The sequence below is a fragment of the Sorex araneus genome, chromosome 6 (assembly GCF_027595985.1).
Source record: "Sorex araneus isolate mSorAra2 chromosome 6, mSorAra2.pri, whole genome shotgun sequence".
Classification (NCBI taxonomy): domain Eukaryota; kingdom Metazoa; phylum Chordata; class Mammalia; order Eulipotyphla; family Soricidae; genus Sorex; species Sorex araneus.
The window spans coordinates 47,196,848-47,482,273 of NC_073307.1; the positions used below are offsets into that span (position 1 = coordinate 47,196,848).

The 285,426-nt window shown below is 51.3% G+C and overlaps 3 protein-coding genes and 1 pseudogene across 8 annotated transcripts; 3 read left to right on the forward strand and 1 right to left on the reverse strand.

Moving 5' to 3' along the window:
• The first annotated feature begins 29,618 nt into the window (after positions 1–29,618).
• On the forward strand, positions 29,619–30,410 carry LOC101538683 (ataxin-3-like; annotated as a pseudogene).
• A 16,408-nt stretch (positions 30,411–46,818) lies between these two features.
• PPARGC1B (PPARG coactivator 1 beta) lies at positions 46,819–147,223 on the forward strand. Of its 4 annotated transcripts, none has more exons than XM_055144061.1 (12): positions 46,819–46,942; positions 123,751–123,924; positions 130,188–130,403; positions 133,231–133,347; positions 134,525–135,611; positions 136,698–136,734; positions 137,453–137,517; positions 138,085–138,856; positions 141,230–141,305; positions 142,878–142,999; positions 143,685–143,839; positions 146,575–147,223. In XM_055144061.1, exons 1-12 carry the CDS (start codon positions 46,865–46,867, stop codon positions 146,673–146,675), a joined length of 3,000 nt encoding a protein of 999 aa, XP_055000036.1. In that variant the 5' UTR covers positions 46,819–46,864; the 3' UTR covers positions 146,676–147,223. The 4 variants fall into 4 exon arrangements, with proteins under 4 accessions (XP_055000036.1, XP_055000037.1, XP_055000038.1 ...); XM_055144062.1 differs by having other exon boundaries at positions 138,148–138,856; XM_055144063.1 differs by lacking the exon at positions 133,231–133,347.
• An 11,712-nt stretch (positions 147,224–158,935) lies between these two features.
• PDE6A (phosphodiesterase 6A) lies at positions 158,936–231,518 on the reverse strand. Of its 3 annotated transcripts, none has more exons than XM_055142619.1 (22): positions 231,045–231,518; positions 222,778–222,930; positions 220,529–220,618; positions 219,133–219,273; positions 214,021–214,095; positions 202,641–202,705; positions 197,674–197,740; positions 192,766–192,813; positions 187,878–188,027; positions 186,684–186,827; positions 183,491–183,556; positions 183,005–183,151; positions 180,349–180,456; positions 178,600–178,709; positions 176,735–176,822; positions 176,463–176,563; positions 175,804–175,911; positions 163,909–163,972; positions 163,585–163,659; positions 161,171–161,254; positions 160,223–160,373; positions 158,936–159,603 (listed from the first exon to the last, which is right to left on the reverse strand). In XM_055142619.1, the coding sequence occupies exons 1-22, from the start codon at positions 231,516–231,518 to the stop codon at positions 159,524–159,526; spliced, it is 2,589 nt and encodes an 862-aa protein (XP_054998594.1). In that variant the 3' UTR covers positions 158,936–159,523. The 3 variants fall into 3 exon arrangements, with proteins under 3 accessions (XP_054998594.1, XP_054998593.1, XP_054998595.1); XM_055142618.1 differs by having other exon boundaries at positions 158,936–159,609; XM_055142620.1 differs by lacking the exons at positions 220,529–220,618; positions 222,778–222,930.
• Positions 231,519–265,270: 33,752 nt separating this feature from the next.
• SLC26A2 (solute carrier family 26 member 2) lies at positions 265,271–271,964 on the forward strand. The gene is made up of 3 exons (XM_004620603.2): positions 265,271–265,304; positions 267,441–268,161; positions 270,441–271,964. Exons 2-3 carry the CDS (start codon positions 267,442–267,444, stop codon positions 271,962–271,964), a joined length of 2,244 nt encoding a protein of 747 aa, XP_004620660.2. The 5' UTR covers positions 265,271–265,304; position 267,441.
• The last annotated feature ends 13,462 nt before the right edge of the window (positions 271,965–285,426 follow it).

The following is a 285,426-nucleotide window of genomic DNA, read 5'->3' on the forward strand; positions in this document are numbered from 1 at the left end:
AGAGAGAGCGTGGGATGGTGTAGTCTTCACTTGGGAGGACCTGGGTTTAATCCTTGGCATCATATGGTTACTAAACACTGAAGGGGGGCAGGGGGAGGTTTGAGCACTTCTGAGTGTTTCCCAAAACAGAGAAAGAAGGAGGAAGGAGGAGGAGGAGGAGGGTGTGTGGGTGTGTGTGTGTTTGTGTGCACTGTACTAGAGATTAGGCCTAGGAGATCATACCCTGAGCTACATCCCGGACCAAGGAAAGAGATGTCTCAGGAGATATTCTAAAAAAAAAATTTTTTTTTTTGCAACTTTGCTGTGTTTTCTACAACAAGCTCCAAGTACTTGTTAGATTCTGAAAATGTCATAACAAAAGTTATAATGATTCCATGAGTATTTAGAACATGAATTCACTCCTGTCTCTCTCTTCCCATGTTGGATTTGAAACACAAAGAATTCTACCGAGTACAGTGTCTTTCTGTCTCTGGCAATCCCAGTAAGTGCCAGGCAGCAGATGCGGGGGCCCAGCAGAGGGCCACCCAGAGTGCTGGGGGCCACGACAGCGCATCTGCCCCAGCCCCTTCCCACAGACATGTTACGGGAACTCAGAACAAATGCGGGTAGTGCACCAGAGAGGTACGGCCCAAAGGACCACACACTCTGCTCAGGAGGACCTTGAAAGACAGTCCGGATGTATACGAGGGTGCTGGCCAGCAGCTGGGGATGGCAGGAAGCCGGGGACACAGTGAATCAGTGAAAGCTCTGTGCATTTCACTTTACAGAGCATTTACTGAGCATCTATTTCATGTCAGACTTGTGATGACATAAGAAAAGCATTTGAATTCAACTCCAGAGGGCATTGATTGTTCCTCCCGGTCTATTCCAATGTTGTTGAAATTGAGATTAAAAATGTGGATTTAACCTCTTCTTCCCGAGGAGGGAAAAGTTCCCATTATGGGGCCTTTGGAGTCTCTTCAAGTTAGATTAGGGGAGGACCTGTGTGTGTGTGTGTGTGTGTGTGTGTGTGTGTGTGTGTGTGGTGTATATGTGTATGTGTATGTGTGATGTGTGTGTGGTGTGTGTATGCGTAGTATATGTTGTGGGGTGTGTGCGGTGTGTGTATATATGTGTGGTGTATGTGGTGTATGTGTATATGTGTATATATGTGTATGTGTGGGGTGTGTGTGGCGTATGTGTGTGGGGGGTGTGTGTGTGTGTGTGTGGTGCATGTGTGTATGTGTGGTGCATGTGTGTGGGGTGTGTGTGTGGTGCATGTGTGTGGGGTGTGTGTGTGGTGCATGTGTGTGGGGTGTGTGTGGTGTATGTGTGTGGGGTGTGTGTGGGGTGTGCTTGTGTGTGTGTCTGTGTATGTTAGGGGCATAGGGTGCACAGCACCTCGCTTTCTAGGCTAATTCAACCCAGGTGCCAGAGGTGCTGGGGGATTCTCCCCGGCACCAGGAGGAGAGTCAAACTCTGTACGCAAATCCTACCTGGACTTTGACATCACCTTCCCAGCCCTGGTTTTCTGGGGGGGCTCTGAGAAGGCAGGTGGGGGCTTCACTAACTCTCCTATGTCTTTGATGTTCTAAGCTGAATGACCTTGGCCTGAATCATGTGGGTTATGTAAGATTAGGTAGCCACTTAGTCAAAAATAGCTCTCTTGCTGACTTCAGCCCACAGAGCAGCATCCAGGCGAAGGGGGCACAGATGAGCCGAGCATGCCCAGAGATGCTCAGAAAATTCCCTTCCTGGGCTTCGCCACGAGGAAAGCCCTGGAGAGCTTCAGACAGAACTTCAGAGCTTCTGACGCTGATGTCCGAAGCAATCCATGTGGCGGCAGAAAGGGGGGGAGTTTAAAAACAGAAATCCAGTGCAGACATTCAAGTGAAAGTGAGTGAATGGGTGTCGCAGGCAGAGCGAGCACTAGACCTAGAGTCTTCACGTCGTCTACTACCACTGTCATGCTAGAAACAGGCACTGGCTTTCTTTTTGTTATTTTTTGGGAGGGTCACATCCAGCGGTTCTCAGGGCTTACCCCTGGCTCTGCACTCAGGGATCACTCCTGGCAGGCTCAGAGCACCAGATAGGGCGCTGGGATCAAGCCCCGTCAGCTGTGTGCAAGGCAAGTGCCTCCCCCACTGTACTAGCTCTCCAGCCCCAGGCACTTTCTTTACTCACTCACTGAGCAGTTACTATGTGCCAGGGACTGTAAAACACACAAAAAAACAATGACAGGTGTGATCCCTACTTCTCCCAGAGTTTCAGCTCGTGGGAAGCTGTCTTGTTCCCCCTCCAAGGATGACTAATGTTCTAAACTTGCCCAAGATCTTCCTGGGGACAGACACTTAAGAAAACATGGGTATTCACGGTGAGCAAGTCAGCCACAACTCCTGGCTGCATGAAACTTACACTCTAGCAGGAGAAATAGACAACAGACAAGATCAAAAGTTGCATAGCAACTTTACAACAAAAATTCCAATAGATAGGCTAGGCGTCCTGTGAAGGTCACAGAAGAGGTGCTTCTGTTGAACGGTCTGTTGCCATCTTTTGAGGATTTCCTGCCCACACAGGCATGAGCCATGCCCCTCAACTCAACTCCCCTCTGGAAGTGAACTTGGGGCAGTCATCTGCCACCCCACGAGGAGCAGACAGCCTCTTCTCTGCTGGTTTTGTTGTTGTTGTTTGTTTGTTTTGTTTTGTTTTGGGGGGGTCACACTTGGCGATGCTCAGGGATTACTCCTGGTTCTGCACTCAGGAATTACTCCTGGCATGCTCGGGGGACCACATGGGATGCTGGGAATTGAACCTGGGTCGGCTGTGTGCAAGGCAAGTGTCCTACCTGCTGTGCCATCACTCCAGCCCCTTCTCTGCTGTTTTGACTGAGTGCTGGCCTGAGAATTTGGGAGGACAATTTGGCAACATTCATCAAATATTTCAAAGTATGCCTCTCTTTTGACCTAATAAGTCTGCATCTGGGAATTTATCCAAGGGAAATAATTGGATAAGTGCACATCTTTGTTCACTTTATAATAAAGCTCATTGCATTCCTTTATAACTATTTTTTAATATTTAAACTATTTTGCAAGAGTTAAAATCTGAAATGACAAAAAGAGTCGATCAGGATGGATAACTGAAGCGGATTGTTGTATATCCACAAAGTGTAGTGCAGGGATTAAGTAGCCCGTACATCACTGGCATGGGAAAACGTCTTTATCTTCAATTTAAATGCTTTATTAAGTTGGGTGCAAAGAAATTAAACTCTTAAACACTTGATAGGAATGCAAAATGGTACAACCACTGTGGAAACCATCCATTCCTTAAAAAATTAAAAATAGAATTGACATGATCTAATAATTTTGCTTCTGGGTATTTATCTGAAAGAATTAAAAATGACTCTTAAGGTATTTGTCTTGCACCGAGTTTACCCCAGTTTGATCCTCAGCACCACATGTGATCCCCTGAGCACCTGCAAGAGTGATCCCTGAGCACAGAGGCAGGAGTGAGTCCTGAGAACCACCAGGTGTGGTCCCAACACTTCCCCTAAACAAACAAAAAAGGTCTCAAAGAGAGACTTGTATATACTCGTTCATAGTAGCATTATTCACAATAAATAAAGCGTGGGAGGATTTCAACTGTTCATTGATGGATGACTGAATAAACAATATGAAGTATATATGCAGAATAGAATAGCATTCAATTCTAAAAAGGAAGGAAATTTTGATATGTACTGTGAAGTGGTTTAGCCTTGAGAACACTATGTAAAATTAAATAAGGGCGCAAAAAAGACAAATATTGTATGACAGAACTTATATAAGTCACTTAAAGTAACCGAACCAGTAAAGATAGAAAGTTTAAAGAGAATTGGGGCTGGATCTTTTGCCACTCTGGAAAAATCCATGTTCATCTACTTCTCTCCTCTGCTCTTTTCTCTCTTGAACAGTTACGCTTCTCTTTCTTTGCTCTCAAAGTAAATTAATTCCCCAAAAATATTTAGATTCACAAAAAAAGGAAGGAAGGAAGGAAGGAAGGAAGGAAGGAAGGAAGGAAGGAAGGAAGGAAGGAAGGAAGGAAGGAAGGAAGGAAGGAGGGAAGGAGGGAAGGGAGGAGGGAGGGAAGGAAAGAAGGAGGGAAGGAAGAAGGGAAGGTGGGAAGGAAGGAAGGAAGGAGGGAAGGAAGGAAGGAGGGAAGGAAGGTGGGAAGGAAGGAAGGAAGGAAGGAGGGAAGGGAGGAAAGAAGGAAGAGGAAGGAAGAAGGGGAGGAAGGAAGGAAGGAGGGAAGGAGAAAGAAAATTTGGGGAAATTGTGTACCACAGTTACCCTCTCCCAAAAGAATAAAAAATATCCCCCCCTTAAAAAGCCAAGAACAAAATACTTATGAATGGTCTGGGAAGCTATCTCAAGGGTTCAAACTAATGCTTTGCGTGCTGAGCCCAGAATTTGGTATCTGGCACCTGGGCCATTCCCCTGAGCACCACCAGGGTGATCCCTCAGCATCTAGCCCAGGGTAGATGTGGCCACAAAACCAAAACGAAAAAATCAATTTCACCTAGAGATGAAACATTTGTGTACTGAAATGCAAACCATTTCTGAAAGAAATTAAAACCCTAAGTTGACATACATGTTTATAGATCAAAGACATTCTTATTTTTATATCCAAAGAAATCTCAGTATTTCCTTGCCTTGCACGTGGCAGCCCCAGTTCAATCTCCAGCATCCCATATGGTCCCCAGAACTGCCAGGAGTGACTTCTGAGTACAGACCCAGGAGCAATCAACCCCTGAGCACCACCAGTGTGACCCAAAACCAAAATGCAAAACTAAAGAAATCTCAGATTCAAAAACACTGGCTCTGAAATTCATCTGGAAATGTAAACAATCCAAAATAACCAAAGCAATGGAAAAGAAAAAGCGTGAGGACTCACAATGTCCTGATTTCAAAACTTACTACAAAGTTGTAGTCATTAAAACAGTGTAGAATAACAGATAATGTCACGGATCAATGGAATAAAATTGAGAGCTCCAAAATAGATTTATATATCTCTGGCTAACTGATTTCCAACAAAGTTGCAAAGGTCATTCAATAGAGGAAGAGTAATCTCTTCAATAGTTATGCAAAAAAAATGAAGTCACTTCACACTAGAAACAAAATGAACTCAAAATAGGGGGTCTAAATATCAGAACTGGACTATGAGACTCTTAGAAGAAAACACAGATGACCTTTAGCACAAAAAACATAAGGAAAAATAGACAAATTGGTCTTTCTCATAAGCAACAGCTTTTATGCATTTAAGGATATGAGAAGGTAGAAATAAGCCAAGAATGAGGAAATTATTTGCAAATAATAATACCCAAAGGTGGAAACAATCCAAATCTCCTTCAGTTGATGGATGGTATAACAAACATGTTAGTGCCATATAATGCAACCGGATGTGGCCATATAAAGGACTGTAGTACTGACCCCAAAACATGAATGAACCGTGGCATGTTCTTCTGAGTGAATGAAAGGAAACACAGAAGGCCATAGATTGTATGATTCCATTTACATGAAACAAGGAATGGGTAAGTCCAGAGACAAAGGCAGATGAATGGTTACCAGAGGCCGGGAGAGGGGAATGGGAGTAACTCTTTGGTGGATATGGAATGTCCTTTTAAGGGAAAAGAATGTTCTGGATTGAGGGCCAGGGAGATAGTATACAAGTTAGGCACTTGCCCTGAACATAACTGACCTGGATTCATTCTCTGCCATCCCATATGGTCCCCAGAGCACTGTCAGGAATGATTCCTGAGTACAGGGCCAGGAGTAACCCCTGAGCATCATTGGTTGTGACCCCAAAACAAAACAAACAAATAAACAAACCATTCTGGATTGAGATAGTGGTGATCACTGTACAACTTTGTGAATGTACTAAACACCATTGGATTGTACACTTGAAAATGGTGGAAATGGTTTAAAAGAAATGTGGGTATTCCAGAAAAATAACTGAAAGAACCGATGCGACGATGCCAATACTGATTATTTTTGTATAATAGTAGAAGTGACTTTCTATTCTCTCTTTTTTCTCTTCATGTATCGTTTCTCAATATGTAATTTTTGCCTTGATAACCAAGTAAATTAGTCACAAGGAGTTGCCTTCATTTTAGAAAGCAAGGAGGGAAGAAAGGGAAGGACAGGGAGGGAGAGATTAAAAGGGGAGCTGTGGATCTACCCCTTTTCTTACCTGCTTGGGCCCCAGGCCCTGCTAGATTGCCTAGACCTGCAAAGTTTCAGGTTAGACACTGAGACACCCATCAGCTCAGAAGGGACAGTGTCATCAGCCAACAGAATCCTGCATCTGTGATAGAATAATCCCTACAATGTGTGCACCTGTGCAAACACACACACACACACACAAACACACACACACTTATCAAAGAATATATGCATGTGCACTCACAATTGCGAAGATACAAAAATTTAATTTTAAAACTCAGCAAGGATGGTGTTCCTGAAGAAAGGGAGCGGGCTCTGTGGACAAGCGTGGGGAAGGGAAGGCCAGCTCTGCAGCCTGTGGCCACCTCTTTATACCTTCCAGATTTGGTTATGTATTTCCAAAGATCCGCACCTTTTTCCTAAGACTCTGCTTTATATCACAAAGTGAAGCTTCTGAAACATAAAAGTTTGAAGCAAAATAAGACATGGGGGGAAGGAGCTGGGCCACACTCGACTGTACTCAGAGCTTACTCTTGGCTTTGTGCTCAGGGATCACTCCCAGTAGTGCTCGGGGACCCGAGGGGACCATACGTAGTGCCAGGGATTGAACCCAGGCCAGCTGTGTGCAAGGCAAGCCTACTTGCTCTTATTTTTTCACTCACTGTGATTTACAGCTTTACAATAGTGTCAGTGTCAGAGTTCCATGCATCCGACCATCCAAACTGCTCCTCACATCTCCTCACCTGAGCGTCCCCTTGCCCCCGCCTTTGTCGCTAGAGCCCTCCTTCCATGCTCCCTTGCCTCAGTACTCCCCTCCTCCCGCCCATTCCCATGGGTAAGCTCTGTTCTGTAGACCAGTCCTTAGGTTTTGTTGCTTTGGGTCATGGGTGATTCCTTTGCTGTGTTTTTATTACCCCACCTATGAGAGAGATCATTTTGTCTCTGTCCCCCTCCTTCTGGCTGGCCTCACTCAAACGGATACCCTCCAGCAGAACATGTTTCTTTCCTGCCCTCCGAACAACAATTTGACACGAGTAAGGTGGGCACCCCTAAACACAGGCAAGGGTGCAGGAGAGCTCGAGTTCCTCGGTGGCCTCTCCCAGCCCGGGCCCGGGCGTTTCTCAGACACAGAGCAGCTGCCTGCAGCGGGGCCCGGAGTTCCGTTTCCACAAACAAAACCCTGGAATCTAAACACTTCTCCTAGCTTACTTTCTTTCGGTGGCAAAATACCTTTAGAGACAATCAATTTCGTTTTAAAATAAAGGTATCAGAGACATGGTCATTCGAAACACTTATTTTTAACTTTTCTGTGATGACCTGTCTCATGTGGTGAAAACCTGCAATTCATCAAGATCGTGACATCAAAGCTGCTATTTGAAAGTGGTCTGTGCAAGCGTTCTGGGCAGACAGTGACCTCCCTGCAGCCATGGCCCCTGGTGCCTGCCGTGGCCAAGCCCAGGGCGGGACCGTCCGGCTGCCCTCGGATGCTGCTCTGCCTGCCGGCCCTGCTTCTGCCTTTGCAACCTCGGGCTGCTAGCTCTGGGGTTGTTCGGAAGGTATATGCTTGTCTGACAACCTGCGTTCTTCACTTTGAGAGTATGCTCTAGACCAAAACAAAAACTTCAAAAGAATGTTATCTGTTTTGCTTTGGGTCTGCATCCAGCAGGGTTCCAGGAAAACCATCCGTGGTTCCCGCTATCGAGCCTGCACCTACTGTGCACAAGGCCTCTGCCTTGTTCTCTGGCCCCGGCCCCTTGAAGGGATTCTACAATTCAGGCTTGTCCATTTTAAACACGGTCCCTTTAAAGGCGGGGTGGGCGGGTTGGGGGGTGCCGCTGGGCTGGGCCGGAGACAGAGAAGGAGGTCAGCCTAGAGAGACCCCGGTGTGGCTGTTTCGGATGTTTTTCTGCCAATCCCTGATCTACAGAGAGGAGAGGGTAAGACAGCCACCTCCAGCCTCCCTACCCACTGACCTATCACCTGAAAACTTGCCTGGGCCTCCCTGCGAAGTGGAGGAACAAAGACCTTTTTTCCCAGGTCACTTGTGTACAAGGCAAGCCGCCACTGTACTATTGCTCCATCAGCACCCTTTCCCTCCCGCCACCGGACCCCACCCCTGGGACCAGCCTCCTGCGCGTAGCACTTTTGGCTCCTCCCCCTATCGCATCTTGGCTCCCTTCCTAATGAGTCTTGGCCCCTCCCCCTGTGTTCCCTGAGCCTCTCCCATGGGTCCCAGGCGTGCCGGGAGCCTTTCATTGACCTACCTCTACTTTTGCTAGAGACCATCAATTTGAGTAGCAAATCACAGTGTTTAAATAAAGTGTGTGTGTGGGGGGGCGGCAGCATTTGAAGAGCACCCTTTTAGCAACGCTAAAGTCCTGTTTGAAAACGAAAGTCTTTTGTTTTATTCCCTGAGTTATAAAAATAATTAGGTAAAACACAAACACATAGAAACCCCACCATCACCGTAGAACCTCCATATAAGTCGCACCTTAAGGGACCACAGCTCTGGTTTCAAGTCTGTCCTTGACATCTTGAGAAGCGAATCTGAGTGGGCAGAGCAATAGCTCTTTGGGATGAGGCTTTGCATACAGGAGGCCCTGGTTCTATCCCCAGAACCTCATGGCCCTCCATGCACCACTGGGAGCAACCCCTGAGCGCCAAGCCAGGACTAAGCCCTGAGCCACACCAGTGTAACCAGTAGCAAAACAAAACAAACCAAATTTGGTTTTGTTCTCTACTGTTGTTTTATTTCATTGCAATTACTCTGTACATCAATTATATTCCTTTTCAATAAAAACCATTTCAACCGTAGGTTTTTTTTTTTTATTCATGTTGCTGAATATATTAACTCCACCATGCCAATAACTATGCAGTCTGGGGTATGTGTCCTAATTCCTCTGTGCCCAGTTTATTTACCTGGAAAATGGGGATAACAGCAGTGTTTACTTTAAAGGGTTAGTCTAAGGACTCCATGAGCTAATGCAGCTAGAACACGTTGTTCTCAAGCAGCCTGATAGAATAAATTCAGGCAGCCTGTCTGTGGCAAACAAAGACAGAGTTGATTTCGCTGGCTTGATTAATGCTCTGAAGAACACCTGTGTCTGCAATCTCCGCCATACTAAAGATTCATTCCTAAAGAGAGATTCTTGAAACAGATTTACTGGACCAAAGAGACTAGATCTTTCTGAAGTTCTTGATACAGATTGCTACTGATTCTCCCAGCAGAAAGGGAAGGGATCCTTTGTTCAGTTGTTTCCATTTTATTGTCTTGAAAAGGGCCACAGAGGCTCCTCCTGGCTCGGGACTTGGAGGCTGCTCCCTGTGGTGCTCTGAACTCAGTGGTGTGGGAAGTGGAACTCGGCCTCCTCACATGTGACATGTGCACCCTAGCCACTGAGCCTCTTCTGTGGCCCAAGGATCCAGGTTTTAAGTGTGAGTTTCTCCTCTGTAGGACAGGACCTTAGCTCCCCTCCCTCCCTGCTGGAGGGGGTGGGTTTAGGAGGGCTTGATCTCAAGCAAGCCTTCGGGTTGGGTCTGATAAACCATCTTGGCCACATCCTGGGACTTATTTAAAATAACCCCAAGGCCTCGACTTCAGTTCTTTAAAATCCGGGCAAGGATCTGGCCCGAGGTGTGGTGAGAGGGGTAATCAATGGCTAATGGCTGGAGCTGACTTTTGTCCTCCTGCTTGTAAAAGACCTTTGAAACACTTGGCCACTTCTGAGTTCCTCAGGAAAGTGATTACACTTGGCCAAAGTTCATGCCAGTTGGCCAAGCTGCCTCCTTCCGGCACCTATGAGGTTAAGAGGGAAGGGGGAGGGAGCACTGTCCCATGGGTGCTGGGTCAGGTTCATTGGGTTGGGGGTCACTTGAGTCAGAGACAAGTCCTCTGTGACCCACACTGAACCTGTGGAAATGCCCCATTCTGGGCTGCCACCGGGTCCTGCAGTGAAGGATGGAGGTTTGGGCACTCACCGGGGAGAGGACTTTGAATGAGGCGCGGCCCTGATGAGAGGCACTGATCAGATCCATGCCTGTCCCTCCCCCCACAACACCCGACCATCCGCCAACACTTCCCAGGAGGACTGAATCCAAATCCCCGAGCCTGCCTGGGGATGAGCATTTGATCAAACTCAGAGAGAACTTGCAGTTCCTAGCAAGTCTCAGAAGAAAACTCGGGCTGGACCTCTGCCCCAGTGTCTGCTCAGATTTCTTGTGCTCAAAACCCTCCCTCCTGATGGACTCCCATCAGCTCAGCACACCCCTTCCTCCTTTCACTCCCCGCTGGGGCCCTGCTCTGGGGAGCTGCTGCTGACAAGTCACCTTGGCTTTGCTATTCTTTGAACTTGGTCTCATTTCCCAACACCTAAGAATCACATCTACTATGTCCCTTCCTGGAGCCCCTGGGCCCAGCCAGAAACGATTCCTGGGACAGGAAGGCCTATGAAAGACGCTCTTTATCTGGGCCTTTCATGCTCGGCTTGCTCTGCACCTCGTTGTAGGGAGGCTGTTGGCTCTAGGTCACCAATGGGAAGCTCTGAAGGGCAGACCCCACACTCACGTGTCTGTATGGCCCCAGAGCCCAGCTGTGGAACCTCTGGTCCCTGAGGCCGTTAGTGGATACAACCCACAAGCTCTTTCCTCTGCCTGGGCAGAAGAGATGCTAGAGGGAAAAGTGAACTTGGAGTTTTACTTCTTTCTTTTCAATCTCGATACTTTAGTTTCCTTTTCTTCCCTAATTATTTTGGCAAGAACCTTAGGTAACCCCTGAACAAACAAACAGAAAGGAACCTCGAGGTCAATGTTGGTTGAATAGAAATGGTGCAAAGAGACATGTTATTCCTGATTTGGGGGAACTCATTTAGTCTTTTGTTATTGAGAGATTCAACTGTGGGGATTTTGAAAGGGCTGGAGTGATAAATAGTAAAGTGGGGAGGGTGCTTGCCTGGTACATGTCTGACCCAGGTTCTAAACTCAGCACATCATATGGTCTATCAAGCATTATCAAGAAGTGATCCCTATGGGGCTGGAGTAATAGCACAGTGGGAGGACATTTGCCTTGCACGCAGCTGACCCGGGTTCGATTCCCAGCATCCCATATGGTCCCCTGGGCACCGCCAGGAGTAATTCCTGAGTGCAGAGCCAGGAGTAACCCCTGTGCATTGCCAGGTGTGACCCCTCCCCCCCCAAAAAAATAAATAAAATAAATGTTGAAAAAAAAAAAAAAGAAGTGATCCCTGAGCACAGAGCCAGGAGTAAGCCATGAGCATTGCTGAGTACGGCTCAAAAGCAAACCAAAAAAAAAAAAAATCAACTGTGGGGATTTTGGAGACGTTCATTCATTGTCATGTTGGGGACTTTCCCAACTATTCTTAGCGTGTTGATTATTCTCATCAGGAAAGGGGTTTTGAACTTTGTTAAGTGCTTTTTTGACATCAATCTAAATGATTTTCTGGGTCTTCCATATTTTCTTATTCATAGGATGCTCATATATTTTACTGTATTAGACAGATATTGCATTTCTGGGATAAATTCTGTTTGGTCATGGTTTCTAGTTCTTTTAATAGCTTGCCAGTTTTTGTTTGCTAGTATTTTATTCAGGGGTTTTGCATCTATATTCCTAAGAATAATTGGCCTGTAATCTGCATGTTTTGTGAAGTTTTGGTTTGGTTTGGCATCAGTCTAAGTCTACCTCATATAATTGTTTCTTCCTCTTCTATACTTTGGATGATTTTTTTAAGAATTGGTATTAATTTTTTTCTTAAATATTTGGCAGAATTTACCAATGAAGTCATCAGGGCCTGGAATGTTTGTTTTAAATTGTTTCATCTTTTTTCCTTTTCTTTCCTACCTTCCTTCCTCCCTCCTCCCTCCCTCCTTCCTTCCTTCCTTCCTTCCTTCCTTCCTTCCTTCCTTCCTTCCTTCCTTCCTTCCTTCCTCCTTCCTTCCTTCCTCCTTCCTTCCTTTCTTCTTAAACCCAAACCTCCATGCACTTTACCACTGAGCCACAATATCTGCCCCAACTTTTAATTTTCTTGTCTTTGTAGTTTTCTATTTTCTATATCATTAAATTTTTTTCAGATCTTCATCATTTCTTTCTCTGCAACTTTAGATTTAGTTTGATTCTCTTTTTAGTGTATTAAGGTAGACATTTTAGTCCTGAGCGGGTATCTTTGTTCTCTTTTAAATATATTTATAGGCATACATTTCCTTCTAAGGATTATTTTAGTCGCTTCTTAAAAGTTTTGGCAAGTTGTGTCTCATTTTTATTTATCTTTTTTTTAAAAAAAGTTCTGGGTTTGGAGAGATAGTACAGTGGGTAGGGTGCTTGCCTTGCATATAGCCAACTTGAGTTCGACCCCCTGAGCACTGCCAGCAGTAATTTCTGAGTACAGAGCCAGGAGATACTTCTTGAGAAAAAAAGGTCTCAAGGGGAATTTGAAAAAATTCTTTGTGGGTTTTTTGTTTTGGGGGGCCACACCCTATGATATTCAGAAGTATCTCCTGGCTCAGTACTCAGAAATATCATTGGGTGTGGCCCCCCAAAAACAAAAACCCACAAAGATTTTTTTCAAATTCCCCTTAAGATGTTTTTCTTCTGTGATTTAACAAGTCTCACAATAGAGACATTACTGGTGCCCACTCGAGCAAATTGATGAGCAATGGGATGACAGTGATACAGTGATACAGTGATTTCTTCATTACTTAAGTATCTTTCCTTTACAGAAGCATTCATGAGGATCATTTAGACCCACCAGGTTCCTGCACCACACCCACCATATGTGACCACCCCTGCACAATGGTCCCTGAGGCCTCTTGTTTCTACCCTGCCTTCAGCCTACCTCACTCCCTTAGACAGACTGACTTCCATAGGCCGAATTTCAAGGTTTGTTTTCTTTGGCCATTGTTTATTCCCTTCCTTTGCTTCTTTATATTCTAATATGAGTGAAATCATCTAGCATTTGTCTTTCTCCTGAAATTGCTTCAGATTATACCCTTCAGCTCCATTCAGTTTGCAGCAAACTGCAAGCTTTTATCTTTTGGGGCCTGGAGCAACAGTACAGCAGGGAGGGCATTTGCCTTGCATGTGGCTGACCTGGGTTCAATCCCCCGCACCCCGTATAGTCCCCTGAGCATCCCCAGGAGTAATTCCTGAGTATAGAGCCAATAGTAACCCCTGAGCATCACTGGGTGTGACCCAAAAAAACAAAAAAAAAATTTCTTTTACCTTTTCTTAAAATTGACTGGTATTCCATTGTGGTATATAGAAATTGTGTACCACAATTTCTTTATCTATTCACCTGTTACCAGGAACTTATGTTGTTTCCTCATCTTGGCTAGTGTAAATAGCACTGCAGTGAACATACGTGTGTGTATATCTTTATGAATGAATGTTTTTGTACTTTGAGAATAGATGCTGAGAAGCAGAATCTCTGGGCTATATGGCAAATATATATATATATATATATTTTAATTTAGAAGTTTCTTTTTTCCACAGAGGCTGAACTAGTTAGCTTTCCCACCAACAGTGAATAAGAGTACATAAGTCCCTACCAGTATGTTGTTTCTGACCTTTTTAGATGAGGTAGTCTCATTGGTATGAGAATATGTCACTGTTGTTTTGATTTGCATTTCCCTGGTAGTCAGTGACAATTATCACTTTTTAATATGTCTGTTAAAAAATAGGGAAAAATATAACTATATATCTTCTTGGGGGAAAGGTCTGTTCAGCATCTGCTCCCCACATTTTTATGGGGTTGGTCATATTTCTTATTGAATTTTGTGAATGTTTCATATATCTTGGATATGACCTCTTTGCCAGATGTGTGGTGTACAAATCATTTCCCTCATTTTGTAGGGTATATTTTTATTTTAGTTGTCATTTCTTTTTTTTTTTTTTTTTTTGCTTTTTGGGTCACACCTGGCGATGCTCAGGGGTTACTCCTGGCTCTGCACTCAGGAATCACCCCTGGCCATGCTCAGGGGACCATATGGGATGCTGGGATTCGAACCCGGGTCGGCCGCGTGCAAGGCAAACGCCCTACCCGCTGTGCTATCGCTCCAGCCCCTTTAGTTGTCATTTCTTTTACAGTGCAGAAATTTGTAGTTTGATGTTTTCCTATTTGTTTATTTTTCTTCTGTTTTCTTTGCTAGTGTGGCTGAATCATTGAAGATGCTCTGGAGTCAACATTTTGGTGATATCTGCCCATTTTACTTGATTTTTTATGGATTCAGGTCTACTATTGATGTTTTGATCCCTTTTTAATTAACTTTTGTGTATGGTGTAAGATCGGTATCCAGATTTTTTTTTTTGCATGTGTCTAATCAGTTTTCCCAACACTATTTGTGAGAGACTTTTCTTGCTCCACTTATTGCACCCAGATTGTTTATTATAAACTAGCTTTCCATAAATCAGGGTTTAATAAATTCTCAATGCCATTACATTGATCTGAGAGTTGACCTTTATTCCAGTACCATACAGTTTTGATTACTATAGCTTTATAGTATTATGCAAAACCAGAGAATGTAATGCATCCCATTTTATTTTTCTCCATATTTCCTTTGACTATTCAGAAACTTTTGAGTCCACATAAATGTTAACAGCATTTGCGGGAAAAAATTTTGGGGGGGGTGCTAATCTTGGGGGATTTGGGGATTTTCAAAATCACTTTCTATTACCAACTTCTAATCATAATCAGAGAACATACATGGGGTGATTTTAGTTCTTTTTAATTTATTGAAGTTAGTTTTATGGCCTACATACATACAATGTGCCCCATGTAAACTCCATGTGCACTAGAATAGAATGTGATTCCACTTTCATTGAGTGAAACATCCTACAGGTATGGTTGGTTGGTTGGTTGATTTATGGCACTAAGGACTATGTTTTTCTGGTGCCTCATAGAGTTGTCTCTTCAATGCAATGGATCAGAAAACAAATGCTTCTTTAAGAACAGAATACATTACCCTTTAGAGGGTCAGTTACAACGTCCTAATGATCTAGTCTATCTTCACTAACATAATCCTTTGTCATTAGAACAATCAGTGCGCTTCTTGGAGCTTTTGGTCAACCTAGCTTTGGTTAAGACCCAGAGTAACAATCTCAGTGAGCAGCTCCTACACTTAATGTCACATAAGGACCTGTGATTTCCTAAGGACAAGTGAAGTTCTAGACAAATTGATCTTGGAGCTCCACTTCCACCTAGTATACATTTTCTTCCTTATTTCTTCCCTTTCATCACTGCACTCTTCCTCTAACTTCTTTGTTTCTTCCTTCTTTCTCGTCTTTTCTTCTTTTCCTCCCTCCCCTCTTTCTTCCAAGTACTTACTATCCTTCTATCCTACCACGAATCTTTATTTCTTTCCATCATCTCATTGTTAATTCACCTCCCTCCTTTTTTCCCTTCCAACTTCTTCTTCATTCACCATTTTTACTTCCATAATCTACACTTTCCCTCTCTCCTTTCCTTCCTTTCATTTATTTATTCTCCTTCCTTCTTTTCTTCCTTCCTTCAATCTTTCATCCTACTTTCCACCCATCTAGCCATCTCTCCATCCATTCTTTTCACTTTTACCTGTTGTATTTTCTTTCCTTCTCCTTGTTCTCACTGCTCTCCTTCATGTATTCCCACTCTACCTCTCTTCTATTATCCCTCTTCTTAGTTATTATCCCTACTTTCTTTCTTTCTGTTGATATTATTTTAGCCTAGCGGCTAGGGCATTTGCCTTGCACGCGGGCGACCTGGGTTCAATTCCTCCGCCCCTCTCGGAGAGCCCAGCAAACTACCAAGAGTATCTCGCCCGCACGGCAGAGCTTGGCAAGCTACCTGTGGCGTATTCGATATGCCAAAAACAGTAACAAGAAGCCTCACAATGAAGACATTACTGGTGCACGCAAGAGCAAATAGATGAGCCACGGGATGACAGTGACAATGACAGTGACAGTGACAGTGATATTATTGTGATGACCAGGGATCTCACTGGAGGTCACACCCAACGTGGCTGTGCTCACACACAGCTATGACTCCCGCTGGGGTTTGCACTCCTTTGGTTGTGGTGAGTGCACCTGTGCTTGCTAGGGGTTGCACACTTTGATTACGGTGCTCACACACATGCATTCCGAGGCGTGAACTTCCTGCCATGTGCTTTCACATCTTTTTTAGTTTACACACCCCTGGCTCTAGTGTGGCAAATAAATTGTGACTCCAGGACTCACAGAACAGTCGAGCTGCCAGGACTAGGCTTGGTACATGTGATAATGGCACAGGAGTGAAACTCGGAGCGTCACAGTGACAAGACAGGAGCTTTAGCCACAGAATCATCTGCAATCCTTTCCTTACGAAAATAGAGAGGTCTGTGCTAGAGACGGCACAAGCTCTTTTTGATGTCACTGAATTCAAAGCAAGTGTGGTTGGCAGTGGGGGTGGAAACCCTGGTTTCTTGTCATCATTTCCCAGTCATTGACAAGTGGGCAATGATGTTCACAACTTCCCTTGGGCACCTAGTGCTAGGCATGGTGCATAGTATTGGGAGGATGGGTGTTGGGTGGGGGAGACTTGGTCACTGCTCTTAGGGTGGAGAATAAGAGTGCAGTCCCAAAGCACCAGCATGGTGACCCAAGCTGAGGAGGGGACACTTCAGGTAGAGACTACTGGAGCAGGTTTCTTGGAGAATTGATGCCTGATTGGGGTTTGAAGGATGAGCTTTGGCTGGAAGGATCCAAAAGTATAGTCACTTGTGAGATTGCTCATATGTCAGAGCGACTGTTATTAATGCTATTTGTTTAGTAATGCTTTATTAATGTTGATGATACTAGCATCCAGTTAGAAAAGCATTTCCCAGAGTGGATGATTCTGCCCTACTTTGGCAATGATGCAGGGGGAGGGGGTTAATCAACCATCGGTACCATTGGGGGCCACTGAACAATGTTTTGTTATGAAAGGGGTCATCCGATTGCTCATCGATTTGTTCGAGCGGGCACCAGTAATGTCTTCTCATTGAGAGGCTTATTGTTACTGTTTTTGGCATATCCAATATGCACGGGTAGCTTGCCAGGCTCTGCTGCGCGGGCTCGATACTCTCGGTAGTTTGCCGGCCTCTCCGAGAGGGGTGGAGGAATTGAACTCGGGTTGGCCGCCTGAAAGGCAAACACCCGACCGCTGTGCTATCGCTCCAGCCCATGAAAGGGATTGAAGGCCGAATTAGTTTGGGAACTGCTCCCAAACTTATTCATTAGATGAATAATCAACTACTCTTTTGACCCACAGCAGCATTTGCCAAAGTGGCATCAAATTCCTAGCAAGTTTTTAAGACTCTTAGACAAGTCAGCTTGGATTGAAACGAGAAGCTCTCGGAGCAGTGAGGCAGGGTTGTGGAGCACCCCAGAATGAGTCTTTGAGTAAGTGGGGAGTGGGGAAAGCTCTGGCTACCATTTGCTGCCTGTGTTTGCCTCTGTTGGGGAGAGAGGTGACAGCACAGGAAGAAGAACTTGCCTCGCTTGTATGAGGCCGCAGCTTTGATCCATCCCCCAGCACGTATGCTCACCAATGAAGTGGATGCGTTAAGACTGGGAATTCATGAGGCGTGTTCTGCAAGAGTTGGGGACTGTTGTTCCAGGGGAAAGATCTCCTCAAAGATCATTTGGCTCAATCTATTGTGAATTCCTGCTTTCTTTCCCTTTTCCTTTTTAAAAATCTGCCGCCAAATATCCAAATATGTAAGCTTGGGAGAAATACCTGTTTTTTCTTGACCCTTAACTTCCTTTTCAGTAAAACTTGCTTTAGTTTGCCAAGACAAATGCAAGGTCTATCCAGAGAAAAATCTTTTGAAGTCAAATGAAAAGGAAATACAAATTAAGTGAAAAAATAAATAGTGAGAGGCTAGGGCTAGAGAATACAGCAGGTAGGGCACTTGCCTTGCACACAGCTGGCCCAGGTTGGATTCCTGGCACCCCATTTGGTCTCCCGAATACAGAGAAAGGAGCAGACCCTGAGCACAGGCAATTGTGCCCAAACAAACAAAAAGAAACTGAAATTCAGAGAGATACCCCAAGCACAAACATGGCTACTTTGGCATTGCAGGCTATGGGAGGGAGAGAACTGGGGACAAAACAATTGTTCATAAAATGTTGACTGTTAAAATAACTTATGGACTTCCTTCACTAAGATCCTATTTTCTTCACTAAGAAGAATATGTGAGCCTTTCCGGCCCCTCGCAAGATCGACCCCGGAGGCAACTGAACCACTTTGGACACGAGCGGCGCCCCCAAAATGCCTCCAAACTGTGTGCTCGGAGCTACTGGCCCAGGCGCTGCCGGCGGGGTATGGTCTTTTTTCTCTCAACTCTTTCTTTTTGAATGCAGCGAGGCAATAGCCGGTTTTTAGACTATGCAGGAAGCCCGGGATAGCCGATGGGGCGGGACTCCCGGATCCGCCCTGTGCCAGCCGACATTTAAGCACAGAGCCATGTGGGGACGCTCCTTTCCGGCCCCGCTCGAGATCGACCCCAGAGGTAACTGAACCACTTTGGACACGAGCGGCGCCCCCAAAATGCCTCCAAACTGTGTGCTCGGAGCTACTGGCCCAGGCGCTGCCAGCAAGTGATGCAATTACCAAAAGAATTTTCCCTGGACTTCATATAGAAATCCAAAACCGCGCGGCTGCTATTGCAGCCACGCGACCTAATATCTCTTGATTGTCAGCAACGTGTAAATGTTCCTTTTTGGCAGGGCTTACCGTGGGGGGAAACTCCAAACAATAGTACTGAGTTTTTTGTTGAAGGGTAAAAGATTGTAGCGATAGAATTTTAGGCAGAATTTTCCCTGGACTTTATATAGAAACCCAAAACTGCGCGGCCGCGGCAGCCTAATGTCATCTAATCATCAGCAATATGAAATGGTTCCTTTGTAATGGGTTGGACTTTGGGGGGACCATAATAGGGTTAAAGTTTGTAGTGACGTGTAATTTCTGGCTGTACTTTCCCTGGACTTTATACAGAAATTCAAAGCCGAGAGAGGCCGCTGCCATGGCCGCGCAACCTATTGTCATTTAATCATCACCAATATGAAATAGTTCCCTTTTAACGGGTCGGACTTTGGTGGGAAATCCTAACAAGAATAGTAAGTCTTTTGCTGAAATATTGAAGGCTACCAAAGTGGTAGCCATCTCTATAGACTGAACTAAGCCATATCCCCACGCCGGCTGAGAAGAAATATCCTTCTTTCTCGGGAAGAAACTCGGCGTGGCGTTAACCATAGTATGATGTCCATTAAGCTAACACGGACCTGGTGGCGTGGGAATGGGATACAAGGGAATAAGTTATTATGTACTTGGAACAGCGGGACGCTGGTGGAATCTCGAGCCAGGGCCGATACCAGCGTATTACGTTTGGTTCCAGAAACTGCTTGCAGACATTTTACCAGACTATCAACTAAGCCAGAGCCCCACGCCGGCTGATGACAGGAAATAACCATCTTTTTTGGTTTGTTTTCCCTTTGTCAGGCAGCGTGGTGATTACTAAACAGGCATGATCTCGGTGGCGCGGGACGAGGGGGGAAAAAATAGAAAAGTTATGTAACAAACATCGGGACTTAATATCTCTACATTCTCAGCAATGGAGAGCCATCAAATGCTTCCTTGACAGTGGGACTGTCTTTTCTTTTGTGGGGGGCAACCCTAGCAACAATAGTGTGTTATGTGTTGAAACATGGACTGTAACCAAGATAAAGCGTAAACGAAGTGAAACTTATCATTTACAAGGGCGGGGACTGGGGGGGCGGGAGGGGGCGGGAGGTATAATGGGGTGGTTGGTGATAGAATATGGGCACGGGTGAAGGGAAGGGTGTTTGAGTATTGTATAACTGACATAATCCTGAGAACTATGTAACCCTCCACATGGTGATTCAATAAAATTTAAATTTAAAAAAAAAAGAAGAATATGTGAGAACCAAAAAAATTTTTGAGGTGAAAATCTCCATCTATTCTTTTTTGTTGTTGCTGTTTTACTTTCTTTAAACTGTTTTTAGTTGAATCACTGAGATACAGTTACAGACTTACAAACTTTCATGCTTATGTTTCAGTCATACAATGATAGAGCACCCATCCCTCCACCAGTGCCCATTCTCCACTAGCGATGTTCCCAGCATCCCTCCCGCCACCCCCACCCCTTTCTACCCCGTGCCTCTGTGGCAGACACATTCTCTCTTGCTCTTTCTCTGCTTTTGGGTGTTACGATGTGCAACATAGGTACTAAGAGGCCATCATGTTTGGTCCATGGTCTACTGTCAGCACATATCTCCCATCCCGAGCAGTCCCTCCAACCATCATTTACTTAGTGAGAACCAAAATTCTTTCCTCTTATTGAGTGACAAATCTCTAGAATTCAAAGCAATGCCTGTCATATACCAAGTGTTTGGTTTGTTGGAGAAATGAGTGAGTAAACACATCCAGCTAGTTTCCAGGGGCACCCTGACAGAAAGCCCTAGAAATACTATTCTACTTTGCTCTATGGCCTAGATGGGTGGGTTAGAAGAAGTATGGAAAGTCATATAGAGTAGGATAGAACTCCCCAGTGGGTGTCTGGGGGTACCTGCTGGACCCTGAGCGATCTATCCCTCCCCCAGCACAGTCTTCAAGCCCCAGGGCTTGGCTGCCCTGCTTCTGGGTCTCGATGTGCCTGAAGGTAAAATGAAATAGTGATTTCCATCAGAGAATACCTTTAGGTATCTAGTCACATGGTTATCAAAGCACAGAAAGGTTAATTATATGCAAAGATATTCAAAAATATTGCAAAAAAATACAAAAAGAGAAGAAGAATTGGAATCAGGGAAATAGTTTGGGGTTTGAGATCCCTTACTTGATCTCTGGCCCCACCTGGCTCCCGAAAAGTGCCAGGCATGGTCCTGGTGGCCCCCAGCATGACAGAACCCGAGCAGCATCGCATCCTCAGACCTGGACATAGAACCACTGGGACTGGTTGGCTCAGTGTCACCAGGAGTGGCCCCAGGCTCCCTGAGCACTTCTTGGAAGCCCCTCCGTTCTCCTCCCACCCACCCAAAGAATTGGGTGCCACTAGGAATGTATAACTACAATCCCATTTGGTTAAAAAACAAGTCTGTTTGGGGCTGGAGCAATAGCACCGTGGGTAGGGCATTTGCCTTGCATGCGGCCAACCCAGGCTCAATTCCTAGCATCCCATATGGGGTCCCCCGAGCACTGCCAGGAGTAATTCCTGAGTGCATGAGCCAGGAGTAATCCTTGTACAATGCTGGGTGTGACCCAAAAAGAAAAAAAATAGTCTGTTCATGAAGATCACTGTATAAAGACATTAAGTTACACTAAGGTACTCAAGGAAATACCACTCCATTGCAAGAAAAGAGGAAATCATGCAAGTTGCTCTTACATCGCTGGATCTGGAGAATATCATGCTGAGTGAAGTTAAGCAGAGGAAAAGGGACAGACACAGAATAATCTCTCTCATGTGTGGGATATAAAGAAGCGTAGCAGAATAACAATTGCCCAGTGGCAATAGAAACTGAGAAGTGGTCTTTAGTAGGTCGAAGACCACAGGGAAGGGGAGAGGGGTGTAGGAAAGGGAGGGAGGAACTGGAATAATAGTGAGGGAAGTTATTACTCTAGTGGAAGTGGTGGCACAGGAGGGTGGTAAAGTGTTAAGCATGAAACCCAACCGGCAACAGCGCTGTAAACCAGTCTACATTTTTTAAAGTGGCTGTCAAAGAGGAAGATTGGAAAGAGGGAGGAAACTGGGGACGCTGGTGGATGTAACTTGACACTGTTGATATTGTATTCCTGAAACTCAATCATTAATAGCTTTATAAATTATGGTGTCTTCAAAAAAAATTAGACTAAGAATTAAAAAACCTGTTGATGTCAGAAAGGTGAGACTAAGAAACAGCTTTTCCTCTTTGATTATTCCTTGTATATTTCTAACTTGCTTGGGAACTTGAGCATAATGTGAAATATCCAGTGAACTTGAGCTGTTCTTACCATGTTCTATTGGTATAAAAAGAATGAAGAAAGAACGAGAAATAAAGAAATGAAGGGAGGAAGAAAGGAGGAAGGAAGGAAGGAAGGAAGGAAGGAAGGAAGGAAGGAAGGAAGGAAGGAAGGAAGGAAGGAAGGAAGGAAGGAAGGAAGGAAGGGAGGGAGGGAGGGAGGGAGGGAGGGAGGGAGGGAGGGAGGAGTTAGAGGTGAAGAGACAGTGCCAAGGTCAAGCCAAGACTGATGGCCCATTGATTTGTGGCCAGCTCAGTGACCTTTCTATTTGACTGGAGGGAAATATCTCTCTAGTCTTTTTTGGAGAGCTTCATACACAGCCTCTGAATGAGCTGAGAGAAAGACCAGACCATTTCTTCTTGCACTCGCTCCCTTTTGCAGAATTCCAGCAGACAATCATTTTCCAGGAGCAGGCCAGTGACTCTTGCATTCCTGCTTCTTCCATTTCAAAGGACTCTCACTAGGTTTTCTTTCACACTTCAGGTCAGTAACATGACCCTAAAGCTCCTCTGGGCAGAGAATCATGTCAGCCGAATGGGCTGTGAAGACTCCTGCAGATTGAGTCAGTTATAATCTGTGACTCATATCCGCAGATAACAATTTTCTATCAAGGTGTCTGTGGAGTGAGAGGGGCACAGAGAGCCAGAGCCAGAAAACATCAATAAGAATAAACCAACAAGGATGGCATGGGGACTGAAAGTGGCCTTAAAGATCACCTGTCTCATGGTTCTGTCACCTGGGAAACTGAGTCTCAGGTTGCATCAATACCAGCAGCACTAGAACCAGAGCCCCGATGCTTTTAGCCACTAAGCATTCTGTCCTTCCCACCCCACCCCTCAGGGATCCCACCTCTCCTCGGCCAACCTTCCTTCCAGCCAGGGTTCTGGTACCACAGTGAAGAGCCTGGACTGTGATCTGCGGGATTATGAGACACTGTGGCAGAAATTTTAGTCTGGCGAGTGATGGAATCAGCTCTGGATTTCAGTTGGCTTCTGAAACCTTCCAACTGCTATGGTGTCTAGAATGGAACATTTTTTTTCTTTTTTTAAAAATTCAATCACCGTGAGATTAAGTTACAAAGCTTTTATGATTGAGTTCCCATCATACAATGATCAAACATCCATTCCTCCATAGAATGGAACACTCTAGAATGCAACTAACATACTGCAGCAGTTGGAAGGCTTCAGAGGCCAACTGAAATCCAGAACTGAACCCATTGCTCGCCAGAGTAAAATTTCTTCCACAGTGTTGCAGTGGAAACTAGAGTCGACTCGGTAGACCAATGTGAAGGCTGCTTTAATTGTCCAGTTGAAAAGCTGTAGCAGCATGGTGGCAAACCATGGTGATGGCGGTAGGGATTAGTGGGTCCGGTCTTCCTGACTCCAAGCTCTTAGTCCTTTTCTCCCTTGCACTTGTAATCAGCACCAAACAATTTAATGGTTTTCATAAGCTTCGTTTTGTTGTTGTTTTGCTTTTGTTTCAGGGCCACCCCTAGTGGAGCTCAGGAATCACTTCTGACTATGTTGAGGGGACCATATGTGGTGCCAGGGGTGAATGCCAGGCAAGTGGGCAAATGCCTTCGCCTCTGCACCGTGTTTCCAGCTCACACAGTACAAGCCTGCATCTTCTAAGACACTCTTAGATACAATTGCCCAGTGACATAGCTCAGACTCACTTAGCTCAACACTATTGAACAGTGTCAGGCATATGATGGGTGCTCAGTACATAATAAATGAATGAATCAATGAGTGCTATTGATTCTTGTACTTTTTTTCTACTATACACAAGGCAATACTGACCTTAAGCCAAAAACCCAATAATCCTAAATATGCTAACGCTTACCCTTAATTCAGAAACCTCTTATTTATTTATTTTTTGGGGGGGAATCACTCCTAGTGAGGATCAGGGAACAATATGGGATACCAGCATGGAATGCAGGTTGGCTGCATGCAAGGTAAGTGCTGTACTATCTGCCCTGGCAGGCAAGCTTGAATGGTGGAGGGAAAATTCGAAATAACGGTAGTGCAAAGGTGTAATAGTGGCGGAATTGGTGTTGAAATATTGAATGTACTATCTATACTATCTCTCTGGAATCTCTCATTCACATAAGTGACATATATCCACTTTGCCGGCCTTTGGAATTCACTAGGAATAGGAGGCTCCATACTTTGAAAAGTAATTCATCTTTAAGAAGTACAAAACAACCAAATGATGTGTATTATAGAAACAGCTTTACTGAAACATAATTTAATGTACAATAAAATGCACCATTCAAGTATCAAATTCTATGCATTCAGCTACATAACCATCACCAGAAAACAATTTAGAACATATCCATTATGCCAAAACATTTGCTACATAATCTGTTCTCCTCACCCTTACCCTTGGCCTTCACCTGTTATAATTCACCTTTTTAATGACTTTATTTTCATACGGTTATTCACATTAATTGATTACATTCAATATTTCAACACCAATTCCACCACCATTACAACTTCGCACCACCATTATGTTGAATTTTCCCACCATCATTCAAGCCTGCCTGCCAGGGGCAAATGCTAGATAATTTATTTTCTATTGCTTGTTTTAAATATCACGAGAGGTCTTGTGGCCGCCTTTGCGGCCACACACTTCTGAAATTCTAAAATTGTAAGTAGTTGGGGTCCAGAGACATCTCTGCAGGGAGATAATCCATTTTGAGATTCATTGGGAGTCTCTGGATCAAGGCCGTTGATGTGCAGAGATGGTGCCTGGAAGCAGATTGTAGGCGTGACAGCCAGAACTCCAAGTGGGTGGGGAGACGGGACGGATGGCCCATCTCAGCTGCCACCATGTGGCCTGGAGTCTTAGTCCCTGAACCCGCTGCCCTGGGCTTTGCTTCTGAAAGCTCATGGCCACCAGGGTTTCATCTGGAGCAGGCGGAGAGAGCACGCCCACTCCATCTGAGGTGTCCTGGTGGAATTGGCTCGGTATGGGGTCTAGAGAGATCCCCGGCGAGCTGCTGTCTCCTGGGAGTCACTGCTGTGTCTCTATAATTTACCTTTTCTAAAGGCAATTTTTACCTTTTCTAAAATTTTATTTAAATATCATTATATGCCAAAAACAGTACCAACAAGTCTCAAGATGGAGACATCACTGGTGCCCACTCGAGCACATCGATAAACAACGGGGATGACAGTGATCATTATATACCATTTGGACTTTTTAGTTGGGATTATTTCACTTAACACAACGCACCTATATGTATGTTGTGCTACATATTGTTGGTGCTTTGTCTCTTTTAATTGCTTAGTAGTGTTCCAATGAACGAATATTACATCACAATTTGTTTATTTAAAAAAAAAGAAATTGCTCATTTGGCTCACCATTTATGTTGCTTCCCATTTTTTTTAACTATAGCCATCAAATTCACTATAAGTCATATGTGCATTCTTGTGCAGAAAAAAAATTCTCTGGTATAAATACTTAAAATGGGACTTCTGGGTCATCTGGAAAGTGTATGTTTAGTTTTTTAGAAAAATGCAGGTTGTTGGAGATAGTACAGCAGTTAGGTGCATACCTAGCGCCTGACCTAGCCTTCACCCCTGGCACCATTTTGTCTCCTGAACATTCCTGGGTGTACCCCTGGAGGACCCCAGCGTCACAGTCTCTAAGCAGGGCTGCATCCTCTAGCCTTAGCATCGACCCACCAGCCAATATGGTCGTGTTTCTCTGGGAGTGGCTCTTGGGCCCCCTGAGTGCTGCTTGGGAAACCCTGTCTCAAATAAACAAGTAGAAATGAAAACCACCAGGTCCCTAAGGGTGGTTTGGTGGCATCAGGCACTTACCCAGAAAGTGCAAGGTTGTGAGTTTAATTTTTTTTTTTTGGTTTGGTTATTTGGACCACACCAGTGGTGTTCATTACTTACTCCTGGCTCTGTGATCAGGAATTACTCCTGGCTGGCTCAGGGACCATATGGGGGGTCTGGAGATCCAACTCAGGCTGGCTGTATGCAAGGCAAGCGCCTTACCCACTGTACTATCCCTCCAGCCCCAAAGGTTGTGCGTTTCAATTCTGACTCCACCTGCTAGTGCTAAAGTGATCCTTCCAGCTCTACTATTAGGGATTCCCGGTACAGAAGGACCCAGAGACGACTTAGTGGCTTAGGGAGTGAGTGTTCCAGACAAGTGCGAACTCCTGGTCCTGAGCTGGGGTGGTGTGTGCATGGTAGCTCCTGGGCTCTCCGTGATCTGGTGCTCCCCTGTGAAGTAAAACTTAAAACAAAACAGTAAAACTCTTTCAATGTGATCCCTGGCCCCACTAAAACCTGCCAAACTGTTTTCCAAAGTTGTATTTTTTTACACAGCAAGGTGGCAACACAGGGTCAAAGGCAGCATTATGGGAGAGCTGCCCCACACAATTGAGTTGGTAGGAGTGGAGGAGTTGAAAGGGAGTAGACTTGGGGTTTTGGGGGAGGGAGATGGGTATGCTGATGAGAGCTCTGACATTGGAATTGTGTGCCTAAAAAACTATTAATAGTAAATCACAGAATCTGAATCAATTTAAAAAATTTTTAGGGGCCGGAGCGATAGCACAGAGGGTAGGGCGTTTGCCTTGCACGAGGCCGACCCGGGTTCGATCCCCGGCATCCCATATGGTCCCCCAAGCACTGCCAGGGGTAATTCCTGAGTGCGAAGCCAGGAGTAACCCCTGAGCATTGCTGGGTGTGACCCAAAAAGCAAAAAAAAAAAATTTAATAGAAAGGTCCAATAATAGTCAAGGATCTTTCAACACTGGCAGAGAGGTAGTAGCTTTTACAACTGACAAAGATCATAGCTATCAACTATGATAATTCAATTAAAAATAAAATTATACAATACAATTAGAAAGGAAGAATGTCCTACATTGAAGAGAGACGTAGCATCGTATTCACTCATATCCTCCACCTCACGAATTCCACGTGGTCTCTGGAATCTTTGAAGCTGACCATTGCAGAGTGAGAAAGCTGCCTGAGAATCACTCAAAAGCAGTTAGTCTTTGAACTCTAATCTTGGGACTAAAAGTACAACTAATGCTTTGAACAGTCTCTGCGTGCCACTGGTAAAATTTTAGTTAGTCTTAGGACTAACATAGTAACTATACTCAGCTAAAACGAAGTTCCAGGGAATTATGGTTTAACTAAGCTTGCAGAATTAATTTTTCGAATATCCAAGCCCCTCATTAAGCTGTTTTGCTGGCGGCTATCTGGTTCTCACCTGAGAAGCCTCTGTTTACTGACTTAGCCCACAAACACGTGGACTGCTCTGACTGTGGAAATGTGTAAAGAGACTCAGGAAATGTTAAGTTCAAATCTCAACTCTCCTGCTTTGAAGCTGAATGAGTCCAACAAGCAATCTACCCTCTTGGGCCTCAGCTCTCCCACAGTGCAATGGGGATAATGTCAGCTCTGACATCACAGAGTCCTGAGGGGCCAGAGGGAAAAGATCAGATACGTAGAAAACCAGGCCCTTGAGCTCCGGATTTTTCTATTTGTTGAACAAGAGAAGATATATCAGGACTAAGCTCTCTTCTGGACTCATGCCAGCACTGAATGGCCAGTTTTTCTATTTAATAATTGCACTGAGATTATTATTATTATTATTATTATTATTATTGTTATTTTGCTTTTTGGGTCACATCCTGCGAAGCTCAGGGGTTACTCCTGGCTCTGCATCTCAGAAATTGCTCCTGGCGGTGCTCAGGGGACCCTATGGGATGCTGGGAATCGAACCCGGGTTGGCCACGTGCAAGGCAAACACCCTACCCACTGTGCTATTGCTCCAGCCTCCAAGATTATTTTTATAAAGATTGAACTGAAGAAAAATTTAGTAGGGAATCTTCACTCAGAAAATTAAAACCCAAATATATTTTCATTTCTCTACATTTGTAAAAATTTCCCCACTTGGAAAGTGCATTAAAATAATGTCACTGTCACTGTCATCCTCATTGCTCATCGATTTGCTCGAGCGGGCACCAGTAATGTCTCCATTGTGAGAATTGTTGTTACTGATTTTGGCATATCAATTACACCACGAGTAGCTTTCCAGGCTCTGTCATGTGGGCGAGATACTCTCGGTGGCTTGCCAGGCTCTTCGAGAGAGGCAGAGGAATCAAACCCGGGTTGGCCACATGCAAAGCAAACACCCTACCTGCTGTGCTATTGCTCCAGCCCCAAAATAATGTACTATGAAGAACCTGGCAACAACGTTGTAGAAATCCTGAAATTGTTTTAGCTTTTTTTTATTTGTTTCTAGCCTAGACACAGCATTTCAGACACTACTCTCAGCTTGGTGTGTGAGGGACATGTGATTGCAGCATTTGAACTGGATTTCTTACATATAAAGTATGCACTCCAATCTGTTGAGTTATCTCTCCAGCTTCATACAATACATGTTTTAAGTAAAATGGTTTTATTTAGAGAAATATAGAGAGGGAAGAGAAGGAGGAGAAAGAGAGTGAGGGAGAGATAGAGAGTTGTGATGTGGCTAGTAGAAAATGCATCCAAAAAGTATGTTTTAGGGCTGGAGTGATAGCACAGTGGGTAGGGCGTTTGACTTGCACACATTCGCCCCGGGTTCAATTCCCAGCATCCCACACAGTACCCCGAGTACTGACAGAAGTTATTCCTGACTGCAGAGCCAGGAGTTAACCCTTGTGCATTGCCGGGTATGACCCAAAAAGAAAAAAAAAAAAAAGAGTTCAACCTCCAGGTGAGAAAGGCAGCAGGAAAAAAAAAACAATAAGAAGGAATATGCAAAAAGTACGTTTTAATATAAAGCCAGCACCCAACTACTCCAAGAGTTTCTTCACATGCATACTTCCCATGCTCAAGGCTACTCTCCATACATTTGGATGAGCCTCACACATGAAGGAACCGGCAGAGGAACCCAGGTGTGTGGGACCCAGGGCTGAGATCGTCAAGGCTGCTCAGATTGGGACTGAGCCCCTTCCACCCATATTTCCCATTTTCCAGTAGTTAGGCAGTCACACCCAGAAACTGCCCCCGGCACCATGTAATCCCATCAACGGCCAACATCCAGAGACTATAAAACCAAGCTCCCAGAATATCTGATAGCCTAGTTCTCCCTCTTAGAGAACTGGCAAGCTACCAAGAGTTTACTGCCCGCACGAGGGAGAGCCTAGCAAGCTTCCCATGGTGTATTTATATGCCAAATACAGTAACAAAGATGGGTCTCATTCCCCTGACCCTGAAGAGCCTCTAATGTGGTATCATTGGGAAGGACGAGTAAAGAGAGGCTTCTAAAATCTCAGGACTAGGATGAATAGAGACGTTACTGGGCCCACTTGAACAAATTGATGATAAATGGGATGACAGTGATACAGTGATACAGTGACACATTAGGATCAGAATAATTCTTTTTCTGCTGCTCTTTAAAATCAGAAACAAACATGGAGTCCATATTCCATGAAAAATAAGAAGGCTCACTTTGTGCTCAACATTGCTTGACTAATCTACTGCAAGATTAATTTAGCTCTGTGGAATTGTCTTTGATTGCACATCAGCTAGATGAAGAAGGGAGAAAAGGAAGGCAGAGGGAGGAGTTTCTAGTGAAGATTATTGTACATTTTTATAGAGGCCTTCTGGAAATATGGATCACAGTGTCTTTTCTTCATTCAACTCATAAGCAGTGCCTTGAAAACATGGGGTTAACAACTAATCCTACTCAACAGTCCAGAGCATCAGAGGCTCAGGATGGATTCTGTATGAAAAATAATTTACATGCAATTATAAAGAACATTGTTTTATAGTTAGAACATTAGGAAAACAGTTCAGCTTAAATGCACTCTTTGCGGGTCCAGAACAAATCTCAGATGTATAATTTGTACTTTTCTGGGCTCAGTCATACCAGCAGGTTATCCTACATTTGTTCTTAAGTATGAACTGCCAGAATGTGAGGGTGACTTGGTACAGATGATAGGGGCCAACAGGTGCCTTGACCAAAACTTTCTGGAGAAGAATTAATGCAACTGAAATAACAGAGCCCAGAAGGCAGAACTGGAGTGAGTTTTAGGCATGCATGATAAGTCTGCAGTGTTAGATATGATGAAGATTTTCCAACAGCTCTGGGACAAAGATGCCAAGGAATTGACCTGGAAGATGAAGAAGCAAAGCTCCATAAAGCTATTCAGCTCAGTATGCCAGGTAGTTTAAGAAATTATCTCAAGATATTCCTGACCTGAGGGGAAGGAGAGATAGAACAGCAGGCAGAGCATTTGCATGCGGCTAATCCAAGTTTGATCCTTGGCACCTTACATGGTCTTCTAAGTAGAGAAGTGACCCCTGAGTGCAGAGCTAGGAGTACAACTTGAGCACAGCTGCTTGTGGCTCCCAGACAAGAACAAACAAAAACTAAATGAAACAGAGATTCCTGATGTAGACTAGAGAGACCCTACGGTGCATATGGTCTCCAGAGTACTGCCAAGAGCAAACCCCAAGCACAGCTAGGTGTGACTGCCCTCCCTCAAATATACCTATATTCCTAATGTACACATCAGGTACACACCTTACTGCAGGAGAAAAACCTACTTTGAAAAATAGCAGCAGCAAATGACAGTGGCAACTGGATCTGTGGAGAAACCATCCCCACGTGTGAAAGGCTGAGCACAAGTTCAGGAGCACTCTGCAGTGATCAAACTGACACTGTGAGTGAAGACATGCGTCAGGCAACTGTGATCATGTTTTTGGAAACTGTTGGAAGTAATTTTAAAACAGAAGAAACTTTTTTTTTCTTTTTCTCTTTTCTATGTGTGTAACATCTACATCTGGCAATGCTCGGGGGTTACTCCTGGCTCTGCACTCAGGAATTACCCCTGGCGATGCTTGGGGGACCATATGGGATGCTGGGAATCGAACCCGGGTCAGTCGAATGCAAGGCAAACACCCTACCCTCCGTGCAATCGCTCCAGCTCAGAGGAAGCGAAGAACAGAAGAAACTTGTAGGGGCTGTAGAGATAGGGCAACAGGATGAGTGCATGCCTTATACTCAGGAGGACTGGATTCGATTCTGAGCATCCCTGGATATGGCCAATCCCCACCGAATCCCCAAATCATTTAGATGTTTATATTTCCCACCATTCTCCTGCATGATTACAGCATCAGCCCACTTTAGTAATATGTTAAAGAGAACAATACTCAGACAAGGAAGTTAGTTTGGCTTTTTTTTAAAAAAAAAAGAAAGCAGGATAAAGGCAAAAGGGGCTACTCTTGTGAGTGGCACCCATAGGGGCGGTTGGGCTGTTCTACATGTGGAATTGACATCAAGAGGTTTCAGAAGCAGAGCGCACGGCCACATTTGTGGCTCTGGGACATTTGTGGCTGCACAACATGTCCAAACTCTACAACACTGACATCTGAGTAGTAACGCAAAAGCCAACCAATGTCAACTAACAAAGACAATAACACAGAAGACTTAACTTGCAACAGCAGCTTAGTAAAACCTCAGACAAGGACTTAATGTCCCCATGATGAGATGCTATAATTTTCACGAACGTTTTTTCCTATGGAGATAATTTTTTGATTTCTCTGTTAGCCACTTAATGCTACAGTAGCACTGTAACACTGTTGTCCCGATGTTCAACGATTTGCTCCAGCAGGCACCAGTAACATCTCCATTGTGAGACTTGCTGTTACTGTTTTTGGCATATCGAATACGCCACGGGGAGCTTGCGAGGCTCTGCTGTGCGGGCGGGATACTCTCAGTAGCTTATCCAGCCTGTAACAAGCAATATAAAATAAGCTATTGTGGGCCTGCTACAGGATCAAGTTCAAGGGGTGGTTGGGAAAATGGAGACAGTGGTGGTAAGATTGGTATTGAGATATTGAATGCCTGTAACAAATCATCATGAACATCTTTGTAAACCACACTGTTTTTAAAAAGTGGGATTAAAAGAGAGAGATTTCAGAAGTGAGTCAGAGAGATAGCATAGTAGGTAAGCACCTGTTGACATTCAGCCAATCCAGATTCAATCTCTAGCCTCCCATAAGTTCCCCTGAGCCTCTCCAGGTGTGATCCCTAAGCCAAGAGCCTTGCTCATCACCAGGTATCTCCAACACACACACACACATACACACACACACACACACACATTTTGGAATTGCAATTTTTTTGTAAACTGTGCAGTTGGTGACCTCTAGTCCTGGAACACCTATCATATTAGTAAAGAGAGTTGGTGTACACTTCAGAAGGGAAAAAAAAGAGGGCCCAGAGAAATAGTATAGTGGCTGACTTGGGTTCAATTTTTGGCACCTCAATTTTGGTCTCTTGAGCACCACCAGGAATGATCCCTGAACACCCTCAAAATACTAGCTGAAAAGCATTCTGAAATTAATAAAATTGAAAATTGAGTTCAAATTACTTAAAAGTTTGCAAATTATGGGGCTGGAGCAATAGCACAGTGGGTAGGGCGTTTGCCTTGCACGCGGCCAACCCGGGTTCGATTCCCAGCATCCCATATGGTCCCCTGAGCACCGCCAGGAGTTATTCCTGAGTGCAGAGCCAGGAGTAAACCCTGTGCATCGCCAGGTGTGACCCAAAAAGCAAAAAAAAAAAAAGTTTACAAATTACATGTAAACTTAGACATGACATGTACTAAAATTGAATTGATACAGAGATACCCAGCACAGCCCCAGAGCAACATGAATCTCTAAAGCATTTCATATTTGGGCCTGTTCATCCTTTGCTAATTAGTTCTGAGGAAATGGTCCGAGCCAAAGCATAAAGTCTGGGGGCCAGATAGATAATACGAGGATAGGGCATTTGTATTGCATGTATTTGACCTAGGTTTGATTCCCAGCTTGATCCTGGCTTGGCCCTTGAGCCCACCAGGGATGAGCACAGAAGCAGGAGTAAGCTGAACACTGCTGGGTAGGACCCTCCACCCCCACCCCCAGAAGCGAGGCACTCAATAGTGGAGGTACAACTTTTCACATTAAAAATATTCAGGGAAGGGGATCGATGAATCTCGCTCACCCTGCAGACCCTTTGTCTCCACATGGTCTTTCCTGCAGGTGAGCTAAACCCCTTGTCCCAGAGCCCGTGCCTAGGAGCTCCCAGCCAGTTTGCTCAGCTGCCCTAGAGCTGGCCTATCCTCTACTCTGACACATTCCCCCAATCCAGGCAAGTCACAAGACCCGTCCAGAATCAAGTTGGAGAACAGACTCACCTAGCATGGGGCTGGGTGTATCAGTGGCATCTTGATGATACCCATCTTACTCCTGGCTCCACACTTAGCCTACCCGCCTCCTTCCCACCTCAGTGAGCACTTTTGCCTGGCTACTAGCCCTTTCTTCTCTTTTCACTCAGTTTTTGGGTAAGTTTCAGGGAGATTTGACCAAAGGTCAGGCACCAGGCTGGCTTTCTGCTGAGACAAGCATCTGGAGAGCAAAGTGAGTTCACACACTTCTATCTTCACCGTGGTGCTTAAGTTGTCCCTTCTCCTTATATATTTTTTCTTATTCTATCAATGTGCCTCTGTGGACTGAGGAGATTTGGGCGCTTGCTACGGAGAACCACCTTGGGATTTCAGGGTGATGGTTAAGTCAGCAAAGACTCATGAAGATCAGTTGCTCCTCAGGGCTACAGAGTGTCCCCCCTGGGGCCCGGGACACATGGAGAAAGCCACAAGCTGACCTTGACTTTTCACAGACTGGAGACATAGCATAGAACTGAACGCGGCCAGAGCTAATCTCCTGTCCTGAAGGGTGACCAGGTGACCAGCTCAAACCTGTCCGCCCATGTTCTCTCCAGCTGAATGTTTTTCTGGGAAAAACACTCCCAATGTGGAGGACAACATAAGTGCTCTCTCAAACTGCCGCAGAAACACAGCCAAGTTATTCCTTTTCCTTGAACCTGAACTTCCTCATTGGTATGAGAGGTCCTGCTGCCAAGTTCACAGATAGTGGGACACCTCTCATTTAATAGCAGCATCCTGCAAGGGGACAAAGCCTATCCCAGACTCTTAGGGAAATTGTAGGATTGTGGAGACAGTTCCTGTTCTCCCGCTGGCTTGCCTTATAAGCAATGTTATTTCAAAGATTATACCCATGGATGAGGGAGGGCCTCCCTAAGATGGAAGAGCAGATCACAAAGGGAATTGAAGGTAGAGCACTTTGGGTCAAGAGAACACTAAGTGAAAGCCCCCAAGGCAGAAGGTACTCCTTGGAGCAGAATGAAACTCGTGAGTAAGATCATCTCTATAAACTAAAGAGCCCAGCGTTAGACTAAAACACTCTCAGGAGGGGCCAGAGCAATAGCTCTGGGAAGGGGGTTTGCCTTGCATGCAGCCGACCTGGGTTCGATCCCCAGTATTCCCTATGGTTCCTCAAGCACCACCAAAGCAATTTCTGAGTACAGAGTCAGGGGTAACCCCTGAGCATCACCAGGTGTGATCCCCAAACAAAACGAAACAAAGTCTCACAAAGGGGATGGGGAGAGGAGATAGTTCAAAGGGATAGGGTTCATTCTTTGCGTGTGGGAGCTCTGGATTTGATCCCTGGCACCACGATTCCTCAAATACTGCCAACAGGAATGCCCAAGCACCAGTGGGTATGGCCCTAAACAATAAAAAACCTGCTCACATCTTTTGTCTTAGATGATCCTTAAAGTAATTTCAAAAGGAAAGAAAGGCAGAGCAAAGGAATGTTGTTAACCTTATTTTGTGGAATAAGGCATACTTATAAATTGTCTTCGCATATTTTCCCAAAATGGTCCCACTATACTTGCCTGCTTAAATTTAATTCCATGTATCACCATTATCTTTTATTGCTTTTGATGATGAGATTCTTTTGGGAACTAGAGACATCTTTATACATCTTTTTCTGTTAGAATATTGAATTTTGTGGTTAAGTCCTTCTGTGTACTGTTACTGAATTTATATTCATAAGAGATACCGGTGTGTGATTTTTTCTTTCCGTAGCCTCTTAGTCTGGTTTGGCTATGAGTGTAAGACTGGTCTCAAGAATGAAAGTTGAGAAATACACCTTCCTCTTCAATTTTTGGAAGACTTCGTGAAGAATTGGTGTGGATGTTTCTTTAAATATTTAGTAGGATTAATCATTGAAGACATATGAGCTGTTCTCTATTTAGCACTGTTGTAGCACTGTTGTCCCATTGTTCATTAATTTGCTTGAGTGGGCACCAGTAACATCTCCATAGTGAGACTTGTTCTTATTGTTTTTGGCATATCGAATACACCATGGGGAACTTCTGGCTCTGCCTCGCGGGCGGGATACTCTCAGTAGCTTGCCGGGCTCTCCGAGGGGGATGGAGGAATTGAACCCAGGTTGGCTGTGTGCAAAGCAAACGTCCTATCCACTGTGCTATCGCTCCAGCCCGTTCTCAATGTATAGTTTTTATTTTTAATTACTTCAATCACTTTACTTGTTTCTGCCTTAGATGTTCTGCTTCTTATTGACATAGTTTTGACCATTTGTGTCTCTTAGGAACATGACCCTTTCACCTGAGTATTGTAATGTCCTGGCATACAGCCATTCGTGTTATCTTACAATCCCTCTTACTTCGGTAAGCTTGTAATGTTCCCTCTTTCATTTCTTGATTTACTAAATTGAGCCTTCTTTCTTTTTCCCCTCGGTTATCTAGCTTAAAGGCACATCAATTCTGTTTATCCTTTCAAAGAATCAATCACTGATTTTTATTGACTTTATTCTATCTTGTTCATGTTAGTTTGGGTCTTTATTATTTTCTTCGACTTGCATTAAGCTTAGTTTATTATTCTTTCTCCAATGTTTTAAGATAGTGGGGCATATCGATCTGAGATTTAAAAATAGAGACATTTAAGACAGTATGCTTCCTTGTATCGTGCGGATTGTTGTCTAATTTCAGAGCCCTGATTACCATCACACCTCCTAACCCACCCTCAGAAGTAACCAGAGCCTTCACTGGGTCCTGAGACTCAGAGCAGTGGCCTTGGCTAAACCCTTTCTCTCTAGGGTCTCGGTTACTTCTCTGTAAAAGGGAGGGGGGAGCGCTCAGCATCTCCAGGGACCATGTAGCCCAACTGTCTGGAGGGCAAGCTCACAGCTTCTCACCTGCATGTCCCTTCAGGGTGAACATCTGTTGTTTCTGCCCACTCAGCATCTCTTCTGCTCTGGCAAAGGCACCTAAAACTTCCCTTTGGGGAGACATCCTTCTCCCACATCATGTCCAGGCCATTTTTTTGGCGTGCTATGGACCCCTTTATTCTTATTTTATTCTCTATTCTTGTTTTATTTAAAAAACTTTATTTTAGGCACTGTGGCTAACAATAGGGTTCATGAGACAGTTTTATGCATAACACAACCCCTCAACATACCCTCTCCCAAAATGACCACCTTTTCAAATTTAGGGCGTTTAGCCCACATACTGGCTGTCTTCATTGGGGCCTTTCAGAGGGGATGACTCTAGTTTCCCTCCCTGCCCCGAGCAGAGCCCCCGCAGCCAAAGACCTCTGGAACCCAGCCACAGCCATGCTCAAGGCCCCTCTCCACACATTTGGACGAGCCTCACGCATGAAGGAACCGGCAGAGGAACCCAGGTGTGTGGGACCTGGGGTTGAGATCTCCAAGCCTGCTCAGATTGGACTGGGCCTCTTCTGCCCAGATCCCCCATATTCCAGAGGGTCACATGCAGAAACTGCCCCCGGCGCCATGTAATCCCATCAATGGCCAACATCCAGAGACTATAAAACCAAGCTCCTAGAAGCGCATGGCACTGACATCTTATAGCCTAGTTCTCCCTCTCGGAGAATATGACAAGCTACCGAGCGTTTCCTGCCCGCATGGGAGAGCCTGGCAAACTCCCTGTGGCATAGTCATATGCCAAGACCAGTAACAATAATGGGTCTCATTTCCCTGACCCTGAAAGAGCCTCCAATGCGGCACCATTGGAAAGGACGAGTAAAGAGAGGCTTCTAAAATCTCAGAGCTAGGACAAATGGAGACTTACTGAGACCGCTTGAGAAAATCAACGATCAATGGGATGATAATGGTGATGATGAATTAATACCTAGCCCATTAAAAGGGATTAATTATCCTGAAACAGTTATCAAATGATTAAAGAAACCAATACATGACATAGTAATTTATAATTTTTGTGCATGTGTCCTCTTCTTTTTGACAGGGGGGATGTAGGAGGCAATACCCAGTGGTGCTCAAGGGCTATTCACAACTCTGTGCTTAGGGGTTCTTTTGTGGTCCATATTTTTTTGGTAATATGTCAAATAAGATCCTGTTGGTCTAATAGCTCCCATAATTTCAAAACGGTGTAGATGTTTATGACAATTGTGATGACATAAACTGTTTCTCATGAAGATAAATTTGAGTACTTTTAATACTGCTGTAGACTTATGTTATATTCATAAGCAAAGAAAGTACCTATCCACTGGAATTTGGTAAGACGAGAGATGTAGTTGTTTCCCACTTAATTGAACGTCTTTATATTGGGTCTTTAAATGATGCAACTTTATGTCTGGATTCAGAGGGAGACAGGTGACCCATACTGGCCCGCTGTGCAGGGCTTGGTGATGGATGTCATTTGTGTCAAACAGATACAGGGTGAATCTTGGACTTCTGCTGGACAACTAGGAGAGCTCCTTCTGTGGACTTGCTAAGAGGATTGGGTTTGAGCTTAATCATCACCAGGTACAAACCTAACTCAATATAATTAGGGGACAGAGAGATAGTACATCAGGTAGAGCGCTTGCCTTGGACACAGTTGACCCAGGTTTGATCCCCAGCATTCCATATACTCTCCTGGGCATCACAGGAGTAATTCCTGAGTGCAGAGCCAGGAGTAACCCCTGAGCAATGCTGGGTGTGGCCCAAAAGCAATAATAATAATAATAATAGGAGCGATAGCACAGCAGTAGGGCATTCGCCTTTCATGCGGCCGACCGGACCCGTGTTCGATTCCTCCACCCCTCTTGGAGAGCCCGGCAAGCTACCGAGAGTATCTCGCCCGCCCGGCAGAGCCTGTCAAGCTACCCGTGGTGTATTGGATATGCCAAAAACAGTAACAAGAAGTCTCTCAATGAGAGATGTTACTGGTGCCTGCTCGAGCAAATCGATGAGCAATAGGATTCAGATATAATAATATAATAATAATCACTGTCATCCCGTTGTTCATCGAGTTGTTCGAGCGGGCACCAGTAACGTCTCTCATTGAGAGACTTCTTGTTACTGTTTTTGGCATATCCAATACACCACGGGTAGCTTGACAGGCTCTGCCGGGCGGGCGAGATACTCTCGGTAGCTTGCCGGGCTCTCCGAGAGGAGCGGAGGAATCGAATACAGGTTGGCCACGTGAAAGGCGAAAGCCCAACCATTGTGCTATTGCTCCAGCAATATTTAATATAATAATAATAATAATAATAATAATAATAATAATAATAATAATAATAATCTATTAAAGTCAGTATGAATAGGGCATCCAAAGCAATGAAAATTATTACGGCATTATTAAGTTTTGCAGAGTGCCTGCTACACAGGAGCTTGCTCATTGAAGGAATGATAAGCAAATTTCAAATAAGGTGGCAACATGACTATGATTATTTACTAAACTCACATATGCAGGTTTAGCTTGGTTGTGTATTCAAAGATAAAGAACTACTCAAAAAACATTCTTGTGTGCATATGTGTGTGTGCATGTGTGTGAGTATGAGTGTGAGTGTGTGCATGTGTGTGTGTGTATATGTGAGTATATGCATGTGTATGTGTGAGTGTGAGCATGGTGTGTGTGCATCTGTGTGAGTTTTAGCATGGTGTGTGCATGCACGTGTGAGTGTTGCATGACTGGATGTATGAGCATGAGTAGGTGTGTGTGTGTGTGTGTGTGTGTGTGTGTGTGTGTGTGTGCTGCTCAGGAGCAAAACCAGGGCCTCACACATATAAGGCCAGCTGGACCACTGAGCTACACACCAACCCCTGCACAGACTTTGACTGTCTCAGCAAGTCGGGGACTCCTCCCTTGTCATTATTCTTTATCCAGTTCAGCAGATTCATCAGTTAGGACTGGGCCCACACAACCACCTGGGAAACAGAAATCCACCAAGAGCCATAAATTAAGTTTGTGCCATACTCACGGTGGAAAGAACCAGGCAGTGCTTTATTTATTTTAAATAATTTTATTTATATTTTTGGGAGAGTGTGTAAACCCAAGCAAGCACTCAGAAGGCCTGGGGATCCCACCCGTGTTCTTGGCTAACGGGGTTCACGCACGCGCACGCGTTTTTGTGTGTGTGTGTGTGTGTGTGTGTGTGTGTGTGTGTGTGTGTGTGTATGGGAGTGAACAGTTCAATACAAGAGCCCAGAGATGGCATACTATGTGGATCCTTTGCTGCTGGGGATACCTGGCTTACCCCAGCTGTATCAGGGCCTTCCAGGGCCATATTGGTGGTGCTCAGGGGACCATATGGTGGCAGACATTAAGTCCTGGTTGGTGGGCTATACAAGTCCACCCCACCCCCCACCTCCAGCAGTCATTGAAAGAAATAACGGAGTTCTAAGTGCACCAATATGGAAAGTCTACCCTCTGCGCATGATAAAGAAAACAGCTCAACAGTAAGGACACTAAGAGTCTACTTCATTCAAAAGAACACCTGGCGGCAGACGGGTTGCAGAGTGAGAGTTCAGTGGGGCTTACCCTGCACGTTGCCAACCAGAGTTTGATTCTCGCCATCCTCAGTTCTCCCGAGCACTGTCAGGAATAATTCCTGAGTGCAGAGTGAGGGCTAACCCCTGAGCATTGCTGGGTGTGACTTCAAAACAAAAACTCAAACACCCTCCGCCTTGCAAGTGCGAGGTCGTGCCTCCAAGTTTGGGTGGCTGCACTTCAGCTGACTGTGCCGGGCGCCAGCACCCAGCCTGCTGCACACAGTCCCCCTGCACAGAGCACCACAAGAGGCTGCATGCCTCCGCGAGAACCTGGACAGCTGCCTCAGCTAAAGGAGTGAGACCCCTCTGAGCACCACGGCCGTGTGTGTGTGTGTGTGTGTGTGTGTGTGTGTGTGTGTGACCCTGGTCAACAACATCCACCAGGGGAACAGAAGGGAAAAACAATTACTAAGCAGTCGTGTGGAACGAGATGTGGAGATGTGAGCAGGGCTGAGAGCAGTTCTCTGTGCCGAGCTACCCTGGCTCCCAGGCTGACACAGTCAGTGCTCATTAAGTGGCTGTTGTCCCCAAACACTCCTGAGGACAGCTCTGGTGGCCCCCAGCACCATCAGTAATTGGCCAAAGCCTTACATCTGGGTGGAGTGTCCCCAGGAGTGGCCTTGAAGTCCTCTGAGTACTGCCTATGAAGGACCACCCCCCTCCCAGTGTCACACACACACACACACACACACACACACACACACACACACACACACACACACCCCATGTCACACTATGAGTAGTTTCCTGCTGCAGAATCATCTAGAGCCTATTATATCCAGATTCCAGAGCCCATTAACACAGATTTACAGGCTACCGATTGTTGGCGACAAGCCCAGGTGGCCATCCTATCCTCCAGAGTTTGAGAACCATGGCCCTGGTGACGGAATAAAGCATTCTCCTATTATCAGACAGGAGAAAGTGCTGATGTAGTTATTTTTGAGTATTTGCCGGTAGTGACCATAATATTCAAGTCAAATAGGCTCATTTTGTTGCAGACATTTCCATGGAGCCTGGAGGAATCTGGGCTTTGCAAAGGGTAATGTAGGACTCCCATGCACTAATCTTGGGAGAGGCCAATAAAGAGGCAGAAAAGATACGGTGGAGCCACATAAAGTCCAAGTTTGGCATCATTATTGCCCTCCACTTGGAGTCATAAAACAAGCAAAGGGCCACATTCCGGCTTCCTGGAGTGGCTCACCGGGCCGAGGCCTCTTCAGTCCCTTTCAAGCGTCTGTGGCTTGAACTGTGCAGAGCTGGGGGCAAGTCTAACCGCTTGGTTGCAGCTTAATCATGTTAGCCTTTTTTTTAAGTTTGATTTTCATCCATCATAAAATGGACATCACAACCCAGCCAGGAGCATTGCTGAAAACTCCCTGAGAAGGGGCAGAGCAATAGCACAGCAGGTGAGACCCTTACCTTGTATGCAGCCGACCTGGACTGGATCCCCAGCATCCCATACGATTCCCCAAGCACCGCCAGGAATAATTGATGAATGCAAAGCCAGGGGGAACCCCTGATCATGGCTGGGTGTGGCCCCCTCCCTCCAAAAACAAAACAAAACAAAACCCACCACCACCACCACCACCACCACCACCAAAAACTACCTGGGATGCCACAAACTCAGGTGTCTGGCACGGACTTGGTGCAGAAACACTGTGAAGGTTGGGCCGATGCTAGACACTGCCCTGTTGTCCCCAAAGGGACTTGGTCGAGATGCCTTTGTTTGGCCCTTTCCTAGCCAGGGAAACGTGCCCAAATGGGGAGGCACAGCGCACCACCCACCATGGGTGCAGCTCCCCAAAGTAGGCAGAAGTGCCCTCCAGGGGCACTGGGCCCAGCTAGGGGCAGCAGGTAGCTCTGGGTGTGACTGGGGCATTTTATTATTTGTTCATGTAAAGAAGGCAGATTTCCAAGGCATGTGCAGAGTAGTTTGTTTGCAGAGAAGAGGTGGGTAGGACAATTACATCTGGGAACCTCTGACCTCATACCCCAGGTTTCTTTTGGAGAGGGGTGTTTGGGACATATATAGCTGTGCTGGGGGCTACTCTCAGCTCTGTGCTCAAGGGTCGTCCATGCAGTGATTGGAGACCGTGTGGTGCTGGGAATAAAACTGGGGTGAAGGCAGATGCCTTAAACCCTGCAGTATGTCTCCAGCCCTGAGAATTCCTCGCCTCTCCTCCGCTTCCCTCCTTCTCTCCTCCTGTTTTCTTTTCCTTTCTTCTCTTTCTCCTTCTCCTTCTCCTTCTCCTTCTTCTTCTTCTTCTATGGACTGGAGCAATAGCAATAGCGTTTAATGGACTGGAGCAAGAGCAAGGCAAACAGGTAGGGCGTTTGCCTTGCATGTGGCTGACCTGGGTTCGATTCCTCCACCCCTCTTGAGAGCCCGACAAGCTACCGAGAGTATCCCGCACGCATGGCAGAGCCTGGCAAGCTACCCATGGCATATTCAATATGCCAAAAACAGTAACAACAAGTCTCACAATGGAGACGTTACTGGTGCCCGCTCAGGTAAATCGATGAGCAATGGGATGACAGTGATACAGTGATACAGTGATCCATACCCAGCAGTACTCAGAGATGACATCCAGCTCAGTGCTCAGAGGTTGCTTGCAGTGGTCACTGCCAGGGGATTAAACCTGGGCCTCCTGCATGAAAAGTGTGTGCTCGGCCACTGAGCTGCCTGTCCAGCCCCTCGTTCATGTTTGGAGGCCTTCCCGCCTCAATCATCATAGATCTCTCCTTGGACTGGAGGAGATGAGGCAGAGCCTGAGGACAGCTTGTGATGAAGGGATCCCAGGGGTCCGAGGCTCTTTAGAAGTTCAGTATCGGGGCCAGAGCGATAGTCCAGTGGGGAGGGCATTTGCTTTATACACGGCCGACTTGGGTTCAATCCCCAGAATCCCATGTGGTCCCCCAAGCACCGCCAGGAGTAATTCCTGAGTGCAGAGCCTGGAGTAACCCCTGAACATTGCTGGGTGTGACCAAAAAAGCAAAGAGCAAAACAAAACAAACAAACAAAAAAACAGCTCAGTATCTCAGGTGAGTTTCCAAGGACCCAGAAGTGCATTTTGAGGACATGGTGATCCAAGAAAAACTTGCCCTAAAGTCGACAATTGGTGACTTTTCCATGGACAATGAGTTTCAATGACCAAAGCCTCCGGGGAATGCTGTGAGGCCTACCCTGGGAGTCCGTGGCCGCACCCACTTTCCCTCCCTCCTGGGGGGTTGAAGGTAGCTCTGGGCTCTCCCAGCACAGCACAGCACAGCAGCTGTCAGGAGCAGGGCTGGTCAGATCAGGGACCCCTACAGAGTATTCAATAGGGCAGAGAAGCAGGGCCTCAGGAAAGCCTGGGTCCCCAGAGCTAAGAGGCTCCAAGAGCCAGAAGTGGCCCTTTCCTGGTGCCAGTTGAGGGCTGAGCAATTTATATTTATATGCCTTTAAAAATGAAAGCCTCATAAAATCCTTGTTTGAGGTTGAAGCTAGGCCCATGGCAAGTGAGCACCAGGCTTCAAGTCTACCTCTAGTGGAGTCTATAATAAGTAGTAGCTTGTGCATGCTGTAAGCTGTAAGAAAGGGAAGTAGATAATAGTGGTCAGTGACTTCAAGGGAAATACATACATATATATCATCATCATCATCATCATCATCATCATCATCATCATCATCATCATCCTGTTGATCGTCAAATTTCTCGAGCGGTCTCAGTAACATCTCCATTTGTCCTAGACCTGAAATTTTAGAAGCCTCTCTTTACTCATCCTTTCCAATGGTGCCACATTGGAGGCTCTTTCAGGGTCAGGGGAATGAGACCCATTATTGTTACTGTTTTTGGCATATAAATACAACACGGGGAGTTTGGGAGGCTCTCCATGTGGGCAGGAAACTCTCGGTAGATTGCCAGGCTCTCCCAGAGGGAGAGGCCATAAGATGAAGCAGCCGTGTGCTTCCAGGAGCTTGGTCTTATAGTCTCTGGATGTTGGCCATTGGTGGGATTACAAGGCGCTGGGGGCAGTCCCTGGGTGTGACTGCCTAGCTACTGGAAAATGGGGAATCTGGGCAGAAGAAGCCCAGTCCCAATCTGAGCAGGTTTGGAGGTCTCAGCCCCAGGTCCTGCACACCTGGGTTCCTCTGCTGGTTCCTTCATGCATGAGGCTCGTCCGAACATGTGGAGAGGGGCCTTGAGCATGGCTGTGGCTAGGCTCCGGAGGTCTTTGGCTGCGGGAGCTCTGCTTGGGGTAGGGAGGGAAGCTGAAGCCTCTGAGGGGCCTCGGGGAAGACAGCCAGGCAGGGGCAAGAGACTCTCTGCGTCGCTCTCTCATATATGTATACATATATAATGTATATATGTATATATATAATGTATATATATGTATTCAGGTATTCCCAAATATTCGGGTATCCCAAAGAGGAATTGAAAGAGCTATGCTTGGAGTATCACATTCCATTCAAGTGAGAGAAGGAATCCAGAGTTCTGACCTCTATCAACAATCAAGAATCAGGGACACTGTCTTGTTTGCCAAGGTGTCAATAATCAGATAGGCCGGACACGTAATGCGATTCAAAGATGACTGCTGGACTAGAGCTATCACTGACTGGATTCCACGGGATGTCAAAAGACCATGTGGCCGCCCAACTATAAGATGGTCAGACTTCTTCACCAAGACCCTGAGCAAACAGTTTGAGGCTCTTCATGTTCCTGGAGCGAGCAGACGCCAGTGGGCTACACTAGCATGCGACAGGGATGAATGGAAACGTTACTAGCACCCACTCGAGCAAATCGATGAATAACAGGATGACAAGTGGTACAAGTGATACACATATATAGGTTCACTCCCACGGGTGCTTAGGCTCCAAGCTCCTGGCTCTGCGCTCAGGGGTGTCTCCTGGCGGTGCTTGGGGACCATATTTGGTACCAGAGATCAAACCCAGATTGGCCACATAAGGCAAGTGCTGTAACCCCTGTACTAGCTCCCTTGCCCTGGGATAGATCATTTACCTCCAGCTTTACAGATGAGGAAACAGCCCCAGAATTTAGCATGGGCCCTATAAGGTCAGGCCCCAGGCCAAACATTTGACCTCTATTTGCCCCTCAACCATCATATCATAAACTCCCTACAAAGTGAACAACCTAATGACTCCCATTATGTGGCGAGGCGTCCGACCTGGGTCTCCAGGTTGTGTGAGAGCTCTTACAAGCAGGCTTTTAACTTGAGCTGCCAAAAGCGGACTGGGATGAGGGCGAGCTGGGTCAGAACCCAGGACTCCTGACTCCCAGGCTCCAGGTAGGCACTCGGTTGGAATTCATTGTTCCTTAAAAGCGTGCTGGCCCGCAGCCCAAAGAGTGAAATCACACCCCGCGGTTCTGGGAACCACGCGAGCTCTGGCAGCCGTGTTCAAGTCTGAGCAGGTGAGCGGGGGACTCTCCCGGCGCTCTCCTCTGGCTGGGTGGGGTGGGAGGAAGGCAGGAGACCGGCCTGACCAATAGGACGGGCGCAACCTTCCCGCCTTCATGCCTTTACCCGGGCTGGGCTCTGTCTCCCGCTGGCATACCATGAGGTGACTTCAAGGCTGGCATCAGCAGGCCTGACCACTCTGACGGGGTCACTCCAAGTGTGCCTTGCCTTCAGCTGGGCCACTTCCTTATCTGCACGAGGTGTGGGACCACTACTGCAGGGTAGTAGGAAAATGCTCCAGGGTTTCCTTCTTGCAGTTAACACATTACTAAGTGCCTACTACACACCAGGCATGAGGGGTAACAGTGCAAAAATAGTCTGTGGGTCCTGCTTGCAAGGGTCCTTCAAAAAAAAAAAGACTTCTCTGAAGTAAATGCAAAATGGCCACTATGGGGGCCAGAGAGATAGTACAGTGGGTAGGGTGGCTTGCCTTGCATGCAGCCAAACCAAGAAGGTTCAACTCCCAGCACCCCATATGGTCCCTGAGCCCTCCAGGACTGATCCAGCAGCACAGAGCCAGGAGTGAGCCCTGAGCACCGCTGGGTTTGGCCTCCAAATCAAAAATAAATAAAGTTTTCATTTAAAAAAAAGGCCACTTTTACCTAGTTTTAAAGGAAGAGTGCTGCAGGTTACCCTACTGGTGTAGGGAGTGTAAGGGGAGAGGGGTGTGGTGCCAGGCTGGGTCAGTATCACACGGAGGGGTGTCTTTAGAGGTGCCGAGAGTGTGTGAAGACCCGCTGTGGGAAGGTTCATCTGAGAAACTGAGGCCTATGGCCCTAGAGAGCAGGCGGCAGCCAGACTGCTTCAAGGCATAGGTGGTAAGAGAAATAATCAATTTTTGGAAGAAGGGGAGGGAGTCGGAGAATAAGGGAATGGGAAATGGGGGGTGGGGGGAGTAAAATTGAACAGAATATGGGTCAACGCATCTTTCCAGGAAAAGAAGAAAAATGCTGCCTCCTCCGAGGAGCCTTCCTTGATATCTTCGTCGTAGGCCTATGGAACTCCCCCCCCCGCCCCCCCCCGCCCCCACCGCCACGGCCTTGCAGTCGGGCATGAGGCTTAAGCCCCCAGGGAGGCCAGACGTGGGCGTCCACTTCCTACCCCTGGGGTTCGCCGCGGCAGGTTCCGAGGCCGTCCGCTCCCCGGGCCTCAGTTTCCCCAGCCGCGCAGAGCAGGTTGTCTCGGAGGACCCGCCCCGCGCTAACGCAACGTGATTCGCCGGGGCCGAGCGGGGAGGGCTGCCCGCATTGCTGCGCAGGCACCGGGCGGTCGGCGGGGGCCCGTCCGCCGGCCTGGGGCGCTCTCCTGGGGGGCGGCGGGCGAGGATCGCGCCCCCCGGCCGTGGCGCAGAGGCGCGGGCGCGACCCCCGCGGGCCCGCAGCCGGCCGCCCTGCGGCAGCCGCGCCAGCTCCGCCCCCCGCGGCCGCGCCGGCCGCTCGCGCCGCCCCCGCCGCCCGCCCGCCCGCGCGCGCGCTCCCTCCCGGGCCGGCTCGGCGCTGACTCCGCCGCACGCTGCAGCCGCGGCTGGAAGATGGCGGGGACCGACTGCGGCGCGCTGCTGGACGACGAGCTCTCCTCCTTCTTCCTCAACTATCTGGCCGACACGCAGGTACCGGCCCGGGGTGCCCGGCTGCGGGGGCCGCCGCCGCCGCCGCCGCAGGGACCGGGAGGCAGCGCCGGGCGCCGGGGGGATGGATCGGGGGTTCCAGGCTGCAGAGCCCCCCCTTCTTGGCGCCCTGCGCTGCGCTCCGTTACGGGGGGCTAGGGGAGTTGGAGGTTCCCCCCCGGCCCGTGCATGCCGGAGGGTTGGGGGCGCTCCGGCCGCAGGGGAGGGTCCACCAGTCTTGGCCGCCGGGAGTCTGTTCCCCCGCCAGTAGGGCTGGGGCGCGGGGGTGGGGGGGGACCGCGTTTCCTTGGGGAGGTGGGGCCCCGCCAAGGTGTGGGGGGACCCTCCGGCTGGCTTTAGGTGCCGGAGGCGCGCCCTCAGGCGCCCGGCACTTGCTGCCGTACTTTCACGTGGACTTGTGGCCCCGGCACGGGCGCCTGCCCTGGTCCCTGGAGTCTCCGGTGCTCCGGCCTCCGGTCCCCCGCGTGCTGCTGCCGGCCCCCCGCCGCTTCCCATCTGAGCCCGCAGCGCGGAGTTTCCTGCCATTGGCCGACTAAGGGCAGTCGGGGTCCGCGGGGCACGTGGACCTTCGCGGTCTCGCCCTCCGGCGGAGCCCCCCCAGAGGAAAAGCGCGTCCGGATGGGGGCGGAACGACTGTCTGGGGGCGTCTGGGTCCCCCTGCGGCGCGCGGCCCCGGTGCGCGCTCGGCGTTGCGGGGGGAAGGGAAGTCGAGGCGGCGTCCCGGGCTCTGGCTGCGCCTGGGAGCCCCACCGGCGACACGCGCGTGACAGGAGAGGGTGCTCTGGCGTGCCTAGGATGGGGGGGCTGGCGAGGGGGGGGAAGCTGGTGACTTGGAGACGGGTGGATGGGGTTGCTGCAGGAATCAGCTGCCGCCGCATCTGCCTTGCACTCGCTGTGCGCGCCCCCCGCCGCAGACCCTGTATTTTTTTCCCCCCACCCCATGCCTGTTGCAAGCGTAAAGTTTTTGCCCCGGAGTTCGGCTTTTGCGGCGGGCTCACGGCTGCGGGGAGTCGGGAGGCTGGGGGTGCGGCGGAGCCGAGAAGGAGCCCCCGGAGGCGGGCGCACGCCGGGGGCGCAGAGAGAGGGGCGGCCGGGCGGAACCGGGCGCGGCTCGCGGGGGCCGGTTCGGTACCTGGAGTGGGAGTGCGGGTGCCGGCTGGTTTTGCATAACACTGGGAGGGAGGGGGCCGGCCGGGGGTGGGCGGTGGGAGGGGAGCGAGGGAAACTTTGCTGCCTGTTATAATCGGCCTGTCTCGGGGCGGCAGCAGCTGTCATGGGACCGGGTGGGCGGGGAGAGGCTGGCAAGCTGATCCCGGCGCGGAGACGCGACTCGGAGGGGACGCGGCGGCCGAGACGGTCTGCGCCGGGCGCGCTCGGGGCCGGCGGCTGGGGCCGGCGCGGCGCGTGGCGGGCTGTCTGTCGCGGGGAGCAGGCCCCGGGCTGCGGGGGAGCCGCGGGGCGGCGTGGCGGCGGCCGTCGCGCTCGGGTGGGTCCGCGGAGCACGGCGAAGGCGCGGGCGGCTGCGAGCGCGCGTCCCCGGGCGCGTGGGGGCGGGGAGGGTGCGTGTGCGCCCACGGGCCGCCCGTGCACACGCCGCGCGCGCCGGGCGCGTACCTTTACCTCTGACGAAACTGCGGTGGAGCTCGCCGCCCGCGCCTGTGTCTGCGCCGGCGGCCGCGCCGGGTCCCCGGCTCCAGCCGGTGCGACCCGCCCGGGGCCGGGGTGGGGGGCGCTGGGGGCGCGCCGGCCTGGCGGTGTCGCGCCGGGAAAGGTGCGCTCCCCACCCCTCGCGCCCGCTGAAGGAGACCCGAAAGAGCCCCAGCTGCGTTTAGGGGACCCCCCCCCCACCAGCCGGATGCCTGCGCCCCGGGACCCCAGGCCAGCGTGGGGCTCCGCCGTCAGCGTACTTTGGCTCACCCATAATTAATCATTTGCCTTTTAGCCGCCCCGCGGGCCCGCCTTGCAGGGTTCACCCAAGGAAACTAGAAAATTGGGTAATCAGGTGTCAGCAGAAGCAGCGCAGTGAAAGTTAATCTGGGACGTTTGCTTTTTTTATTCAGCCACGTGACCCCCGAGGCGCTGCCGCCGATCCTCGCCGGCCCAACTTGGGAAGTTGTAACTGATAGGGGGAGCTTCGCGGTCGCCCCTACAAGGTCTCGAGTCCAGCCCGAGAGGACCTGGGCGGGCCCTGCGGGCCGCCTTATTTTACATTTGGGGATAGAGGCTGTGAGGCGTGAGCGGCTTGGACAGGACCACGCAGCCAGCGGGTGACAGAGCCACCCAGGGCTCCTGACTCCAGGTCCTGTGTGTTACCTCGAAATAGCACTGGACTTGGAGTCAGAAGGCCTGAGTGGAGTCGCCTTCCCCACTCTCTGGCTGCGTGACCCCGGAGCAAGTCATTTTTGACCCTCCAAGCCTCTCTTCCTCCATCTGTCAAATGGGGCTGGTCTTGCCCCACTGATGAACAGACCAGGCTGCCCCGTGGTGGTGGGAGTGAGCTTCTCTTGCATGTGAGCTGTCCCGGCATCTGCACCTCCCCCCCACCCCGCCCCGCCCCGCCCCTCCCCTATCTCCCCCATTTGGAAGGGGTGGGGAAAGTGAATCAAAAGGTAACTTATTATAATTTAACCAAAAGACTTGGGTTATCTTTGGTGGATAATCCAGCGTGAGATAGGGGGACGACTTCTGTTTTAGGAGAATTAACTTTTACCCTTTTGGGCCAAAGTTCAGAAATTCAGTGGAACAAGGATTGGGCAAGTGTGGTGCAGAGAGGACTGTATCCGTGGAGGACGGTTGGCTGTTTGCCTGTGGCGCCCTTTCTGTCGCCCTGCCTGCACCCTCTTTTCTAAAGGCGCCCCTGCCCCCCTTACCCTGCTTTCTCTCCTGATTGCTCGCCTTTTGTTGGTTACACAACCAAGCATTTTGTATGTGAGTCCTGTGTCCCAGTAAGAGTCTAGAATTAGTTGTGTCTTTCATCTCTTTGTGTCCCTGTGGCACCTGTCAGGGTGCTGAGTGCCTCTGCTCAGCTCTTGGCTGGGCACGTGAGTTCAGCCTCAGAGGCTGCTGGGCATGAGAGCCGGAGGGTGGGGGGTGAGGTGGAGAACGCAGAGGGCTGCAGCTGTGGGCAATGCCACCCAGCCAGGCCCGCACTAAATATGGATTTAGTGTTTCCCGCGGCATCAATCATATGTCAGAGTCGTTAGGAACTCTGTAAGCCATCTAGCTCGACCCCTTATCATTTAGGAATATTTAATTATAGAACTCTTAGAAAGGATTGATTGGTTTGCATTAAGAAAAGAATGGAAACTGTCATCTTACCCAAAGGGTAACTAACCTCTACTGCTTTGGGGGTTCTTCCTATTCTTCACAAAAATGAAGTCATTCATTGTTTATTCATTGTAACTGGGGAATCACATTGTTGTAACTTGCTTTTTTTTTTATCGTCCAGACCAATATGCTGTTTGACCTTCTTGCCATATCAATAAATGTTCTACTTAAAACCTGGGTGGTTTTATAGTATTTTATTGAGGGTTAAGCCAGAATATAACCTCGACTATCAGCCATTCACATTGTTGATGGATGTATTGGCTATCGTAAGTCATATTGAAATGACAATCTTCGCGTATGTGTCTTCTTTCATTTGAATTCCTAGAAGGGGAATTACTCTGTCAAAGGAACTTTGCCGGCATTTGGTAAACACATTTGTGGGTTGCCTCCTAGAAAGATTGTGATAATTTACACACTTATCACCGCTGTGTAGGAATGTTGATTCCCCATACCCAGATATCTCTTGGCATTTTTTCATTTTGCCAGTCTGTTCATCGATAAATTCTGCCATTCACGTTCTACTGCGCATTTCTTTGATTCCTTGTGAGGCTGAGCCTTTGCCTCAGAGGGTGATGGGCCATGGTGGTTCTCTTCGATGGAAAACCAGGTGTGTGAACTTGGCCCCTTTGCAGCAGCTGTACCCCTGAGGGTTCTGAATCTGAATCTGAGCCTCCAGGAAGGGACCCTGCCACATATGCCTCACGATGACAGTAGAGAGTGACTGGAAGTTCCAGTGTGCACTTGTGAGATCTGGAACGCTGTTGCTGAAGCCAGGACTAACTTTCCCAAGTCCAGTTCTGGGATGCAGGTCACAGCGCAGCATCTGCTGGGTGCCAGGGCCACGCTTGCCCTGTGTGAAGCCAGGGCCAGTAGGCGCACCTGAGCCCGGACAGGCCTTGGTCCCTGGTTGTGTTTCCCTGATTCTGGGCCCCATGGTTGCTGGGTTTGGGGGCTCTTTCTGGTAGCTGGGATACCTGTGAAACCCAGGAAAAGCAATGGTCCCAGGTGTGTGTGTGGGGGGGGTTGAGGTGGGCATATTTGCCCTTCTGTGAGGAGCCGTCCCATCCCAGCTGGTGCAGGCCAGCCAGGACCCACACCACTGCCCGCGTGTAAGCCACTTCCCCCTTCTCTCTGGACTGACAGGAATTCTGATTGGAGTCAGAAATGACCTGGTGAATGGGGGCGTGGGTGTGGGTGTCCAGTGACAGCCTCGAGTGCTGCTCTGTGTGCTCTGTGGAGCCTTCTCCTGGCCTGACCTCCTTCCAGCCTCACCCAGCCTCCGTGGAGGCAAGTGTTCTCTTATTCATCCCATTTTATGGATGAGGTAAGAGAACCCCCTGACTGCTGAAGACAGCCTCTTGTAGTACTGTCGTAAGCGGAAGAGCCAGGATTAATTCTGGTCAGTTCTGGGTTCCTGAAGGAAGGCATGTGGATAGAGAGAAGATAGAACTCCTAAGTCCTGCTGCTCTTGATCTCATTCTGAAAAAGAGTCCAAGACCGAAGGTTGGGAAGGAATGAATAAACAAGCATTAGCTTGGAATTTTACATATATTACATATAATAGGATATATAATTATAATATAGAACATATAATATAGAACATTATATATCACTATACGATAATCTATGTTTTATATAACAATATGTTATATAATATAACAATACATTATAATGTATGCTATATATCATGTGTTATATATAAGTATATGAACTTCAGTTTGGAATGAGCATTTTCTTTGAACCACTTAAGTAGGACAGAATCCTATATAGAGTTAATTTCTGTCCAGGAGTTTTTTTTTTTCTTATGTTAAAAAAAAAAAAAAGGTAGGGGGAGCAGTTCTTGGTAAAGGAACGCAGTTCCTTTCCTTCCTGAAAGGAAACCAGGAAGAAGTCATTTGGAAGAGAATAAGGAAAGGTCATTACTGTCTTTCTTAGGCAGTAGAGAAAAGCCCTACCCCCACCCCCCATCCCTCCCTCCCGCACCTGCCCTGGTCCTCTCTCTTGGATGGAGTGTTTCCTTCCACAGCTGGATCCTGCAGTTCCTCCCAACCAAGGAGATCTTTGCCACACTGGACTCTGCCCTCTCCCCCTTGCTGGGGCCCCAGGGCTGGCCAGGCTTCCAGACTGAGTCACGACCTTGGCTCACATATCACTGGCCTCCCCGGCACTTTCACCCCAAGGCCCGGACTGACCCTCCTTCAGGTGTGTGGAGTGTCAGCCCCCCAGCCTTATCCTGAGCTACCTGTCATCCCATTGGATCCCGATGCGCCCCAGCTTGGGTCATGAATAGTCTTCCTCACAGCTCAGCCTCCTCCTGTTTCTCTCTCCTTCCCCCTATTTTCTTTCCTTACTGCACGAGGCCCAGCCTCCAGGGATGCTTTTGTTTTATTACTATTTTGGGGTATTCTGGGGTCAGTGCTCAGAACCGTGTGGGGCTGGGAGTGGAACCCTTTGAATGGGCTCCCCGACTCTCCAGCTATGGCTTTGGTGAGGCCTTCCCTCCCCTCTGCCCAGCACATCCCTGGCTGTCAGCCTGTCCTCACTGCTGTCCGCCCACCCAGGTCCAGGGCCTGCTTCTATTACCTGCTGACGGTGAGCCCTCTTTTTGAGGCTTCGGGGGCAATGGAACCCTTTGTGCTTCCATTCCCTCATGAGTGAAGGCAAAGACCAAGCCCACATCCCCCAGCCAGTTGCTGCAGAGTTCCCGAAAATCAGCTGGTCCAATGGATCAGAGGCACCAGATGTGATGCCCGGTGTATAGTAAGCCCTGAGTAATAGATAACATTCCTCCTAATCCCAGCTCCTTCACTGTTATTCCGGAAATCATGTGGGAAGAGGGCAAGGAGTTTTGTTGATTTCTCCCGCAGCTTGTGCCCGTCTGAGCCGAGTGGGCCACATCCTCCTGGAGCAAACCAGAATCCGAGACCCCGATAATCCTCTGGAGAGATGCTGCTGTGCGTCCTGAGAAGGGGCACACTCGCGAAGGTCCTGTGGAATGGCCTGGAATGCCCCCATCCTCATGCCCATCTCAGGGTGCTCCCAGCTGACCTGCCTCAGAGCCCCCTCCCACCCAGCTCCTCGAGAGCTTTCTAAGCCAGCTCCGGGCCCCAGCCACCGGCCTGGCAGGGCGACTTACTGCACCGGCATCTGGTGTACTTTTATCCTGTAACCATGTTGGCAACTTCGAGAGGGGAAGAAATTGTATTTTTAGCTTGGTTCTTCCAGCCCGTGTTCTCCCTTAAACACGTATCTCACCCTCTTGTCTCGATGTTGCTTTGCTTGCGTAGTTCCACTCCGGAGAAATAACCTGTGTTCTTTCTTGAAAAAGAAGAGAGAAGCCCGTCTTCTCTCTCGGACTCCTGTTTCTCCCTTTCTGACGCCTCAGCATCTCTCTAAGTAAATTTCAATAAGAAATGATCTTGCCTTTTTTTTTAAAAAAAAAAAAAAGACATCGTATTTTTACCCTGTACTAGCATTGTGGTTAACCAAGAAGCAGACGAGTTCTTGTGCCGGCGGATGACGAGCAGTCAGGTTCTCTGGAGGGAACTGCGTGTTGTCTCGCACACGGCACCGTGCAGTGTCAGATGCATGGCAGGGGCCTGTGGCCCAGCGAGCTCCCAGGTCTGACCTTCAGCTCTTCTCCTCTGGGGCTGCTTTGCTGAGGCCACATGAGTGTGAGGGCCTGGGTCACCCCCGCCCCCATGGGGTTGGCTCCCTCTGCCCTGTCTGTTGGTGGGACGAGATGCCCAGGGTTAGGAGAACCCCCGTGAGTCTGCTCAAAACCGTTCATTCCCACCCAGCCTGACCTGGGAGGGAGGAGGGAGGGGAGGCACTGAGAACATTGGATCTTTCCCCAGGGGTGCACTGAGGACAGGCTCCCCCCAGATGGGGAGGCCCAGGCCCCTGCTACCCAGGGTCTAGGAGGGGAGGTGGGCACGGGGCACAGACAGGGTGGCCTGGGCCTGGCTCTGACTGGGCTTCATGCTTGCTGTGGGCCAGGGGTGTATCCTTACCCCCCGGTCAGGCAGGACACGTTTCCTTTCTCTTCTCACTGTTCCTAGACCCCAGGCGCCCGCCCCCTCTTTCAGTTGACTTTGGATCTCCCCCTTAGGGGCTCAGCACCCAGTAGGGAGACAGTGTCCTGGGTCGAGCAGCCTGGGCCTGGGCCACACGACTGGGCTGGATAAGGTTCTGCAGACTGTCTCCTGGGGGCTCCTGCCTGGTGGCTCCTGAAGTTGGAAACTCGCGGCCTCAGTCCAGACCTAGTGGACAGAGAGGGAAGGGACCATGGGAAGGCAGTTACTGCCCCACTGGGGGTCACTGTCCCCCAAAAGCCTGGAACGACAGCCTAGTAGGTGCAGAAGCAAGTAACTCCCCTCATTGGTTTAGGTGCCCGAGAAGGCTTCAGGACTAGGATTGGGCGCCACTGGGCTAAGCCTGTGGGTGTGGCACCACATTTCTTTTTCTTGGCTTTTGTGCCGTTGATATTGAACTTAGGTAAATAATTTGGAGGCACTTGGGGGTCATACCCGGCAGTGTCCAGGGGTTATTCCTGGTTCTACTGGTGGTGGGGCTCAGAGACTATGTGCAGTGCTGGAGATCGCAGCTGGGCCAGCACTCCAAGGCAGTGCCTTCCCCTCTATACTGGCTCTTCAGCTGGCCCCGTGTCATTGCTGTTGTTTGTTTGGCGGCCACTCCCGGCAGTGCTCAGGGCTTACTCCTGATTCTGTGCTCAGGGATCACTCCCGGCAGCAGTGCTCAGGGGACCGTGTGGCTGAGGACTGATCCAGGGTCAGCTTTGAGCCAGGCAGGCCCCTTAAGTCTGTCTCTCTTCAACCCTATGCTGTTTTTGTTTTTTTTTTAAATCTTGCTTTTGGGGCCACACTTGAAAGTGCTTTCCCGGTTTCTCAGGGGACCAAGGGATGCTATGGATGTAACCCAGGGCTCCTACACACAGAGCCTTAATTTTTTTTTTTTTTTTTTTTTTTGCTTTTTGAGTCACACCCAGCGATGCATAGGGGTTACTCCTGGCACTGTACTCAGGAACTACCCCTGGCGGTGCTCAGGGGACCATATGGGATGCTGGGAATCAAACCTGGGTCGGCCGTGTGGAAGGCAAACATCCTACTTGCTGTGCTATCGCTCCAGCCCCAAAGCCTAAATTTTGAGCAGTCCTTGCAGCCTTTCCCTGGCCCTGCCTTGGTCTTTTCAACCTAGGAAATGGGGCTGACAGTAGCATCATTTCAAGGGTTTTGGTGAAGACTAGTTGAGAAGGTGCCTAGCCAGTGTGCAGAAATGCTGATTTGTCAAGGCCATGGCTAACCCACAGGTGACGGGCTGGGCCGGGCCTGCAGTCCCGCCGAGCACTCTGGTCCCCATCCTGTTTAGGCCCCGAGGCTCCTCCTTCAGAGAACTTTGGTTTTTCTTTCCCTTTCACTTCTGCAGGGACAGACAGAAGAGGAATCCCCGCTAGACTAAGCAGGTGTTGCAATACTGACTTTTAGGAAACAGAGAGAATTAGAGGCCACAGGAAGAGGAGAGGAGGTGCACCAGATTGTGGGTAGAGAAGGCTTTGGAGGGCCTCAGCTGTGGGTCAGTACTGGAGGCCTGCCACTCGCCATGCAACCTCGAGCAAGCATCTTCATCTCTCTCTCTCTCTCTCTCTCTGACCATCCCTGCTTGCCTCAGCGGCAGAATTGAGGCTGCCAGTGGCACGGCCTTCTTGCATCACCAAGGAGGATAAATAACGCTGGTAGCACTGCTTGACGTACCGGGAGAGCTCCGGAAATGGGAGCTGCGCTGATTAACAAGGGCAGTGAGACCAGTGCAAGGTTTCTGGGTGCCGGGAGAGCCTGAGCCCGTGGCACCCCGAGCCCTCGGGTCCTGGATGTTGAGCTCACCCAAGCAGAGGCAGGCCAGGGCCCCCGGGAGCTGTCTGCTTGGCCAGGCCTGGCTCTGTCGCTGGGACCAGCTCTGCTGTCTGAGGCCCTGCTGGCGGGCACTCGGCGTCGCCAGCCCTGCCTGGGTGAGATGGATGCTCCCCGGCAGCTCTGCGGCACGTTCTCGCCTTGTGCTTGCCTGGCAGAACAGTCATTTAGCAGAGGGAGAGCGGGGAGACTTAGAAGCCAGCCCTGAGCACTGCAGCAGCCCAGGAGCGGCTCCCTGATGTTGCCATGGCAGGCAGCCTTGGCAACGTGGCTGCCAGAGCCTTTATTTCTGCTCTCCGCCTCCTGGCAGGGAAGCGCGGTACCCGGGACACTGGGACCGGGCCCTGCCCTGGCCCCAGGGGACCTAGGATGACCCAGTCTTCTTCAGGGCTCTAGTGACCCCCAGGCTACATCTGCAGTCTCACTGCGCATGACCAGCAAAGCCCACCCTGGGGGTCTGGCCCTCAGCGGGTTGCCCATCTGCCCACCTCCCGCCACCCTGGATGGCCACCACCTGCACCCCCCAACTCCGCTGCTCCTAGCGGGCTCGAGCCTCTCCCTAGCGCTGGGAAGGGGAGTCCGAACAGATCCTGCCCTGCCAGGTCTGGCACCAGATCACTCAGATGCATCGTCACGGTGGTCTTGGAAGTCGCCCCCATTTTATAACGGAGTAGACTGAGGTCAGCCCTGCAATTTGTGGTGCTGTGGTTCCTTCCCTCAGCTACATAGCCACTAGGGCCGCTGACATAAGGGGGGGGTCCTGTGCCCTTTCCCCTCCCCATCCACTTCTTTCAAGACCCAGGTCTGGTCTAGTGCCCCCTCCCATAATTTCCCCACCCCCAGAAGCTCCCCACCTCCTGCCCCCTTGATCCCACCCCACCCCCCAGACAGCTGAACACCCTGGCATGTTCTGTCCTTTCTCTGCTGTCACCTGGATGGACTGATATCTGTCCCGGATTCCCCTTCCCCCCTTACCCCCGCCCCCCAGCTGAAGGGAAGATTTCTGAATATCCTGGTGAGGGGTTCGGACTTGGCAAAGTAATGAGGCAGCCCAGGGTTTTGTTGTCACCGTGAACAACCAGGAGCAGCTGACAGGACTGAAATGGCCACTGGGGCTGTGCCGGGTCCTGTGCTGGGACATTGGGGTGCATTATCTTGGACTGGGCCTCGGCTCCCTGGTGAAGTTGGTACAGTGGCAGACGAGGAGTTCGAGACTTAACTCTGCACGCCTGGGCGGGGCGTGCAAGGGCCGGGACCTGTGCCTCTGGCAGCCCGGCTGGCTGCAGAGCACCGGCCTCCTCCACTGTGGCGTTGCTCATCTTGCGGGATGCACAGCAAGGACTGGAGTGGGGGGACGAGCCACGGAGAGGGGACTTCTGCACTTGGCCCCCGCCAGGGGGCTCAGCAGAATGAGCTGGGAGAGAAGGAGCAGGTGTGGGCGGGCTCTGTGCAGTCCCTTTCCTGCCAAGGCGCGGTGCAGGAGGATTTGTAGGAGAGGGAGCGGCTGTGCTTTCAGGACCCCCCTCGTGCCAGCACCTCCTCCCTTCGCTCCCGTTCCCCAGAGCCTTGTTAAGGGCAGGGCTGGCTCCAGCCCGTGATAACCCTTGTGTATTTGCTCTGCTGTTAGCTCTGCAGGATTGGAGTTCCCGAGGAGGGACTTCATCCTGCCAGTTCACCCTCAGTGCCCCAGTGCCTCGGTAGTTCCAGCTGGGGAGAGAGCTCAAAGGGCTGGAGGACACGCCATGCCTGCCAGAACCTCGGTTTGATCCCTGGTACCGTATGGTCCCTTAAGCACTGCTATGACTGAACCCTGAGCACCAGGCTTGGAGCAACTCCTAAGCACGGCTGGGTATGGCTTGAAAAAAAAAGCCAAAAAACCAAAAACAAACAAATAAACAAAACCCAACTTGGTTCCTGGCACCCTCTTGGAATGCAATAAATATCTGTTGAGTGACTGAATGAGTGAAAACATTGGATCTTCCAGAAACTTCACCACCCAGTTACCTGGCTCCTTTCTCTGAGCTGGAAGCTATGTGAAGATGTTTGGGGGGAGGGAATTGTAGGAATCCCCACAAAAGGAGACCCTCCCACCCCACCCCCCACCCCCGTAGCCCTTGTCTCCCAGATAAGCCTGGCACACAAAGGAATCAAGCTTGCAGAAGCCCCTAGTGGAACACAGCCCTTGGGGCAGGTACGGAATGTTCCAGAGGAGGGGCTGGGGGTGTGTCTTCAGGGAGGTAACTGTCCGCGTGGACGGCTACTTTAGGCCAGAGGCAAGGGTCAGGCCAGAGAGGGGTAGGTAGAAAGGGGCACGCGGGCTGGCGAGCTCGAGCTAGTGCTTGCCCCTCATGGCTCAGTCCCTGGCATTGCGTGGTCCCCCAGCACAGTCGTGTGTGGCTCCCAAGCACTGCTGGCGTGGCCCCAGTACTTTTCCCCCAATAAGCAGTAACGGAAGGGAAAGGAAAGGGGGCAGAGGGGAGCAGGGGTCACAGGCTCAGCCCAACGGCTCTGCGCCCGTGCACGTGTCTTGGCTTGGAATCTCCCCAAGACCGCGTGTTGCACAAGAGACACACATTCTTCTCCTGCATCCCTCACCCCCCGCCCCACCTTCCTACTTGGGGTTTATTTACTCTTACTTGAAGCACAAGTTTGGCAGTCCAGGCCTCTTGCGATCAGAAGCAGCAGGTCAGCTCTGGAGGGAGGGGGGAATGTGAGCCTGTGCGCATGCGTGCGTGCTTGCGGTGCGTGCGTGCGTGTCGGTCTATGCCTGCGAGTGGGCCGCAGGGACTGAGTCCCACCAGAAGCCCCTTCCTGAGTTCGCCGCTGTCTGCGGGGACAAAGCTGAGGGTCACAGGCACAGGTTGGTGGCCCCACGGAAGAGCACGTTCAGTTCAGCGATCTTGGAGGAAGGCAGGAGGAGTGAAAACACTTTCTGCTTAACTGTCTAAATTAGGAACTCTACTTGGAGAGGTTGAACATTATTGATAAGCTTTGCTTACGGCGGGCACAGAGTGCTCCTCCATTACGTTCAAGGGATGAGGAGGTCAGCTCGTTCAGCTGTCCAGTGGGAAGGTGAGCTATTGTCTGTCCTCACTCTCGACTGACAGTGTCACCTTTCGAGGCCCCAGGCTCTAGAAAGAGAAGAGTCACAAATGCTGATTAGTCCCTGGAAACTATGCAGCTCAGTTGAGAGAGCCTGGCCTCTAGGACCCAGTCCTCCGGTTCCGATCTTAGCTGCCTCATGCTGTGTGACCCAAGGAGTCAGATAGCGTCTCTGTGCTCTGGTTGGCCAGTCCCCAGTGGAGTGACAGTGGTGCAGCCTCCTTGGGTTGGCTGGACTAGTAAGGGATGCTCAGCCCCCATTGGGCGCGGGAATCAACTGTGTGGCTAAAAGACGGTGCATTCATTCCGTGGCCAGCCTCGCCTCAGGAGAAATGAGGACCTTGGCGAGCAGGTCCTTCAGTGTCCATATTTTCATTAGAATGTTTGAAATTACTTAATTGGGAGGTTAATCAGCAGTGCTCAGAGGACAGGTGGTGCTGGAGATGAGAACTGGGGCTCTGGCAGGGACAGCAGCGCGCCGCAGACCCACTCCCCCCAGCCTCCTCCCCAGCTTCGAGCATCTGTGTTCTTAAAGAGCCCTCTCTCCTCCCCCGAGTTGCCGCCCTGCTCGGGCAATGCTACCTGCGGTTCTGTGTGGGGGATGGAATGATACAGGGGTGAGGTGACCGTCTCCTCCGCTCTGCATGGTCGAAATGGAGTCCTCCCTCACGGCAGCCCGCTGGGGTCCTGGTGGGTAGATTGCACTTGGAGAAAGTCCGGCCTCAGCTCAGTGGTTTGCCCTGCCCAGCCACAGTCCTGCCTGCCTCACCCCTCGGACTGAGGGGCGGCCTGGGCCGCTCCCTCCCATCACCTCAGCCCTGTGCGTAGGCCGGAGGCGAGGATCACTCGTTTCCATTCGACAGATGGGAATGATTAGATGGGACCACAGCACCGGATGTCTGACCTCTGCCTTTTCATCCCGAGCTCCGTCCCGGGGACTCTCAGTCATACTCCTGTTTGCTGGGCGTGTCAGGAGGTCGAGGAAGGTGCATGGTTATACCAAGAGTGGGGGATTCTGGAAGGAGGGGAAGGAGGAGCCTGGAGGAACGTAGCCCTTCCGGGTCAGAGAGTCCTGGTGATGGCCTGGGCCACGTGGCAACTGACAGGACTCGACCTCACTAATGCCACACAGTGCATCCTCTTGCTGCCCTGGCCCTTCTGTCTGGTACCTGTTCTCTTTCAGGAGTGGCCAGCGTTGCATGTGTGTGTCCACTCCTCAGCTTCTCCCGGGTTCTCCTGCCGCTCCCGTGGGGACAGGAAGCACCTCACAGACCGCAAGTTGCTTCTCTGGTTCCCGTGTCTCCCCAGCACCTGGCCATGCACAGGTGTGGCACCTGCAGCCTGTCTGTCGAATGCATGAATGAATGAGCCCTTAATCTGCCGGGCCTCTGCGCTGAGCTCCCTTAACTCTCCCAACAGCCGCAGGCACCGAATACTTCCACCAGCCCAGTTCTCCAGGCGAGGGAGGTGGGGAGAGAGCGTTCTTCTCATGACAGGGCACAGGGAGCCCCAGGGCCCCGGCAGGCAGGTGTGAGCAGGGCCTGCCCCAGTGCCCTGGACCTCATCACTTTCTCCAGGCTCAGAACCGCCCCACCTGGCACTGCAGGTGGATCCGCCAGGTTCCTGCTCAGCAGTGCGAGGCCTCCGGCTCTTGCTCTTTGTCCTACTGGCCAAGGAGTGGCCGCCTGGCCAGGACTTTGTTGGACCAGCCCCCAGCAGGAATGTGGCAACCTCCCTCTGCTGGAAGCCTTGCTTGGTGTCTACACCCCAGGCACTATAGCAGTGCACCTAGAGGCCAGTGGTAGTTAGTTGGTTTTTTTTTTTTTTTTTGGTCTGTTTTGTTTAGGGCCCACACCCAGTGGTGCTAGGGCTTGCCCCGCCTAGCTCTGTCTGTGCTCCGGACCTGGGGCATCATATGTGGATGCTGTAGATTGAACCCATCATATGTGGATGCTGTAGATTGGCCACGTGCAAGGCAAGCACTCCGCCTCCTCTTCTATCTCTCTGGCACCCCAGTAATGGCATGTGAGCCCCTCTCCCCAGAGTCAGACGAGTTCCAGATGACTGATTCCATCCCAGGCAGAGGATTCCATCCCGGGCAGAGGAGGCTTCGAGAAGCAGGAGGATGAGGGGTGTTGAATCCAGGCAGATGTAGACAGGCCTCCTTCATGGGAACAGCCAGGGGATATAAACTAGCCCAATGTCTTGGGTTTAGTCTTTGTCTTTTTTGGGGGGGAGGGAGGGGAGAGGGTAACAGCTGATAGTGCTCAGGCACACAGAGGCCAGGGATGGAATCCAGCTTTCCTGCGTGCAAAGTATGTGCACCAGCCCTTTCTCTGGTCCTGGGATCTGGGGGTGAGCTGCTGGCAGGGTAGATGGGTGGGACTAGGGCCCTGGGGCAGGGGCTGCATCCTGACCCTGTCACTTGGCAGCTGAGGACCCTGGAAAGTGGGGGGGTTGGAAAGGCGGGAAGATGCAGTGTCTGTGTTGTCCTCACCAGGGGCCAAGACAGTTGGTGGCCTGGCAGTGTAGTGATGGGTTGGGGGCAGGCGCGACGGAACCATCACTCCTCTCTGAGCCAGGCGGTGACTACTGGCTGGCGGTGTAGACTGCTCCTGTCCTGGCAAGAACAGACCCCACCCCCCCCTGAGCCAGTTGGCCTTGGAGGTGCCCAGGGCAGCCTTGGTGTCCATGCAGCTCATGGAGCTGAGGAGTGTGGGCGGATGCTGGGTGAAGAACGGTCAGGACTGTCGAAGTAGTCTCCAGGAAGGGGCCAGACTGATTGCACTGTGGAGAGGGCACTTGCCTTGCACGTGGCACACCTGAGTGTGATCCCCGGCACCCCCTATGGTCGTCTGAGCCTGCCAGGAGTGATCTCTAAGCACCTGCCAGGAGTAAGCCTTGAGCACAGCCAAATGTGACCCCCAGACAAAACAAGAAAATCACAGGTAGGACACAGCATCAAGATTTTCACAAGTGACTGGTGTGTCTGTGTGCGTGTGTGGGGTGGGGGGCGGGGAGCATGGGATGGGTGATGGACTCGGAAGGTAACTAGGTTTTTCCTGACCTCACCGCAGAATAGATGCAGCCGTGACACTCTGGTTTTGCTGCCCTGGATAAAGTGAAGGCGGGGGGCTATGCTTTCTCTCACCTGTGCTCCTTTTGAAGGGCCTATCCTGGCAGAAACGGGACATACCCCCTCTTCCCAGGTCCTTGAGTGACAGGGAGAAAGTTAGCAGTGCCGAGTAAGCCCTCAATAAAGTTAATGATGCTAATGATGATGACAGCCATAATAATAATAATTACTCCTATTACCACTCTGTTCCCTCTGTTGGCATTTGCCCGTGAAACACACGGGGCATTTTTATATCCAGACTGCACGTCCTTAGAAGGATTAAGGATTTTCATCTCCATTTTGCAGAGGAAGAATCTGAGACCCAGTGACTTCGAGACATCTCCCCTCCATCCCACCCCACCCACACCGCCCCCCCCCCATCCCCACCACAGTCCCCCGGTGGGTGAAGGAGACTGGTTTTTGAAATGGGTCCCTCAAGCCATTCCTGTCTGTGTCTTGTCTAGACTGAGTTCTCAGGATTATCTTGATTCTCCTTGGAGCAATGATCCCCAATCTTTTCGGAGTTGCAACATTGTTCTTCTGTGGGATTTTGCAACAGTTGCAATCCCCCACCCCCACCACAGAAGGCTGTAACTTCCGTTGAGCCCTCTTGAAGTTGGATTTAGGGAAGAGTCTTGCAGAGGGTGGGTAGTAAACAGAGCGAGCGTCCTTGTTTGGGGACAGTCAGGAAGAGGGTCTGGCAGTACCTGGCTGGGTGACCATGGCAAGTCTGGGCCCCTCTTCGGACCTGAGTTTCCCCATCTCTCCCTCTGACTCATTTTTCTCTCGTGGGGGCTGTCTTGATTTTGTAAGTTCTGCTTGAGGCAGAACTGCCAGGTACTGGGTAAGGAGGGAGCTTAGTTCCTGGCGACTAAAGGGAGTAGGAAGCTTTCATCTCAGGGGACACCGCCTGTCGTGGGCTCCTGTCTCTTCGCCTGTGTCTCCTTTGCTGGTGACAGGTGGTGACTTCTCTTTGAACTGCAAGTTGGAGGAAAATTGTCACGGGATCATGCACCTTAAGTGAGTGGGTTCCGAAGGAGGAGAAGGCGGGGGAGGAAACTCCAGGCAAGAGAATCCCTGATTTCCACCCTCCCCGGTGAATCACAGAACATTTGGATAAGTCACTCATGGGGGTGGAAAGATTGGGTGAAAATCAGGAACTGAAGGCCAGATTTTTTTTTTTTCCAAATGGAACAAGTTATTCAAAATCCTCCACGGAGGATAGATCATATCTCACTTTCTTCCCTTTTTTTTTTTACTGACTTTTATGCATCTTAAAAATATGTGTATATGTTTAAAAAATTTCGTTATTGCCTTTCCCTCTTCTGTTTTCACCAACAAGTATTGTAATAGGGTAGGGAGGGTCTGAGTGGACCCAGAGACCCTGGGCTGCTGTCCCCTGAGGCTCTGAGAGTTAGTCTTGTGGCACCCACGTCCCGGGGACTTCCATGCAAGGCTGCTGAACCTCTCTCCCTTGAGGTCTGCAATTATTTAAAGAAAGCTCACGGCAAGTGGAAAAAGAGTGACCAGACTCGCCATACCATGTGGCCAGGAGGCAATTCAACACCGAGCAGCCAACTAACTCCCAAGGGCTTGGCCGGCTGCAGGATTTTGCAGGGGTAGGTAGCTGAGAGGGGCCTGAAGGCAGGCCCAAGTGGGTGCCGTGGTTCCCCTCGGGCCGCCTGCCCAGCCCCAGCCGTGGAGAGGTCACTTGCTGCCCACAGAGCAGGTTCTGCCCTGAGCCTCACACAAGTGAAATTGGAAGCAGTTTTGTCAGGCGGTAAAGGAAGCTAAAAACAATGGGATTTGAAACAAGAATTATATATCGTTCTAACTCAGACATTTGTTTAATTGTTTTATAATTCATCATTAGCCCCCAAAGTGTTTGGGAGAAGTAACTTACTGTCTTAAATTGTATTTTGACCATTTGTTCAACAAGGAAAGACAGTTTCAGTTAATGTTAAGATTATTTTTCATGAAAGAATTTGACTAATATTTTTTAAAGTTCCAGGGCTAGGAACTAATTTTTCAGAGAAAGTCTAATCCCTTTATTTTTAAGAAACCACAAATTCTTAGTGGTTTGGTCTGTTCAAATGCCTTTCAGTTAAACATGGAATTGCCCATTTTTTTGTTTGGGTAAATATTTTTTTTCTTGTTATAAAAGTGTCAGGTATTAAATATATTGAACTAAGAGGATATTAATAGGCAAAAGAAAAAAAGGCCTTGAGGCCAGGGAGGTAGCTCAGAGGGCTGGGCATTTGGATTCCCTGAGTATGCTGGGAACTGGGAGTGACCAGCACCCCCCCCACACACACTATGCTGGGGCTAGCCCCTGGTCGCCCCTAAAATAAAACAAAAGGAAAAAAAAAACAATACCTAGAAATGTAAGTGGACTGACTGTGTGTACGTTCATGTGTGTATGTGCACACGTGTGTATGTGCACGCATGTGTGTACACACGTGTATATGTGTGTGTGCATGCATGCATGTGTGCAGCCTGCTCGATTTGGTAGATTTCACCACCAGCTGTTATTTGTGGGCTGATTTCTGCCTGTGACCTTGAGAGGGTGAGTACCGAGACATAGCCCTTCCTGCCTACTATGGGAGTCTGTTTGCCACCAAGTGGTGTCACTTTGCGTCTGTCCTCCTAAGAGGGAGTAATCCCTGCATTGCTACGGAAATGCTGGTCTTATGGTTGTCAGCGATGATTGCAAGTGGTAGGACTGTACATGGATGTGGGGCTATTCCCTGGCATGTGCCCACCGCAGTGGCTGCTGCTGTTTGAATTCAGGCAGAATCGGGCTGGACAATCTGATTACCTCCACGCCATTCTCCTGACTGATCACCATCATTCCCCCAGGACTTAATTGCCATTGGAGCTTGGCTTTTCTCTCACACATAGTGTACTGCATCTGTCTAGATATACCCTTGCTAATATGTACAGAGCAAGGTAAATATGGTTGCTGGTAGGGAAGGCGTTCAGACCCTGATTTCCTGATTAAGAATCTATTACTCAGCCGGGCTGTTTGAAGTGTTAGCTGACCCACCTTGTGATTCAGGCTGCAGCTGGAGCTGACCCAAGGGGAAGAGATTGGGGTGGGAGGTGGGGGGAAAAGTCCAGCTGCTCGACAAACTCATGTTGAATCTGGTTTCAACGTACAGCATCATTCTGGAGGAGAAAGACAGCAGACCTGCCTTTGCTTCTGTTTTGAACCTGCCTAAAAAGTGGAAGGAGGTATAGATGGAAGGCTTCTCTCGTGTCCGGGGTTCCGCTCACTATTCTCTCACATGTTCTTCTAGAGAGGAGCCAGGCAGGGCACATCAGCACCCCGGAGATCTGCCCTCCTACCCCCGCGTCTAACACAAAGGAGAGGAAGCTAAGAGTGCTCTCTAGCAGAAGAGTCTGTCTCGATGATCATTTCCTAGCATTATATAAGGACTGGCTTTGGTATTGGATTGTTCCGTCTAACCTGTCCTGCTGGGTGTCGGGGTGATTCCTAACTTGATGCTGATGCTGCTTCTCTGAGACTGCCTTTGCATGTGGCAGGGTATGTGCCACGCCGGGGGCTGCCCTGTCAAAGGTAGGGTGGGGGCGGCTCAAACGGAATGAGCTCGTTAGCTTCACGCTCACCGAGTGAATGAGATGTTTGTTGAGGCTTTCCCCGACACGGCAGGGATTAGACATTTCTTTTCTTCTTTTTTTTTCTTTTCGGGTCACACCCGGCGATGCACAGGGGTTACTCCTGGCTCTGCACTCAGGAATTACTCCTGATGGTACTCGGAGGACCATAAGGGATGCTGGTAATCGAACCCAGGTTGGCCGCGTGCAAGGCAAATGCCCTCCCCGCTGTGCTACCGCTCCAGCCCCGGGACGAGACTTTTCTGATCTGTGGTTTCGATTTGGTGTCTCTTTGGAGGCTGGATGATGTGTGTGGGTGTCCTTGCTCTCCACTCACGTGTCCTCATGATTCCTCCGGTCTCGGGGGTGGGCGCCCAATGTGGGTCCTGAGTCCTGACCGTTGGGCCCTGACTGAGGGGCAGAGTCACTTTCCCCACCTATACACCTGGCGAGGGTGTTGGCGTCCTGAGACGGTCGGGGTAAAGTTGTTTCACAGACTGTGGGAAGCTGTGATGTCATATTGTATTCTGTTTATTTGGTTTCAGATAAGTACTGATATTTTGGATTCTTGAAACTTTTGAGTCTAGTCAACTGGCTAAATAACTGAGCTGTTTTTAAGAGGTGGGCTTTTTTTTTTTTTTAATAGAGGGGGCTTGAGCAATAGTAAAGTGGGTAAGGTGCTTGCCTGGCATGTGGCAGACCTGGTTTCTCGATCCCTGGTACCCCTGAGCCCCACCAGGGGTGATCCTGAGCACAGCCAGGAAGAAGCTCTGGGCACAGACAGCGGTGGGGGGAGGGGGTAGGTTGGGTGGCACAAAAATCAAGAAGACAAAGGCCTTCAGCCTCAGGCCCAGCCCGAGGCCGCTTAGAGGGAAATGGGGGTGCTGAGCCCACTAGCATGGCCAGAGCCACGGGCGATGTGGTTCATAGCAAACACCCCACTTCCTTGACCGCCTCAAGACGGCTCCGGGGCTGAACCCCGAGAGCTGAGTGCTTCAGAGCCGCAGCTGTCTCCTGGGGAATCCCAGTGTGGCCCCCTGCTTGGCGCCAGGCCTGGTCTCTGCTTCACCGTCCCTGTGCCCCCGGACAGTGTGCTTCTTTGCTGGGCTTGGGGGGGGGGGGCGTCCCGGCCTGGCGGTGGGGGGAGGCTCCCTCGGCCTGTCACGTCAGAGCAGCAGTTCCTGTACCAGAGGCCTGAAGAGTGAGGAGACGAGCGAGCAAGGGGGCATTTGAGGCAAGAATCGGCCCTTGAGCCATCCTGGAGGGTTGGCCCTGGGCCAGCTCAGGTGTAGATGCTGGGGATCTTGCAGGGTCCCTGGCCTCCCTCGGGTGCCCCCTCCCACTTTACGGCTGGGGGGCCCTGGACGGGGCGGCATTGTGGGGCTGCTGTCAGGCATCACGTGGGTTCTGCTGGAGCCTGTCTGGAAGCTCGGGGCCAGCCCTGCCCCTGTGGCCCAGAGGGCTTTCACAGAATTTTCTCCACGGCCCCCGGGAATTAGACTCAGCCTGAGTCTCACCTGGCGCCTTGGTGGCGAAGGTCTGCAGCTGGTGCCCCTCCAGGACTGGGCCTGAGTGTACGAGGGTCATTCTTTCTGGCTGTACCCGTTCCCTCTCATGTGCCCCATGTCTTAAACCCATTTCCTAGGAGCCAGCCGCAGTGCTGGCTTCTGGAAGACAATAGGGAGAGAGGTGCGGGGGGGGGGGGACCCACAAAATGATGTTTTCAGCTAGCGATAACTCTTGGTATGCGGATAAATAAGACAGGAAGCTCAGATGGGGGTCGGAAAACAGTATGATCCCCAAAATGAGGGGGGGGAGAGAATGAGGGAGGGAGGGAGTGGGAGGGAGGGAGAGAGGGGGAAAGGAAGGGAGAGGGAGGGAGAGAGGGAGAGGAAGGAGGGAGGGGGAGAGGGAGGGAGGGAGAGAGGGAGAGGAATGAGGGAGGGGGAGAGAAGGAGAGGAAGGAGGGAGGGGGAGAGAGAGGTGGGTGTGATGGCAGGGAAGTTGGGGATACTGGTGCTGGGAAATGTGCACTGGTGGAGGGATGGGTGTTGGAACACTGAAACCTAATCATGAACAGTTTCGTAAGGGTCTATCTCACAGTGATTCAGTTTAAAAAAAAAAGAAAGAAAGAAAAAGAAACGAAGGCGTAGTTGGTTCTGGAACCCCTCTGAGCTGACATGTAGAGTGGCACTGGGGACGTGATGTCTTTGGCAGGGCTTATGGCGGTCTCGGTGGAGGCCTCGAATAGCAGCGCCCTCCTTCCCGGGAGGCACCAGCTACCTGGGACCCAGGGCTGTGTGTGAGGACAGCAGGGCCCCCGAGCATCTTTTCAGAGCAGCTGATGTGTTGTCACCCAGGAGAGCAGGCTCGCCCAGGGGGTCTCGCCCAGCCAACTCCGTGTGCAGCGAATGTGCGTTGGGCCCCCCTCCCCGGCGCTCCGTGTGTCTCTGAGATAAGGCTGCGCCACGGGGTCCTTGGACAGTGCAGACCCGAGGCCTCCCGAGTGCAGCGTGGCTCTGGCTGGCTGTCCTGACCCAGGAGGGCTCTTCCCGGCTCTCCATCTGACGGTGTCAAGTCCACGGCCGCCGTCGACACAAAGTCAATTTCCACTCTCGGATCTGTGATTTAACGCCCGGCTGCTCAGGAGAGCCGCAAAGAGTCCGGGTCAGTGGGGCTAATTGGGTTGCTTAATAAGAGGGAGCGTCTCAGAATTGGAATAGCGGGGCCCAGGGCAGGGTCAGGCTGCAGAAGAACCAGACGGGCTAGAGCCAGGGGCGAGGCTGAGTGGTCAGGCTCAGCCAGAGGGAGCCCGCGGCAATGGCGTTTCAGTGACTCAGATTGAACGGGGACACCTTGGAATCCCGCAGACGCTGCTGGCCTGGGAGGGAGGCCCGTGTCTGGGTGTCTGTGATCCAGACAAAGGCGCAGGTGGGCCGGGGGGGGGGCAGTTTCTGGCCTGGAGCAGCCTCTCCGGGGGGTGGAGACTTGTTCCCCCTGTTCCCCCCCCCCCACCCGCCCTGCTTATGCCCCCTCCTGCACAGCTCCTCCGTCTGTGGGTGGCATCTGCGTGACGGATGGCCGTGCAGGGGGGCCGGGCTCTGCTGGGGCTGGGCTGGACTCGGTAACTGTGTTGGGGCAAGTCCAGCCTTCGCCTTGTTTGAGATGAGAATTCATTTATTTAGCTGCGCATCCGTCGAGTCAATTCTACATCCTTCTGTTTGTTCAGATTTTTTTTTCTTCACAACAAATTCCGACTCAGACTCTGCATTGCCTATTGGGGGCAAGCTCAGAGGACCCCCCCCCCCAGAGCCCTGAGGGGCAGGGGCTCATCAGGGAAAGTACTTCCTGTTTGGCTGAGGGACTTGCTCCTTCCTCCCAGGCACCGTGGCCTCTTGCGTCTCTTCTATAGGATTAGAGCCTGTCTTTTAAAATATAAATTCAAAAAAGAGCAACTAATCATAGTTTTGGGGATATTTCCCCCCACTGTTTTTTTTTTTCTTTTTTGAAGGGGACTGGAGCAATAGCACAGCGGGTAGGGTATTTGCCTTGCGTGTGGCCGACCCAGATTCGATTCCTCTGTCCCTCTCAAAGAGCCTGGCAAGCTATTGAGAGTATCCTGCCCGCAGGAGGCAGAGCCTGGCAAGCTACCCGTGGCGTGTTCGATATGCCAAAAACAGTAACGAGTCTCACATCACAATGGAGACATTACTGGTGCCCGCTCAAGCAAATCAATAAACAGCGGGACCACAGTGCTACAGTGCTTTTTGAAGGTCACACCCAGCATTGCACAGGGGTCATTCCTGGCTCATGCACTCAGGAATCACTCCTGGTGGTGCTTGGGGGACCATATGGGAAGCTGGGAATCGAACCCGGGCCAGCCATGTGCAAGGCAAATGCCCTACCTGCTGTGCTGTCACTCCAGCCCCTCCCCCACTTTTAAAGCAGATATGATTGTGCACTAATTTAATTAGGGAGTGATCTTTGTGGCGTAAGGGATCGTCGCAAGTGGTGCTTCACCTTCCAGCTGCGCCCCTGGCTTTGAGTGGCTCCTTGATGTGATCTTTACACCATTCCTCTGGCTCCTAAGGGACGGCTTCTGCGCTGTCCTTTTCATATATAACAGAAGTGTAGGTGCTAGAGAGAGGGTACAGCAGGTAAGCACTTGCCTTGCGTGTGGCCAGCTCTGGCTTGGTCTCCAGCACAGCCAGGGGTGAGCCGTGAGCACAGCCAGGTGTGGGCTGGGGACGAGCCTTTTGGCCTCCTGCCTGGAGCAGCTCCCAGGAGCAGCCCTCATGGAGCAGGAGAGGAGAGGGGAGCTGGCATGGCGAGCTGGCGTGGCAAGTCCGTCACCAACTTCCTGCCCGCAGCTTGCCCTGGGCAAGGTCCCACACACCTAGGAACCCCCCCCCCCCCCCATCCCACCAGCCTTCCTTGGGTTCAGAGGCTCTGAACTGACTGCTCACCTTGCTATATTTGTGGCAGAGTTGGAATTGGAACCCAAGACTTTGCTTCCTCACCTTCCTTCCATCAGCCGCCTTCGCCCAGTTGGGAGCTTTGGGGGGCAGGCAGGAAGGGCTTGGGGCCGGCTGAAATGGCACACCGGCGTGTACAACGTTGAGAGCCCTGGACGGAGTGAGGAAGCGTGTGTGGTCAGGCGGTGCGGGGCGGTGCCAGGCCTCGCGCGTGTGCAGTGCCCCAGGGGCAAAGCCCACGTGCCTACCCGGTAACAGCAAACTCGCAGGTTGTCGAACTCAGGCGGGTGGCAGAGAGAGGTACTTCCGGGGGCTGGGGATTTGTGTGTGGCCCGTCCCAGCCACAGTGGCCCTGAGGACAGGGGCGGGCCTGGGCACTGAGCAGTGACCCAGGGCAGGACTTTCAACTCAGACTAACCTGACCGCCGGGTCGGAGGAGCCTGCCGTTTCACACGCCATGTGACCTTGGACAAGTCGTTTGGATTTTCTAAGCCTCCTGTCTCGGTTGGTTTGTTCTTAATTGATTGGCTTTTGGGCCACACCCAGTACTGCTCAGGGCTGATTCCTGGCTCTGCACTCAGGGATCACTCCTGGTGGGCTCTGGGGACCCTGTGGGATGCCAGGGGCCAAACCCTTTTTGGATTGAGCTCTCAGCCTCTCCTCCTGTCTCGTTTAAAAAGTTCAAAAATGAGGGTCTGGGGAGATAGCTCAAAGGACTGGAACACACACTTTGCCTCCAGTCTGCTGGAACTCTGGGTTTGATCCCCAGCCCTGTGTGGTCCCCTGAGCACCATTAAAATTGGTGCCCTTCTGGAGAGTATCATGCTGAGTGAAATGAGTCAGAAGGAGAGGGACAGACAGAGAGACAGATAGAGGGACAGATACAGATATGCACAAGGTTTGGCACGGCCCCTGCTTTCATTTTGGGGATATAAAAAAAATAGTATGAAACTAATACCCAAGGCCAAGAAAAACAGGGGCTAGACGGACTGGTCAGTGGTTGGAATCTACCACATGTGTGGGGGGACACAGGGTAGATAAGGTAGAGAGGGGACCAGTGTGATGATAATAGTTGTAAATGGTTACATTGAGTGTTGAACCTCATGAGTGTTGAAAGTAGGTAAAGGGATATGCACAGTGACCATTCAGTATCTGTATTGCAAACCACAGTGCCCAAAAGGTATTGGGGGGGAGAGAGAGGAGACAGAGAGAGGAGACAGAGAGGGGCGGGGAGAGGCAGGCTGGGGTGGGGTGGGGAGGGAAACTGGGGGACACTGGTGCTGGGATATGTACACTGGTGGAGGGATGGATGTTGGGGCACTGTATGACTAAAACCCAATCACGAACAGCTTTGTAATGGGCTATCTCACAGTAATTCAATAATAATAATAATAATAATAATAATAATTTAAAAAATTAAGAAATGATGCCTTGGCTCCCTGTTCCATGTGGCTTCCTGCGCACCTCCAGGAGTGATTCCTAGGCATTGCCAGTTGTGGGCCCCTCTCAAAATAATAATAATAAAAAAAAAAAGATGCTACCTCCCTCCCCATGGTTTTAGCGGTCGGCCAGAAAGCACTCTCCCCTGCACTTTGGGTTTTGGGGTGTGGTCCACAAATCCAAGAGGCAAGAGAGAAGATGGAAACGAGGCCCGGGGGCTGTGACAGCCTCTCTGCACTGCCTGTGGTTCTGGGCACCTGCGTCACTGCCCTCCTGTAGGTGGGAGGGGGTGGGGGCTGGGCAGGTGGACCGAGTCGGGGGCACCCTTGGGACAGGGCCTGATTGTCCCTGGTGGAGTGACAGGAGGAGTCGCAGTGCCACACAGAGGATGCAGACGTTGCCCTCCCGACGTCCAGCGCAGGCCTGCTGTACCCGGCGGGAGGAGCAGGGAGGCGCTGGCTCTGGAATTTGCCCCAGGAGCAGCAGGACCCACCTGACCTGGCCCTGCACACCTGGGGCCGCGGAGCAGTGAAGGAAAGGGGGAGGGGCGCCCCGCGCCCATGCACAGGGCAGGCTGAGCGGGGCACTTTCTGGAGCCGGCTTATTTCCCGCTGCCCTAGTTATCCCAGCAGCAGGACTCTGGGCGGATTTGTTCAGGAAATGAGGCAGACTTGGATCTGGCCCCCTCTCGCCCTCCGCCGTGCGTTCCGGGGGCGTGGGGGCTAATCCTGTGTCTCTCCGCCTGACGGTGCCCCTGCTCTTCATGTCCTTGTCCCAGACGAGGGCTCCTGGGGGGGATGGGAGAGAGGGATGGGGCGCAGGCCTCACCGAATCCCTCTGAGCCTGGCGAGTACCCTGGAGCAGAAACAAGCAGGGCCCCCCCCACTGACTTGGGCCAGGCGTGCTTCTATACGGGGGCCCTGACCTCGCCACCAGGATGGCGCTCTCGCCTCAGTGCCTTGTACCGTGAAGGCCAGGGTGCCCAGGCTGGGGGCTGGTGACCGAGGATGGCTGGGCTGCATCCAGCTCTGCGCAGGCCGGCCCTCCCCGGGCAGGCGAGCCGCCCTCCTCTCCTCACCCCCACCCCCTCTCGTGCTGCAGAGCCTCAGGCTTCCCAGCTGTGACAGCAGCAGGGCCTGGGTCCTGAGCTGACCCTCTTGGAGGTTTGTTTGGGGGGAGGGGGGCACACCTGGTGATGCTCAGGGCCTCTCCTGGCCCTGCAGTCAGGAATCACTGCTGGTGGTGCTCGGGGGACCATGGGGGATGCTGGGGGGATCGAGCCTGGGTGAGCCGCTTGCAAGGCAAACCCCCTACCTGCCGTTCCATCGCTCCAGCCCCCCCCACCCCCCACCCGACACTCTCTGAGCTTACTCTTACACCTTTTTCTCTCGTTTTGTTTGTTTGGGGCTACACCTGGCAATGCTCAGGGCTTACTCCTGACTCTGTGCTCAGGGATCACACCTGGTGCTCATCAGGGGATCACACGCAGTGCCAGGAAACGCCGGGTCAGCCGCGTGCTCGGCAGGCACCCCCCACACACACACCTGCTGGACTGCTTCTCTCCTGTTACAACTCAGTGTTTCTTTGTCTTCTAGCATCAGGAATGTTGGGCGTGATGGGTGGAGTTCAGGGAGAAGAATGGGTATTTTGATATTTATGTAATTTATTTATTTATGCCTCCCAGCCTTGCTGGGGGGGGCAGGGCCCCTCCTGGAGATACTGGCCCAGCAGGACTCGGGGGCCACCGGGGGTGTACCTGATGGTGCCTGGGAGACTGAACAGTGGCAGGGATTGAACTCTGACCTTTGCGTGCTAGGCAGACATTCCAGCCCTCTTGGCCCAGCTCTTATCCCGGCCCCAAGAGCGGGTGTTTTCTGTCTCACATGGAGACCCCTCAAATGAGATTAAGCACTTGACGGAGCCTAGTAATAAGTGGCTCCATTTATTTAAGGCTGTGTTAATAGGTTGTTGTTGTTGTTGTTGTTGTTTTCCGTAAAGTGGATGCATGGAGTATTTCCTGATCACTAATCCGCATCTCCTGAGTACCTCTTACCTCTGCACCCTCAGGCAAAGCTCTGACCAGACAATCTTCATGGACCTTGTCATCAAGAAGTCACCTGCCTCTGTCTGATAGCTTCCACCAGCAGCAGGCTCGGGCTTTGTTTTTAACTTCTGAAAAATCACTACATTATGTTCTTCATTGGGGTGATCTAAAGGCGATCAGGCAGAAAATCTACAGTCAGGTGCTTGCAGTCTCACCGGAAAGGCAAGCTAGCCCGGCTCCCGCGTGGCGGGCCCAGCGCCCGCCTGATCAGCTGGGCTGTGTGTGTGTATTTCAGAGTATGAAACTCCGTGTGACTGGGCCAGGCTCTCGTGGACACTGTGCACACCGCCCTGTAGCTAGCTCTTCAGAGTAGGCTCAGGACTGTGACCGCCAGGGGGGCTGAGCCCGGGGAGGGGAGCGCGGGGGCCCGGGGGTGTGACTGTGAAGCTTGGGTGACAGTCGGCTCCCGGATGGCTTGGATTCCAGACCTGCCAATGGGCTGTGCTCTTAGTTTCTCTGCCTTTCAGCGGGCCCAGAGGAAAAATGTATCCAGGGCCAGGGTGCAAACCCTTGGCAGAGGCTGGGGACACCATCCTTAGCTCCCTGGGCCACCCCTAGCCCCCACCAAGGCAATGTGAAGTGATGGAATTATCTCCTCCCCCATCTTCTCCTACTCCCCCGTCTCCTCCTCCTCCCTGTCCCAAATCAATCGTCGGGTCCCCCGGGTGAAGGTGGAGGTGAGTGCTCTCCGGGTGGCTCAGAGGGTAGCTGGCCGCAGCCTCCTGCCGGGGCGGGGTGAGGGTGGGGGGCGCTGGGTCTGGAACCAGCCTGGCTGGAGGTTGGGGTGTGGGGCGAGGGGCGTGGTGGGGGGGAGCAGGCTGTGAGGAGGAAACTAAACAAGTGTGGTCCTTTCCAAGTCCCTTTGGCTGGTGGAACAAGCCTGGACCTTTGTCCCTGTACAAAGCAAGCAGGGGACTGTCCTAGCAGCTGTGTGCACCCCCACACCAGCCCCCCAGGGGAAGAAGTCTGCCTGTGCCATAAACAACGTCCCCTCGGGAGACTCAGCCCCTTTCCCACGCGGGCCGCCTGCAGCTGTGGGTTTGGGGTGGTTCACCGAGGTGACTCTGGGACCTGTGCTCCCCCCCCACCACACACCCCTCTGCACCCCACGTGCCTCCAGCCTTTTCCTTGCTCAGGGAGATGTGCTCCGGCTGAGGCCGGCTGGAAAGATGCCTTGGTAATAAAATAATTGTTTAGAAATGATGGTTTATTCAGGGCTCCCAGGGGATGAGTTTCTTCCTGCTTTTTCTTGAGTCCCTGGAGACCACAGAGTGCTGGGCAGAGGCACTGGGGTGGCCCACGCTGGCCCCCGGGTGGGTGTCGGGCTTTCCAAAGGGGACACAGTAAGGACCTAGAAGTGCAGGGCCATCGAGAGCCCGGTTCTCTGTGTGTCTCGAATCTAGAACAAATGGGCAGCCTCTCGAATGATGGCTTTGTCCCTTTCCTCCTTGTGTAAGAACCTCAGCATCCCTGGAAAATGCTGCCCCCATTCATTCAGCCACCAGCTTCAGGGACGGGAGGTTTCACTGGGGCATCTCATGCCCTTCGAACCCCGCACAGTCCACATGTCCCTTTTGGGGGAGTCCTCCCCGGTTCCTCTAGCACTTGTGGCAGTTGTCTACATTCTTCTGCATAACACCCCAGGGTCCCCTCCCACGTGGCAGTCAGATGGCCAGAGGGTCGAGAGGTGGCATCTTCCTGCACCGAGGGGGCGCCTTGCTCCCCCACCCCTGGAGGGGCCAGTGGGTCCTTTCTGGGTCTCTGGGCTCTCGTCTTTCACTTTTCCATCAAATGCAGGTTGTATCCACTTCCTGTTGCTGCGCCAACAACTCACCACAATGCAGGGGTTTTAAGCCAACCAGGTGAAATCCAAATGGCTCTTCCTTCGTTTCAATCCAGATACTGTCTTCCTCCCTGGAGCACAAATCCGCTTCCTTGTCTTTCTCATTTCTCCAGGCGGCCCACAGTCCTTGGCTTATGGTCGCGTTGCTCTGGCCTCTCCTTCCACTTTACAGTTCTTTTGTTTATTTGTATTTATGTTTTGATTTCTCTTGTTTGGGGGTCGCACCCAGCAGTGCTCAGGGCTTCCTTCTGGTGGAGCTCAGGGGACCATGTGGGATGCTGAGGACTGAACTCATGCTGGCTGTATGCCAGGTAAATGCTCTACCCTCCGTAGTGTCGCTCCAGCCTCAGCTCTTTCATTTTTGACTTCATCCACCTAGCTACGGGGGCTGTATCACACCCTCCCTGTGTGATGCTCCCTGGTCGCATGGCCCTGGTTTGGGTGTCAGAAACAAGACGTCTCCGGGCATGGTGCATGTCTGAGGACCAAGCTCCATCTCTGCTGCTCTGGGGCTGGACCTCAGCCTCCCTCCTTCTTCCTTACGTTGGCAGGACCACTTGCTTTCTTGCTGGGTCTGGCTTCCTAGTGGGGAGAGATACTAAAGTCCTGAAATTGCCTTCCCCTGCTCTGAAATTCTGTTCGTTTCCAGTGGTTGAAGTGAAAAGGCAGAATCATGGTCCTTCCAGAAACTGTCTTTCTTATGCCTGGGAGCACTACAGGTACTGAGAAATGCAAAACATTCGCCCTGTCCTCAAGAGTTGGTCCTCTGGGTTCTGGGCCTGTGGCTTGGTGGTCATGCTGCAGCCAGGCACGACTGGGTGCTCCCCTGGCACTAAGAAAGGGACGCTGTTCTAGTCAGAGACGGACTCGGCCACCGGTACCAGTCAAGGCTTGTTGCTTGAAGGCTCAGTTGGGAGACCCGTACCTCAACAGGGTATCTCTCTTTTCCTTACCTGCTTAATGGCATTATTAGTACCTTCACCCCCTACCATCCCTGCCCTTGCTTTAAGAATAAAATGAAGAGCCAGAGCGATAGTACAATGGGGAGGGCGTTTGCCTTGCATGCAGCCGACCAGGGTTCGATCCCCTGCATCCTATATGGTCACTCAAGCATCTCCAGGAATAACCCCTGAGCATTTCTGGGTGTGGTCCAAAAAAGCAATCGATCAAAATAAATAAAAATAAAAAGCAGGTGTGGGAAGGCTGGCTGTGGTGTGTGTGTCGGGGGGGGGGCACTTTGCTGGGGAGAGCTCTGGGCTGTCCAGGTCTGTCCTGACCGTTCCGTGTCCTGGGCTGACTATGTTGGGGAGCTGAACTCAAAAGCTGAGGGGCTGGAGCGATAGCACAGCGGGTAGTGTGTTTGCCTTGCACACGGTCGACCCCGGTTTGATTCCCAGCATCCCATATGGTCCCCTGAGCACTGCCAGGAGGAATGCCTGAGTGCAAAGACAAAAGTAACACCTGTGTATCACTGGGTATGACCCAAAAAGAAAAAAAAGAACTCAAAGGTGAGTGCCCCATTGCATGTCCAAGCCCCATCCCCTGCTACCCCGTGCTGGGACGGTGCCCGGGCCAGTCTTGGACATAGGAGTGTGCACACCTGCTGGCTCCCATCCATGCATGATACATGCAGGCAGAAGCCTGCACAGGGCCTGGACCTGGGCTCAGGGCAGTTGAGGCAGGATGTTGTGGCTCCCCAGAGGACTGCTGCTTCCCGGGGCCAGGGACTGTTGGAGGAAGTGGATCTGTGTTCTCGGTCTAAAGGGAGGAACCTAGCCTCTTTAACAGTGCGGCTGGCCACATGCAAGGAAATGAATGCAGACCCTTTTCTAACACCAGGCACAAAAAAGTCAGATCAAAATGGATTAAGGACTTCCGTGTCAGACCTGCATCCGTAAGTTACATTGAGGAAAACATAGGCAGAACTCTCCATGCCATTGAAGCTAGAGGCATCTTTAAGGATTCGACACCACTGGCCAAGCAAGTGGAAATAAAGGTAAACAAATGGGACTACATTAAATTAAGAAGCTTCTGTACTTCTAAGGGAAGAAGGAACAGAATGCAGAATACAAAGACAGCCCACACACTGGGAGAAATTATTTGCCCACCACTCATCTGAGAATGGGTTAATATCCAAATTATATAAAGCAGTGGTAGAATTTTACAAGAAAAAAAAAAAAGTCCAACCCCATCAGAAACTACAGAGAAGAGAAATTTCTTCAAAGAAATAGAAATGAATGGAAATTTCTTCAAAGAAGAAATACAAATGGGCAAACGGCACATGGAGAAGTGCTCTGCATCATTAATCACCAGGGAGATGCAAATTAAAACAATGAGATAACACTTCACACCAGAGACGCTGGCACACATCAAACAGAACAAAAACAACCAGTGCCCGCACCACTGCAGCTCGGGTGGGAAACCCTCATTCACTGCTGGTGGGATGCCAACTGGTCCAGCTTTATGGAAAACAACATGGATATTCCTCAAACAACTAGGTATCGACCTCGCATATGTCCAGCAGTTCCACTTTCTGAAATGTACCTTAGGGCCCCAAACACATCACTGTCACTGTCATCCCGTTGCTCATCGATTTGTTCGAGTGGGCACCAGTAACATCTCACATTGTGAGACTTATTGTTACTGTTTTTTTGGCATATCCAATACGTCACAGGTAGCTTGCCAGGCTCTGCCGTGGGGGTGCGATACTCTCGGTAGCTTGCCGGGCTCTCCAAGAGGAGCGGAGGAATTGAACACGGGTCAGCCGCATGAAAGGCGAATGCCCTACCGCTGTGCTGTCACTCCAGCCCAAAACACAACACAGAGAAGACATTTGTAACTCTTATGTTTATTGTAGCTCTATTCACCACAGTCCCCGACCCCCCCAAAAAATAGGGGGAAAAAATGGGGTGAGTTGCCTGTCCCTTTCCCATCTGGCCTGGGGTGGCCCAAGACATTGTCAGCACGCAGGAGTGTGTGGGGGAGATCTAACAGCTGGCTCCCAGCAGGCCTGGGGTGGCCCCTTCTCTCACACTTGCCAGTGACACACATTTTCATGGCGCACATTTTCTTCCTCAGCCACTTTTGTTAGCACCAGCATACGTCACGGAACCATCTCTCCACGCTGACTCCAACCTTCACTTGCTTTTTGCTCCCATCTTTCTCCTCAGAGAACCGAGGGAGGCGAAGGCCCCAGACTTCTGGGTGATGTCCTCAGACAGACTTCAGACCCGTTGTCTTCTGCCCCAGTTCGTCTTGTGCTGCAGGCGGAGGGCCCATGTGACTGAATTCAGAGGCAGTGCCTTAAAGGGGTAGTTTAGGCTCTGGAGGACGAGCGTCCATATATGGACAGCAGAGACACCGGCAGTCCGTCCGTGTCCATGCTCTGAAAGGCCGTCTGAGGACAGAGGTGGCCGTGTGGGAGAAGAGGGACCTTTGCTGTCTCCCTTGGCACTGAGGGAGGGAGTCCTTTTGTTTAGCCCACGGTGTTTGCCGGTGGCGGCCCTGAGTGTGGCCGTCACGGAGCAGCGGGGACCAGGCGGGTGTCCCCATTCTGCACACAGTGAGAGTGAGGACCCCCCCTCATGTCCTTCCCACTGGGCACTGCTACTGTGGCTGGCGGACCTTGGGGGTGGAGCTGGCTCCACCGGAACAAGGCCTTCAAGGCCTGGGCCTCACCCCAAAGCCACGAAAGAGTGTAGGGTCTCCTCTCCCCCTGTTCCAGGCTCAGGTTCTGCCAAGGGTTTGGCATCAGAAGTCTGCTGTGTTCTTTTTTTTTTTTTTTTTTTTTTGCTTTTTGGGTCACACCTGGCGATGCACAGGGGTTACTCTTGGCTCTGCACTCAGGAATTACCCCTGGCCGTGCTCAGGGGACCATATGGGATGCTGGGATTTGAACCCGGGTCGGCCGTGTGCAAGGCAAACGCCCTACCCGCTGTGCTATCTCTCCAGCCCCAAGTCTGCTGTGTTCTTAATGAGGAGAGCCCTTCTGAGCTTCTAGAAGCTTTCCGGGAGCGTGACTAGTGGAGACTGTGCCGGGAATAAAGGGGCTGGAGAGCACGGGCCCAACGGTGGGGGTGGGGGTGGGGGACGGGTGGGCACCGAGACAGGAAATAGGCCGCCCCATGGCACCGGGTCTGTTGTGGGACACGTGGTGCTGTGGACCCTGTACGGTGTGGCATCAAGAACCAGGTTGGCCGGGTCAAGTGTGGCCGGGTCTTGGTGTCCCCGCCACAGTGGCCCTGATAGAGGCAATAGTGATGCAGTGCCCAGGGCTGGTCTGAGTTGGTTGCGGCAGTTCGGATGAAGAAGGCCTTGCCTGAGTCCCCCGGCTGGTGGCCGTCATGTACTGCGGTCAGGGTGCGCAGCAGGGACACTGCGCTGTGTTTGTAAGGAGGCAGGTGTCCTGCTGGCTGGTGAAAGCACGGGCTCTGTGCTCGTGAGGCTTCCCTTCATGGCCCCTCGTGTGGACAGCCATGGAGTGGCCTCAGGGTGCTGTGTCCTGGTTGCTTCCCCCCCTCCCCCATGAGTGATAGAGGTCATAGGGATGAGTGATGGAGGGGGTAGAGGTGACGGAGGTGATGGTAGGGGTGAGTGATGAGGTTGTGGGGTGAGTGATGAGGTGGTAGGGGTGAGTGATGGAGGTGGTAGGGGTGAGTGGTGGAGGTGGTAGGGGTTGAGGATGGATGTGGTAGGGGTGAGTGGTGAGGTGGTAGGGGTGAGTGATGGAGGTGGTAGGGGTGAAAATGAAGGTGATAGGGGTGAGGATAGAGGTCGTAGGAATGAGTGATGGAAGTGATAGGGATGAGTGATGGAGGTGGTAGAGGTGACAGAGGTGATGGTAGGGGTGAGTGATGAGGTGGTGGGGTGAGTGATGAGGTGGTAGGTGTGAGTGATGGAGGTGGTAAGGGTGAGGATAGAGGTGGTAGGGATAAGTGGTGAGGTGGTAGGGGTGAGTGATGAGGTGGTAGGGGTGAGTGGTGAGGTGGCAGGGGTGAGTGATGGAGGTGGTAGGGGTGAGTGATGGAGGTGGCAGGGGTGGGGGGAATGCACTTGTGCAAGGTGGCAGGACGGTGCTTTCTATGGCAGCCACACCATTGACATGGCACCGGCTAGTGAGGCGGGGCATGGTTGCTGCTCCCACTGGGCCTGGCTTGCTTTGGGGTTGACAGTACTGCCCGGGCGGTCCTTTCGGTGAGTGCCTTCTTGTGGGGGGGCAGTGACCGCTGGCCTCTGAGGAGCGGGGGCAGGTGAGTAGGGACCGTGGGGGGACTTTGGGATCAGATGAGACTTTGTGCCTCTTCCAAGCCCCAGCGGCCCGCAGAGGGAGGACAGCCACGCCTGCTCGCCCGGGGCCCCTCTGCATCCAGGCCGCGCCCCCCGGTGACCTGGTCCCGGGACCATGGAGCCAGGTCAAGCAGGGAGGACATGGCCCAGGTCAGCTCTGCCCACCGGCGGGAAGACCCCAGCCCCGAGTCCTCTCCGGAGCCCGCTGGGGTCGAGCCGGCCCCCGCTGTGGGAGCCGTCACATTCAGCTCGGCTCGGAATGGTGCCTCCCTCCCAGGCGGGCTGCCCGCTGTCTCCATCCCACTGGTCAGTGCCACCCTCGGACAAGCAGGCATGTGGGGGTGATGTTTGCACCAACCCCGGCAAGGGTGTGTTGGGTGCGGGGTGTGGAGGGGACACAGCCCCAAATACAGTCTAACCCTGAATCACTGTCGGGGTTGGGACTGCGGGAATCACGAGGTGGCCGAGAGACAGGTGAGGGGGTGAGGCTGGGGAGCGGGTGTCTGGGGAGGGAGCCCCAGAGAGCACTGCCAAAGGGGGACTCCCCGGACTCAAGGCCTGGCCTCTGCTGCCTCCAGGTGGGGAGCCTGGGGCTCGGCCGCTGAGCCCTGCCTGCCCGGTGGGGCCCGGGGAGGAGAGCGGACGAGGCTCTTCTTCCAAGTGCCCCTTCAGGCTGCGGACAAGGCGAGGCTGGCTCAGGAGGTTTCCCCACTCTTCCCAAGGGGCGCCAGTGCTGTTCCCTGCTGTGGCCTGGGCCCCCTCCCCCACAGCGGGCTAGCAGGAGCACTCAGCCGGGCGGAGCTCCAGTGAGAAGGGGAACGGCCCCGCCCAGCCCCTTGGAAGATATCCCCTCCGGGTTCTGGTTCCACACGAGCTGCCAGGCCACTGTCACTGCGTCTCGGTTTGGGGGGGGGGGGGGTGTCTCTAAGACACGCTCCCAGCCTCGGCGTTCAGGCGCCCAGCAGGGCTTTGGGTGCCCACAGCAGTTCTCTGCCCCCTCCCCTCAGCCCTGCCCTCGCGGACTGTGCCCCTCTCTGCAGGGGCCCGCTCAGCTGAGGAGAGTGAGGGCCAGCTTGGGGGTGGTCCCGGGATGAGGTGCATCCTCAGGCTGAATTTCGTCCTTCCATCTGAGGGGGTTCTGTGGGGGCTCTGAGCCTCTAGGCCTGGACCGGGGTTTGCTCTGATCTCACTGGCTCCCAGACTAAATGGGTTTGGTGCAGGGAGGGTGGGTGGAACCTTGGCTCCAGATGACTCCGCACTGCTCTCGCTGGCCAGCAGGACATGGGTATTCCCTCCAGCCCGGCATGCCCAGGTCTGGCTGCCCCCTGACACCTGGGGCCAAGCCCCCTGAGCCCCTTTCCCCAGGTATAGGGTGCTGCTGGGGTGCTCTGGTGGGCCGACCTGCACTGACCCCTTTCTCCTGGTGGAGTGTATCCACGTGCAGCTGAGGAGTGTAGGGGTGTGAGGGTGTGTAAGCATGTGTGAGGGTTGTGAGAGGGGGTGAGGGTGTATAGGGGGCTGTGAGGGCTTGTAGGGTGTGCAGGAGTATGTGAGGGGTATGTAGGGTGTTGGAGGGGTGTGTGTAGGGTATGTGTGTTTGTAGGGGTGCAAGGGTGTGTAGGGGTGTGAGGGTGTGTAGGGATGTGTGAGAGGAGTAGAGGCATGTGTAGGGGGTATTTGAGAGGAGTGGAGGGGTGTGTAGGGGTGTGTGAAGGAGTGGAGGGATGTGGAGGGGTGTGTAGGGGCATATGAGGGAGTGGAGGGGTGTGGAGGGGCCTTTGAGAAGAATGGAGAGGTATTTAGGGGCATGTGATGGAGTGGAGGGCTGTGTAGGGGCTTGTGAGAAGAGTGGAGGGGTGTGTAGGGGCATGTGAGGAAGTGGAGGGATGTGTAGGGGCATGTGAGGAAATGGAGGAGTATGTAGAGGCGTGTGAGGGAGGGGAGGGTTTTGTAGAGGCATGTGAGGGAGTGGAGGGATGTGGGGGGGGGCGTGTGAGGGAGTGGAGAAGTATGTAGGGGCGTGTGAGGGAGTGGAGGGGCGTGTGAGGGAATAGAGAAGTATGTAGGGGCATGTGAGGGAGTGGAGGGGTGTGGAAGGGCGTGTGAGGGAGTGGAGGGGTGTGTGAGGGAGTGGACGGGCGTGGAGGGGAGTAGAGGGGTATGTAGGGGCGCGTGAGGGAGTGGAGGAGTATGTAGGGGCGTGTGAGGCAGTGGAGGGGTGTGTAGGGGCGTGTGAGGGAGTGGAGTGGTGTGGAGGGGCGTGTGAGGGAGTGGAGGGGTGTGGCGGGCAGCTCCTTGCCTCCTGCTGTCTTCCCTGAGAGCTGTGTGTGGGCAAGGTGGCACCCGGTTTCCACCAGTTTTCACTGCTGGTTTGCCCTGCCCCCCGCACCCCGCTTGCTTCCTTGCCCTGCCCCTGCCTGCCGGGCCCTGGCAGGATGCAGAAGACAAAGCAGAGGCTTCCTGGAAGGGGGAGCCTTGCCAGACAGTGGCACGGGAGACTCAGAGTGCCCGTTCAGCACCGTGGCAGACAGGAATGATCCATCAGCACACTTTCCTCGGAACCCTTTGCCAGTCGGGCTGCGGGCAGAGCCCCACTCTCGCTGGAGCTGGCCCAGGGCTCCGGACAGGCTGACTGGTCTGCAGCTGGCCTCAATGGCTCAGCGGCGCCGCCCAGCCCCTCGCTGCCCTCGGATGGGAGCCAGGAAGGAAGCCCTTGGGCTCAGGATCCTCTGTGCTTCCAAGCCGCACCGCCTTCCATCTCGCCTTCCCCCTCACGCAGCTCCAGAGCGCGTGGCCCTGCAGGACAGGGAATCAAAACGGAGGGCCAGGGAGAGGGGACCCAGCGTCATAGGCCCCAGCCGGCGCCCCTCCCCTCCGTCAGCAACTCGCCTTCTTCCCAGGCAACTAAACTGTCTGAGGCCAACACTGGCCCCTAGTGGTCAGCCCGTAGACGCTCCGGTTGTCACTCTCTTCCCCCCTATGCTCTGACCCCACCTTTTTCCCATCACTATAAATAGCTTTGAGCTGGAGTGATGGTAGCACAGCGGGTAGGGCATTTGCCTTTCACACGACCAACCCGGGTTCGATTCCTCCGTCCCTCTGGAGAGCCCGGCAAGCTACCGAGAGTATCCCGCCCGCACGGCAGAGCCTGGCAAGCTCCCCGTGGCATATTCGATATGCCAAAAACAGTAACAAGTCTCACAAGGGAGACGTTACTGGTGCCCGCTCGAGCAAATCGATGAACGACGAGATGACGGTGCAATATGAATAGCTTTCACATTCACATACCGGGCTGTTTCTCTCGGACCCCCTTCTGCACTCTGTTCTGGTGATACCAGGCATCGTAGAGAAGGCAGCAGAGTGCGTACAAGAGCAGTCAGGAGCACTGGACTGGGAGTGGGAGCTGAAATACCATCTCATCTCCACTGCTGGCCTCCTCTGTGACCACAGGCAAATGCCTTTCTCTCCCTGCACTTTTAGTTCTCCCGTACGGACAACCAAAAGTCTCCCTGTGTTCAGTGTTGCCCGAAGGGGCTGCCAGAAGCCTTTCCGACTGCTCGACTCCCTGGGGTCTGGACTGCGGATGCAGATGGGACATTAACTTGCATTCCAGCCTCCGAACGGGATCGTTGTGCCAGCCTGGAGCTCTCGGTGCACACCCCCCTGCCCCCCCAGCTATGGCATGGTCATGGCCCTCTGTGACACGGACGGAGGCTTGTTTGGGGGAGTCCTGGGGCGAGGGAGGCTGTTGGTGCCTGTGGCAGAGTCGCTGTTCTGCCTTCTTCATTCCGGGGCACTGGGAGGCTGAGCAGTTTGTCCCAGGACCAAACCCTGGCCCGGACGCTTGCTGGCTCGGAGTCTCCTGACGAGCCTGAGCAGGCTGGTGTCTGTCCCAGCCCAGGAGGGGACTATCTCAGTAACCTTTTCCCTTTGGCAGCGGCCCGGGTGCGGCCTGTGGGCCGCCCTCTGCACCAACACGTGGGCACACGGCCTGTGCCCCGCCGGCCGCCGGGCCAGTCTGTCTGTGTGCTTGCAGGAGGGAGGCCATGCTTCCCGCCCCCCCCTCCCCCGGGCACTCGCCAGGCCCCGGGCTCGGGGGGCTGACGTGACCTGTCTTCATTCATCACAAGATGGGCCCATACGCAGCCCGAGTCCACTTCGCCGTGGTCCTCGTTGCCAAAGTAGTTCTCTGGGTTTGTTTTTTAACGTCGATCGAGCGAGCACTTAGGATGGGCCCAGCTTTAGAGTCATGTCCTCAGTGGACCTCACGCTCTCCCTCTCTCCCCACTTTACAGATGTGGAAATTTCTCTCGTACGAGAAGTCTTGCAGCACCTGCCAAGTTCCCTGCGGGCCGACCCAGCCAGGCCCCCCGGGCCATCCTGTCCCCAGAGCCTGGCCCCGCTCCATCCACTCTGCTCCCCACTCCAGTACCCTCCTGCCTCCTCCCAGGAGCCCACCAGGCCCTGGGACCCACCCCCAAGAGCCAGGAGTGTGGGAGGGGGCTGCCCGGGCTCTGTGCCCTGGAATGTGCTAGAAAATTCCATTCCCCTCCCACACAGGCAGGAAAGAGTTAAGTGGCTGCCTTGTCCCTTTGCACATCCCCGAGGCCTCTCTCTCCTTTTACAGCCTGGGTCCCTCAGGAAACCGCCCTGCCGGCTCCCACCCCCACCCCGCACGCTAGCTTCTTGCCTTCTTTGGTCCTCTCTCCCCGGGACGCGGGCCCCGTGCCCTCCCGCTGCCCGGCCTCCCCGCCGAGGAGCTGCCTGGGAAGGAAGGCTGCCGTCACACGCTCTCCTCACACACCGAGCCCCGTGCCCTCTGGGGGCCCCGGCAGATCTCCCTTTCCTGTGCTCCCAGGGCTGGAGGAGGCCCCAGCAGTTCTACACCCGCCTCGAGCTCGCAGGAAGGGGCAGGCGTGGCAGGGCCTCCGTGGTCAGGCTGGAGGCTTCGAGCCAGCCTCCGCTCTCAGGCTCCCGGGCTAACTCCAGGCTCTCTGGGAAGTTCAGCACCTGCCCCAGAGTGTGGGCACCGCCGCCATCCCAGCGCCCACGCTGCCAGGCGGCCCCAGGGCTGCTCCCACGGCACCGTGCTCCCTGGGGGGATGCCAGGTCCTCCCAGAGAGAAGCGGGTCTCAGTCTACCGCACCCCCTTCCTCCAGGCCCTCACCCCCATCCCAGGGGGCCCGGCCTGTATCTCCCTACCTGCAGCAGGGGGGAGGGCGTGTGGGGGGGTACAGCCTGCTTTCTTGCTCAAGACAAGTCTGATGACAGCATGCTGTCAGAACACCCTGCCCCTGCTTGGTCTCCATGCTTCTGAACAGCGAGAGCATCTGGAAGGTTCCAGAAGCATCTCTCAGGGGAGTCGACCTGTGCCCCGAGACTGTCTGACAGGAAGCTCCTTGTGGACAGTCTTTTAGGGTGCCCTTGGGCGGTCTGTTGCGGAGTCCCATACTGGAACCACGTGACTAAGCTCCTGGGTTCCACCCTCAGAGGTGACGTCACTGGCGCTGCCATGGACACGGTCTGGCCTGCAGCCGTGTTATCAGGAGTATTAGGGAACGAGGAGGAGGTTAGTTCTCCAGGTGAATCGGGCCAGAGTGATGGTACAGCAGATAGGACACTCGCCTTGCATGCGGCTGGCCCAGGTTCTGACTCCAGCGTTCCATACGGTCCCCCGAGCCCGCCAAGAGTGACCCCTGAGTGCAGAGCCCCTGGCCCCAAACCAGATAAACAAACTCCTCCAGGTAATTCCAGTATGGTCCGTGGGTGTAGAAGGTGGGGAACTCCTTCCTGAGAGCGGGTCTCCGCCAAGGCTGGAAGGCTGCTTAGACGGCCGCGGTCTGCTCGCCGGGCAGTGTCCACTCCCTCACACAGCGGGCATGGACGTGGATGCTCCCGGGGCTCCCTCTGGGGAGCTGTGCAGACACAGGGCAGGGAGGGCCACAAGGAGAAAGAGTGTGACCAGTGGTGGTCCGCAAAGGAGGACAGCTGTCTGGGAAGGCTTATTCCAGGATCGAGTGGGGGGTTTTGGGTGGTTTTTTTTTTTTTTGCTTTTGGGGTCACAACAGTCCTTGGGGCTACTCCTGCCTCTGCTCAGTAGTGACCCCTGGCAGTGCCTGGGTCCCGGGATCTTGCAAGGCCAGGGCTTCCCTCTGTATTGGGGACACCTTGGGGTGTTTCAGAGAGCCCGGGGGCTGTTGAGGGATGCCAGCGAGCTTTGTGATGACATCCTGCCTCTCAGCCGCACGTGTGCTGGGACTTGGGGGCCGGGGGTCTCCAGGGGCTGCCCTCCCCGTGAGGCACTCACTGTTTGGAGGTATTTCTAGCCCCTGTGGCTGGCACCTTCCCCATGCACAGAGTGCAGAGCAGGGAGCAAGGACAAGGGTTTGCATCCTCGGGAGGGGGAGGGGAAGAGGTGCCGTGGGTACCCTTGGCGGGTGGGGCCCCATCATGGGCTCTCAAGTGAAAACTGGTCCAGGAAGGGGGTGGACAGCACCGTGTGACCTAGCTCCCTGGGGCTCAGTTCACCCCTGAGTCTGAGCAGTCCTCAGCCTGACCCAGGCTGGCTCGCCAACTTCTGGTGAAGTACTTGGGGGTAGAATCCCAACCTGGGACAGGACTTTTGGGTTGGCCTGGTCCTCCACTGGCCACCGCAGAACCTAAGGCAACGTGTCCTCCTGCCCCATTTGTGCAGTGAGAGGCTTGGATTAGGGTCGCTCAGTCCACCTGATCCCACAGTCTATTACTTGAGTTTATCCTGTTCTGTGGGCCTTGCGTGAGAGGGTGATTTGCGGGTAGGGGCTATGCAGTGGTGAGCGCGATGGATCTCGGCACAGCAGGAGAAGGCCCGAGCGCTTGACTGGGCTGAAAGATGTCTGCAGTCTGAAGCGAGGGGAGAGAGGGCTCTGCCACTGTAGAGAAGCAGACCCCTCCCGGGGGGAAAGAACGGGACTCTAAATCAGTTGTTCCCCAGGTGGCCGCCGGGACTGTGGACATCAGCATCCTGGTGATTAGCTCCCATCATGAGAACCGTCTCTGAGCAGGGCCGGCAGCTGCCTGCACACGTTTGAGCGGGTGGTGGCGTGAGCAAGGCCACAGGAGAGCCCAGCTCGCGCTCTGGGAGAAGGGGCTTCTTCTGTTAGGGGCGGGAGCGGGCGGGCGGGCCTGTCCATCCCCCCTCAGGCTGTGTGTCCTTCATTCTTTGAGGCCCTGGGCCGATGGCTCTTGCTGCCCTTCTGGGTCCTGCCAACCTTGTAGGGCAACTCTGGGTGGCAGCCTCCATGTGCTGCCTCGGTTTCCCCCTGGCTCGTTGTCCGGATTAGCAGAGGTAGTCACAGTGGTGTCCTTTGTATGGTTCCACCGCAACCATGAGCAAAGAAAACTTACTTTCCGCTCTCTGCGTGGCTCCAGGCCTGCCACATGGCGGGGGAGGAGCAGGAGTGGGGGGTGGGAGGCGAAACCCTTTCCTGGTCTCCCACCTGGAGCTGACTGAGGTCAGGGCTGAGCGCCTGCCTGAAGGAACTTAGCTCTCGAGGCCACTGAGCGAGGCGCGAGTGCTGAAGGAGGGCTGGCCAAACCCGGGCTGAGTGCTGATCAGCCGGCCAGGGCAGGCATCGCTAATCGAACACTTGCCCTGCCCCTCTGGGACGAGGCCTCATGCTCCCGACCCCCACGAGGTGGCAGCTATTTCTGCTCGGATCTGACCTATGAGCTAGACTCCGCTTGCTCCCCTAAATAAAGGGAAATAATTACCCGCGCCGTTTTTGGTTCCCGTCAAGCCAGTGACTCAGTGAATGCGTTTCGGGGAGCGTGAGTGCCGGAGCTGATTGGGGGTCGGCACAGCTGTGTGGGGGGCGGAGTCGGTGGGGGGGGGCCGGCTTCTCGGCGACCGTGGGCACGGGCTCAGCCCCTACATACAGCAGGGGTGAGTGAGCGAGGAATGGAGAGGTCAGAAGGTCCGAGCACTCCAGGCATTGGCGGGGCCGATGCAGGAGCCCAAGTGGCAGGCGTGGGGCTCACCGCCAAGCTGGAGTGAACCCTGACCCGGGGCCTGGAGCCTGCTCAGACACTTCTTTATTGTGTGATCGTAAGTCGAGTCGTTGCCTTTCTGGAAGGCCAGCGGTAAGGCTTATTGGTCTGTGAAGCACCAGAGGAAATCTTTTCCGAAATTCTGCAAACGCCAGCGTTTCTCTGCCCCCCTCCCCACTTTCCCCCTCGCCTCCCCCTCCCCCAGGCCCCCTCCTCCCCGGATTCATAATGAAAGCCTTGTTGGTGGCAGCGTATTCAGGTGCAGTCCAGATGACTCAGAAACCCGGGGGCTGGAAGCAGTAGCGACACCAAGATAGTTACTGGGGGGGGGGGGGGGGGAAGCTGCAAGATGTGGGCTGAGCCAGCCTGGACGCGGCCCCTCCCAGGGTGCCTGAGGATGGAGCGTTTTCCCTGAGGTCAGCAGAAGCTGCGGGTCCGGAGCAACCGAGCGGAGTCCAGGGGCGCCGGGCACCATATCAAGGCGCCCTTTCATTCTTGGCCAAGAGGGAGGGCAGGGCGGGGGTGGGCCTCGGGGCTGACAGGTTCTCCTCTATTTATAGCTGGGATTTGGGGTCATGCGTCCCCGGGTGCGGGGATGGCCTGGTGCCTGGCCTGGCCAGCCAATCCCAGGGCAGCTGGCCCCAGGGTCCTGCACATTAACAGGTGCCCTAACGTGAACCCACAGCGTTGGCTGGGCGCTGGCCAGAGGCTCAGCGTTCCCTCCTGACTCCCCACAGGCCTCCGAGGGGCCGCCAAGTGCTTGCTGGGGACAGAGGTGGGGAGGAGGCAGGAAGAGGAAGGAGGGGGGGGCTGTGTGCGAGCGGCCGGGGGCCAGGTCAGTCCGCAGGCAGCGGAGGCCAGTGGCTCCCAATGTGCAGGAAGGCCTCGGTGCTCAGAGAGGCGGTCCAGAACCGACCCTGGTTTCTGTGCCGTACTGGAATGGCGGGGGGCGAGGAAAGGAAGGGAAAATTAATTAGGAAGAAAGAAACAGGGCGAGAGAGAGAGAGAGAGAGAGAGAGATTCTACAGCAGATAAGGCGCTTTTCTTGGATGCAGTCAAATAGGTTTGAGTCCCGGCGATTCCTGAACAGAGCCAGGATTAAGCCCTCACACACACACACACACACACACACACACACACACACACACACACACACACACACACACACACACACACCACCACCACCACCACCACCACCACCACCACCACCACCACCACCAAAAATAATACAAAGTGAAAACATAGATAGGCCTTCTGGTCTTCTTCACCCCAGGGACCCTTCCCTGCGGCCACATTCGACCCCAGAAGCCGGCTGGTCCACTTCTGCCCTCACCTTGTCCCTCACTAGCAGGATTAGGGTCCTTCTCTCGGCCCTCAGCGCTGCTCTACCCCCTCCTCCACTTTTAATTTTATCTTTTTTTTTTAGGCCACACCTGGCGATGCTCAGAGTTTATACTCCTGGCTCTGTTCAGAAGGGTCACTCCTGGCAGGCTTGGGGGCCACATGGGATGCTGGGGATTCGACCTGGGTCGGCCGCATGTAAGGCACGGGCCCTCCCACTGTGCTGTCTCCCTACACCGCTCACCCCCCAGCCCCTGCCCGCCCTTTGTGCCCCATTGAAAGGTCACTTAAAGCTGCACAGCTTTTACAGAACAAGAGACGTCAGAGACCCTAACTTTGTGATCCCAGGGCTCTTCCTCGCCTCTTTGGGTCGTTGATTCAGCTGTGAAATGGGAGAGCTCACTGGGACACCCCGAGGCCAGGGTGTCCAGGACCCCATGCTGTATACGAGTGTGGCACAGCCATGTTTCTGCCATTGTTGGGGGAACCACACCAGGCTGTGCTTAGAGATCATTCCTAGTGGGACTTGGGGGACAAGGTGGGGTGCTGGGAATCAGACTGGGGCACACCCCTCCCTGCTGCACTATCACTCTGGCCCCAGGAGCCACACTGACACCCTGGCCATTGATGCACAGACAAACATAGGTAGAAGCATCACACTTGCACACGCATCCACGTGCATGCACATGCCAGCCTGGGTCCCGGGGGCGTGGGGGAGCCCCGGTCTGAGGCTGACTGTGGCTCCCCTGCTTGCAGGCTCCCCAGCATGGATCTGGGGGTGCGCTTTGTTCTCCCCCAACCCTGCCAGCCCCGTTTCTTCTCCCTCGTCCACTCAGGTGCTGCAGCCCAGAGCTGGACCCCCACCCCCAGGCTCCTCCCTCCTCACTCCCCACAGTCCAGCCACACCTCTGCAATCCCACCATATGGTCACATCTTCCTCTTCATGGTCTTCTCCTTGACATCCTCCTCCTCCTCCTCCTTCTCCTCCTCCTCCTCCTGCTCCTCCTCCTCCTCCTCCACTTCCTCCGCTTCCTCCACTGAGCTGCACTGACCTATGAAAAGGGATAGCCACTCCCTGTTGTCCTGTTGCCCCCATGTCTCCGTGTCCACATGGCAGCAGGGCACACTTTCCCCTCCCCTGCAGAAGCCTGTGGCAGTAGAGCCCGGGAGTGTCGGGTATGGCCAACCCTGCCCTCACCACTGAGACCCCCAGGTCTGCCCCACCCATGCCCCGCCTAGGCCCCCGGTCTGCCAACCCTTGCTCTGGGCACTCGACCTCTCTCGATTCCTTCCCTGTGTTTGACTTGCCTGAGGGGACAGCTCAGCGGGGACCCCAGAATCCGGTCCCAGCCCTGTGTGCAGTGCTCAAGGGGCGGAGCGGAGGAAAGCGTCCCAGACCTCCGGGCAGGGCCTCGCTCTCCTGATAGTCGGGAGAAGGGAGGTCCAGAGAAGTCCCCCCGGTGAGCACCCTGGGCCCAGACAGGCCTCTGCAGAAGCACAGGGCTGATGGCCTCTGTAAAGGTGGGTGGGAAAAGGGGCAGGAGGCCAGCAGCCAGCCAGACCCATACTCCCCTCGAGATTTCACCACTGGGCCAAGACTTTGGGGGCCCCTGGGAACCTGGATCTGCTTCTTCGTCTGCATCACCCTTCTTGCCATCCTGAAGGTGTGCCATACCCGCGCCGGTCTCTTGGATTTCCAGCTTGAGGCGGAAACGTGGCAGCTCCCGTGACTCATAGATCTGTACTATCAAGAGAACTACCCCTGACACTCCTGGTGCCAAGAGTTTCTCGAGAGCTGCTGTGCATTCGTTCCTGCCCTCTGCTCTGCCCCGCCTGAGGCTCGTCCTCCGCCTTCAGACTCAGGACAAGCCTTCTCAGCCCTTGGGGGGTGGCGCACAGTGGTAGTCCCCTGTGTCTGGGTCTCAGGGGGGCAGGTAGCACTTTGACCCATGCTGGCACTGACCAGGATCCGGGACGAGGCCCCGCTCTGTCCCCGCCATGATAGATGGATAAGCTGAGGCTGGAGTCTGACCCTCATTCTCTAGGGGAGGATCCTTAGGGCGGGGACCAAGATCCAGAGACCTCCAACCCCTCTCCTGCCGTGGCCTTGCCGCTGGCCTCAGTGACGTGCATGTGCAAACCCTTTGCCGAAGCGGAAGAAGAGGCTGAAATGGTCTAGAAAGCATTGTCTGTAGTTGGTGATAGGAAGGGTGGAGCCGACTTCAGAGAGCCGAAGGGGAGGACATGTCAGCGGGTGGAAAAAGGAAGGAAGGAATGAATGAATCAGCATCTTCTAACCAGCAGTAAAGCCAGGGTGGAGCCCTCTCCCAGGCCTTATCGGGTTTAGTAGGTGTCTAGGGTAGAAGACAGATCGGAAGAAGACCAGGAGGTTTTGCTCAGTGATTCTTCCACTCTAGCCCCCCACGCATTGCCGAGTGCCCTGAGTGCAGAGAGGGGCACCCTCGGGGAACGTGTTCCCGTGGGATTTCTTTTCCACTCACTAATGATGTGAGTGTTTAACAGGGGTTCTTTGGGTTATAAGTAACCACCCCCGATCCCATAAGTGAGATGTGCAGTCCGGGTCCTCTGGCATGCGGCTGTGTCTCTCAGGCCTACTTATTTCTGTGGGAATTCCCTTTCCACACAAGCCCTTCCTGGTCAGAGGGGGAGACGGTCACAAAGTCTCCAGCAAACCAGCTTAGCACCCACAACTGGAAAAAAAAGTCCTTTTTTTTTTTCTTCTTCTTCTTCTTCTTCTTTTTTTTTTTTCCCCCAGTAGCACATGCTAGCATCCTGGGGATGACTGTCCTGCCCTCTGAATTGAGGGCACGTGGTTGGCCTTTGACCAGTCATAAAGCTGGGGAATAGGCACCCTCATGGCAGGACAGACAAGTGCCCTCTGGAGCCAGAATGTCTCACTGTCACTGAACCGTGAGCCGGAGAATGGGAAGGCAGGAGGCCGCACGACCCAACCCCTGCGTCCCAGCCTGAACAACTCCATGATCATTCTCCAGGGTTTCTTTTCTTTTTTTTTTTTTTTTTTAGAAAAGTGCTTAGTAACTACCTTCCACACCTTCTCCAGGACCCTCACAGCACAGAGACCCGCCGGTGTCTGGCTCGGGACGTCTGCATCCCGCAGCACCTGACATGGTTTGCTGGTCACAGAGGTGAGGCTGTGGGCCGGCTCCCAGCTCTGCGTCTGGAGCGCTCTGTGTTCCCAGGACGTGAAATAACAAGGCTGCTGCTGTGACCTTACTGTGCCCACCGCCGTGCAGAGAGGCATCTGGGGTGAAGGGGACACCTGCCGTGTTAGGACTGGACTTGGGGCACACCGTCTCCCAGTCGTCTCTAGATTTGGATATAACAAAATCAAACCCGAAGATGGAGTCCAAGATCCTCTCTCCAGTGGCGAGGTTGGGTTGGATCGCCTGCCATCTGCCATTGATTGGTGATGTCTGCCGCGCTGGCACGTCCAGAGCTGTGCCCTGGGTGCAGTGGGAGGAGTGGAGGCAATCGATGAGCACTGTCTGCCACGGGCAAGAGCGGTCAACGTGGCCGCCGGCGTGCTCTTCCTTTGCCTCGTAATGCTCGCTTTGGCTGTGAATCAACAGAACGAGGGAGACAGATGTGGGATGGGGGCTTGCCTGAGCAGTGCCTTAAGGATTCAGGCGTAAGAGTCTGTGTAGAAGTTATTTCCCCATTGATGCCCACGCTTCCCATCCTTAACGTTGGAACAGACGATCACTCCCGTGAAGCAAGCAGGATCCAATGAAGTAATAAGTGTGGAATCATTCTGTTATCTGTCTAATAACAGTAAGCAGCTCAGGGACTTTTTTTTTTCTTTTTGGGTCACACCCGGCGATGCACAGTGGTTACTCCTGGCTCATGCATTCAGGAATTACTCCTGCGATGTTCGGGGAACCATATGGAATGCTGGGAATCGAACCCGGGTCGGCCGTGTGCAAAGCAAATGCCCTACCAGCTGTGCTATTGCTCCAGTCCCAGCTCAGGGACATTTTTGTGTCTCTTTTCTTTTCTTTCTTTTTTTTTTTGGTGGGGGCACAGGGAGGGAGGCATACCTGGTGGTGCTCAGGAATTACTCCTGGCAGGCTCCGAGACCATGTGGGATGCTAGGGATCGAACTAAGTCTGCTGCGTGCAAGGTAAACGCCCTACCTGCAGTCCTCATGGCCTCCTTTAATTCTCGAAACCACCCAGCAAGGGGACACCCTAGACTGTCCATCCTGTTTACCTCTGGGCAGGACGTGGTCACGTGCTGGAGGTCAGAGCGTTCAGGCCCCTGCAGTGCCGTGTGGTGTCCTTCGCTGTGGTATTCCCTGCAAGCTGTAAAGTTCCTGCACCTGAAAGGGATTACCTGAAGCAGCACCTCTAATTCCTTCCTCTCTCAGGAAGCACCCCACTAAGCCATTCCCTCCTTAACACCTTCTCAGGTGCAGTCGGTCTGCTGTGGTCCATAAGTGAGCTGTCCGGGTTCATTTCACACATTTCCTGAGACCTCGTGGCAAGTGGGGAAAGGAAGGAGCAATAAACCTCAGAGTCAGCCTCTGAGCTTCTGTCAAGTCACTTGGGATTATCACTTTGCCAGCTGGTTATCTTGGGAAAGTCGCTTAACCTCTCTGAGCCTGGGTTTCCTCATTTGTAAATACAGATAGTAATCGTAACCTGGGATGTATATTATTGCGGAGGAGTAAGTAGGATAAAGCCAGCGACATACTTGATGACACTAGATGCTCAGTGAATGCACTCCGCAGGCTGAAGGACAGGCCCTCCCTGCAGCCGCCTTTCTTCAGATGACCCACTCCCCAGCCTGACAGCTCTCCCTCTGCTGCAGGTCACCACACCCCTCCCCTGGGGGGCCCTGGGAGCTTCTGTGGCTCTTCCACTTCTGACCGCTGCTGTCCATGTTGCTGAGGCCTCAGTCCAGCCAACCCCAGAGAGCTGGTCAGGAGCTTGTGCTTCCTCGGGGCATGAAAGGATTAAAAATCATGCTAGATATCTGCAGTGCGTGCACACACCTGCACACATGAACACACACTCACACTCTCACACTCACACTCTCACACTCACACACATATATATGCTCACACATACACTCTCAACACACACACATACACTCACATACACTCAACACATACACACACAAATACACTCACACACACTCACATCCACTCTCAACGCACACACACATATGCTCACACATACACTGTCAACACACACATACATTCACATACACTCAACACATACACACAAATACATTCACACTCACATTCATTCTCAACACACACACACTCGCACACACACTCACACACATATACTCACATACACTCAACACATACACACTCACACACACAAATACACTCACACATCCACTCTCAACACACACACATATATGCTCACACATACACTCTCAACACACATAGACTTACATATACTCAATACATACACAAACACAAATACACTCACACACACATCCACTCTCAACACACACACATACACTCTCAACACACATAGATTCACATACAATCAACACATACACACACAAATACACTCACACTCACATCCACTCTCAACACACACATATACACTCGCCCGCGCGCGCACACACACACACACACACACACACACACAGTAAAAGAGCAGGACTGAAAGGTATTCTGCTTCTAGGGTGAGGGTGCCCATGTGTATAAAGGATCAGGTGTTCAATAAGCCGAGAAATAGATCCCGGGCCCACTGCTTGCTTTTCTCTCTCCCTCTCTGCGGGGGGAGGTCTCAGTGGCTCCCTGGGAAATGGGTGAGGTGAGCTCTCCAGACGCAGGGCTGGGTGGGCTCTGATCAGTGGACCAGCCTCCTGCCTAGGTCATGCCTGGACGTAGGTTTCCAGTGCAGGGTCAGACCCGAGGGACTGGCCCAAAGGGCCACGTGTGTGTTCTGTAGGCAGGACCACGCAGTCCCCCGATTGGGCACTTAGGCTGTGCTGAAACTGCCCTGACTGGGCCCCCTGGAGCCAGCAGTGCGGAATTTGGCTAAATCGGGCACCTCCGGGCTGGTGCTGGAACCATCCCGATGGGTACTTCTGGGGCTGGCGGTGCCACATTTGGCCAGTTTGAGCACTCCCAGGTTATGGCTCAAAGGGCCACATGTCTGTTCTGCAGGCAGGACCCTGGGTTCCGCTCCTGGCAGCACACAGTCCCCTGCCCTGAGCATCTGAGCATGGCCAGCTATGGCCCTGAGAGCAGCCCAGGGAGGTGGTTCCTGGGTTCGCTCTTCTGGTCCCCCGGATTCCCAGTACCACATGCAGGGCATAACAACAGCCTTCAGGGGTTTATTTTGGGGCCACACCTGGCAGTACTTACTCCTGGCGGCCTCAGAGGACCATATGGGATGTCAGGGATCGAACCCTTGTCAGGCACGTGCAAGGCAAATGCCCTCCCCGCTGTGCTGTTGCTCAGGACCCAGAATCGGCCTCCTAGTCAGTGTCTGTGGGGCAGACTGCATCCTATTCATGAGCAAAGCCCTGGGCCGGGTCCCCGACACTCCCCCCAGATTCTCTGACCACCTTCCCTGCTCTTCCACCCCAACTTCAAAGGGTTCAACTTGCAATTAGGACATAACTAAGTCCGGAGTAGTAGCACACTGCCTAGGGTGCTCGACTTGTGCACAGGGGCAGAATCTCCCGCATCCCTGGAGTCCCAGGAGCCGGTGAGGGGTGATCCCCGAGCGCAGAGCCAGGAGTAAGCCCTGAGCACCGCTGGGTGTGGCCCCCAAACAAACAGTAAGTCCTGGGGGTCTTATCTCGAACGTGGGGCGTCATCACTAAATTGTATCATTGCAGCACGAATTTGAAAGTTAGCCCTAGAGTTTGGTTAGAGAAGTTCTCACCCCGAGGCAAAACACAGTAACTGCCCACGGTGGTGGATTTTAATCAGATGTACTTGGGGTTCACTTTGTGGTGTACACACGCGGATGAAACCATCTTGTTGGACACCTGAGACCAATGTTTTTGTTAGAACATTTTTTTCCAAAAGGAATATTTTAAAATTCTATACTATGCAGTTGTTAGGAGAGATGAAGTCATGAAATTTGCTTATAAATGGATAAACATGGAGAAATGAGTCAGAAAGAGAGGGAGAGACATAGAGGGACTACACTCATTTGTGGAGTGTGGGGTAGCATCACATGAGGGTGACACCCAAGGACAGTAGATACAAGGGCCAGGGTGATTGCCCCATATCTGGAAGACTGCTTCATGAGTGGAGGGGAGAAGGCAGATGGAATAAAGAAGGGATCACTAAGAAAATGATGGCTGGAGGAACCAGTTGGGATGGGAGATGCATGCCGAAAGTAGATAATGGACCAAACATGATGACCTCTCAGTGTCTGTGTTGCAAGCCATAATGCCCAAAAGTAGAGAGAGAATATGGGGAATATTGTTTGCCATAGAGGCAGGGGGAGGGTGGGAAAGGGGGTATACCCGGGATATTGGTGGTGGGGAATGTGCACGGGTGGAGGGATGGGTGTTTGATCATTGTGAGATTGTAACCCAAACATGAAAGCTTGTAACTATCTCATGGTGATTCAATAAAATTTTTAAAATTAAAAAGAAAAAAAATATTTTAAAATTCTATTACATTTGGCTCCATCTCTGAGCCCTGAGAGGCCCCTGGGCTGCAAAGCTTGTGAACTCACTGCCGGGGTGGGGGTGGGGGGAGGTGGGAAGGGGGGCTGGTCATTCTGAGCAAAGGTCAATTTCTGCTGAGAGGGTGGTGATTAGAGAAAATTCCAGCCGGAAGGGAGCTTTTCCCAGGCCTGTCTGGTTGCACTGGGGTCCAGCAGCTGCTGCCCTGCTCCTCAGAGAGTATTTGGTTTATTTTAGACACCGTGATTTGCCATGCGGCGTTCCAGTGACAACTCCCCACCCGCACAGTGGCCCAGGGTCCCCCAGGCCTGCCCCCATCCCTACCTCATCTCCTCCTGGGGGAAGCTCAGCCCCAGAGAGATCTGTCTCTTTTTGCAGCTGTTTACAGATTAAGATGATGAGGACAAGGCTGGAGCGATAGCACAGCGGGTAGGGTGTTTGCCTTGCATGCGGCCAACCCAGGTTCGATTCCCAGCATCCCATATGGTCTCCTGAGCACCGCCAGGAGTAATTCCTGAGTGCAGAGCCAGGAATAATCCCTGTGCATCGTCAGGTGTGACCCAAAAAAAGAAAAAAAAAAAAGATGATGAGAACACAGCCCCGGACTAAGGTGTTGCATTTAATTCAGAGATGGCCCCTAGGAAAGTCTTCTTTCACAAACAGGAGTGACTGAGCACCTTTAGGTGCGGGGACCCTGGGACACAACTGGCCTTGGGTCCCAAGGGATGGGCTGCGGAAGCAGCAGAGGGCAGGGAGTGTCCCCGGGGCAGGTGGGGTGTCTGGGGGGAGGAGGAACTGGGAGATTTGCTGAGGTGGCTCTTCAGGGTGTTGAAGGGGAAATCAGAGCCAATTGCTCTTTCGGCATCCTGAACATGGCTGATCCTTCAGGGACTGGAAGAGGGACAGCGTGGAGGGGACCTCAAAGGCATGGTTCTCCGCCCCCCGCTCCTCGTAGCCGTGCTCCAGAGACAGAGGGCTCGGACCGTCCTCAGAAGGGCCAAGGCCAGGGCAGAGAGGGCTGCTGCTCAGGCACTTGCCCTGCGTGCGGCCACCTGGGTTCTACCTCTGGCATCCCATATGGTCCCCGAGCAGTGATTCCTGGGTGCAGAGCCAGGAGTATTGCCAGGTAGAGCCCCCAAACCAAGATTGTGTGTGTGTGTGTGTGTGAGAGGGGGAGAGAGAGAGAGAGAGAGAGAGAGAGAGAGAGAGAGAGAGAGAGAGAGAGAGAGAGGGAGGGAGGGAGGGAGGGAGGGAGGGAGGGAGGGAGAGGGAGGGAGAGGGAGAGAGAGAGAAGGTGCAGGGTTGTGGCGGGGAAGCAAGGCCAGAGCCAGATGAATTCATTTCTCCTGTTTGGGGGCTGCAGAGGGGATATACCTCAGATTCTAAGTATCATTTGAGGGGGGAGGGGAATTGCAAGAGAGAGAGGGACTTGGCCACTCAGTGGTGGGTGTGGTAACTCACACCGTTTAAGGAGACGTCCATTGAATGCCGTCTGTGTAGATCGGCTTGTAAACCAACATCACCCCAGTAAAGTCACTGTCACTGTCACTGTCATCCTGTTGCTCATCGATTTGCTCGAGCGGGCACCAGTAACATCTCCATTTTGAGACTTGTTACTGTTTTCTGGCATATCGAATACACCATAGGTAGCTTGCCAGGCTCTGCCGTGCGGGCGAGATACTCTCAGTAGCTTGCCAGGCTCTCCGAGAGGGATGGAGGAATCAAACCCGGGTCGGCCAAGGCAAACGCCCTACCCTTCCTGCGGCCAGACTCTCCAGAAAGTCACAGTCCTTAAAAGACACTGGTTCATTAACTGATCTATTTCACTGGGGTGGGCTGGAGCGATACACAGGGATTAAGGTGCTTGTCTTGTACACGGTTCGATTCCCAGCACCCCACGTGGCCCCCTCAGCACTGCCAGGAGTCAGCCCTACGCACTGCCTGGGGTGGCCCCAAGACAAAACAAGAAAGGAGCCAGGGTGGGGCCCAGACTGGGCTGCCACGGCGCTGCTCTTGGAGCACTCTGTGGCCCGGCGGCCCCTTTGCCACCTGCGGCCTCTGTCCCAGCGCAGCTGAGACGGTCACACCCAGAGCGCAGCCTTCAAGGTGTGTGGAGAGGAGCTGGCGGCCACCCCAGGTAGCTTCCAGCTGCCCACGGGTCCGGTGGCTGAGATGACAGCAACCACACCTTGAGTCCGTGACAGCCACCGCTCTCCATCAGGCCACTAGGTTTGGTGGCTTTGTCCTGCCCTCTGCCCTGGGGGCCAGATGCCGGCCTCTGCCCTTGGGCTTCCTAAAGAACTGGGTTGAGATCAGGGGAAGCTCGAGGGCAGGGAGGAGCTGGTGGGTGGCAGGGGTGGGTCCTGCCTTCCACGGGAGAAGATTTTTCTTTTTTTGCTTTTTGGGTCCACCCGGCGATGCACAGGGGTTACTCCTGCCTCATGCACTCAGGAATGACTCCTGGCAGTGCCCGGGGGACCATATGGGATGCTGGGAATCGAAACTGGGTCGGCTGCATGCAAGGCAAACGCCCTACCCACTGTGCTATTGCTCCAGCCCCGCCCCCCCCCCACTGGAGAAGCTTTTCCATCTGAAGGGAGAAGCGGTTCTTCAGGCACTCCCGGGGCAGAGAGAAGGAAGTCCGCTGAGGCGAGCAGCCTGAGTCCTGCAGCGTCTGGGACCCGCTGCGCAGCCTCCTGGGGTTCCCAACCGTAGTTCTAGACCGTGACCAACCGTGGCCCCCAAAATGGTCCTCCCTCCCAACCGGCTGATTCTTGCTGCAGGGGTCGCCTTCGGCGCTGCTGCTCGGGTTCACTGCAGAACAGGATGCTGCGGAGGGGAGTGGAACTTTTAGTGGGACCTAAACACTGAGAGGGGACTGAGGAGCTCCGAAGGCCCCCCTGGGGCAGTCTCGATCCTTGCAGAGGGACCACTCGGAGGGGCCGAAGGTGAATGAGGTGCCGTCGGCCTGTCTTGGTAAATAAAGTTTTATTGGAACCGGCCACGCCCACGTGCTAATGTGTTACCCGTGGCTGCTCTTAACCTGCAGCCGCTGAGGTTAAGAGCCTGAAACGTCCGCCCTGCGGCTTTCCTCGGAAAAAGGGCCAGCCCCAGATGATCTGATGAAGGAAGGGTTAACGTTCAGCCTCTATTAGAGCAAGGATTAGAGCAAGGCCAGGAAGTGTGAGTCTCTGGGGGCCCGAGATCCAGACAGACCGGCTGCCGCGCTCCCCTCGGGCTGGTGCTTTCATGACTGGAAAAGGTTTCGGGTCCTCTGGACTCCGTACCGCTAGCCAGTGTTCAGGCCACAAAGGATGCTGACCGTTTGCATGTGTGTCCAGAGGGGAAACGGAGGCCCCGGGAGAAAGGGCCTTGCTGGCAGAGCGTCCTGACGGTGGCGTGATGAGGGCCCGTCTCTGTGTTGGTGCCCGCACAGCTCCCAGGTTCTCCGTACTCTCAGGAGTGAAATATCGAGTCGTGGAAATGCTCGGGTGGTCCCCGGGAGGGCGGGAGGCAGTCGTGGCCCAGGGACACAACGCGCACAAGGTGCTCCAAGTGGAGAAACGACCGGGATATGTTGGGGCCAAGGGCAGATACTTGTTTTGCTTCTCTGTGTCCATTGCCTTTGCCTTCGGAGAAGGCGGGGGCTGGATTCCTGCTCTGCCCTATATAAGGAGGCATCGCCCAGCCGGGCCCTGGCAACAAGGCAAAAATGGAAACGGGCATTTCTGCTGCAGCGAGACCCTGCACGACAGCTGCCTCCCGCCTGTCCGCCCTCCGAGGACCTGGACTGTCCACCCAGCACCTGCCCCTCCTGCTATCACCAGATTGGAATGTGGGCTTCGGGCTTGAGGACCCGCACTGGGCTCTGTGTGGGGGGCGGGTGCCGTTTACGCTCTAAGCGTGCCGACGTGTAGACAGCAGCGTGGCACGTTCCCTTGCCCCAGGCTGAGCCGCATCCCGCCTCCCGAGGAAAGAGGAGAGGGGAGTTGGTTCAGCCAGGGTCCTTCCTTCTGTTGTTCTGGCACCTGGGCCTCTGGAGAGGTTCTGCAACAAAAAGGGTTTTGTTCCTTCTGGGGCCAAGAGGTCGACGTGGCGCTGAGGGCGTCGGATTTCCTGGGTTCCCATCACAGCCCAAGCCTGACCGAGTTGGTTCTCGGGCCCTTGCCAGGCCCTCCGCGCGGCGTGAGAGAGCCACGGACGGGGGTATGGCCGCAGAGGGAGCGGTGCTTGTGGCTGGCTTTCGGCCCTTCCCCCGCAACCACTACTGCTTGCTTCCTCTCCAGGGCCAGCTCTGCGGCCTCTCCCCGGCCTTGCCTTCCCCCTGGTGTGGACCGGGGAGTTTCGGAGGCAGAGAAGATAGCTAGGGTGCTGGAAACCCGATCCCAAGATTAGAGGCCCGGAAAAGGCGATGGAGGAGAAAGGAGCTGTGGGGAGTTTCCAGGACGCTGCAGGCAAATGTGCGCTCCGGCTGGGTGCCCGGCCCCTGCCAGCTGGCTTCCTGAGGCCGGACGGGCCAGGAGAGACCAGCCTCAGAGAGGCGGCCACAGCACCGTGAGGCCTGGGGTGCTGGCCTTCCACATCTTCATATAGAATCTTCTTGGGCCTCTGCGTGGGAGTGATTCTCCAAGGGGCCTCTCTAGGCTTACTGGGAAGCAGCGGAGTACGGTAACTAAGGATGCTTTGGATCCCGCCCTTGGCTGACCGGGGAGCCTCAGTGGCCTCCTCTCCTGAAAGATGGGGGAAATGGTTGTGAGAACGAAGTGCAAATGCGTGTCACGAGCCCGACCCTTCGGCCAGAGAGATAGCATAGCAGGTAGGGGCCCTTGCCTTGCACGCGGCTCACCCAGGTTCTACCTCTGAGCACAGAACCAGGAGTCAGCCCTGAGTACCATCGCATGTGGTCCAAAAACAAAACCAAAAGCCCACACATCAAAGAAAGCTTACCCCTCCTTTTTACCCCACCCCTCAGTCTCCCACAAAATAAGCTCATGCCCGCCAGGGTGAGGGGTGCCTGCCCGTGCCCAAGAACGGGCAGGACATGAGACTGAGAGCAGACATGGCTGCTATGTGTGAGGCAAGGAGAGGTGGCCCGGGAAGGACAGTGTGCGTGGGGGCCAGGGGCAGTGGGCACTTAAGTAGGAGCACTGGGCAAGGTTTACTGGAGTCTCTGTAGCACCCAAGACTCATTGGTGCAAGGGTCCCAAGTTCTGATGTCAGGATCCCTGAGGCGTGGCGGGCCAGTGACATGATGATGCCCCCAAGCAGGGACCTTAGAGGTGACAGTCATGAGAGAGAGAAACAGATAGAGAGAGAGAGAGAGAGAGAGAGAGAGAGAGAGAGAGAGAGAGAGAGAGAGAGAGAGAGAGAGAGGAGGGTCTTTGGAGGACTCTGAGTAGAGAGTGGAGTGATGTCGACTTTTTTTTTTGTTTTTTGTTGTTTTGGTTTTCTGGGTCACACCCAGCAATGCTCAGGCTCATGCACTCAGAAATTACTCCTGGCAGTGCTCAGGGGACCGTATGGAATGCTGGGAATCAAACCCGTGTCGGCCGCATGCAAGGCAAACGCCCTCCCCGCTGTGCTATCGCTCCAGCCCTGTGATGTCGACTGTTTCCAAGCTGGTTTTGACTCAGGTGGGAGACAGGAGTCTGGGAGCGCGGGGTCTGCAGGCAGAGACGAGAGGGCTAGGGTTAGGAGAGACACGGGGCCGGGCAGTGGGGCGAGGTGAGGGTGAGGGTGGAGGAAGCGGGCATCCTCTGACTTGCTTCTTGGCGGCCAGCGGGAAAGGTTTGTCCTTCACTGACGGGGGGCGGGGGGTGGCAGGAGAGTCCAGCTCGGGTGGGAATGGACTGTGCGAGAGGCTGAGGGTCAGTCAGCGGTCCCGGTGGCCTGGGAGGGAGGCAGGGTTTTTGAAAGGCCTCTTTGCCTGAGTCGCCGAGAGGACACAGCTGGCACGTGGCCGCTGAGCTGAGGCAGCCCGAGTGTCCATTAGCTGGGGCTTAACCCTCTTCCATGCTGAGCTTCTGGATTAGCTGGAAGGGCCTCCCTCGCTCACCCGAAGGCCTGGCTTGACCCACATCCCGCTCTGAGTCCCTGGCGGGCTCAGCTGTCCCTGCTAGTCCCAGAGAGGACCCCTGATGGTCTCCCTCAGGAGGCATTCCACGTCCTGCTGGATCTGGGCGGCGCGTGCACCAAGCAACCCGGAGAGGCATTTAGACGGTGTGCCAGGCATTGTGTGAAATAACTGAGCTTGTGGCCGCGTGCCCACTGACCCCAGGGAACAGAACTGGTGTGGGGAGGCTGGCCGGTGACCTTGCATGGAAAACAGTTGTGCACTCTGGCCAGCGTCTCTATAGGCAGCCTCACGTTGCAGTCTGCACAGGGTACTTGTAGTACCAGTGACTTGGTCACTGATGGCCGTCACAGGTCTCTTCCCAGTTATTTCAGGTATCTAGAAATACTACGCTCCTCACTGCTTTGAGATGATGGGTGCTAGCAACTAGGACTCATATCGAAGTAAGGAAGAGGCTTCAACACTGTAAAAAAAGAGTGGAGACTCCTGCTTTACAAATAGACACTTCTCAATCCCATGACGAGGCTCAGAAACTAAGCTGAGGCCCTATCTGAAAATTTGTTTGTTTGTTTGTTTGTTTTTGCTTTTTGGGTCACACCTGGTGATGCACAGGGGTTACTCCTGGCTCTGCACTCAGGAATCACTCCTGGCGGTGCTCAGGAGACCATATGGGATGCTGGGATTCGAACCTGGGTCGGCTGCGTGCAAGGCAAACACCCTACCCACTGTGCTATCGCTCCAGCCCCCCTATTTAAAATCTCTGGTGCCACATATGGTCCCTGAGCACCTTCAGTATAGACCCCTCCGCTCCCTCCCCCCCAAAAAGATAAAATTCTTACTCTGCGTAGTTGACTTTGAGGCAAGGGGTGCAGGTGTGGAGTGGCTCTGAGCGCACCTGGATGCAGATCTTTCCTCTCAGGGTCAGTGTTGTGGCAGCCCCCTGGCTGCCTCCAAAGAGCCCTCCCGCCAGACCTCCCATCAATATAAACAGGGTCCACAGCCCCCAGTCCGTTCACATTTTATCAAAAAAAAAAAGAAGAAAAGAAAACCCTTCATACCTCAGTTCCTAGCATGCCCTATTAATTTTTCCCTTTGTAATGTTGAGAGTTTTCCTTCCCTAGAAATGATGCCCTTGCCATGGTGCTGACTCGTGGAGAGGCAGCCGTTGGTCCGGGGCGGTGTGAGTGGGGCAGGCACACAGCCTCAGTTTCCGTCTCTGCCACCCGAGCATCAATCAGGTGGGCTCCAGCCGATGGGGTGTTTGGCTTTTACCCCACCACGCCCGGGGGTGTCCCCCCCCCCATCTGCTCCCACCCACCACCATTCTCTGGTCTGTAAAGTGGACCGGGCAGGGGCTGCCAGCCTTGACTCACTTGTTGGGTCATGCATGGCACAAAAGAGAAGCAAATAAAGGGAGTGGGTATCCAGAGCCACACCTGCCCTCAGAGACCCTGGGGTAAGAGTAGGGCACTTAGGGGACCTCCCTCTCCGACCTCCCAACTTCCGGGGAGATGAGATAGGACGGCCCCAGGCTCCATCATCATGGTGTCCAGACACCTGCCAGAGCTTCCCCGGTGAGCGCCAGGGCTGGGCTCATGCCCGTCTCTGCTCCTGCCCAGAGCCCCTGCACCCGAGTGGCGGCTGTACCTCACGTGCCTCTGTATTTGATGAGTGGGGCCATGACGAGGTTTGGTGACCTCAGGGCCCAAATGGACTGTCTGCTGGCATAAGCAGTGCGTGAGTCACTTCCCAGGGACAAGCGCCGGGCAGCCTTCCAGGAGCCGCGTTTACCCTCTGATGCTCTGTTTCCTTCTTCTCTTCCCACCCCCGGCTCCATTTTATAGTTTCCAACTGCTTTGGGTTCCAGCTGCGGACCAAGAGAGAAAGCAAAGCCATCGCTCACTAGCCCGGACTCAGCCGAGGCTCAGCTCAGCGTTGGGGGGGACACTGGAGACCAGAAGCATTGACTCAGGCCTGGGGGCTCCCACCTGGCAAGGGCCTTCCCCGTGTAGAAACACATCCAGTGCCCAGACTCTCCGCCTAGGAGAGAGGCAGGCAGAATGGGGCCATCTGAAGCAATCAGGGCAGACTCCACAGGGGAGGTGGCAAATGAAGTGGCCTTTGGAGAATGAGTGGAAGCAGGTGTATGATGAAATCAAAATAAACACCTTCAAAGAGTCGGGGCTGGAGTGATAGTAGAGTGTGCAAAGTGAGAGTAGGGCGTTTCGCGTGACGCCAAACTGGGTTGATCCCAGGCACCACATATGGACCTCCGTTGGCCCCACCAGGAGTGACTCCCAGAGCACAGAGCAGGAGTGAGCCCTGCAGCTGCCGTGGTGGTCAGAGTCAATAAAAAGAAGCGTCGAGAAGGTAAACTAGGAAGTTTCCTCTGACCTCTCCCACCCTCCACTCCCTGTCCCCGTTCCTGCGGACACTGTTTTCTGTCTGTGCTAGTGACAGTCTCGGGCCCCTCGCGGCAGCTCTGCCAGTGGTGTCTGTGGGCACGTGGCGGATCCCCGCCCAGAGGACATGGGCACCCACGTGTGAGTGAGGGGCCGGGTGGGCTTGGGGGCTGCGGCACTGCGTGGTGTGGGGCGCCCAGCAGCAGCCAGACCCCAGTGCCAGCTCCTCTAGCTGTGTGCCCCTGGGCAGGTGTCCTCACCCCTCTGCTTCGTGGTGCCCATCTCTCTGGTGGAGAGAGTGACTCCTCCTCCAGGGGCGTAGGGACTTGCTATGAAGGTGCTCAGCACTTGGGTCCCCCTCCCCACCCAACTGCTGTCATCTGATGGGGGTGGGCTGGCTGGGGGGGGCGGGGCTGAGCGGGAGCAGCTGACAGGTACGGCCAGGTGCATGCTGGGTGTTTCTGGAGCGCTGTTTGGAGAGGGGAGGGCCCACAGATCGATCTGCAGCTTAAAATAGCCTGGAAGTGCAAGAACAACAATAAATAAATGGGTTCCGGATGCTTTTAAATCTTGGCATTTCCTGATCTCAGCTGGCCCAGACGGCCCCATCAGCAGGGCCGCCCGCCCGAGCTCGGCAGCGCACGCCTCTCCTTGGCCCCCGCCCAAAGCTGCTTTCAAGAAAATCAGATCTAGAAAGGTTTGGATCTCTGGCGCCGGGTGTGTGGGTCCGGGATGCAGGTGGGGGCCGGGTCTGGCCTGCGCGGGGTGAGTTGAGGCCTGGAGTGAGACGGTGTTGGCCATTTGTGCCGTGTGTTGAATAAGCACTCGCTACTCCCTGCCAGGCGTCACGGACGGAAGAGGTGGTGAGCGGTAATAAAATGTCCATGCAAATGAATGTTTGATCACCAACTGTCGTTTAGTTGGAGAGGTTGGGGAGGCCTGGACCTTAGGACTTGTCAGGGCTGCGAGGGACACTGGGGCCACTGGTGGTGGGGAACATACACTGCTGTTGGCTGACGGGTGTTGGGACATTGTACGACCGAAACCCAATCATGAACAACGTTGTAACTGTGTATCTCAAGGTGATTCCGTTTATTTTCTTTTAATTTTTAAATTTCATTTTCATAAGGTTGTTCGCTGGAGCGATAGCACAGTGGTTGGGTGTTCGCCTTTCACGCAGCCGACCCGAGTTCGATCCTCTGCCCCTCTCGGAGAGCCCGGCAAGCTACCCGTGGAGTATTGGATATGCCAAAAACAGTAACAATAAGTCTCTCAATGAGAAGACATTACTGGTGCCCGCTCGAGCAAATCGATGAGCAACAGGATGACAGTGACAGTGACAAGGTTGTTCACATTATGGTGGTTCAAATTGAGAGAGACAGAGACAGAATAAATAAGAAATAACAAAGTAAAGCAAGGAATGATGTTCCAGGCAGAGAGAATGGCCTATGCAGGTATGGTTGAGGGAGGGCGTAGGTGATTATTCTGGCAAGTTTTGGGGTGGAGGGAAGGCCCGTGCGGCTGGAAGTTGGGTGTTAAGGCTATGGAATGAATGATACTGATCATTCCGCAGGTCATGTCGGGCCTCGCCACAGGCTTTGGTCTTTGTCCCAGAGTAAGTGGGCCAGGCAGGGGCCAGTGTGCTCAGAGCACCTTCTTAGCAAAGAAGACCATGTTTGGCTGTCATTGAGGTTCCAGTTGATGGTGCTGTGGACTGGGCAGTCTGAACTTGAAGTAGGAACCCAGTGGCTCCCATAAGAACGCTTCAGCAGCGCAGAAAGGCTGCAGCTGGTCCAGCACTTTCATCAGAACGCCTGCAGTCGTCATCTCAGGCTAGCCCGAGATGCTCTTACAGGAGATGCTCTAAAAAGCCGAGCTTTGCTTGCGAGGCACCCCCTTCATAGCAGCCCTAAGGTGGTGCCGGCTGGGTAGGGCTCTGATCCCTTGTTTCTCTGGCCGCCAGCGTGGCTATGTCATTCACTCACCATCATCCAGCTCAGGCCTGACGTCCAGTTTGACAGTCCCCTGGATCTGTGGCCCATGCTTCCTGCTTCTGTGTGTCTGTGGCACGTCCTCTGTGACTTGAAGGGACTCAGCCAACACGGTCGTGGCATGTCCTCTGCCCTTGCTCCTCTGCTTTCCTTCCCCCCCACCCCCACCCCCACCATCAGTACAAGCGAGAGGGTCCTGTCCCTGCGACCATGCCAGCCTGCTCCCGGGCTCTCTCTTCTCCGATCCTTGCCTTCCCTCTGCTTTCTTCTCCCTTCCCTCCCTCTCCTCTGCTTCCCACCCTTGTCTGCATCTGTTGCTGCCCCCCACGGGGGTCTTTTTCTCACCTCCCAGCTGTGCAGGCAGGACTGGAGATGCGCCAGGTCTTGATCCTTCTCCCAGAGAGCTCAGACATCCTCCTGGCCCTTCTGAAAGAAAGTAGGAACCCAGTGGAGGTGACCCCTGCAGACCACTGTGTGCTGGCTGAGGTCCCACATGACAGCCAGGGGTGACAGTACCCAGGAGCCCGGGTCACCTGCTATGCCCTGGCTCAGGAGTTAAAATAGGTTTTGCTTCCTAAACCTTGAGTGTGCATATGAATGCCTGGGGGGAGGGGGGGCGGATAGGCGGGGGCTTGTTCAAAAGGTTCTGGAACTAGAGCCATGGGACAGGGGTGAAGTCTGGATCTCAGTCCAGTCTGCAGCTCACAGTCCCCCACCCCACCCCGGCACTGCTAGGGTGGCCCGGGTACCCCTGGCATTGCAGGGCCCGAGCAGCACCCTGTCCTGTGGCTCCTTAAATGGAACCGCTGCCCCAGCTGGCCAGTGGGGTGCCAGGGGAGAGCCAGGCATCCTTAGCACTGCTTGCGACCCCATTTCACCCCCGCTCTTAACAATTTAAAAATGAATAAACTAAAATGTAGGTTCTGAGGGCAGAGGTCGGGGGTTCAGCGGGAGAGTGTGCAGTTTCCTGGTGCTGCCCGTCTCAGCCCCACCCTTCATGGGCCTGCTGTCCCCTTAAGCGTGAGGGCTGAGCAGGTCCCCGCAGTGCCACCACCGCCCCCAGTGTCACCTCCATGGTCCGGTTCTGCCTTTGGAATCTCTGCAGGGCACTTGAAGCTTCTGCTCCCACGGCCCAGGGCATCATGGCCTGACCTCGACGGCCGCGGTCTCCAAGGCAGCGTTGGAGTCAGAGTTCTAGGACTCCGCATCAGCGCTGCTCTTCCTGTTCTCTCGGCACCAGGGCTGGGGCCTGGCCTCGCCAGCACCACTCTCTGTGCTCTGTGCCCATCACCTCCCCTCACAGCCCCGTGGGAATGTGGGTTCACCTCTGTGGTGAGGCACAAAGGGGAGAAAGTCTCATCTGTAGTGGAAAGGATTTTTCCGGGGGCTGGAGTGGTAGGACAGAGGGGACGGCGTTTGCCTTGCACGTGGCCTACCCAGGCTTGGTCCCGGCACCCCATCTGGTCCCCTGAGCACCACCAGCCGTTATTCCTGAGTCCAGAGCCAGGAGTAGCCCCTGAGTGTTGCCAAATGTGGCCCTAAAGAACAACAACAACAACAAAAGCTCAGGACCCCTAATTCTGTTGCGTGGGCCCAGGCCATGCTCGGCTTCAGGAGTTGCAGGATCGAGTTGCAGGATCCCACCTCCCAAACATCCCAGCTCTCTCGGAGAGCACCCCCCCCTTCCTGCGCGTTTCCCCTCGGGCTTGGACGTGGGACGCTGTCCGAGAGCACGGGCTGGATTTCCTGCTATTGTCAGCTGGCATCCCGTGCTTAGCCTGTGCCTCCTGGCGCTGGGAGGACACGCAGGAAGCAGGCCCTGCGGGGACCTGAGGCTGGATGGGGGGAGAGGAGGGTGGCCTCCACACACACACACACACACACACACACACACACACACACACACACACACACACACACACACACACACACACCGTGTGCACACGCTCCTGTTGACTTGAGGAGAAAGGAAGTGTGTGGATTTTGTGGCTGCTCACAGACTCCTGTGGGTGGGTGGCCGGGGCCTTCATACAGGGACCTGGGGGGCTGGGGCGTTACCAGGCCTCCTTGGCCTCCCGTCTGGCCTTCCCTGACCACATGACCAGGGAGGGCCTGCGGGGGCTCAGGAGGAAGCAGTTTCCCACTAGCTTTATGTTTATGTGGGAGCCCGTGGCTCTGGGTTTCTCACCATCAGACCCTTGGACGGAAAGGCAGATGCTTCCATCAAGGCACAAAGGGACCGGGAAGCCCCTGCTCCAGGGTGTATGTGTGAGAGAGAGATGGGGGTGGGGAGAGGGAGAGAGGGGAGGAGGGAAGGAGGGAGAGAGAGAGAGAGGGATGGCTTACAGGAGAGAGAGGGATGGCTTTTAGCCTCACACTCAAAATAGTGAGGCTAAAAGTGACCTGGGAAACATCCTCCCCCCCTGCCCCAGCGCTTCCTGCTGGGCCTGGGCGTCCAGGGAAGACAGGCGCAGGCCATGCTCGGAAGCGCAGGGAGGTCACTCCCAGGGTCCCGTGGGCTGTGTGTTGAGGAAGGCGTCTCTATGGGCCCGGGCAGAGCCGTGTGGAGAGCCCTGTCCTGTCCAGTGCTCCCCGTGCAGGGGGAGGAGCAGCAGCAGGCCACTGTGTGCAGGAGGGGCTGGGGGAAGGGCGCCTCCCAGTGGCAGCGGGGGGCCAGGCTGGGGCGGCCTCCCAGCAGCCGGCCTCCCTCAGCCTCCTGAGCTGGGGCTTGGGGCTCAGGGGCGCCAGTAGGGGTCCGTGGACCTTTCTGTTGATGTGTCTCAGCACCACGCCTGGCAGTGCTCGGGGCTTACTCCCGGCTCTGCTGCACCCAGGACTGTCTCCTGGTGGAGCGCAGGACCCCAGGGGTGCCAGCCAGGAGTCGGGCCCGGGTCGGCAGCGTGCAAGGTAGGTGCCCGAGTGCTGTGCTCCCGCTCCCCGCCCTCTGCGGACCTTTTCTGTCCTCACTGCTTGCAGAGCCAGGGAAAAACCCACTTCTCCTGGCCATGGAGGGGACAGCACTGGTCCTGCTTACCCCCGCCCCCGGGCTCCCTGGCTTCACCGGGCGGAGGGCATGCAGTCCACTTTGCGGGAGCCCTCCCCCCTCCGGCCCCCCTCCCCGACACGGCGGGCTCCCGGCCGGGGTTGGGGGGGAGTGTGGTCTCAGCCCTTCAATGGTGTGGGAGTGTGAGGCAACGGGGAAACGTCGTGTCCAAAATAGAACGCCAGCAGATTCCTGCGAGAGCGGGAGGACGCAGGGATGACGCAGCCGTGCACGCACGTGCCTTTGTCCAGCTCATCCTGTCGGATTCGCTCAGGTTAACGGGGCCCTTGCCGGCTGCCGCTCTGGTTTTCTGGACAATTGGAACGGAAAACCTAATTCATTAGCTCTCCTCATCCTCCGACTTCAAAGCCCGGGGGCTGGCGGCTGTGGGGGAGGAGAGCAGGCAGGCAGGGGGTTCCCCAGGGAGCCCAGCGTGGGAACCGCAGGGCCAGATGGGCCGGTGGGGGGCTGAGCAGCGCTGAGTCATAGCCCCCCCAGGGGAGGTCCTGTGACAAGTTCAGGCTGGTGTGGTGACAAGTCCAGCCAGGCCTGCTGGGATGCAGGGGTGGGGGTCTGGGAGGAGGGGGCTCCGCTCAGCCTCCTCCCGATACCCCTCGTTTCCTCCCTGCCCAGAGCCCCCTGGAGCCGCCGGCCGCCACAGGGATGTCCACGGGTGTGCGGGCACCACCACGCGGCCACACTCAGCTCTGGGCCACACGGGGCTCGAGATGTGAGCTGACCCCGCGCTGGCCTGCGGAGTGTGACATTTCTTCAAATGCCACGGAGGGGCTGCCTGCCCTTCACACCCGGCAGGACCCCGCTTTCTGGGTTATTTATAACAGTGTGAATAGGCGGGCCCTGGCCGTCTCTCTCCCCCGCCCTGCCAGGGGAGGCCGGGGACGACAGAAATAGGCGCCCCCAAAGCGTCTCCGGGTGAACTGTGTGGCCACTTCTTTTTTAGGTCTCTGGTAGTTCCTTACTTGATGACAGTTTGGGCACACCCACGGCGCCCCGGGCTCAGTGCTCAGGGCCCACTCCCGGTGCTGCTCAGGGGTCACGCGTGTGGGTGGTTGTGTTGTCGGCCGACACCTGCCCTTGCACGACCTTCTCATACTGCTCGGTGCGATTCCAGCTCCCTGGAGGGAGCTTCACCGCGCAGAGCTGACCCTTCCGCCATTTCTCGTGGCACAGTTAGTGCCCTTCGGAGACAGGCGATGTACAGCTGTCCCTCTTGTCCCCAAAGACAGTGACCGTTTCACCCCTGTGACACAAGGGCGCCTGCCACAGGCCTGCATGCCCCCGGAGCTGTGGGATCCTGAGGAAGTCACACAGAAGACTGGAGGAGGGCACGGGCTCTGCTCCCTGACGGTGTCACGGCTTGACTAACATACGGGCCGCTGCCCAGCTGGCAGTGCCCACGCTTCCTGGGGCAGCCGGGACCCTCTGCCTGCCCTGCCATGCGGGGCACCTGACCAGGGGCCCCAGAACCCCTGAATCTTCCAGAGTTTTTTTCTTAAACAAAATTGATCCACTTAGTAATTGTCACTCCTTTCATGGGAAGCAGGGAGACCGTCTTGAGACACTGAATGTTGTCACCAGGATGGACCTTTCAGAAGGAAAGGACATAAAAGTTTCTTGTGCACAGACAACACTTTAGAACTTCCCAGGTACCTCACTGGACTGGGCTGGGCCAAGGCCAGGAGTAACTCCCAAAGAGCTGTGTGCCCTGCAGGAGATTGGGAGAAACGGAGACCCCCAGGATAAGGTGACAGGATGAGTCACATCTCAGTTCAAGGCATTCGCACATCCTCTCTCCCTCCTATCCTCCCTCCCTTCCTTCCTCCCCCCTCCCTCCCTCCTCCCCTCCCTGCCTCCCTCTCTCTCTCTCTCTCTCTCTCTCTCTCTCTCTCTCTCTCTCTCTCTCTCTCTCTCTCTCTCTCTCTCACACACACACACACACACACACACACACACACACTTCTACCTGTTAGTGTTTGGGAGTTGGGAGGGTCCCTTCCAGGGGCCCTGCCCTGGGCCATTGGGCATGGGCTGCTCTCCACAGAGCGTGCCCTCCTCCACCTTTGGGTCCCTTCTCTGGCCCCACACATGGCGTCACACCCTCTCTTCCCATCCATGGCTGGATGAGGGGGAGGCAGAGATGCTAAAAATCTCAGTACTCAGGATAAACATCGTTTCCATGCAGTGTTTAAAGATAATAATAATCGTGCAAAAATATCCGTGTTGAGCACAGTACCTGGCCTTGCAAGGTGGTAATAACAGTCTGGGTGCCATGCAGCGCCATAGAAGCAACCGAGGCAAGGAACCATCCAGCATACTTGGCAGAATTGTCTATTTTCCCCATTGTGAATGTTGGCCACCCCCACTCTTGCCTTAAAATGTGATCTTTGGGGCGGGGGGCATTGGCCTTGCATGTGGCTGACCCCAGTTCTATCCCTGGCACCATGCACGTGCCCCTGAGCCAGTGCTAGGAGTGATCCCTGAGCGCAGCTGGGCACGGCCCCAGATAAAATCAAGTGAGAGAAAAATGATCTCCTGAGCATCCTGCTGCCTCCATCCTGGCCGGCCCTGTTGCTCCTGCCCTGGTGCTCGGGGCCCCGGCCCCCAGGATGCCGGGAGAACAGCTGAAGGTGGCATTTGATCCCTGCAGTCTATTTTTGTACCTGCCCTTCAGCGACTGATAAAATGTTGCTCTCAGTAAAGCTGATGTGTTGAAACGGCGAGAGTCGCTGTCAGGTGGTTTGTGCGATCATGTATCTTCCTTCCTGACCTCAGAGGGGGCCTGGACTCAGGAAAGGCAGCGCTCCAGACGCGCTCGCCCCCACAGACGTGGACTGGGTGGGGAGCCAGACCCCGGGCTGCGTCTGGGGACCGTTGAGGAGGCTTGCCGGGCTCCCCCCTGCACGGTCGGGGAGGCGCTGCCACCTGCGTCCCCTTCTGTTTTAGTGAGCACCGACTTGTGCCGGGCATGTGCCGGGCAGGTGTGCGACAGACACGGGGCTCTCCCTGCTCCACTGCTGCTGGGGGCAGCGAGACACCCCCGGAGGAGGAGGCAGACCCAGGCTGGCCCGGGCAGCTGCCAGGCACAAAGGCCCTGAGGTGGAAACTCAAGCCTCGCCGGTTCCCGGAGGGAGGCTGGTCCCAGGAGGTGCTGAGACTCCGTGACGCCCTGCAACACACAGGCCTGTGCCAGGGTGGCCCACACCGCTTCCCCGGGCTCCCCGCGCGGCCTCGCGCCTCACAGGGCACTGAGCCTGCGTGGAAATCAAGAGGTCCGTGAATTCAAGCACCTGGAGTTGACCACAATGGCAGGCCAGCGTGTGTGTGTGTATGTGTGTGCATGGGAGTGTGTATGTGCGTATGTGTGTGCATGGGAGTGTGTGTACATGTATTGAGTGTGTGCATTATGTGTGCATGTGTGTGCATACATATGTACATGAGCGTGTATGTGCATACATTTGCGTGTATGTGTGTGTTTTGTGTGTATGTGTGCGTCCATGTGAGTGTGTTTGTGTGTGTGTGTGTGTCCAACACCTCTCATGTACCCTCCCTCCCTACTCCCAGAACACAGTTCTTTGTTTTTCTGCCTTAAAAGTCCATGCAACACACATACATGGCAGTTCCCAGCCTGGCGCAGCCCTGACAGGTGCCAGAGTCTCTGGTTTGGTGTTGAGGGCAGCGGGCAGCTGGCAGCTGGCAGTGCCTCTGAGAGTGTGGTGCCAGGAGGAGAGTCACCTTACAGCACCTGGGACTGGGACATCCTGGAGCTGTTCCACGGTGTGTGGGGGGGGCGGGGGGGGGCAGCCTGGAGCAGGAAGGTGATGGCGGAGCAAGATAACACCTGCCCGGGAGACTTTCTGTTCTTTCTGCTTCTCACCTCGTAAGGGCGGGGTGGGGTGGGTGGGGTGGGGGAACAGCAGGTAACAGAATTTTGGGTGTAGGAGGAAGTGGCCTGGCAAGAGTATTGGATGGGGACCTGGGGATCCAGTTTGTCCCAGCCCTGCCGGATCTTAGGGGATTCCCTTCCCCCACTCTCTGAGCTCCAGTTTCCTCCCCTGAAAATGTAGAGGGAGGGAGGTCAACGCTCAGTGACCTTCCTCCCCACAGGGACCACGTTCTCAGGAGTCCCTGAAACGGGACATGTGTGGCCCTGAGCTGTACACATGCCGAGTTTCCTATCTTGTGATTCCAAACTCAGTTCGACTCGTAAGGATGGACACCAGTCACAATCGAGTGACGGTGACAGTACACTGTAATGAGACCTGCATGTCTGCGGCTCCGAGCATCTTCTTGTGCCTTGAATTTTTAGAGCAGTTTACTGCAGAGGGCGCTGGTCTCCACAGTTTCTGGCTTCTTGCTTGGCAGTCCTGTCGGCCCTTACTTCCTGTGGGCCTTACTTCCTGTGCTGGGGATGCGAGCTGAGACTCCTTGGGGGTGGTGGGCTGGAGCAGGGATGTCCAGCAAGGTCAGTGATGGCATATAGTAGCGCACAGGCTGTGGCCTTCGCTTTGACCAGCTGCTTCTCACTGGCTACTGTGACGGTGCCAGTGAAGATCAGACCCACCACCGAGGAGGGAGGTGTCCCTGTTCATGCTCCGTTCTGTTGGATCAATAACATGGACTTCGGTTTGGGTTTGGGGAGCTGTCACACCCAGCAGTGCCTAGTGGCTCCTTCTGGTGCTGTGCTCAGGGCTCACTGGGTGGTCCCAGGGGGACCATGCGGTACTGGGGGTCCAACCCGGGCCTCCTACGTGCAAAGCATGTGTCCATCCCTTGCAGCTCTCTCTGGTCCGAGGTCTTAGACTCTTGTAAGTGCCAAATCCTTCTAGATTCTTGCCAGTTTCCCCCAATCTTTTTACTGTTATCCCACCCACACACAATTTGACAGCAAGTGTGTGTATTTGTGTGTGCGTGTGTGTGTGTGTGTGTGTGTGTGTGTGAGAGAGAGAGAGAGAGAGAGAGAGAGAGAGAGAGAGAGAGAGAGCAGCTCGACTTTATTAAATTCTCCCCAGCCTTCAGCTAGTTTCCACTGGTGTCTCATCTTCCGTCCTCATATTTTTTGTTTTTGAACCATTTGATTACATTCTGTAATCGTGTTACACGTGTGTTTGGGAAGGGCACAGCTGACTCCTGCAGAGCGCCCCTGCACAGCAGGGCTGAGGTGCGGGTGGCCCTGCGTCCCTGGGGCTCCAGCCGCCCTACCTCAGGCCTTCGTGAGGAGCAGGTGGTGGGGAGTCGAGGCTCCGAGGTCAGTTCTCTTCCTAGGGGTCTCCGGTGCCTGTCCGGGACTGTGTGTTAAGGGGAAAGCAGTAGGAACCCTAGAACTTTTTTTTCAATGCAAGAGAGATAAATTAGTCGTTCTATTGTATTGATAAGCGGCAGACTCCTATTGGCAAGCAATCTAGCGAGGGAACGAATGCCCTCATCCTTGCTGGGAACAGAGAGCGGTGGCCACGGGGAACTGCTGTGTCGGGGTGTTCGGTTTCATGGGTGTGCATCTCTGTTTCTCGGCTTGACACCCCATTTCCCTCTTCTGGCTGCGTTTCCTGGGACGGGCAGAGACGGGTGCCCGCCTCTCCAGTGTAAAGTCTTCCCAGCTGAGCCCCCAGCCCAAATGCTCCCAAATAAATTCTGACTTTCACCCCGCAGTCTGTTGGCCATTGAGGCCCCTGGGGGACATGCTCTCATGACCCGCGCTGTGCTCACCTGGACCGTGCGGGCTGAAGGGAAGGTTCAGCTTCCCGAAGGAGAATCTGCTCGGGCTGGGGACCAGGGGTCACGGCCACACCGCACGTGGAGGAGAGGAACAGTTGTGGGTGTGGAACTGTTTCTGTGTCGAATTCATGAATCCACTTCCTTCGTCACAGTGGAGGCTCGGGCTCGCGGGGGTCCGGATGGAGCGGGCTCAGGGGAAGCGGAACTGTGGTTGGTCGGTGGTGACCCCCAGTGTAAGGAAGGAGAGGTCACCTCGGGACCATAAACCAGCCCCACTTAGCAGCTCGAGTGGCCCATCCTGACAGCACTTTGTCTCACGCCATCACGGTCGACTCTTTCCAGCCCAGAAGACCCCTGATGGTGGTGGGCAGGATCTGGTGTCCAAGATGGCAACCAGAGCTCCGCTGTGCCTGGGCGGGGGTGTGTGCCTGCCCCCCTCGCCCCGTTACCCCCCCCCCCCGTCCTGGCAGCTCGGTAGAACCAGTGTGATCTGTTGGCAGGTTCCAAGCACTGCACCATGGCGCCGTGAGCATGGCACACTGCGGTCAGGGCTGCCGGTGGGGAGAAACCCAGCGCTGTGAGAGCCAGTGGGACTGAGGGCTGGGGGCTGGGTCGGGAGAGGGGCTTTGGTCCTGCGAGACCCCAGTGTTCCTCGATGTCAGGTGGGGTGTTCGCCATGGACGCTTCCTGCACTCGGGAAGGCCCCAGCAGGACCCTCACTCGAACGCCTGCAGCACTGCAGGGTCATTTGGCACACGCTGGGCTCCCAGCCGTGTTGCTTTGTCTTGGAAGAATCCTAGGAGGTGAGGTGGTTCTGTGCTCCGGGATCACTCCTGGGGGGCTCAAGGGCCACGGGGGCGGGGGGGGGGTCAGGGATTGACCCTGGGCCTGCCATGCGCATAGCAAGTGTTCTACCCACTGTACTACCTTTCTGGCCCTCTTGTCAATGAAAGCAGAGTGGATAAAAGTTAGATCCTGACCTAAAGCATCAGGGTTTAAGCCAGGGTTAAACCTTGAGGCAGTTTCTGACCATTTCAGGACAGTTCTTCACTGTGCACCTTTGTCTGCCTCCATCAGTTCATTCATTCATTCATTCATTCATTCATTCATTGCAGAGCTCTGCCTAAATATTTCTGCAGAGTCTCTGCGGTAGTGGGAACTAGATAAGTGCATTATCAAGTACTGCATCAAATGCTTGAGCGGGAGGATCCTTTCGGTCACCTTCCAGAGAGAGGTGACCCTGGGAAGGGGCCACAGGGAGTCCAGCCAGGCCCAGAAACCCTCGTTCCAGGCTCAGCCTCCAGGGCTGTCATTTCCCTCTGGAGCTGAGCGGGTGGTAGCCTGCAGGGTGCACTGCCCCTTCCCGGAAGATGCAGACGTGTTCTTTCTTGAGCAGGGGATCAATTCAGCACGAGCTTCTGGCTTCCCAGTGAAGCCACTTACGTGATTCTGGACCTGGCACGTTGGTTCCCAGCAAGCCACAGCCCTTTCCGCTCCAGTGGGGGTATTGCTGGTGGCCCGGGAGTCCCGGGGGCTTGTGGACGGTGTGCGGTGATGGCCGAGTCCCAGATCTGCCCCTGCTCAGCCTGATGTGAGACTGGGGGCTTCTCAGTCCTTGGCTAGATCTCAGTCCCCCACCTGCATGGAGGAGCAGGTCTGGAAACGGTGCAGGCTGGGGGAAATGGTCCCACTTTCAGAGGCCGGAGGTGGATGGTGCGCAGGCTTGGCGGGGAGTAGACTTGGGTTTGACCTTTCTGGGACCCTGAGCGCTCTGAATGGGAGTGTGCGGATTCCTAACACAGCCCACCACCCACCCCTGTATCTCTGAATCTAACCTTATCTGGAGAAAGGGACTTTGTAGAGGTCATTAAGTTCAACAGGTCATCGGTATGGGTGCAGATCCAGAAGGATTCTAGTGCTCTGCCCCCCAAGGGGAGACTTGCTCTCAGGAGCAGGACTCGGAAGGAACCAGCCCCCAGCCCCCTCTGCTTGGGTTTCTGCTTCCAGAACTTGCCACTTCCCCAGGGGACTCTGTCTCCGGGACAGTGACCTCCGGAACAGGCCCCTGGAAAGGGGGAGGCCCTGTTTGGGTAGGAAGGACACGCAACTAGGTGACCCCGAGCAGGCCCCTTCTCCTGCACCGGCCCCCACCGCCTCACTGCACAGTCAAAGTGTGAGCACAGTCAGATCAGGACCACTTTAAAAACTGAAAATGATTTTATTCTAATTTCCCCCTCCCCGTCACTTTTTTTTTTTTTTGAAACTTGCATGGAGGAGTTTATTAAGTACAAAACGAATTGTGGTGCTGAAATACAACGGAGTAAACTGGGAGCTCAAGGAAGTATGAGGGGTGGAGAGACAGTACAGCAGGTAGGGGTGCGTGCCTGCCATGCGGCAGACCCAGGTTTGATCCCCAGCACCTCACGTGTTCCCCCAAATCCCACCAGGTGCAGTCTCTGAGCTCAGAGCCAGGAATGAGCCCCGAGCACCACCAGGTGTGACCTCCCCCTCACTTCTGACATTATGGTGACAGGGGATTGTCCCCACCCCCGGCGCTGGTACAGTGCACCGAGCACTTTCCCAGCTTGCGGTCGTCGCACGGCAGGTTTCAGTGCTTCCACACTCAGCTGGCGTGCTCCCCAAGGCGTGTGCTCCTGGCACACTATGCTCTCGGGGTGGGGGGGGGAGGGGAGTTGCACTTCTAGCTAGGGCCGTGCTGCTCTGCAGTGTCCACCCACAGGCTCACGCTTCCTGGCCACGGGGCTGACACATCTCTTGAGTTGTGCTCGCCAGAGTTGAGACCCCTTCTGCAAAGCCGGCATACACTTGGAGGCCGTGTGGCTGGAAACCGCGTGGAGCAGTGGGCACCTCAGCCAGCAGAGCTGCCCAGATGGCGCCCTGGGCTCATGGGACACTGGGGGCTGGAACTTGCTGGCTGGATGTTTGCAAGGCAGGGATGCTGAGCCACCTTCCTGTTCCACCGGGTCCGGGTCAGGGGTTCCTAAGCTGCCTCTCCGCAGGCTGAGCCGTTGGCTGTGGCGTTCTTGCGCACACGTGCGTGTGGGAGGGCGAGGGGCCATCCCTCTGGTTCACCTGACTCCCAAATGGGCCGCAGCACCTCTCAGGGCTTGGCGCTCCTCTGGATTCCGGTGCTCTGCTGATCGCGTTAAAGCCTCAGAAACAAGTGTTCCTGGGCCGGGAGAGAGAGCACAGTGCACCGAGCACTTGCCGAGCACACAGCTGACCCTGGCTTCAACCCCCAGCAACATGTACGGTCCCCTGGGCCCACCAGGAGTGAGGGCCCAGAGTGCAGAGCCCAGAGGAAACCCCGAGCACGGCCCGGTGTGGTAAGGAAGGTTGGTTGACGGCACTGTGATGGCACAGTGGAGGGTGGCATCCGTTGGGGGGGTGTTGGGTGGGGCCAGGATTGGGGGATCCCAGGATTTTGGGATCCCAGAGCTCGCCAGAGCCCCTGCGCCCCTCTCCGGGTTCCCCCACTGGCACCCCGCCCTTCCCTTGGTTGTGCATCACACGCTTTGCTCTCTGGAGGGTCTGTTCAGCTGTTCGCCTCCTGCCCCCCCCCCCCGCCATGCATGCACCCCAGGCACAGGGCTCTGCCTGTTCTCACCTAGCCCCCGGCCCCCAGCACCCAGAGTTTAGGAGCTTCAGCTATTGGGTGGCTGTGAGCTGGAGGAGGATTAGCAGGAGGAGGGAGCTGGGGGTGGCCGGGGGACCATCCCTGCAGATGGCCTGTGCTGGGCACCAGCCTTCTGGAAGAGCTTGACCTGGGCACTGCCCATGCACGTACATGCACACACACACACACACACACATGCGCACACACACACACACACACACACACACACACACACACACACACACACACACAGGTTCTTGCAAAAAGCCAATTAAGACATTTGACCCAAATTCGGCTAAAAGCCTCTTTGCTGTGTCAAGTTGAGCTAATAATATACGTTTATTCATAATATATGAGGCCTAGTAAGTGGGAGCAATTAAGGAAAAGCTGGGCAGAGCCTCTTTTTCCTGGGCTCTGACGCCTGGGCTGCCTCCCGTGAGGCTTGGTGACGTCGCTAACACTTCACCATCACGTCTTCGTTCACCGAGCACTTGCCAAGCCAGCCGGAGGAGGGCGCCTCGTTGAAGCGCCCGAGGCAGGCATCGTCCGGTGGTGCAGATGAGGTCATTGAGATTCAGAGGTTGCACCGCTGGGCCAGGCCAGACCTGCAGGCCTCTGACTTTTGTTTCTGCTGCTTTCCTACTCGGCTCTTTCTGAACTTGTAACGCCACCCCGCTTACTTCAACACTAACGTAGACGTCACAGGCCATGAAGAAAGGGAAGGCTCCAGTCCGGGCTAGGCCTTCGCCCCTGATTGGTCGTGAGGAGAGGGTGGTGCCCAGGTCCTGGGAATATACTCGGAGACAGCACAGAGCTCCCACATGCCTCCCACAGGGGCCCCTGCCCGCCAGGGCTGTGGGCCCCCGGAGCACTTCCTGTGCATTTGCGTCTGTGTTGTACACAGAGACCTGGGAGGCTGCGTTGTTTCATTTTGTGTACACATGTCAAGGAACTGTCTATCGTGAATAGTTTGTCACTTGCTGTTTTTACTTGGCATGTCTCGGAGAACATGTAGATCTGCCTCATTCTTTTTCATTTTCTTTCTTTTTTTTTAATTTTATTGAATCACCATAAGATACAGTTATAAATCTTACATGTTTGAGATTCAGCCATACTATGACCGAACACCCATCCCTCCACCAGTGCACGTTCTCCGCCACCGATATCCCCAGTATCTCCCCCCTCCCCCACCCCAGACCTCACCATGCCTCTATGGCAGACAATTTCCCCAATACTCTCTCTCTAATTCGGGGCATTATGTTGTTGTTTTCTTTTTTTTTTTTTCGAATTTTCCCACCACCATTCAAGCCTGCCTGCCAAGGGGCAGATGCTAGATAATTTATTTTCCATTGCTCATGTTGAATATCATGCGAGTTTGTGCGACCGCGCGCTTCTGGGATCTCAGGTTGTCGGTGGTTGGGTTCCAGAGACATCTCTGTAGGGCACTAATCTATTTTGAGATTCAGTTGGGAGTTTCTGGGCCAGGGCTGTTGGCGCGGAAAAATGGTGCCCGGCGGAAGCGTGTGGGCGTGACAGCTAGGCCACCGAACAGGCGGAGAGCAGGGGTGGGGCAGCCTGGCGCCTCTGCTGCCGTGCGGCCTGGAGATTTAGTCCTGGTACCCGGGCCTTGCTTGTGGAAGCTCTTGGACACCGGGGTTCCATCTGGAGTAGGCGGGGAGACAGCACCTGCTCCATCTGGGGTGCCCCGGTGAAATTAGCTCAGTATGGGGCCCAGAGGGGTCTCTGGTGCTGTGGTACTGTTCCGGGACTGGCGGCTGCGTCTCTGGGGCAGGGCCTGCCTCATTCTTTGAAATGGCACCTGGATAGTTCATGATACAGGTGATGATAGTTTCATTTACCTCTTTTCAACTGATGGCACTCATCAGCATTTTAAACACTGTAAATATTCCCGTTAAAACCCTCGGCCCGGGGCAACTGTTTGTCCAGAGCATTCTCATTAATAACGTCAGCTATTAGTGCTAGGGTTTTTGTTTGTTGCGTTGTTAATATTGAGGGATCCTTGCCTTCCAGAAGTTTCCTTAGAACTTATGTGCAGGAACTAATCAACTTTAAAAAAAAATCAGTTCTATTAAAAGAAAACTTGTGGAGGCCGAAGCCATAGCATTTGCCTTGTGTGTGGCCAACCCGGGTTCCATCCCGGGCATCCCCTGAGCACTGCCAAAGTGGTTCCTGAGTGCAGAGCCAGGTGTAACCCCTGAGCATCACCAGGTGTGACACAAAAAACCAAATGAACAAAAAAAAAGAAAAGGAAACTGGTGGTATTGTGGACAAGGCTTTGACGGATGTGTAGGAGCTCAGACGGAGACCCCGAGGCAGCTGGCGGGGCTGTGCTGCCAGGCCTGGCTGAGCTCCTGGTTTATTAAACAGTCGCAAGTCTCGTGGCAGGGGAGGTGCTGCAGGGGTTAAGGTGCTCCCTGTGCATGTGGCGGACCCTGGTTCTGCTCCTGGTTCTGTTCCTCTGAGCTTCTCCAGGAGTAACCCCGGCAGCACCCAGATGTGGTCCACCACCACCCCACCCCCTCTGAAAAATAAAACAAAAAAAGCAACCAAGAAAAGGGTTTTCAGGCTTGGTCACTGCGTGGGTCTAGCCGGACTCGGCTCTGACGCGGCTTCTTTCTGTCTCCTCAGAGTTGGGGGTCCGGGGAAGAGCAACTCTACGCCGACTTTCCGGAGCTCGACCTCTCCCAGCTGGACGCCAGTGACCTGGACTCAGCTCCCGGCTTCGGGGAGTCTCAGTGGTGTCCAGAGAACCCCGAGACAGAGCCCAGCCCGTACAGCCCCGACGACTTGGAGCTTTTCCAGGTATGTCTCTGGAGCCCCGCGCCCTCTGCCCCCGAGGCCGTCCTGCCCTGTGCCTGCGTATCAGAGGCCTTGGAACTTTGTCTCCTGGGTCTGCACCTCGCCTGGACCACTCTCTCCCTGTCTCCCTGCGTCCAGTTTAGAGCTGAGCCCCCTCCACCGTGCCCTGACCCTGTGCCCCAGCCCCCCCACCTCCTCAGTGCCCCAGCTCAGAGTCCTCCAACCTCAGTACCTGAGGACGGGCACCTGTCCGCAGGCGGGGCCGTGGACCAGCAGTTTGAGGTAGAAGGTTACTTTTCAGTTCCTTCTGCGCCTGCCGGCCACACCAAAAGCAAACCAGCGGTTGATTATCATGAGATAAGCAAGCCCGCGCTTATCTCCTGAACCCTCGTCCCAGTTTGACAGTCGTGTAAGCCGAGGCTTGGGGAGGAGCGGTCACCTGTAACAGGACAGCTGCAAGGCCTCCCCAGCTCCGGGCGCGGCTCAGGTGACTCAGCAGCTGCCCTGGACAGGGTTCTTTCTCCTGGGTCCTTCCTCGTGAATTCTCGTAGCAGCTCTTGGCTGTCAGCAGGGTCATGCCCAGGTTTCAGCTGGAACCCGCGGGCTCGGTTCTTTAGAGGGAGGCACGGCTGGGTCTAGGCCAGCCACATCCCGTGCATGTCTCTGAGCTGGGTAAGCACGTGGGGAGAGGGGGTGGGGAACGGCATTTCCTGGGAGCAGCCCCCGTGGGATATGGGATTGGCGTTTGCAGGCCTGGGCATGCACAGAGGGAACACTGGCCTTGTTGAGGCTGGCAGTGGGCAGTGTCAGGGTCCGGGTTCTCCCCCTGACATGTGCTTGTTTCCCCGCCAGGGTGGCTGGGCCTGTCTGGCAGTAGCCTCCGAGTACACCAACAACATTCTGTGTGCCAGATGCTGTGCTGGCGCGTGTGCATCCCTTCACACAGGCCCGCTGGGTTGGGTCCTTCCTGCTGACACTGGTGGGGGGCGCTGCCTGCTCCTGGGTGGGGGGGGGGCCTGCAGTCTGGAGGCACTGGTCCTGGCTCAGTAAAACACACAGCGGGCAGCCGAGCAGGAGGCAGCAAGAGAGCAGAGACTGGGCTGGAGGAATATTCCAGCGGGGGTGGCACTTGCCCTGCACGCGGCCAGGCCGGGTTTGATGCCCTGCTCCCTGTCTGATCCCCTGAGCACTCCCCGGTTTGGCCCCCAAAGAAAACAAAAAGCCGGCTAGAACGATAGCACAGCAGGTAGTGCATTTGCCTTGCACATGGCCAACCCCGGTTCGATTCCCAGCATCCCATATGACACCCCCCCAACACCTCCAGGAGTAATTTCTGAGTGCAGAGCCAGGAGTAACCCCTGAGCATCATCAGATGTGACCAAACAAGAAAAAAAAAGAAAAAACAAAAACAAAAAATAAAAAGCAAGGACCAAGGTGGAAGAGGAACTGAGGCCTAAGATAAGTAGTGTGGGGTAGAGCCTGGGGGCTGGAAGTAGAGGGGAAAGTTCTAGAGGTAAAGTCAGGTACGTGCAGCATGTGGGGGCCAGGAGCATCTCCCAAGCCCCATGAAGAGTGAGCACTGCCCTGAGAGCTGCTTGGGGGCGGGGGGAGGGCTCAAGGAAACACAGGGAAATAAGTCATCTCACGAGGGAGGAACGAGGCCAGGTGACCTGCCCAGTCACGTGAGCAGGAAGGGCCAGGGAGAAGCCATAAGCTCCCATGGCCTCACTGCTGCCCACCTCGCCATGAGCAACAGATCCAGGGGACACCAGGGGACAGCCTGCCAACACAGCACCCGGGGGGCGACCAAGGGGACACGCTGCTCCCAAATGCTCCCAAGCGTGGAGAGCGGCTGGGCACGGGGTGAGACTCGGGGGCTCCATAACCCTTTTCCACTGGTAACCCCCATTTTTTTTTTTGCCCGAGAAACACACAGTTGAGCGGTGCCAACGTCTAGGATTCACTATAATTTGGTTTTGAATTCATTTTTGGTGTTGTGCATTCAGGAACCTTGTACCAAATTTTATTTATTTATTTTTACTTTTTTTTCTTTTTGACCCACACCTGGTGATGCACAGGGGTTACTCCTGGCTCTGCACTCAGGAATCACTCCTGGCGGTGCTCAGGGAACCATATGGGATGCTGGGAATCAAACCCAGGTCGGCCACGTGCAAGGCAAACGCTCTACTAGCTGTGCTATCGCTCCAGCCCCATTGTACCTGATTTTTTACCCCTCTGTGTTCAGTCATGTGACCCCCTATTGGGTGGTGACCCACAGCTAAAGAAGCTGCCCCCACCAGCCCCTCCTGCTGGGTCCATGAGTGGTCTCAGCCCTCAGCTGACCTGCTGCATCCCTGGGCCCCTCTCACCAGTGAGGACAGACCCCTCCACTCCCTTAGGGCGAGACATTCCACCTCGGACACCCCACATCCCCACCCAGATCCCCAGCAGAGAGCCCCCGGGCCCAGGGCCTCTGACTGCCCAGTACATTGTTCCACTCCCACCACCAAATGGATAAAGCCTGTTCCCACCCACGCACCCTCCCAAGGACTGGGGTTGGTGACTCCCTGCCACCATGGACGCATGTCCACGTGTCTGTATCCCGCAGACTGAAACTGCCTGGGGACAAACAGCCATTCCAGGAACAGCCAGTGGACGGGATATTTTAGTGCTGGGGCCTGAGTACGCGAGGACCCCCAGGGCTGCCGGCAGTGCCAGGGGCTGTGTGGCACCACAGCCTGGCCCTGGGTCTTGGCACGTGCTTTGCTGCTGTCTCTCTGGCCCGCACACAGCCTTTGATTCACCTCAGGGCCGCGCGTTGTGCTGACTCGGTGGCTGCACGCTGAGTGGAAGGAACTGACGGTGCTGCCCCACCTCGTGTCTGTCTGCTTTCGGCAGCACCGTCCTCAACGGGGGATGCTGCATTCTTGAAGCGATTTGCTCGTGTGAATGTTACAGTGATCTGTTGCTCCGACGATGTCACGTCTTTCGTGTCACCCGCCTCTTGCTGTGCCTGGCCCAGGGGTTCTGTCCAGAGTGTGCGTATGGGAAGGTTGGGGTTGCTCTAGGGTTCAGAGCCGGCTGCAGGGGTGACCCGCGCAGGCCACAGAGGAAGGACGGGTGCACTTTTCTGTGCCAAGGGCCAGACACAGCCCATCCGCCGGCCCTGAGCTGGGGCCCTGGGTCGAATCCTTGCCTGGTCTATGGCCTGCTGTTCACTCCGGGAGCAGATGAAGAGACAAGTGTCCGTTACCTGCCAGCCACTGCTCAGGGCAGGCCCGTGTCTCCCATCCCCAGTGCTCCGCCCAGGGCCCACACCCTGACAGCCCTGTAGTAAGGAAGGGAGGAAGTGGCGTGTGCTGGCTCTGTCCCATGCGTTGTGTGGCCCTGGGCTCAAGGAGCGGGTAAGAAACTGGCTCTGCCTGTTCAGGGGGCATGGCTGGGCCTCTGATGGAACCTAGGCCCTTCTGACTCCCCCGGCAAAATGGGTGAAACCAATTTCTTGGGTTTCCTACGCCCTGGTGAGTCTCTCGGGCGAGCGGAGAGATTTTCTTCGTGTTCTTCCAGTCCTGATGGTCTGAACTCTGCTCCATGTCATTCCTCCTGGCTCCCTTGCATTCCTTGAAGATCTCTTTGGCCCGCGATCCCGCCCTGGCGGGCTGGGGGTGGGGCGGCGTCTATGAATATCCCTTGTCAGCTGATCAACTCTCCATTAATTTGCACGCCTGGTTTCCTAGCGGAGTGGGGGCGCTCGCTCCTGTGCCCAGGCAGAGAGGAGGGGTGATGGATGACCCTCGGGTGACGCCGTGGACAGGCACGGCCTTCCTTCAGGGCCGGGCAGGGCAGCGTGCCACCCTCATGTCCAACCCCCCTGCCCCCCGCCCCGCCACTCCCTGAGTTGGGACTGGGCTCAGCAGGAGGGCTGGGCTGGGGGGCAACTCTCTTGGGTCATTGTGTTGTTTATGTAGCCTGCAGGGGTGCTCCTCGGGGGGCCTCTGCCCATGGGTGTCCTGTTAGCGCCCTGTCCGGCGCCCAGTGGGTCCCTGCGTCTCTGTTTCTGGGCCTTCATCCCTCCATTCCAAGGGCATGGCGGGTGTGATGCTCACAGCTGTGGCCAGAGGAAGGACCTGTGTGTGCATGTGTGTGCACGCGAGCACATGGGGGTGGAGGGGGTGCCAGCACACAGGCTGGGTGACCAAAGGGCCGGTCCCTCTGCCATGTCCAGGCTCTCACAGCTCCAGCCACTCACTGTGCTCCTCGGAAAAGCCTTTTCTCTCTTCTTTCCTGCTGCCCCCCCCATGCCCTAGGGGCTTCCCTCTGGGGGTTCCCCTGAAGCTGCTTCTGGTCTCCTGAGCCCTCCTGAACTTCTGTCCCCACAGCCCTGTGGGGAGGGGGGCTGGTGCCTAGAAGGGCCCTGTCCCCCCTCCCACCCGCCCCCCAACTCTCTCAGCTGTAGGGGAGTCCAGCGGTGACATCCCAGTTGCCCTCCCCTGTGGGTGGGTGGGTGGCCGGGCCCCGAGACCTGAGTTCCTCTTCCGCTTGCTTCCTGGGATGTGGGGGGACGGGGCGTGGCCTGAGGGTGGAGGCGAGGGGGGCAGCCGGTGAGACCCTGGCCTGGACCTGCCCTCAGGTCCGCATTCCGGGAGCCTGGTCAGCCCCAGCCAGAGCCTTCTTCCCCCACCCCCCGCCCCCTGCCCTGTGCCCCCTCCCCTGTGTTCTTAGCCTGGTGCGAAGGTCGCCAGCACGACTGTTGCCTTCTCCCCATGCCGCCCTTGCAGTTCCTCAGCGGCTGCTCTGGCCTCTGGGCCGGGGCAGATGTAGAGCAGCCAGAAGGCTCGCACGAGATGCGTCTCGCAAAGGGGAAGCAGGCCGGCGCCAGGAGGGACAGCCGGGAGGCCGTGCGGGGGTCCCAGGCCTGTCGGGCCAGACCGCGGTAGGCTGGGGCCAGCCTCAGACCCCGGGAGCCTGGCGTGCCCGTCTGGGCTGCACCCCTGCTGCTGACACTCTGTGGGACCCCAGCAGCCTCGGTCTCCCTCCCAGCGCCCCTTCAAGGAGGCGGGGCCCGGTATGCGGCCGCTGCTCTGTCGGACCCTGCCTGCCCTGGGCACCTTCTCTCCCCTGCTCTCCCAGGCATGCTGGCTCCTTCCCACCTTCTGAGCCCGAGTTTCAGAGCGGCCATCTGTGCCCCCCCACCCCAGGCCCTAACTGGCCTCCCCCCATACACTCTCTTCCTGCCCTTGCGGGCTCTCGTTCCTGCACAGTCTCCTCCCTGTCCTCGTGTCTCCTCTCCACTGCAGGAGCTGGGCCACCGGAGAGCACCGAGTAGCCGGGGGCTGTGTGTGTGTGTGTGTGTGTGTGTGTGTGTGTGTGTGTGTGTGTGTGTGTCCACCGGAGAGCACAGAGTAGCCAGGGGGCTGTGTGTGTGTGTGTGTGTGTGTGTGTGTGTGTGTGGCCACCAGAGAGCACCGAGTAGCCAGGGGGCTGTGTGTGTGTGTGTGTGTGTGTGTGTGTGTGTGGCCACCAGAGAGCACCGAGTAGCCAGGGGGCTCTGTGTGCATGTGCGTGTGTGTGTGTGTGTGGCCACCAGAGAGCACAGAGTAGCCAGGGGGCTGTGTGTGTGTGTGTGTGTGTGTGTGTGTGTGTGTGTGTGTGTGTGTGTGTGTGGCCACCGGAGAGCACAGAGTAGCCAGGGGGCTGTGTGTGTGTGTGTGTGTGTGTGTGTGTGCGGGCACGTGTGTGCGAGGGGGGCGGAGGAGAGCGCAGAGGAAGGAGAGCCCCCCACCTTGGCGCCACGTCACCGTGGCGATGCGCGCGCACCCGGGCCAGGCGCTGCTTTCCGGCATCTTCCCTGGGTAACGGCCTCGTGCCGCAGCCCCGGGTTGTCATCCCGGTTCCAGGGCACGCCCCGCCTCACTGCCTCCTGCGGGCACTGGCTCCCCCGCAAGTGGGGCCACGGGGATGGCAGCTGTTTCGTCACGGCTGTGCAGGCCCTGGTCATCCTCCCAGGGGCAGAGGAGCCAGCGATGCGGCTGGCGCTGTGCCCGGGGTCCCCTGCGGGGCATGGCCCTGCCCCCTCTCCCTGCTGCCAGCCGGGCCCGGGGCGGCGGCGGGCACAGCCGCCCGGACACGGATACGGGGACGGCGCCTGAGACAGAGCCCAGAAGGAGGCAGGGAGGGCGTGCTGGCCGCGGCGCTGAGCGGGTGACCGGCCCGGGGGGTGCTGACTGACCGTGCGCCCCTCTGCCGCCCCGCGCCCCTCCCCCCAGATCATTGGCAGCGAGAATGAGGCCCTGCTCGCCGCGTTCACCAAGACCCTGGACGACATCCCCGAGGACGACGTGGGTCTGGCCGCCTTCCCGGCGCTGGATGGTGGAGACGTGCTGTCCTGCACCTCGTCCTCGCCCGCCCCCTCCTCCGCGCCCCCCAGCCCCTCCCCGGAGGGGCCCCCAGCCCCGGGCCCCGACGTGGACGAGCTCTCACTGGTGAGCATCTCCGTCTTCCCGCCGGGACCCAAGCACACAGCCGTAAGGCTGGAGGGGAGGGCGGGGGCCTCCCGGTCCCCCCGACTCCCGTCCAACGGGACTAAGAACAGCCTCGGGCCTTTGACATGGGGTCCGAACAGGTTCCTGCGAGTGACCCGAGAGGCGCAGCCCAGACCCGGGCAGGGACTGTGGCGGCTTAGAGCCAAGCCTCCCGCCCCGCCGTCTCCCAGTGGCTTTTCCTCCCCTGGAGGTAACCATGGAGACTCGTCTGTTCCGAGACTTTCCGGCCGGCCACTGGCTGCCCCCGGGAGCTGTGGGTCTCGGGCCTTCCTGATGAGCGCAGGCAGCTGCTCCGGCCTTTCCGTGGGCTGCACCGTGCTCCCCGGTCAGAACCTGCTGGGGCGGGTGCCTGTGGTACCCTGGTGTTAGGGCTATAGGCCCCGTCTTCCTCGGCTCCCCCTCTCCCTGCTGGTCACAGGGGAGTCCTCACCCCTTCCCAAATCGTCCCACTCCTGCCTCGGTTTCCTCGGTTGCACTTGGTGGTCACCAAGGGCGTTTCCAGCTCAGACTCTGGCTGGCCCCCTCTAGCTCCACCGGGCACCTCCGTAGCGGAGCACCTTACTCTGAGCCCAGAGAAACGGTTTCAGCAGCCCTGGGAGCCTCACCCCTGCAGAGCCTCAGAGAAGCCGTGGCTTTGTTCAGCCCAGTGGCCCTTGTCCTTTGCCCCAGGTTCCCAAGGCAGGGCCAAACGTCTCCCTTTCCTCCTGAGCAGTGCTCAGCGGGGCTGGGACCTGTTCCCAGTGACTCTTGAGCTCTGCAGGTGAGTAGTAACTGTTGTACTTGGGCTTGGGCCCAGCTGGGCATGAGAAGGCCAGCAGGGCTGAGCCAGGCAGTGCTAGGCATCAGACTGGGCATGCCCTCCAGCCCTGGGGGCTGAATCCCTGGCTTGAGCAGGGTAGCACTTTTAGTGAGCACCTACTATGTGTGGGGCACAAGGTATGCTTAGCCCCACTTGGCTGCTGCTTGGGGGCTCCCTCTCAGGCTGGAATCTGACCAGCTAGGTTGGGCTGAGGCCCCACTCCTCCAATGCTTTTCTCTTTTTTTTTTTCTTTTTGGGTCACACCCAGCGATGCTCAGGGGTCACTCCTGGCTCTGCACTCAGGAATTACTCCTGGCGGTGCTCGGGACCATGTGGGATGCCGGGGAGTGAACTCAGCCACGTCAAGGCAAAGGCGCAAGGCAAATGCCCACCCCACTGTACTATCATTCCTCCTCAACACCCCTCCAACTAAGGCTGGTGTTCCTTACAGCCCACCCTCTCTCTGACTCAGCTGTAGGCAGGGTCCATAACCATACCTCTCCCAGACAGTCTGGGTCACTCTAGGAAAGCCCCTAGAACAGTGCTCAGTAAATGCACCGTTGGGCAGGGCAGGACCCTTTCTTCATGGGTCTGGGCCAGGGACCAGAGAGAGGGGCCAGGGGCCAGGTAGACACAGAGCGGCCTCTGCTGGTCACAGGTGTTCCTGCGTGTCCATTCCACAAGCCCAGTGGAGCGCCCCTGCTTCGGTCACTGTCCCGGCCACACAGCGGACAGTGGCCTCTGCCAGTCTCCCGGCCGCCCAGCAGAGCTCTGGGAAGATGGTGACAGCGCTCAGCTTCCCGGGGCCTGGCCCACGGCCCTCACTCCAGCTCCTCTGAGTCGGGCTGCAGACTGGAGGGACTCCCAGACACCCAAGGGCCTCCCTGCCCGTCACACCACGGGAGAACCGCCCCGGGGAGGGACTGGACGTGGCCCCGGTCCAGGTCCTGGGTGGGGTCCGGAGGCAGACCCCTCCCTCCACCCTGAGCTCGCTGCAGAATCCCGGGGTGCGGCCATCTCTCTGCCTCCAGAGGCTCTCCTTGTTGGGGGACAGGAGCACACGCAGGTCTGGCGAGGCCCCCAGGGGAGCAAAGGGCCCACACGTCCACGAGACACGAGGGCCGGTCGGAAGCAGCTGTCCGCCCTTCCCCCGCAGGGAGCAGGCCTGCCTGTCATCTCCCTGGTAGTGTTTGGGGTGGGCATTCCTCGCCCTCCGCAAGTTTCAGTCAGTAAGTCAAGTTTTGAAGGAGTAGGTTGGAATGAGGGGGGAAAAAAAAGTGCAAGAGAGGGGCTGGAGCGATAGTACAGTGGGTAGGGCGGCCGACCCGGGTTCGATCCCTAATATCCCATACGGTCCCCTGAGCACCGCCAGGAGTAATTCCTGAGTGCAGAGCCAGGAGTGACCCCTGTACATCATCAGGTGTGACCCAAAAGCAAAAAAAAAAAAAAAAAAAAGTATAATATAAACACATCGGTATGGTTCCTTCCAGGCTGTGTGTGTGTGTGTGTGTGTGTGTGTGTGTGTGTGTGTGTGTGTGTGTGTGTGTACTACAGGTGTCTGACAAATGTTCCCATGAACTCTCTGCTTCCTATTTAACAGAATTGTCAGATGTCACCCATTCTGACAACTAGGTTTCCCCAATTCACTTTTACTCTCCTATTAACTATGCAAAGGAGTTACCTTTCCTATGGGTCCTTGTGTGTGTGAGGGACTCTCAGCCCCCCTCAGCCCCCTCAGCCCCCCTCAGCCCCCTCAGCCCCCCTCAGCCCCCTCAGCCCCCCTCAGCCCCACTCAGCCCCACTCAGCCCCCCTCAGCCCCCTCAGCCCCCCTCAGCCCCCTCAGCCCCCCTCAGCCCCACTCAGCCCCTCTCAGCCCCCCTCAGCCTCCCATCAGCCCCCCTCAGCGCCTCTCAGCACCACTACAGCCCCCCGCCCCAGCCCCCTCAGCCCCTCTCTGCCTCTCCCAGCTGCAGAAGCTCCTCCTCGCTACGTCCTACCCCGCGTCGAGCTCGGACTCTCCGAAGGACGGGGCCCCCTCGTGCCAGCCAGGCCTCCGGCCCAAGAGTCAGCGGTCTTGTGTCAAGGTATTTCTGGGCCTGCTGAGCTCCGCGCGGTGCAGCCTCCGTCCTCGGGAGTGGCGGCGTGTTCAGTTGCCTCTAGTCTTGTGCCTTCCAGAGCCTTGGAGCTAGAAGGAAGGCCGGGTACTTCCTGAAGCCATTGGGGGTTCTGGAAAATTCCAGACCCACACACATATCAGGGACGAGGCCATGAGGAAGGGTTGGAGTCTTTCCCCGGGAGCCTCGAGTCAGAGGCTCTGCTTGGCCTTCGACTCCCAGCAAATGCTCCCGATGCCTGCCCTGGGGCTGTCTGGAGCCTGGACACTGTGGGGCCAGGCAGGAGTCACTGCTCAGCCGCTGGGTCCCTCCCTCCCCCAAATACAGGGGAGGCCCTGCCAGGGAGGCCTGTCCCTGCAGGCACGTGGGGTCACCCCGGGCCTGGCGAGCTGCTGGCCAGGGGCCAGGTGGCCCCCAGAAGCCTGGTCGAGAAAGCCTCCCCTCATCCCACAAGCCCTGGGATCCCGACTGAACCTCCTTTATTCTGTCTTTCACAGTTTGCCAGAAATGCCACTTACATATCACCAAAGGTGCCTGGTTTTTGGTTTTTTTGTTTGTTTGTTTGGTTTTGTTTTGTTTTGTTTTGTTTTTGCTTTTTGAGTGATACCTGGTGATGCACAGGGGTTACTCCTGGCTCTGCACTCATTTACCCCTGGTGGTGCTCAGGGGACCATATGGGATGCTGGGAATTGAACCCAGGTCGGCCGCTTACAAGGCAAGCGCCCTCCCCGCTGTGCTATCACTCCAGCCCCCAAAGGTGCCTGATTTGAAAGCACACTGTGGGGGACCCACGTGTGATAGCGCGGGTGGGTGCTGGCCTGGCGCAGAGCTGACCCAGGTTCCATCTCAGCACCGTGGTTTTTGCAAATCATAGTCCTGGAGCCAACCGTGGCACTCTTCCCACTTGAGGACATCCCCAGGATTCCGGAAAGTTCCCCCGGGTCCCTCTTTAGAGCTGATCCCTGGCCTGGCTGCACCCTGACCGGTGGGTGGCTCAGCGCAGTCTGCGGTGGGGAGGGCTGTGCGGGACCCTCCCCTCTCTCCTCACAGTGCTGCAGGCTGGACCCTGGGGACGGGGTGACGGGGGACGCTCCTGTGACCCGGTGTGGGCAGACCCTCCCGCTCACGGCCCCCTTCCCCTCTGCAGGTGGACAGCCCCCACGACAGGAGGGGCCCCCTGACGCCGCCCCAGAGCCGGAGCTGTTCTGAGCTGCATAGGCACCTCGTCTCAGCGTCGCCCTGCCTCCAGGCCAGGTGCCTGCAGCCCCCAGCGCCCCCGAGCCCCTGCCTGCCTGAGCAGGAGGAGCTGGAGCTGGGCGAGGACTGCCCGAGCCCCCAGCCCACCCCCGCCGAGCCCCAGGCGTCCCCCGCGCCAGGCGGGCCGGGCCCCGGCGCCTCGGTGTCCCAGGAAGACATGCAGGTCATGGTCCAGCTCATCCGCTACATGCACACCTACTGTCTCCCCCAGAGGAAGCTGCCCCCGCCCGCCCCCCAGCCGGCCCCCCAGCCCTGCAGCAGCCCCTCCAGGCAGGCCCGCGCCCGGCCCGGCCCCCAGCACCCCTCCAAGCCCTCGTGGGCCGAGTTCTCCATCCTGAGGGAACTCCTGGCTCAAGACCTCCTCTGCGATGTCAGCAAGCCCTACCGCCTGGCCACGCCCGTCTATGCCTCCCTCACCCCCCGGCCCCGGCCCCCCAAAGACAGCCCGGCCTCCCACGGGGACGAGGTGCAGGTCTCGGGCTCGCCCAGGAGCGCAGGGCCGCGGCCCAGCCTGCGCCCGCTGAGGCTCGACATGAGGGGCCGGCTCGGCCGGTCGGCCAGGCTGAAGGACGAGGAGGAGGAGGAGGAAGAAGAAGAAGAAGAAGACGAAAAAGAAGAGGAGGACGAGGAGGACGAGGAGGAGGAGGACGAGGAGGAGTGGGGCCGGAAAAGGCCGGCTCGGAGCCTGCCGTGGACCAAGCTGGGGCGGAGGCAGGACGGCCTGGGCCCCGTGCGGCGCTCACGCAGACTGAACCCCGAGCTGAGCCCCTGGCTGAGCTGCGCGGATGAGGCCGGGGGGCCCGCCGAGCCCCAGGCAGCTCTGGCCTCCCCGCACCTGGACCCCAAGGCCTGCCGCATGGGCGAGGACAGTGCCCAGGACCCGCCGCTCCTGCAGGGACCCCAGACCCCAGCCGTGGAGAGCCCCTGTGAGAGCGGATGTGGGGACACCGAGGAGGACCCAGGCTGCCCGGCCAGAGGTAGTCGGGGCGCAGGGCGGGCTGGCACGCCCCCAGCACCGGGCACCCCCTTCTTTCTGGCTCTGCATTACGGGGTACCGGGTGCATCTCGGGAAAACCAACCCCACCTCTCTGAATTTCCATCCCCCCCCACCATGGGCAAACTTCCTCAGCGACATTCCCGCCTTCCTGGGTTGTGTGTTTCAGTGGAGGAGACACCCCGTGGGTAAAGGAAGAGACCGTTGAACCCTGAACAGCATGGGAGGGTCGGGCCCACTCTCTTGTGGCCAAAAGTCTCCACGTTAACTTCCTTTGCCTCAGTTTCGTGGCGTAGGCCCTGCTGTGGGCCCTCCACAGCCAGCGTGTGCTGGCGCGGTATCTCCTGTGTGTCGCACACTGCGACTCCTCAGAGGAAGCGAGAGATAAGCCTGTGCTGTGCAGAAGGACGGTCATTAGCGCTGCCTCACTGAGAACGCAGAAGGGCGGGCAGGGGCCTAGCCCAGGGGCGGGGGAGGGGCGGGGGGGCAGGCATTCGCCTTGCGCACAGCCAACCTGGGCTCAGTCCCCGGCACCCGCTGTGGCCCCCTCAGCCCTGAGCGCCACGGCGCTGTGAGCCGAGGAAGGAAAGCACGGCCCTGTCCACGCTGCCTTCCCGGAGAGCAGGCGCCAGCAGCGCTGTCCGTTTCAAGGAGCCTCGATGCTAAGGGTCTCAGGTGGCCGAGAGCCCTGTCCACAGACCAGTGTGCAACCAGGGGGCGATGCCGAGCGCCGGGTGCCCACTCCTGGCGTGGCGGGCGTGCTGGGCTGTGGGTGGCAGCTGCAGTGACATGCTACGGAGCCCTCCCCGTGGCCGGGAGGGGGCCTGTGTGCAGGCACCGAGTGGTCCCCTTTGGGGCCGGGGCCACAGGCGTGCCTGGCCGTCCGCTCAGCGCAGGGGGCTGCATCCGGCCTGTCCATCCTGGCCGCGGAGTGCTGCCTGCGTGCCCCGAAGCTGCTGGCCTTGTCACCAGTGCCCTGGTGCCGTCCCTGGCCTCCTGCGGAGGGACCCCCGTCTGGGCTCGGAGTGCGTGCGGGATCTTATTTATTTCTTTTTTTTGTCTTTTTCAGACTCTCCCAGGTGCCTCATGCTGGCCTTGTCACAAAGGTAGATTTTTATTTTTTATTTTTTGGAAGTTACTGCTTCATGACTCCGTGAGACCGTTTTGTGGGTACCTGTGTGGGGCCGGGAGATTTCATCAGTCACCCGCCCCCCGCCCCCTGCGCCTCCACCCTCACCCCCAGGGGACCTTCCAAGGCTGGGCCCCCGGAGAAGGGAGTTGGTCTCGAGCAGCTGCCCCTGCAGGCGGCCCCTCCTCGCCCGCTCAGTCTGTGTCGGCCCCAGGGGTGGGGGGAAGTAGTTCTCTGGCCAGGCCCCAAGCACTCCTCCCTCTCCAAGCCTGGGGAGAGAGTTCTTCCCTCTGGTGGAGAAGCAGGTCGTGCTGTGCTGCACTGTGCAAGTGTCTTGCCCCTTCTGGGTCTTCGGTGCTCCACCTGCTAACTGAGGAGCTTGTCCCGTGTGTCTCCTCAAAGGGCTCTGCAGGAATTGGAGACAGCAGTAGAGGGCTGAGCTGCATCCGTGCGGGCGCTCCCCCAGCCTGACCCCAGCAGCCCTGGCAGTGTCCTGTGGGGAGGTCTCTGAGCACTGCTTGGGAGCCCCCTATCCCCCCCACGACAGATGCAAGAGCTGAGCAGCTTAGAACCCCACGGCAGTCAGGATGGGGTGTCTCCCCCGCCCCCGCCCCCGCCCCATCCGCCTGCCTCGTGTGCTCAGGGAGCAACGCCAGCGCTGACCGCCTGTCCCCTCTGTCCTGCCGCCCCCACAGTGACCCCCCTTTTGGCAAGAAGAGCTTCGAGCAGACCCTCACCGTGGAGCTCTGTGGCACAGCAGGTGAGATGGCGCGATGGTGCCGACCCCGACACAGCCACGCGGCCAGGCCAGGGTGGGCCGCGGGCTGCCTGGAGCGGAGGCCGGAGAGGCCTGAGTCGGCAGGGCAGCCGGGGAGGCTCGGGACAGCACGTGGCAGAGCAGGGGCAGCCCGCAGACCAGGAGGGAAGGGCAGGGGGGACGTGCAGGGCGTGGGTCGCGCCCAGTGGACCCTGCAGACTCGGGGAGCCCCAGGGGCAAGAGATGTTGGGCGTTTGTGCCCCACGTTCCTTACGGTCCACTGGACAGGGTGCACTGGGCGGGCGGGTGGAGCAGACCTGGGCACGGGGCATCCCGGGGGAGCCTTTCCCTGGGCCTCCTGCCGGGGTCCCCCCACCCACCCACCCCCCGACACAGCCTAGAGGCTGACCAGCAGGGAGGCGGCTCCCAGGCTCCTGCTGCTGGCGGAGCCCAGAGTGGACCGGGAGGGGCGGCCCTGGCAGTGGCGGGTGCCCGGCGAGCGACGTCTGCCCCCTCCCTGGGCACGGAGAGTGGCGGCCAGCTTGCTACTTGTGTGTCCTCCCCAACCAGGGGCTGGTGTCCCGTGGAGCAGCCACCGGTCTCCACCTCACGCTTGTCCTCTTGCTTGGGCAGGACTCACCCCGCCCACCACGCCCCCATACAAGCCCGCAGAAGAGGACCCCTTCAAACCCGACGTCAAGCACAGCCCGGGCCGGCCCGGGGCTGCTGGCCTCTCACTGGTGGCCGCTGCCGCCGCCCACAGGCCACCCAGGAAACAGCCCGAGCGGCACGAGCTGCTGTCCCAGCTCCAGCTGGCCGCGGCCACCGCCACCACGGCCCCCGCCGCCTCGCAGGCCGGCCAGAAGCGCCCCTTCTCCTGCTCCTTCGGAGACCACGACTACTGCGAGGTGCTCAAGCCCGACGGCGCCCTGCACAGGAAGGTGCTGAGGTCCTGGGAGCCGGCCGGGCTGGCCCTGGAGGACAGGGAGGAGGACAGTGCGCTGCTGAGGGACCACGAGATCCGCGCCAGCCTCACCAAGCACTTCGGGCTCCTGGAGAGCGCGCTGGGGGACGAGGACCTGGCCTTGTGCCGGAGCCCCGAGTACGACACCGTCTTCGAGGACGGCAGCAGCAGCAGCGGCGAGAGCAGCTTCCTCCTGGAGGAGGACGGGGAGGAGGACCACGAGGAGGGGGACGCGGGGGTCAGCCCCCCGTGCTCTGACCACTGCCCCTATCAGAGCCCCCCGAGCAAGGCCATTCGGCCGCCGTGTTCCCGCAGCCGCTCCAGCTCCGGCTCCTCGTCCTGCCGCTCCCGCTCACCAGCCTCGCGGAGGCCCTTCAGGTATGGGGGCGGGGGGACGGGCGGCCCCAGTGGGGGGCAGTTTCCGTTGTCCCTGGGGAGGGAGATGGGCAGAGCGATGGGCAGAGCCTGCCTGGGCAGGAGGCGTGTCCCGGCTCCCGGCCCCGGCCTGAGCCACCTGTGCTTGCTGCTGTCAGAGTCCACTGCATGGCGCTTGTCTCGTGAGCGTGAGGCCTTGGGTTCCGTCCTTGGCACTTCGAAGGAATTAGCACACAAATAGATGTGCTGTAGGGGTAGGTTGTCATGGAAACCAGACATTCCCAAACCCATGTGGACCTACCGCTGCCTTTTCAGAAACAAACTTACTCCACATCCCCTGGACACCCATGTTCTTTGAGCAGTCACACCCACCCCAGTCACACCCAAGGCTGCCACCACCCACCCTGGCTCACTCCAGCCTAGAGCCATCAGTGGGCACGGTGGGCAGGGCACTTGCCTTGCGTACGGCTGATCCGGGTTCAGTCCTTGGCACCCCTTATGGTTCCCCAAGCATGACCAGGAGTGAGCCCTGATCTCAGAGCCAGGAGTCAGCCCTGAGCACCTCCACGGGGGGCCCCATTCTGACCTGCGGCCTAGAGAATGTTCCTGGCGGTCCCGCTGAGCCTGCGGAGGGTGGCCACCCGCCTGGGAAGGCTTGCTCCTTTGCTCCTTTGCGCTGAGCTGTGAGCCACCTGGCTCTTATCACCGTGGCACACTTAGCCCCTGCAGAGGGGCCCACCCAGAAGGCACCAGAGAGCTGGCAAGGAGATTGGCTTTGTTGGGCGGGCGCAAGAGAGGGCTCCTCTCTGGGATTGCCCGGGACAAGCTTGGGGCTGGTCCCAAGCCCTCTGCCTGACATGTGCCCACATCACCACTAGATGGTGCTCACAGGCCTGGAGCCCAGTAACTGTGCTGCCCGCCAGTGAGTGTCTGACTGGGGGCAGAGGGAGAAGGGGGACTTGATTTCCTACCGAGGTGGCAGTGAGGAGCCAGACTCAGCTAACGGATACTTTCATTAGGCATATTGAGTTTCCTGTTCCTGTGCACACTAGTGGCTCTTTACTGGAAATCTGACTGAATACATCCGTGGGTTCCCCAGACACTAATGTCCTGAACTGTCTCATACACGAAATGCATTCCCAGCAGTTTCTCCAGAAGCCCTTCTGGATCGTAATCAGTTGTGTCTGTCCTCGCTGAGTCCTGGGCTCTCTGCAGCACTCAGGGCTGGCTTGCATGGCTCCGTTGCAGTGCTTGGGGTGAGTTGTCTCGCTCCGTTGCTGCGCTCAGGGCTGGCTTGCATGGCTTCGTTGCAGCACTCAGGGCGAGTTGCATGACTCTGTTGCAGCGCTTAGGGTGAGTTGATGACTCCCTTGCAGCACTCAGAGTGAATTACATGACTCTGTTACAGTGCTCGGGGTGATTTGCATGGCTCTGTTGCAGTGCTCAGGGCTGGCTTGCAGGGCTCCATTTCAGGGCAGCGTTCAGGCTCAGGTTAATTCCTCCTGCTCGGCCATCTGGCAGAGCTCAGCACCTGGTAAGCTTCCGCACGCCTGCACTCCCCCCCCTTGCACCCTGCTGTGAGCATCTTCTGTTGGACTCCTCGGTGCCTGCCCAGGAGGTTCCTATTTGCAGGGGTCATCTCTCCTCCTGAGACCCTGGACTTGGAGGGTTTGTCTGCCTTGGATTCCCCCATTTAATAAATTAGGAGACTGAGGTGCCACGAGGTTCAGTAGTAAAATGTTGAAGCTTGCTCTGGGGGACTAAGCATGCATGTGCATTCAGGCTGGGTCCTCGTGGGAACTCTGCTGGGATGTGCGGTCAGCCCTCCTTAGTTTCCAGACGAAGAAGTGTGGGTCAGAGGGGCGAGTGGATCCAAGGCCGCCGGGAAGGGGCTTGAGCTGGGCCTTGGGGGCCGGGTGCTGGCTCCGGGCCGGACTCATGCTCAGCACTGAGCCCCCAGGTGCAGGCAGCACGTGGCAGAGCCCCGCGTGCAGTGAGTCCCGCCCGGAGGAGAGGCCGTGAGTGAAAGGGGGAGGAAGCCCTCTCAGGCCGTCTGTCCTTCCCGTCTGGGTAGTGGGGGCCTCAGGTCTGGGGATTTTCACCCTCGGCAGACCGAATCTGGATGGCAAGAGCCCTCCTACCCAGCTAGCACAGGAAGCGTTTCCTACCCAGCATGCTCAGGAAGTGCTTCCGGAGGGTCGAGGAGAACCAGGCGCGGGTCCCCGTCCCTGAGCCAGGAGAAGGCGTGTGGCCAAGAGACCAGACCCTCGGGCCAGTTGTGCTGTGGAAGGAAGCACGGCCCTAGGTCTGGGGGGAGCCGCCACACCGCGCCCGCCCACCCGAGAGTGAGGCTCAGCTCCTCTTATTCACCCCCAGATGCGGAAGCAGAGGGCCGTGCTCCGATGGAACGCCCAGCTCCCGGCATGCCCTGAAGCGGCGGGAAAAGGCCATTGTAAGTACGCTAGGCTCTGGTGCCTGGAGTGACAGGGACAGGGGCGGGGTGCTGGGGAGGGGGAGAAGGAAGCTTGGGACTTTCTGGACCCGAAACACCACCCCACCCCACCCCCGGGGAAGGTGAGGCTATCACCTGCAGAAGACAATGGCTGGAGCGGTGACACCTGCCCAGGATATGACATGGAGGGACTGAGAGGGCAGCTGGGCTGGGCTGGGCAAGGCAGAACTGATGGGCCCACTCAGCTCCAGGCCGGCCCTGCCACCGTTTCTGGCCTTGGGCAGCCTCCAGCTTCCAGGTGTGAAGCCTGGAGGCCTCCCAGCTGGTTCAGGACTCGGCACCCGGACGCCCTGCAGGGCTTGTGCACAGACATAGACCTGGCCCGGGAGCCCTGCTCCCGTGCAGCCCCACAGGGGAATCGCAGCAGAAGCCACAGTGGGGAGCTGGAGAGAGCAGGCTGGGAGCTCCCCAGGATGGCGCGGCACCATGGGGTGTGGGACAGGATGCACGAGCCCCCACGTCCCCATTGGGGCCAGCTGGCTGCAGGCCGGGGCTGAGGACAGCGACTGTGCTGGGAGCATCTTCTTAGAGATGCTGTGTGGCCGTGACATTGTCCAGCACAGTTCTGGGCTGTGGGCAAGAGGGGCGAGGGTCCAGCTCCTGTGGTTGGAGCAGGGGAGAGGCTGGGAGAAGGGAGACGGGAGAAGGGCCTGCCCTCAGTGAGAGGGTTGGGGGGTGCGCCTGGGAAGGTCGTCCCCGGGCTGGGGCGTGGGGGATGCCACGTGTGTCCAGCCGCAGCAGGGGCGGCTCCATGGAGCTGGTCCTGGGAGATGGACGGGGGAGGGGCAGCCTGCTCAGGTACCTGGGCTCTGTGGGGGGGCTCAGGACCTGGGGCTGCCGAGAGGGCCTTCCTGCAGACCCGGGGCTTCAGAGAGCCCATCTGGACCAGGTCTGGTTGGTGTTGCACTGGAAGGAGCTCGGGTTGGCAGGATGGCACTGGGGGGCGTCCAGCAGGGCGCAGCGAGGCAGGCCGGGTCTGTCCCCACTCTCCCCCGGGCTGCCCTGGGGCCTGTCCATACACTCCCGCTCACCGAAAGTGACTTCCCGGTCATGGGGTCTAAATGCCCTGCAAGACCCAAGAGCTCAGTGCCCCCACCCCTGCCACCACCCCTCTGCTCCCTGGCTGGCATAGTCCCGTCTTTGGCCACTGGCCATGATACCCCAGCTTCTCCCCAGCACCGCCCGAAACCACATCTCAATTCAGAGCGGACTCAGAACCCACCGAGGCTGCGGTGCGTGCGTGTGGCAGGCCCTCCCGCGGCCCTTCCTCCTGCTCCCTTTCGTCAACTCGGGCTCCACCCAGCCCCACCCAGCAGCCCCGGCCGCACCAAGGCGGGTCCTCCGGGACAGAGCCCCACCGCCACCACCACCACCACCCTGCCCCCACCCCCTGTGCGGCCCCATTCCCAGCCGATCTCCGCCCCCACCCCCCAGTTTGGCTTCTGGCCCCGGGCACGGGGAGCCCCAGCCGCCGCTGCCAGTGGTGACGGCGTCCCCGTGTCTCCCCGGCAGGGCGAAGGGCGCGTGGTGTACATCCGGAACCTCGCCCGAGACATGAGCCCCCGAGAGCTGAAGAGGCGCTTTGAGGTGTTCGGCGAGATCGTGGAGTGCCAGGTGCTGAGCCGGAGCAAGAGGTGAGCCGAGCCCCGGCATTCGGGGAGGCGAGTGGAGAGGGAGCGAGGTCCCCGGCGGCGCAGGGCCGGCCACGCTGCCGGTGGCCAGGATGTGGTGCAGAGCACACAGGGGACATGCACACAGGGACCTAGAGAGCCAGGCCCGGTGACCGGCGACTCCAGGTGAGCGGATGCCCTGTGGGCTCTGCCGAGGGCCGGGCCGTTTGGGTCCCCTCCGGCCCGGCCCAGAGCCCTGTGATGCTGCGCCTTGCCTGTCCCACTGCGCCTTCCTGGGGGACGCAGACAGGACTCCTGACCAAGCCGGTCAGTGGCCGAGCCACATCCGCGCCCCCAATAGGTTCAGAGCCGGGGCAGGGCCCTGACTCAGCACCCCGGGGCGGGAAGGCATCTGTGCACGGGCCTCCCGGTTTGGCTCACGGCCACTCCTGTCCCCCTGCTCTGTCCGGGCAGGCCTGGTCCTTCCATCTCTCACCTGGGCAAGTTTCTTTCGGGGGCCCTGCGAGAAAATGAGGGTGCGTGTTCGTGCACCTCGCCTCGTTCGCCTTGGCCATGAGTCATGGCACCCGTGAGGACGGGCGGAGAAGAGCCAGCGATCGTCAGGGAGAAGTGGAGGCTCTGGGGGGCGGGGGGTGTGCCCTGTGGGCGGCGGGCAGGGGCGAGGGCCGCTCTGCCTCCCTTCCCGCAGGGGCGAGAAGTCCGGCTTCATCACCTACCGGTGCTCGGAGCACGCGGCCCTCTCGCTGAGGAAGGGCGCGGCACTGCGCAGACGCAACGAGCCCTCCTTCCAGCTGAGCTACGGAGGGCTCCAGCACTTCCGCTGGCCCCGGTACACTGACTATGGTGAGTCCCCATGGCCCCGCCGGGCTCCGGGAGGCCCAACGCAGGAGGGCCAGAGACCTCCGTGACTGAAGCCCAGGCCTACATTCCCCTGTGGCCGCAGGTCCCACACGCAGGCTCCCGGGTGCTAATGGGGTGACTTTGCAGCCCCGACACTCAGCCCGTCCTGTCTTCCCTCTGCTGCCCGAGAGTCCAGCAGCTTCTCCGGGCTTCTTGGAAAGGCCAGTCTGGTGTTCAGAGTCTGCTGGCCACTTAGCTCTTCCGCTTCATGGCACGAGCACCCCTGTCCGCTCCTCTTAAGGAGTCTTCCAGGGCGCCCCCAAGGCGGCAGTCTTGTCCTCTGCGAGGCCACAGTTCAGCAATGCCGTCCCTACGCCTTCCCCCGCGGGGGCAGAGTGCTGAAGAGTGCAGAATCCAGAATGCAGTTCAGACTAGAATTATTTGTCAGAGGCAGAGCGATAGCACGGCGGGGAGGGCATTTGCTTTGTTTGCGGCTGACCCGGGTTCAATCCCCGGCTCCCCACGTGGTCCCCCTGAGCACCACCAGGAGTAATTCCTGAGCACAGAGCCAGAAGTAACCCCTGAGCATTGCCAGGTGTGCCTCCCCCCAAAAAAAAACACAAAACAAAAATCACCATCACCACCCCCCAAAAAAAAAATTATTTGTATGGGAAGATCCTGAGTCAGGGGGACATGGGAGGCTGAACACTGGCCTGCAGGGTACCACTGACCACACCCAGTGTCCTCCGGCTATTCCGGGACAGTCTCATCTCCTTCGACCCTCATGTAACCATGTCATGTGACTCTTGTCATGCTTCCCAGCGGCAAGGAACTACAAGTGAAAACGGAATTCTGGGATGGTGGTTTTCAACCCCAGTGCTGGTCTGCAGTGGAGAAAGGTTGAAAGCCACAGTCTGTGGCCTCAGCCCTAACTGCTAGCCCGTGGCCTGGTATGCAGGACAGGTTCTGGCCGAGGTCCTTGCTGGCTGGGAGCTCCAGAGGGCACTGCCAGGCTCTGCCACCCTCTCCCCGCCCAGGCCCTGGGACTCCCTGTCACATCACAGTGGACGGAGCACCAGAGGCTGCTCTCAGGCATTCTTAGAGGCCTTGGGTGTCCAGGAGGTGACCCCAGGACAGGGACCCCAGGAACTTTATTAGCCACTGTGAAATTCCAAAGTTATCGATGACTCAAAAGCTCCCAGAAGCGGCCGCGCGATATCTTATAACCTACATTTCCCGCTGGGAGAAACTCGCAAGCTGAGAGCTTCCTGCCCGCATGGGACAGCCTCGAAAGCTTCCCATGGTGTATCTATATGCCAAAGCCAGTAACCAGCTGAATCTCACTTCCCTGACCCTGAAGCCTTTAGAGGTTTCTAAAATCTCAGGGATGGGGTGAATGTAGAGGTTACTGAGACCGCTCGAGCCACTCAATGATCAATGGGATTTTGTGATCGTGATCGATGATTGGGTTTCAGGCATCCATTGTTTCCACACTGATCTCCTCACCATTGCCCACAACCCACCACCCACTAACCCGTCTTTGCTGCTCACCCTCCAGCTGCCACTGTAAGAGACACTTCTTAAAAATCTTTAGGTTTTTTACACTGTGGTTTGCTGTACTGTTACCGATAGGGTTTCATACAAATACCTCATCACCTCGGCACTCATTCGCCCTCCCGGTTGATTTTTTTTCCCTCCACTGTTGTTGTTGTCCCCTCCCCACTCCGTCTCCCAGCCCCCCGGGTGGTATGTCTCCTGCTGGGTACCATTCTCCTATTGCTTCCATCGTCTTTGCGCATTCATAACTCCCCCATCATGTTTGCGTATGCCCCAGATATGAGAAAGATCATTCTGTTTCGTCTCTCTCCCTCTCGCCTCACTCAGCATGATACTCTCCGGTCCCTCCAGAGAGCAGCCAGCTACGTGGCTTTCTCCCTTCTTATGGCCGAGTTATACTCCATCATGTACATGTACCACTGTTCCTTTATCCAGTCATTTTGAACACTTGGGTTTTCCAGGTGGCTATTGTGAATAGTTCTGTGAGGAATATAAAGCTATAAATGTCTTTTCTCCACTTTGTCATGGGGTCAGTGGGGTATGTTCCTAGAGGTGGAGTTGCTGGATCAAATGGAGGCTCAATTCCTAGATTGCTTAGGAATGTCCAGATAATTTTCAAAAAAAAAAAAAAAAAAGCTGGACCACCCCACACACCCCCCCCCAGCCCAGCAATGAACTCGAGTCCCTTTCTCCCCACATCCACGCCAGCACTATTTGTTCTTGTTCTTTTGGATGTGTGCCAGTGTCTGTGGTGTGAGATGATATCTCATTGTTGTTTTGATTTGCATCTCCCTGGTGATTAGTCATATCGAGCGTTTTCTCATGTGCCTTTTGGCCGTTTGTATTTCTTCTTGGGGGAAGTTTCTGTTCATCTCTTCTCCCCGTTTTTGGATGGGGTTGGGGGTTTTCTGCGTGTAAAGTTCTACCCCACAAGGCCTTTTTGCTTGAGAAATTTTTATGGACCCCGGGTATATAGGTACACACACACACACACACACACACACACCATACATTTAGTGGCTTCATTGATAATAAATCATAAGGAAAATTATCTTCCACAAAGTAAGGCTTCTCGCACTCCCCGTGTTCAGTGGTAGTGGGACGCGGCCCACCGTTCAAGTTTGCCCCTTGCCGAGTTGCTCACCGCCTTCCCTCTCCCCGACTCCCCCAACCCCTGCCAGATTCCAATTCAGAAGAGGCCCTTCCTGCGTCCGTGAAAAACAAGTACGAAGCCATGGATTTTGACAGCTTACTGAAGGAGGCCCAGAGGAGCCTGCATTGATAACAGCCTTAACCTTCGAGGAATACCTCAATACCTCAGACAAGGCCCTTCCAATATGTTTACGTTTTCAAAGAAATTAAGTCTATGAGAAGCAGGAGCGAGAGCGAGCGCGTGAGAGAGCGAGAGACCTGAAACTGCTGTCCTTTCCAAACGAATCAATGTTTACATCGAACAAAGCTGCTTCCGTCCGTGAGTCCCCCTGGTGTGACGACCCACTGCCACCGTAGGTCCTCCTCGCTTCTGCCGGCCGTCCCCGCCCGCGACCCCATAGACATGCAGCCGTGCTCACCATGACATTTCTTGTCTGTAGTGTGTGATGATGAAATTGTTACTCGTGAATAGAATCAGGATTATAAACTCATTTTTAATTGAAGAAAAAAAAAGTATATCCTTAAAAAAAAATAATGTATTTATAGCTCAGATGTACTGGGCCCAGGATTATTGTATTGCTTCCTTGATTTTTTTAACTATGCACTGTTGTGAGGCGTTTGCCACTGAGCTGCTCTGCTCCCTTGGTCAGTCCGTCTCGGGGTGGGGGTTTGGTGGGGGGGGCGGTGCTGGGGTGGGGGAGGGGGCCAGGGAAGTCCAGCCTGTAGCCAGCCCCAGGAGCAGGGGAGAAGTTGCTAGGTCATTTCTGCCGAGCCCTGCCCTGTCTTGTTTTGAGCCATCTGGGTCCAGTCACGATCGGAGTCCTCCCCGTGTGTCCACCTTGTGCTCAGACCATGCATCTGCCCCCTCCGGCCTTCGTCCATGGCCCTTCCTATCTGCAGCTGTGAGCAGAGTGTGGGTGACCTGTCCCGGGGCCGGCCCCAGCCCTACCTTCTGACCGCCTGGCCTGGACCCCCACAGTAGAGAAGGTGCAGGACTGTAGGCTGGAGAGGAGAGTCCAGCTTGCAGGACTCCAGCTCTGTGTGGAAAGGCAGCGGCTGACTCGCCGCCTCGGGCCAGCTCCGGTTTCCTGGCGTGTCTTGATCCGAGGCTGCTCACCTGTGGCCGCGCCCGCAAGCTTCAGCTACACGCGGGTGGCCTGGGAGCCATCACCCACGGAGGCCTGTCCCCAGCCAGCCTCCTCCTCTTTGTCTCGCTTCTCCCCGATGAAGTTTTTCTGGGCCTGGGAAAGGGGGCAAGGGGAGGGCAAGGGGCTGTGGTGTGGGTGCACACGGCCTTCCCGGCCTCCTTTTTCAGCGTAGAGAATGTTACGGGGCTCCCCCGTGAGCCGCGGGGCTGGAGCAGGGCTGGTCTGAGGTGTCCTGGGGCCCCGTAACGCCCAGCCCAGGGTGAGGCGTTGATGTTGGTCCAAACACCGCAGCTCCCATTCGACCCCTATCAGACACCAGTGTTTTTTATTAAAAAAAAAAAAAAAGAAAAAAGAAAAAAAAAAGGAAAGAAAGAAAAGAGAAAGGGTCCTGCTGCCTAAAAAATAGTTGGAAACGGACTCTCTCAACACTCAAGTGATCGATGACGAAGCTCGGTCAAGCCTGGTCCTTAGAGAATTGCTAACGGACTGTTGGTTGTTAGTTGGCGTGAGGGCTGGGAAATCCTTCAGTCTGTGACCCGGGCCAGGGAGGCAGAACTGGGTGGTCCCATACCTCAAACCCACGAGGAGAACAGAGGAGACCATTTGGGGGGCAGAGTAGGGAATGTGGGCTCCCACGTGTCCGGTCCCTAGACTTCTCTGACCCCAGTTTTCCTTCCTGGGAAGTGGACTCACGCAAGTTGACCCTGCCTGCATCCTTCAGGCGTCACTTGTCCTCCACACTCGGGCCCTCTCTGGGCCTGGTTCTGCTACTCGGATCCTCAGCACAGTCTTCAAGGCACCAGCCCAAAGGCATCCTCTCCAGCCTGTTCAAGACTCGGTCCATCTTTGGTTTCTACCACCCAGGACCACGAGGCGGCTGGGTTTCCTGTTGACCCAGCCCTGCTGGCCCTGAGGAAACTGCCCCTAAAGTCCCCTTGGCAGAGGACTCCCAGGACAAGTAATCTGAGCAGCTTGGGCTGGGCCAAGTGGATTCACCGGTGTCCACGAACAGTCTGGGGAAGGCAAGGACCAAAACCAATCAATCAATCAATCAATCAGTAGGGACTTTCCGCAGCACAGACCCATCCTCTATTTTATAGCTCTTCACTGCCTCGCACAGAGTAGGCACCGCATAGGATTATGATGACGGGGTCTAAGGGAGAGGAGGGGAACCTCTCTGCTGCCATTGCCCATGGCCCTTCTTGTGCCAAGGGGATTAACCGAGATTGCAGCCTGGAGAAGCCTGGTTCAGAGTCCAGAGGTCAGGGGTGAGGCCTGGCCCCAGCAGGAGCTGCCCTGGGACCAGTCCTGCCCTCACCCCCCACCCCATGGCCCCGAAGCCCCTCCGACTCATGCGCTCTGCCATCGTGCCAGGCCGAGACCCTGCCGTGGAGGTGGGCGGATGGTCCCTGAGAGTAACCGAGCGTAGTAAAGGGTCCATCTCCTCCCGGATCCCGGGCCAGCCGGAGCTGCCCTCTCCCTTCAGACCAGCCGGGACACTGTACTTAGACCTGGGCAGAGCAGAGACCGGAGCTCCGTGTGGGGACACGATGTGCCTACGGTCTGGCTGATGGGCACAGGCGCCAGCACCCGCTGCATCCAAGGCTCCCGGCTGCCCGATGGACCCAGCCTGCAGGCAGCCTCTGCTCGGGGGACTCGTTCAGTGCTGTGCTCGGTTTTACCGAGGAGACCCCCAGAGTCTCTGCGGGAAAGCCAGAGCACCGGGGCCCTGCGCACCCGGTGAGGGAGCGGCCCCGAGGGAGCAGCTGCCTTTGGCAACCATCTCACGTAGCTCTGTCCTAGTATTTCTCTCGGTGATGTTAACCTGTGATTGCCATAAAGCTTACTGTAGCCTCTGTTGGTCGCTGCCCGTGCGGGGCACACTGTACCGCCCATCTCTGCTCTTCTGGTGTTTTCCAAAAGCATCCAACCCTGCCACTAAGTGGAATTCTTCCATCTCCTTCCTCAGTCTGAGGCTGAACCAGAATCCTCCTTGAGGACTCTGGTTACTGAAGGAAAATGCATCAAAGAGGTAAAGAAAATGAGTGGATGGTGCACAGTGGAGGCCTCACCCCTTCCCTCTCCCCACCGTGCCTCACCCCCCAACCAGAACACTGCTCTGAGTCAAAAGGCGTCCCGTCAGGGGACAGTTGCAGGGGGAGGGGGACAGGGGGACAGGCACTGAGTTGCAAGGACGCAGCCCCGAGCCCCAACCTGGGGAAGGTTGCATCGCAGTTTTCCTCACCAGCCCCTACGTGTGTTGATGTTTGGGGAGCAATGTCGTCAAGGCTTAATGCAGTGTGTGTGCGTGTGTGTGTCTCTGTGTGTGTGTGTATGTGTGTGTGAGTGTGTGTGTGTGTGGTGGGGCCGGTGAGTGCAGGGTGAGGAGGGCTGGGCAGCCGGGTCAGACCTCGACCTAGAGCAGGACCCAGAGAGGAGTTGCAGATCTGACTCCTGATCACAGTGTTTTTCCTTAGGGTCTGAGACGGAGCCGGTGCCCTCAGCTGGGGGGCAGGATGGGGGGGCAGGATGGGGGGGCGGGGTGGGGTGGGAGGGAGGTGGGAGGGCTCTATCCCAGCATCAGATGTGACCAAGAAATGAGGCATACAGTAGCAAGTGGAGTGAACCTGATGGTTTCATTGGCCAAAGAAGAGGGTTGCCCTCACCCCTCCTCCCCGGGGCCACGGGACGCAGGTTAGAACCGATGTACAATATGTCCGAATGGTCCCCGAGTCCCTGGGGTGTTTGCACGCACAGAGGGCTTCAGGTCTGGATGCACAGGGTAAGTGTGCGCACCGGGAAAGCACGGGCATGCCAAGACGGGGGCTGGGCCGCGTCCCCACCGGCTGCCGTGGGCGTCCCGGAGGAGGGTCAGGCGGATTGCATGGAACCAATAAAAGCACTTCGAGAAACACAGCACCACTGGCCAACGGATTTCCTTTGGTTGTGTGTGGCACCCCTTTCTTGGAGGGGTTGGGACAGGGGTGGGGGCTGAGAGCGAGGCCGGCCGCTTCAGAACAGCGGCAGGGAAAGCCAGCTGTGAAGCCGGCCTGGCCTCCGAGGCCCCACGCAGGGAGTTTCGATCCTGGCCCCCAGCTCGGTGGAAGGAAAGGAAGGCTAGACAGCGTTGCTGGTGGCAGTGACTGAGCCAGACTGTGACTCTAAGCCATCTCCGGGGGAGCCCCGGTGTCCCTCTGCGACTGTGCGGTGTGACCGTGCGCTTCTGCCCTCCAGCCAGCACGGGACGAGAGGGCCCGGGTGAGCACCCGTGTCCCTTTCCCGGCTGGTATGCTCAGTCCTTCCCCCCCGGCCCTGACCCGTGAGGCTGGTTCCACTGTCTGGCTGTGCCCAGCTCACGTCAGAGTGGGGGAGTCTCTGCTGGTCCTGGCAGAGTGACCCCACGGTAGAGGGCGGCTCCGGCCAGATCCAAGCCATAGTTCTCCAGTGGGGACAGAGCCCCGCAGGGCTGGGCGGGGTCCCGAGTCCCCCAGCCTTGCCGCACCCCTACTAAGCAGCTTTCCATCGCAATCTCGCAATCTCGTGACCGCTTGGCTGTTTCTCTCTTGGTCTCAGAAAATACTAGCAATATACTTATTTTTTCCCCAAAAAAGGCTTAACTTAGGCACTTTTCACACGTTTCCTTCAAATGATTGTAAAGCATATGAGGCAGCAGGAGGCACGGATCACACTGCATATGTTTGGGGCAACTTTTTTTTTTTTTTTTTTTTGGTTTCCTTAATGGTACAGCCGTGGAGACGTGGAGACGGAGGCGGCAGGGATTGTTGGGGGGAGAGCAGGCGAGCGACTCCAGCTCCTCAGAATCCCTTGCACATCTGGAAGTAGCTAGGGTGGAAAAGCCAGCTTCCCATGGGTGGGGGTCGGAATGTGGCTTCGAAAAGCCCACCGTTATGTCGGTTCTCGGTCCTGGCTGTGTGCCACAGAGCCTCCCGGGGAGATGTGTGTAGATCGATCGGGACCCTCGCCCCTCCATGCTGTGTTTGTCCGGGGGTCCTCCAGGAAGCCCCCCCGCCAGCCTCCCTTCCCACTTAGGCGGCCCGGTGGCTGGAAGGGATGGGCTGTTTCCACCTCAGCTCTCTGCCTTATCTGCGTCCAGTCGCCACCTAGTGGCCAAAGACTGTACCCACCAGCTCCCCAGGCGGAAGGCAAAGGAGTCCTTTCCAGCCCCTTCCCTGTCGTCACGGCCCCAGCAGTCCCAGCTGTGTCCCAGCAGTCAGGAGTCTCCAGCAGCAACCACTCACTCAGACAGAAATGCACTTGTGTCCGAGAGCAACGGCGGCGTGAGCTCTCAGTGCCCAGGAGAGGGGTTACTGGAACTGCAATACTGGCTGCCCGGCGGCCACCCTTGTTCAGTGACCCCGGCCGGGCCCCCGCACTGCCCTCAGGACAGGGCCGAGGCCATGCGTTTGGGTGTGGGGAGGGGGGCCGGCCTTGCCTCTGAGGTGGCCTGCCGAGTAGCCAAACTGGTTTGTTGCTTTTTATTTATTTCTTTTTTTGTATTTGAATATTTTGTCAAGTGTGTGTGTGTGTGTGTGTGTGTGTGTGTGTGTGTGTGTGTGTGTGCACGTGTATGTGTTAGGAATAATAAGTCATAAACTACTCCCAACTTTGTTTCTTGAGGGATGTGTGATTCCAATGGAAACGGGTTGGCAATCTCCAGGGGTCTCGTGATCAGGGTGCTCCTCCGAGCAGGAAGTCCAAGTGCTCTGCTTGGATTTCCAGATGGTGTCTGGGAAAGAACCATCTGGACAGAAACCTGACCTGATGTGGGGTCTGCTCTGGAAATGCCCCCCTCCCCGCCCCGCCCTGCCCTGCACCCCACCCCCTCCCCCCTCCCCCGTGTGAGCATTGGACTAGAGGCGTCTGCTGCTTCCAGAGACAGCCATTGTGGCTGAGGTCCTCCCGGGCCCTCCAGGAGATGGTACCTGTGACTGGCCTTACTGGACCTCCCAATCTCTGCTGTGAACCCTTTTCTCTTGGGGTGGCTGTGAGCCTGGAGAATTCTGAGCAATAGGAAGCCAGAGCTTTCTCTGGCTCTGTGACAGGGTCAAAACAGGGACTGGCTAAACTTGTGAGGTTTGGGCATCCCCAGGGGTACCACCCTAGGGGGCATTAATCATTAGGAAGCTCAACAAGGTAACTACAGCCTGGGGTGCCTGCGAGCAAGGCTCTGTGTGTGTGTGTGTGTGTCTGTGTGTGTGTGTGTCTGTGTGTGTCTGTGTGTGCCCGTACGTGTGTATCTGCACAGAGCATGAGAGCAGATGGGTGCCACCCGCTGGTCTGTCGTCTGTTCGTGTGTATGCGTGGATTTACATTGATGCATTTCTTGAGAAAGGTGCAAGAATTTCACCGACAAAGAGGGACACATCTGCTTTGTTATTTATAATAGAAAGCTGAATTTTAATTTTTTAAAGGGCACTGCTAAATGACTGAGAATCGAGTTTTTAGTTTTGCTATTTTTTTAATTGGTAGAGGATTTTTATATATTTTTTCCATTTCATTGGGTTGTGTCCTTATTTATATAAATACTTTATCTGTAAGAGGCAAGGAAGGAGACTTCCTTGCTTTTAATTATTGTGGTTGTCAGCATCCCTATTTTATTTCCCGTGTGATTTCTCTGTCTTACCTTCCAAATGAGAAAATGTTTTCCTGTATTTGTACATTGTCAGATTCTATAGTTTCATAGATAATTTAACCAAATTGCTCTATGTATTATTATTCCATGAGTATAAAGTTCTATTTTAACGTCTGTAAATACTTCAAAACTGGCTTCTTTTCTCAAACTCCCGCACGGGGGTTATTGTTTACATCACAGAAACTGTAGAATCTCTATGCTCATGTACTGTAAATAGTGAAGTGATCGGCTTATAAATAAACTTAACAAATACACTATGGAGATTAAAAAGACAATATCACCGACAGCCCTGCCCACGTGTATCTTTCTTGGCCTATGAGCTGAACTCTCAGCCTCCTCGGGGGAGGGGGGACTCCTCAACTCCTTCTTCCTTCACAGCCTTTTTTGGGGGTTCAGTCTGAACCACTCAGACCCACGGAGCTCACAGCTCACTCCTGGCTTCTGGCCACAACCTTTGTAAAACTGAATTAAGGACTCGCTGGTTCGACTTCTATGCTCTGTTTGTCCCACTAAGTGACTGATTGGTGGGACGGGGGACCCGGGACACTCCTGGGCAGGCATGTTCACAGCAGTGGGTAGGAGCCGATGCCTGTGTTATTTTCATGGTCGGGGGGCAGGGGGCGGGGGGGCACGTGGCTTCCAGCACCCATCTTCCTGTGGGGTTCCCAGTGTGACACAGCCCTCTTTGGGCCTTAGCCTGTATCTTGCCCCAAAACAGCTTTATTTTATTTTATTTTATTTTGCATCTAGTTGATCTCTTTGGAGATTTAATTATGAGCCTGGAGCAGGGCTAGTAGACAGAACTTACATGCAGCGGCTGGGGGCATGGGTGTGGCTGCTGGGCCTGCCAGGGACTCATCCGACTGCAAGAAGGCCCGGAATTTTTTTTTTTTGGGGGGGGGTCACACCTGGCGATGCACAGGGGTTACTCCTGGCTCTGCACTCAGGAATTACTCCTGGCCGTGCTCAGGGGACCATATGGGATGCTGGGATTTGAACCCGGGTCGGCCGCGTGCAAGGCAAACACCCTACCCGCTGTGCTATCTCTCCAGCCCCATGGCCCGGAATTTTGAACCAGAAAACCAGGGTACCTGAAATCTTCAGCAGGGTAGCATCCTTGTAGAGCTCAGAGGCACGGCGGCAGCTGCCGGCCTGTGTGCTGGGGCTCTGGTAGGGCAGGAACATGGCCCATCTCCACTCTGGAAATCACTCCCCAGAGGTCTCAGCTGGGACTGGGTATAACTCTGTTTTGAAGTGCAGCTTGACTGTGAGAGACTCGTGGGGATGAAACCTCAGGAAGGAAAATGCCATAGAAGAGGCCCCTCTGGGTGCTAGGCCCTCAGAACTATTCTCAGGTTACTTCCATCCTCCCTGCTGGTGGCTTGTTTTCTCTCTTGGGATTTTTTTGTTGTTGTTGTTGTTGTAGTTGTTGTTTGGAGGCGACAGGGTGGAGGAGGAGATGCCACACCCAGCAATGCTCAGAGGTTACTTTTGGCTCTGCACTCAGGAATCACTCCTGGCAGTGCTCATGGGACCATATGGGCCGCCAGGGAGTAAACCAGGGTTGGCGGCATGCAAAGCAGGCCTACCGCTGTGCTGTCTCGCTGGCCCTCTGCTGGGATTCCTCTGGTCGGACGGGACTCTGGTGACCAAGATGAATGGGGAGATAGCGCCTGAGCAGCGGGGTCCTCTGGCAGGATCTGTGTGATGGACAGCAGAGAGCCCTCCAGGGGCTCGGGACTTCGGGGGTATGTGTGTGTGTGTGTGTGTGTGTGTGTGTGTGTGTGTGTGTGTGTGTGTGTGTGTGTGTGTTGGTGGTTATGGGCGGGAGGTGGTGGTGGTGGAAGGTGGTCCAGCATCTGGGCCTTCCTAGCTAGGACTCAGGGTGTGTGTGTGTGTGTGTGTGTGTGTGTGTTGGTGGTTGTGGGCGGGAGGTTGTGATGGTGGAAGGTGGTCCAGCATCTGGGCCTTCCTAGCTGGGACTCGGCTCAGCACCGAATCCCAGCGATGACCCCTTCCAGGCTGTGTTCAGTGGAACAAGAAGCGGAAAGGAACCCTGGTGGTCCAGGATTCCGCGCCTGTGTCAGGCCGGCCCAGCACGTACCAGGTGAAAGGCCTTCTTCAGAACGAGGTTTGCCGGGATGAACGCACAGGTCATGCGCCTGCCAGCAGCTGACGCTCAGTGGGGAGGAGGTGGTACTGGGAGGGGCTCGGGATCGGCGCTGGGAGGCTGGTGCCTGGCTGCTGGTTTGCACACTGACCCCACCCCAGGCCTGTGCGTCCTCACCTCTGGATGCTTAGTCCGAGATCCAGGAGCCTCGAGTTTCTCCCCAAGAGGCTGTTTGTGAGGATGGAATTGGGCTCCTGGTCAGAGGCTCCTAATAAGCCTCAACATGCCTGATTTCATTGGGGGATGACATGACCCCAGGAGAGACTCCACAAAGACCCTGCCCCTCCACGTGACGGCGGGAGGTGGTGCGGACTCGGGACTCAGGGGCCTGTCAGAGCACACGAAGCCAGTAGGTGGCGCACTCCACCACACGTTCCGCGCGCGCCCCACGGGGAAGGACAGGAAGTGCCGAGGGCGCTCCGGAATGGGGCTTGCGGTTGACGTCAGAACCTGCATGTGTGGGCGGAGCTGCTGCGTCAGGAGCCCCAATCGATCCAGTGGAAGTTGCAGGGACACTGTGTTGTCTGTGACCTTCGTATGTGCTGCTGAAAGGAAGCCAGGGACGTGCCGTGAGGGTGATCCAGCCTGCCCCTGCGTGGCCCAGTTTCATATATGATAATATATAAGCTCGGTTTCATATATATTTTACATGTATGTAAAAAAGGGAGGGAAACTGGGGGACATTGAAGGTGGGAAATGTACACTAGTGAAGGGAAGGGTATTGGCACATTATATGCCTGAAACTCAATCAGGAGCAACTTTGTAACTATGTATCTCACGGTGATTCGATTTAAAAGTCACTGTATCACTGTCCTCCCATTGTTCATTGATTTGCTTGAGCCGGCACCAGTAACGTCTCCATTGTGACACTTGTTACTGTTTTTGGCATATCCAATATGCCACGGGTAGCTTGCCAGGCTCTGCCGTGCGGGCAGGATACTCTCGGTGGCTTGCCAGGCTCTCCAAGAGGGACGGAGGAATCAAACCCGGGTTGGCCACGTCCAAGGCAAACGCCCTACTTGCTGTGCTATTGCTCCAGCCCAACTTAAAAATAAGTTTAATTTTTTTAAGGGGAGGTAAAGTAAACTGGTGGTTTACCAACAATTTGGAGAAACCATAATCCCCTAATCAATTGCTCTAAAAATATTGGCTGCTGCATACAATTTTATATGGGGGCCTGAGGCACAGTACAGTGTGTAAGGTGCTTGCCTTGCATGAGCCCCACCAGGATTGATTCCTGAGCACAGAACCAGGAGTAACCCTGCGACCAAAAAGAAGAAAAAAGATTTTATATGGGAAGATGAGAAGTTCTGGATCGAATGCCCAGTGTAGAAGGTCTGGAACAGGGGAGCATCTTACAGGTGATGATGAAGAAACATGGTGAAGCCAAACCCGGCCCAGCTGCCCACGGTTCTGCAGCAGATCCCTGGTAAGGAGAAAGTGGGAGGAGCCCCGCTGTCATTGGAGATGGGAGAAATATTTAAGGAACGAAGTTTGTTTGCATCAAATCCCAGCCAACGAGCTGTCAATCCCAGCCAACGAGCTCTCCTGAGGGAGAGTTAGGACAAACCAGCTTGCCCAGGAAGCAGCCTTGGCACTGGACCTTCGAGGTTTCTGAGGATTGCATCCTTGGGCCTGACACCTCAGAAAGGAAGGGGGCGGTGGGTGGGAGCAGCAGAGGAAGAAACTGAGTCAACAGCCTGGCTCTGCCCACAAGGAGGCTGGAGTTCAGCAGGACCAGACTGTCCCCTGTCAGGCCCCAGTGACCAGGCCTGGACAGCTGCTGGGGACCAGCCCGTGGGTGTTGGTCATCCTAGGAGAGCCCCTACCCACAAAGGGGCAGGTGTCCCATCTGCCAACAGCACCTACAGCGCTGGGAAGAACCCAAGTCCTTGGTTCTGTAGTGATGCACCAGAGAACTAGTCCCAGCACCCACCACACCAGCTGTGTCTGTTGCCAGGACAAGGATGATTATGTCAGGAAGTGCCCACGTTTCCATAAAGATGTGGGGAACTGGAACGGTAGTGTTGAGGGTTGGGCACTTGCTTTGCATGCAGCCGACCCAGGTTCAATCCCAGGCACCCCATATGGCTTTTTTTGTCTTTTTGGGTCACACCCGGCGATGCTCAGGGCTCACTCCTGGCTCTGCACTCAGGAATTACCCCTGGTGGTGCTCAGGGGACCCTATGGGATGCTGGGAATGGAACCCGGGTTGACCGCATGCAAGGCAAACACCCTACCCGCTGTGCTATCACTCCAGCCCCAACCATATGGCTTCTTGAACGCCGCCACTGAGTGATCACTGAGTGCAGAGTCAGGAGTCATTCCTGAGCACCATCAGGTGTAAGTCAAAAAAAAATTTTAAAAAAGAGGTAGAATGAATTCAGATAATAATAGTGCCTAAATCCATTGTTAAATCCTTCAGCTAAGAAACAAATGAAAAAGAAACATTCAGGGCTGGAGTTAGCAATGAGCAGAGTGCATACTTTGTATACAGGGGGCCCGGGTTCAGTCCCCAGCACCAGGTGGTCCCCAGAGCACTGCCAGGAGTGACCATAGAGCACCAAGCCAGGAGTGGCTCTTGAGCAATACCAGGTGTGGCCCCCAAACAGAAAACAAAAGAAAGGGAGGGGGTGTAGTAGCCCAGTAGGTCAACCTGTACCTGAGTGATAGGGCGAGTTCATCAGCAGTCTGAGGGTGCCTACAGGCTTCCTGACACCCCAAAATTGCTGCTGTGTCTCTGACTGGACCCCAACAACTTGGGACCAAGTTTCCCAAGAAATTAAGTGGCCAAAATTAGGTATGTGGGAGTCATGCCCACAAAACACCTCCAGCTCAGCTATACAAGCTCATTTATCGGCCTTGCTTCAGAGACCCATAAATAAATCTCAGGTAAAAAGCAGGCCATTTAAACTCATTAACAGCCATGAACCAGAGACTCACAAACGAATCTCGGAGGAGAGCAGCACGCCGCAGAGATGCCTCCGGAATCAAAATATTTTAAAAAATTTTAGAAATCCAGGAGCGCTCAGCTGCTTTTGTGGTTGTGCAACATTTCATACTATTCATAACAAGCATACAAAATTAATTATTTAGCATCTGCCTATGGGGCAGGCTTGGGAGGTGGTGGGAAAATTTAAAATAATGGTTGTGGGAAGGTGTAATGGTGGTGGCACTGGTGTTGAAATACTGAATGTAAACAATTATTGTGAACAATTTTATTAAAATAAAAATTTAAGTAATGTGGAGTTCGGGGCTGGCAAGATAGCACAGCGGGTAGGGTGTTTGCCTTGCACGTGGCCAACCCGGGTTCAATTCCCAGCATCCCATATGATCCCCTGAGCACCACCAGGAGTAATTCCTGAGTGCAGAGCCAGGAGTAACCCCTGTGCATCCATCACTGGGTGGGACCCAAAAAGAAAAAAAATTAAAATTAAAAATAAAAGTAATGTGGAGTTCATGCCTGCTTTGTCGGCTTAATTGGTGGCTGAATAAATAGCAGTACTCCTATATTTAAAAAAAATAAAATAATATAAATAAAAATAAATGAAAGAAAAGAGAGGAGAAAGAAAGCAAGAAAGGGGAAGCAAGGAAGGAGGGAAAGAAGGTTGAGAAAACAGATGAAGTAATTGTGATAAAGCTTGTTTGAGTAATAAGGTTAGACTGAGTGATGGTGAGAAGACGGGTTTCTGGTACAATTTCTGTCTTTGAGCATGACGGAAGATGTTTATAAGGAAACAAAACAATGAAAGTAAAACAACAACAGAAAATGAAAATAAAACACCACAAGTCATTATAAGCAAGGTAATGAATGTGGCATTAATCACAGGTTTAATGGAAGTCTGTGAAAGACAGAATGTCCGTTTGCTCAACGCAGAGTTCCCAGGGCTGAAAAATAAATCTTTACGAGCTATTAGGTAAGCGGAAGTTGGGTTCTCTTTCTCCTGCGCACTTCACATCTCCAGGTGTGTGGTCTCCGGCTGGCCTTGCGGGGGCAGCCCGGGGCGCTACTGGAGACAGCAGGACTTGGACGTGGGTGCGGCCCCAGCCGGGCCCGGGCTGTTCCCCGCCTGGTTCCCCGCCGCAGCTGCAGCTGGACAGGAAAGAGCAAGGTAAGAGGAGGCGGCGGGCTAGGGCTGGGCAAGAGGGTTAGGGGGCAGAGGGGGCGGGGGGGGGGCGGGCGGAGGCAGGGGTCTGCGACATTCGGTGGTCGTGAAGTGCGGCAACCAAAAAGTGCAAGTCAGCACTTCAATAGGCATGCTGGGAGCTGGAGCGAGAGCACAGCGGATAGGGCGTTTGTTTGCCTTGCACGAGGCCGACCCGGGTTGGATTCCCAGCATCCCATAGGGTTCCCCCGAGCACTGCCAGGAGTAATTCCTGAGTGCAGAGCCAGGAGTAACCCCTGAGCATCCCTGAATCCAGACTGATTGTCCTGTACACACAGGCTCTGGGACCCCTGAGCTTTGTCCAAGGATCCAGGTGCTGATCTAGCCTAGACCCCCCCTCCGCCCCCCGCCCCGGTCTGATCTGCCATTGTAATAAAGACCTCCTTGCTCCCCGCCATCAGCTGTCTCGTGTGCTTGGTGAAGCGAACACCCGTGACAGCATGGGACACGTGGGGAAGCGTGGATGCAGCGCGGTGTGGAGGCGGAGCCCCCCGGGAGCCCTGGGGGGGGGGGCGGGGGCTGGGCTCCCCTCCTGCAGACCTGGCCTGGCCGCCTGCTGCTGCTGCTGCTGCTGCTCCTCCAGCAGCTTCACCTTGGCGTCGTACTCGTCGGCGAGGGCCTTCCACTCCCTGCGGTTGGTGGTGATGCCGTCCAGCATGGGCGTGATCTCCTCGTGAAAGCGGGAGAATTCCTGCGAGGGAGGAGGCTCCGGTGAGGGGAAGGGGGGGTCTCCATGCTGGGAGGGGAGGGGGCCCTCCTGCTTAGAGCTCTGCAGTGCCAGCCCACGTCCGACTCCCAGATTCCTTCACTGGGGTCGCACCCTTCCGGGCCCTGTGCTTCCCAGGCCAGCCCTCTTCCCATCCCGCCCTCCCTCAGAATATGCCCCTGCACCCCAAGCTGCACAGCTCTGAGATGCACAAATGCTCTGTCAGGAGGGTTGGAGAAGTCCCTCGCGTCCAGCTAGCTGTCGAGAGACGCTTTGAACACAGCCCGGGTAGTTAGGAGGTGCCTTACCGCCTCTGCGTTGCAGAAACTCCTGGGCATGAGGGTTGCGAGGGGTCTGAGTGTTGCGGGAAGGGCTCTCCTGGTAGGAAGCCCCCCCCTCTCCTCCCGCCTGCCCTGGCTGTGGCCAGGGGTGGGTCACTACGGAGCGAGCATGCCCACAGACAAGGTTGTGACCATGCCTGGAAGGAGCCTGGACCATCCTCCAGCCATTGGCAGGGGCAGTCCTGGACATTTAGCCCGTGGCTGCAAGTCGTCTGCCAGGTCAGTCCTCTCGGGGACTCAGGGACCCCTCTGGGAATGTCACACACCCACATCACACACCCCTGGCAGTGGCCCGAGCACAGAGCCTTTTTGCAGAAATGCCTCCTTAGAGGAGAAGCACCTGGACAATCCCATCATTGTCCCTGTCTGGGGCAACATTTGCATCGGCGTCTCAGGTGTCCTGAGGTCATCGTGTTGGGCCTGGGGAAGCACAGGGCCTACCTTGTAGACAAAGGTGCAGACGAAGTCGATGAAGCCCACCTGGAGCTTGGGGAGTTCATCTGCCTTGTTTCTGTCCATCATGGGCTGCACAGGGAGAGAGTGTCCACTGTTGGATCGGGGTCCCCATCAAACCCTAAACTCAGTGGTGGTTTGCAGGAAATAGGGCAATAGAGAAATCTACTCAAAGTCCCTGGAAGGATGCAACCCACTGTGTGGATCTCAGCCAAAATCCAAAATGCTGGACATACGACAAGACTCATCATCTTCAACAAATGACACTCTCAACCCTGAATAATCACTGTATCACTGTCATCCCGTTGTTGTTTGTCGATTTACTCGAGCGGGCACCAGTAACGTCTCTATTACACTCAGCCCTGAGATTTTAGCAGCCTCTCCTTACTCGTCTTTCCTAATGATCGGAGCCTCTTTCACAGGGTCAGGGGAACGAGACCTATTGTTACTGTTTTGTTTTTGTTTTGTTTTGTTTTGTTTGGTTTTTGGGTCACACCTGGCGATGCACAGGGGTTACTCCTGGCTCTGCACTCAGGAATTACTCCTGGCAGTGCTCAGGGGACCATATGGGATGCTGGGATTTGAACCCGGGTCTGCCGTGTGCAAGGCAAACGCCCCACCCACTATGCTATCACTCCAGCCCCCTATTGTTACTGTTTTTGGCATATCGAATACGCCAGGGGTAGCTGAATACCCATAATACCCCTGAATACCCCTGAATAATAAACCAGATTATCACTACTGCTTAAGTGACTCAAGAGACGTGGCAATGAGAAACTGCTCCTTGACTGGATTCTAATTCAAATAACTCTCTGCTTCTTATTACCCAAGCAGGGGAGATGAGCAGAGATAGGGTGTTATCAAAGAATCATTGTCAATTCCACGTGATGATACATTGTGCTTGTGTGTGCATGTGGAGGAGTGATGGTGGGTGTTTTATGTTCTTGTTGGTTTGGTTTGGGGGCCACATTCTGCAGTTCTCAGGGGTTACATCTGGCTCTGCACTCAGCCACCTGGCTGGCTTGGGGAACTGGGGTGCTAGGATCAAATCTGGGTCAGTCACCTGGCAAGGTAATGACCCTACCCATTGTACTATCTCTCCGGTCTCTGTTTTAAGTTCTTATCCCAGAGTTGAAAACTAATTGTGGATGAAATGACAATACCTGAGCTGTACTTTTCCAGATTTTGTGCCAGAAAAAAAAAAAAAAGCAACCCACATAAAGAGCATGAATGAGTGGAATGAATGGATAGATCAAACCAGAATGGCAGATGGTAAGGAATTGTGGGACCTGACTGATGGGTGGCCAAAGTTCATCAAGAGTTCTGTCTACCTTGAACAAGGGCTAAGGGAAAAGAGTCACAAATCTGCAGCTTGCTGTTCAAGTCGAAGAGGCTGTTTGGGCCAAGGAGATGGCTAGACAGCCCGAAGCGCTTGCCTTGCCTGGGTTTAAGCCCCAGCCCCTCCTGGGCCCCCAAGCACTGAGCCAGGAGCAGCCCCTGAGCACTTTTGGGTGTGACCCCCAAGTCAGTAAGAGTCAAAAAGCAAAACCAGGGACTGGAGTGATAGCACAGTGGGTAGGGCGTTTGTCTTGCACGAGGCCAACCCGGGTTCGATTCCCAGCATCCCATATGGTCCTCTGAGCACCGCCAGGAGTAATTCCTGAGTGCAGAGCCAGGAGTGACCCCTGTGCATTGCCAGGTGTGACCCAAAAAGAAAAAAAGAAGACATATTCGCTCTTCAAAGCTTCCCACTCTCCCCTGACCTCTGTGTCCACCGCAGATCCCTCTCACATCTCCATGGAGTTCTGTCCCCATCCCTTTCCCATTTCTGGCCTGTCTTTCCCTCCTGGCCCTAGCTCAGGCCCTAGGTGGCTCCTCTGACTGGTCCCCCTGGGCTCAGGGCCCAAGGATATCAGCCCAGCCGTCAACTTGGACAGTTCCTTGACAGCTCCTCCCAGCATGCTCCGTGCTGCTGGTCTCGGCAGAGGTGAGGAAGCTGAGGACGCCTACGTGGGAGCAGGGTTCCCAAACTCCACCAGGGCTCAGAGGCAGGAGGGCCTGTTGCTGGGGCCAGCCCCGAAGTGTCTAGGTGGAGGCAGGTCCGTGCATGGGCTTCCCTCATCTGTTCTCAAGTGGCCAGGCAGATGGCGCTCCTGGAGGCTGACTTCATAGGCAGTTGGGTTCCTTGTCCCCACTTGGTCCTTCAAGCACCCCCAGGAGTGACCATTGAGTATCACGCTGGGAGTCGCCCTTGAGCACACCAAGTGTGGCAGGGAAAAGAAAGGGAAAAAAAAAAAAAAAGGCCAGCCGCATGGCAGGGTCCCCCACATCCCTCTGCTGGGAGTCACAGCCCCTCCGCAGGGCACGCCCCAGCCCCCGGGGCAGTGCCCCCCTCTACTCACGATGGGGTTCTGCTGCAGCACCTCACGCTCCAGGTCACCTTGTTCCCAGAACTCAGCGGCCACCAGGAGAGCTACCTGCAACAGGAAATGCGGCCCGGTGTGGTCAGCAGGACGCCCATCCTCCAGGCCCACGGGGGTTTCCAGCTCAGCAAACCGGAGCCCTCCCCCCCTTGCCCCCAGCTTCGTCTCGCTGATGACGAGGCCCTCCAGCGACCCCGAGGTCTTGGTAGAGCAGCAAGGGGGCTGCAAAGCGGCCGCCTGCAGAGTGCAGTGGAGTTAGGTCCATTGCCACCAGGACAGGGGCCGGGGAAGGAGGGGCCGTACCTTGCTCTGTACCTCCCAGGGCTTGGTGATGGCTGAGAGGTCGCACGCGGTCATCATCATGGCCCTGGCACGAAGACACCAGCCGTGAGCGCAGAGCCAGTGAAGGAGAAAGGCTGCCTCGCGCCACCCGCCTCACCAGCTCTGTGCCCCGTGGGCTGGCTTTTTTGTTTGTTTGTTTGTTTGTTTTTGGTTGGGGGGGGGAAATCACACCAAGCAGCGCTCAAAGCTGACTCCTGGCTCTGTGCTCAGGGATCACTCCTGCAGTGCTCCAGAGACGGTGTGGAGTGCTAAGGATCCAGCCCTACCCACTGTGCTTTCTCTCTGGCTCTGCGCCCCTTTGTGAGTGGAGGAATCACCCACTCTACTGCGTCTGGGGGTTCGGCTTGGGCACCAGAGGAAGTATAGGTCCTGCGTCTGCAAGGAAGGACAAGATTGAGACAGGGAGACTGCATCCATTGCTCAAGACCTCAGTTTCCCTCTCTAGACAAACAGGACCACAGGTATGTAAAGCTCGCAGCCTAGTGCCCACACGCACTGCACCTGTGTGCTGCTGCTCTGGGTACCTGCATGAGGGTCATCACTGCCACCCTCTCTCCTGGGCATGTTACATACATCAACTCTGCTCTGTCCCCAGCCTCTCCCAGCTGCCTTCTCTACTATGTAGGGTAGAACTATGTGTCCCAGCTACCCTCTGGCCACGAAATTTCTCTCTGGTCACTCCCAGGAACTGTTTGTGCTTTGGCCTATCTGCTGGCAGGGCCAAAGACCACTGTGCTAAGCTGTTTTGCTTCTCTCCCCAGAACAGCTCTTACCCCTGTTGGGGGCAAGGCCACCATCCCCTTTGGTTTTTGGGTTTTTTTGTGTGTGTGTGCTATTTTTATTTTATTTTATTTTATTTATTTATTTTGGGGGGTCACACCCGGCAATGCACAGGGGTTACTCCTGGCTCTGCACTCAGGAATTACTCCTGGCGGTGCTCAGGGGACCATATGGGATGCTGGAAATTGAACCCGGGTCGGCTGCATGCAAGGCAAATGCCCTACCCGCTGTACTATCGCTCCAGCCCCTTATTTTATTTTTTTAATAAAAATTGTATTTTATTGAATCACCATGTGGAATAAATTACAATGCTTTCAGGCTTAAGTCTCAGTTATACAATGCTGAAACAACCATCCCTTCACCAGTACCCATATTCCATCACCAAAAAAAAAAAAAAGTACACCTCCCATCCGCGCCCCCCACCCCGCATAACTGATAAATTTCACTTTACTTTCTCTTTACTTTGGTTATATTCAATATTTCAACAAAAACCTCACTATTATTGTTAGGAGTTCCCCACTAGCGTCAGACCTGCTGTGAAGAGATATGAGGTCGCGATGGTGACTGGGACAAGCCTCCATTTCAGTGGGGATAGGACTGGGGAAAGATCAGCTCTTAGAGGGGCCTCAGGGTCCGAGCAGGAAGAGGGTGGGACCACAGGGAGGTTCTGCCTCAGGCAGAAACTGCGACAAAGAACAGAGCAGCGAGCACCGGACACTGAGAAGCTTCGGGTTGGCACCCGGTGGCATGGCCGTGGAGTGAATGTCTCGGGCACTGGCGTGGCTGTCTAGTTCTGATCTGGCATCGCAATGGGGACAGATGAGATGAAGGGGGGGCGGGCATTAGGACCCCTGGAACTTCAAAGACAGGCAGGAAGGAGGTCAGAAACCTGCAAGGGGGAGGACCGGGCATCCCCCTGACCTGCAGGGACTAATGGACGGGGCCAGGAGTAATAGAGAGGGCTGGGGCTCTGAACCCAACTTGCTCCTGAACTGTGTCACCAGTGGCACCCCCCAGGGGTGGGCGGGGCCAGGGTTATGAAATAGTAACAGTTTTCAATGCCCTTCAGTAAGTAAAGCCCACAGCAGTTGTCTAGTTCCTTAAGTAAATGTTTGTTTGGGGGCCACATTTACACCTGCTGTCCCTTAGGCCTTACTCTGCATCCAAGGCTCTGCATTTAGGGATCACTCGGCAGGACCACACGGGATGCCGGGGATTGAACCCCAGGCAGCCATCTGCAAGGCAGATTACCTCTTTGCTAAGTAAAGTAATTTTCTGAGACCTCTTAGAAATCCCTTGATACACTGACTTTGAAACTTGTGCAGTGCTGCATGTAAGTTGTCATGGGCATGTAAGTGTCATGACTGCGACATGCTTTTACCATCAGAGAGATACACAGAGGTCCTGGGTCGTGCTCTTGACTGTAAGGACCTCCAAGTGTGCCTTCAGGAGGGCGCCAGGTGCTGACACCTGGCGAGAGGTCGTGTGGTGTTCCCCACAGGGCTGGGGAAGTTCTCCAAGGGTTTCGTAAACAGAGCGATGATGTGTGCCTGCCCGGTGTGCCTGAGGATGCCCAGGCTTGGGCAGAGTCGCCCGAAGCCCCCCTCACAGCCCACCCCCATCAGGGGCTAGGGCTGGGGTGCCGGTCTAGACACTGGGAATTCAGACGTGCCTGTGGCCTGTCATCACAGGAAAGGAAACCCGGTCGCACGCGCTCTGCAGTGCTTTGGCAGAAGTCACCGCGCCTGCAGACGAACATCTGCGATGGGTCGGGCCATTGCCCAAGCAGCCTGCGTGCTCTTACCAGCTCTGGGGCCGTCAGGCAATTCTCGCAATTTCAGCCTTCCTCATTAATATGACTGTCATGAGGATTTGTGGCCAGGGATCTTTGATTTTACTGTTGTGCTTGTTTTAGGGCCCCATAAAGCACACCCATAAAAGACAGTGAAGTAGATCAATAAATGTGTGTGGACCTGCTCCGCCCGCCGGCAGTTTTTCTATTCCTCCATCTCTGTCTCCTGGGGCTCCCCCTACTCTCTTAGGCACGACAATGGAGAAATAAGGCAAATTAGGACCCTGCCTTGTCATGTGCTCAAGTGAAATGAAGTGTCCCACATTGCTAACATTTTTGTTTGAGGGAAGGTCATTGAGGGAAACAGCTACGCTGAGCAGAAAACTTGTGGAGACAAAGAAACTTGCCTTCTCCTGGAAGAAAATGCCACTCAGGACTGACAGGGCTAGAAAGGAGATGCTGGTGTCTGGCTTCAAGGACAGGCTGACTCTTGTGTTCGGAGTGAATGGAGCTGTTGACTTAAAGTCAATGTTTATTTACCATTTTTGTGGGGGAAATACCAGAATGTTTATGTCATACCTGGCTGTGCTCGGGGCTCTGTGCTCCTGGCTCTGTGCTCAGAGGTTACTCCTGGAGGCGCTAGGGGAACCATATGTGGGGTATGAAATGGGCTCGGCCACATGCAAGGCGAAATGCCTGAGCCCCCGTGCTAGCTTCCTGATCCTCATTTACTTTACTGAAAACCCTTGCTATGGCTCTTAAAAAGTGAGATCATCATCTTCGGCCGGAGCCTGTGAAATTCTGCTTGGGTGGGTCCAAAACAGCCCAGTGTTAGCAGCTTGTGACAGTCAGTGAAATGCACCTGCCCAGTCATCATTGTGACCATCACGTCAGATGACTTTGGGTCCCCGGATGCAGTTCAGTGGCAGAGTACTTGCTCCACGTGGAGGAAGCCCTGGGTTCAAGCTTCTGCCCACCCTTGCCCACCCTCAAGGCAAATGTCTCTTTTACGTAGCTGGGAAGCTTGTGGCACTGCTCCCTGACTCCTGGCTGACCCCCCAAAACATTCCAGTCAACCTGTGCAGGTATTCAGACACACCCTAAAAGTACACTGGCCTGGAAAGTGTGGTCTGCTGAAACAGGCCACGGAGAGCCTGAGAAAACTGGCAGCTAGGAGCTATGTGAGTATATAAGAGGGTTGAGTGGGTTGCGTTTCAGTCCCTCATGCCCCACCAATGCCCAAGTAACACAGGCACAGTACTTTCCTCAATGGAAAAACATAAAACTCCCGGCCTGGAGCAATAGTACAGCAGAGGGAGTGAGCACGCCAGACAAGAACTGAGTGTTCAAAGTAGGTTAGCGTGATGGTCACTTCTAGTGATATTCTTTTATTTTTTATATAATTTAAAAAAATTTGTGTGTGTCCATAAATTTGTTTTTCTTTTTACTTTTTTGTTATCTAGTAATATTCTTGATAACCTCTCAGTATCGATATTGCAAGCCACAGTACCCAAAAAAGAGAGAGAGAGAAAGAGAGACAGACAGAGACAAACACACAGAGAGAGATAGAGACAGAGAGAGAAGAAAAGTACCTGCCATAGAGGCAGGCTGGGGAGTGAGGGTTGGGGGCTGATGGGCGGGAACCTAGGGACACTGGTGGAGGGATGGGTGCTGGAATACTGTATGATTGAAATATAATCATGAACAGTTTTGTAAGGGTCTATCTCACAGTGATTCAGCAAAACAAACAAACAAATAAATAAATAAATGCAAATAAAAAGGCAACAGCAGACAGGATGCTTGTTTTGTGTACAGCTGAGCTGGGTTTGATCCCTGGCACCACATATGGTCCCAGGACTCAGAGATCAGTCCTGCCAGGAGTGATCTCTGAGAACAGAACTAGGATTTAGCCCTGAGCACTGCCAGGTGTACCCCTCCACGCCCTCCCTCCAAAAGATATGTACACATCTTTGTTGATTGCAGCACTCTTCAAAACAGCCAAGATCTAGAAACAACCTAAATACCCAAGGGTAGATAAATAGGTAAAGAAGTTGTGGTACATACACAACGGAACCCTTCTTGATTATAAGAAAAGATGAAATGTACTTTGTTACAACCTGGATGGGACTAGAGCGGGTCCTGTTCAGTGAACTGTGTCATAAGAAGGACAAATGCTGGCTGATCTCACTCATATGTGGTGTAAACAAAACTAGGGAATGGCCAGTGGCCAGTGAAAACAAACCTTTGGACTCTGATAACAGATTTGAGGTTACCTAGCGAGGAGTTGGGGAGAGGGTGGAGGAGAAGGAGGGATGAAACAGATTAGAAGTGACATAGTGACAGTGGTGGAAGGTTTGGGGAATTTTTGTGGTGGTAGAGGTGCAGAAACTTTGTATATCAAAACATAAACATTAGTAGCACTGTAAACCATGTTGCCTCATTATTCGTAAAATCATATTTTTAACACCTGAGAGATTTTCATCTGGCCAAGATGGTATAGACTTTTTTTTCCCACCTCTATTCACCATTAAACATAGCTATAAAAATAGGCTTATGAATGAATATTTCTCTCCTTTTTATTGTGAAAGTAGGGTATCTCCAGGAGTGAAGTATCAGGGTAGTCTGAGGGTCACTTCTAGTAATTCTCAGACCAAAAATGCAGGTCCTCACAGCTTAGATGCTTAGGCCTGGAGGTCCTGGGGCCACTAGACTAGTTGTGCTCGGAGAAGGGAGACTCAGTGTCAGGGATTAAATAAGGACCTCATGCACGTCAGGCATGTGCTCCAGACCTTTGAGCTATTTCCCCAGCCTATGAATGAGCATTTCTTATTGCTAACCTGAAACAGAATTCAGCATCTGTCTTATGCCTTCAAAAATAGCAGGATGCAAGGATGGGAGAGGTTCCAAAGCAATGCCCAAGAAGCTTGGGGCCCTCCTGGCGATATTCAGCAACTAACACCATTCAATACAAGGGCCCAAAGATGCGGAGTTAGTTGGGTCCCTTTTTTGTTCTTTGTTTTTAAGAAATTTTACAGGGAGGCAGAGAGATAGTATAGTGGATAAGGCCAACTTGCACGTGGCCGACCTAGGTTCAATCCCTGGCATCCCATATGGTCCCGGGTGCCCAGCCAAGAGACCGTCCTGAACACAGAGCCAGGGGTAAGCTCTGAGCACAGCCAGGTGTGAGCCCCCAAAACTAAAGTCAACAAATCAGTCACTATAAAAGGTTCATATATGTAAATGCCATTAATTAGAGACTCTGAGAATGGAAGGATTTTTGCTACAACAGTGTCACTTAATTATTTGAGCTCTTCCAAATTAACTTAAAAATCACAGTTATTCTGATTACTCTGTATACTAAAAAATCAATTAGATTCTCCTTCAGTTTTGCTTTAAGCAAACATTTGAGTCATTAGAATAATTTGCTTCCTCAATTTCTGGGAAAGATGCCATAAGATTTGACCACGACTTCTTATGTGACTGCTAATTTCACCCCTGACACTTCTCTGAGACACTTGAATGCACCCAAGATATTCAAAATGGTTCAGGTAAATTAAAACATTATTACTTTTAATATATCTTTCCAATATTAGAGTTTTAATAAAGATCATTTATTTGGTAACAGTTTTTAACTATGCTTTTGTCAAAACCTAAAACTAAAGATTTGACTCATTTAGTTTATGGAAACATTTGCCTTATTACTAATTGAAAATACCAACTTGTCCTGTCAACCAAAGCAAGAAAATTTTGACTTGTTTCTGCCAGAAAAAAAATCTGACTTCATCTTTCAATTCAAATAAACATGTGATATCTATATTCTGAAAATAACGGGGGTGGGACAGGCAACACCCAGCGGCACTCAGGGCTTACCCCTGGCTCTGCACTCATGATGGGCTCTAGGGACCATACGGGGTGCCGGGATCAACCCAGGTCAGCCACAGGCAAGGCAAGCGTCCTATCAGCTGTAGTCTCTCTCGCGACTCCAATTTAAAAAATTTAATGCTGGGGCTGGAGTGATAGCACAGCGGGTAGGGCGTTTGCTTTGCACTTGGCCAACCTGGGTTCGATTCCCAGCATCCCATATGGTCCCCTGAGCACCGTCAGGGGTAATTCCTGAGTGCAGAGCCAGGAGTGACCCTGGTGCATTGCCGGGTGTGACCCAAAAAGATAAAAAATTTAATGCTAAGAAAAGTAGAAATGAATATAGGTAGATTATATGATAGGTCATAGAATTTATTACTGGTGCTTCTTTGTCCTGATATCAAGGTTGTCCCTAGATAATGGTATAGTCTCTGAAGTAATATTGTTACATAAAAAAAAGTTTCTTAGCTCCTGCTGCTCTAATTGTACAATACAGGAAAACATTCTTCTTTAGTAATATTTTGCATTAAAAAATTAAAAGGAAGAAATTAGGGTCAGTGCCTTCCTTGCACACAGCCAACCCAGACTCAGTGGAGAATGGAATTCCCGGTACCATATATGGTTTCCTAAGCCCCACCAGAAGTGATCCCTGAGTCAGAGTCAGGAGTGAGCCCAGAGCACTGTCAGGTGTGGTGAAGAAGGAGGGAGGGAAGAAGGGAAGGAAGGAAGGAAGGAAGGAAAGAAGGAAGGAAGGAAGGAAGGAAGGAAGGAAGGAAGGAAGGAAGGAAGGAAGGAAGGAAGGAAGGAAGGAAGGAAGGAAGGAAGGAAGGGAGGAAGGAAGGAAGGGAGGAAGGAAGGAAGGGAGGAAGGGAGGGAGGGAGGGAGGGAGGGAGGGAGGGAGGGAGGGAGGGAGGGAGGGAGGGAGGGAATTTAAGACACCCAGTGCAAAGGTTGCAAGCCATTCCGCTTTGCACCCCCAGTGGCTGTTCTCAGTGCAGACAGTGTGCAGACACCCCACCCCGCTCCCCCCCCCCCCCCCCCCCCCGTCACAGCCCTGAATATTCATTTCCTGAGCCACAACTGGCTGCCATCCCAGAGGGGTAACAATCAAAAGGCTGCTATGCTTTGCATCTGGAGGGATAGGTCTGATCCCCAGTACCACAAGGTTCCTGAACTCCACCAGGAGTGAGTCCTGAGCTCAGCCATCAGGAGTAGACCCTGAGTATCACCAGGTGTGGCCAAAAACTTCTAAAACCACACCCAAATCAAAGACCCAGCAGGGAGCAGACACACCTGAGTGAGTCCCATCCCTCAGACACATCCCCAAACTGGCACTGACAAATGCAACCCCCCATCCCAGTAGCTACAAAGATCAGTGAGCTGAATAGCTGTGATAGGGTTCATGTGACCACACTCTTGTTATTGCTCAAGTCAACTGGACCATGAGACAGCAGCCACCATGAACCTTGGGCAGGGCTCAGACCAGTTAGACATTAGGCAGCTACAGGACAAGGTGCCTACACAGTCTGTTAAGATCCAAAGTCACACAACTCAGAACCCTGAGCACCAGTTTATCCTTGCAGACATTTAAAAAATTCTCACAAGACACCTGAGAATTTAGGTCACAAATACTAAGTTAATATTGTGACTATGAATACTGAGAGCTGTTCAGGTCAGCAGAAACTCAGAGTTCCAATCTTAGCTTCTATGAAACACCAGGAATAATGAAAACATGAAGGAATTCAGCTGCATCTATGGGTGGGGACAGAAGCCCAGGATAATCCTCAACAACATCAGAACACTCTAAACATCTCGAGAATGACCTCGGAGCGACAATCCTCTCAATGTGCACTGAGTTGAGGAAATGTTGGGAATCAATAAACTCAAAGAAATGAAGGAATTTAAAATAGAAAGAAAGGGGCTAAACAATGCTGTAATAAGACTCAACAGCAAAATGGAAGAAGCTGAAAATCAAAGCAGTGACCTCAAAGATAAGCACACAGCCTAATCAATAAAGAGGTATTAGAAAAGAGCATTTTAAAACTGAAGAGAAGAGCTGAAGAGATATGACAGGGTTAAGGCATTTTCTTTGCATGCAACCAACTGTGGCTTAATCTCCAGGACCGCATATGCCCCCTGCAAGTACAACCATGAGTGAACCCCAGCACAGAGCCGGGAGTAGCCCTGAGTACTGCCAGGTGTGTGCACCCTGACTCCCCAATGAAGAAAATGTAAGGCATATTTGGTAACAAGAGGAGCATTCTATTTCCCCAGTGAAACAATACAAGCAAGAGAAGAGTGCAATGGTCCATTCGAAGTACTGAATGAAAAACACCCTCCAACAAGAATCCTCTGCCCTCCAAGGTGATCACTCAGATTTGAGGAGGGATAAAAACAAACAAACAAACAAACAAAAAACCATTCTCAGGAGGCTGGAGAGATAGTACAATGGTTAGGGTTAGCACCTGAATGGTTAGGGTTACACAGCTGAACCCAGGGTTCAGTCCCCCCTTATGGTCCCCAGAGCCCACCAGGAGTCAGGAGTGAGCCATGAGCACCTTCAGGTGTGGCCCCCAAACCCAAAATAACAATAACATTCTCAGACAAACTACCGCTGCAAGCATTTGTAGCATCTGAACCAGCTCTGCAAGGGAAAGTGAATGGCGTCCTGTAGAAGGAGAATGGTTAAAAACAACCAAAATACTCATAGAAAAGATGGACACAAATTCCTGCCCATTGATAATTTCTCTACATGTAAATGGACTGAACTCTCATATCAAAAGGCAAAGTAGAGTGACACTGGAATGAAATGAGCATCCTTTGGTGTGGCCCCTACCCCAAACCAAAGATAAAAGGCAGAAAGTGGCTGGAGGGGTCAGGAAACCCAACCTAACCTTTTGTTCTCAGAGACAGACTTGAACTCTTGTGATAAACACTGGTTCAGAATTAAAGGTCACAAAACAGTTGTACAGGGTAATGTTAGACCTTTGAAAAAGAGAGCTAAGGACTGGAGAAACAGCACTGCAGGTAAGGGCCTCTCAAAGATTGGGCAATAGTGGACCTTTTGGAAAGATATTTGCATCTAAAATTGTTCCTTACAGATCTCTCCTGACCTAAGCCCGTTATCTCTGTTCATTGAGGAAGCCTTAACTCTGTTATCTTTGTTTTGGGGGTGGAGGAGAGAGAGAGAGAGAGAGAGAGAGAGAGAGAGAGAGAGAGAGAGAGAGAGAGAGAGAGAGAGAGAGAGAGAGAGAAGAGAGAGAGCTAATATATACATCTTAATACCATTTTAAAATTAAAATTGTACATATGTCATTTTATCATTTAATCTTTTACTGTAATTTTGGTGGCCTTAGTGATACAACAGTAGGTAGGATGTTTGCCTTGCGTGTGGCCAACCTAGCTTTGATCCAGGCACCCTACATGGTCCACCGAGTCTGCCAGGAATGAGCACAGAACAAGAAGTAAACCCTGTTGAGTATTGCCGGGCATGTCCCAAAACACAAAGAAAAAAAATGTACTCTAATTTCAATCGCATGATTGCATACCTTCTATGTTTTCAACGAACAAAATTACAGCACCTTCACCATCACCAAAGTTCCCCAGATCCCCGACTCCCACCACCATACCACCTCTACTTTTCCTCTTCCTCCCCACCCACCCCTGCCCATGGCTTGATGATCTTTCTTTCACAAAGGCCAAGGGGTTGTCTCCATTCCATATTGTCTTGTTTTGTTTCTGTATGCGACATATGAGTGAGGTCATTTGGTATTTGTCTTTCTCCCTCTGACTTATATCACTTAACATAATGCCATACAAATTGCAGCAAACTGAAAGAATTTGTCTTTTCTTCTAGCTTCACAGGAATCCATTGAGTATACACCACAACTTCTTTATTTATTTTTTTTTGCTTTTTAGGTCACACCCGGCGATGCTCAGGGGTTACTCCTGGCTGTACACTCAGGAATTACTCCTGGCGGTGCTCAGGGGACCATATGGGATGCTGGGAATCAAACCCGAGTTGGCTATGTGCAAGGCAAACACCCTATCCGCTGTGCTATTGCTCCAGCCCCATCCACAACTTCTTTATCCAATCACTCATCATGGGATATTTTGGTTGTTTCTATATCCTTACTATTGTACCAGTGAAGTTTTTCCTTTTTTGCATGGAGGGCACCCCTGGCAGTGTTTATGAGCTGCTCCTGATTCTGAGCTCAGGCGTGATCTCTGGCAGTGCTCAGGGGTCCACATGCAGTGCCAGAATTTTAAACCAGGGACTATGCAATACAAGTGAGCACCTTAACTCCAGTACTATCTCACCAGTTGCCTGGCTTAAATATTTTTATTATGGTAATAGGGTCACAATAATATTGAAGTTTGTGATGCTGATGTACAAAGTTATTGCACCAGACTCCATGGCCAAAGTGTCCATGACCCTCCCCACCCCACCCCATCACCTCCAGTTTGATTTTCCTTCCCTCTCTCCCCTCCTCGCATTATTTCTTGATGACCCTTAATGGTTTGGGTGCCTCCCTCAGCCTCCATTCATGTCCTCCAGACTCTCCACCTTATGTCCCATGTTACTTCCAGGCAACCTACTCAATTCCCCGGATCCCTTTCCCTCAAACTTGGCACTTGCATATCTGTAGTCTGTAGAGTTTTATTTATTTTTTTGATTGATATTGTCTATACCCTTGATTTGTTCTCTATATGCCACTTATGAGAGAGATCATCCTGTATTTGTCCTTCTGCCTCTGGCTCATTTTGGTCAGCATAGTGTCCTTCAGTTCCAATCAAATTGCCACGAACTGCGTAACTTTATTTTTATGGCTGCATAGTATTCCATTGTATGTATGGAGCATGGCTACTTTATCTATTCATCTCTAATAGTATTCCATTGTGTATCTGTAGCAGGGCTACTTTTTCTATTTGTCTCGCATAGTATTCCATTGTGTTTCTATAGCACGGCTACTTTATCCATTCCTCTCTCATAGTATTACATTGTGGATATGTAGTACAGCTACTTTATCCATTCATCTCTTGTTGGACATTTGGGTTGCTTCCAAATCCTGGCTATTATACTAAGAGCAGCAATAAATATAGGTATGCATATATGTCTTTGAATCAATGTTTTTGCTGGCTTCTACAGTGATTGAAGTCCTGACTTTGGGCTTTTTAAAAATAAAAACAATAAAAACTTGTGTGTTGGAAATACTTCTATAATTTCTTTTTTCTTGGGGGGGGGGGTATACACCCAGAAATGCTCGGGCTACTCCTGGCTCTTGCATTCAGGAATCACTCCTAGCAGTTCTCAGGGAACCATATGGGATACCGGGTATCAAACCCAGGTTGGTCACATGCAAGGCAAGTGCCTTCCCCACTGTACTAACCCTCTGAACCATCGAAGCCCCTTTTTAACTCACATAACAATCTCCTTCCGAGTCTGCTCCAGCATCATGTACTGCGTCCACTCGTGTTCATTCTCATATGTCTTCGACTGGTCCACGATTTTCTGAAACATGGTTCTCTTCCTACCAAAGACACCCATTTGATACCTTAGCCTGAGATAACAGACACAGCTCACAGTCATGCCTAAGATTAATACAGTCCTGGTGCCTTCTCCAAAGGTTGAACAGACAGTCAGAACTAAGGTGCTGCCTATTGTTACCATCAGTGTTGTTGCTAAAATGGGAGGGGCTTCTTGACCAGAGGGGTAGCCAGCTCAACAGGCTGGGCACATGCTTTGCAGGAACCAGGTTCAATCCCATTGACATGGCAAAGGATGGCCCCACGAGGAGTTTCCCCAAGCCCCTGCATGAGGGGTTGCCCCAAACACCATTGAATGTGGCCTAAAAGCAAAACAAATACAAATTCTTAACTCCTTTATGAGACCAGAGCTATAGTACAGCAGGTAGGATATTTCCCTTGCTTGTGGCCGACCTAGGTTCAATCCCAAGCACCCCATACGGCACCCCTGAGCCTGTCAGGAGTAATTCCTGAATGAAGCTAGGAGTAGCCCCTGAGAACTTCCAGCTATGCCCCCCACCTCAAAGAAAAACCAAAACACGGGAGGGGTACCGACTTGAAATATAAGGCGAGGTCTGTGGCAATGATGGCTATGTCCATCATGTGAATTGCATGCTCATGCTGCCGGCGATTGAGGTTTTGAAAGATATTCAGGGCCTACGAAGAAAGCAGTTAAGAGATGTGAGAAGGGATGGGTCACCCGATGACCAAGGGGGCGTCCCTGGGCCCCAGGGGAGAGGCACTCTCTGGCGCTGCTCAGGTTCCAGGAGCTGGTTTTCTCCTGGGCAGGCCGGGAGGCAGGGTGGGCAGGCGGCGGCTCCAATCTACCTCATCTCTCAGCAACGTTTTGCCAAACTCCAAGTGGTGTCTCTCCAAGATGGATGACCCATGGAGCTTGGCCAGCGGGTTCTGGGATCTGAAGGAGAGAGAGAGAATCAGCATGGAACAGCCAGGGGAGAGGGTGCAGCCACCATCCAGATTCCCTCCTCCTGATTCTTCGCCAGAGAGGCTGATGTCGGGGGGGGGGGGGAACAGGACTCATCTCGGGCCCCCACCTTCAATTTTTTTCTCCAACTGAGCCTGGGCCTCTTTTTTTCTGAGGAGATTTTATTTTAATTTTGTTGTTTTTTGGAGCCACAACCCGGCGCTGTTCAGGAGTTACTCCTGGCTCTGCACTCAGGGATCACTCCTGACAGTGCTTAGGGGGACCATATGGGTGGCAGGGATCAAACTTGGATTGACCTCCTGCAGGGACAACCTGTGGTATGGTCACTCTGGCCCACTCTTGGCCTCTTTGGGGTTCTGAATGCTCAGTTTATTGATCAGTGTGGACATATGTCCTCAAATTAAAAAGGCATAAACACGCACCCACATGCACCTTTAGGGTTGCATGAGTCCCCTCTAACCATCCATGGACACTGTGAAGGTCACCAAACCCCTAGTCCTCCCTCCCCGAGTGGTGTGGGATGCTGGTGAACTCCCCCGGGCTGTGTTCATTCATGCCTGTTCAGCAAATACCTGAGGATTTGCTGAGCTCTCAACCCTTCCTTTCGCACAGTGACATGTGAACACAAGCTCAAGCCATGAAGTATGCGCACAGCTTGAGAGACTCTGAGAGCAGGTTTGAATCTTGCTAACGGCTAGGACGAGGGTGGAGGGGCAGTCCCTGCCCTGCCCAGTCCTCAAAGGGGTCCCACAGGTCCACTGAGAGTGTGGCTCTCGCACGGCACTCAGAGGCTGTCTTGGCTCTGCGGGGACGCGGTGAGCATTTTCTGGTGAGTCTGACCCTCTCTCCCAGGCACCTCCTCTGCCTCGTGACTGTCTGGAGAGTTATAAGGCCAACAGGGACCTACCACGGTGAACAGTCCAACATCAGTTTCTGGCGTCTGGGCTCAAATTAGCCCAGCAAGGAGGAGGGGAGGAGGAGAGGGAGGGAGTTTGATATATTTTTCCTATTGCTGCGAAAATAAATCACCACTGATGTCATGGCTTAAAGCATCCATTTATTATTTTATAGCTCCGGAATTCCGAGGTCGAGAATAGGTCTGCAGGGGGGCTGCATTCCTTTTGGAGGCTGGGGGTTGGGCGGGGGAGAGCTCTTCCTGGCCTTCTCTAGCTTCTCCAGACAGCCTGCGCTTCTGGGTTTGGCGCCATCCTCCATCTGAGGACCCGCTTCATGGCAGCATCACTTTCATGATTCTGTTTTGTTTTGTTTTTGGGGGCCACACCTGCAATGCTCAGGGGTTGCTCCTGGCTCTGCACTCAGGAATCACTCCTGGTGGTGCTCGGCGAGCCATCTGGGGATCGCACCTGAGCCAGCCTCAGGCAAGGCAAACACCCTACAGCTGTACTATCACTCTGGCCCTGCCTCCTCTTTTCTCAGGCCTCCCAGCTCCTCCTTTGAAGAACCCCTCTGAGGAGGTGGGGTCCACCTGGACCACCCTGGATAGCCCGATATTCCAGTACTCTTCACTTAGTTACATCTCTGAAGTTCCTGTGGAATGAAAAGCCACATTTTCCCCAGGCATTGAGGTGCCGACAGAGTTAGGTACCTATTGCAGGGGGTTCACTGGAGCCAAAGGGCAGGAGAGAGAGAGAATCTGTGTAAGATGCACCCCCTCCCCCCACTCGCACCTCTATCCCCACAAACAACAACAAACCCCGGGCAGGAGTGGGTGAGAGGGTCGACTCACTTCATCTGGTAGAGGTTGTTGGTGCCTCTGTGGTCAATGTCATGGCAGAAGGCCGCGGTGACCATGGCCAAGGCCTCCAGGTCCGTGAAGTACCGCTTCAGTTTCCCAGTCTGGAAGGGCAATCAGAGGACCGCAGGCTCTCGAGGGGGCCGAGGGCTGGCTAAGCAGGTGGGGGCTGACGGGGAGCTTGGAAATAGACGTCTGACTGTGGCTCGTAGGGTTTGCCGTGGACCGAAAGGTTTCTGGCAGGAAGAACATTCAAGACTGGAAGTGTGACAGAGCTGGACCCGTGGAGCCCTTGGGCCTCCACCTTCCGGGCTGCATCCTGCAGCTGGAGCATGTGGGACTGTTTGTCGGGAAACTGTGACCATTAGGTTCTAGGATCGGAGGGCCGTCGAACATGGCCAGACCAGAAACACAACCCCTCCGCCCCCAACCCGTTCTACAGGCTTGAGTGCGTGCCGCAGGAGAATCTCCAAATAATAACTCCTGTCTGCACAGGGAGTTGCAGAGGAGGGCCCAGGAGAGCTACGGAAGGGCAATGCCAGCTGCAGCTCCCAGAAATAATCCGGTGAGAGTGGAGCCATGACTCACCCCTCCGGCCAGAATTCTTCCCTCTTGCCCTCCTGCTTGACCATCCAGGGGAAGGAAAGGAATAAGGAGGAAGGGTCAAAGAGAAAAGGCAGCGGGGAAGGCACTTGGCATCCCCTTTGGTCCCCCGAGCACCAGCAGGAGTAATTCCTGAGAGCAGAGCTAGGAGTAACCCCTGAGCATCACCAGGTGCAGCCAAAAAAACAAACAACAACAACAACAACGACGACGATGACGACCAAGGAGCCGGCTCAGAAGGCAAACACTGCGGGTTCACTGCTGTAAGGCTCACACTCAGACACGGGTTGGGGCGTGGGAGGGAGAGCAGGGGCGGCTCACCAGGGCAGCTTCGTAACGGGGACAGTTTCTGTTTGGGGTCATGAAAGTGGCTGCCGAGCACTCAGTGCCCCGACTCCAGTCCTTAAAAATGGGTAAGAGGATCTGTTTTGTGCCGAGTCTGTTGTACCACTATCTATCATGAGTGGGCAGACCTGTGTCACCCAGCCACACAGCGGGGGTCGTTTCCCCGAAACTCTCAGCCAGGGATGCGTGCTGCTCAGGGATGGCACCTCCTCTCAAATGCAGATTGTTCCATGGTTCATAAACAAAATCAGCCATGTGTTGTGCCTGTGCAAGCATGTTGGGATCCCAGCGGTCAGGAGGAATCATGCCAAAGAACTGCAGTGGGGCTGTAGGGACTGCGGCTTAAATATATATATTTAAGTCACTGTCATCCCATTGCTCATCGATTTGCTCGAGCGGGCACCAGTAACGTCTCCATCTTGAGACTTGTCGTTACTGTTTTTGGCATATCGGATACGCCATGGGGAGCTTGCCAGGCTCTGCCATGCGGGCGAGATACTCTCGGTAGCTTTCTGGGCTCTCTGAGAGGGGCAGGGGAGTTGAACCCAGGTCGGCCGTGTGCAAGGCAAATGCCCTACCACTGTGCTATCACTCCAGCCCTATACACACACACACACACACACACACGTATATGTGCATATATATACATATATTTTAAATTTGTTGCTGCTCCTGTGCTTCTCTGGTCTGGGGATTCATTCCCACTAAGCACGCATGCCTCTTCAGGATAAAGACCAGGCGAGCCCTGCGGCTGCCCGCACACAACCCCCCTGCCCCCCCTCCATGCCAGCGTACCACCAGCAGCGAGAACATGGTCTGGCCCACGTTGAAGCCGTGCCGCCAGTTGTGGTAGGTGATCCTGCGGTAGCCTTTACTCAGCGAGTACATGAACCGCACCAGCGCCTGCAGACACGAGCACAGCCATGAGCAAGCGCGCCCTGCTCTGGGGGGGCCTCCCAGCACAGCATCCTGGGGGCCTTCGAGCCCAGCCTCCGTGTCTGAACTTGGGAGCAAGTCCTGCAGAGGCATCAGTGCTATGACAGGACCTTGTCATTGCTATTTAACTTTTTTTTTTTTTTTGGTTTTGGGCCACATCTGGAAGTGCTCAGGGCTTACTCCTGGCTCTACACGCAAGGGTCACTCCTGATGGGGCTCCGGGACCATCCAGGGGGGCCGATGATCAAACCCCGGCCAGCTGCATGAAAGGCAAGCACCCGACCAGCTGTGCTATGGCTCTGGCCCCAGTGTTAGCTACTGTGAAATGGGGACATGGTGCAGCTGAGGAGACAAGACTCACTCCTCTTGTGATCTTCATTAGGGACCCCCACACCCTGCCTGACAGAGCAAGACCCATCGGGTCTGTAAATTGGGGGTCTCCAACCTGAGTGCACAACCTGCAGCGTAAGCAAGTGGAGGGTTAGTTAAAACTATGGTTCCTGATTCATTCAAGGGGTGCAACAGAGAGAGAGAGAGAGAGAGAGAGAGAGAGAGAGAGAGAGAGAGAGAGAGGGAGAGAGGGAGGGAAGGAGGGAGGGAGGGAGAGGCCAGAGAGAGATCAAAGTGGGGGGGGAGAAAGGAGAGATGGAGAAAGAAAGAGGGATCAAAGTACATATGGAAGATTAAATTACAGACCTTAAAATTGTCCCTTGGATTTAGGATTATTTATTTGGGCTTGGGGCCACACCTGGCTGTGCTGAGGGCTGACTCCTGGATCTGTGCTAAGGCACCACTCCCGGAGGGGCTGGGGACCATATGTGGTGCTGGGGATCAAACCCTAGTCGACAGTAAGGCGAGTGCCTTCCTCACTGTCCTGTCCCTCTGGGCCCCGATATAAAGATGCTTTTCAGCTGGTTATTTGGTTTTTGCTTGTTTTAATGAAGCCAAACTAGTTTTTATTTAAATGAGTTTATTTAGCTGTGAGAGGAGACAAAGAGAGAAATAGCTGTTCAAAAGAAAACCTGGGCTTGGAAAACGCTTAAGCTGGTTATTTTGATGAACCAATGGATTCAAAGAAAGTTTTGAAAACAGGTGAGTGGCTCCCCCCCTGGTGGAAGAGATACTGGGATAAACGTGCCCATTTGTCGTGGCTGCCCTTCCTGTTCCAGGAAAAGAGATTCTCAGAGATTTATTTGCAGAGGGTGGAGCCAAGCGAGTGGGGGTGGGGCAGACTAGCTGTAGAAATCCCTCTGTTGATTAGAATTTGCGTTTTTGAATAGCTAGCAACACTCTCCGTTTGTTTTTGTTTTTCCTTTAAGCATCGATTCAAAAGGTGCTGGACACCTTGGCCTTGGCTGTGGCCTCGGCGGCCACAGACCTGAGCATGCCCCCATGGTGCCCTCAGTGCTCCAGTCCCCCTGCCAGCCTAGACCCCACTCTCGGGAACTCTCCTGCTTAAGCATCTGCATGACTGTTAGTGCTTCGAGGTCAGGTTCTTACATGCACAAGTTATAAATACAGAAGGAAGAGCGACCCGCCAGGCCGCCCAAGGGCCCGAAGGCTTTCTAACCAAGACCAGGATTTCAGTTTTGCCTCCTGTACGCTGCTCCAAACATCTGGAAGGAAATGACTTAAAAACATTTGCATCTTTGTATGTATTTATTACTTGATGTAATAAAGCTTATTTTCATTAACAAAAAAAAAAAAAAGAAAGAAAAATCCCTCTTGCCTGCAATCATTTGGTTACCAGCCTCTGTTCTCCCACCTTCCCGAAACTGTCTTCCTCCTTTCAAAGAGCAAGCCCTGTGGTCCAGGAAGGATCCTTGTTTCCTCTTTAATTGAAGGTGGTACCTGGGGGTGGGGGGTGGGGGGCTGGCCAGAGCCATTTCTGAATGGCAAAATGGCTCTTTTTCATGCATCCAGAAGGCACAAACTTCTGTTTGTTCTTCTCCTGCGAATCTGCTGGAGGACTCTCAGGAACTCAGGAGAGGGAAAACATCCCCTCTCCCCCCATACATGAACAATGTGTACTTCTGGCACTTTCTGGGCTGATGCTATGTGAATCAGACCTGTCCGTCACCTGTGCACACACAAAACAGGTGCCACTGCTCAGATTGCCCGACCCCTGGCAATCTTTTGGTTTTACGTCGGGTGTATGTGAGTACAGGCAAGATGCATGCTCTAGCACTGCGCAACATTCCTGGCCCCCGAGAAAGTTCTCTTTACACCAACTGAACCCCCCCTTCCCAGCCTTATTCACCCCTAGAGCCGTTTCTGCATTCCATTTCCTCAATACCTTCAGAACTCCCGGGCCTGGGAGCCACAGGAAGCGGAAGTAACCAAAACACCCCAGGTCAGAGGGACACCTGACCCCTCAGGACTCCTTTATGCAACACAACTAGTGCTTTCAACCCTAAAAATCAAGGACACACTTCTTTCAGGCAGTTTGTTGACTGATTTTTTTTTTTTAAGCAAAAAGGAAACGAGACATCACAGACTTGGTTCTTGACCTCACCTCCTGCGGAATGTGAAATTTTTCCACCACTTTGAGCTCATAATACATCTGGATCCCACATTTCACCAGCTCCAGTTCCGTCAGGGGCAAGTCGCTGAAGTGGAACTTATTAATTTCGAATTTCTCTGCATCGGGAAGCTCTGCTTGCTGTGTGATGATAAGGTCAAAACGCTCCATGATTGGGGGCCGGAACGATAGTACAGTGGGTAGGGCACTTGCACATAGCTGGCCCAGGTTCGATCCCCGGCACCCATATGGTCTCCCCAAGCTCCACCAGGAGTGATTCCTGAGTGCAGAGCCAGGAGTAACCCCTGAGCATTGCTGGGTGTGGCAAACTCCCCCACCCAACGCCCCCCACCATCAAAAATAAGTTCCATGATCTTCCCCGCTTCCTATCAGCTCTGCCCCAGGCCTGTCTGCTGGGGACTCGGAACAAAGTATCAGGGACCCTGGTGGATACTAGGTCAGTGTCACTGTGTCACTCACCAGGATCTCGGCCAGCTCCTCTTCCTCGCATTCCCACGGCTCCTTCCCATATACCTCTCTGGTTTTCTGACGCACCCAAAGAGCAGAGGCAAAACAAAGGGTTAATGAGGCATAAAGATGCCACGATTTTTCCATGTCTGTTTTTCTCCTTCCTCCAAAGTCCTTGCAACAGTAACTCCAGCTCAGAGAGGCTTTAGCATTCGTTGAAGAGCAACTCAGAGCCAGGGGCCGTGGAGGCTGTGTGCAAACTTGAGCTCTGCTACTGACCTCGCAAGGCTGTTTATGCCACAGCCTTGACCTCACCACCTCATCTGTAAAATAGGGACAGTGGAAATCCTTCCCTGAGGAATTAAAATGAGATCGTGCAAAGTCAAAAATGCTCATACAACAAAATTAAATGATGCTTGTAAATCACGTCCCATAGTGCTTGGCACCTCGAAAGAACAAGAATTGTTGTCTCCAAACTTTCCAGCTCCAGTTCCCAACAGGGAGCGGGAGGCTTTGGGTATAGCCCTACTCTTCCTGGCCCTTTCGGTGTGACTCAAAACAAGCTCCCTCCCTTTCAGTTTTTGTTTCTTTTGTACCATCTCCTCATCCACCTTCCCTCTCCTCTCTGGTTTTTTCCCTTATGGGCTTGAAAAAGAAAAAAAAAAAGTCCAGCCACTTATTTCTGATTTCTTATCAGCACAGCCCATTAACCATTTAAAAAATTTTTTTCCTTCTTTATTTTTTTTATAAGTGAATCACCATGAGAGTACAGTTACAAATTTACTCATCTTTGTGCTTGTGTTTCCCTCATACAATGTTCAAGAACCCATCCCTCCACCAGTGTCCGTTCTCCACCACCAATGAACCCAGTATCCCTCCCACCCTCCAATCCCATTCCCCCCCCACCCCACCCTGCCTCTGTGGCAGGGCATTCCATTTTGTTCTCTCTCCTTTTGGGGTGTTGTGGTTTGCGCTAGGGGTATTGAGCGGCCAGGCCATCGTGTTCAGTCTCTAGTCTACATTCAGCACGCATCTCTCTTCTCGCGCGGGGTCCCCAACCACAGTTTACTTGGTGTTCCCTTCTCTATCCGGGCTGACTTTCCCCCAGCATGTGAGGCCAGCTTCCAAGCCATGGAGCCAACCTCCTGGTATTATATACTGCTGTTCTTGGGTGTTAGTCTCCTACTCTGACCATTAACCATTTTTTTTAAAGGTCGATGGGGGGGGGGCAGGAATCAGCAGTGCTCAGGGGCTATTTCTAGTTTTGTGCTTGGGGATCACTCCTGACGGTGTTTGAGGGACCATATGTGGTAGCAGGGATTGTACTAGAGTTGGCTATATGCAAGGCAAACACCTTTTTCTTTCTTTTTTCCTTCTTGGTTTTTGGGCCACACCCAGCAATGCTCAGGGGTTACTCCAGGCTCTGCATTCAGGGATCACTTCTGGCTGTGCTCAGGGATGCTGGGAATCAAACCCAGGTCAATCACATGCAAGAACCCTTACCCTCTGGACTGTTGTCCTGGCCCTGCAAAGCAAACACCTTAAGCCCTGGCCTAGCTCTCTGCTCTCCAAAAGTCTATTTACTTTTTACTGGTTTACTTAGGACTGGAGAGATAGCACAGTGGGTAGGGTGTTTGCCTTGCATGCGGCCGACCCGGGTTCAATTTCTCCATCCCTCTCAGAGAGCCCAGCAAGCTACCAAGAGTATTTGCTATGCCAAAAACAGTTACAACAAGTCTCACAATGGAGACATTACTGGTGCCCACTCGAGCAAATAGATGAACAATGGGATGACAGTGCTACAGTGCTACTTAGATTGCACTTCCATAAAAATCATATCAGCATCATTTAACTAAAATGATGGGCTGAGACAAGTAACCAAGGCACTTATTTAAACTGAATGTTTTCACCTTTGAGCTGATTGGTCTGGGAGCTAAAAGGATCAAATTTGTTGTGACAAAAGAAGAATATGAGACATACTGAATCAACCTGTGATTGGGAACATTGCTTTCTCCTCCTTAGCCAATTTTCTTCATGTCCATAAGAGAGACCAAATTCCTTGCCTTGGCTTCACCCCACCTTTACTGAGTCGATGTGAGAATTAAACAAGATATAAATTGCCTTATACACTACAAAGTGGACCAGGGATCATAATTTAACAGCAGAGTATTTGCCTTGCACCTGTGAGACTCTGTATTCGATCCTCATAATCAATAAGTAAATAAAATGAACTGAAGTTTATTGTGAGGAAGCAATGTGCGGTTTCTCCATCGACATCTAATTTCTTCTGTCATACTTCTTTGCTCACGAAACTCCTCTGTGACCTGTCTTCTCATGAGCTGGGATTTTGAGATTTTGAGATTTTGCCTCTTAGAATAGGTGCTATCATTGAAGGAACTCCGTATCTAGTCCCAAATTAGCCTAAACATAGTGATAAATGGTGAGAGAGGACTGTCTACAGTTGCTAAATCAAGACTGAAGTGACCCCTGGAAGGATTAGCTGTCCAGTTCACACAGACTAGCCACTGTTTAGCACTTCTTGGCACTGAACCATTAATCCACCCACATATACATCCAACATCTATTTGTGCAGATAAACATCCATCTATCCATCAACCCACCATGTGTGATTCTATTCTTCCAATTCATCTACCCATCCAGTCACCCACCCACACATGCACTCATGTGTGCATGCATCCGTCTATCAACACATACACTTCTTCATCCACACATCCATCCATCATACACATGTGCATGCATTCATCCATCTACATCTCTTTCCACCCACACATCCACCAACCCATGCATCCATCCACCCTCACACATCCTTTCACCCACCCATACACCAACCCTTGCATTCACCCACTCCCCAATCCATCCTCCATTCATGCATCAATCTACCCAACCGACACATCCACCCATGCATGTACAGATCCAAGCATCTGTCCATCTAGCCACCTACCTCTCTACCCACTCATCTATGCATGCCATCCACCCAGACATCCACCGCCCAATCATCCATCCATTCACCCAACCAACCATCCGTCCACTCACCCATATCCCCACCCATAGCATCCCTGAGCTATTCAGGAGAGACAGGAGACAGTGCACCCCAGTCGCTGCCCCTGTGGAACTTGACATTTCACCTCACCCTGGCAGCTGTAGTCTCTACTAGAGAAGACAAGAAAAGAACTACTTCACCCACCAGGATTTTCTGGATTTCTTCATTGTCACACTTCACGTGATATTTTACCATGTCTTGGAAAATATCCTTCCTGTTTTCAAGTTTATTCATGGATTCATAGGTGTCAGGATTTAAAACAGACCAGCCCAGGAATTGAGTCAAAGACTGAAAGAAAAGAAAGGAGGAACTGGAGACAGAATGGAGGTTTGATCCTGCCTCTATAACTGAGCACAAGAGTATGTAAGGCTCAGGAGCCAGAGTGATAGTACAGTGAGTCGGAAATTTGCTTTGTACAAGGCCACCCGGGTTCTATCCCTGGCATCCTATATAATCCCCTGAGCACCATCAGGATGATTTCTGTATGCAGAGCCAGGAGTAAGCCCTGAGCACTACCTGGTATGCCCCCAATTTCCAAAAAATAGAGTAATGTTCAATTTTCTCAGCTATAAAACAGAATTTACAGGCTGTGTGCTGCTCTCTTCAAAGAGATGAGGTGAGGATAACATGTGATAACAGTTGGGAAGGAACTTTGAGTAAAACACTAACATACAACAAGCAGTTCTCTCTCTCTCTCTCTCTCTCTCTCTCTCTCTCTCTCTCTCTCTCTTTTCAGTGTGTGTGTGAGGGGGGGGGAGAGTGTGAATGTGTGTGTGTGTGTTTCTGGGGCTTGACCCCAGGATTTCATGTCCCAAGTCAAACACTCTGCCACTGAGCTACATTCCTGGACCCTCAAGCATCACTCTTATGTATAATATAATGTCACAGGAAAAAAAATGCATCAGTGAATAGATTAGGGTATTACAGGCATTCTCTGTAGTTTTGGTTTCTGGGCCACACCTGACGATGCTCAGGGGTTACTCCTGGCTCTGTACTCAGGAATTACTTCTGGTGGTGCTCAGGGGGTCATATGGGATGCCAGGGATTGAACCGGGTTGGCTGCATGTAACACCAGCTGTACTATGGCTCTGGCGCCACTCTCTGTAGTTTTTGCTCAGTGTGTCTTTGAACTGAAAAGCTCCTGTAAAAGTCTGTTCATTGGGAAAGGGAGGTGAAGATCGCTCTGCAGGCACCTGGGGGTACAGAAGCAAAGGGGGGAAGGTAAGCCTGAGGCTGGTCGGAACAGTGTTTCCATCCACAGCGGAGACCCCAGCAACCAGCCCAGGCAAAGCTGCCTGCCTTCCCGACTGCTGGCAGCACAGGTCCTGGCCAACGTACCTCCATGAGCGTCTCGTCCATTTCATCAAAGGGTTTTCCGTCTTTGCGATTGTAGAACGTGGCCACCCCAACAATCTCTTCCTTCTTGTTCACAATTGGCATAGAGAGGACATTTTTGATCATCCATCCAGACTCGTCCAGAGGTTCTTTCTTTAAGAGAAGAGACAGTGGGGGCTGGAGTGATAGCACAGCGGGTAGGGTGTTTGCCTTGCACGCAACCTGGGTTCGATTCCCAGCATCCCATATGGTCCTCTGAGCACCACCAGGAATAATTCCTGAGTGCAGAGCCAGGAGTAACCCCTGTGCATTGCCGAGTGTGACCCCCCAGAAAAAAGAGAGAGTGGTTTTCCCCAGGCCCTGGCTGCAGGAGCATCTGTGACATGTGGCATGCATGCGCTGGCCCAGACGGGCAGAGAGGCAGCGAGAGGGAATAACTGGTTGGATCCAGCATGGTCTTAGCCCCCAGACAGCTGCCAGGAGCAGAGAGGGCCTCTCCTCGGCCCTCTTCCAAGCGGAGAGCTGCATAGGCTTCCTTCCCAGCATGGCGGGGCCCTGGCACGCTGCCCAGGCACTCTGAGCATGGGTTTTGAGCACGCACATGCCAGGCAGGCTCAGGCCCACTTCCAATGCAGGTGGCACTGCTAAGCTTTGGGCTCGATGGGACATTGCTGGTGATCCTGGTGACTCTGAAGTAACGAATGCGTCAACCTTATACTCGCCTGACTCTTGCCCTAAATTCCTCTACTATTTTTGGCTGTTTTATAAACTCTGTGGGTCCCCATTTCCTCTTCTTATTGGGGGGGTCACAGTCTCTGCCTTTCGGAACAAACAAGAAGATGGACCATCTCCTGGTTAATGCCTTTGTGAGCCATTTACCCGCTGTTTGCACCTCACCTCCAACACGTACGAAATGGAAATAACTGGCCCAGATTGTTTCTAGACTCCTGGTCCACTGATTCACCAACTGTGTGCAAAATGTGCAGGAACATGAGCTAGAAGCTGGAGAGACCATGGCAACTAAAGGTCAGATGGTTCCCTTGGGTTGCTGAAAGGTCAGTGAGCAAGTGCACTGTGGGGGGAAAAGTCCTCCATGATATCTTGGGAGCCAGAGGAGAGAAGGAAACCAAAGAAGGTTGCCTGGAACTGGAGTATTCTGATGAGAACATTCCAAGAATCTTAAGGTGGTGGAATGATAATTGTTATTATAAGTAGCATAATAAAAGTGAAATGGGAAAGTTTCAAAGAGTTTTAAGCAAGGAAGTTAACTTCATGTAACCATAAAAAATATGGGTGGGGGTAGGAAGATGGGGTAATGTTTTGGGGTGCACCCAGCAATGCTCAGGGCTTACTCTTGGCTCTACTCTAAAGGATCACTTCTGGTAGGTCTCAGGGAAGCATTTGGGGCACTGGGGATTGAACCTGGGTCAGCTGCATCAAGGCAAGCAGCTAACTAGCTATACTGTCTCTCTGCACACCCCCCTTTGTGTGTGTGTGTATGTGTGTGTGTGTGTGTGTGAGTGTGTGTGAGGGGGTTATACCCAGTAGGCTCTGGTGGTGCCAGTGATCAAACCGCATACAAGACAAGTGCCCTATTCATTGAACTCTGGCCCTCTACCCCCATTTTTTCTTTGTTTTTGTTTTGCTTTTAGGGTCACACCTGGCAATTCACAGGGGTTACTCCTGGCTCTGGACTCAGGAATTACTCCTGGCAGTGCTCAGGAGACCATATGGGATGCTGGGAATCAAACCTGGGTCTGCCGCGTACAATGCAAATGCCCTACCCGCTGTGCTATCATTCCAGCCCTCTACCCCATTTTACAATAATTTTAGGGTGCTTTGTAGAGGATAAGTTGAAGGGGAAAAACGTGCATCTAAAAACAGAACTGGTCACCCCATCTCCCTGTGCTCCTACCAGCCTGGCAGTCACACCCATAAATGCCTCCGGCACCATATAAGCTCATTAACGGCCATGATCCAGAGACTCACAAATAAATCTCAGAAGAAATCAACAAGCTTCAGAGATGCCTCTGGACCCCAAAGTCACCATCCACTTAAATATTTAACTCCAACTCTATCACCCTATTAAAAAATTTACAATTCCTGGAGTGCGCGACCGCATTCATGGCCGTGTGACATCTCATACTCTATGCCACTGATGTACCAAGAGTAACACACCATATTTAATGGGGTGTTAAGTAGAAAACAATCAATCTTGATATATATATATATATATACATATACATATACACACATATAAGCATAAGCACACAGGCCTAACCTGTAACAACTTGTTAGTAATCTCTTGTACAAGGGCTTAATGGCTCTAAGGTGAAGGTATAACAATTTTCACACACTTTACTCTAAGGAAAACTATTTGGATAATTTTTAGTAGATTACTCATAATAAGAATACAAAATAAATTATTTAGGATCTGCCTTTGGGGCAGACTTGGGTGTTGGTTGGGAAAATTCAAAATAATGGTGGTGGGAAGGTGTAATGGTGGTGGGACTGGTGTTGTAATATTGAATGTAATAAATTATAGTGAACAACTTTATGAAAATAAAATTTTTAAAACTTGGGACTCAGGACACAAAGAGGTGGTACTTTCAGTCAGGCACTTGTCTTGAACACAACTGACCCAGCTTTGGTTCCCAGCACGGTACCTGGTCCCCCAAGCACTGCCAGAGACGATTCCTGGCAAAGAGCCAGGAGAAAGCTCTGCGCACCAATCAGGTATGACCCCAGAACCAAAATAAATAAAAACAAAATCAGATTACTATTGCAGGTAAACTGTGATTAATTGGATGACTCAGGTGAAGACGGGGTCTGGAAAGTTAATAGAGAGGCTAAGGAACTTGCCTTGTGCCCTCCAAATCTGGTTCAAATACTCAGCAAAGCCAGGGGTGACTCCTGAGCACAGAGACAAGAATAGCCCCTGAGCACTGCTGACTGAGGCCTCAAAGCCCAACCCATTAACCCCCATGAAAAGACCAAGTCTGTTGTAGTTTATAATCAAATTAACATCTCTTAACACCACTATAGCCTGGTCACATATGTATGGTCAAATCATGCCCAAGGGGGGACCTAGATCAAGAACTGGGTACATGTTTCGCATGCAGGCGGCCCGGTTTGGATACTCAACACTAACCCTTGGGGTCACAGTAGCCCCTGAGCATTGCTAGGTATTGAATTGAAACAAACCAAATACTCATGGCAGTAGGCATATTGCATAATATTCTTCCAGGGTAAAGACATAATTCACTAATTTTCTGAAGAGTCTTTCTTAATTTTTTCTTAAATTGTCTTGGTTATTTCTTAATATTTTTTTTTTGGTTGGGCTGGAGCGATAGCACAGCAGCCAACATCGGTTTGATTCCTCCATCCCTCTTGGAGAGCCCGGCAAGCTACCGAGAGTATCCTGCCCACACGGCAGAGCCTGGCAAGCTCTCCGTGACGTATTCGATATGCCAAACACAGTAACAACAAGTCTCACAAGGGAGACGTTACTGGTGCCCACTCGAGCCAATCAATGAGCAACGGATGACAGTGACAGTGACAGTAATTTTTTTGGTTGCTAAAGTAAGTTTTTTTTTTTTCCGAAGCTAAATTTGGTGAAGTTAGCATGTTAGGCTTCAGAGCACCTGGCGCTAAAAATGGAAAGAAAGATGCATCCCAACCCTTGACTACCAGGAAGGTAATATTTTCCCCCAGAGAAATTAGAGTGAAAGAGAAAGGGTCTAGAAAAGAGGAGGTGAGGGAAACACAGGGAGAGGGGTTAGCTCTGGAGCCCAACTCTGGGCCCTGCCTGAGCCCTCGGGCCCCGCTCGCTCTCCACTCTCTTCTCCTGTGTCCCGGCCGGTCTCTTTCCAGATCACTCCACAACCTTCACGCTCTTTCTGGTTGTTTCTTTTCTTTTCTTCCTTTCTGTACTGCCAAAATAAAATTTCTCAGGACAGATTCCTTTACTGCTCCTGAGCTCAGGCCTGCTGCTCCCACGCACCTGCTCCGTCGTGAGTCGCGTGGGGACACAGGCCTGGGCTCCTGGGCTCAGCCCGCCGGTCACAGCACCCGGCACAGCGGGTCCCTTTGGAAACTTTGTGGAAAGGATGAGCAGAATTTGATGGAAAACCAAGTAAAGCAGCCCCCAGAGATCCCAAGGAGATAGAAATGATGTACAAAGGAAACAATAAAACTTGAGAGAGAGGGGCTGGAGCCATAGCACAGTGGGTAGGACATTTGCCTTGCACGCGGCCGACCCGGGTTCGACTCCCAGCATCCCATATGGTCCCCCAGCTCCGCCAGGAGTAATTCCTGAGTGTAGAACCAGGAGTAACCCCTGTGCATCGCTGGGTGTGACCCAAAAAGCAAAACAAAGCAAAGCAAAACTTGAGAGAGAGAGAGAGAGAGAGAGAGAGAGAGAGAGAGAGAGAGAGAGAGAGAGAGAGAGAGAGAGAGAGAGAAGTTTTAGCCTTCGAGGCTAAGGGCAGAGGGGATTCAGGCAAGATTTGGTGGTTGGAGAGAGAAGAGTATAAGCAAAGGTCCTGAGACTAGAAAGCAAAGTATGAATGTTAAAACTAAATAGGCAAACGGGGATAGAGGTGCTGGGGAGACAGTATGGCTAGGAGGACACTTGCCTTTCACACAGCTGACCAGAGTTTGATCCCCGGCACCCCATATGGTCCCCGGTGCCAGGAGTGAACCCTGAACCCAGAGCCAGGAGTCAGCCCTGAGCATGGCTTACTCCAACCAACCAGCCAACCAAAAATCTGAGTGGGAGACAAGGGGTAAAGTACTTTGTTGAGGTTGTTCCAAATAAAGGGGTGGATTTGAATCCTCTTTGGGCAGGGAAGAAAAAGTCCCATGACAAAGTAAATAAAAAATGACTTACCTGGAACGCAAAAAAATCCTCCGCAGGTGCATTCATGATGTTGCAAATCTAAAGGACATGATAGATTAGGGCCAGAGGAATAGATTAAGGCCAGAACGATCGTACAACAAATAGGGCATTTACCTTGCACACGGCCCACCAGGTTCAATGCCTGGCATCCCATTTGGTCCCCCAAGCACTGCCAGGAGTAATTCCTGAGTGCAGAGCCAGGAGTAACCCCTGAGCGTCACCAGATATGGCCCAAAAAGAAAAAAAAAACAACAGAAGAATAGGTGAATAGATTAGCAGGACTCTCCCTGTGTCCAAACACACGGCAGTTGCTCTCTGTCCAGGAGGACATGCTCTGACCACAGGAAAGCTGCCTTACCCACATCGCTTCTTTTTTTTTTTTCTTTTTGGGTCACACCCAGCGATGCTCAGGGGTTACTCCTGGCTTTGCACTCAGAAATTACTCCTGGCAGTGCTTGGGGGACCATATGGGATGCCGGGGATCGAACCTGGGTCGGCCGTGTGCAAGGCAAACGCCCTACCCGCCGTGCTATCGCTCCGGCCCCCCACATCGCTTCTTACCATGCGCCCCACTCTGAAGACATTCCCCATCTTTGAAAGAGTTCAGGCTGTGATGTGTCATTACTAATAGGGGTGTGTTGCTGTCAGTTTGTTGTGCTTGTTGAAATTTCGGTTTTGTCCAATTTTGTTGTTGTTGTTGTTGTTCCCCGGGGGCCACACCTAACAGTGCTCAGGGTTCACTTCTGCCAGGATTCAGGACCATATGAGGATCCAGGGGTGATTTTGTGCAAGATAAACACCCTACCCACTATACTATTTCTCCAGCCCCCAGTTTTCACACAATTATATAAATGATATTCCTGTAAACATCTTTGAACCAATTGCATTTCGGTTCTATTTTGTTTGCTTCTAAGGAACGGTTATTTTCCCCTTGGGATATAAACTCCCAAGTTGAATGGGAAATTAAAGTCCTGTGTGTCCAGGCTCCATTTCTGAAGCTCAGGCCAGTTTGCTCTACCAAGCATCGGGCACACCTGCTCCCTCCTGAGCTCCGTCCATGGGGCGGCTGTGGACTGCAGTGTAGTGTGTGGACTGCACAAAAGCACCTGGCTAGAGATGCTTTGGATACCCAGTTCATGAATATCTAGGTCTCAGCATGCCAGCAGCAGGGCTCTGGCCACCCTGCCTGTCACTGAGAACCTGCCCTTTATGGGAGGGGAGCACCGAGGGGGTGGGGAGGAACAATCTACTCCTGTTCTACAGCCTTCACTCTCGCCATCTGCTCTCTTCTTTTTTTTTTTTTTTTTTTTTTTTTTGCTTTTTGGGTCACACCCAGCGATGCTCAGGGGTTACTCCTGGCTTTGCACTCAGGAATTACTCTTGGCAGTGCTTGGGGGACCATATGGGATGCCGGGGATTGAACCTGGGTCGGCCGCGTGCAAGGCAAACGCCCTACCCGCTGTGCTATCGCTCCGGTCCCCCATCTGCTCTCTTCTTGGAGCAATTCCACCCCCAAACAAGGAAAGTAACAAGAACAAACTCTTAGAGAAGGACAGATTCTCACTCTTTCTTCTGCCCCCAAACCTAAAGATAAGGGGCTTCCCATATGACCCCGAAATACCACTCCTGGGACTGTATCCCAGAGATGTGAAAAAGCACAGTAGAAATGACATCTGCACTTGTATGTTCACTGCAGCACTGTTCACACTAGCCAGAATCTGGAAACAACCCGAGTGCCCGAGAACAGACGACTGGTTATAGAAACTTTGGTACATTTACACAGTGCATCTAACAACTATGCAGCTGTTAGAAGAGATGAAATCATGAAATTTGCATATAAGTGGATAGATATGGAGAGTATCATCCTAAGTGAAATGAGTCAGAAAGAGAGGGACAGATATAGAATGACTGAACTCAGTTGTGGAACATAAAGTAGCATAATATGAGACAAACACCTAAGGACAGTAGAGATAAGGGCCAGGAGAATCATGCCACGGTGTGAAAACCGGCCCCACGTGTTGGGGGAAAAGGCAGTTGGGATGGAGAAGGGACCAGTAAGTAAATGATGATTGGAGGAATCGTCTGGGATGGGAGATATGTGCTGAAAGTAGACTAAGGACCAAACATGATGGCCTCTCAGCATCTGTATTGCAAATCATAATGTCCAAAATGAGAGAGAGAGTAAGAAGGCATGTACCTGCCACAGAGGCAGGGAGTGAGATGGGGTGAGGGTGTCGGGAGACACACTGGGAATAATGGTGGTAGAAAATGTGCACTGGTGGAGGGACGGGTCCTCAATCATTGTATGACTGAAACATAATCGTGAAAGTTTATACCTGTATCTTACGGTGATCTAATAAAATTAATTAAAAATAAAATAAAATAAAAATAGACAGCCAAACAAAAAATAATAACAAAGATAAGGAACTTGTCCCTGTGTTCTTCGTCATGTCCCTACTTGGTTTCGATTATAGATAGGATGAAGTGGGCCTCCAGAGACCAGGTAAGAAGGGAGTCTTTTTTTTTTTTCTGGGGGGGCACATCTCATGTGCTCAGGGCTTACTTCTCCCTCTACACTCAGGGATCACTCCTGGCACTCGTGCAGCCATATGGGATGTTGAATATCAACCCAGGTTGGTCACGTGCCAGGCAAACGCCCTACTCACTGCACTATTCCTCTGGCTCCTCATGTCACCTTTCCCAAAGAATGCCTTTTATTATTTATTTATTTATTTATTTATTTATTTATTTATTTATTTTGCTTTTTGGGTTACATCAGGCAATGCACAGGGGTTACTCCTGGCTCTGCACTCAGGAATTCCTCCTGGTAGTGCTCAAGGGACCATATGGAATGCTGGGAATCGAACCTGGTTCAACTGCATGCAAGGCAAACACCCTACCCACTATGCTATTGCTCCAGCCCCGCCTTTTAATCTTTTTTTTAAAATTTTTTTTATTGAATCACCAAGTGGAGGGTTACATAGTTCTCAGGATTATGTCAGTTATACAATACTCAAACACCCTTCCAGAAGGGAGTCTTTCTTGGTTCTGGAGCTCACCCATCTCTTCTCTGTTCTTTTCCTACAGAAGCCCCAGCTGTGGACCTGAGAGACAGAACAGGGTTAAGGCTCTTGCTTTGCATGCTACAAACCTGGGTTTGATTCCAAGGATTTTATATATATATTTTATATATATACATATATACATATATGGTATGTATATATATACACACATATATACATATATATATCACATATATATATGGTGTGAGCCCCAGAACACACTGGGTGTGGCCCCCAAACCAACAAAAACACAAATTCTGTCCAAGCAGATAAGATGATTGTTTTGAGGCCATGAATCTGCTTCTTCCAGCCTGCTGTCTGGTCTCCAATAAAGCTGCTCTGTCTCTGTCTTGTTTGATTGACCCGAAGTGGCAGCAGAACAGAATCATTATGCATGTGTGATCATCCTTTCTTTAAAATTTCCAGCCTTGGGGCTGGAGCGATAGCATAGCAGGTAGGGCTTTTGCCTTGCACGCGGCCGACTCAGGTTCGATTCCCAGCATCCTATATGGTCCCCTGAGCACCGCCAGGAGTAATTCCTGAGTGCAGAGCCAGGAGTAACCCCTGACTATCGCCAGGTGTGACCCAAATCCCCCCCCAAAAAAATTTAAAAAAATAAAATTTCTAGTCTCTTTCCCCCCATCTCTTGAGCATTCCTGAGTCTCTCCTATCTTTGAAAGGAAAATCCTCTTAATCCAAATGGTCCCTGAAGTGACCGTGCAGACTTCCCCCTCTTTCTCTGAGCTTACATTCTCTATCTCCCCCTTGCCAATCCACAACTCAGTAGATCGTACATTGGTTTCTGCCTCCACCTCATCACCCAGTTTGCTCTCATCAGAGCCATCAATGACCTCAATGACCTCATTGTTCACTCCCAGCCATTTTCAGGGGATCATGTGATGCTGGAATTCAGACCCAGGGTTCCCACATGCAAAGTACGCGCTCCCGTCCTTTTGCATCAAAACCTTTGTCCATGAGACAATGCGTCTTTTCTTCTAAGGATGTGAGTGCATGTATGTGTGTGTGTGTGTATGTGTATGTGCATGCATAGTTTATATTTCCTTAATTGTTACTTTTTCATCTCCTTGAGAAATTAAATAATTAAGCTTTCCAGAATTTCCCCCATTTTCTTTCCTTTTTTTTTAATTTTATTGAATCACCATGAGATAGTGACAAGCTTTCATGTTTGGGTTACAATCACACAATGATCAAACACCCATCCCTCCACCAGTGCACATTCCCCAACACCAATATCCCCGGTATACCCCCCCCTCCCACCCTCTCCCTGCCTCCATAGCAGACAGTATTCCCCATACACTCCCTCTACTTTTGGGCATTATGGCTTTCAACACAGACACTGAGAGGTCATCATGTTTGGTCCATTATCTACTTTTGGCATGCATCTCCCCTCCTGACTGATTCCTACAGCCATCATTTTCTTTGTGATCCCTTCTCTATTCCATCTGCCTTCTCCCCTTCGCTCATGAAGCAGTCTTCCAGCTATGGGGCAATCCTTCTGGCCCTTGTATCTACTGTCGTTGGGTGTCAGTTTCATGTGACGTTATTCTATACTCCACAAATGAGTGCAATCCTTCTATGTCTGTCCCTCTCTTTCTGACTCATTTCACTTAGCATGATACTCTCCATGTCTATCCATTTATAAGCAAATTTCATGACTTCATCTCTCCTAACAGCTGCATAGTATTCCATTGTGCAGATATACCAAAGTTTCTTTAACCAGTCATCTGTTTTAGGGCACTCATTTCCCCATTTTCTTGATCTGAAATCCTTTCACCCCAATCCAAACCTCTCTCCCTTTGAAGTAAGTATTACTTACCAGGCCATTTTGAGCAACGTAAGTAGGGAGCCCGCTTACTAAAGCCCAGTGATCAGGAGGTGGATTCCTGAAAAGGACAAAAACAAATGGTAGCATTTGCTGCTGGGAAAATTGAAATTAAGAACTTGGATCTGGGTCTTTGTGCTCTTCGAGATGACTCTCTGCAGGTCCCCAACTCCCGCTGACATTCTTCATGCCCAACCAAATCCAAAATCTTGGCTAAATCTCCTAATGTCCAAATTTAGACATTCAAACTCAGTGTGATAAATATACTTTCTTGACTGCACACTAGCAAAGAAAAGAAACAGCATTCAATGGTCAAACTGTTATCAATTACTAAGCAAAAACAAATGCCAACATTCCGCTCTGTTAGTACAGAGTTAACTCAGACTGAGGGAGGAGAGCTGTGCAGTGAGCTCGGCCCACATCCCAAGCATTGAGCCCTGTTGGTTTTACATCAGTTTTACTTTTTGGGGTATTGTTATTTTTACAAGAAAACTAGACACCTAAAAACACACCCAAAATTTCATTATTTGAACATCAGCAGAGCCTGCCAAGCTACCATGGCATATTCGATATGCCAGAAACAGTAACAACGAGTCTCACAATGGAGACGTTACTGGTGCCCGCTCAAGCAAATCAATGAACAACGGGATGACAGTGCTACAGTATAGTGCAGAATGTGAACATGTTTGAAACAGCACCACATCAAGAGCCACAAGGTCCCTGCCCTGGAAGGTGCCCCTTCCACTACCCCCAAGAGGGTTCTGACTGTTACAGTCTTGTTTGTCTGTAGAGCTGATTTGCTCTACCCACTTGTTAAACAATTGCCTACTTTTCAATTTAATTTAGATAGAACATTTTACCATGTCATTATTTTGTTTGATTTCTTTTTCATCTTTTGTTTGTTTTTAGGTACCAGCTACTCCCAGCTCTGTGCTAGGGGTTCAATCCTGGCAGCAGCGCTGAGGGTAAGGCCCAGCCCGCTGCATGCAGGCAGGTGCCTCACCACCTGGACCATGTCTTTGGGCCCTTGGCTTCTTTCTCTTTCATGCTGCTATAATGCAGGGCTTTTAAAACGCTTCCATTCATAACTCCTTTTAACCTGAAAAATTTGTATGCAACCCTGATTATCTGAGTATATTAAATAGGTCTGTGAATCAAACAGGTGCATATGTAACAGAAACTTATTTAAATAAATAGCAAATGGATTTATTTAAAACATTCCTAAGGGCTTATGCTACCCCATGTGGGGTTTCACTCGCAGTTTAAGAAGCTGGACTCTTGGTGTTGGAGAGCTAGCGTGGGGGTGAGCCACTTGCTTGGCACAAGGTCAACCCCAGTTCAGCTCCCTGGGCACCCTTAGGAGTAACACCTGGGCACAGAGCACAGCGTGACACCTGAGCACAAAACACCCTGAGCACCACAGGATGCTGCCCCAAAGTCAAACAAGCAAAAGACTTTCATCTGTAAAACATTCATTCTGTTGGCTTACATGTGAGTGTTCCCAGACATGACTGCAGCACTATTAACCCATTCACAACCATTGAGGAACATTGCTTTCAGTTTGGGGTAATATAAACAGTGATGCAATGAAGTGCTGGTGTAAATATGCTTCCAGATATAGATAGTATACATGTTTACTGTGGGCTGTTTATCATACCATGCATGGTATATCCCATATGAACATGTAGATATAAATTATATCTATGTTCTCTTCCTTCATGCTATTAAGAAAGCTCTCCACTATGCAGAAAATTATGTCATGTTTTGCTTAACTTGGCAAATTTTGTGTTGAGTGATGTTTTTTCTCCTTCCTTCCTTCCTTCCTTCCTTCCTTCCTTCCTTCCTTCCTTCCTTCCTTCCTTCCTTCCTTCCTTCCTTTCTTTTTTTCTTTTTGGGTCACACCTGGCGATGCACAGGGGTTACTCCTGGCTCTGCACTCAGGAGTTACTCCTGGCGGTGCTCAGGGGACCATATGGGATGCTGGGATTCGAACCCGGGTCGGCTGCGTGCAAGGCAAATACCCTACCTGCTGTGCTATCGCTCCAGCCCCCTCTTTCTTTCTTTCTTTCTTTCTTTCTTTCTTTCTTTCTTTCTTTCTTTCTTTCTTTCTTTCTTTCTTTCTTTCTTTCTTTCTTTCTTTCTTTCTTTCTTCCTTTCTTTCTTCCTTTTTTTATTGTTTTTGTTTTGGGGCCACATGCAGCAGCACTTGGGTCTTTCTCCTGACTCTACACTTGGAGAATCACCCCTGGAAGGTCTGCAGGGATCATAAATAGTGTCGAGGCTTAAACCAGAATTGGTTGTGTGCAAGACAAATGTCTTAACCCCTGCATTCCAGCCCATGTATTATCTTTTTATGTCTCTATCACCGTAGTTATCCCTTCCTTTCATCCCCAATACAACTTATTTTATTGTCTTCCTACTTTTCTTGCTCGGTCTTGCTAGAGATTTGTCAATTTTATTCATCTTTAAGGATATTAAACATTTATTAATTTCCTAAAAGTTAAACATTTCAGGCATTTGTTCATAACTATTGTATTTTATTAATTTCTAGGCATATTTTATTTTCCTGTTTTCTGCTTGCTTATTGCTAATTTCAGACAATGTGTGTCAGGCTGGCAGTTATGCCATGTCATGATTCTATTTTAGAAACTCCACCAAGTAGGTGAGATATTTTAGATTCACTGTAATGTGACAGTTCTCTTTCTTATCCAGACTTGCTGGATCTTTTGTCATTTAACTGGAATATTTAGTTGATATATACTTCAAGCAATTATTGATATATTTAGATTTTTGTTTGTTTTTGTTTAAGAACCACAGCTAGGGATGCTCAGGGTTGGGTTATTCCTGGCTTTGCACTCAGGAATCACTCTTGGTGGTGTTTGGTGGGGATTATATGGGATTGAATCCAGGCTGGCTGCATGCATGGCAAGTGCTTTAGCCACTGTACTATCACCCCAGCTCCGATTATTGATATATTTGGATTTAGATATCATTTTAAGGGGCCAGCTGATGGCTGAGTGCTTAAAGCGCTCCTTAGCAAGCATCAAGTCTGGTCCTGGTACTGCCACATTGCCAACTACAATCCTGGCAGAGATGTCTGAGATTCTCAGGGCCAGAGCACCAGAACTTTCAGGCCACACCATCACCAGATGTGTGTGGGCACAACCAAAGGGATGTGGAAGCGCTGAGGTCCAGAGCGCCATCCGGGGTGAGCCTTACTGCTTGTGAGCCTCACCAGGACTGCAGCTAAATGTGGGAGCTCCGGGGCCAGGCGTGCGCAGGGCGCCTGGTCATCTTACGGCACAGTGACATCACAGAGGGGAGAGAGGAGGCAATGATTGAAACTCTATCGTCGCGTGCACTCTCTGTATTTCCTACCTGCTCTGCGTGTAACCTCTTACTCTGCCTTCTTTGGTTTTATTAAACCTTTGTTGACGATCCCATGCGTCATCTATTCATTCAGAGATCAGCCACGGGCTGTGGTAGTCACTCAGGACGTTTGCAAATCACTCAATTGTCGCCCACTTTGGACACAAGGTAGGGTTCCAGGTCCGCAGCACCGGAAGGGAGGCGTGGCCTTGGGACTCACCAATGAAATGTGAGCAGGAGCAAAGCAGCGTCCCTTCCAGAGGAGCGTTTAAGAGGCACATTTGTCCTCTCCTAGATTCTCTCTTCCTGGGCTAAGTCAATTTAGCGCGGTCCCAAAGGGCAGTGCCATCAGCTGGCCCCTCTTGCCTGCCTGCTTGCTGGTCCCCTGCGCTGAAGGGGAGTGAGCCCCTAACAGGCAGCGGCCAGCACACGGAACCACCGCAGCCGCAGAAGACAGAATGACTTGCCCCCGCTGGCAGTCAGAATGGCCCAAGAGAGCAGCTTGGGCAGGATGTTCAAGCCGACACAGAGCCTGCGGAGCTTGGCGAGGACTCGGTCCTCATGTCAGCAGGCACCGACAGGCAGAGCAGAGAACAGGAGCGTGAAGCAAGTGCGTGCTATGCCCCAGCAGCAGGATTAAGACTCTTTGGTTTGGGGACAAGATCCAGGGAGTAGTCTCAGGATTAAGCAAATCTCTTAAGTGGAACGGAGAGCTGGGAAGAAACTGAAGGGGTGGTTCCCACAGCACAGAGCTGGGGGCCTCTGGGAGACAGCAGCAGGGCTGGGAGAGAGGACTCTGCCTGGCCTGCAGCTCCCAGCCCTGGAGGCAACTAAAAGGGAAGACAACCGCATTTTTCACCTCTTTGGTCATTGGACCACACCCTGTGATGCTCAGGAGTCACTCCTGGAATGACTCCTGGCAGTGCTCAGGGGACCACGTGATGATATGCCAGAGATGGATCCAGTTTGCTGCATGCCAGGCAGGTGCCCTGCCTGCTGTACTATCGCCGTGCTCGGGTCCTGCCAACTGCACTTTTGAGCACTGCTCCACTAACTAGCAGCTCCCTCTCCTTTGCTGGAATAGGGCAGAGTCTCTTCCGGTCTTTACTCGGCCTTTGTGTGGGCCTGCATGCAGGCCAAGGCTCTAGGCCCAGCTCTTCGGACATTCTTTCTTCTTTGGGTGCCAAAACGCTTAGGGGCTGGGTCCCCGGGGGTGACTGGATGACTGTCCTGGTCCTGGTGTTCACTCCAGATGTGCCTCCTCAGAAAACAATGGGGAACTAGGTCAGACCCCAGGGCTTGGCCCATCTTTGGGAAACTCCGTGGACTGGGAGGGATTAGAACTCACAGCACTGTGTCAGGGCTTGGCCAGGTGGCTTCAGGCACTCCTCCCCGTGGTTGGGGCTTCCCTTCTCGCCGTGGATGGTCCTCCACTTCTCGCCGTGGGTGGTCCTCCCACCCCTGCACACTGCCTCCTCATCACTTGCCTGCCTCTAGCCAAGGATGCCGCCCTGCGGTGGCGTGGCCCTGAGTAGCGTCTTGTGGACCGTGAAATGTGCCTGCTACTCTACTTGTTTTAAGAAGAAACTTACGGGATGACTTTGATGTCCTCTTTTCCGTGCAGGATGTAGTCGATGACCTTGTAAAAGTTGATTTCCTAGCAAAGAAGTGGAAAAAACACCGATTTTTCAAAGGCCGCAGCGACTCCAGCAGGAGCCTGTGCATGAGAGGGGTCTTGTTCTTGGCCACATGTACCCTGGCTCTCCAGGGTCACGAGTCTGACCCAACCCCCCTCTAAGGGGTGGGCTTCCTCAGCTGCCCGGGGCTCACTGTCTTCAGCTGTGTCCTTTTTCCTGGGGACCTGCCAGGGATCTAGTCATGGCAAGTGGGCTGGGAAGTGCTTCAAGGGGTTCTGGGGGTTGAGAACAAGGAGAATGGCTGCTGCTGGGGTCCAGGGCAGGGGGTGGGGAGGTGGAGCCATCAACCAGGTGGCACTCGGCCCCCCTGCCCTGGCTGCTCTCCTTCCTCCACTCCTGCCATTGTTTCTGTATCAGCCTCAGGACGCTTCCTCCTACCCTTGTGGCACCAGGAAATCTCCCATCTCAAAAGCACCTCTCTTCAGTCGCATGACTTCCTAGCAGGGACTCAGATTTTGGGGGTGGGGGGCTTCCCCTCACTCAGATGATCTGAACACCCAAATGGAAGGCAAGTCAGAAACTACTTTATAAATGAAAAGACTGGGACTTGATGAGTCCTAATGAGAGACTAGGGATGCATCTGTAGGAAAAACGTGGGTCAAAATCAAAGTGGAGGCCCTGGAGCACCTGCAGTACCTTTTCTGCTCTGTGACTTATGGTTAATAGCTCATTTTATTATTTATTTACATATTTATTTATTTGGGCTGGAGTGATAGCTCAGCGGGTAGGGCGTTCGCCTTGCATGCGGCCGACCCGGGTTTGATTCCTCCGTCCCTCTCGGAGAGCCCAACAAGCTACCGAGAGTATCTCGTCTGCACAGCAGAGTCTGGCAAGCTACCCGTGGCATATTCAATATGCCATAAACAGTAACAGCAAGTCTTACAATAGAGACGTTACTGATTCCCTCGCGAGCAAATTGATGAGCAACGGGATGACCGTGATACAGTGATGCAGTGATTTACTTATTTGGTTTTTAGGGCTATACCTGGCAGTCCTCAGGGATTACTCCTGGTTCTACACTCAGGAATGACTCCTGGAGGTGCTCCTGGAGGACTAGAGATTAGGCCTGGGTTGGCCGTATGCAGGGCAAATTCCCTACCTGCTCTGGTATTATTGCTCTGGCCCTGGGTTAATGTTAAAAACAGCTATTCGGGGCCAGAGAGACAGCCAACAGACTGCAGCACGTGCTTTGCACGTGGGAAGCCTGGATCCAACCCCAGCACTGCACAGTCCCTGGTACACTAGCAGGTGGGAACCCCTCAAAAGAAAAATAAACAACTGTCCTCGCTTCGGCAGCACATATACTAAAACAAAGAAAAATAAACAACTGAATAAAACAGAATTTCACTCTCTGCATCACTGTCACCTAGAACCAAACTACTAAGTGTGGACTGGATCTGGTCTCCATTGGGTGTGGCCCCAAAACTAAACAAAAAGAAAACTCAACTCACTATTAAAAGAAATAATAGAACAAATACAGAAATGGAACGATATCCCTTGATCACTAGTTGAAAGATTTAGCATTATTAAAATGACTATTCAAGGGTCTATAAATGGACTATAAAACCAAGCTCCCAGAAGCGTGCTGACATCTTATGGCCTAGTTCTCCCTCTGGGAGAGCCTGGCAAGCTATTGAGAGTTTCCTGCCCACATGGGAGAGCTTTGCAAACCCCCCATGGCATATTCATATGCCAAAACCAGTAAAAATGATAGGTCTCATCCCCCTGACCCTGAAAGAGCCTCCAATGCGGCAATTTTGGGAAGGACGAGTAAAGAGAGGCTTCTAAAATCTCAGGGCTAGGACAAATGAAGATGTTACTGAGACTGCTCGAGAAATTTGACGATCAATGGGATGATGACGACGATGATGAGGAGGATGATGATGATGATGATGATGATTCAAGGGTCTAGATAAATAGTACAAAGGTTAAGGCACTTATGTGTGGTCTACCCTGGTTCAATCCCCAACACTACATATGATCCTCTGAGCGCTGCCAGGAGACATTCCTGAGCAAAGTCAGGAATAAGCCTTGAGCACTGCCATGCATGACCCAAAAACAAAAATTAAAAAATATAATGCGATCTGTATCCATATTTCACACCATACGCAAAGTTAATTCAAAATAAATTAGAGATATAGGTATCTAACATGAATCCATAAGATATATAGAGGAAAACATAGGCAGAATTCTACATGATGTTGACTTTGGGGTATGTTAAATGTTTCAATACCATTGGTTAAAAAAGAAACAAAAGTAAATCAAATAAAGGGCTGGAGTGATAGTACAGAGAATAGGGTGCTTGCCTTGTATGCAGTCGACCTTGTTTCAATCTCTGGCACCCCATATGGTCCCCGAGCACCACCAGGAGTAATTTCTGAGTGCAGAGCCAGGAGTAAGCCCTGAGCACTGACGGAGCTTGCCTCCCCCAAAACCAAAAATAAATAAATAGTTTTAGAAAATAAATGAAAAAAATCTGAAGACCAAAGAGATAAGCAGTAGATAAGGTGCTTGCTCGGTATGTGGCTGACCCAGGTTTGAATTCCCAGCAACAAATATGGTCCACTGAGCACTGCAGGGACCATTCCTGACCAGGAATAAGCTCTGGGCACCACTGGATCATCATCATCATCATCATCATCATCATCATCATCATTATCATCATCCCATTGATCATCGAATTTCTCGAGCAGTCTCAGTAACGTCTCCATTCGTCCTAGCCCTGAGATTTTAGCAGCCTCTCTTTACTTGTCCTTCCCAATGGTATTGCATTGGAGGCTCTTTCAGGGTCAGGGGAATGAGACCCATCATTGTGACTGGTTTGGGCATATGAATACGCCACAGGGAGTTTGCCAGGCTCTCCCATGCGGGCAGGAAACTCTTGGTAGCTTGCCACATTCTCCGAGAGGGAGAACTAGGCTATAAGAGGCTATAAGTGCGGCCGCAGCTTCCAGGAGCTTGATTTTATAGTCTCTGGATGTTGGCCATTGATGGGATTACATGGCACCAGGGGCAGCTTCTGGTGTGACTGCCTAGCTACTGGAAAATGGGGGATCTGGGCGGAAGAGGCCCAGTCCCGATCTGAGCAGGTTTAGAGATATCAGCTCCAGGTCCTGCACACCTGGGTTCCCTCTGCCAGTTCCTTATGCGTGAGGCTCATCCGAACATGTGGAGAGGGGCTTTGAGCATGAATGTGGCTGGGCTCAAGAAATCTTCGGCTTCGGGGCTCTGCTCAGGGTGGGGAAGGAAATTCAACCCACCCCCTCCAAGGTGCCCCGGTAAAGACAGCCAGGCTCGGGGGCAAGAGACTCTCCGGGCACCATTGGGTATGATCCCCAAAACCAAAATATAAAATAGGATTAAAAAAAAATGTTTCTGCATCACAAAAGATGAAGTTTTGGAAAAATAAGTCACAAAATATCACCAGCTCCTGTGTGGCAATGGAAGACAGTGTAGAGGCAGAAATATGGGAATCACAGCAACTCTGGGGAGAGAGCCTGGCCCACCTCCTCCAGGCAGGCTGGATCTCCTCTGTGAAATACTCTTATCGGTGGGAGGGAAATTCTCATCTGCTTCTGGACTTGTGCTTTGCTTTGCTTTATTTTGGGTGAAAGAGACACACCTGTTGGTGCTCAGAGACGCCTCCTGGATTTGTGCCTCAGGAGTCACCTTGAGCAAAACAACTAAGATGCCCAACTCCAGATGAATGGACTGCGAAGTTGTGGTATATAGACACAATGGGATACTGCTGTTTAAAATTTAATTTTAAACCATTTAAGTTATACCATGTGGGAAGTTCTAGAAAGGTTTCTACATTTAGGTAACAACTACAAGTGTCCCGGGACTGGGCTAGAGCTTCGTTTCCTCCTGGAAGGGCAAGGAGACCTACTTCAGACCTTTGTAGCATCTTCGTCCTTGGCTTCACTGCACTCCCAGTGAGCTCTCAGCACAAATCTCCTGTAGATGGATCTGGAGAGATAGTACCGACCCCTGTGTCCCATAGGGTCCCCCTGAGCACCACCAGGAGTGATCTCTGAACACAGGGCCAAGAGTCAGCCTTGGACACCACTGGTTGGCGCCCCAAATCCCCCACACACAATTTTTAAAATAAGTAAATAAATAAATGGAACAAGACTCCTGTAGAAAGTTTGGGAATGAACGTTTTTTTTTAAACCCTCAAGGGAAATAGTTTCCTTTCACAGAAAGGAACAAAAAGGTCGGTGTGCTTTTGGTACATGGGACTTTTCCACACACTGTAGCTCAGCCAACTTGCCTTCAAGGCCATATTCATGGAGGAACCCACCAGGTTTGGGAAGTGAAGTGAGCCATCAATGGGCACGTTGTTACCTCTAGCTGAACACAGGGATCTTTGAAAGACTCTCATAAGTACAGTCACTGCCAAATCATCAGGAAAGGAAAATGCCACTTTTTTTCAGTTTGGTTTTACGCAGTGTTCAGGGGTTTGCTCCCAGCTCTGTGCTCAGGAGTTGCCCTGCAGACCATGGGAGTCTAGGGGCTCTTTTGCATTTTGGAAGTCCATTGAGTTATGCTTCCAGTCCTAGAAAACCACTTTAAAATATTCATTTTTAGGAGCTGGAGCAATAGCACAGCGAGTAGGGCATTTGCCTTGCACGAGGCCAACCCGGGTTCGATTCCCAGCATCCCATATTGTCCCCCGAGCACTGCCAGGAGTAATTCCTGAGTGCATGAGCCAGGAGTAAGCCTTGTGCATTGACGGGCATGACCCCCCCCAAAAAAAGAGAAAAAACAAGTTAAAATATTCATTTTTGGGGGGGGGGGCTGGAGCAATAGCACAGCGGGTAGTGCGTTTGCCTTGCACGCGGCCAACCCGGGTTCTAATCCCAGCATCCCATATGGTCCCCTGAGCACCGCCAGGGGTAATTCCTGAGTGAAGAGCCAGGAGTAACCCTTGTGCATCGCTGGGTGTGACCCAAAAACCAAAAAAAAAAAATTCATTTTTATTTATTTTTTATTTAATTATTTTATTTTATTTTTATAAAGTTGTTCACAATAATTCATTACGTTTAATATTCAGACACCAATCCCACCACCAGTGCACCCTCCCACCACCATGAGGAAAGTGTGTGAAGATTGTTGTATTTCATCCTGAAGCCATTAAGCCCTTGTGAAAGAGATTATAAGCATGTATGTTAGACCCAAAAAAATGTGTGCTACTCTTGGTGCATCAGTGGTGTAGACTATGAGCGTGTACCCAAGGACAGTAGATACAAGGGCCAAGAGGATTGCCCCATAGCTGGAAGACTGTTTCATGAGTGGAGGGAAGAAGGCAGATGGAATAGAGAAGGGATCACTAAGAAAATGATGGCTGGAGGAATCAGTTGGGACGGGAGATGCATGCCAAAAGTAGATAATGGACCAAACATGATGAACTCTCAGTGTCTGTGTTGCAAGCTATAATGCCCAAAAGTAGAGAGACAGTATGGGGAATATTGTCTGCCATGAAGGCAGGGAGAGGGTGGGAAAGGGGGGTATATCCGGGATATCAGTGGTGGGGAATGTGCACTGGTGGAGGGATGGGTGTTTGATCATTGTGAGATTGTAACCCAAACATGAAAGTTTGTAACGATCTCATAGTGATTCAATAAAATAAAAAAATTAATAAAAAATAAAAAATAAATAAAAGTACTAGCTAGCAAAAAAAAAAAAAGAGTGTGAGAGGTTACTCCAGGAATTCTGAAATTTAGAATATGATTATACAGCAGATTCACTTGTGGGTAAGGTTTATGTCACTCTCTTCCAGGAGCTTTATTTCAGAGTCTCTGCATCTTGGCCATTGCTGAGATCATATAGCACCAGGGGCAGTTTGTGGGTGTGACTGCAAACCTACCATTAAACTTGGGAGATGGAGAGAAGAGACCCATTCCCGCTCTGAGTGAGCTTGGAGATTTCAGTCACAGGTCCTGCATACCTGGGTTTTTCCGCAGGTTCCCTCATGGGTGAGCCTCGTCCGAGCTTGTGGAGGGTAGCCAGGAGCATGGCTGCACTTGGCTTCTGGAGGTTTTTGACTGCCAGGGTTCTTCTGGGGTGGGGAGGGAAACTCAACCCACCCCCCTCTGAGTTGCCTCAGTGAAGACAGCCTGGTGTGGGGTCAAGACGTTCTATCTTATATTTATTTTTTATGAACTTTTTAATATCTTTCTTTTCTTTTTCCTGTTTTTTTTTGTTTGTTTGTTTGGGGGCCATACCCAGCAGTGCTCAGGGCCTCTTTGTGGCTATGCTCTAGGGTCACTCCCGGTGGACTCAGGGGACCGTATGAAGTGCCAGAAATCAGGCTGGGTCAGCTGTGTGGCAGATGAGCACACTACCCTCTGCACTGTCGCTCCAGAACCTCTCTGTTTGCTTACATTCTGCATATAAATAAGAGCATCCTTCCTGTACCTTTCACTTAGCAGGAATCCCTGTGATGCCATTCAAGTTGCAGGAAAAGCAAGATTTCATTCTTTTTCATAGCTGAGTAGTATAGAAGCACTATTTTTGGTTTTTGTTTTGTTTTTTTGGTTTTTTGTTTGTTTGTTTGTTTGTTTGTTTGTTTGGAGGCCACACCCAGCAGTGCTCAAGGCTTACTTGGACTCGGTGCTGAGGGATCACGCCTGGTGGTGCCCAGGGGACCATAAGTGGTGCCAGGGATTGAGCCTCCAGCTCACTTGGTGCAAGACAGCCTGCTATACCTGCTATACCATCATCTCCAGCCCTTGTCCCCCCAAATATGTACATCTGATGTGAATAGGGCAGATGAATTAGAAAACAAAGAAAAATATTTGAACACATGATTGCAATGATTACATCAGAGAAAAGCATCCTGAGTTTGAATGTTGGCAAGTGACTTGACCCCTCTGCATCTTGATTTCCCGAAATAACAAATTAGGACAATGATACACTCATGAACTCTCTGACAATAGCCGATGAAATAATCCAGGGAAAGTGCCCGCTGGGAAGTAAGTCTCAGCCTGGATGGCTGTGATTTTTTTTTTTTTTGAGAGCCTGCTGCGTGTTGGAACATGACTCACCACCATGGCCACAAGCTAACAAGGCCAGCTGATCCCCCGGGCATTACCCAGGAGGATTAGGAGGCTCAGAGAGGTTATCCCAGCCCATAAAACTGGAGAGTGGGACTGAGTTCTGGACCCAGGCCTTCACCCCCAGCCCCGCCGAGATGCACTTTGGAACAGTCCTGATCTGCTATGTCCACAGCCCCCTGCTGTTTTCTCCACAGCTTGGCCCCAGACGTGTACTGGACTCTGGAGATAAGCTGGGATAGCACTTCCACGATGGGGAAATCAGGGACTCGTGGGAGTTATTTCGTCCAGCAGCCAACCCAGCCCTAGCGCTTTATCTTCCGATCTCTTACACCCAGACTGTCTCACATTCTTCAAGGCCTGAGACCATGCTGGCTCAGATGATACAATAATCCTTGAAGAGTGTGTTTTTTCCAAGGAAGTCGTGCAATTGGGTCAGCAGCAATTCAGCACAGACATATGGGATAAAAGACTGTTTGCTAAGGAAATAGAGACACATCCCTGGCTTATGGATTGGAAGAACTAACATTGTCAAAAATGGCAATACTCCACAAAGCATTATACAGATTCAATGTGGTTACTATGAGGATACCCATGACATTTTTCAAAGAAATTAATCAAACATTCCTGAAATTTATATAGAAAGATTAAATCCTCACAAATAGCTAAAGTAATCCTTGGAAAAAAGAAGGTGTGAGGTATCACCTTCACCGCTACATCTTTAAACTATACTACAAAGTTGTAGTAATTAAAACAGCATGGTATTGGAATAAAGACAGACCCACAAACCAATGAAATTGAGTTGAGTATCCTGACACACACCCTCAAATATATGATAATTGAATCTTTGATAAGGGAGCAAGAAATATGAAGTGGAACAAGAAAAGCCTCTTTAACAAGTTAATATCAAAGATATACAAGGCACTGGTTGAACTTCACAAGAAAAAAAATAACCCCATCAAAAATGGGGAGAAGAAATTAACAGAAACTTTCTAAGAAGAAATTTTAATGGCCAAAGGCACATGAAAAAAATTGCTCTTCACCACTAATCTCTAGGGAGATGCAACTCAAAACAACAATGAGATACTATCTCACACCACAGAGACTGGTACACACCCAAAAGAACAAGAACAACTAGTTCTGGCACTGATATAGGACAAAGGGACTCTAATTCATTGTTGATTGGAATGCCTTTTTTGGAAAACAACATGGATATTCCTCAAAACACTAGAAAGTGAGCTCCCATTTGATCCAGAAATACCACTTCTGGGAATATACCCTGGGGGCCCAAAAACACACAGCAGAAACACCATCTGCACACTCATATTCCATTGCAGCACTATTCAATATAGCCAGAATTTTGAAACAACTTGGGTTCCCAAGAACAGACAAATGGAGAAAGAAACTATGGCACATCTACACAATGGAACACTATGCAGTCATTAGGAAAAATGAAGTTATAAAATTTGCCTATAAATGAATGGACATGGATATTATCATGCTGAGTGAAATGAGTCAGAAGGAGAAGGATAGATATAAAATGACTTCATTCATTCATGGGATATAAGCATATATATATATGTAATATTAATAGTTGGAAATGATCATACTGGACAAGAGCTGAGTGTTAAAAGTAGGTAAAGGGTTTATACATGATAATCTTTCAGTATCTGTATTGCAAGCCACAGTGCCCAAAAGGGGAGAGAGAGAAAGAGAGAGAAGTGCCTGCCATAAAGGCAGACTTGTGTGTTGGGGGGATTATGGGAGGGAAATTGGGGACACTGTTGCTAGGAAATGTGCACTGGTGGAGAGTTGTGTGTTGGAACTGTATAACTAAAACCTAATCATGAACAACTTTGTAAAGGTATAACCTTTATCATTCAATTCAATTACAAGTATCTTTCAAAAAAAAAAGATTGTCTATCACTCACCCGATAAAGGTTAATATTTAAGATATATAAAACATTGATAGAACCATCCAAAACAAATCTTACCCCATCAAAGGATGGGGAGAGGAGATGAACTTCCTCAAAGAAGACATACACATGGCCAAAAGGCATATGAAAAAATGCTCTATATCACTAATCATTAGGGAAATGAAAATCAAAACAAGGAGCTATCACCTCACATTACAGACTTGTACACATCAAAAAGAACAAGAATAACTAATGCTAGAATGAATGCAGGGAGAAAAGGGAAATGTCACTGCTGGGGGGAATGTCAACTGGTTCAGTCTTTCTGGAAAACAATATGAACATTCTGCAAAAAACCTAGGAATTGAGGGACCAGAGATAAAGTAAAGCTCTTAGGGGAATCATGCATGCTGCCAACCCAGGTTGGATCCTCAACATCTCATATGGTCCCCAGAGCATGCCTGGAATGATGTCTGAGCACACAACCAAGAGCAATCCCTTAGCACCATCATGTGTGACCCAAAAACAAACCAACAAACAACCCTCCTCTAGGAATTGAATGCCCATTTGACCCAGCAATTCCACTTCTTGCATTTGTCCCAGGGACCCTAAAACACAATGGAGAAAACATATTTGTACACCTATGTTCCTTGCGTACTGGAGTGATAGCACAACGGGTAGAGTATTTGCCTTGTACACGGCCGACCCGGGTTCGATTCCTTCATCCCTCTCAGAGAACCCAGCAAGCTACCAAGAGTATCCTGCCCGCACAGCAGAGCCTGGCAAGCTCCCCGTGGCATATTCGATATGCCAAAAACAGTAACAACAAGTCACAGTGGAGACATTACTGGTGCCCACTTGAGCAAATCAATGAACAACGGGACGACCGTGCTACAGTGCCTGTTCCTTGCAACACTATCCGTAATAGCCAAAATCTGGAAACAACCCAAGTGTCCAAGAATAGATGACTCTACAATTGGATATTACTCAGCCATAAGAAAAGATAAAATCATGCACTTTGCTACTTTATGGATGGATCTGGCCAGTATCATACTGAGTGAGGTTAGAGGAAGAGAGACCAACACAGAATGATCTCTCTCATATACAGGATATAAAGAAATAAAACGGGGTAATAATGAATGCCCAAAGGCAACAGAAACAAAGAACATGAGAACTGGTCTTCAGCGGGAATCATACTATGAAACACCTAGAGATCAACTCAAGTACACACTGAAGGCTTAATGCAACATGACTAATAACACCTCAAGTTCCCCTGTGCCGTATCATCTCCTTTCAAGTCTCCCAAGAAGGGTGGGGTATGAGATAGGAAAGGGAAGGGAACATTACAACTATGGAGGACATGGAGGAGGAAGAGAGGGGGCTGAACGGTGATTAAGTGTTAAACATGAAACCCTATGGGTAACTACCACAAAGTTGTAAAAGAGGCTGGGGTGATAGTACAGTGGGGAGGGCGTTTGCCTTGCATGTGGCTGACCTGGGTTTGATCCCTGGCATCTCAAATGGTCCCACAAGCCTGCAAGGAGAGATCCCTGAGCACAGAGCTAAGAGTACACTCTGAACACTCCTGGGTTTGACCCCAAACAAGCAAACAAAACAAAAAGTTCGCGTAAGCGGGCACCAGTAATGTCTCTCATTGTGAGACGTATTGTTACTATTTTTGGCATATCCAATACGCCACGGGCAGCTTGCCAGCTCTGCCATGTGGGGGCGATACTCTCGGTAGCTTGCCGGGCTGTCCTAGAGGAGCGGAGGAATCAAACACGGGCCGGCCGCGTGAAAAGCAAATGCCCTACCGCTGTGCTACCGCTCCAGCCCAACAAAAAGTTATATAAAAAAAATTGGAGTGCCTCTCATAGAAACTTGTGGGTGGGTGGGAGGGAAATGGGGTGGGGAGGCATTGGTAGAGGGAAGTGGACTCTGATGGATGAATTGGTGCTAAGACACTGTATCTCTGAAAAGGTCATGAATAACTTTGTAATTATTTTATAATTTATAACTACTAAATTTTTTAAAAATTTAAAGACTGGTGTAAAAAGAACACTTATTCCTTCTTGGTTAGACCCACACAATTACTATGAAACTTCAGCTAGATATTAAAAACACCTTGCAAATTACAGAGGTTGGCAATTATAAGAAATTACCATAGCCTCTTGGGAAAAAAGCTCAGCCCAAGAAGATATATATCTAAGTGATAAAGAAACACTTTCTACAGGGCCCATCAGGGCCTTGGTTCCCATTCCATCAGACAGTTGTTCAAATTCAAGAGATTAGAGATAGACCTACCCTTCCATCTGGAGTCCTGGGACCCGAATACGGTGGCACCTCACCCATCAAGACTGGCCACACATCAAAAAACTCCTAGGAGTGAGAAAAAGTCATGGTTACTGGACTTGGAAATGGATCAAGAAAAGATTGAGAAAACATGAGCAACCTACGTGAGTCATCTGCCACTGAGGTTTTGAAGGTGGGAAGAGTTCACAGAAACCTAAGCTGGGAAGGGCTGCACGGTCCATTAGGGTTAGAGGATGTCAATCAAGCCAGTGTTTCAAGACATAGAACACCCAACTCTGTCTAATCATTAATCCAAATAATAGGACCCGCTTGAAGCACCCACAGGCTCCTCAAATTCCAGAACCTGAGAGGGAAATTCCTGTCTCTAAATTAAGACTTTGACCTTGGGAAACAATAAACACATGATCAAGGGTTAACTCAAGCAATTTCCTTTGCTGTAGCATTTATAATTAAGGTGAGACCTAAGTGTCTTATGAGAGGGGACTTACTATACTGCTTGTGCTAAGTATTGTGACAAATGTGCATGGACTGATTTAGTGTTTAAAGCCCCCCCAGCCCCCGCCAGGAATCCCGACAGCCACCACCTTCCAGAACCCAATGAAAAGCCCAGGTACTCGGGATTGGTGACAGCAAATTCCAGGCCTCATGGGATAGGGGATGGGCCGGCCCTTCCCATCTCCCCGCCCCCATGGGACCCTCAATGTCACGCCCAGGAGCTGCCTACGGCCATGAACCAGAGACATACAAACGAATCTAGGAACCAAGCAGCTCCCTGCAGAGATTTCTCCAGACCCTAATTATCTAAAATTTTAGATTTCTAGGAGCGTGCGGCTGCGAGTATGTTATTCATAATGGGCAATACAAATAACTTATCTACATCTGCCTGTTTGGCAGGTTTGAGAAGTGGTAGGAAATTCAAAATAATGGTGGTGGGAAAGTGTGATGGTGGTGGAACTGGTGTTGAAATACTGAATGTAATCCATTATTGTGAACAACTTTATGAAAATTAAAAATGTATTTTTTTTCAAAAGGCCTATGAGGGCTGGAGCGATAGCACAACGGGTAGGGCGTTTGCCTTGCACTAGGCCGACCAAGTTTTGATTCCAGCATCCCATATGGTCCCCTGAGCACCGCCAGGGGTGATTCCTGAGTGCAAAGTCAGGAGTAACCCTATGAATCGCCAGGTGTGACCCAAAAAAGAAAAAAAAAAAGGCCTATGAGGGGTTCAGGATAGTTCAGGAGTAGAGCCCCTGTCTTGTAAGTGTGAGGTTGTGAGTTCAATCCTCAGACACCACCCCACGCGCTGAGTGTGCTCTGGGTGGTATTGCCATTTGTGATCCCTGGTGCCACAACAGTGTGCAAAGTCCTACATGCCCCAACCAAGAGTGTGAGCCCCCCAATTAAAGTGTGCAACCCTGGTCCTTGCTCCAGCAGCAGCAACAAGACAGGAAAGGAAACTGGGAAATAAATATAAAAATTACGTAAAATGCCCACGATACACCGGTGACTGGAAAATGTGGCCACGAGGCATACACCTGTCCTGACCCATAATGATGTGATCCCTATGTTTAACACAACACAGAAAATGCTCTGAAAAGGGATTTCTTTAGCCTCAAGCTTCTTTGTGTGTGGGGGGGTGTGGTATGTGTGGTTTGGTTTGGGTCACCCCCAGCAATAGTCACGGGTAACTCCTGGGTCTGTGGCCTAGAGTTGATTCTAGTTGTGCTGGGGAAATATACAGAGTCAGGGATCGAACCCAGGTCTCTCTCCTGCTTGCAAAGCATGAACCCACCCCATGGGACTATCTCTCCAGCCTCTTCTTTTCTTCCTTCCTTTCTCTTACACTGAAGGTGAGAATTTTGGTCTCACCAGTGGTGCTCCCGGGTCACTTCTGGCAGTTCTGAGGGGTCTGTATGTGGTGCCGGCTATCAAGCCACGGTCAGCCATGTGCAAGGCAAGCACCTTAACCTTGAGCTATCTTTCTGGCCCCTGAACCCTAGCTTCTTAAACTGTGACTCATAAGTCCATGCGTGGGTCCTGTAACTGAATGTGAGGGTGGCAAGAAATCCTTGCTTTTATAGGGACCAGAGTGATAGTCCATTAGGTAGCGTGCTCGTGGCCAAGCCGGGTTTCCTCCCTCACATTCCAAAGGGTCCCCAAGCACTAGGAGTAATTCCTGAGTGCAGAGCCAGGAGTTACCCCTGAGCATCGCTGAGTGGGGTGTGCCCCCCCGAAAAATAGATTGTTTTAAAGTAAATGTCTTTATTATTTCCTATTAGTGAATGTATGACTTGTATACCTTTTTTATATACCTCTATACTTGGGGTTGCACAAAATATGGAAAGGGACAAACATAGTTGCACTCATTTGTGGGATATAAGAAACATGGTATGAGACAAACACCCAAAAAACAGTAGAAACAAGGGCTAGGGGCACTGGTCCATGGGAGGAAGCACACCACAAGTGGGGGTGGCGGGTGGAGGGAAAGAAGGCAGTTAGGAGAGAGAAGGGACTGCTGTGACAATAATAATCAGAGAGGATCACTCTAAACAAGAACTGAGTGCTTCAGGAAGGTGATATTAGTGATAACCTGTATTGAAAACCACAAAGTCTAAAAGAGGTGAGAGGGGGAGCTGGTCACAGGTGATGGAAAGTGTACACTGGTGGAGGGACAGGTATTAGAACATTGTATGACTGAAACCCAATCATGAATAAATTTTTAACTGTGTATATAAGAGCATTTGCCTTATACACAGCCAACCCAGTTTCGATACCTCCATCCCTCTCGGAGAGCCCAGCAAGCTACCAAGAGAGTATCCCGCCCGCACCACAGAGCCTGGCAAGCTACTTGTGGTGTATGCGATATGCCAAAAATAGTAACAAGTTCACAATGGAGACGTTACTGGTGCCCACTCAAGCAAATTGATGAACAATGGGACGACAGTGCTAAATTTATAACAGTGATTCTATTAATATAGGGGGAATTGTCTTGGGTAAAGGGAGTATAAGTGGAAAACATTTCAGAAATGTTGCTTTATTTTTGGCAGGGAGTGGTTTGTAGACCACACCTGGCAGTGCTCAGGGGTTACTCCTGGCTCTGAACTCAAGAATCACTCCTGACAGTGCTCGAGGGACCATACTGGGTGCTGAGGAAGCAAGGCAAGCACCCTACCTGCTGGACTATTTCTCCAGCCCAAGAAGCCCTTCTTTAGACAACTGTAAGGAGATGAGATTTATTTACTGCACTAGGGACAGGGCTCAGGGATAGAGCACTGGCCTTGATCCCCAGCACCAAAGAAAGAAAGAAAAGAATGTATTTAATAATTTTTATGCAATACAATTTATTGCTTTTTATAATCAGAAAAAATAAATTCCCCCAGGTAAGAGTATGGAGGAGGGTCATGAGACTTTGCTGGTGGTTGTGTGACTTTCATGTCAATACCATGAACTTAACACTATTGTCACCATGTCACCTAACCTGTAACAAAAAACAATTAAGAAAACAATGGTGGGGCTGGAGAGATAGCACAGCGGGTGGGGCGTTTGCCTTGCACGCGGCCGACCCGGGTTCAAATCCCAGCATCCCATATGGTCCCCTGAGCACGGCCAGGGGTGATTCCTAAGTGCAGAACCAGGAGTAACCCCTGTGCATCGCCAGGTGTGACCCAAAAAGAAAAAAAAAAAAGAAAACAATGGTCTCAAATACAGTCAGATAGAACCCATCGGGGATCTAAAAAGAAAGGATGATGATGACAGCACAAGACTGGTAGCAAAAAGAGAAGTAAAAAAAATAGCCAAAAGGACCATGAAGATGCTGAACCTCTGCCTCGGTGGCCCAGAAGAGCCAAGCCCCTTACTGGGCTCCAAGCTGCCTGGACTGGGGGCACCAGCCTAACCTCCAGTGTTTGCCCCTGAGCTGCTGATTCCAGGTCACGGTGGTAAGACACCAAGGCTCTGCTCTTTGCCTCTCTCGTTGCAACCTGTTTGTCCTGGAGGTTTTGCCTATTCTCATATCACCCGAAGATAGGAAGAAAGAAATCCACTGAAATCAGATTCCATCTCATCACCCTGGTTCAATGGGGATCTTTTTCTTGATGACTAACAACAGAAAGAAATTCAATTCTGGGCGAAAACAAGAACTGGGGTCCACCCGAGCCCAGAGTATGTTGCTGCTGCTAGATCAGGTGGTGAACAAGGCACCTCCTTTCTCTTCAGGGTTTGGGTTGTTGAGTGAAGTCACTGGGCAAGGAACAAGTCAGGACTGAACCCCGAAGAACACTGGCTTTAGTTGACTTTTCTCATAATGTGAACAATGCCAGTAGGAGCTTAAAGATCTGCCAATCTGGCTCCTAGTGTGCTGATAGGCAGCCAACAACCCCTTTGAGTGCCGGGGTTGTTCCATCTTTTAGGATCAGGGATGCCTAATTTGCATATCCCCACTTAAATGTGACTTGGTTCAAAAGTAGCAGAGGGCACAAGGCAGCACAGGTCAACCTTTTCAGAACACATTAAATTTAAATAGATGATGAACTGAGCCCAGACTCCAATCACTACACGCTGGGAAAAGGCTGGGAGAGAAGGGACAGAATGTGGTGGTTGGGTCTTCACAGGTGTTTCATATGAAAGGAAGGAGCACCTATAGTAAAGGGAAAAGTCAGTCTAGGGTAGCACTGTAGCACTGTCATCCATTGTTCATCAATTTGCTCGAGCAGGCACCAGTAACGTCTCCATTATGAGACTTGTTGTTACTGTTTTTGGCATATAGAATACAACTCAGGGAGCTTGCCAGGCTCTGCCGTGTGGGTAGGATACTCTCGGTAGCTTGTCAGGGCTCTCCGAGAGGGACGGACAAATCGAACCCGGGTTGGCTTCGTGTAAGGCAAATGTCCTACCTGCTAGCAATATAGGGTACAGGTGGATAAAAACAGCCTGCATCTTCCAGAGTCAATAGAAATGAAGGCCCATGTGAGGGAAAGACTTGATGCACTCCCCGAGGGGCCTGGGGGACCATTTGGAATGCTGAGGATAGAATCCGGGTTGCCCTGCATGCTAAGCAAATGCCCTACCTTTGTTCTTTGAATCACCCAACCCTCCAGCTCTCACCTTCTGCTTAGTCATGTCTAAGAGCCCCACTGAGTATCTGTCACAGTTGAGGAAGGCTCGGACTGTGTATAAAGCTTTGTGGAACTGTCTCTCGATGTCTGTGAGCTCTTCGAAGACTTTGCTTCCAGACCATAGCAGTATCTGAAAAAATACAAATACACGGCGAAGGGATTGAGACCAGAACAGAATCTCACCAAAGTAGATACCAATAGCGACTCTTAAAGCTTCTCTAGGGGCCAGAGTGATAGTACAATGGGTAAGGTGTCTCCCTTGCACGCAGCCGACCTGAGTTTGATCCCCAGCATTCTATAGGGTTTCCCAAACACCACCAGGAGTGATTCCTGAGTACAGAGTAGCCCCTGAGCATGGCTCGGTGTGACTGCAAAAACAAAACAAAACGAAAGATTCTCTAGCGTTTATTTTATTAAACCCTAATAAAAGCCCAGGGGAGGAAGGACCATTATCCCTATTTTATATGTATGTGGAGGAAATGAAGTTTAGGGGCTGGAGAGTAGTACAGAGAGGGTAGGGCATTTGCCTGAAACACGGCTAAGCAGGGTTTAATCCTTGCCATCCCATATGGTCCCCCACGCATTGCCGTGAGTAATTACTGAATTCAGAGCCAGGAGTAACTCCTAAGCATCAGCAGGTGTGCCACCACAAGAACAAAAAGCAACTTGAGGTTCAGAGAATCGTGCAGGTTATATTGGGCCCAATTCTTTGCACTTCTTTGAGCTCACAGGTTGTTGATAAGAACAACAGCAACAAACATTGAGCACAAATTTTATACCCACATTATCTCTTTTGCTATTGATAATAGTCTTTGGATAATAATTTAGGAATTATAATTTGGAATAATAATGTCACTGTCACTGTCATCCCATTGCTCATCGATTTGCTTGAGCGGGCACCAGTAACGTCTCCATTGTGAGACTTGTTACTGTTTTTGGCATATCTATTACGCCACGGGTAGCTTGCCAGCCTCTGCCGTGCGGGTGAGATACTCTTGGTAGCTTGCTGGGCTCTCTGAGAGGGGTGGAGGAATCAAACCTGGGTCGGCCGCGTGCAAGGTGAACGCCCTACCCACTGCGCTACACTACTAATAACTTAAAACCATAATTATTTTCAGGAGGAGACATTAAAAATTGGAAAGTAAAATTACTTGCCTAGGGTCTTAGAGCTAATAAATTCCTTAGCAAGGATTCAAACCAGCCACCTGACTTGAAAATTGGTTCCTAAAATGCCTCTGAGCTGATCTTTACAAGCCCCGCTGCCATAACACTAGGGAGGCAAGGCAGAAACTCTGACTTCTGGATGCTTCTATGACCACTCACAGTCCGGTCCCATCCTTGATTCAGTGAAAGGGCATGTTCAGTCTGTGAGTCAAGACCCTTACCTGGCCACGTCGAGTCTCACAGTTGTGTAAGTAACTCAGGTGATACACCTTCATGATCAGATTTGCAAAATTGAGGTATTTGAGAAGAATCTGAAAAGCAGATCACCAGAGAGACAATAGATGAGAAGGAGCTCTTTCTCTAGTCACTTGTTCCATCACTAAATGTCTGAGTTGTTTGTTTGTTTTCTAGCAATGAGGGTAGGAACACCCAGAGGTAAATAGGAACCTTTCTCTGGCCCAGAGCCTGAGTGCTTTAAAACCTTCAGCAGAACGTGGCCCAGCCATCTGGCCAGCTGCTGCTGCACCCCAAGTAGTCTGACTCCTCCAGGGCCCTGAGCAGCTGCCGGGGGGCAGCCAACTGTCTGCATCATGACACATGACAAACCTGATTGGCTCAAAGTTGGGCTGATCTTGTGGATCTCAATCATCAAACATCATGAAAATATTAGTAGGAAAGGAAAAATGATTTGGAATAGATTTTTGGAACACACCATTGAGAGACTATTCACCAAACCTCCAGATTCACCAGTTGAGTTGTAAAAGTAGCGAGAGGAAAAAGTTACTTGTGGGGCCCGGGGATGGCGGAGTAGAATCAGTGTCTGCCATAGGAGCTCCATCCTCCATGCAGCCCACATGCCAGGTACATCATCCCTCACGACGCTGTGGTCTGGAAACATGGGAGCAGCAGCAGGACACAAGGTCTCTTGCATACAAGGTGCATGTACGTGCCGCTAAAGAGAATACCCTCTGTGAGCCTGTGCACAGCACCATAACTCGGCTGTGTGAGCCCTGGAGAGCACTGTGGCTGAGCATGTGGCCACCTAACCCAGTGTGTGTGTGTGTGTGTGTGTGTGTGTGTGTGTGTGTGGTGTGAACCTGGTCGTCTCAACAACAAGCAAATGGGGTGGGAACTACCTGCGAATCTATGTCAACATTTATGTTTCACACTATCACATGTATAAATACATGTGTTCTCAGGGAGATAGTAAAGCAGGTAAGATGCATGTAAGTGACCTGGGTTAGGTTCCCAACACCCCATATGGTTCCCTGAGGTTGCCAGCAATAATCTCTAAGTGCTGAGCACAGCTGGATATGGCCCCAAAACAAAACAAAACAAAACAAAGTGCTTACTTATTCTCAGAAAGAAAAAGAAATGCTTCACTGGAAGCAGGTGGACTGCAGAATACTGATTGATAAAATGCTGCGTTATCAGAGTGGAATACTCACAGATACAAAATATCAATGCTGATAGGAGGGTACTAAGGTTCACTGAGTTTGCAAGCCTTTATGTATCTTGTCTACCTAAATATCACAAGTACACCATGAAGTGGATACTTTAAAATCACTCCAATTTTAGGGCAAGAGAGAAAGAGAGAGAGAGAGAGAGAGAGAGAGAGAGAGAGAGAGAGAGAGAGAGAGAGCTCAATAGGCTGACGTATGTGCATTGCATGTAGTAGGCCCAGATATGATCGCTGGCACTGCAACCCCTGAGCACAGAGCTGGGAGTAGCCTCTGAGCAGCATCAGGTGTGGCCCCTAAACCAAAATCAATAAAATAAAATCATCCTCATTTCCTGAATCTGGAGAGAGTACAGCACGTAGGGGGCTTGCTCTTGTATACAGCCAGTCTGGGTTTGATCCCCGGGACCCCATATGGTCCAGAGCAATATTGCCTAGAGTAATTTCTAACTGTAGAGTCAGGAGTTACCGCTGAGCATTGCCAGGTGTCTCTCACACACACACACACACACACACACACACACATACACACACACAAAGACACACATAAGCATCCCCATTGATTTCCCAAAGGGAAAAACGGAGGTCAGATAAAGAAAGTAAACTCTCCAAGTTCAACACGTAGATGTTGGCAGAAAAATCATCCTTTTTTTTTTTTTTTTTTTTTTGGTCTTTGGGTCATACCCGGCGATGCACAGGGGTTACTCCTGGCTCTTCACTCAGGAATCACTCCTGGCGGTGCTCAGGGGACCATATGGGATGCTGGGATTAGAACCCGGGTCGGCCGCGTGCAAGGCAAACGCCCTCCCCGCTGTGCTATCGCTCCAGCCCGAAAAATCATCCTTTTACTCCTAGCTTCTTAACCACCATCCTGCCCGACCTCTCTCTGAGAGCATCAGACTAAACCCTGTGGTACATGTGGAGAGACTGAGGACAGGCCAAAAAAGCCAGACACAGAAGATTTCATGAACTGGGAGAAAAACATCTGCATGTCCACCCTTACATCCTTACCTCCTCATCACTCTTGGTGAAGTGCGGCCCATCCACTTTGTTCACAGCCATGAGGACAGCCACCACATCCTTGCCATTCATGATGGGGGAAGCCAGGATGTTTTTGGTGTGGTACTCTGTGAGGGTGTCCACGAAGTCACAGAAATGCTCATCCTGAAGGATAGTGAGACAGACATGGTGGAAAGAGAAGCAAAGAGAATGCAACAGCCTAGAGCATCAGATGTCCAGGGTAGGGGGAAATAAGGGGGTGCTATCCTTTGGTTGACAACAGACTGATTCTTTCAACCCACTCCCCTTCAGCAGGATCAAGACCATCAGAGATTTATTCCCTAGAATCCCCCAGAAGCCAGCAGAAGGAACTCTGAGATAGACTCTGCCAAGGATCTGGAAGGAGAAAGGTCTGCACAGGCCCATGGACCCAGAGCCAGGGCACAGGAGTGCTGGCTTCGTCTGGGAAGAGAGAGTCAGAGAAAGCTTCATAGATGTGATGACAAGACCCCAAAAGAAACGTGAGTGCAAAAAAGACCTTGATATAATAACTGCAACTGCTAGTGGGTACTCCACACTTAAATTCTTCCAGAACCCTATGGGATGGGGACTAGGGAGAAGCCCACCTTATACAGGGAAAAAAACTCTCAAGAAGGTTAATGTAACTCGTTAATGACTCCAGAACCTCAGAAACTGCATCCAGAGGCACCTCGCAGGGAGCCTGGAAGGTTAGAAAGGGCTGGACAGGGCCCAGGCGATTGAACAGCAGAATGAGTTCTGTCCAGGTGTTTTAGCCATCCGGTTCTAGCACAACACAGCCAAGCCATGGCTGTCAAAAAGCACGGATATTTTATTTTATTTTATATGTATTGATTGAGTCTGTGATTTTAAATGTTCTTAAGGTTGGTTTTCCATGTATGGAATTCCAATACCACACTCCTTCCTCCAAGAACCCCATTGTTCCTCCCTTTCAAACACTCCATACAAGCTCAGTTATGGGGTCAACTATCTTCTTGGATCACCTTTATGCCTTTGTTGTTACTGTTCTGTGTATCTTTAGGCCCCACATATGAGAGATGATTCTGTGTCTATTCCTTTCCTACTAACTGACTTCACTCAGCATGATATTCTTTACTTTCATCCATGTTGCAGCAAATTGCATGATTTTGTTCTTTCTTGGAAATGCATAGTGTTCCATTGTGTATGTAGATCACAACTTCTTGATCTATTCATCAGTAACGGTGCATTTGAGTTGTTTCCATTTCTTGAATATTGTACTACGTGTTAAACCATAGATCTTAAGGGAAGCAGTATTATATGTTAGCCCTTATGCTAAGTGCCAGGGACTCAGGGAGAGTAAGACCCAGGTCTACCCACAGATAAATTAATAATAGTAATACAGGACATGCAGTTTGGTTCAGACCTGTGGGACTCAAATGTGCACCCTTCAGAAAACATATAAATGCCTAAAACTGCCTGGGAGGAGAGGATCAGGTGGCTCATGTGATCAGGCAGAGGAGAGAGACCCTGAGTTGTTGTCTGACACTTAAATAAATCTACCTTTCTGCTTCCTGACAGCACTATGGAGTTTCCCAAAAACCAGTATTACTTGGGGCATAAGCCAGACCGGACGTAGTTCCTGCTGACCTGAGAATGGAAACGAATCTAGAACTGAATGTGCAGAATTCTCCCATGATTCAAAAATGCAGAATATGAAATCCACCTCTATGGCTTCCCTTGGAGTAGGATTAATTAAATAGGCCACAGTGATGTTGGCAGTGACCTCTCTCAGGCAGGTGAAGGGTAAAGGAATTAGGAGAAGCCAGTAGAGCTCTACTTAAATCAGCATTATCGGATTAAGCAAACTCTCAAAAGAGACATTAGATATGAAGGATTTTCGGTGTCATTCTCTAAGGACACTGGAAAATCCCTGAGAATAGAATTGGTCTTGGAGTGGGGTAGAGGAAGGAGGGTGTCAGTGGGCAGAGGGGGGACAGGATGACTTTCACTTTCTGAAATCAGTCTTTTTCACCATAATTGCCTGTCACCCACCTTGCCTCGGGAGTGACATTATTTAATGCAAGCAAAGCCCTCTTTCCCATTGGGTTCCTCACAAATCCTAGAGGACTTAGTAGCTGACACAGCACTACCTCTACTTTCTATACTGTCAGCATAGAAACTATTCTGAGTCACAGACCCTCAAACTGATATGCTAGCTCAAACTGTTTGTTGTGAAGTCCAAACATCAGGACTGGAGAGGGTAAGGTGCCTTACCTTGCAGGCAGCTGACCTGGATTCAGTCCCCGAACCCTATGCTTGCCAAGAGTGACTCCTGAGTGCAAGCCAGGAGTAAGCCCTGAGTACTGCTGCGTGTGGCCCAAAGCCCAAATAAATAAATAAAGTCCAGACATCGGGTGAGCAGCTTGGGAAAAGTCACGTCACAGTACCAAGCCCCAGGCTATCACCTGTGCTTCTGACCATCCAACTCTGAGCTTTAGTTCCCAGTAACCCCTTTGCGGGGTCAGTAATTTGTTAAGTAGCTCAGAATCCAGAGTGGATTCACTTCCTTATGTTTCCTCATTCAATATATAGTCATCATCATCATCATCATCATCCCATTGATCGTCAAATTTTTTGAGTGGTCTCAGTAACATCTCCATTCTTCCTAGCCCTGAGATTTTAGAAGCCTCTCTTTACTCGTCCTTCCCAACGGTGCCGCATTGGAGGCTCTTTCAGGGTCAGGGGAATGAGACCCAGCATTGTTACTGGTTTGGGCATATGAATACACCACAGGGAGTTTGTGAGGCTTTCCCGTGTGGGCAGGAAACTCTGTAGCCTGCTGGTTCTCCCAGAGGGAGAAGTAGGCTGTAAGATGTAAAATAAAATCTTACATCTATAAAGTGAGCAGCCAGATGAAGACAGGCATGGGACACTATCTGGAAGGACCCCAAGTACAGATGCTGCTGTCCCCATGAGTTGGGGTTCATTGCCTGCTTGGCACAGAGATGTACCAGAGTCCTAAAAATACAGGCAAGATTCACTAACCTGGAATCTTACTGAACTCTGTAGTTCTAGAAAGTTTTAGAAGATGGTGTCACGATTGACTATTAACCTTATTTTTTGGTCTCTCTCCTCTTGGGAGAGGGACAGTTGGGGAATGAAATTTCAAGTTTCTGATCATAGCTTGATATTTCTGATGACCACCAAGAGTTATTCTGGAGCCCACAGGAGTCGTCACATTATTAGAAGAAAAAACACCTGCCACCCAGAAAATGCTAAGTGTCTTAGGAACTGGGGTGGAAAGCACTAACATATTCTATATTGAAATTCATAGTATCTGTGGAGCATGACAACAGGTACTGGAGCAGATAAGACCCAAGCTTGCAAAGTGGTCCTGAAGTGAGGCACTGCAGAAGGGAATATCTTGGCAAAAGTTGGCAAGAACAGGGTGTCGGCACTGGGTGTTCGGCCTTGAGCCTCACTCAACCTCCTAGTCACATGCACCAAAGACACAGAAACTGTCACATATGCTTAGCAGGTCATCCTAAATGCACCTTCTAGCATTGATTGGGATTGGACCGGGGCAAAGCGGAGTAGGAAAGGTGATAGGCCAACAGCGCTAAACTTTATGTGATTGGACCTTCTTGTAAGCAGAGACCCTCTATAAAAGGTGTGTGTATTTGGCAATAAAATGAACAGCCATCATCTGCCCCTAGAGGCTGTTTCTCCACGTGCCCATCATCCTTTGCCCCATGTCTGCCCAGACCCAGTATGCAACGTGTCCGGGCACCTTAGGGAAAAACTGTTCCCCAACAAGTACCATGTGGATTGAAGAAGAAAGACCACCTCTTATTTCATTCACTCCATAAATGCTAAGGAATATCCACACTGTTGTAAGCAAGACACTAGGCTCTGAGGACCAGTTATGTATAAGAAAGGGCCTCATGGACTTATGCCATAGGAAAAAGTTAAGAATGAATATGCAGGGGCTGGAGGTATAGTACGGTGGGTGAGTCGCTTGCACCTGGCCTACTTGACTCAATCCGTGGTACTCCATATGACCCTCTAACCATCACCAGGGCCAATCCTGGAGTTCAGAGCCAGGAGTAAGTCCTGAGCATCACTCTGCAGACTGTGCCATCCGCTGCCCCACCCAAAATAAAATATGAACACAGCAGTGGGGGAGATGGTTCAAAGATGTCAAAGGGTACATGCTTTGCATGAGTGAGGCCCAGATGTGACCACAGACAGCACTGCTGGGAGCACCCCCTCAGCAATGTATCATATGGGGAGGAGGTCTCCAGACCAAAAAAACCTATAAAAATGAACACACACAATACACCCAAGAATGAATACACAAATACTGAAACAGTTGCCAGACTAGGAGATGGAGAGAGAACACAGTAGGTAGGATGCTTTCCCTGCATGCAGCAGACCCAGTTTTGATCTCCAGCTCCCAAAATAGTTCCCCAAGCCCCACCAGGAGTGACCCCTGATTACAGAGCCAGGGGTAAGTCCTGAGCACCACTGGGTATGACTTACAAACAAACATACACACAAAAACACCAGATGCCAGAATTAGTAAATAAATGCAGGATGCCTAGTTAAATTTGGAATTTTGATAAATAAGTATTTTTAGTGCAAAGCTTTCATAAAGATTGCATGGGAGATGCTTATGCCAAAGTAATATAAGCCTAAAATTCAGTGTTAAGTCTTGTGTCCAATATTTTATCTGGTCATCCCAATGGCATGCATTCCTGAGGCAATCCCAGCATGAGAAGCAATTTGCTAAGATGTGGGGAAATCATATTATCCTGGCCAATGTCTCCAGTCATAATTTCTCAGGATCTTTTGAGGGTCATGAAGATGACAATCGAGGGGCCAGAGCAATAGCACAGCAGGTAGGGCATTTGCCTTGCAAGCAGCCAACCTGGGTTCGATCCCCAGCACCGCCAAGAGTAATTCCTGAGTGCATGAGCCAGGAGTAACCCCTGTGCATTGCCGGATGTGACCCAAAAAGAAAAAAAAAAAGACAACCGCTTCTTGGCAGTTTGGGGTTGACCCCTGACCCGAGATTGTACCATCTTCTTCCTTCTATACCATCCAACCGCCCATTGTTGTCAGCCCCCAGTAGAGTAATATTTCCAAGGACGAACAGGAAAAGAAAACACATTAAGATACCATGTCCACAGCCTGCTGACCAGGACTGACTCGGCCTGAGCAAGAACTCTCAGGAAAGCACAGACATCACTTCCAGAGCAAACACTGGAACCAAATGGGAAATGGCAATGGCCTCCAAGGACAAGGGCACAGGAAAGTGATTCGTCTAGGATCTTTTCAGAGATTCTTTCTAACTCCTCAGTCACTAACACCAGGGTCCACAGACTCTCCAGAGTGTCAAATCTCTATTCTTTATTTTTCCCAGAAAGAAAACCTAAATTGAAAACTCCAGAGGACAAGACCAGATTTGCCAAATTTCACAGATTCCGAGTAATGGGCATTCCTTAGAATGGGTCCTTACAACAGTGAATAGGTCCTTGCAACAAAAATGTTAGTAGATGACTCCTCTCGTTAAATTCTACAACTAGACTGGGGAGATGGCTGAAAGGTCTGAGCATGTGCTTTGCATGTGGAGGTCTGGGTTGGGTCTCTGGCAGTGATATGTTCCCCCAATCACTGCCAGAAGGACCCCATGAACACAGAGCCAGGAGCTGGCCTTCAAACAAAATGAAAATTCCACAACACTGCAAGGTAGGTATTTTGACCCCATTTCAAAATCAGGAAATGAGCCCAGCAGTCTAAATATCCTGGCCATAGTCTTAGCTCGGTCATCACCATAGTTTTAGAAAGTGACAGGCATGGTTCATACCCAGATCTACCCACAAAGTTTAACATCTTAATATTGTACTATATGATTTGAAATAATCTGGTAAGTGGTACCAATCTGATGCTCTCATTTTCAAGGGGATGTGTGGAATTAGCAGAGTGGTAGAGAGCCAGGGGACAGGTCAAATGCCCTCTAATACACTTTGCTCTGTGCTACCCACAGGTTCCAAAAAAGCTTGCAACCTTTCTGGGCTTCACATGCCTTACATAGGTAATATCAGAATTGTATCGTGAAATATCATCATGTGACAATCCACGCTGACTACAAGGAAAGCCTAAAGAGAGTTTAAATTGATGTGAAAACAGACTGAACCCATTTGGACACGTCTCAGAAAGGCCCTGGGTTGATCCCCCCATTCCACCTTCCTCTGGATGTCAGGATATGGTGAAGATTCAGCCTCACAGGTTCCCGAGAAAGCCCTGTACAACAGAGGTTCATGCCTGTGCCTCTGGCTCAGAGCCAAGAACCCAAGGGGAAAAGACAATGGCCTGCATCATTGTGTTAGGTGGGTGTAAAGTGCTGGCTCTGTAAGTCCTGAAGACTCTGGGCAAGCACCTTCCCAAGTTCTCTTAAGACCAGGCTCCTCACTCACAGAATAAGGGAGTTGGAAGTAGAGGCCATCTCTCAAGTCCCCTCCCTTCTCTTCTTTTATCGTGATCATCCTTAATCTGAAATAAGGATGGGGGTAGGCTGAACACAAACTTATAAGACGTCCGGAAATGATGGAATTCTGGCCCCTGGATGTTCTGCAGAGATGGGAGAGCCACACGGGACCTGACACAGGGAACATCTTCTGTCAGGTGCAGACAGGTGGTAAGGAAATGATTGCATAATTACTTGACTAGAAGTCTTTGATGCCCGGTGTTTACTAAGCATCTGCTTTGTGACAGATATTTGCTGCATCCTGGGTCTGGGAGAACATAGAGAACAAGGCAGGCATAGTCCCTGGCTTTCAGGTCTTCAGGTCTCTCTTCTTTTAGGAAGGAGAATATAACAGGGGAGCAGGGAGCGTGTCCCAAGGAAACAACCTTTGAGCTGAGATCTGGCGGGGGAGTAGGAGTTGGTCAGGAAGGATAGTGGGAGAAGTGATTAGGTGATTTTCCCAAGGCAATCAAAGACATCATTGTTAGAGCTGCCTGTGGAATCCCACAGAACCCTGGACTCTTTGAAGCATGTGCCAAGTGCTTACCCAACATTTCCAGTAATAAGACAGATCGCTATCACACGTTTCTTGATAGAAGAAAAATGAAACATCACTTATGGGATATTCCTGTCAGAAATGCTGACCCTGAATCTAATCATAAAGAGCCATCGGACAAGCTCAAGTGGAGGAAAACTTCTGTAAAACATTTGGCTTGAGCCCTTAAAAACTGTCAGCCTCATATGCCACCTCTCTGAGCACCCTGGATATGGCCTTGGAGGCAGCCAGAGGCCTGGTGTGGCTGTGATGGTCTGTCAGTTGGCCCTAGCATTGACCAAGCATCACTAGAAGTAGCCTCTGGGATCTCCTGGCACTTCTTGGAGGTCACCAATGCCCGCCCCCCCCTACCCCCGCCTGCCAACATCATGGAGAAACAAGACAAACTGGAGTGCTCCGTGGGTTCTAAATGAGACAACTGACCAAAATTGGATGTGGGCTGTTTGTTAAATGTATTTACTAACCTTCATTAGCAAGTGTAGCATTGTATCAATGTGACATAGGGCGAACGGAGGCTTTACTCAGCCATGACCAGGGCTTACTCCTGGCTGTGCTCAAGGATCACTCCTGGAGGAGCTTACAGGATCCTCTGGGATGCTGGGGATGGAACCCACAGTGCTATCTCTCTGGATCCATAATGTGACATTTTCTGAAAGTCATCATTGTACTGTGGAGATGTGAGAAAGAGACCTATCCACATATAAGAAGTATATGTGTGGTGCTGGACCTGGGTTTAATCCCAGGCATCCCATATGGTCCCCTGAACACTAGGAGTGATTCCTGAGTGCAGAGCCAGGAGCGACCCCTGAGCATTGCTGCGTGTGACCCTTCTCCAAAAAAAAGAAACGAAATATACATGCAGCAAGTACCTAAGGTGTGATGCTTGTCTCTCAAATGGGTCAGAGAGATGCCGAGAGTGCAAATGTGGTCAAGATGCTACCCATTTGTGAATCTGATATAAATAAATAAATAAATAAATAAATAAATAAATAAATAAATAAATAAATAAATAAATGTTTGTTGTCTTTGCACTCTTTAGATTTCCATTAAGTTTGAAAGAATTTCCCAAACTTTGGTATTAGTCAATGCTGACACTGATGAGAGAAACGCAGAGTCATCAATGGCTGTGCCGGGGCCAGAAGGTTCCTCACCCGTATCTGCACCCGCCCCCCAGAACCTCCCCGCTGTGGGTACCTCTTCCGTGTTGGTGACATTGGCCATCCTTTTAGAGTGTGCGACGTGGCCCACCACGCCCATGTCCAGGGGAAACACGATCTCACCGTCGGGCGCCACCAGGCAGTCCTCCAGAAGCGCGTCCCTGTGGACATTGAAGAGCCGCGTGGCCAGCTCCGGGACGCCGTTGCGGGCGCGGTACATGAACAGGCTCATGCGGTCCGCCTGCAGCAGGAAGCACAGCTTCTTCATGACGTTGAAGATGCTCTTCTCGGTCTGTAAGTTCTCCTGAAAGTCCCTCAGGAGGTCAAACATGAGCTCGCTTTCCTCCACGCTGCTCAGGGCATGGTAGTGACTGAAATCCACCGCGGCCTCCTTGGCCCCGAGGAGGTCTGAGATGACCTTCGCGCGGTAGTGTAGATTGTAGTACTCTTTGGCAAAACCCACGTTCGAGTCCAGGAACTTCTCCACCGCCTCCGGCGTCACCTCGCCCATGGCTGGGACGGCCACTGGCTCTGTGGTGGGCCCCGGGTCGGAGGACAGCCTTCCCAGGGCTCAGCTGAGTCCGAGGACCCCAGGCGGTGGGGTCCCCTGTGGACAGCGATCTGGGCGAGCCTCCGAGCAGACTCAGAGCATGCTGTGGAGATTAAATCTTTATTATTTCCAAGAACTAGGATTAGGAGGATCAGAATGTTCCAGATGCTGCTGGGCTCTCTTTATATCCTGCTCTTCTAAAGCAGAGATTACCGGGCACCGCCCAAGGGGCTCCAATGAGCCTTTTCCAACCCAGAACTCTCCCTTTTACGGCCTTTGTTTCCCCCGCCTTCACTGGACCCTCTTCCATCCCTAATGCTGTGTGTCTGACACCCGTGGGCCCCTGCATCTCTGGTCAGTCTTTCTATTTTCTGTTTGTTTGTTTGATTGTTTGTTTGGCCACACCAGTGATTCTCAGGGGAAAGGCCCAGTTTGGGCACTCGGGAATCACTCCTGTTGGTGCACAGGGACCATAGGAGATGCCGGGGATGGAGGCCTAGTGGGCAGCGTGCAAGGCCAGTGCTCTACTTGCTGTGCTGTCGCTCCGCTCCCACCCCAGCCCTCACCCCATGCGAGTCAAATTTTGAATTTAGAAAATATAACTTCAAAAGTTAGAGAGCCTGGAACTAGAGAGACAATACTGTGTGTGGGGGGGGGGGGACTTGCCTTGCAGGGGCTGGTCAAGCTGATCTGATTTCAAGATACCCCATAATGTCCCCAGGGCCCTGCCAGGAGTGATCCCTGAGTACAGAGCACCCCTGGGTGTGCCCCTTTCGCCCTAAAATTTAGAAGCTCCTCATGAAAATAATCCTGTCTAGAGTTGTTCATTCATTACCAAAAAAAAAGGTGTTCATTGTAGAAAATACACAGAGGTGACAGTTCAATTTACCCATGATTTGTTATTCAGAGATACCCTCTAGTTATCAATTAGATGTTAATTGTCTGTCCTTTCTGTGAAGGTTTGAACCTACTTCCCTTCAGCCCTCCTGGCTCTTTCTTTTGAGGCTTACTGATTTTTTTTTCCTGGCTGCAATCAGTACCTCTCAGGTTGTCAATCAGAATTGCACACAACAGTCTAGATGCTATCAGAGCCAGTGTATCTGAAAATAGCTAGAAGCTTCTCTGAAGTGCCCCTCCAATACGGAGGGGTTGGCTCAGCACGCTGCTTCAAGGAACCCAGCTGCTCCAGCCTGCACCTCCAGTTGGTAAGCTCTGCGGAATGCGGGCTGACGCTTTGCCTGGCACTTTGTACTACGCAAATGATCTTTAATGAAAAGTAGAAGTTGGGGACCGGGTAGATAGATGAGGAAGACCTACAGGATGGGTAGTTTATAGGACCTCTCAACCCAGAGGAGAAACGCTACTGTCTCTGCACCCTCTCCCAGAAGAATCTGCCCTGAAGAAAGCCCATTACAAAGTTGTGTGTCCTGATAAACTAAGGCCCTCGGATGTGTAAGGATAAAGATGTAAAAGGATAGCTAGACATTTGGCCAAAGAACCTTTTTCTTTTCCTTCTGATGATTGCTGGTCCTAAGCAATAAATACTATGCATGGAGGACAGTGGGGACTGTCAGTCCACGAGGCTGTTGGCCCCTCACTCCGTGTCTTTTTCTCTTTGATTTCGGTCTTAATCTTCACAACGTCCCTGTCTTAGGCCCGTCCACCAGAGGCTGGTCCGGGCAGTAGATTATGTCCTTGACAGTGAGTTCGAGGGCATTGTATCCACTCAGGTGACAGCCTGGCCTGTCATGGAGCTATCTGGACCTCTCCACACTCCTCTACTGAGGACTGTCCCACCCTTGCACATGACACCTTCTGTACCTCTCAGTCTCAGCTGGTCCTCCCGCTGGTCCTATTCTAAACAGCACCAGCCTTCCCACTGCACTTCCTGTTTCTGTCCTACACTGGCCTTTTATTACTACTGGCCCTTAATTCTGCTGTGAATGTCCTGATGTCTTTTACTCTTGCCTGTTGTTTGTCTTCAGTTCTCCACTGTGAGCTCCTTCAAGAAGCTCTTTGAAGGGCTAGAGCAATAGCACGGCGAGTAGGGCATTTGCCTTGCATGCGGCCAACCCAGGTTCGATTCCCAGGATCCCATATGGTCCCCTGAGCACTGCCAGGGGTGATTCCTGAGTGCAGAGCCAGGAGTAACCCCTGTGCATAGCCAGGTGTGACCCCAAAAAGCAAAAAAAAAAAAAAAGAAGAAGAAGCTCATTTGGCTTATTGCCTCTTTGGGCTTCAGTGCTACCTGTTGCAAACTTGGTGCTCAGTACCTTTATGCATTTTTAAAAATTATTGTTGTTGTTTTCTTGGGAGCCACATCCAGCAGTGCTCAGGTATTGCTTCTGGCTCTGTACTCAGGGAGCATTATTGAAGTTGGTGGGACCCCATAGGTGGCTTCTGTGAGGCAGAGAGAAGAGAGGGACGGTCACTTTCTCCCGATCTGCCTCTGCCACTCCAGGACCTGGTAAGGTTAGGACTCAGGATGGAGTGAGGATTTGCTCTTTGCAGGAAAAGTGAGTCAGTCCTAGGCCTTACTCGGGTTTGTAGGTTCTTGTCTTCCTCGCAGAAAGGAATTTCAGGAGTAGATGAGCAGAGAAGTAAAAATAGATTTTATTTGGAGGGTTTTTAGGAAGGAGAAGGAGGGAGAGAAAGTGAGAGTAACACGCGCAAGGGAGAAGGCAGGCTTCTCCGAAGGTGGAAAGAGCCTCAGTGCACATCTCGAGAGGGAAGACGTGGATGACGAATGTGCTGGGGCACCACGTGTGCCTAGCCACGTGGGCACAAGCAGCACATGGGCTCAGGCAGCATCTGCGGGCCCTTCCTTTGTTCAAGGTGGCTTTTTTAGGATTTCTCCAACCTCCCCCCATGTGGAGCTTTCTAGCTAGGTAAGAGCTAGAAAGAGCTCGTTGCTAGGGTGATTGCCAAGGTGGGTTGCCTTGGTCTGGAGTTTCTCTGGCAGAGGTGGGGGTTGTTCAGGTGTCACAAATCTCCTTCAGTCCTTGGGGCTGGAGCAATAGCACAGCGGTTAGGGCATTTGCCTTGCATGCGGACAACCCGGGTTTGATTCCCAGCATCCCATATGGCCCCCTGAGCACTGCCAGGAGTAATTCCTGAGTGCAGAGCCAGGAGTAACCCCTGTGCATCGCCGGGTGTGACCCAAAAAGAAAAGAAAAAGTGAATCTCCTTCAGTTCTTAATTATGGTCTCTGTCTCTGCTGAAGTTTATTTCTCTGTGTGGCCCAGCCTTTTCAGGGTCCAGGAAGATCTTATCAGAGTTAGACCTTAATAATTTCAGCTTCAGTGTTATTGGATTTATTACTTCTCAGAAATTCCATTGCCCTGGGTGTGAGGGACCTAACCAGGGTTGGTTGTGTTCATGGCGAGTGCCTTAACCTCTGTCCCATCTCTCTGTCCCTCTGTGCAAATTTACGTTTAATTTTCAAACAATTTTTGGCTCACAATCAGTCATGTTCAGGGGCTAACCCCAGCTTGGTGCTCAGGGGTGATGATCTCGGTGCCTGGAGATGATCTGAGGACCAGGAAGTGGCAGGGGTCCAACAGGGGCTCCCTGCATTCAGACCCGCTTCCTGATCTGTTGAGCCACATCCTGGCCCAGCTGGCTGTTTGTGTGTCAGCTGACCTCAGCTAAAGGAGAACCAGCTCTGGGTAAACACCGTTTCTGGGTGTGTCTGTGAAGGTGCCTCCAGAAGAGATTTGAATATCTGGGCATCTGAACCCGATGAGTGAGTAAATAACCCTCCCCAGAGCAGGTGGGGCATTGCCCAGACCCAGAGGGCTCAAAGGTGAAGGGAGAGAGAGTATGTCCTCGGCCTCAGCTGGGGCATCTGCCTTCTGTTCTTAGATGTCAGCTTTCTTGGATCGGACTCAAATCAGAACTTGCACTTTTGCACTTGCACCATGGCCCCTGCTTTTCACCTTTGGACTCACATTGAATTAGGGCTTTTTTGGTCCTCCAGCTTGGGACTGTGGAAAAATTCCAGCCTCCTAAACTGGGTGATTAAGTTTTGTGAAGATCCTACGTGAACACTAATCCTAAATGTTCTTTTTATGGCGGGGGCATGGGGGAGGCACACCCGGTGATGCTCAGGGATTACTCGTGGCTCTGTACTCAGGACTTACTCCTGGCAGTGCATGGGGACCAAATGGGATGCCGGGGGTTGAACCCAGGCCAGCTACATGCAAAATAAGAGCCCTACCCACTGTCCTATCACTCCGGCCCTGAGGTTCTTTCTTTTCTTTTCCTTTCTTTTTTGTTTTTTGAAGAAAGCTTCTTTATCTCGCTGTGCTGCTTTGTGGTAGCACTGACACCTAGTTGTGATAATTGGATTCCAAACAAGCAGGGCTTCAGAATTGGTGCTGGTCTCATGCTTGTCATGGTCTCATGCTTGTAAGTCAGGCACTTGGCCACGGAGCCATCCCTGGACCCTATGATCTTGATCAAAATTTAGAAAACATTGAAAGACATAGAATGAAGTTAAAACTAAGCACAGTCCCAAATATTACCATTGACTACATACATATGTATGTATGTATATACATACATATATATATACCCATATATATAATGTATATTGGGTGGGGGGGACACACCTAGTAATACTCAGGGTCACCTCTAGCTCTGTGCTTAGGGATCACTCCTGGTGTTGCTCGAGAGGCTCAAGGGACCGTATATGGTGCTGGGGATCAAATCCTGGTCTGCCTTGGTGAAGCAATGAGTGATGGAATGTTGTATGACTAAAACGAAATCATGAACGACTTTGTAACTGTGCATCTCATGGTCATTCCATAAACAAAATTTTTAAAAAAGAAAATAAAATGTCCTCTCTCAGGGTTTCCCTGTCCACAAAAATAAGAAGACCAGATGGTATCTTTCACACACCAGTGTCTGTGACCCGGTGGGGTCCTGAGGGCTAAGCACTGGCCTGGAAGGGGACCCCTGCAGCTCTGACCATAGCCTTGTCCTAGGAGCCTCCTGGAAGAATACCTGGAGATACTTCTTATAATGCTCTGCACCCAAAGATCCACATTTCACAGGTAAGGAATTGGAACATTCGCGGAAAAGTTAGGTGACAAATCCCAGTGATTCAAATCATATTTTATTGAGATATTGTTCAAGTAGCACAAAATTTATAATTTTGTTTTATTATAATTAGTGACTTGATGGGCTGGAGCAATAGCTCGGCAGGTAGGGCATTCGCCTTGCAAACGGCCGACCCGGGTTTGATTCCTCCGTCCCTCTCAGAGAACCCAGCAAGCTACCAAGAGTACCTTGCCCACACGGCAGAGCCTGACAAGCTACTCATGGCATATTCAATATGCCAAAAACAGTAACAACAAGTCTCACAATGGAGACGTTACTAGTGCCCGCTCAAGGAAATCAATGAACAATGGGATGACAGTGACAGTGACAATAATTTTTGGATATTTTTTTTTAGGGGGGAGCTGCTTCTAAAAGTTCTCAAGGATTAATTCCAGTTCTGTGCTCAGGGATCTCTCCTGGAAGTGCTTGAGATTCTAGGATCAAACCTGGATCTCCCTCACACAAACTATGTGGAGGTTATCTCCCTGCCTTCAAAAACCGACCAGTTTAAAATGTGCAATTAAGTGGCTTTCAGTATATTCATTATTTGTACAACAACGAATTTACTTTGTCATTTCCTAGCAACCTCTTATCAACTTTCTCTTTGTATGGGTCTTCCTATCCTGGACTTCTCATGTAGGTGAAAACATATATGTGGCATATTATTTCTGATGGTTTTTCCTTACCATGCCTTCAAGATTCATTGATACTTCAGCATGTACATTCCTTTGTAAAGTCATTTAATATTGTTTTACACTTTTGCCACATTTTGTTCATCCGTTTATTAGTTAATGGGCATGTGTATTGTTTTCACTTTGGTATTCATGTACAAGTCCTTATGTAAACATGTTTTTCATTCTCTTGGGTGTATACCCAGGAGGGCAATTTCTGGATCCACAGGTTATATTAAGACTATGAGTTTGGGGGAAGGTGGGAGGCACCGGCCCCTCCTGCCGCCGAGATGTGATCCCGGGGGCTGCACGCGTGTGTGATCTCTCCGCAGCTGCACGATCGTGAATCCAGACCCAGCTAAACCACTTTCGACATGGGCAGCTCCTTGCAGAATGTCTCCAGCCTGAGAACTGAGCCGTGACCCCATGCCCGCGCAGGAGGGGAAAGGTATTTCTCTCTCTTGCCTCTTCCTTTCTGGGGATGAAGGGTGTGGGGACCGCCATATTATGACGACCACAGATGGGGTTTACAAGCTTGCAATGATCCAATATCCGGAAGAAATCTCCCTGGACTTAGTTGTTAAAGTGCAGAAATCCAAAACCGCGTGGCCACAGCAGCGGCCACGCAACCTCATTTCTATTCACAACAGGTCTGACCCTAGTGGGGTACTCCTAACAATAATGGTGAGGTTTGTGTTGAAATATTGAATGTAACCAAAGTAAATAGATAGTAAAGTGAAATTTATCAGTTACAAGGGGGGGTGAGGGGGGGCGGGATGGGAGGTGTACTGTGGTCTTTTTTTGGTGGTGGGATATGGGCACTGGTGAAGGGATGGTTGTTTCAGCATTGTATGACTAAGACTTAAGCCTGAAAGCATTGTAATTTTCCACATGGTGATTCAATAAAATAAAATTCTTATTAAAAAAATAAGATTAAAAAAAAGACTATGAGTTTGAAGGTAAAGTAGAGGAAGAAAGGAGGAAGGAAGGAAGGAAGGAAGGAAGGAAGGAAGGAAGGAAGGAAGGAAGGAAGGAAGGAAGGAAGGAAGGAAGGAAGGAAGGAAGGAAGGGAGGGAGGGAGGGAGGGAGGGAGGGAGGGAGGGAGGGAGGGAGGGAAGGAGGATGAGGTATGGAGGTAGGGAAAGGATGACCAGGGAATAAGTAGACTCAGGAGAGGCATTTTGTGTGAAAGTGATTTTTTAGGAATAGCTCAGGGCTTAGAGTTCCCACCTGAAAAAATAGTGATGACTTCAAATTCCTGGTGTCCTACATGCTTTCAAACATCACCAAGTATGCCTCTGCCCCACAGGAAAAGTTCTTTGTGAAGTACCTTCCAGGGAAAAATACCAGAATATTTCAGAATGCCTTTAGGGAAGAATATGAAGATAGAGCAACCTGGTAATGAGTTTTTCTGGAGAAAACAAAACCAAGGTGTGATTTAAAGAAACTGTGTAAAAAATAAAAAGAAAAGAAAAAAAAAGAAGAAGAAGCTGTGTAATCCCAGCCCCAAAGCTACCAGAACCAGGAAAGCCAGACTCCCTTGAGATGCAAACACTGAACTCTTTGGTGTTGCAGAAAATGAGGCACCACACAGATTTAGAACCTGAGATACCACCCAGAGGAGGGTGGTCCCCTCTTAAAAGGAGAAGCTCCAAGAAGGAAAAATAGGTCATTTTAAGACTGTGAAAAAGACCATCAAGAATCCTAGGTTCTGGACTGGAGCCATAGTACAGCAGGAAGGGCATTTGCCTTGCATGTGACCAACCTGGGTTCGATCCCCAGCATCCCATATAGTCCCCTGAGCACCAACAAGAGTAATTACTGAGTGTAGAGTCAGGAGTAACCTCTGAGCATTTGGGTATGACCACAAAAGCCAAACAAAAATAAATTAATCCTAGGTTCTAGACTGGAGTACAATGGGTAGGGTCCTTGCCTTCCATGCAATCAACCTGGGTTTGATTCCAGCATCCCATAGGGCCAGTCCCCTGAGTCCTGCCAGGATGATCCCTGATGTATGATCCCCGAATGCAGAGCCAGGAGTAATACCATGTAGAGATAGGAGTAAGACCTAAGCATCTCTGGGTGTGGCCCAAACACCGAAGGGGAAATCCTAGGGTCTTCCCTTAGCAATGACCTAGCAACAGACTCTGACCAGGGGGGTTGGGAAAGGCAGTGGCAGTTTGGGAAAAGCCCCACTACAAAACCAACTTTGAAAATCCAAGCAGTGTCAGGGCTGGAGCAATAGCAGAGAGGGTAGGGCATTTGCCTTGCATGCAGCCAACCTGGGTTCGATTCCCAGCATCCCATATGGTCCCCCGAGCACTGCCAGGAGTAATCCCTGAGTGCACGAGCCAGGAGTAACTCCTGTGCATCACCGGGTGTAACCCAAAAAGCGAAGATTCAAGCAGTGCACATTCTCCATCTTGGGCGTCTCCTACAACTCCACCTGAGATAGCAACTTAAACCCTTGACTCTTACCCCTTGGGAGAAGGTATGTTCTCTCGAACATGTATCTTTCTCTTTCTTCCTTCTCTGCCCCTCATATTTTGCTCAATAAAACTGGTTTACTTCACGGTTCATCTCCTCCTGAAATTCTTTTCTGCAAATGGTGGTAATACTAGGAAGTCTGAGAAACCAGGTGGGGACTAGTACTTTCCTTTTCCTGCAAAGAGCAATTTGTTGCTCCATTCCATTCCATGGCTCCCTGAGAACTCAGGTGGTGGAGACCATTTCCCTCACCGTGTACATCAAGTGGACTTTGGGCACAGTTTAACAGCTGCCCTGTGGGGTGGTACAACACTAGCATCCACACTGCATAGGTGGATAGGGTTTTCTTTGCCCTTTCAGACATTCTACAGGTGACTCAGGTGGATTGACCAGGAAAGCAGTATCTGCTTGTGTCAAGGGAGAATTGACTGGGAAGGATTGAGTAGGTGGACTGAGTAGGAAGGCAGTATACTCTTCTCAAGATAGTATACTCTTCTCTCGAGGGAGTAGAGTATCCTCAGGTTTACTCTTCTCCCTTGCTTCCTACTTTATCAATCACCTACTTCAGGAGATAAGATGGTCAGAAGTCACAAGACCTGGAACAAATAGACTCTAGAATCCGGGAATTTCAACTGAGAGGGGGCTGGTCAACTGGTAGAGTGTCCTGGTTTGTTCAGTGAGGATAGGTCCACAGGACTAGCAGACATAGATTATTATAAGAAAGCAAACCCGGAGTGCTTAAGAAGTGAAGTTCAGGGGTGCTGGGGCAATAGCACAGCTGGTAGGGCATTCGTCTTGCACACGGCTGACCCAGGTTCGATTCCCAGCATCCCATATAGTCTCCCGAGCACCACCAAGAGTGATTCCTGAGTGCATGAGCCAGGAGTAACCCCTGTGCATCACCGGGTGTGACCCAAAAACAAACAAACACAAAAAACGTAAAGCGCAGGAGTTAGACCAGTTCTGATATTTCAATTATTTAATTTATCCTTGACATTCCTTTTCTCTGAATTTCTCTGAAAAGTTCCAATTATATTACAATGGTGTGGTGGAGATTAATATTTAGACACCAGCACATAGCACCAATGGCTCGCACTTGAATGGGGTTTAATTAACACAAACCACAGTCCCAGAATTAGCACGTTAAATGAGGTAACATGTTGCAAAGAGCACAGTTATGCTCCCAGTGTATATTAAGTTGGGCTTATGAAATTGCCCCCATTTGATTCTTCTTTCCTCCACAAACAGAAATTCTGTCCTGTTCAGTTGGAAAGCACTTACCCAATCATCATTACTAACTATTAGAAACTAACTGAATTTCCTTGAAATAGTGAACTTTCTGTCTTGGAGAGATGATACACACTATGGACATGGTAAAGAAAATTTAAACGTTCATGTCTAGAGAGAGTACTTAGCCCAGATCTTGCAGATCTTCCCTGACTCCATCCCCATCTGCGGCCTCCAGTCTTCAGCCAGGCTGAGAAGCAGCCAAGCTTGATTTCCCTCTTGGCCTTTGTCAGAGCTGGAGGCACTGGCGCAGCACTGGATGTCTCCTGCCTGGTGTTGTTCAATCCAGGTGTCAGTTGGGACAGAAACATACCCCAGAGCCTTGGAACAAACTGGGTCCAAATGATCAATAACAAGTTTTTCACAAGCGAATGTAGATTACAGCAAACTGAAGAAAGAAGGTCCAGACTTGTAAACAAAATGTTTCGCTTGTGAAATGTCTTCAAAGGAAGGTCTTCCAGGAGCCATTGCACAATTTTCCACTAAGCTAGGAAATATTTCCCCTCTGTAACACTGTCGTCCCGTTGCTCATAGATTTGCTCGAGCGAGCACCAGCAACGTCTCCATTGTGAGACTCGTTGTTACTGTTTTTGGCATATAGAATACGCCACAGGTAGCTTGCCAGACTCTGCTATGCGGGCGGGATACTTTCGGTAGCTTGCCGGGTTCTCTGAGAGGGGCGGAGGAATCGAACCCGGGTCGGCCACGTGCAAGACAAACGCCCTACCTGCTGTGCTATTGCGCCAGTCCATTTCCCCTCTAGGTACATGAAAACATGTTGATGTCTTATGTTGGGGTTTATAACAATTAATACATATATGAAATTTAAAACAAAACATTAGTGTCTAAATAGGAAGGGGAATCAGGGACTCAGCAAGTGAGTAAGAAAACTACTGTCCTCCTGTGTGGGGTGGAGGGGTGGTGGTGATGCGTGTGAGAGAGCGGGAGAAAGGGAATAGGCAGAGGAGCAAGCAGAGAGCATGTGAAAACCACATTGGCTGACTCCTGCAACGTATGCATGTTCCTTTTAGGACATATCACAGACACAGGCTTTCTCTTCAAGCCAGCATTCTCCCCAGAGCACTGCTTGTGTGTATGTGCCCTTTCTTTTTCCCACTATGGAAAAGCCCTAGTTCTCTCCTTAACACATTATTTCCTCTTTCTCTCCCTTCAACATCTTTCTAAGAAAATTTCATTCAGTAAAAGCTATATATGTATTTCCTCTCTTTCTCTCCCCTGAATAATTCTTTTTTTTTCTTTTTGGGTCACACCTGGCTCTGCTCTCAGGAATTACCCTTGGCGGTGCTCAGGGGACCATATGGGATGCTGGGAATCGAACCTGGGTCGGCCGCGTGCAAGGCGAACGCCCTACCCACTGTGCTATCGCTCCAGCCCCTCCCCTGAATAATTCTGTAAGCAAATCAAAGTCAATAAAAACGATCTTACTGTGGCGTTCATGCCCAATTCAGTTCAGCTTAATCAATGTCTGAACAAATAGCCGTGCTCCTACATTGTTGAAGAGAAAAAAAGAAAAAAAATGATCTTACCTCACTAGAAAAGTAGAAAGAAAAAAGAAAGAAAAGCATATCCCAGGTATTTGGTATTTATTTAGTTTCCACTTCCTGCATGAAGCCCCTTCCTCTCCTGGCCGGCAGTCCCCAAGGCATCTACAAAACACAGAAGGGAAGTCACTTCTCCTGCTCCCATCAACCCTCAGAGCCAGGGAGCCGTTGGTCTCCACCCTCATTTAATACTTATCTTGGCACTCGCCCATATTTCATTTGCTTTCACTGTTGACCTCGAGTAAACCTCAGTTCTTAATTATTCAGACTCAGTGACTATTTGCTACTTGGGTTTGCTATTGGCTATACTTGGGAGCTCTGTTATTGTGACAGTCTCTTTGCTTCACCTTGAGAGTCTAAATGTCAATGGATTTTTTAAAAACAGATAAAAATTTGTCCTTAAATGCATTTGTCCAAAGCTTGGCTTCTTGTGAGAATCTATAACTCTTAAACAGGAACTTTGTGGAACCCTGAAAATTCAGGAAAAACTAGATGCTCAGGTGTGCCTGGCTCTAGCTTTGATCCCTATCACCACACACTCACACATAAGAGATTTTGTGGGTATGTTCAGGCCCCTCAAACACACACACACACACACACACACACACATTCACTCAGTCTCACAAACTAGATCCTAGAATCAGAAGGAACTCAAATGGCTCCTACGCATGAAATATAGGAGCTACTGGTTCAATCCTAGAACTTCATGCTGTCCTGAGCACCACCAGGAGTAACTCTGAGCTAGGGCTAATCCCTGAGCACTGCCATATGTGGCACCTCAATTCCTCCAAAATATAGTCCTATATATAAGCTGTGGGAGCATTGCAGTAGAAAGGCACTAGGTATGAGGGTATGTCTGGAAGTAGCATGAGCTTGTGAGGTTGCTTGAGACCACATGGTGCCCAGCTGATGAGAGCAACATTTCTGAAGCCATCTGTCCACCTCTCTACCCTGTGCTTACCAAGTTTACCACTCCCACTGATCTTGGTTCCCCTTCCCAGTTCAACCCATAATATTAACTTTTTTTGTTTTGTTTTGGGCAACAATCAGAAATGCTCAGGGCTCACTCGTGACTCTGTGCTCAGGGCTCACTCGTGACTCTGTGCTCAGGGCTCACTCGTGACTCTATGCTCAGGGATCACTCCTATCAGGCCCAGGGGACCTTATGGAGTGCTAGGGATCAAACCCACAGCAGTCACGTGCAAGGCAAGCATCCCACCTGCTGTACTACCTCTCTAGTCCAAATACGTTGTTTTTTTTTTTTTTTAGTTTTATCCTTTTGTTTTTGTTTTGGGGCCACACCCAGTGATCTTCAGGGGTTATTTCTGGCTCTGCACTCAGGAATTACTCTTGGTGGTGCTTGAGGGGGGTGGGGGGGGCGATCATATGAGATGCTGGGGCTCCAACCAGGTCAGCTGCGTGCAAGGCAAATGCCCCACCCACTGTAGTATCTCTGCGGCCTCTCTCTAGACCTATTACAGAATAGTGAATGTGGTGTGCCCCTTTTGTTTAAAAGAGTAATGCTGTATCCTCGACTGCCAGTGGTGTGTCACCACTGGGTGTGCAGGATGGTCAGCAGAGCCCAACTGTGCCTGAGCCCTCGCTATACGGATCCAAGCACAATATCTGGGGGCAGCACCTGAATATCGTCAGAATTTAAATGTTCCCCCCACAAGAAGTTCTCCTATGAATCAAAATGGAGAGTTTCTTGTTTAGCTTCTCCCTAAAGAAACTATACTGTTTCCCCTCACCCGCCCATGTTTTAACATTCTGGTGGCTTTTAGTATAGGGGCCTCCCCAGTGATGCTCAGGAGATCATGCAGGTCTGGGGGGGTCAAACCTTGATCCTGTGTATACCAGGCATGCCCCTCTGAGCTGTCTCACTGGTCCAAGATTGGGTATCTATTTATTTATCTTAGTTTGGGGGTCACATCTAGCAAATCTGAGGGGTTCCTCTGGTTTTACACTCAGAAATTACTCCTCGTGGTGCTTGGAGGATCATATGTGGGACCAGGGATTGAGCTGGGGTCAGCCACAAGCAAGGCAAGTGTTCTACCTGTGTACTATCTCTCTAGTCCCCGAGATTTGCTCTTTTGTTGGTAGTGGTGGCTTTTTGAATCACACCCAGCAATGCTCAGGTGTTTCTTCTGGTTCTGCACTCAGGAATTACTCCTGGTAGAGCTGAGGGGACAATATGGGATGCTGGGGATTGAACCCAGGTCAGCCCATGCAAGGCAGACACCCTCCTTGGCGTCCTATCACTCTGGCCCCCAAGATTTGCTATTTTATTGTGAATGTGATCTTTTCAATTTAGTCTCATGAATTGTACATGTTCCCTGTCTCCAGGAAGAATAGGGTATTTTTTTGAAGGTAAAATACCAAGAGTAGTGAAAATTAATCCTAAATAGCAAATGAGGAAAAGCCTATCCAGAATCAGGACGCAGGTGGGGGCCTGCTTGAGTGGGGTCTGTGCTTCCTGGGAAGAATGGGTGGGCAGCACGTGCTGATGGTTGAAGCATGAAGTGGCTTCTCACCCTACTATCACTTGTTTGCTGGCCTGCAGGCACTCCCTGTTCATACTCCTTGGTGAAGTGTTTTGGAATAGAGTGAAGGCTCTACTAGAGAACCTTCTGGCAACCAGTCACCTGTGATGAACTCTGGGAGCAGTAGGAGGGGGGATGTCAAGGCATAGGAGGGAAGGACTGAAGACTCATCATGGCTGCAATGAGGATGTTTTTATTTTTTTTTAACTTATGCATTTTTAAAAATATTTTTAATTTTTAAATGAATCACTATGAGATACGATTATAGACTTACAAATTTTCATGTTTACGTTTCAGTCATACGATAATCGAGTACCCATCCCTCCACCAGTGCCCATTCTCCACCACCAATGATCCCAGTATCCCTCCCACCATCCCCACCCATTCTCCCCATCCCACCCCGCCTCTGTGGCAGGGTATTCCCTTTTGCTCTCTCACTCCTTTTGGGTCTTGTGGTTTGCAATAGAGGTATTGAATGGCCATCATTCAGTCTATAGTCTGCTTTCAGCACCCATCCTGAGCGGGCCCTCCAAGCACCCTATACTTGGTGTTCCCTTCTCTATCTGGACTGCCTTTTCCCCCAGCATGTAAGGCCAGCTTCCAAGCTGTGGAGCAATCCTCCTGGTCCTTATCTCTACTATTCTTGGGTGTAAGTCCCTCATTCTGCTACTTTATATTCCACAAATAAGTGCAGTTCTTTGTCTGTCCCTCTCTGACTCCTTTCATTTAGCATGATACTCTCCATGTTGATCCACTTATATGCAAATTCATGACTTCATGGTTTCTAACATCTGCATAGTATTCCACTGTGTAGATGTACTGAAGTTTCTTTAAACAGTCATCTATGCTCGGGCATTCAGGTTTTTTCCAGATTCTGGCTACTGTGAACAGTGCTGCAATGAATATATGAATGCAGATGTCATTTTTACTATACTTTTTTGCATCTCCAGGATATATTCCCAGAAGTGGTATTGCTGGGTCAAATAGGAGCTCAATTTCTAATCTTTTGAGAATCGTCCATATTGTTTTCCGAGAGGGCTGAGCCAGTCGGCATCCCCACCAGCAGTGAAGGAGAATCCCTTTCTCCCCACATCCTCGCCAACACCGGTTCCTTTTGTTCTTTTGGATGTGGTGTTCTTATTTTTGAAAGGGTTGTTACTACCAGAGTACTGGAGAGGGTTCAAAGGAAAAGGGTGGGGAGTATAAAGTACTTTGCTCTTCATTGCCTGCAAAATCAGTAGAAGGGTGAAAGTTGCCATTTTCTAGATGTTTATTTCTTTTCTCCCTTTACAGGTGAGGAAATGACACTCAGAAATGTTGGGAGACTTGCCTCTCCTGATTATTGGGTACTGACTGCAGGGCTGCTGGCCTGCAGTTGTCAAGGAAAAGCAGATGATTTGCAGCTGTGCTCTGCAGGAGCTGGGACATGGGCATCGCTTTCGCTTCTCCCAGGAGTGTTGGGAAGCTGGGGTGGGGTGGCAGAGCCAATTCAACTTCATGGTCCCAGGCACACGTGTGGAACCGTGACCTGAACAGGGAGAATGCGGGTATCTTGAGCTTCATGGCTGACCTTGGAGTTCCTCGCCTCACCTTGGCCTAGCCTGTGTGGGAGTGGTATGTTCCTGGGTTTTTTCACTCACCTCAGAGTATACTACTTGTCCTTTCTTAGGTAATAGAATTCTGAGCCACAACCTTAATGGAGATTAAAACAAGGATGAAGAGAAAGAAAATGAGGGGACCCCCACCCAAGGGAGAGTACAGCCTTGACTGTAGCTGATAGCAATTTAGTCCCTGCACACAGACGGTCCTCTTAGCACAGCCTGGACCCTGGAGCACTAAACCAGTAGTAACCCCTTAGTACTACTGGATCTGGCCTCAAAACCTTCCTATCCCCATCAACATTCCTACAATAGAGAGAAAATAAAAGCCATCACACAGTGAAACCTTTCTGATTCTTGATTAAGTTTTGTTCCCTGCAAAGGAGTCTGGGGTTAGGTGGGGTAAGGGGTGTGGTAGGGGAGAGATTCTTACATTTGATTAACATAGAGAATATAGTGGTTAAGGACAGTGTAAGGGTTTTGGAGTCAGTTGGAATTATATTAACATCAAAGGATTGGGCCAGAAAGATGGCTCAAAGGAGAGCATGCGTTGCTTGTGGAGGCCCCAAGGTTGGGTGGCCCCCAAAACAAAAATTTCATGGGGTTGCTACTTACCATCTAAGAGATGTTGGGCAAGTCACCGTCACCCAGCATCTCTGAGTGTCATTTCCTCACCTATCAAGACAGAATCAGAATATGGTACATTGTCAAAACCTGCTGTGAGGATTAAGTAATGAATATAAAGGGTTTTGAGCATCAATAAATAAACATCTAGAAAATGGCTAGTATGGTGCCAGCTAGCAACTACCCTTTGAAAAATAAAAACATTGTCATCATTTCGGCCATAATGAGTCTTCAATCCTAAGGGAAATTGTTTGTTTTTTTGTTTGTTTAAGGGCCACACCTGGCAGTGCTCACAGGTTATTCCTGACTCTGCAGTCAGGAATGCAGGAATGCAGCATTCAGGAATTCACTCCTGGTGGTGCTCCAGAGACTGTATGGGGTGCTGGGGATTGAACTTGGGTTGGCTGAGTGTAAGCACCTTACCTGCTGGACTATATCTTTAGCCAGGGCTGCTGTTCTTATTCCTGACCTGGCTTCCCTGCTTGGAAGCTTTGGATCTGGTGGATGACAGATGCTTGAGGTTCCTCTCGAGATGAGAAAGGGAGTCCCTTCAATGACTGTAAGAGGTTTGATGGAAAGGGAAGGGAGACATAGGCTATTTTGCTTTTTTTTTTCTGGGTCTTTTATCGCTTCCATCCCGTGGCCCCAAGGCTACAGAGTAGCAGGATGAACTCAAGGATATACTCTTAGTTTAATGGACTAGATCATTAACCTGAGAGAGCAAGCTAAGGTGCTAGGACTTGAAGCCAATTAGATGGGGTGGCCTTAAAGATAAGGTGAGACTTATCTTTAGAGACCAAAGAGATAAGAAACCAGCTAGTGGGAATCAGAGTTCATGTCCAGAAGGAAAAATAGCTTGGCAGGCAAAGAAGGGAGTAAAGCAGGGAGACAGAGGGAAGGGAGGAAGGAAGTGGAGAGCCCAGCATTGCCAGGCCCTTGAGGATCTAAGTAAGTATGTCATTGTATCTGAAACTTCAAGAAAAGTTAGTTTTTTAATTTAAAAAAATTGGGCCACACCTGGAAATACTCGGGGTTACTCCTGGCTCTGCTTTCGGGAATCACTCCTAGAGGTGTTCAACAGACCGTATGGGATGTTGAGGATTGAACCCAGATCAGTCTCGTGCAAAGCAAGTGTCTTACTCGCTGAACTATCTCTCTGGTTCCTAGGAATTGTAATTATGTTTCATGTTTACCTATGTATCTTTGGTTCGAGGTACACCTGTCCAGGAGACCATGTGGTGGCTAGGTTTGAACCCAGGCCTTCAGCTTCCAAAGCATGTGCTTATATTGCTTCTCTCTCTCTCTCTCTCTCTCTCTCTCTCTCTCTCTCTCTCTCTCTCTCTCTCTCTCTCTCTCTCTCTCTCTCTCTCTCTCTCTCTCTCTCTCTCTCTCTCTCTCTCTCTCTCTCTCTCTCGGTCGTGTGCTATTTTTTATTTTTACATTTTTAGTTACATCTTAAAAACATTTTCCTGGCTTAGTCAACCTTTGAATAAGTTATAGCGAGGCAGGACCTCTAACTTTCAAAACAATGGGCCCCCATTCAGGATTTCCACGTTCTCTCCCAGAAATAAGGGTGTGCGGGGTCCCAAGGAGTTGGAACAAGGACGGAAACCCTTAGCAAGAGCAGAGCTCTTAAGCAGAGCTTCAAGTCTCTCTTGACCCTTTTTCCTGCAGGTGTTCCCGGGTTCTGACTGAGACACGAAGCTCTCCATCACTTTCCAATAACAGCTGCTGATTGACTGATTAAGAGCCCAGAGGCACTGGTCTGGGGGCACCTAAAAAACCCCGCCTCGAGGCTGCATCAGCCAGACAGCCAATCGCGAGGAAGAGTCGGGGCGGAGCCGCTGCCAGTCGGGGCTGCTATTGGCCAGTGGCCGCGTCGCTCGCGCTGTGGGGCACGTGACTGGTCCGGCCTCCCGGCGGGCGCGGCCCGGCCCCGCCTCCGAGCTATGGGCGGGGAAGGGGACGCGGCGCTTAAAGGGAAGCGCTTGGCCGCCGCGCCGCCGAGCCGTCGCCGCCCTGCCCGCGCGCACGGCGGACCGCGGGGCCTCGTCGTTGTTGGGGTGACCCAGACCCCTGAGGTGAGAAGAGCAGAGGGGGCGCCGAGAGCCGAGGGGGCGGTGCGGGCCGCGGCCGGGCCTGTCGGCTGGCGCGGGGGGCTGCGGGCGCGGGAGGTGGGCGTGCAGCGGGGTTTGCTCCTGGCGGAGACGGGGGCCCGGGTCTGAACCCCGCCGCCCACGCTGGGCACCGCTGCTGCTGCTCCACCGGCGAGCTGCCCACCGTCCGCCTCACACACCCTGCCTGTGCCCCGGCCCCGCCGTGCCGCTCCCGCTGTCCGCAGCGCCTTCTCCGTCCGACTGTCCGAGTGTCGGGGCCGTGGGGAGGCTGCAGCGCGTTCTACCCAGCCCCAGCTGCCGGGTCACGCGGGGAAACTGAGGCCTGGACGATGCTGGGGCATGGCTCCTCGCTCTGCACTCAGGAATCACTCCTGGCGGCGCGGGGGGAATCCTATGGAATGCTGGGGGCCGAACCCGGGTCGGCAGCGTGTCCCCCCGCCCCTCCCCGCTGTCCTGTCACTCCGACCACCCCACTCCGGCTTGGTCCTGTATCCTGTACTTTCTCACGAGCCGTGGTCAGGTTGAAAGTTTCACCCACTGCATGAAGACACTGAGCCTGGCCTCAAAGTTCGCAGCCGCTCATCTGCAGAGTTGGGACCTGTCCCCGCTTCTCCCAAACTCACTCCCAGCACACTGGGCCCTTCTCGGCACAAACTGGAGATCATGTCAAAAGGAAGCATTCAGGAAATACACGCCCTGCTTTTTGTCCCCACCCACAAACCATGCGGAATCTGGAACTAATGTGTTCCACAAGATTGCGCCGAGCCAATAAGTCTGGTCTCAGGCATGTGTGCTCAGCCTGAACCATTCCCCAGCTCTGCCTACTGCTTAAAAAGGTGCCCGGCTATTCCTCCAGGAATCTCTATTCAGTAACTATCATTTTATGAACCAGTGCTAGGTGCCTGCATTCCTTGTTAGCTTTCAAGAAGCCCGAGAGATAGTGGAATTCCCAGGTGGATGAGAAACTGATGTTAAGGAAAACGCAGTTTTTCATGCAGTTGCAGGATTGGGATCTGAACAGAGCTCCGATTCCCCGAACACCCAGTGACTTGCCAAGTGTGGCCTTTCATTCACTGCCATCATAGCAACCAGAGTACAGCTTTGGATCATATCCGTGGTTTTTCTTGATAAATTTCATCATCTCAACAGGTCTCTGTAATGTTTGCTTCTCATTGTATCAATATACTGCCTCCTAGAGTAAGATTTCAGGATGACAGGCCAGTCTTGGAAAGATGGAAAGATCTAGATTTGTGTGTTGTGTCTAGGAGGAACCCAGTTAAGCGCATTAAGGCAAAAACAAGCAAACAATAACCCTAAGAAGTGAAGGCAAAAGCTCTGAACATAGAGAATAGGATTCCTGTTGGATCCTGACCCTGGACCAAAGCTGCAGAGAGAAGTTTCATTGTTGCTCCCATTAGAAAAGGAAATTGCTACCAGGTGTCTCTGTGTAATACTAATAGATAAAAATGGCTTCATTGTTCATCCTTCTTCCAAATCTGCTTCAGTCTGTTACTTTGTAGAAACATAGAAACTACTCAGAAATGAATAGAGAACTTGACCACAGGTGTTTCTTTGAACTAGTTTTAAGACCTCTTAGGACACATGCTTGGGCATTGTGAGGTACTCTGTATGAGGTTGTAGAATTTGGTCCTTGCAAGTGATTAAACAGTTGAGCAAGTGATTAAATTTTGTTTTCTTTTTCTTACTGAATAATGGGAATTCAGAGGTGGCCTTCAGATTTATTGAAAAGGCAAAGAAGAGATGTATATGAAAAAATTGAAAGCAGTGAATTGCTGTGCAAGAAACTGTTTGGTAATTTGGTTTTGCGCTTATATTATTTTGCTCAGGAGTTTTGTTACTTTGTCTTCTATTTTTCTAGAAACAGTGTCATAGTGTTTATACTACTGATCTTAGGCATTCAGATTCCATATATAGGTTAATAATTTGTTAATAAACTACTAAGTGCTGAGCTCACGGATCATTCCCGGTGAGGCTCTGGGAACCATAAAGGGTGCCAGGGGTTGAAATCGGGTTGACCACATAGGAAGTCAAGCACCCTACCTGCTGACCTCTCTCTGGCCCCAAGAAAGTATTTTTTTTCCTGAATATTTAAACAAATTGAATATTTGACCACTAGGAAGTCTCTGGTGTTAATTGAGCTTTAATACCTTTCTAGTACTTGCCTAATCTTTATTCCTTTTTCTTTTGTTTGCCACTCTTGGCACCATCTGCCTATTCCCCTTTTTATAAAGCTAACATAAGACTATAAAACCAAGCTGCTGCAGAATCTCTTGCCCCCTTCCCCCCCGGACTGGCTGTCTTCACCAGAGCCCCTCTGGGTGGGGGGGTTGAGTTTCCCTCCCCACCCCAAGCAGAGCCCCAACAGCCAAAGACTTCCGGAACCCAGCCATGTTCAAGGCCCCTCTCCACATGTTCAGATGAGCCTCACGCATGAAGGAACCAGCAGAGGAACCCAGGTGTGTGGGATCTGGGACTGAGATCTCCAAGCCTACTTGGATCAAGACTGGGCCTCTTCCATCCAGATCCCCCATTTTCCAGTAGCTAGGCAGTCACACCCAGGAACTGCCCCCATGTAATCCCATCAACGGCCAACATCCAGAGACTATAAAACCAAGCTCCTGGAAGTGCAAGGCTGCTTTGCAGCTGCACGACCTCTTATAGCCTAATTCTCCCTCTCAGAGAACCTGGTAAACTACCGAGAGTTTTCCTGTCCCACAAGGGAGAGCCTGGCAAGCTCCCTGTGGCGTATTCATATGCCAAATACAGTAACAATGATGGGTCTCATTCTCCTGACCCTGAAAGAGCCTCTAATGCATCACCATTGGGATGGATAAGTAAAGAGAGGCTGCTAAAATCTCAGGGCTAGGACGAATGGAGACATTACTGGGCCCACTCGAGCAAATCAAGGATCAACAGGATGATAGTGATAATGATAGTGAATAAACAGTTAATAATAATTATTATTATATTTGCTTTTGGGGTCACACCCATTGATGCTCAGGGGTTACTCCTGGCTCTGCACTCAGGAATTACTCCTGGCAGTGCTTGGGGAACCATATGGGATGGTGGAGATTGAACCCAGATTGGCCACATACAAGGCAAATGCCCTACCTGCTGTACTATCACTTCAGCCCCAACAGTTAATAATTTGTGGTAGGTATAAAATAAGGAGGTTTTTTTTGTCTTATATTTGCTTAACATCTCACCTTTTTTTTATTAAACTTAGATATACAGACATGTGCATAAGTGTGAGGCGTTAGGTTAAGCAAAACTGAGAATAGCTTGTTTCTGTATTCTCTGGATTGTATCTTGATTGATAACCATGTAAATGTAGCACTGTGATAGCACTGTCCTCCCCCTTCTTCATTGATTTCCGAGAGCGGGCACCAGGAATGTCTCCATTGTGAGACTTTTGTTACTGTTTTTGGCATATTGAATACACAATGGGTAGCTTGCCAGGCTCTGCTGTGCGGGCAGGATACTCTCGGTAGCTTGCCGGGTTCTCTGAGAGGGACAGAGGAATCGAACCCAGGTTGGCTGCATGCAAGGTAAACACCCTACCCGATGTGCTGTTGCTCCAGTCCATGTGAATGTTAAGTCCTAAATATTTATATGTAGTGTATTGGAGATACAGAGCCTACTGTCCTGTGGCATTAGGACAGAACCATGATGGGAGGTGCTGAAAGGGAGAGACTTTCCAGGCTGAAGGAACAAAATTGAGCAAAGGCCCCAGAGAGAAAAGGACACTTCCTATTTCCATGAATTGGTGATTAAAACACTGGCACATAAAAATAAGTGAAAGAAGGAAATTGTTAGGCTGTTATAAAGGGGGGAAAAGACTATATTTGAATTAAATTGGGAGAATCATTGCAGATTTTTGATGATTGTATCCAGATGGTTTGCTATGAAGTTGTGCGTGATTCTTTTGAAGAAGGGGCAACATAGCCCAGTGGTTTTTAAAGACCTTGGTTCTGTAGGTGTCAGTACATCTACAGCTTTCAAATAGTTTAGTAACAAATAAAACCCCAAGGAACCTGTGTATATAGAGGGCAGAAGTGAATGTGTAGCAAAGTATTAACAAAGGGTGAATTGTTAAAGTGTAAATGGATGAATTGTGAGTATATTGGTGAAAGAAAGAAGTATGCTGTTTTTCTTTTTTTCAGGCTGTCTCAAGATTTTAAAATAGCTTCAAATCAGACAGGCTTTAAGTTCAGTCTGAATTCTGCTTCTTATAGGAAGTATATGGACTGGAGAATTATTTCCAGCCTACATAGTCCACACCCTTTCCAGCCTAGTTTAACCAAGATTTTTCCACATTAAGGAAGATACTATTTTTGGTAGATGACTTGTTCACATTAATATTAGGTTAGTGTTAAGATTTCAGGTTTTCTAAAAACTTTAGCTTTAGTTTATATAGTTGCTATTTATTTCCCCATTCTGTCTTCTTTTGGATTTAATATTTTCTATTTTTTTCTATTTATTCTTTCTCCTTTCTTAGCCATACATTTGGTTACTAATGGGATTTGCTTTAGATTTTAGCCCACCTTCAAGTGATATTTTACCATTCCATGTATAGTATAAATATTATGTCTCCTCTTCCTGGTTATATATATATGTGTGTGTTACATGTGTTTTATATATATGTGTGTGTTAAGTGTGTTATGTGTGTTATATATGTGTGTGTTAAGATATAGATATATACAACATAAATTGGTCATTTTACCATTTTAAGTATATAAGTCAGTGGCAATTAGCATATTCATAGTGTTATCTATGCCATCTATATTATTACTACTATTTCCAAACCTTGAAACAAGCTCTGTAACCATGAAACTCATCCCCAGCTCTGTTAATCACTATTATAGTTCTCTCTCTCTCTCTCTCTCTCTCTCTCTCTCTCTCACTCTCTCACTCTCTCACTGTCTCTCTCCACAGTGGGGATGGACTGAACACCCTGTGATGTTCAGGGGCTATTCCTGGCTCTGCTCAGGAGTTGTCCCTGGCGGTGCCTGAGACCAGACTAGCAAACTAGGCTTGCAAAGCAAGCACCTTACCTTCTGTGTAATCTCTTGGGCCCTATTTTTGGTCTCTCTCTAAATTTTTATACCATGGTTGCATCATTTCATGTACCTACTGGAATATGTAAATAGATAAATACATCATTTATCTTTCAATGAATCAAAAGCCAGGTTACATTTTTTTTTTTTTTTTGCTTTTTGGGTCACATCTGGCAATGCACAGGGGTTACTCCTGGCGGTACTCAGGGGACCATATGGCATGCTGGGATTTGAACCCGGGTCGGCCACGTTGCAAGGCAAACGCCCTACCCGCTGTGTTATCGCTCCAGCCCCCGGGTTACATTTTTAAAACAATACTTTGTCTAAATAACTTTTGGCCCCAGCAGTGCTTGGTTCTGGGACCATTCCTGGAAATGCTCAGTGTGTGTGATAGTATAGGTCTAAGAATACAGTGCTCAGGCCAGTGACACAGAGCTTGGGTGTCCCAGGGCCTCTAAGACTATACCCGATTGGTGCTTGGGATCGAACTTGGGGCCTGGTGTGCACCATTTCCCTGGGAGCTGGCTCCCTGGCTTCTTAAAAACCAGTCTATCTGGCTAGAGAGATAGTACAGTAGGTAAAGTGCTTACCTTGTATACAACAGACCCCAGTTCAATTCCCAGCACTGTATATAGTCCCCTGAGCACTGCCAGGAGCGATCCCTGAGCACAGCCTAGCGTGAGCTAAAAACCGAAAGCAAAAAACAAACAAAAAATAATCTAGCTATCAAAAATGACTTATTTTTCTTAGGTATAATTTTGGGGACCAGAGAGAGATACTGCAGTGGGTAGGTACTTGCATTGCATGCTGCCAACCAGGTTCAGTCCCTGCATACCACAGGGTCCCCTGAATCCTGCCCAGAATGATCCCTAAGTGCAGAGCCAAGAATAAGCCTTAAGAACTGCCGAGCATGGCCCCCAAACCAAAATAAATAATTTTTAAAAATAATTGTATGCGGGGCTGGAGTGATAGCACAGTGGGTAGGGCGTTTGCCTTGCACGCAGCCAACCCGGGTTCTAATCCCAGCATCCCATATGGTCCTCTGAGCACCACCAGGAGTAATTCCTGAGGGCAGAGCCAGGAGTAACCCCTGTGCATTGCCAGGTGTGACCCAAAAATCAAAAAAATAATAATAATAATAATTGTATGCTAGGTGTTATTTAAAAAGAACCATGACATCTTGAATAACTTAACCTAGTTGAGGAGCTTGATCATATATTCATAAAGGCAGTGTTGGAGTCTGAAAAGAATGAAACAGCATGTTTGGGCAAATAGCCTCTATCCCTTTCATGGCCCTTTAATTATTTTTTCAATTTTGAATTCTTTCCTGTGTTCACCACCTTTACTTCTGATTGCTTCCTGGACATCTGAATTGGACACCTGAGTGAGATTCCAGGCCTCGAAACCTGAAACCAGGTTTTTTTTAATTGCCTCTTTCAGTTTCCAGCTCCATATTCCTCTCTGCCATTCATTCTTCCTTTTGTGAAGTCCACCTCCTGTTTCCTCATCAGTGTCCATCTCTGGGGAATCCCTGCCCTGCCTTGGGCTTGCCTCCTCTACAGCATTGGGGAACAGTTAGGAAGGAACTGAAGAACTGGTCGAAGTATTGTCTCCTGCAGCTTCAGCTCAGGAAACTTCTGGGTGCCTTACCTGGGTCTCTAGCCATACTGAGGCCTTCCACTTGCTTGTATTTTTTTCTCCTTTTTTGTGTTTTGCAGTATCTCTACAGCCTCCAGCCTGTCATCCACTCTAAGAACATCTTAAACCTGGTACATACTCAGTGTGTTTCTCTACCAGAGCCCTCTCTTAACCCACTGATCGTCAGTCAAAACTGGTTTCTTTGATTCTTTTTAGCGAGAATTTGCTGGCTTTACTATGCTAGGCATTGTCATTGGTATTGGGTACATCACACAAATAAGTAAAATATCGATGATAGTTATATCTTGGGGTTTGGGGCCACACCCAGTGGTGCTCAGGGGCTACTCTTAGCTCTGTGCTCGGGGATCATCCCTGATGGTGCTCAGGAAACCGCATTTGCTGGGGATCAGCTGTGAATGTTTTTTGTGTTTTTTTTTAATTGTGTTAATTTCTTTTAGGCACCATATTCACAATACTGTTTTTTTTTTGTTTGTTTTGCTTTGTTTTGTTTTGAATCACAGTGAGATAGTTTCAAAGCTTTCCTGTTTGAGTTTCAGTCATACAATGATTGAGCACCCATCCCTCCACCATTGCAAATCTTCCACCACCAATGTCCCTAGTATTCCCCCACCCCCAGCCCTTCCCCTGCCTCTGTGGCAGACACTCTCCCCCATACTCTCTTTTGTATTGCTTGTTATGAATAGCATGAGATGTGCGGCTGCAAGAGTGGCCACCCACTACTAGAATTCTAAAATCTTAATTTAATTTTTTTCTTTTTGGGTCACACCTGGAGATGCACAGGGGTTATTCCTGGCTCTGCACCCAGGAATTACCCCTGACTGTGCTCAGGGGACCATATGGGATGCTGGAAATCGAACCTGGGTGCAAGGCAAATGCCCTACCCACTGTGCTATTGCTCCAGCCCCCTAGAATTCTAAAATTTTAGATAATTAGGGTCAGGAGAAATCTCTGCAGCAAGCTGCTTGGTCTGGAGATCTTTTGTGTGTCTCTGGATCATGGCCCTTAAGGAGCTTAAGTAGCATCCAGAGACAGTTTGTGGGCGTGAACTCCAGGGTCCCTTGAGGGGGGTGGGGGAGGAGGGATGAGAAGGACTGGCCCATCCCCTATCCCTCGAGGCCTGGAGTTTGCCGTCACTGAACCTGCACGCCTGCACTGCTCATTGAGTCTGGAGGCTGGCGGCCGCCGGGGATCTTAAGGGGCAGGTGGAGGGACAACACCTGCCCCCGTCTGAGGCACCCTGGTGAAGTCAGCCTGGCGTCAAGTCCGAAGGCATCTCTGCAGCGGGCTGCTCGGTTCAGAGATTCCTTGGTACAATAGTTTCATGCATATGCAGCGTTCCAGCACCATACTCTCCCGAGTGTCTGCTTTGCTTCACCATTGTCTCAGTGGCCCCCTGCCCTAATATTTACTTATTTTTTAATTTGTATAGACACAGCTTCCAACGTCACAGGTGACATTTGACATAAGAAAAACAAACCTGGGGGCTGGAGCACAGTGGGTAGGGCGTATGCCTTGCACGCGGCCGACCGGGTTCGAATCCCAGCATCCCATATGGTCCCCTGAGCACCGCCAGGGGTGATTCCTGAGTGCAGAGCCAGGAGTAACCCCTGTGCATCGCCGGGTGTGACTCAAAAAAAAAAAAAAAAGAAAAGAAAAACAAACCCGGTATGGGTTAACTGTCGCACAGGTGTGAAGGTATTCCATTGGGGCAGTCGAGGAAGGACTCTGTAAGGAGGTCGTGTGTGCAGGATAAGACCTGGCAGATGACAAGATGCCTATGGAGGTCTGGGGAAAACGGCTCAAGGTTTGGAGGACACCTGCTGTGCACGCAGGAGGCCTGGCTTCAGGCCCTGGTGCCGTGCGGTTCCCTGAGTACCTCTGGGTAGGATCTACAGAAACAAAAAGTGGCCTGTGAAGATTTGGAGGAGGATGATTCCAAGCAGAAAAGTTGAGCAGGTCCCAAGATCTCCTAAGGGGTTCCTGTTTCCAGGATCAAGAAGGCCAAGAGTGGAGGTGGGGGTGGGGAGATCGGCAGGGTGCAGGTACTGCGAACTCTAGAGTAAGTCAGGTGAGCGCCGATTGGGAGAAGGGTAGTGAGAAGCTGTTGACCAGATGTTTTGGACAGTGGGGAAGAGGACAGATACATTCCAGGTCGGGAGAGAGGACTTGCTTGATCAATGCATATGGGAGTAGGAAGTAGGAAGAAGAAATGGACCCCACTTTTCTTTCAGGTCTGTGTTCATTGTCTCTTGAACATGACCTTCCACTTTTCCTGCTCCGGAGAAGCTTGTAAACTCTTTGCAAACTTGTAAAGTTTAAAAAGCTTGTAAACTTCTTTCTCAAACATCTCTCTCTTGCTCTAGCTGTCTCTCTTTCTCATCTCGTATCCCCTCACATCTCTCAATTTCTTTCAACGAAAACTATTTTATTTCACCACACATAAAAAATAAAAAGATGGAAGAGAGGGAGGGAGGGAGGGAGGGAGGAAGGAAGGAAGGAAGGAAGGAAGGAAGGGCAGGTGGGTGGATGGCCCTCAGTTTCTCTGCCACGTCGTGTCTAGCAATGGTTGGCTTCCAGTCGGTGCCTAATAGGTGCTGATGATTTGACGAAGACCAATCTCTAGATCACCTCAGCAGTTGTGAGGTGACCAGCCTTGGCAGACTTGAACGATCCAGCCTTGGCAGGCTTTCGGAAACTCAGAACCCATCTTGAATCTGTGTCCACGAGATCCTGCTGGCTTCACAAATGTTGTTGAGTGTCAAAAGCCTGCATCACAGCTCTGTGTGTGACCAACTAAAGACTGGAGAGCCCGTGTGTGAGCGTGGTGAGCATCTGTCTGAGGCTGTGAGCCCTGCAGCCTCTCTAATACTGGGGAGGCAACCCCTGGTGAGTGCCCCAGCTCCAGGCACAGGTGTGTGTACGTGGCGGGGGGGGGGGTGGCAGGGAGGGGCAGCCATTGCAACAACAAAGAGGAGGGGAGGGGCAGCAAATAGTTTCCATTTCTGATTATTCCCCCACCCCTAACCTCAGAACTCTTGCTGTTTGAGTTCTGTTCCCCTGAATCCATTTCCCAAGTCCTTCTTCATTCTTTCAACTCTGAGCCAGACTTTAGAGCCCAGGTGAGATTGTTCCTTCCCCAAAGCCTTTTTTTTCTTTTCTTTTTTTTTTTTTTTTTTTTTTTTTTGCTTTTTGGGTCACACCCAGCGATGCACAGGGGTTACTCCTGGCTCATGCACTCAGGAATTACTCCTGGTGGTGCTCAGGGGATCATATGGGATGCTGGGAATCAAACCCGGGTCAGGTGTTTGCCTTGCAAACGCCCTACCCTCTGTACTATCGCTCCAGCCCCCCTGCCCCTCCACCAAAGCCTTTCTAAACCTAGTCCAGCTCTTACAGATCTTTCCCCTGCTAATCATTGACATAGGTCACAGAAACAGACAAGTTCTCGATCATTTACGCAGCAAAGGGTGTGGGGCACATATAAAGCATCAGAGCAAAATAGAAATATGGAATCATTGCGGCTCAGAAGCAGAGTTTACTGTCCCCTCCTCAAACGATTGCCCTCTGGAAGGGCATCTTAGTTTCAGAGATGGAAAAGAGATTTTATGCCCATTATTAAAATCACAGGATAGGGCCAGAGCTGTAGCAAAGGTCACGCACAACCCTGGCGCTTCCATCCCTGGGCCCTACCTGCAGCGGCCCTGAGCACAGATCTGGGAGTAGCTCCCAAGCACTACTGGGTATGGCCCACCCTCCCTACCCTGCAAATATGGAACTGAGAAAGATAAATGATTGAAATTATCTGTGGTAGGGCTGGAGAAATAGCTGAAAGGGCTCAATGCTTGTTTTGCATGTAGAAGACCCAGGTTCAATTCATTATACTATCCATTATGTGCTACTAAAATTAGACGTTGTTGGGGCTGGAGCAATAGCACAGCAGGTAGGGCATTTGCCTTGCATGTAGCCGACCCGGGTTTGATTCTCAGCATCCCATATGGTCCCCTGAGCACCGCCAGGGGTAATTCCTGAGTGCAGAGCCAGGAGTAACCCCTGTGCATCGGCAGGTGTGACCCAAAAAGCCAAAAAATAAATAAAATTTTAAAAATTAGATGTTATTTTATGTAGAGCTACAAAATTTTAGCTAGAAATGGCCCAGTCACTCACAGGCTCAATGTCATGACTGACTCTCTCTGGTTCGCTGCTCTTGGAATCTCAGTAACTCACCTGGGAAATAGTGCCAGAGTTCCTGTGCAGACAGGTGTCTGGATAAAATGTACTCTCTAGATTGCAGCTGGAGGCTCCCCATTAAAGAAGAACATATAGAAATATTTCCCCCTTTTTGTGTATATAAATGCCACTGTATATGCTTGCATAAAATGTATTTATCAGATGTTCTATTGTCTTTCCCTCAGAGTCTTTTTTTATTATTAAAATAACTTTTTTTTCCCACAAGTGACCCCTGAGTACAGATCCAGGAGTTGCCCCCAAGCACTGCAGACTATGACCCCCAAAAAACTCTCCTAAATAAAATAAATATTTTATTCCTTTATTATTGGAGGGGGCATGTTTGAACCAAGTCAGTGGTGCCAAGGACAAACTATGGTTGGCAGTATGAAGCAAGTACCTTAACTCCTATACTGTTTGGAAGATATGTACCTGGACATAGGATAACCCCATGGTCGCTGTTTGGACATTCAACAGTCCATGTGTCCTCATTTGGAACATATTTATCTAGGGAATACAAAGATGAACCACAGTGGATCTTGCTTTCAAGGAGCTTTATTTTCTTGTAGGTCATATCTATAATTTGGATTAAAAAAACTTTAAATGGGGGGCTAGAGTGATAGCACGGCGAGTAGGGCATTTGCCTTGCAACATTAATGTCTCCATTGTGAGACTTGTTGTTACTGTTTTTGGCATATCGAATATGCCACAGGTAGCTTGCCAGGCTCTGCCATACAGGTGAGATACTCTCAGTAGCTTGCCGGGCTCTCCAAGAGGGGCAGAGGATATATATATATATATATATATATATATATATATTGCTTTTTTGGGTCACACCCAGTGATGCACAGTGGTTAACTCCTGGCTCTGCACTCAGGAATTACCCCTGGCAGTGCTCAGGGGACTATATGGGATGCTGGGAATCGAACCTGGGTCGAACCTGGGTCGGCAGCGTGCAAGGCAAATGTCCTACCCGCTGTGCTATCACTGCAGCCCCCAATATATTTATTTTTAAAGTGGGTTTATTTTTTGTTTCATTTTGCTTTGGGGCCTCACCGAGTGGTGCTCAGGACTTGCTCCAGGCTCACTCAGAAGTCACTCCTTGTGGTGCTGGGGGGGGCTCGAGATCAAACCCCTCTCGACAGTGGCCCTGCCCACTCGACTGTTTCTCCAGCCCCTAGTGGGGGGTCTCTTGTAGGCCACTTATTATTGTGTCTTATTTTGAAGTCTCACACTCTGCCTTTTAACAGGCATTTCTAGAGCATTCATACATAATATAATTATCTATATATTTGGATTAAATATCTCACTACCTGTTCATATTCCATCTGTTTTTAGTTGGGGCTTTTTTAGTTAACTTTTTTATGATTTAACTGTATACAGTTGGGGGGCTAAAGCAATAGCATAGCGGGTAGGATGTTTGCCTTGCACGTGGCCAACCCGGGTTCGATTCCCAGCATCCCATATGGTCCCCTGAGCACTGCCAGGGGTAATTCCTGAGTGCAGAGCCAGGAGTAACCCCTGTGCATTGCTGGGTGTGACCCAAAAAGCAAAAATAGGGGCTGGAGTGATAGCACAGTGGGTAGGGCGTTTGCCTTGCATGCGGCCGACCCGGGTTCAAATCCCAGCATCCCATATGGTCCCCTGAGCACCGCCAGGAATAATTCCTGAGTGCAGAGCCAGGAGTAACCCCTGTGCATCGCCAGGTGTGACCCAAAAACCAAAAAAAAAAAAAAAGCAAAAATAAATAAACAAATAAATAAATTTATACAGTTGGCTTATTTACAACTTCCCTCTTTAATTAATGATTGGGGTTTGGGGGGTGGCCCTCCCAAGTGGTGCTCCAGGGAAAGGGGGCTGCCCTTGCAACTCTTGGCCAGCTGGACAGTTGAGCAAGGCCTGCTTCAACCCTACAGTGCTGGGATCACCCAGGCCACCTCAGCCAGGCTTGAGTAATCAATGATTTTTAACAGTATTGGGAATCTAAGTAGTCAGCACCCTTGTACATGTAAAAGTATGTTTTACCACCGAGCTGTATCTGGCTCTCATAGTTCTGTTTCTTTCTTTTTTAAAATTAATTATTTTTTTAGGAAGGGAGGGAGGGGGTTACCTAGGACTGGCTTTGCTCTTGCTGTGTTCATAGAGACCCGGTTTTGCAGATTCTTTGCTTAAAGCCCTTTATCATTTATTATGGTTCCTGCTGGTGGCTTTTGACTGTGTTCAGGGCTTATTTCTAGCTCTGTGTTCAAGGATCATTCCCAGTGGGCTCAGGAAACCATTTGAGATGCTGGGGATCCAATCTTGGTTAGCCATATACAGACAAGTGTCTTTCCACCGTACTATCTCTGTCCCCCAGCCCCGATGTGCTTCTGTGATAGAGAATGTTCTAGTGAGTGTGGTCTCCAGTAAGAACCCGGCTGTAGTTCCTTGTTCTATTTTGTTTGAGCTGCTGGGTGGGAGACTCCCCCTGGCTCTGGACTTGGGACTATGGTGCCAGGGATCAAACCTAGGCTTCCAGCATCCACACATGTGTATGAGCCCTGCAAGATATTTTCCTGGCCCCAGATTTTATCAATCTTTCTTGGTTGGGGGTGGGGCGGGGTGGCACTGCTGCAAACTGGGCCTCACAGTCAAGTTTTCTGCCACTGACTTACACCCTTGGCCGTTACAGATTTTATCTTTGTCCTTGTGTGTACCCTGTGTGTTTTATCCCAGGGCTGTCTTTAGGACTTTATCTTTCTTCTTTGTTTTCAGAAACTTGAATATGGTGTGTGTAGGTATGAAACTTTTGTTTTGCTTTGTATTTGTCCTTTTGGTGTTCTCTGAGGCTCTGGAGTGTGTATTTTGGTATTTGCCATTCATTTTGGAAACTTCTTGATCATAATTGTGTCTTCAAATAGTTCTTCTGCTCGTTAATTTTTTTAGAGGGACTCCTCCTGGCTTAGTGTTTTAGGGGCTGCTCTGAGTGGTGCCAGGGATTGAACCTTGGGCTCCCTCATGCTAAGCATGTGCTTCAGCCCTTTGATCAATCTCCCTCACTCTCTTCTGCCCATTTTTGGATTATGTGAAAGTTAGATTGTTTAAACACATCTCACAACTTCTGGTTATTCTTTTACATATTATTTTGGGGGGTTATTTTGTTTTTATTTCATTGATCCTTTGGCTGCGTTAAGTATAATGATGATCACATTAAAAGCATTTTTCAAGAGGCCAGAGAAAACAGCGGGTAGGGTTCAATTCCCAGAATTCCTTGCACACCGCAAGAGTGATTTCCTGAGTGCAGAGCCAGAAGTTACCCTGAGCATTGCTGGTGTGTCCTTGGGTGGGAGGGAAATGGCATTTTCCAGCTCTGTTTCAGTATATTTTTTAACCTTTAGTATTGCAACTTAGTTGTTCTTCTCTGTTGTGTCTTGTTATTAATTTTTATCTTTTCCCCCTCCTGTATAGCAGCTGTACAGAACAAGATCATGATTCTGCCTGCTTTTATTATAATGCCTCTTTCCTATATCTAGGTCTGAGATATCCTTTTGATTCAGAAACAACAAGAGCTGTTCCGAAGTAGAAGGATGTGAGGAATACACCCGAATCGACCTGCGAGCAGGAAGTGCTGAGAGCCGGGTCAGGACCTGAGCAATTATGCGCTTTGCGTGCTCTGCCCAGGTCTGACTTGCTTAGGTAAGGGGTCCTCTAACTCTGGTTTTCTCTCTTTACTTAGCAAAACCATCAAAGTAACTATTATTATAAGTCTTGTGTACTGAGATAACAGTGATAATTCCTTAAAATCCTAAACAAAGTTAATGTGAGTTACTTTCATGGATTTTCTATTTTTAAACGGGTAATGGGCCCTGATTATGGTATCTTTGAGACAGTCAGCTTATAGAACATCTGAAGGACCTATTTTTCTGTAACTATTTTATTTATGTTTTATCTATTTATCTGTTGTATCCATTTTATGTCTATTCAGCCCCGGTTATACACATATTTGTTCATTTATTATGCCCCTTATGAAGACTTTTTTGTGTTTGTTTTTGTTTTTTGGGTCATATCTGGCACTTCTCAGAGCACCGTCCTGGTTCTGTACTCAGTGATTACTCCTGGCTTGGGGCCCTATAGAGGGTGCTGGGAATCAAGCTTGGGTCAGCCACGTGCAAGGCAGTTGCCCTATTCATTTTACTATCACTCAGGCCTCAGGCCCCTCATTGTAAAGCCTGCTATCTCAGAGTTATTCTATTACATTTGTTAATGGTTAACTAGGATTTTTTTAAGTTCTCCCTAGGAGCTGAAAAACCTCCCGCTGAGCTGATAGGAACTGTGGTTAGGACTAGTGACGCTCACCCGCACCTGTAGGTCTCTGAAGGTGGGGTGAGTCAGTGGAAGGGGAGTTTGTTCAGTGCTTTGTACTAGATGTAGAATTGCAAGTGAAGAGGACTGGGTTTGGGCCTCTCCTGCTGCTTAGGGCATGCTGGGGATCTAATTGGGTTGCCTCAAGTGCCTTAACCCCACCACTCTCTCTCCAGTCTTAAATGTAATTTTGTGGGGGGGCGGGGCACACCTGGCAGTGCTCAGGGCTCCTGGCAGTGGACTCAGGAATCACTCCTAGTAGGGCCTAGGGGCCATATTGGGTGTCCGGGATTGAACCCGGACTGGCTGCATGCAAGGCAAACACTCCACCTGCTGTACTATCGCTCCAGCCCCCTTAGGTGGATTTTCAATGAGTCATACGGGATCTCTCTTAGAAGGCTGGAAGTGATGATGGCATCCTAACCTAAGCCAGCAGCTAACACAGACACTCAGGTGGGTGAAGTATTTGTTCAGTTTTTTTTTTACTTGTATTTTTAAGTTTTCTTGGACCACACCCAATGGGGCTACTCCCAGCTCTGAGCTCCAGGGTTGTTCCTGGTGGCTTCAGGGGTCTGTGCAGTGCCGGGGATCCTCCTTGCAAGGTGTTTGCACAGCCCAGTGGGCAATTGCTCAGACCTCCAAAATTTATACTTTGCTCCTTTCAGAATCTTCCTGCCTGCCCGCCTTTCTTTCTGTCTTTCAGTAGAGACAGAGAGATACAGAGGAGAGAACCCTGTAAGAGTGAAATAAGTGAATAACACCCCTCAGTTGTTATGCAGACAACCCCTGAGTGGAATGTGCCTGTTTCTCTTTCCTCCTCTTGTACAGTAGAATAGATAAGAACCGTCCAGGACCTGGGGCTGGAGCGATAGCACAGTGGGTAGAGTGTTTGCCTTGCACACAGCCGACCTGGGTTTGATTCTCAGCATCCCATATGGTCCCCCAAGCACCGCCAGGAGTAATTTCTGAGTGCAGAGCCAGGAGTAACCCCTGAGCATCTCCAGGTGTGACCCAAAAAGCAAAAAAAAAAAAAAAGAGAGAGAGAACCTTCCAGGACCTGTCTGGAGGGAGTCAGCCTGTCAGCCCACGCTGTGCTCTGGACCTTGGTTTGCATCATCAGTATCTTACCAACGTCTCTCACCTACCTCCTTCCTACCAAACAAGGGAGTGCTTTTAGAAGACTTATATTTTCTTTTTTTTTTAATGTTTATCAAAGAACCATTATTTACAAAGTTACTTATAGTTGCATTTAGGCAACTACGGTAATTCAACACCAGTCCCTCCACCAGTGTCAACTTCCCTCCACCAGTGTTCCCAGACTCCCTCCCTACCCCAACCCTCACTCCACCCCCACCTGTCAACTTGACAGGCACATTATAAAGTTTCAGTGGTTTCCGCTTAGATCTCATAAAAGACTCATAAAATTTCTGCCCTAGTTAACCTTTTTAAATTTTCTGCAATTTAAAACTTTTTGGGGGGCTGGAGCGATAGCATAGCGGGTAAAGCGTTTGCCTTGCACTCGGCCAACTGGGGTTTGAATCCCAGCATCCCATATGGTCCCCAGGAGTAATTCCTGAGTGCAAAGCCAGGAGTAACCCCTGTGAATCACCGGGTATGACCCAAAAAGCCAAAAAAAAAAAACCAAAAACTTATTTTGTTTTGGGGCCACACCCAGCAGTGCTCAGTGCTTATTCCTGGGACCTGAGCCTTAGTGTCTGGTGGAGTGCAGGGAGTCGTATGGGGTACCAGGGATCGAACCCTGGACTGCTGTTTGCAATACAAAACTTCCTATCCACTGTACTGTTATTCTGGCCCCACTTTTAGTTTTTTTTCATTTTAGTTTTGATCCACAGCTGGTGGTGCTGAGGTGTTGCTCTCGGATCTGCACTGGGGATCCCTCCTGGTGGGCTTAGAGGACCATATAGGGTACCGGGGATTGAATCCGTGTTGTCTGCATGCAAGGCAAACACTCTGCTTGCTCTACTTATCACTCCAGCCCTTCTATTTTTATTTTTTTTAATTATTTACTCACTCACATTTCTTTTTTCTGTTTATCTTCAGCACCTTAGTAGGTTATTTTAAAAGGGTTCTCACACCACCGCAGAGTCCTTGCTTAAGGAGTTACAGGTAGGAGGGAAAATATATAAAGAGGAATGTTTGGACTAAGTTGGTTCTGTAGAATATCTTTTACTCCCAGGAGTAAAGATCCTGCAAAGAAGACAATCTGTAGCATATAAAGAGGAAGGGACAGGTCACCTGATACCTTTCCTCAAGGGAAAACTAGGAGAGAGAGAGAGAGAGAGAGAGAGAGAGAGAGAGAGAGAGAGAGAGAGAGAGAGAGAGAAGATGGAGTATGATCCCTGATGGTTTATATTTGGAGGCAGTCCTATATCCAGTACATTATTTATTTTGACTTGGCTGTTTATGACCGAGTCTGATAAAGATACATAAGGCCGAAGTAAGGACAGTAGAAGTGTAAGACACCTGCCCCCAAACATAATTCCTTTTCTTTGTCCTGATTAAGTAAGATTGCTAAATGTGTGGGAACTAAGACTTAACTAGCTGACCCTGGTATTTTCTCTGGTCTAGGATGCCGAAGCATCCATCTGCAGAAATGTCTTCAGAAAATAAAGAACGACGTGACCACAAGGACTCGGTTGAAGAAAATGACCAAAACAGTCCTCCATCCAGGATCCATCTGGAGCTTGAAATGACTTCTAGAACTGACTTCCAGCAATCTGAGGTCAATGGCCAATATAGACCTCATCCTAGGATCCACTTGGAGCCTCAAGAGAAATCAGATACATCTTGCAGTCAGTTTGTCATCAGGAAAATACAGAAGAGTTGCCAGTGCAATGCCTCCAAAGCCAAGAAATCCATTTTGGGTTTCTTTCCTGTTTTGCAGTGGCTTCCAAAATACAATTTAAAGAACAACATCATAGGGGATGTCATGTCTGGCCTGATTGTGGGTATTTTATTGGTGCCCCAATCCATTGCATATTCCCTCTTGGCTGGCCAACAACCTGTCTACGGTCTGTACACATCCTTTTTTGCCAGCATCATTTATTTTCTGTTAGGTACCTCCCGTCACATCTCTGTGGGCATTTTTGGAATACTGTGCCTTATGATTGGTGAGGTAGTTGAGCGAGAACTGCACAAAGCTGGCTATGACACTGCCCAGACTCCTGCTCTGTTAGAAATGGTTTCAAATGGAAGCACAATGAACAAGATATCAGATGAGATATGTGACAAAAATTGCTATGCAATTACAGTTGGCACCACGGTAACATTTATGGCTGGAGTTTATCAGGTAAGGAATAATGAAGCAAGCAATTGTTTCTGGCAAAGAAACATGCATAATATCAGCTCTTGTAGGGCTCTCAGAGCTGATAATCAAAGTTACCATTGTTGAATGCTCAGGATATAGGAGTGGTAGAGCCAAAATTCAAAGCCATGGTCTGACTCCATGGGTAAGATAAGTGTACTTCTCCTAGCCTGTGAATTTCAGTCAGCTCCATTTTAATTATTTGGCCATAAAAGTTTAGAACAGGAAGTGGCTTCAGACCCAGTATACCCCGAGTGCCTCGTAATGGTGCGTGTCAAGCATCCTTGGTTTGCCTCGGCTTATGTGTGGTTGCCTACTGGCAACATGAGCAGTAATGGTAAAAGCAGAGTACAGTGGAATGAAGGCTGAGAGGTCTCTCTGCTGGGGGACTCTTGCCTTTGTTTTGGAGTCACACCTTGTGCCGCTGGGGGTTGCTCCCAGCTCAGTGCTCAGGGGCCTCCTGGAAGTGCTTAGAGGACCTAAATTTAATGCCAGGGCCAGGCTGGACCAAGCATTTATTCTACCCTTTTGAGCTATAATCCCAGCATCTGGTGACTGGCTTTATTTTTTGGTGATAGTGATTGGTGTATGGGGGGAGGGTTGGCACAGCCTGTGATGCTTGGGGGCAACTCCCAGCTCTGTGCTCAGGGGTTATGCCTTCATGCCTTATGGTTCTTAGAGGATCCCTTGGTATTGAGCATCATACTCAGGCCTCCTGCATGCAAAGGGCATGTGAACCATTTCTCCATTGAACCATTTCTCCAGCCCAGGCGAATGACTCCTACTAAATACAGTTTCCTTGGATTGTTGGGGAGGGAACTGCCAAGAGAAATGAAATTCTGGGCTGGAGATGTAACTCATTGATAGAGCACTTGCTTTGCATGTGTGAGGTTCTAAATTCAATCCTGATATGGTGGGGGAAAAGAAAATTACAGGAAAAGGAGGGCAGGGGAGGTGGGGAAGAAAGGGACAGGAAGTTGCACCACCCAGGGAATATGCTAATCTGCCATTTCTTATCATATGCTGCCCTTATGGATTCTCAGAGTCCTATCAGCATTAAAATTCTGTCGCAGACACTGGGGCTTAAGATGGGAAAGGAAGGAGAAGCCCACTGTGTTGGTACTAGGATGAGGGGAGAGAGAAGGGGAGGTGTGTAGAGAGTGTTGGTATTGCCAGCATTGATGGAATGATATCAATGCTATCATGACGGCATGATAGAATATGAGGAATTTCTGGGAAGAGAAAAATAAATAAAAGTTGGACCTTAGAATACTTATATGTAAATAGTGTGGCATAAATACTATATACTGAGTGAGAATAGTTTTTCATGTGAGATTTGTTTAGGTTTTTGGGTCACACCCAGGATGCTCAGGGGTTACGCCTGGCTCTACAACCAGGAATCACTCCTGGCAGTGTTTGGGGGAGCATATGGGATATTGGTTATTGAACTGGAGTCAGCCACATGGAAGGCACATGCCCTACCTGCTATAGTATTGCTCTGAACCCTATAGTAGCAATTTTTTTTTTTTTGCTTTTGGGGTCATATCCAGCAATGCACAGGGGTTACTCCTGGCTCTGCACTCAGGAATTACTCCTGGCAGTGCTCAGGGAACCATATGGGATGCTGGGAATCGAACCTGGGTTGGCTGCATGCAAGGCAAACGCCCTACCCACTGTGCTATTGCTCCAGCCCCGTGTAGTAGCAATTTTTAATTTAAAGAAAGTATGATTTTATAATTCAAAGAATTTTAGAACATATTTTTATGGTATTCATGGATTCTTGAGAATTTTTTTAAAGGCGTTCTGAATCTTATTCAGAGTTAGAAAACATTGTCCAAGAAGGTAGAAACAGGGTTGAAGCGACTGTACAGTGGGTAGGGCATTTGTCTTGCATGCGGCCCACCTGGGTTCGATTCCCAGCATCCCATATGGTCGCCTGAGCACCAACAGGAGTAATTCCTGAGTGCAGACCCAGGAAGAACCCCTAAGCATCGCTGGGTATAACCCAAAAATGCTATTTTTTTTTTGTCTCAGCTGGGTTTATGAGTAATACTGTCACCTTCGGGAAGCTGCCCATCTGAGTATCAGTAGACTGTGAAGATTGTTCTCTGCGCATGCTTTTTCTTGTTCAGATTTTGTGATGAACCATATGCAGTAATACATGCTGCTCATATTGTTCAAAAGCAAGATCATGATATACACGTTCAGGCAGAGGAATGCCATGCCTCTGCTTTGTATTAACACATGTGCATCCTTTCTTCCAGGTAGTAATGGGCCTCTTTCAAGTGGGCTTTATTTCCGTCTACCTCTCAGATGCTCTGCTGAGTGGGTTTGTCACTGGTGCCTCCTTTACAATCCTCACATCGCAGGCCAAGTATCTCCTTGGGCTCAAAATTCCTCGGAGTAGTGGTGTGGGTTCATTGATCATGACGTGGATACATATCTTCCGAAACATCCACAAGACCAACATCTGTGATCTCATCACCAGCCTTGTGTGCCTTCTGGTTCTTGTGCCAACCAAAGAACTCAACGATCACTTCAAGTCAAAGCTCAAGGCCCCGATTCCTACCGAGCTCATCGTCGTGGTGGGTGCCACGCTGGCCTCTCATTATGGTGAACTCAACGAGAGATACAACAGCAGCATTTCCGGGCACATTCCCACAGGATTCATGCCACCCAAGGCGCCGGACTGGAGCTTAATTCCCAGCGTGGCCGCGGACGCCGTGGCTATTTCTATCATTGGCTTTGCCATTACGGTGTCGCTCTCCGAGATGTTTGCCAAGAAGCACGGCTACACGGTGAGAGCAAATCAGGAAATGTTCGCCATAGGCTTCTGCAACATCATCCCGTCCTTCTTCCACTGCTTCACAACCAGCGCGGCTCTGGCCAAGACCCTGGTCAAGGAATCGACCGGCTGCCAGACTCAGCTCTCAGGTGTGGTGACGGCCCTGGTCCTGCTGCTGGTGCTCCTGGTGATAGCTCCTCTGTTTTATTCCCTTCAGAAATGTGTCCTCGGCGTGATCACGATTGTGAACATCCGGGGCGCTCTGCTCAAGTTCCGGGATCTGCCCAAGATGTGGCGCGTGAGCAGAATGGACACGGTGATCTGGTTCGTGACGATGCTCTCCTCTGCACTGCTGAGCACGGAACTAGGCCTGCTCACAGGGGTCTGTTTTTCCATGTTTTGTGTCATTCTCCGCACCCAGAAGCCAAAGGCTTCATTGCTTGGCTGGGTGGAGGAGTCAGAAATCTTCGAATCCATGTCTGCTTATAAGAATCTCCAGACGAAGCCAGGGATCAAGATCTTTCGCTTTGAAGCCCCTCTCTACTACATAAACAAAGAACATTTTAAATCTGTTTTATACTCAAAAACTCTCAACCCAGTCTTGGTCAAGGCGGCTCAAAAGAAATTAGCGAAGAGAAAGATGAAACAGGAAACGGTAACTCGCAGTGTCCACCATGATGAAGTTTCTATGCACCTTTCCCTTGACCCCTTGGAGCTCCATACCATAGTGATTGACTGCAGTGCAGTGCAGTTTGTCGATACGGCAGGAATCTCGGCACTGAAAGAGGTTCGCAGAGATTATGAGGCCATTGGCATCCAGGTTCTGCTGGCTCAGTGCAATGCCTCGACAAAGGATTCCTTGGTCCATGGAGAGTATTGCAAAAAAGAAGAGGAAGAAACCCTTCTCTTCTACAGCGTTTATGAAGCAGTGACTTTTGCAGAAGAGTCTCAGAATCAGAAAGAAATTTGTGTGTCTAATGGTCTGAATCTTTCCAATGATTGACCAAGAAGTAGACTGGAAAAAAGAATAATGTCCAGCCAACATATTGATGTCTCAATGATGTGCGACATTTTCCACACTTGAAGATTCACCCCACGGGCCATTCCTTTCTTTGAAGTGGATAAATAAATGAAGCAGAGTTTATCTTAGAATCAAATGGAGGCAACATTGGAACTCCTGGCTTGCTTTCAGATAGGAGGAATTCTTGGCATGATAGATAAAGAGCCCTTGAACTGAACTGTAAATCATCCTCCGGACTTTAGGTGATTCGCATCTGGACTCTCCCTTCCCTTGAGGTCAAGTGCTGGAGGCTTCTCGCATGGTGGCTCCTTGTGGAAAGGGTGCAGGGAAGGGATATTGTGCCTGCTCTTATAGTCTTATACTCTCAGGACGGGAGGTTTCTGAAGCTCTGTGTGTGTGTGTGTGTGTGTGTGTGTGTGTGTGTGTGTGTGTGTGTGTACACAAGTGTATGCAGGCAGGGTTGGGAGTTGTGGAGAAGCAGACACATTGACTTGCTTCTCTACTGGCAGCCTTTGCAGTGTCTAGGAGCAGACCCCACCACACGTCTAATCATGCCTTTTTGTTTAGAGTAAGTAGGTAAGCAAAAAGCTCCAGAGTCAGCACAAATGATGGGAATCCTCTTTTCTGTGGTCTGTCTATTTGGGGGATTATTTCTCAGCACTAAGCTCCCTGGGGGCCTTCAGCATATTTTCCCTGGGATCTGCTCTAACCTGGACTGTCAGATTACTAGGGAGGAGCTTGCTAGATGAGGGCCAGGGTAGTTGGAGACAGCATTTTAAATGAGCTGAGGCAAACTGAAGGATGGATTGCAAAGAGGAATGATGGATGAATTTGTTTATGGAGGAGTGAAGCATTGTTTCTTCTTCTCAGAGCATTTTCACAGGGTAGACTGGGAGCAAACAGTTCTCTCAAATACAAACTACACAAGAAAAAATTTTTGTAAGTGATGAAAAAGAATGCACACATGTGATAGAATACTTCCAAAAGAACATCAATAATTGATTTGTAGACGTTTAACTGAATGCAGAACCAGTGCTGATTACCGTATGCACCATGATGTACAATAAAGATTGGTGACAGGGGCCAGAGAGAGAGTGCACTGCAAGTGTTGCCTTTCTGCTGCTAGAGCTCAGGCCATCCGTTTACATGAACTGTCTCTGCCATTCAAACGAGGCAGTTTCTCAGCAGTCAGTTGGATTTCCTTCTTCAAGCTGTCTGACATCATGATGGAATGTAATAGTGTCCTAAATTTTGTTTCTTTTTTAGGATGTGTTTGGAATTTTAGAAATGTTGACTGTTTTTATATCTGTGAGTCTTGGGTGGTTTTTAGCCAACTTTGCCCTTTTATCAAGCTTCGTGAATAGAAATAGACAATAACAGGGTTTTTTTTTTTCTTGTCATTTTGTTGTTGTTGTTGCTGGGGGCCTGTGGTGCTTGGGGCCGGAGAGCTTCTCCAGGTCAGTGCTTGGAAGTTGCTCCTACATTCCGTTCCTTTAAGCCAGCTCTGCCCCCACCTCATTATTTGAACTCCTCTTGTCTCTACTCCAAGCCAGGTCTGGATTGAGACTGTCATGACTAATACCATAGGAGAGTAATGAACATAAGCGCCTCTGTCATTTTGCAAACACTCGCAAAGGAAAAAAAAATTGGTTCTGAGCTGGAAAAATAGTACAGGAGTCAAAGCACTTGCCTTGCAACCCTGGTTTGATTCTCAGCACATTTGATCCTCCCAAGCTCTGCTAGGAGTAAGCCCTGAGCACCCTTGGGTCTGGCCTAAAGACTATATACATACATATATATATATTTTTTTTTTAATTCGTCCACAGAATTTTACCTTTTCTTTTTTTTTAATTTAATAATATATTTTAATTCTAAGATTATTTCGGCGCCTCCCCCTGTCCCCCGCCTCCCGCCTCCCGCGCCCAGTCCCTCTCCCGCTCCCTCTCCCAGGCCGCTGCCTCCTCCGCGCTGCACGCGTCTCCCATCAGACTCCCCGCCCCTAGTGCAGTGCTGCGCCAGCGGCCGGGCGGTGGCGGCCAGAACGAGGCCCGGCCCTTCCAAGAATTTTACCTTTTCTTGACTTTCCTGTCATTGGGTGAATATAAATAATTCTGAAGTCTTATGCAATTAGTAGATTCCTTAATTGTGTTCCAGTCTGTGAACAACCAAATGGACGAGACCATCTGGTTTTGGTAGCCTCCCCTTTTCTTTTTACTCCCCATACCCCCTTGGTAGCCATTTTTGATGGAAAAGAACAAACTAGAACCTTATACTCTGTGCCTGTCCTTAAACTGTTGAAAATGTGTGCGGGTATCAAACCCAAAACCAAAGCCTGATTCTGACAAAAGTGCTTATATTTTCTTGCTTAAGAACATGGACATTTGTTCATTAGGTGATATTCTATAGACTTTATTGATGTAGGAAATATCTTGCACTTTAAACTTTGAAGTCTGTTTTCATATTGCCTCTTAACAAGTATACAACACCCTGATTACCTTAGAATCATCATTTAATTGAAATGTACTGTGTACATACTTGGTGGCTAATACTCTCACAATTGAACTTTTTAAAAAACTTGCCACAACCAGATTGGTGGCGTGTACCAGCACTCAGACTAAAGATGACATTCTGGAGAGGTGATGGAAAGAAAGTGAAAATGCGGTTTGACCAAGCAGACGAAAGAGGGACGCAGTGAATAGAGTGTCTCATCTAGACATTGTGACACGTTGTCAGTGCTTCTGGTGGTGATAAAAATGGCAGGTGCCTAAGAAAGGCCAAAGGAAAACAAGGTTTAGATAGTCCAACTAAGCTTTTAAATAGTCCGAGATATTGAGGCCAAATTGTGTGGGGTATGATAATCTTTAAGACATTTAGGGTGTGAGGCTGGAACGATAGTACAGAGTGGAGGTGCTTGCCTGGCACATAGCCAGCCAACCCAGGCTCCCTGACATCCTGTATGGTCCTTTGATCCCTGTCAGGAGTGATCTGTGATCACAGGGCCAGCAAGGAGTAAGCCCTGAGCACTGCCAGAGTGGCCCGAAGACCAAAACCCACTATTAAATGTGCATTCTAATAGAACGACAACATTTAACTCTCTGCAGAAATATTTTCTTAGTCATTTTCCATTTGAGAATGTCTTGTCAGGGTGCTAGTTCTGTTTTTAATATACAAGGAGGATATGGGGTGTAGTAGATTTCTTTCGAACTTCAGTTCAGTCTTGACAAACCCAAGCTCTGTGGTCCTTAGTAATATGACTCCCTCTCTCTGTTTTCCTCTCTGTGTTGCGAGGCATGAAGCATAAACTCTTTTATTGGTTCTGTTTGGGCCCACACCTGTGGTGCTCAGGGCTTATTTCTGACTCTGCTCTGCAGTCAGGGATCACTCCTGGCATGCTCAGGGGGCCATATGGGGTGCCGAGGATCAAACCTGGGTCAGTCACATGCAAGGCAAGAGCCTTACCCACTATATTGCTTCTCCATACACAGCCCCAGGAGTTCCTTTAGACAATACCTCAGATGTGTCCTGAGGACCAATGCAGGAGTCTGGAGCCAACTGTTGGGGCCGTGGTGCTAATCCCCAAGGAGCTGGTATAGACTCTCTTTTACTTGGGCACTTAGGAGTTGTTTTGTGCAGAAGACTTGAACTGAGCCTGGACTAACATCTGAGCAGGAGGCAGGCAACTAAGATGAATGAGGAGGCACAGAAGCCTCTGTTCTATACAGGAAATAATTCCATAGTGACAGAATGATTGACTAATGTTTTAGACTTTGCTTAGTTTTTCTGTTCTTTAATGTTTCTCTTTTTTCTCTATTGTGTTTTTTTTTTAAATTTGCCTTCTGTCTCTTTGCTTGCTTTTTATTTATTTTGGTTTTGAGGGCCACACCCGGCCATGCTCAGGGCTTACTCCAGGCTCTGCATCAGGGATCTCTCCTGGCAGTACTCAGGGGACTATGTGGGATGCCTGAGATTGGACCTGGCACGTGCCTAGCTCGCTGTGCTCTCTCCAGCCCCTCCTCTAGTATTTAAAACTATCTGTTCTAGTGATGACTTATTTGACACTGGACTTAAGGAACTGGATCTTGATGGCTTTTCTAAATTTATTCTAAGAAGAATAAATTTGGCTTCTTAGCTGGTATAAAGATTTTAGATAATCACGAATCACTAATTTGAGTGCTGATAACAATGAAAATGCAATCCTGAAAATTATATAGGTCAAAATGCAACACACTTTTTTCACTTTTTTTTTTTTGGTTTTTGGGTCATTCCCAGTGGTGCTCTGGGCTTACACCTGATCTGGGACTGAATTTGGAACATGTGCAAGGTAAATGCCCCACCACTGTACTAGCTCTTCAGCCCCCTGGAACACCACCTTTTCATTAAAGAAAAATTCTTTAATATGTAAATTAAAAGTAAATTTTATATTTCTAAAATTTTTAATTTCTAACTTAAGGAACAGAGAATTTGTGTATATGTGGAGAGATTTGTTTTTAAAGGTAATATTTATCCTGGTAATTTATCTCTTTTTTTTTTTTAAGTTTCACAACTGAAACTTTGAGATTCAGTTTTTGGGGCTCCAGGCTCTGAGTTTGGGGACCATTCGCTGCCAGGGGTTGAACCAGGGTTGGTCATGTGCAAGAAGGAACTCCTGTACTATCGCTCTGGCTCCTGCAACTGAAATTTTAAGGTCAGTTTTAAATACACGTAGGAAAGTTAAATGAGCATTTATTAAGCAGTAGATTTTGAAATAATTTTATTTTGGTTATACAAAATTTTAATTATGAAAACTGGAATAATAAAGGACTCAAAATGCCTTTACTGAAGATACCATGTTGGTAATTCTACATTGGAACCTTGGATAACCATTTTTGGACTTGAATTATGGCTTTGAAAAAGCTAAGTAAGGACAATATCATTATAAAATAAAGTGACAAGTGTCTAACTGCTCTCAGTTGACAGAAAAGCATCCTAAGCTAGAAAGAATGTTTAGTTTCAACTTTAATACAATCTATCTCTATCTCTGTCTCTCTGTCTGTCTGTCCCTCTCTCTGTCTCTCTCTGTCTCTGTCTCTCTCTGTCTCTGTCTCTCTCTGTCTCTCTCTCTCTCTCTCTCTCTCTCTCTCTCTCTCTCTCTCTCTCTCTCTCTCATTTCTTGTGGTGCTCTGGGAAGCATTCAGTACCAGGATCAATATACATACAAAGCATTCCATTTCAGCCCATTGATCTACTTTTCTGGCACAAGTAAATTTAGTTATGGAGATTCTTTTCACCTACTGATCTATCATACTTAAAATAGGAAAGTACTTGGAATCAAATATCTCTTGCTTTTCAAGTCAAATAACTGAATAATTACTGTAAGATCTGATGCCATAATTGCCAAAAAATTGTAACAAATCAATCTGTATAACATCCTGCTTTTTTCTGTCTCCCTTGTGATTTTTTTCCAATTAAAAATTTTTGGTTTTAATTAAGAGTGACACTACAATTGAATGCAATGAATTCTTGTGAACAATGTTATAAAAATAAAATTTAATAAAATAAAATTTTATTAAAATAAAAGAGTAATAGTACAGCAGGTAGTATGCTTGCCTTGAACACAGCCAAACTGGGTTTGATTCCCAATACCACATATGGCATATGGTCCCCTGCAGCACAACATTTGGTCCCCCTGAATTCCACTAGGCCTGATCTTGAGTCCAGAGCCAGGAGTAAGCCCTAAGCAATGCTGGGTGTGGCCCAACCCCCCCCCCCCCAGTTAGGTTTTGGTTTTGACGGGCCAGAAGATAGTATGGAGGTTCAGGCACTTGCCTTATATATGGTTGACCCTGGTTTAGTCCCTCACACCACAAATGGCCTCCTAATCCGCAGCAGAAGGGGCTCCTGAGGACTGCCAAACATGGCCCCTCGCCCAAAATTTGGGTTTAAAGGCCACATCCTCTGGTGCCCAGTACCACTCCCTACTCAGTGTTTGGTTCTTGCGGGATCATTCAGTGCAGAGATGGAACAAGGGTCTCCAACATGCAAAGTATGTGCTTCAGCCCTTAGAACCATCTCCCTGGGTCCCTCCTTTGCAAATCAAGATGATATCAGGGTGACCAGTGAATAAATTCAAATTTTCAGTCTTGTCTATTCGATTAAAAAGTCTACTCCCTTTTCTGCCTCCAACTATTCAAGGCTAATAACTTTTAGGAACCTGTTTTATACCACCCATACCTTTTTTAATTAAAGCAAGTGCCTTGATCAGTATTCCACAGAATCATGAAATGAGGGTGAGTGTTTGATCATTGCAGTGTAGAGACAGAAGGGGAGATGGTTAGTAGCAGATCCTATTCGGGAGGATACATTCATTGTATGTATTATATAAGACCCTTTCTCTTGAGATCTAGAAGTTCATTTCATTTGTGGGATAATAAATCGTTAACACTAATAAAGTATTGTTCTGTGTCTAAATTATTTAAGTATAAGTGCAATTCAGAGAAACATACCAGTTACCAATGTGTTTTTAAAATACTCTTTACATTTGGTGTGTATTTTTTTTTTTTTTTTGCTTTTTGGGTCACACCCAGCGATGCTCAGGGGTTACTCCTGGCTCTGCACTCAGGAATTGATCCTGGCAGTGCTTGGGGGACCATATGGGATGCCGGGGATCGAACCAGGGTCGGTCGCGTGCAAGGCAAACGCCCTACCCGCTGTGCTATCGCTCCGGCCCCTGGTGTGTATTTTTAAATACTCCTTACATGTGTTACTATTTTTCCCTAACTATAACTTATTTTTAGAGAATGCCATAAAATATAAGGAAACCAGGGCTGCAGAGATCGTACACAGGTAGGGCACTTCCCTTGCCTGCGTGGCCAGTCCAGGTTCAATCCCCAGCATTTCTTCCATATGGTTCCCGGACCCCTGCAGGGAGTGATCTTGAGCTTAGAGCCCAGAGTAAGCCCAGAGCACCACGGGGATGTGGTCCCCCACCAAATCACCAAATCTATATACACATGGAAACAAAACTCCTTTCTACTTTGTTGCTTTGAGCGAATCAGCCGTGTAGAGGACCCAGGGAAGAGATCAGCCAGTTTGCCAGAGGGCCCTTTCCCTTCTCATCATGTGACCCCTATACCTGGGAAATTCCCAAACCCCAAATTCGGCCCCTGCTTTACTACTACTTGCCCTACTCTGAATTTGGATCAATGAACTTTGAGACATTTTCCCCAGCAGTAAGTTGAGACCAGCTCCTCCTAATAACCCTAAGTGAGAGGACCGTGCATGAAGCACAGGGACCTGTGCCACCAGGGCACTTTCCCCGCCCTGTCCCCACCTTGAAGCTGCTCCTGGAATGTGGCCCCTCCTGTCCCACCCTGTGTGGAGGCAGACCCTGGCTGCACAGTTCACATCAGCGCCGTCTGCCTCTTGCGGTTTCGTCATCCTGGACAGCCACCCATGGAATGAGGCGCAGTCTCCTTATCTGCACACAACACCTGGGGCACAAAACCCCGTGAACTACCTTTCCCTGAGTACTTCAGAATTTCGTGCTCCACCTCAGGGAGAAGGGGCAGGAAGGGGTTCTCAGCAGGCCTCCCCACTTTTCTCATGTGGCACCACTACTCAAGTTTTCATTTTCAGATCCAGTGGAGGGAGACGCTGATGATGCAAGCGTGACTGACTCTTAGCGAAATGTTCCACACGCGCTTGTACAGACACGTGATTCTAAAATGTTGATTCCTGGGCCCATCGTGAACATTTTGTGTTAGTATCCCTTCAAATGGCGAATGGTAGCCACACCCTGGGTCTCAGCCTAATCTAGAATACCAACAGCCTAGCATTCTTTTTTTTTTCTGTTTTATTTTATTTATTTTAAAGTAAAATAGCTGCATTTAGGGAAATGTAAGAGAGATGCACAAGAGAGAACATGGGTTGCTCCGGAGAAGAAGCTGAGAACACATCTCAAGTTGAAATGATGTGTGCCACCACACTCCCAAGATGAAGAAGGTGTGCCACTTGGTTTTATCCTAGCAACCTAAACTTCTATGTCGCTTGCTTGGCCATATTCAATGGGAAAATATGATTGCTTATCATATTTTAATTTGGGGATGGAGGTGGAGTTGTCTTACGCCTGTCAGCAATGAGATCTACTCCTGGGGTTTGTTCCTGGAGGTACTCAGGGAGAAGCATAGCATTCTTTATGTAAACTGCCAGTGCTGTGGTTATTGGAAAGCTCTGTCCAGATCCCATGTGCCCCAAACTCATCCTTCTCCCTTGTTAACCTATCTTAATGGTGGGACCTAACTGCTCTAGCTCAAATCCTGGGAAATTCTAGAATTTTCCTCTTCCGTTCGCACATCAAATCCATTACCTAGAAGTAGTAAATTCGAACGTCTTCTTTCGGGACGTCCCGGCGGTACCGGGCAGCGCGGATGGGGGTGGGGCTGCTCAGGGAACCATGCGGTACAACAGCGCCTCCCGCAGGTGACACTTGCGCACAGCCCTTTGAGCCATCTCCCCTCCCAAATGTCTTTCTTGCTTTCAGTGTTTAATGTCTCTCTCCAAAACTAGGTCACAGACCTAATAGGTTTATTGACTTGATAGGTCCCGTTACAACCCAGCCGCCACATGAATATTTTATTTATTAAAAATATGATTACTGGTATTTGTAAGAATATTTAGTACCGTTGGAGCGATAGCACAGAGGGTAGGGCATTTGCCTTGCACATGGCCGACCGGGGTTTGATTCCTCCGTCACTCACGGAGAGCCCAGCAAGCTACCAAGAGTATCCCGCCCGCACAGCAGAGCCTGGCAAGCTACCCGTGGTGTATTCGATATGCCAAAAACAGTAACAAGTCTCACAATGGAGATGTTACTGGTGCTGGCTCAAGCAAATCAATGAACAACAGAACGACAGTGCTGTGACAGTGCTACTTGTAAGTGGTTCTTTAGCGTTTTCAAGATAAGTTTAATTTGGTGGTGGGCAGTGGGGCAGTGCTTGGGGGCTTCTCCTGGCTCTGTGCCAGAGGGTACTTACAGGATTTTGTGGTTCCAGGGATCAAATCTTTGCCTCCTACAAGCAAAGCATGAATGTAGTCTAGAAGACAATAGAACATTCTCTCTCTGCCTCTCTCTGTCTCTCTGTGTCTGTCTGTCTGTCTGTCTGTCTGTCTGTCTGTCTGTCTGTCTCTCTCTCTCTCTCTCTCTCTCTCTCTCTCTCTCTCTCTCTCTCTCTCTGTCTCGTCACCAAGAATAATTCCTGAGCAGAAATAACCCAGAGTGTTTGTGGTCCCAAAACAAAATAAAGAAAACAAGTTCATTCTATTATGATTGCAAGTATAGACATGTTTGTCACTGGTTACTTGTCTAACACTGGCTCATTTGAAGAGCATAGCAGGACCAATTACACATCCTGTGGTTATGTAAAAGGGTGGGAAATTCTCCAGTGTAGATTAGAGGGTTTGAGGCACAATGATTTCTAAGGTAGTTGTTTGAACAAGCCCTACACTGTATGTCTCTAATTTTCACGCCTTCAATATCGGCCTTGTCAGACACATTTCTTCAGATGGCTAAATTGGCTTATTACATAGCCTGCCTTTGCCCTCTGGTGGTCAGAAGGTGCCACCAACCTTGCACTTCAAAGAGGACGACCACGAGGAGCCTCACTCTGCTTAAATGGATCTGCAACTTTGGTTTTGGTTTTTGTTTTTTGGGTCACACCTGGTAATGCTCAGGGGATTACTCCTGGCTCTACACTTAGGAATCACTCCTGGCGGTGCTCAGGGGACAATATGGGATGCTGGGGATCGAACCCGAGTCAGCTATGTGCAAGGCAAACACCATACCCATTGTACTATCACTCAGGCCCGGAAATAGGAATTGAAATAGTGTTTGACCTATAACAAGTGATTGTAACTCAGGTTTCTTTTTTTAATGGGAAAGAAAACTTGAGTTAGGGGCTGGACCAGGAGGAATGGACGGAAGGAAGAAGGAAAGAAGGAGGAAGGAAGGAGAGAAGGAAGGAAGGAAGGAAGGAAGGAAGGAAGGAAGGAAGGAAGGAAGGAAGGAAGGAGGGAGGGAGAGAGGTGGGGAGGGAGAGAGGTGGGGAGGGAGAGAGGTGGGGAGAGGGGGAGGGAGGGAGGGAAGGAAGGAGGGAGGGAGGCAGGGAGGGGAAGGAAGGAAGGAAGGAAGGAAGGAAGGAAGGAAGGAAGGAAGGAAGGAAGGAAGGAAGGAAGGAAGGAAGGAGAGGGAGAGGGAGAGGGAGGGAGAGAGGGAGGGAAGGAGGGAAGGAGGGAAAGAGGGGTGAAGTAAAAGTTGAGGGTCCAGGACGATAGTACAGTGGGTAGCGTAGTTGTCTTCCGCTCGCTGACCCACACGGCATCCCATGTGGTCCCCGGAGCCTGCCAGCAGTGCTCCCTGAGCGCAGAGCTGGAACACTGAACCCTGAGACCTGCTTGTAGTACAAAGGGCTGTTACGGCAGGTTCCTGCCTCTAAATCAGGGACTGTTTGTTTGTTTGTTTGTTGCTTGGGCGCTAGATCCAGCTGTGCCCAGGGCTTACTCCTGTCTGTGCTCAGGGATCCCTTCAGACAGGCCTTGAGGAAACAGGGGGCGCTGGGAATCAAGCGTAGGCTGACCGCATGCAAGGCAGGTGCCCTGGATCCCAGCTCCTGGATCAGGGCCTCTTAGACTTTTTGCACCCCTTTCTGCCCAAGAAACATAACCTGGTGAGCACTGCCAGAACCACCTCAGGTTCATTACGTGGTTGGCTCTGAATAAACTTTTGGTCATTGTTCATTCACTATTGCCAAATTTTTCACAACACTCACATTCGGTTCTGTGACCTCCATATGAGGCATAATTCACAATTTAAGAAGTAGGTTCTTAGTAGTATTTTAATACTAGCAAAATCAGGTGTAAGCCCTGAGCATAACCAGGTGTGCACCCCACCAAGAATAACCCTAAAAAACAAATTCTAGATGACTAAATAGGGATGGATAATAATGACAATAGATAGCGTTTCTAGAATTCTACATCTGGAACAACCAAAGTGGATGCCTAGTTCCAAGACATTGGATTATGAGCAGATTGGTCAACTGGGGAGGAATTATGAATTAGAGGGTGCAGGAACACGGGAGGAGGCCCAGATGGAGACAGTAGATCAAGAAGGAACAACATCAACCGGTGTAGTTTTTAAAATGGCACTGTAGCACTGTAGCACGTCGTCCAGTTGTTCATTGATTTGCCCGAGTGGGCACCAGTAATGTCTCCATTTTGAGACTTGTTACTGTTTTTGGCATATCACATTCTATCGAATATGCCATGGGTAGCTTGCCAGGCTCTGCCGTGCAGGCGGGATACTCTCGGTAGTTTGCCGGGCTCACCGAGAGGGATGGAGAAATCGAACCCAGGTCGGCTGCATGCAAGGCAAACGCCCTACCCACTGTGCTATCACTCCAGTCCCCCCCCAAAGAATAATAATAATAAATAATAATAATAATAAATAATTTTTAAATGGCATCAAACAAAAACTCAATCACGCTAAGTTTATTTATCTTTTTTTCCCCGCTTTTTTTGGGTCACACCCGGCGATGCACAGGGATTACTCCTGACTCATGCACTCAGGAATTACTCCTGGCAGTGCTCAGGGGACCATATGGGATGCTGGGAATCGAACCCGGGTCGGCCACGTGCAAGGCAAACGCCCTATCCGCTATGCTATTGCTCCAGCCCCAATCACGCTAAGTTTAACTAGTGGAAACCGGAATGTCTCTCTTTTGGAATTGAATTCCATCTGCGGTGAACTAGTTCATATGCTATATTAAATGGGTCAGGAACATTTCAATTATTTACAAAGCATGTGTAAGCACGTATTTATGGAATACCTTCATATGAAAGGCACTTTGATACAGCTTTTTATATTAAAATCTTGTGTATATAGTGGATAGTGAAGAATCCCACCGTAGCTTTTTAACTTTATTCTAGAATTCTTCGTTATCAGAGAGCCAAGATTATAGCCTGAGTCGCCATATTTGAGACTATAATAATATTCATGGGAAAAGTTCACAAATTATTTTGAATAATTGCCTTTGCCTTGCACACAGCCGACCCCGCTTCCATCCCCAGCATCCCATATGGTCCCCCTGAGCCTGCCAGGAGTACGTCCTGAGCACTACCAGATGTGCCCCGCCCTCCAAATAAAAGGTAAGCTTATTTTCTAGTTGAATTGATAAATCATATGACTTTCAAAATAAGATGTAACATGAGAACTGGTCTACAGAACTGACCAGGCAGGACAGTGGGGTGGAGGGGGGAACACTCATTACAGCCCTAATGAGACCACGGTGGAAGGGAAAGATTCTCTGGTGGGGGGTGTGGTGTTGGAACATTGGAACATTGAACGTATACACCCTATCATAAATCAGAGCACCTCAGACTTTAAAAATAAGACGTGGCTGACACATTACATGTGTGTCAATTTTATACACAGATGGTTACTTAAGTACTTACAATATGCCCCCATGCAATCTAGGCAAATTTTTAAGTTGTTGAGGCCCGAGCCCAGTACAGTGGGGTTGGGTATTTGCCTTGGAGGAGGCCGACCCGTGTTCCATCCCCGGTATCCCATATGACCACCTGAGCACCACCAGGGGTGATTCCTGAACGCAGAGCCAGGAGGAACCCCTGAGCATCACCGGGTGTGACCAAAAAAGCCAAAAATAGATAAATAAATAAGTTGTTAACTGAGGCTGTAAGTACAGAGGTCTTCAGAGAAAGGAGAGGGCGCAGTTGCCGGAGTCTTCGAGGGAGGGATTCCTTGAAGAGAATGGCTTAGTGAGCCGTTCAGGCTAAACACAGTAGCAGACGCTGGTATGCAGGGAAGTAACAATGGCCTCAGTGCACGCGGAGACACCCAGCTGGAAATGAAGGTGCTACAATGGAATAATTGTTGTTGGGGGCTGGGGAGGGTTTGGGCCACACTCAGCAGCGTTCAGAAGCTGCTCTCAGCTCTGTGCTCAGGGTCCATGGGGTGCCAGGACTGAATTCAGGCCTTTGACATGCAAAGCATGTTCACTAGCACTTTGATCTGTCTCCTTGGCCCCTAAAAAAGATATTTAAATGTTGACTTTTTGGGAATTGTTTTTTTTTTTTCTTTTTGGGTCACACCCGGCGATGCTCAGGGGTTACTCCTGGCTTTGCACTCAAGAATTACTCCTGGCAGTGTTTGGGGGACCATATGGGATGCCGGGGATCGAACCCAGGTCGGCCGCGTGCAAGGCAAACGCCCTACCCGCTGTGCTATCGCTCCGGCCCTGGGAATTGTTTTTTTAAGTATGGATGTAGAAACTTCTGTGGTTACTCTGCTTTCTACATGTCTCAATCAAGTGATACAGAAAGAAAAATTTACTAAGTAGCTCTGTGTTTGCTATAATAGCCACAAAACTAAACTGAAGGGATGTACTACAACACT

Bases quoted from the DNA above. Each gene is read 5' to 3' on its own strand.
- SLC26A2 (XM_004620603.2), top strand. From the start codon at position 267,442: ATGCCGAAGCATCCATCTGCAGAAATGTCTTCAGAAAATAAAGAACGA. The intron at 268,162-270,440 runs GTAAGGAATAAT...CCTTTCTTCCAG, and splicing joins TTATGGCTGGAGTTTATCAG to GTAGTAATGGGCCTCTTTCA.
- PPARGC1B (XM_055144061.1), top strand. From the start codon at position 46,865: ATGGCGGGGACCGACTGCGGCGCGCTGCTGGACGACGAGCTCTCCTCC. The intron at 130,404-133,230 runs GTGAGCATCTCC...TGCCTCTCCCAG, and splicing joins ACGTGGACGAGCTCTCACTG to CTGCAGAAGCTCCTCCTCGC. The intron at 137,518-138,084 runs GTGAGATGGCGC...CTCCCCAACCAG, and splicing joins GGAGCTCTGTGGCACAGCAG to GGGCTGGTGTCCCGTGGAGC.
- PDE6A (XM_055142618.1), bottom strand. From the start codon at position 231,518: ATGGGCGAGGTGACGCCGGAGGCGGTGGAGAAGTTCCTGGACTCGAAC. The intron at 214,096-219,132 runs GTGAGAGCTGGA...TCTCACTCCTAG, and splicing joins TAGACATGACTAAGCAGAAG to GAGTTTTTTGATGTGTGGCC. The intron at 202,706-214,020 runs GTAGGTCTATCT...CTTCTTTGCTAG, and splicing joins CCAGGACTCCAGATGGAAGG to GAAATCAACTTTTACAAGGT.